This window comes from Megascapheus bottae, chromosome 1 (assembly GCF_031878675.1).
Source record: "Megascapheus bottae isolate mThoBot1 chromosome 1, mThoBot2.hap1, whole genome shotgun sequence".
NCBI lineage: Eukaryota > Metazoa > Chordata > Mammalia > Rodentia > Geomyidae > Megascapheus > Megascapheus bottae.
Window position 1 is genome coordinate 57,597,580 of NC_143509.1, and position 288,358 is coordinate 57,885,937.

At 40.7% G+C, this 288,358-nt stretch overlaps 8 protein-coding genes and 1 pseudogene across 14 annotated transcripts; 5 read left to right on the forward strand and 4 right to left on the reverse strand.

The window, feature by feature from the left end:
- Nucleotides 1–31,253: 31,253 nt before the first annotated feature.
- LOC150069250 (E3 ubiquitin-protein ligase DTX3L-like) lies at nucleotides 31,254–40,518 on the reverse strand. 2 transcript variants are annotated; one of them, XM_090345433.1, is made up of 5 exons: nucleotides 40,267–40,518; nucleotides 38,563–38,771; nucleotides 35,316–36,824; nucleotides 34,154–34,371; nucleotides 31,254–32,648 (listed from the first exon to the last, which is right to left on the reverse strand). In XM_090345433.1, exons 1-5 carry the CDS (start codon nucleotides 40,457–40,459, stop codon nucleotides 32,528–32,530), a joined length of 2,250 nt encoding a protein of 749 aa, XP_090201559.1. In that variant the 5' UTR covers nucleotides 40,460–40,518; the 3' UTR covers nucleotides 31,254–32,527. The 2 variants fall into 2 exon arrangements, with proteins under 2 accessions (XP_090201559.1, XP_090201565.1); XM_090345439.1 differs by lacking the exon at nucleotides 31,254–32,648 and having other exon boundaries at nucleotides 34,218–34,371; nucleotides 35,318–36,824.
- A 92-nt stretch (nucleotides 40,519–40,610) lies between these two features.
- Nucleotides 40,611–70,826, forward strand: LOC150069251 (protein mono-ADP-ribosyltransferase PARP9-like). The gene is made up of 9 exons (XM_090345444.1): nucleotides 40,611–40,671; nucleotides 43,731–43,799; nucleotides 45,815–45,848; nucleotides 48,675–49,510; nucleotides 52,342–52,396; nucleotides 57,173–57,541; nucleotides 58,035–58,165; nucleotides 59,181–59,355; nucleotides 70,022–70,826. The coding sequence occupies exons 2-9, from the start codon at nucleotides 43,785–43,787 to the stop codon at nucleotides 70,312–70,314; spliced, it is 1,908 nt and encodes a 635-aa protein (XP_090201570.1). The 5' UTR covers nucleotides 40,611–40,671; nucleotides 43,731–43,784; the 3' UTR covers nucleotides 70,315–70,826.
- A 3,899-nt stretch (nucleotides 70,827–74,725) lies between these two features.
- Kpna1 (karyopherin subunit alpha 1) lies at nucleotides 74,726–129,553 on the forward strand. 2 transcript variants are annotated; one of them, XM_090345451.1, is made up of 14 exons: nucleotides 74,726–74,899; nucleotides 85,573–85,706; nucleotides 100,101–100,208; nucleotides 103,847–103,946; nucleotides 106,816–106,910; nucleotides 114,562–114,693; nucleotides 116,210–116,298; nucleotides 116,933–117,032; nucleotides 117,776–117,939; nucleotides 119,808–119,886; nucleotides 122,363–122,488; nucleotides 124,977–125,104; nucleotides 126,027–126,205; nucleotides 127,093–129,553. In XM_090345451.1, the coding sequence occupies exons 2-14, from the start codon at nucleotides 85,578–85,580 to the stop codon at nucleotides 127,278–127,280; spliced, it is 1,617 nt and encodes a 538-aa protein (XP_090201577.1). In that variant the 5' UTR covers nucleotides 74,726–74,899; nucleotides 85,573–85,577; the 3' UTR covers nucleotides 127,281–129,553. The 2 variants fall into 2 exon arrangements, with proteins under 2 accessions (XP_090201577.1, XP_090201581.1); XM_090345455.1 differs by lacking the exons at nucleotides 74,726–74,899; nucleotides 85,573–85,706; nucleotides 100,101–100,208; nucleotides 103,847–103,946; nucleotides 106,816–106,910 and adding exons at nucleotides 108,297–108,347; nucleotides 109,802–109,925.
- On the forward strand, nucleotides 95,704–96,546 carry LOC150069253 (zinc finger protein with KRAB and SCAN domains 4-like; annotated as a pseudogene).
- A 7,453-nt stretch (nucleotides 129,554–137,006) lies between the features above and the next one.
- Nucleotides 137,007–140,491, forward strand: Wdr5b (WD repeat domain 5B). Of its 3 annotated transcripts, none has more exons than XM_090345466.1 (2): nucleotides 137,007–137,625; nucleotides 138,326–140,491. In XM_090345466.1, exon 2 carries the CDS (start codon nucleotides 138,369–138,371, stop codon nucleotides 139,344–139,346), a length of 978 nt encoding a protein of 325 aa, XP_090201592.1. In that variant the 5' UTR covers nucleotides 137,007–137,625; nucleotides 138,326–138,368; the 3' UTR covers nucleotides 139,347–140,491. The 3 variants fall into 3 exon arrangements, with proteins under 3 accessions (XP_090201592.1, XP_090201595.1, XP_090201586.1); XM_090345469.1 differs by having other exon boundaries at nucleotides 137,007–137,259; nucleotides 138,321–140,491; XM_090345460.1 differs by having other exon boundaries at nucleotides 137,007–137,259.
- A 1,749-nt stretch (nucleotides 140,492–142,240) lies between these two features.
- On the reverse strand, nucleotides 142,241–159,323 carry Fam162a (family with sequence similarity 162 member A). The gene is made up of 5 exons (XM_090345472.1): nucleotides 159,201–159,323; nucleotides 147,780–147,902; nucleotides 146,111–146,219; nucleotides 144,690–144,798; nucleotides 142,241–142,509 (listed from the first exon to the last, which is right to left on the reverse strand). The coding sequence occupies exons 1-5, from the start codon at nucleotides 159,232–159,234 to the stop codon at nucleotides 142,414–142,416; spliced, it is 471 nt and encodes a 156-aa protein (XP_090201598.1). The 5' UTR covers nucleotides 159,235–159,323; the 3' UTR covers nucleotides 142,241–142,413.
- A 121-nt stretch (nucleotides 159,324–159,444) lies between these two features.
- Mix23 (mitochondrial matrix import factor 23) lies at nucleotides 159,445–180,455 on the forward strand. Of its 3 annotated transcripts, XM_090345481.1 has the most exons (6): nucleotides 159,451–159,762; nucleotides 160,112–160,228; nucleotides 169,535–169,660; nucleotides 172,972–173,118; nucleotides 179,323–179,382; nucleotides 180,159–180,455. In XM_090345481.1, the coding sequence occupies exons 2-6, from the start codon at nucleotides 160,178–160,180 to the stop codon at nucleotides 180,207–180,209; spliced, it is 435 nt and encodes a 144-aa protein (XP_090201607.1). In that variant the 5' UTR covers nucleotides 159,451–159,762; nucleotides 160,112–160,177; the 3' UTR covers nucleotides 180,210–180,455. The 3 variants fall into 3 exon arrangements, with proteins under 3 accessions (XP_090201623.1, XP_090201607.1, XP_090201615.1); XM_090345497.1 differs by lacking the exon at nucleotides 169,535–169,660 and having other exon boundaries at nucleotides 159,445–159,762; XM_090345489.1 differs by lacking the exon at nucleotides 160,112–160,228 and having other exon boundaries at nucleotides 159,452–159,762.
- A 7,916-nt stretch (nucleotides 180,456–188,371) lies between these two features.
- Csta (cystatin A) lies at nucleotides 188,372–200,406 on the reverse strand. The gene is made up of 3 exons (XM_090332208.1): nucleotides 200,331–200,406; nucleotides 191,611–191,712; nucleotides 188,372–188,540 (listed from the first exon to the last, which is right to left on the reverse strand). The coding sequence occupies exons 1-3, from the start codon at nucleotides 200,394–200,396 to the stop codon at nucleotides 188,409–188,411; spliced, it is 300 nt and encodes a 99-aa protein (XP_090188334.1). The 5' UTR covers nucleotides 200,397–200,406; the 3' UTR covers nucleotides 188,372–188,408.
- A 24,753-nt stretch (nucleotides 200,407–225,159) lies between these two features.
- Casr (calcium sensing receptor) lies at nucleotides 225,160–242,271 on the reverse strand. The gene is made up of 6 exons (XM_090332209.1): nucleotides 242,087–242,271; nucleotides 239,107–239,413; nucleotides 235,283–236,140; nucleotides 232,103–232,333; nucleotides 230,291–230,414; nucleotides 225,160–227,987 (listed from the first exon to the last, which is right to left on the reverse strand). Exons 1-6 carry the CDS (start codon nucleotides 242,269–242,271, stop codon nucleotides 226,474–226,476), a joined length of 3,219 nt encoding a protein of 1,072 aa, XP_090188335.1. The 3' UTR covers nucleotides 225,160–226,473.
- Nucleotides 242,272–288,358: the final 46,087 nt, after the last annotated feature.

The following is a 288,358-nucleotide window of genomic DNA, read 5'->3' on the forward strand; positions in this document are numbered from 1 at the left end:
CGTAATTTCTGGTAGAAAGAAGGAACTGGTAGTGGGAAAAGTGGGAGGCTTCCTGCTGACAGTAGCTTTAGGAGGAAGACACTCCCTGGTCACCAGCAGCAAGGAATGGACAGATCACAGCACCATGCCATTGCACTTGAATGCTGGTGGAAGATCTGGAGTTCTCACTCCCAGGATTCTGGGTAAGGTCCCTTACAGCCTGCCAAATCCAGAGTTGCTATCTTTCTCCATGCTGGACCTTCCATATTATCGCTTAATGTCAGTGAGGTTGAATTTCAAGATTAAAGAAACAGAGATCAACCAAAACGCATTGGGTAGGATTTTTACTCCTTATTAAAAATCAAGCTAGCATATCCAGATATGTTTCTCCTATCTTCAGCTTTCTACCTACAAAGGATGCTTATGTGCTCGCGGCCACTCTAGATCCCGGGAGAGCAAATGTAGAGGCCACAGCATGGTGGGTCACAGGTGTCCCCCTATAGTGGTGACTGCCTCCCCAAACCATGGTAAAAATCAGCAATCCACCATCCCACTCCTCCCAATATTTGAAGCTTCTGAACTGAGCACAGTGGTTTCTCTTTTTCCTCACATCATCAGCTTGTCAGAAATAAATCAGAACAAAACCTTTGTTTGGAGTAGGCTGACCTGGTCACTTCAAAATATATTTAAAGGATTTATTTATTTACTTCTTTTAGCAATGTGGTTTGTAGCTCAAGATCTACTGATCATTTCTGGGCATATTTAGGAAGGAGCCACTAGAAGATATGGATGTTAGGTTTCAAAAGTTCTACAAAGAGAGTTGTAGGAGTAAAGCGCTGAGCATCAATAGGCCCTGAGGTATTTTATCCTCTAAGTCATTTTGACCATATTTATATCAGCCTCCCCTTCCAGTCATGTGCGCCTCCTCTCTCAATTCTGTGTCCTACAGGGTTTGACTCCTGGAAATTCTTCCCTTCCTAGAAGTGTCCTTTTAGGGCCTGGCTAGTGAATAGGGATTGGTGGGGACAGTGAGGAAGGGACCAAGTAACCTCCCAATATAGATGCATCCATTCTTGTTCCTTCCTTGGGTTTCTCTACCGCACAGCCATCAGTAACATTAGTATAACAACCCATGCCTACATTTTAGGGTTGAAATTCCTTTGGCCTATTTCACCTGCATTACATCTTTCAGCTCCTCTGCTGTTCAAAAGCTTGGCATTGGGATCCTTTCAAGGCATCTGCCAACTAGCATTAGGTTTTCCATTTGTCCTCTGGAGCATCAATTGAAGAAATGCTTGTTTTTCCATCTGCCCTAAATCAGTGAGTTGGGAACATCTCATGCCCACTTTTCTGCTTCACATTACTCTTGAAACTCTTGGCCCAGTCTCTTCATAAAAAATGGATGTGGCCACAAGCCAGGGAAGAAGTCCTCTAGAAAGCTCCACCCTCTGAGAGAGTCACCTGATGACCAGTCCCTATGTGCAAGACTTTGTCAAGAGCTTCCATTTCTTCAATCTCCAGTTAGCCAGTCCCAAGCCATAGGTATGGCTTTCAACAAAATTTTAGAGGAAACATAGAAAGTCAGGCAGACGTTTTATCAATAGATATTTTCCCTTTACATGGTTGCTAATAAGGTGAGGTCTAGTAAAGCCACGGGAGCGTAAACACAGTGAGAGACTCAAAATGCAGAGCCATATTGGTGTACCCTGCTTTTGAAGATACTAAACATAGTGCAACTTCTTGGCCTGTGATGAACCCGGAAAGCTTGTGAGAGTCAGCTCCCAAAGCTTCAGGGAATTATCCTGCACTAACCCTATAACTATAGAGAAAGAAGTATGTAATTTATACTTATAACCTCCTCCAGCATGTTTGCTGGCCTTACACAATAACTTCTAAGGCAACAGGGTCAGGTTTAAGGCTTTAAAAACTTCCTACTTTTATACATCAGGGCTTTCCTCTGAGATCTCTACCTTGGAGTGCATCCTGGCACGTCAGCTCCTTCCTTGCTTAATAAACTTCTAATATCCCGATTGTGTTCTCATAGTTCATCCATCTCTAGACCCGAGCATAAAGCCATAGCACCACTTTCAGCTGTTTCTGAGTTATTGGAAATAAGAGTCTCTTAGACTTTCCTGCCCAAGCTCGCCTCAAACCATGGTCTTCAGCCTCCTGAATAGCTAACAGACATAAGCCATCAGTTCCCAGCAGATCTGGCAGCTTTTGGATAAGCCTTTGAATATATTTATTTTTCTTTGTGGTACTAGGTATTGAACCCAGGGTCTAGCACTTGCTAGGCAAGCTCTCTACCCCTTAAGCCATGCCTTTAGCCCAAATATTAAACAGCATATAAAAGATGGCATTTGTGAAGAGTTTAATATTTTTTCTCTTTTAATTTTATTTCTTTTATATGTCACTGGGGATTCAAACTCAGGGTTCATGCATGGTATCTAGGCAAGAACTCTACCACTAAGCCACATTCCCAATCTCCCATGTGTATTATTTATAATCAACTGTTACTTTAGGTGATTCTAATATACTCAAACCCTACGTGCCTGCGATGATAGCAGTGGGGAGACATTCAATAAAACTGTAACATTTCTTCTTTCTGTAAGCAGTAGCATATAGATAAAATGAATAAATAAAACAGTGCCATTTAGACAATCCTGCAATTTGAAACTTGGCCCGCATCTATTGGTGCTGATTGAAGAGTGGATTTGTACATATGAGATGCACTTTTTTAAGGAAATAAATCTATTTAATGTCATTAATACTAAGAAAGAAGAAACAGCTAAGAAATCCAAATCTTTTATTTTTGTTAATGACATATACTTAGTGTCTTAAATGTTCTTCATTTTACCTCAAAGGTAGAAGCTAAATCAATGGAGAATAGATTCCTGTGTGATACTAGTTTTTGCTGGCTCCTTTGTGTGTTTAATGTATTTATGTTCCCCAATTCTATTAGCCTTCCAATGCAGAGCTCAGAAGAGCAGTTTACCAAGGTGATATCTTCCTGACAAACAATGCTAGTTGCTATCATTTTCAGGCTGTGTTCATGAGCTCCTGACGACATCTTGAATACCAACCTTTAAGCAAAGATGGACCTACCCAGATACTGTCTGTGCACGCCAATAGTACCACTCTAACAATCTAAAGTATTGCTCCTGACCATCTAGAAAATACCTCTATAAACAAGTAAATGTACATTATTTGGCTCTTCTCCTTAATTCTTTTAGTAAAACAAAATTAAGTGGAAATTAATATCCGTTATTCACTCTGCCGTGGCTAGGCCTCTACATTTCTCTAGTGGCAATCCACACAAAGTCAAATCTCTTTATTAAACTGAATAATTTTGCTTTCTCTATGCATTTGCTTATATAGTTCCTCCCTCAGCAGTGTTAACACCTTGTAAGCATTTCAGTCATAAGCTCTGTGTCAGTGACCACTCCTCTGGGAGTTGTCCCGGGCAAAGTTACATTCAGTTCTTTTCCTTTTACCTTTCTACAAGCTTACTCCTTCCTTTACCTTTTTATTCATGTTAAAAAAATCACTTCCCTTCTACTCTGCATTCTAAATTATAAAGTATAGCCACACGAAAGTGGTTGTGTTAACTGCTAAGTAATTGTTCTTCAGATTCAGAATCCAGAACATATGATAACTTTTATAATGTTCTACCTTAGTTCTTAGTTATGGGCACCAGTGAACACAAAGCACGTAAATCACTATGAAATGTAACCTGCAGAAAAGTGAAGTGTCTAAAAACCACTGTAGGAAGCAACATTGCAGTATTGAGGAGAAGCAGGGGAAAAAAAGGTAAGATTTAGGTGGTACTCTGTCATATTCAAGATCCTTCATCTTTTGTGCATGAGAAAAAAAAATTTGATTGTTGATTTGTATTCCTCCTTTTATGGATATAGAATATACATAGATATAGAGCATATAAACTAGGCCTATAAAACACACATTAAAAGTTTTTCCTGCTTTTACCTTCTCCATGCCTGCAGGTGGCGATCGTGATCTGCTCTAAAGCATCCTAGACTCAGAGGAAAAGTGAACATTCTGAGTTGAGTTCATCAGTCAACCCAGTGGTTCTCTGCCCAGAGCAAGCTAATCCCAAAAACACACCAAGGATTTTTAAAAAGCAAAAGAAAGAAGAAAGAATGAGAGAAATAGACAAGAAGAAAGAGAAACATGCTCTGGATTGTAACTTTTTCGTATATAACCTTTGTGTCTCACTTCCTCTTTTTTTTATTGTCGGCTAGTGTATAGAGGGGTTATAGTTCCTCAGGTAGTAGGTGCACTACTTCTCACACATTTCACTTCCTCTTTTATAAACCAAATCTCATCTTTACCAACTCTCATCTCTCAGCTCTTGGTTTTCCAGTAATGATCAATCTGAAGTCAGAGATCAACTGAGTCATTTCAAGGTCAATAATCAACTGAGTCACTCTGCCATACACACACACACACACACACACACACACACACACACACACACACACACACGAGCAGTTTTGAAAAGTATAACTAATGTCTAACTCTGCCAGAAAAATATTACCCCAAAGTACAAGAAAAGAAAAATCGTTTCTATAAAAACAAAATGATGTTTGTCATAGGCAATCCCTTAAAGAGAATGCAAAGTCAGGCGAAGTCTCACCTCCATTTCAGGTGAGAAGACTTGCATCGCCATTTGGCACCACACAGTGTAACAGTCTAAATTCACTGTGCAATCAAAGTGGCCATGTACCTTAACAACTGCCTTGATTAAAAGGCAAAAGTCTCTTATTTCTCCATCAGGGAGATATGGTTTAGACCCAGATAATAAAAGATCTATAGGGCCGGGAGTTTGGCCTAGTGGTAGAGTGCTTGCCTAGCATGCATGAAGACCTGGGTTTGATTCCTTGGTACCACATACTTAGAAAAAGCCAGAAGTGGTGCTGAGGCTCAAGTGGTAGAGCTCTAGCCTTGAGAAAGTCCAAGGACAGTGCTCAGGCCCTGAGCTCAAGCCCAGGACTGGCAAAAAAAAAAAAAAAAAAAAAGATGTCAGATGTTAACTTCTTGCCCTATCAAGGAAATTGGGCGTTGGGGTGCCATCTTCAAACTTATGGGGCCAATGTCTATCAGCAAACATTCTGGCAGGCATTTATTAAAATATTTGTAAGTGTTTTTATTCATCTGCAAGAACAGAGAATCAGTGAACAAATTATAATACTTGAAAATTGAAAGCAGAGAATGCTTTCTCAGGTGCTTCAGTCTCTCTTTGAAACTTGAGAGAAATAATTTTAATTTTTGGTTTCTATTCACTGTTACATAGGTATAGAATATACTTTTAAAGCTAGAAAACATATGTAAACAGTTGTGTATGTAAAATATATATTTAAAAATTCTTGGAGCGGGGAGTGTGGCCTAGTGGTAGAGTGCGCACCTAACCAGCGCCCTGGATTTGATTCCTCGACACCACATACACCAAAAAATGCAGAAGTGGTGCTGTGGCTCAAGTGGTAGATCTCTGGCCTTGAAAAGGTCCAACTGTGCCCAGGCCCTGAGTTCAAGCCTAGCTGGAAAAAGAAATCCTCTCACTTTGATTTGCACTTGTAGGTGATGCTTGTGATCTCATATAAGCCATCCTGGATTCCAGGAGATTCTCCTAACTGCAAAAGGGTGGGTCAGATCCCTCAGCCAAATGGGTAACATCTTCAGGACATGGTCTCTGTTTCACATAAACCAGAGCAAAAATCAGAAATCCATCTCCAACCATCTCCATAGTATTGATAGATCCAGAAGTAGGCAAAGAGGTTCCTTTTTTTTTGCCAGTTCTGGGGCTTGAACTCAGGGCCTGGGCACTGCCCTTGAACATTTTTGCTCAAGGCTAGTGTTCTGCTCCTTGAGCCACAACACCACTTCCAGTTTTTTCTGTGCATGTGGTACTCAGGAATCAAAGTAAAGCTTTGTGCATGCTAGGCAAGCACTCTACCTCTAGACTACACTCCTGGCCTGGTTCTTTTTTCTTTACGTCATCAGTTGATAAGGGAAAGAAAAAACTTTATGTATACCAAAAGTTTAATTAGCCCTTTCTGGATATCACTATATATGTATTATATATTCATATACATAATATACAATATATACACATATGTAAATATATGCATATATACACATATGTATATATGTGCATACACATATAGTATACATGCACGTGCATATATATTGTACTATATATATATTGTACTTTAGTGTAAAGTCTCAGCTCATTTCCACATGTGTTGGAGTGAACTGGTGTCAGGATCCCTTCTCCAAGGCACACATCACTACATTCTCCAGAGGAGCCATTCTACTCATTGGCAACAATCATCAACTCATCTAAACAAGTCTTGGGTGTGTGATCCACACGCTAAGAAATATCTCCTCCTAGCACTCACATTTCTGCATTCCTTATCACTTCTCTACAGCCAACTCACAGAAGGTCAAAATCCATTGTCTTATTAAAATAAATATTTGAGCTTTCTTTAGGTTGCTTGCTTGGATAACTCTTCCACTGGCTCAGGATGAGCCACCTTTGAGCTCTGATAAACTTGTGATCTTGTAATGGTGACCACTCCTTTGGGAGTTATCCTGAGCATAGTTAGTCTTCATTTCCCTTTGTCATTCCACAACCTTTCATTCCCTACATAATTATTTCACAAGGTTAAAATAATCTCATTTACTCCAATTCTAAATTTGAAAGCAGAACCACACTTAGGACACTTAAGATGTTAACTGTTGCAAATCTTTAGATTTGCAGAATTCACCCCAGCCAGTGACCTTTGTAAATGGTCCTTTTTATACCAACTAACCCAACACATGTGAATTTCTGTAAGGTTTATCTGGCAGAAAAGTAATATGTCTATGTCTCTCTTCCCATTCTTCTTCTTCTTCTTCTTCTTCTTCTTCTTCTTCTTCTTCTTCTTCTTCTTCTTCTTCTTCTTCTTCTTCTTCGTCTTCTTCGTCTTCCTCTTCTTCTTCTCCTTCTTCTTTCTTCTTCTCCTTCTTCTTTCTTCTTCCTCTTCTTCTTCTTCGTGTGTGTGTGTGTGTGTGTGTGTGTGTGTGTGTGCAGATCCTAGATCTTGAACTCAGGGCCTGGGTGCTGTCCCTGAACTTTTTATGCTCAAGGCTAGAACTTTACCAACTGAGCTCAGAATCAGCCACCTTTGAGCTTTGATAAACTTGTGATCTTGTAATGATGACCACTCCTTTGGGAGTTGTCCTGAGCATAGTTAATTAGTCTTCATTTCCCTCTGTCGTTCCACAACCTTTCATTCCCTACATAATTATTTCACAAGGATAAAATAATCTCTCATTTGCTCCAATTCTAAATTTGAAAGCAGAACCATACTTAGGAAGCTTAAGATGTTAACTGCTGCAAATCTTTAGATTTGCAGAATTCACCCCAAATAGTGACCTTTGTAAATGGTCCCTGAGCTTTCTATGCTCAAGGCTAGAACTTTACCATTTGAGTTCAGAATCAGCCACCTTTGAGCTTTGATAAACTTGTGATCTTGTAATGATGACCACTCCTTTGGGAGTTGTCCTGAGTATAGTTAGTCTTCATTTCCCTTTGTCATTCCACAACCTTTCATTCCCTACATAATTATTTCACAAGGATAAAATAATCTCTCATTTGCTCCAATTCTAAATTTGAAAGCAGAACCATACTTAGGAAGCTTAAGATGTTAACTGCTGCAAATCTTTAGATTTGCAGAATTCACCCCAAATAGTGACCTTTGTAAGTGGTCCTTTTTGTACCAACCAACCCAACACATATGAATTTCTATAAGGTTTATCTGGCAGAAAACTAATATGTCTATGTCTCTTTCTTCTTTTCCTTTTCCTTCTTCTTTTTCTTTTCCTTCTTCTCTTCTTCTTCTTCTTCTTCTTCTTCTTCTTCTTCTTCTTCTTCTTCTTCTTCTTTTTGTGTGTGTGTGTGTGTGTGTGTGCGTGTGTGTGTGTGTGTGTGTGTGTGTGTGTGTGTGTGTGTGTGTGTGCAGGTCCTGGGGCTTGAACCCAGGGCCTGGGTGCTGTCCCTGAGCTTTTTATGCTCAAGGCTAGAACTTTACCATTTGAGCTCCACTTGATGAAAAGCACATAAGCACTATACATTTTGCTTTGAACTATACCACAGAAGCTCCACTCCTGGATTCTTGGTAGTTTATTGGAGTTAAAACTCTCGAAGACTTTCCTTCCGGGATTCACTTTGAACTGTGATTCTCAAATCTCAGCCTTCTGAGGAACTAGGATTATAGGCATGAGCCACTGTTGCCTGGGTATGTCTATCTTAATGAAAAAAGCTACAGGAAATAGTACTCTTGCAATGTTTGAGAGAAGAAAAAAAGGAGTGTTTGGGTTGGAAATCAGTGGCAGAGTATTTCACTAGCATCCACAGACCTTGGGTTTAACCCCAAAGACAATGAAGAGAAGAGAAAAGGAAGGAAGGAAGGAAGGAAGGAAGGAAGGAAGGAAGGAAGGAAGGAAGGAAGAAAGGAAGGAAGGAAGGAAGGAAGGAAGGGAAAGGAGGGAAAGCATGAAGGAAAGAAAGGGGATAAAGAAGGAAGCAGGAAGGGAGGGGGAGTGGGTTGCCAGGTCTGTAGTGATTATCCAAGAAAGAAGTCTTCAAAAGGGGGAAAGCCTTTGCCTAGGCCCTTGGGTACCAAGTTGGTGATGTTATCACACACACAAAAAAGAACTGAGAACACATCAAAGTAAAGACCAAGAAGCTGTATAAATATAGCTAGCAAAGCAATGATAGCAGTACATGATCAAGACACAAGTACAGATGCATCTGATAACAGGTGCTTCATTGTGCTGAAAAAATAGGTTAATATTTGGCCCAGATTTGTCTTAAGTGTTCCTTTTTGGTCTGACACAGTACAATCAGGCATTCTTGTTGCATTGTGTAACTAATTAGGCCCAGAGAATTCAAGTTTGGCCTGTTCATTAGGGGGCATTGATGTGTGGGTGTCCCTTCAATTTAAGGAAGGAGAAGGGAAAGTGGAGAAAACATGGGAGGGCTAACAATGTCCAATAAGAAATGTACTCATTACCTTATATAAATAACTGTAACCCTGACAATAAAATTAAATAAAAATAAGAAAAAGTATGCATTCTGCCACATGCCCCTTCAAGACCAGTGGTCATTTTTGAAGTTATTTTTGCATATGTTTTGTGTCAAGATAAGTCATTTTCCTGTGTTTGCTTTTTCAAGATAACTCTCTTTAAGAATTTTTGCTCAGTGTCTAGAGCATATGAATTAATGTGAGCAAGCACCGAAGGCCAGAGAAAGAGAGCTATTATATTTTCCTTAAAATTTTTTTTACTACTATTGTAGCTTGTGAGGGAGTGTAAAGATCAATGCAAAAAGTATAGTGTTTGTGTGCTTTTATTCAAGCTAGTCATTATTCTGAAATCTTGCTGCTGTTTCCCTTGCTTCATTTTCCCTGGTCTATCCTGCTGAAGAAGGAATTTTGTTAGTTGTACAAAGGAGTTGCCACTGACAAAGTGGTTTATGAATACCATATGTCTTAATCGATTTGATCTATGTCACACCTTTCAACCTCCTCACCCACCCCTCCCACCTGATCCCTTTCCTCACTTTTCCTGATTTTATAGGTTATACATGGAATTTTTTATTGCACTCCTCCATGTACTTCATTCCTCTAACCTCTCTCCTAACTCATCTCTGCCAAGTACCAGTTTCCTGGTGTTTGTTTTGTTGAACTTTGACTTAGTTTTTCTAAGGAATTACAGTTTCAGTTCTCAGAATCTGCTGGGTATTTTTTTTGGTCAGTTGAGGGGCTTGAACTCAGGGCCTGGGTGCTGTCCCTGAGCTTTGTCCTGTCACTCTGAGCCACAGCACCTATTCCAGTTTTCTGGTGGTTAATTGGAGATAAAAATCTCCCAGACTTTTCTGACTGAGCTGGCTTCAAACCACAATCCTCAGACCTCAGCCTGAGTAGCTAGGATTACAGGTGTGAGCTACCAATGTCCAGCTGAATCTGCTGCATTTTATGCAAAGTAAGTATGCAGCATACCACCCAAAGTACTAATACATTTATAAGCCAATTCTAGCTTCCACATATGAAAGAACACATGCAAACTTTGTGTCTCTGTAACTCACTTATTAGCATTTTTTCCCAGATCTCAGAAGGAAATTCTGGATGACAAAGAGCCTGTTCAGCACATAACCTCTCTGCTGGGCATCTTTTTCACCCTTTATAAAAATCCCTTTAACATACAGCAAACAAAGGTCTTATATCTATAATATAAGACTTTCCAAAAACAAACCCTCAAAGAAACAACCATTCCATTAAAAGGTGGGCTAAAGACTTAAAGAGAGACTTCTGGGAAGAAGAAATAAAAATGGATAATAAACGCATGAAGAAATGCTTGACATCTGTGGCTATAAAGGATATACAAATTAAAACAACTTTGAGGGCCGGGAATTTATCCTAGTGGTAAGAGTGCTAGCCTACCATGCACAAAGACCCAAGTTCAATTCCTCAGTACCACAAACATAGAAAAAAGCTGGAAATGGTGCCGTGGCTCCAGTGATAAGAGCATTAGCTTTGAGAAAGCCCAGGGACAGTGCTCAAGCCCTGCGTTCAAGGCCCATGACTGGCAAAAAAAAAAAAAAAAAAAAAACCTTTAAGATTTCACCTCACTCTAGTTAGAATGGCCATTATCAAGAAATCTAATAACCACAGATGATGGTGGGATTGCTACTGCACTGTTGGTGGGAGTGTAAACTTGTGCAACCAACTCTGGAAAGCAGTATGGAGGTTCCACAAAAGACTAAACATAGAACTCCCCTATAACCCAGTAATCCCACTTCTGGGCATCTAATCAAATGTCCAGAAACAAAGCCATACTAAACATACCAGCACAATGATGTTCATCACGTTATTCACTATAGCTAAGATATAGAACCAACCCAGATGCCCCTCAGTAGATGAATGGATCATGAAGATGTGGTATTTATACACAATGGAATTCTATGCTACCATCAGAAAGAATGGCATTGCCTAATTTGTAAGGAAATGGAAAGACTTGAAAAAAATCGTATTGAGTGAAGCAAGCCAGACCAAAGAAACATAGGCTCCATGGTTTCCCTCATTTGTAACAATTAGTATACGTTTAAGATTCTCCTAACAGAGGATCACGATAGCTTATAAAGCTATGTACATGTGTCCATATAGGATGAGGCCAAGAGAAATGAACTCCAGAAATGAACTCTAGGATATAAAACAAGAGGTTCATCTTTGTGATTGTTATTCTTAATGTACTATGTGAAACTGTTTCTTTTTTCTTCTTTTCCCCTTAAGGTTTATCTCATGTTGTTATTACATGTAACTTTGGTAATAGGTATATTGTATATGCGGTTTGTGTATTTGAAGATGGGAAGGTAAGGGAAAAACAAGATGAGTGGGGGAGGGAAAGTGGGAGAAAAACATAAGGGTTAACAATGTACCCACTACCTGATGAATGTTACTGCAACCTGTCCCGTCCAGCTGGACGTCAACTAGGGCCAAGAATCTAGAGGGAGGAATGAAAGGGACAGGAGACACGAAGAAGGCAGCAAGACAAGCGTTCTGATCAAGCTGCGAATTTTATTCTTCACACAGGGATTTATATACCTCTTCAGGAGAGGCAAGAGGGGGTTGGGGAACTGCTCGGGGTAGGAGGTCCGGTGGGAGGATGTTTGCATATCAACACAAGCAAGCAGGTGTTGCTTAGTGACCTAATTACAAAATGTTGCCCTTAGGACAAGGAACTATGCAGGCACATTCTTATGCTAAGAATTCAAGGAGGGGGAGAATGTTCTCGACATCTCCTCCCTAAACCTTAAAATAAGTGAGGGGCGAGGATTTAGGCAGTATCTTCAACTGCAGGTGCTTATCCCTCGGGTGGGGATTACGGTTCCTCTGGGGGCCCCATAGTCCTCATACCCATTTAGCATCTCCCATGTCTTGGCTGTTCAGTACTGGATGGAAAATTCCCTTCACCCATCCAGAGTCACCATAATGGCTGCAACCACCTAGGGGACTTGGAGTTTAACACAGAATGTCCCATCACCAAGAGTTTTTCCAGTCCTCTCAGGAAATGGCTGTGGAGTGGTGGTGGATTCAGGCAGGACAGAATATGTGGCAGCAGCCTCATCTCTCAGGAACTCCAGTGGAATGTCACACCTCCTGCTGGGTTGCCTGCAAATTTCTGCGCAAACTGGTTAAAGAAGCTTAACCTAAGGCCTGACTTCGGTGAATAGTAACCAGATTTCCTTTAAATGAGGCTAGGATTCTCTAGACAGGTATAGAAGACTTGAACCTGTAGCCATTACCACTCCCCTCAAGTGCAGTCTCCACTCTTGCACATCTGTTACTACTCTTTCCCATACCTCTAATTTATCCTGTCACACTTTCCAAAAATGACTCTGGTCCCTTCATCTTAAGGGGAGTTGATGGGCAAAGATCCATCTTCTATAACTTCTTCAACTAACTCAGGAGCGTTGTCTCTATACTTGATCAGGGACCTTAAAAAGCTTAGCCTATTTTACCAAGGGGTTGCCAGGATTAGCTATCAGGAACAATGATTTGCTCCAAGCTAGAGATCATATTCAACATTTAACAACTTCACAAACCTTCTTTAGTTACAATAGTTTAGCTTACTTAGCACCCATTTGCAAAGGCATTTTCCTGATTGTCTGGGGAACTTAATCCCTGTGACTCTAACTATGCTTCAGTTGCCAGATCTAAACAGATCAATAGGGACACAGACTCAGATCCACAAACTTTCCTGAATTTGTGGCTGGTGTCAAATCAAAATTCGCTCAGTTAGAACTTTAAACTACCCACTGTCACAGATGATTGACAAGTTCCTGCCCAGTTATGAAAGGCATGGGCATTAGTAAGGCAAGCTTACAAACTGTTCTATGACCTCCTGGCTCTGATTAATTTTGAGTGGCTAAGCACGAGTGACTCTAGGATCTGACACCATCTCTGCCATCCAAGCAGAGGCTTTCTGCATCTCGATGCTTTATTTCTTTTGTCCCAGTAGTGTCTCTCCACACAGGGATAAACATCCCATTGGCATTTCACTTTGTTGGTTGCTGGACTTGAACTCGGGGCCTGGCCGCTGTCCCTCAGATCTTCAGCTCAAGGCTAGCACTCTGCCACTTTGAGCTCCAAAGCAACTCTGCCCCAGCATTCTGCTGGCAGATTAGACACCACAGTCTCACAAGGACTTTGCTTTGCCCGGGGTTGGCTCAAAACTGCAGCTTTCAGATCAATGAGTCCTACAAAAGGCCACATTACTCCAATTAAAGCAACTAGGTGGTCAACACAGAAATAGTCTCTAAGCATGATCTTACCTGGAACCTGGTAAGAGCCAAAGTTACATCTGAATAAGGATTGCTGTCCTTCTCCATGGGCCAGCTGGAAGTTGCTATAAGGAGACTTACAAGAGCAGGCTAAATAGCAATTAAGCAATCATTTTGGTAGTCCTAATTTTCCTTTTTTTTTTCTTTCTCTCTCTTGAAACAAACATTTAAGACAACTTCACTTTCAAATTTTGTTCAGAAACCCATTTCCAATATTCTTTAAAACTTTTACTGATATTTGCTTAAACAATTAACACTTTAGCCTTTATTTGCATTTGAAGAACCTTTAAGGGCTCAAGGCACTCCCTTTGCCTTCAGGTCTCCTAGGGCTCAAGCACTCCCTTTTTCTCCAGGTCTCCTTGGGCTCAAGGAATGCCCTTGCCTTCAGGCCTCCTTTTAGAAGAGGCAGGTTTGTTTTTTTGGTTTTTGTTTTTTTTTTCCTCTGCAGTTTAGGTTACTGCCTAGAACTCCAATAACAGTTTAAACTCCAATAAGTTTTTCCTTAATGCAAGAACTACAAACATCAGTGCACCAAAAGTCTAAGTGTGGACTTAGTTTTCTTCTTTTCTAAAATATATCCAATTGCGAAGTAGTATGAAACCAAATCATAAGGAGATAAACTTTTAAACATTCCTTTAAAAACCCTTCTTCCGAATTTAATACATTTTAAGTGGCAGTTTAAGAAATACTAGTCACATCACCCATATTTTATGAGATTTCCAGTGTCAGTTTGCAAGGAAAAAGATAGGATGAAGATGGTCCACTCTGCAGATCTGACCAGGTTTAAATGAACAGCCTTGATGCCAGCTTACTTTTTTTTTTTCCACCATGCGTGGACCCTCCCTAGGGCCTGTCCCACCATGGAAACCCAGAGCTGCACCTTTGCCCATTCACCTCTCACCCTCAAAGATGGCCATCCAAGACTATCCTTAGTTTTCCCTGTCCTTTCTCTTGACATTTGATTACCTAAACAGTTTTAAAAGACAGGCAAAGTTTCTGACATTGATAAACAAATACACATTTAAATCTCTAATATATGTCTCCAAACTTTAAGGAAATAAATTCCAAATTCCCTAATGCCTCTGGGCTAAACAGGATACAATGTTTATAATGTAAACAGCTCTATGCATTACACCTCTTTAAAACAATGCAGTAATACTTTGAGACATTGGAAACATTCAAACCTAATAATTTTCTTGAAGTTTAGACTTAGATTTACCCAATTGCCTTTGTGTTTCAAATATGAGCTCATCCATTGTTTTATACAGCATGCTGACAATTTAACCTTGAACATGTTCACTCATACCCATTCACACACACATTCATACTCAAAAGATCTTTTTTTTTAAATAAATTTTTTTTTATTTTATTGTAATTAGTAAAAGGGTTACATGATATTTGCCAGATAGAAGGTGCATTAATTCACAAACATTGATACCCTTTCACATGTCTTGGTACACATTTCCCTCCCCACCCACACCCCCCACCCATCTTGCTTTTCCCCCCTTCCCTATCAAATTTCAAATATCCAAATACAAATAAATTCAATATATCAGATAACAAAGGGAGATACTATAACAATATGAGATAACCAAGGGACAGCAAGGGAGATAAGAGACAACATAGTACATTAAGGACAACAATCATTCATTATATGGCTTTTGTTTCACTGTCCTGGAGGTCCTTTCAATTAGCTTCACATTATATGTCCTTATGTATCAAGATTTTGCTCTATTGCAAATCTCTGCTAGTAGAGCCCAAGGTTTCTACTGATTATGATGAATGAGGGAAACCATTGAGCCTAAGTTCCCTTGAGTCTGGCTTACTTCACTTAATATGATTTTTTCTAAGTCTTTCCATTTCCTAACAAATGGGGCGATGTCATTCTTTCTGACAGCAGCATAGAATTCCATTGTGTACAAATACCACAACTTGTTGATCCACTCATCAACTGAGGGACATCTAGGTTGGTTCCATATCTTTGCTATGGTGAATAGTGCTGCAATGAACATTGTTGTGCTAGTGGATTTAGTATGTCCTTGTTTCTGGATGGTTGGGTAAATGCCAAGTAGTGGAATTGCTGGGTGATAGGGGAGTTCTATGTTTAGCCTTTTGAGGCACTGCCACACTGCTTTCCATAGTGGTTGAACGAGTTTGCACTCCCACCAACAGTGTAGTAGGCCACATCCCCTCCAGCATCTGTTATTATTCGTTTTCCTGATCCTGGCCATTCTAACTGGAGTGAGGTGGAATCTTAGAGTTGTTTTGATTTGCATTTCTTTTATGACCAGAGATGTTGAGCATTTCTTCATGTGTCTATAGGCCATTTTTGTTTCTTCTTCAGAGAAGACTCTCTGTAAGTCTTTGACCCATTTTTAATCGGATGGTTGTTACTTTGGAGGTTAGTTTTGGAGTGATTCTATTTTTTGAGTTGTTGATATATTTTAGATATGAGGCCTTTGTCCGTTTGGTTGGTGAAGATTTTCTCCCACTCTGTAGGCTTCCTAATTAATTTACTAGCTATGTCTTTTGCCATACAAAAGCTCTGCAGTTTAATGCAGTCCCACTTATCCAGCCTTTCTCTCATTTGTTGTGACTCTTGGTCCTTATTAAGAAAGTTTCGACCTGTGCCAAGGAGGCCTAGTGTATCTCCTATTCCTTCCTGTAAAGTTTTCAGTGTGTCAGCTTTTACCTCCAGGTCTTTGATACATTTGGAGTTAATTCTAGTGCAAGGTGACAAAGTAGGATCCAACTTTAGTTTTCTGCAGGTGCTTAACCAGTTCTGCCAGCACAACTTGTTGAAGAGGCTGTCTTTCTTCCATTCTATTTTTTTGGCTCCCTTGTCAAAGATTAGGTGGCCATAGGTCTGTGGTTTAATATCTGGGTCCTCAGTTCTATTCCATTGGTCTTCAGGCCTGTTCCTGTGCCAGTACCAAGCTGTTTTGAGAATTATAGCTCTGTAATAGAGTCTAAAGTTTGGAATTGAAATTCCTCCAGCGCTGTTCTTTCTGATGAGAAGTGTTTTTGCTATACGGGGTCTTTTATTATTCCATATGAAATTTTGGATTGCCTCTTCTATTTTTTAAAGAATGACATTGGGATATTGATGGGTATTGCGTTGAATTTGTAGATAGCTCTTGGCAAGATTGTCATTTTCACAATGTTGATTCTTCCAATCCAGGAGCATGGGAGGTTTTTCCATTTCCTTAGTTCTGCTTTAATTTCCTTTTTTAGGGTTTTAAAGTTTTCGTCAAAAAGGTCCTTTACATTCTTAGTTAAGCTAATTCCTAGGTACTTTATTTTCTTTGAGGCTATTGTGAAAGGAGTTTCTTTCCTGATTATTGTCTCGTTCCTCTCACTGTTGGCGTAAAGGAAGGCAGTTGATTTTTGAGGGTTGATTTTATAGCCTGCTACTCTTCCAAAGTTTTGAATCAGCTCAGGAGCTTGGGAGTAGAGTCTATAGGATTCTTTAAATACAGAATCATGTCATCTGCAAAGAGGGATAGTTTTATTTCCTCTTTCCCTACTTGGATCCCTTTATGCTTGCTTCTTGCCTTATTGCACTGGCTAGGAATTCTAGTACTATGTTAAAGAGGAGTGGAGAGAGTGGGCATCCTTGTCTCGTTCCTGATTTTAGAGGGAATGGCTTTAGATTTTCACCATTAAGTGTAATACTAGCAGTGGGTTTGTCATACACAGCCTTTATTACATTGAGGAATGTTCCATGGATTCCTAGTTTCTCCAGAGCTTTTAACATAAAGGGGTGTTGGATCTTGTCAAATGCCTTTTCCGCGTCTATTGAGACAATCATGTGATTTTTGTCCTTGCTCCTGTTGATGTGTTGAATTATATTAATTGATTTGCGTATGTTGAACCAGCTTTGCCTCCCTGTGATGAATCCAGTTTGATCATAGTGTATAATTTTTTTGATGAGTTGTTGTAGACGATTGGCCAGTATTTTGTTGAGAACTTTTGCATCGATGTTCATCAAAGATATAGGTTTATAGTTCTCTTTCTTTGATGAATCTCTGTCTGGCTTGGGGATGAGGGTTATACTGGCTTCATAGAATGAGTTTGGTAAGGAACCTTCATTTTCAATTTTGTTGAAGAGCTTAAGGAGTATTGGTGTGAGATCTGCTTTGAAGACCTTATAGAATTCAGCTGTGAATCCATCTGGCCCTGGGCTTTTCTTGGGTGGAAGTTCTCTAATTGCCATTTCTATTTCAGAGCTTGAAATAGGCCTGTTGAGTTGGCTTAGTTCTTCTTGGTTCAGTGTGGGTATGTTAATATTGGCTAGGAATTCATCCATTTCATCTAGATTCTCAAATTTGTTGGCGTAAAGGTTTGAGAAGTATTCCCTCATGATATTCTGGATCTTGGTAATTTCTGTTGTGATATTACCATTTTCATCTGTTCCCAGGGGCGGGGCCCAGCTGGGGACGTGGGCTCCAAGGGCGGGCCGAGCCTTTTTGGTTCTCAGAAGGGGAACTTGGCTGCTGGTCGGCCCTTCAGATCCCTGCTGTGTTTCCACTGCTTTGTCAGAGTCTGTGACTGTGGGGGGCCCCTGGGTGCTGTCTTGCTCAGGATTCCCAGCTGGAGGATGCCCCGCTCAGGAATTGAGGGGGGGCAGATCCTGGCTCCTATTTTCCCGCACCCCTTACCCACTGTTGTAAGGCAGGGTCCCAGCGCCCTCCACTCTCTAGATCCAGTGGCCTGGGAGAGGAGCCTGGTGGGCGGGTGGGAGCTGGGACAGCTCTGCCTCCCCTGGTGGGGTGCTGAGTCTTAGGGTCCGCCCGCTTGTCAGTCTCCAGTCAGAGGGCTGGGGATTGAGCCCGTTGGGCGGGTGAGAGTTGGGACAGCCCCAGCTCCCTTGGTGGGGTGCTGGGTCTTAGGTAGCCCGCCTGTCAATCTCCAGTCAATGGCCTGAGGGAGGGGGCTGTTGAGGGGAGGGACAGGATTCTAAATTCCTTGCCCCCCTGCTCCCGCCAGTCTTTCTCGGGCGGGGTGTTGGGGTCTGAGTTAAGTTCTATTGCTTGGCACAGCTCCGCTTTCCCGATGTGTTTGGGGATGCGCTGTATTACTCACGCCTCTGCGTCCGTCTGCGGGTGCTCCACGGTGGTGGGGAGTCTTTCACTCCCCTCGGGTCTCCGCCGCCACCTGTGTTCTGTGTCTGGGCTCCGCTGCTTGCTGTTCTGGTTCCGCGTCTGGGTTCCGCTGCTTCCGCCGTTCGCTGGCCCAGTTCTGTGGTGGTTTCTGCAGCCGTTGGGCTCCCAGCCTGGCACCCTCCACTGCCGCTGCTTTTCGTGGTGTGGAGCCGGCACCCGCAGCCGCTTTTCGCGGCTTTCCTTGGCTTTCACGGCTTGGAGCCGGTGGCGAGAGGTGGGGGAGGGGTCCTCGCGTTCCGAATTCTTTGAGAAAGTTGGATGTGAGCTTTATCTGGATTTCTTTTCTGGTTTAAGTCCTTCTCCGTTGCTTTTTGAGTTTGTTGTTGTGGATTTCTTAAGATAATTGGCTCGTGGGACTCCCTGGTTCTCTCTTTTTGTCAGAGAGAGCTAGGCAGCGTCCCTATTGTCTAGGCGCCATCTTCCTTCTCCTCAAAAGATCTTAAAGTACACAAAATTAATATCGGCAGTTCATTTTCCGGAAATTTTAGTATCATGAGGGCTTTTTTTGACAATCTTATTCTTGTAGGTGACAACCAGGTTTTTAAAACAAAGCTTTCTAACAAGGCAACTTAGCTGAAATTTATTCTTCCAGAGCTTGTTTCTGATATCAGACATATTACTTTTTGCAGATGAAAGTTGGGTGGGAATCTTAAATCTAGGAGAACTAAGACTGAAGTCTGTGTCCTGCCACCAACTGTCTCCAGACTGTCACTTTAGCAGGTTTTTAGGAAAAAGGAAACTAGACTAAGCCTTCAGCTGCTTTGTCTGGCCTCGGCTCACCTCAACTGCAGCTGAATGGGAGGGGCCATACCAGGCCCTAGACCTACCCCAGGTGGGGACGAAACTTTTATTTTCCAGAAATAATTGAATAGATACTCAAGGAAAAACAGAACAAGATAGAGAAGCAGAGACTTTTAAGAGAGTCCTAAACTTCTGATGTCATGCCTGGCCTTAAACTACCAGAGTGACGGAAAGACTGTGGGGCCCTGAAATCGGGAATTCAGGGGGCTTGCCTCCCCTATGGAAATTTCCATTCCTTGGTAGCTGGCCAGTGGAGGCCATCCTAACCTACTCTCAAACAGAACCAGACATCGACTTACAACAGAAAATGGGACTCAATTGGATACATTTAACACAACAACACAAACTCAGAATGAATGCCCTCACCAAACAACTTATTTAGGCATGTCTTGCTGGTGAGACTCTCAGGCATGCCCTGTTACTGACAAGAAATCCAGAAGGGAAGGTGGTCAAGGTGTCCCTTGACCACCCAGGCCTTAGAGAGCTTGCTAAGTCCAGCTTTTTTGGCCCACAGGGCACTTTTTAGACAGACATACAGGGTGGTCAGCCGACTCCTACTTACCTCGGAGGCCTTTGCTTTAAATCTGGGCGTCTTTTCCAAAAAAGGTTGTTAAAGGAAAACTACTGTTTCTAGAAAAAAGCAATCTTTTATCTCAATAACATAAATATACAAATTATTAGGAATTGATGAAAGACTTGGGAGCCCTGGTAGGGTGGCTCCCACGGGCATATTTACTGCAGGGAGATCATGAAGAAACCTGTATTTGAAACTTGTATTTGCCTGATAATTTTAGTAGCTCTAATTGTTTTTCCCCGCCAATAGGTCGTTGCTCCACTCACAGGGGGCCATGCGATTAGACTGTGGCCCCTAGAATTGGGGGAGCAGTTCTATGCCAATTTTTTCATAACTAATGCAGTCATCATAGAATGCCACAACATCTGTATCTTGTCTCTCCCTAGACAGGGAAGGCAGGTCCTCTTTAAGAGCAGCGGCTGAATGGCTCTAGCCAGGACAAGGGGCATGCCAATTGCTAAGATGCCACTAGGCCAGCTAACACAGGGGCTGGGGCCTGTAGCAGTTTTTAGGAGCTGGGAACTTAAGTCCTAAGAGGCAGGCAATTGTAGCTCCCTGGGGACAGGGTATTTTAGGTGGAGTTAGGCCTTTTGTCTGGCCTGAAAGACTTCCCTGTGGGGGATCAGGTCTTATCCATCCCCCAGGACTATCTCTTTTGACTTGGCCTTTCTGGCCACACCCATAACAAACTCTCCCAGCACCACTGGAAGAGGTAAGGGCATAGAAAGCACCTAGGCCTTTTGGGCTTGTTGGGCTGCAACCAGCGTCTGTGACTGGTGGGCCTGAGTGCCCACATCCTTAGTGACAACTACCTACCTCCCCATAGATCTTGCCTTCATTCCTGCACAGGCCAGTTTGTGGTCTGCGGTCATCCCCTCCCAGACCAGCATGAACAGTTCTCGGAGGGGCCCCGAGGGGAACTTTCTTTGAGGCTCCATTCTACTCTTTCTATAAAGGTGGCAAGGTCCTCGGTAGCCTTCTGAGTAATTATTGGAGGCTCTGAGGGGCCTTCTTCCAGTTTTTTCCATGCAGCCAGTCCCAAAGCCCGTACCTGCTCTTGGTAGGGGGGCAGGGATAGCAGCCTGCTGGGGGCCTGTGGGAAAGTGATCACTGGATCCTGATAGCATGCCATAAGTCACGGGGACCGGGGGATTAGCAGCCTGGTTCCTCTCAGCCTGGGCATGGCACTCCTCATAAAAAAAAAAGGCACACCATTTGAGATACAGGGGGCCAGGAAGCACAGCCTTAGTTACATTTTTGCAGTCTTCAGTGGTGCACTGCTGATGAGCCAGGCCCTTGGAGGATGGTCTCAGCCCAGGGCGAATTAGGCTCATCCTCAGAGACTGCATTTTTAAGCTCTTTTAAATCTTGGGCTTCCCAGGGATACCACTGGGCCGGTCTATTGCCCCCAGGGTTAGCATTTACAGGGAAAGCCATGCATGGTTGGGAGCAAAATGGCGGCTGAACCCGCCCTTCCGGTTCAGGGGAGGAGCTGCCGTTTTATGGCGAGTACTCCTCCTCTTCTGGTGCAGGGGAGGAGCAAGATGGCGGCTTGACCTCCTCTTCCAGTTTAACACGTGCTGAAGCGTGGGAGGAAGGATAGTAAAATGGCGGAGGTCCCTCTGCACCCCAATTGTCTGCTGCAAATTCCGGGGCAGGAGCACTTGGTGTAGGGCTCAAGGGCCTGACCTCAGGATCAAAGGGGACCAGCAATCCCTCCTCAGGGCCAGGCTCTAAACCCTTTTCTTCCTGAGCAGCAGGAGAGCTAACTCGCCACAACTCTGAGCGCTCCTTATTTACAGTTTCCTTGGCCCTAGATGTAACTGAGCCAGGATAGAAGCAGGCCTTAAGGGCAGGCAAGGTTGGAGAGACCCTGAGGGGGAGGGTCCTCTCCCAAGTTAATCTTCCTCCTTCTCACCAGGAGATATACGTGGTCCCATGCGGCCCAATTGAAAAGAATGGGCGCCATTAACGTGGTGCATGTTAAGGCCTCCCAGACCTTCTCAGCCCGGGGATCTGAAATCTCCAAACCTCTGCTTTTAAATATAGATGCTGTGAGCACCGGATAATTTTGTACATCTGACCTGTCGAGCCGCCAACAAAATATCATCATGGTGTGGGGGAATTGTAAAAAAGCAATCTTTAAGATTAATGATCATGGGGGAAAACCAAGACAGGGGGACGGGGGGAGGGGGGGAGAGGAGGGTAATGGGTACCAAGACATGTGAAAGGGTATCAATGTATGTGAATTAATGCACCTTCTATCTGGCAAATATCATGTAACCCTTTTATTAATTACAATAAAAACATATAAAAAAAAAGAAAAGAAAAAAAAGAAGGGTAGCTTTATTCTTTGTATGTACTCTGTATGGAGCTAAAGAATACACATTTACAAGGGCTTGGGCTCAGGGCCTGAGCACTGTCCTTAGACTTTCTCAATTCTAGAGCTCTACCACTTGAGCCTCAGCATCACTCCCGGCTTTTTTCTATGTATGTGGTACCGAGGAATCGAACCCGGGTCTTAATGCGTGCTAGGCAAGCACTCTACCACTAGGCCAAACTCCCGGCCCTGGTATTATTCTTTTTTTAAAAAAAAATTTAAGGCACCCTCTAATTTTGCAAGCATACAACAACAACAACAACAAATGTGGGCTGGATTTGGCAACTCGACTTAGTCTGTAACTAAGCCTAAACACTTCCCTAGAACTGGATTTCTAAAAACAATGAACAATGGAACTTATTTCTGCCTTGGTAGCCAGTGTTTAGCTACAGTTAGTTTTTTATGTCATGAATCTTTATATCAGATAAAACATATTTTATTTCCTGTACTTTTAGGATTTCTAAGAGTATGGTAATGAAGAACAAATTTCATGGTTCAAAACCACAGAAATCTATTTTTTTCACTGTTCTGGAGGTTACAAATCTGAAATCAAAATGGTGTCAGTCTGGTCCATGTTGGAGTCTCTGAGAGAGAAAGCTCCATGCTTCTTCTTGCAGCTTCTGGCAGTTGCGCTCAATTTGTGGTATTCATTGTCCTACTGCCACCTTCACCATGAGGCAGTTCCTGTGTCTGCCTGCATAGCAACAAATCTTTTGGGAAAATGTGATTCTTCTTAGGATAGCTGCAATGTTCAGCTTAATTTCCGGATCCTCTCTGCTTACTAACCATAATATATATGTATATGGGTATATGGATACACATATACATATATATTCCCCCCACTCCCAGACCTTGGGGCCTGCACACTGTCTGTGAGCTGCTTTTGCTCAAGGCTAGCACTCTATCACTTGAGCCACTGTTCTGTTTATGTAGTGCTAAGGAATCAAACCAAGGGCTTCATGCATGCTAGACAAGCACTCTACCACTAAGCCACATTCCTGCCGACGAATACTATATTTCGATGATACTTGCAGTTTGAACATTTCCCTGGGCTTGACTAAACCGCTCTGACCATGCCATATCCTTGAAAACATAAATCTTTGGCCAGGAATAGTGGTTCATTCCAGCTGCACAGTAGCTGAAGAACAAGAGAATCACAATCCAGACTAGCTACTTAAACAATAATGAAAGCAAGGAGATTGGGGGTTTGACTAAGAATATCCCTGCCTAGGACCATGTGCAAAACTCAGTTCAAAATGGACCAGACTATAAGGCTATAATGGGATAATGAGACTTTGAAACTATGAAGAGGAAAACTTAGGAGGGAACATTTCAATATATAGACATCATAAGCAAGGTCTTTTTTTCTAATACCACAGGCAATAAGAGTGATAAATGAAATCGCATCAAATTAAGATGCTTATACACAGCAAATGAAACAATCAACAGAATGAAGAGACCAGCCTACAGAAAAGGAGAAAATATTTTCCAGATACTTATCTGATAGGAAATTAATATCCAGAATATATAAACAGCTCAACAATGAAACATCAAAAGAAGTTATTCCAATCAATAGTTAGAAAATGCACTGAACAGACAGACATTCAAATGAAAAAATACAAGTGGCAAGTAAATGTGAAAAAATTTCAACCACTTTTAGTCATTGTCAGTAAGCATGTAAATCAGTCCAGCCATGAGAATCACTATGGGAATTCCTTAAAAATTAACTCTAGAACTCCCATATGATCCAGATATAGGACTTCTAGGTATAAATTCAAAGCATTCTAAGTTACCTAACTACAGAAGTACCTCTGTAGCCACTGTAGCCATCTTTATTGTGTAATAGTCATGACATACAAATTATGAAATCAATTCAAGTGCCCATTGATGGATGAATGGATAGAGAAAATATGGTAGATACCCATTTTACTTAGTCATTAAGAATATGGAAATTATTTTGCTTGATAGAAAAAATAGATGTAACTGAAGGTTATTTTATTAAGCCAAAAAAAAAAGCTTATCTTGTTTTTTCTCATTTTTGTAGTAGGAGTTACAAAATACAGCAAACCAGGGCTGGGAGTTTGGCTTAATGGTAGAGTGCTTGCCTAGCATGCACAAAGGCCCGGGTTTGATTCCTTGGTATCACATACATAGAAAAAAAAAAAGCTGGAAGTGGTATTGTGGCTCAAGTGGTAGAGAGCTAGCCTTGGGGAAAGCCTAAGAACACTGTCAGGCCCTGAGTTCAAGCTCTAGGATTGGCAAAAAGAAAAAGGAAAAACTTCTAAGATTAAAAAAAAATTCATAATAACCTGTAGTTGAATATTATGGCTCAATGCCAACCTCCCCAAATAAGTAGCCCTTCATTTCAAGCCACAGGTCCCAAGAGTGAGCAGAAAGCATGGACTCAGAAAGCATCAGCTCCTTATCTAACCAAAGCAAAACCTCAGTGTTTTGGACACAACAGAGACAATTAGGGAAGTATTTCTAGAAGTTGTGTGCAGGATAAGCTATGATCAATTACCAATGGCTACCCCTTGTTCCTGATTTTACCCCCAGAGCTTCTTCAGTGTGTGGGTGCAATACTTCAGCTACACAACTGAGACCAAGCTGGTAGACATTATAATAAACCAGCTACGGAAAGTACCAAAGGCTTGGAAAGTGGAAAGGAGACACATTTAGCAACAAACACCCTAGAAGAAGACTTAATAAGAGTTGGTGACTCCAGGACAGGGACTGCAGAAAGGTGAAGCAGGTACCACATCACTCCCACAGAAGAAAACCACCGGGTACTGTAATGGTGGGTCTATTCAGAAGGGAACATGGTGGGTTTGACTGATAGATTGCTGATGTTGAGAAGATTCTAGTATTAGAGAACTCTCCCAGATGATCTTGGAGAGGGTGAAAAGAGTTGGTGCTAAAACAATTGATCCAATGACAGAAAATGAATTCTCCCTAGAAAAATAATGAAGATCAAGAAACTCATAGTTAAGAACTTTCCATTATTTGTCTTTTTCTGTTTATGTGGTACTGAGAAATGGAACCTAGGGCTTCTTTCAGGCTAGACAAGCACTCTACAACTAGGCCACGCTCCTGGACCCCCATTATTTGTTATAGTAACAAAACTGACTTACACAAGCATCAAACCCATAGAGCATAAGTGGAAGATGAAAGGAGGGAGAAAGGCTTGGGTGTTCTCCTTAGAGGGCCCCATCTCTGCCTTTCAATGCACTCAGCACTGACTGCATTCACAGTGAGGCTGAATCAAAGGGCATCAACATTGCTCAGAATGTTAGCACAACATGAGGCTACAACCTTGTTCCAGTGGTTGTCAGGGAAACAGAAGCTTACTCTATCTGTTCACAGTCTTCTAGAACACTGGAGACTGGTTTCCTGGCATGACTGTCCTCTTCCCCCACCCTCCTCCAAGAACAAGAATTATTCCTTTGCACTTCAGTGTCCACATTATATACTTAGAAAAATCTCCTGGAGGAGACTGTCCAGCTAAAGAAAAGAGAAACTGATACCACACTGAGACTGTGAAGAAATGAAATCACTGACACTGGAGAAAGCCAGGAGAAGCCCAAACCCCTCCACCCCCCACCCTTGCTGGTTTCTCTCACTAAGACTATGGCAGTATAATCAGAGTTCTCTGACTCAATACTATGTTGAATAAGCATGGTGCTTTAAAATTTGACAACAAAAAACCCCTGCAGAAACAGCTATGGAAAAAGGGCCCCTGTGCTCTGCTCTGGAGGTGGAATGCGTCCCCTAGAAGACAGAGTCCCAAGGAGTGAGCCTCTGTACCTCTCAAGGATGCAGTGTCAAGAAGGGACAACCAGCCAGACACTGTCCCTGTGAGGCCCAACCCAAGAGCCCTGAGCTGCTTTCACTTTACTTTCTGTGAAAATGTAACTGAGACTGGGGAAAGTTCGGTTTGTTGCCAGTGCAGCCAAACCCTCCACAGATAGAGATGGGGAATGCAAAGTTTTGTGGCAACAAGCTGACAAGTTGGAAAATGGGCACTTAGATTCTTAAAAATCCTTCTCCATTGGGGACTGTAGGCTTTTAATAGTGTTTTCAGGGTATATCTGGTGAGAGAACACCAGGGAAATTACCATTTATGGATGATCTGCTTTTCTGACACTTGGGCTGCTTAAACCTACAGGTAATCATGAGGAGTTTTTCAGAATAACAAAGGAAGGTAGCAAAGGTTAACCGTCTTTTAGAGATCAGGGAAAGATGACAGGGGGAGACTGGACAAGATATTGACATGCAGTTTTCATAGAACACATTGGCAGTGGTGGTGTTTGGCTTTGTTTGGTTGTTTGGTTTCTTGTTTGTGCCAAGGTGTCACCATGTAGCTCTGGGCCACCTCAGACTTGCCATATATCCCAGGTGGTCCTCCTGCCTCAGCTCTGGTATACAGATGTGCACTGCCATACCCCCTCCCCATGGAGTTATAACCACTAAGGTGGTTTCAGTCACAGATGCAAAGCTAATGGGTGACTAAGAACACAGCCTGTCAGATCATTATACAGCCTAGCCAGCAGAGGTTGGGTATGTTCAGGTCTTCCCTTGGTGACAAAAGGAGTTTCTGTGTTCAAAGCTGCAAACAGCTTACTTAGGATTGTGTTGGTCTTTGAGGGCATGCATGGCTGTCATATTTGGGGGGGGGGAGGGAGAGAAAGAAAAAAACCTGGTCATTGCAAATCCATTAATTGTGTTACTTTAATCAAATGCATGCAAACTATACAGTCAAAACTATTTCATGTTATTAGCAGGAGGACTGAGAAGTCTGTAAACACCCTAGCACATTAAAAAACAAAAACAAGTATTAAATTCTCTTTCCTGTTGAGTATCTCATTCCTAAACCACCTCACTTTCATTCCCTATGCATCTTCAGAAAATACACTCAGATGCACACCTGTAATCCTAGCACGCATGAGGCTGAGGAAGGAAAATTACTGTGTTTGGTTTTGGTCTTTACTATACAATAAGACAAAAAGGAGAAGGGGGAGGGAGGGGGGAAGATGAGAAAGGAGGAAAAAGAGAAAGAGGAGGAGGAAGAGGGGGAAGAAGGTAAGACAGAGGACAGGGGAAGGGAAAGTGGGGGAAAAAGAGGCAGGGGGTAACAATGTTTAACAAGCAATTTATTCATTACCTTACTTATGTAACTATAACTCCTCTGTTCATCACCCTTACAATAGAATTTTTAAGAGATAGAACAGTAAGGAAGGATGAAGGAAAGAAAAAAAGAGATTGGAGGGAGGGTGGAAAAAGGAAAGCAGGAAGGGAAAAAAATACATTGAGTCTTTTTCTGAGTGACTAAGGCCACTCTAATTTCCCTCTGAGCATTAATTTTACTGTAGGCCCTCAATATATATGGCAATATGTTAGTAGTGTGAGATGAATTAAACACAGATCCTTTCCCTCTGGTGCCGGAGCCAGCCGGTAGCAAACCAGGGTTCGCAGATTGGGATGCCTGAAATAGGGGGCAGGGACTAGGAAAAAGTAGAAGAGAGACAAACAGATGGGGTTCGGGAGGACTATAGCCCAAGCCAGGAGCCCAAGAAGGCTGTGAGCTCCAGACTGCCGCCTAAGACTGTAGCCCAGTTTATATCAAGTTCCCACCTTAAATACTCTTCTTAAAACTAGGGAACTGCCAGAGGCTACATTCATACAAAATACTAATCAAGTCACAAATAGGATAAATGAGAAGCGATTAACATTGCCCAAAGTCATCTTCATAAGAAGTGATTGACATTGCTTAAAGTCATCTTGATAAGAACTGATTGACATTGCTTGAAGTTATCATGATAAGAACTGATTGACATTGCTTGAAGTTATCATGATAAGAACTGATTGACATTGCTTAAAGTTATCATGATAAGAACTACTTCCTTGTGTAAACAATTGTGTGGGTCCAAGGTCACTGACCCCACAGTCACAGTCACTAACACACAGTCGGGTCACTGACCCCACAGTCGGTCCCCAACACTCTGGCATAAAAATGGGAGGGCAAAAAGAAACAAAAACAGCTTCACACATAACTTCATGGAGTGTCCAGAAAGAACCTACAGGAGATAGATAGTATACTCAAATGGATAATTGAGAATTTAGAAGCCCCTTTACTTAGGTATGGCCAAAGTGTTAAAGAATTCAGTGACAGTGAAGAACCAGCCTCCTTCATCCCCATATGCCAGAGCATTTAGGGTACTGGGATGAGAAAAGAAACAGCTGCTGGTATCTGGTACCTGTTAAGAGCTATTCCTATGCAAAGTGCCAGCATCCGACAAGAGCTATGACTGCTTTCCAGAACCAGCCAGAAGAGGGTCCCAGCCAGTATTCCCCTGACCCCTGACAACTTTCAAATTCAACCAGTAGTCAGAGAATGGAGCTGATTTAGTACTTAGGGGTCGGCCTTCAACACCACTCCCAAAGCAGCAGGGTGAGGGGATTTGATTTCACATTTGCATTAGTAGAGACTAATATAAATTATGAGACTATCAGAAGAATAAGTGACTCAATGTAATTTAGGCACAAGATTTGGAGAAAAGTTCCAATGTTAGAGGTATTTGAATATAGAATTTCTAAAAGGAAAATGGGGTGGAGAGATAAGCCAAAGACCATCCATACAGGATAGAAATCAGAAGTATGAAAGCATAGCTTGTGCTTTTGTAAACCTGGTGGTCTGATATAACTGGATTCTACCAGGGACTTCAATTTTTTTATTCTACTTCAATAGACTTGAAATAATCAAAAAGACCAATAAATATCTGATGGGCAAGCCACAGAGTTAAGACTTTTTGTTTTCTCCATTATAGTAATTCTCCAAACACTGTCTCCAGACCAGCAGTATCAGCACCATCTGGGAATGTTTTAAAAAAATGTATATTCTTGGCTGGGAGTTTGGCCTAGTGGTAGTGTGCTTGCCCAGCATGCATGAAGACCCGGGTTCAATTCCTCGGTACCACATAGATAGAAAAAAAGCCGAAAATGGTGTCCTTGGACAGTGCTCAGGCCCTGAGCTTAAGCCCAGGACTGGCAAAAAAAAAATTGTATATTCTTGTCCCAAATGTCAAACGGATTGGAGGGTTATTTGCAGCAATCTGAGTCCAGGTGATTCCGATACAAGATCAAGTTTGACAAGTACTAAAGTGGCTCAGGAAGACACTTGGGGAAAATCCTCAGAACTTCTTCCTCAAAAGGTGAATCTGTTGTTACGCCAGCCTCTGTTCTCTCAGCGGTGTGCATGAAATTTCTGGTTCCATTGTAAAGTATTTACAGCAACCTCCAAATAAGCAGTGTTTTCATGAGCTAGATTTGTTAGATGCCTTTATATTAGTACCTGTTATGAGCTTATGATTGCAACAAACATATATCTTAAAGAAATGTTTGCTTGTTGTTTGATGATAAAAAATAAAGTATTTGGTTAGAAAATGGAAAATGTTTTCAATCATAACTGATCAATAGCTACTCCATGGAAAATAATTTGATTTTATTCTTACTCATTAGAGCAAGAAAAACATAATGCTTACAATCTTAATTATGTGCATTCCTAAAGAAAGATATAAAGCACATAATCTCAATTTTGACACTATGAATCGCTGGATTAACTATCAAATTTTGTTCAGAATATTTTTTTCTCAGAATTTTAGGATATCAATCATTTGTATGTCCCAACATTCTATTCTTTTTAAATATACAACAAAATTGGCATTCATTTTGTTGGACTGTGTGTTATTTTTTTAATGGGTCATGGGGCTTGAACACTGGGCCTGGGTGCTGTCCTTGAGCTCTTCAGCTCAAGGCTATGGCCCTATTCCTGGAGCCACAGCCCCACTTCCTGTTTTCTAGTGATTAATTGGAGATAAGAGCCTCACATTCTTTAGTGCCTGGTCTGGCTGTGAACCGTGATCCTCAGATCTCAGCCTCCTGAGTAGCTAGGATGACAGGTGTGAGCCACCGCACCCGGCTTCTGAGTTACGTTTTTAACGAAATTACACCATTTGGAACACCTGCAAATACCAGTTTGATGAATACATTTGTGTGTGCTTGCATGCAACCCCATGACTGCTTACTTGTATATTCATATTAGCATACGAGAGCATATATTCGTAAATTAGTTTAACATAGGATAGAGAAGAACATAAATCCTTTGTGTCTCTGAGCCAAACTTACTTCACTCATCATATTTTTTACTCCAGTCCATCCAATTCTTTGCCAATATTATACTTTTTAATGGATGAGTAAAATTCAATTGTGCACACTTTCTTGGTCCATTCATCTAATCAGGGACATCTAAACTGTTTTTATTCCTTGGCTATATGACTAGTTCAGAAATGAACATGGTTGTACAAGTGGAGAATGGCAGAAGAATGAAGAGAGGAAAAGAAGTAGAGAATGCAGCCATGATATCCAATGCATATCCCATGAAACGAAGAAAATTGAGATGAAGAGTTGGTTCGAGATGGGAGATAATGTTGAAAAAGGTTAACACTGATCAAGATACACCGTACTTATAAGCTACTTTGTTAACTGGTAATATAAAATATGTACTTTAATAAAAAGGTAGTGAAGTGTGATAAGGAAGACCAAGACAGAGAAAGCCCATGAAAGTATTTCAGTAATTCTGGTGAGACAACCTGGAAGATGTTAAAGGAAGCGTGAAATCTGAAAATCTCAAAGGAGAATGCTGGTGGATCACACCTGTAATCCTACTTACTCAAGAAATCTGAGATCTGAGGATCATGGTTTGAAGCTGGCCAGGCAGGAAAGTCTATGAGACCTTTATCGCCAATTAACAAGCAAAAAGCCGGAACTAGAGCTATAGATCAAACAGCTACACATAAAATCAACTCAAGACATCCATATGGTATGAAATTATAAATTATATACTGTATAGAAAACACTCAAAATCTCAATCTAACGGAAAAGAAAAAAAGTGTTCCACATGGTGATTTAATTTTATTTAAGACAGATAATAACATTTTTCAAAGAGGAAAAGTAGTTATCCAACTACTAGCCAGCCTTTCACATCATGAAACGTACATATACAAGATGCAATACAAGATCTGGATTTCAGCAGAAATAAAACTTCTGTATTTTGGTAGAAAACTTAACTAAAAGATCAAAAGATAAAATCAATCATAAAAATAAAAAATTTAACAAATCATTAGATGAATGCATCTTTAATCTCAGCTACAATGGAAGCTAAAGTGAGAAAATCTCAAGATTAAGGCCACCATGGACAATATAGCAAGACTGTATCTCTTTAAAAAATTAAATGCATAATATGATTAAAAGAAAATGTGTGATTTAGTTTAGCATTCTAGACCAAAGAAAGGAAAGGACTCGGAGGGTTTTTTTTGTTTGTTTTTCTTTTTGTCTTGTTTTGGTTTTTGCCAGACCTGGGCTTGGGCTCAGGGCCTGAGCAGTGTCCTTGGACTTTCTCAAGGCTAGAGCTCTACCACTTGAGCCTCAGCACCACTTCTGGCTTTTTTCTACATATGTGGTACCCAAGAATTGAACCTGTGTCTTCGTGCATGCTAGGCAAGCCCTCTACCACTAGGCCAAACTCCCGGCCCAGGACTCTGATTTGTTAAGGTTTGTTTGTTTGAGCTGGCACTGGTACTTCATACATTTTTGTTGCCTGACTCAGGATATATGTACCAACAATAAGCCAGGTTCTGTGTAACTGAAAGTGACTTTCTGACTCCAGTTATTATCCAAAGTTGCCTAATCTTGGTTCCTAGCCACTGCTATGAGGGGATGAACAGAGAATTCAAGTCTGTAGTTTTTCATTTATATGGCAATTTCGCTTTCATGGCTAGATATTAAATGGCAAACAAAGTCTATCCTACAGGTGGCAATGAGAGAAGAACCAAAAAGCCGGAGGTAGAGCTCCATTGCCCTACCAAGAGGAAAAGAAAAGAGAGAAGGGGGAGAAGAGAAAAGCAGAAGGGAGTGGAGAGAATAAAGGGGAAGGGGGAGTAATTGTAAAATAGTAGAAATTTTAAATCATTCCATACTCTAAAACGTAAGAATGAAACCAAATTTCTGTAGTAAAAATCACACTGTTCTTTATCTTTGCCCTCCATTAATAAAAGCAACATCCAGAAATGAGAGGCTAGCAGAGCTCTATTCTTATACAAACCATTTCCCAAGATGAAAAGATTTTGAAAATATTTCTGTAGAAGGATTTCGACTGGCATTAATTCAGCCTCCTAAAGCACACTGGCTGAAGGTTTGCTTTGAGATTTCCCTTCAGGAGTTTTCTTTTCAATTCCTTTAGCTTTCAGCTCCTTCTTGACACGGGAGAGGTACATGGGATCAGGGTAACCATATCTGCAAAATGAAAAAAGTCACTTTAGTTTCATCATCACCGGATCTTAAGAATCTGCACAATGGATCTGCCTTATTTGAAGACTTCACATTCAGAGTTGCCAACATTCACAGGTTAAGTCGTGATGGTAGATGATGTATAGTCATTCTTTTCTTCATTTTTTTTCTTTTGTAAGTCTGAGAGCAGGGCTTGAACTCAGCATCTGCCGCTTTTGATCATTGGATAGCACTCTATCAACTGAGCCATGCTTCTAACCTCTGCGTAACCGTTCTTCAGTGTGCAGATGTGACTCATCGAGCTATAAAGCACATCTAGTCGTCAGGCCAGCATCTGTCCTCTAACCAGGCTTCAAATTTTTCAGTTCATTGTAAGTAGTACTGGTTTTAAGATTATGATACTGTATATTTACCAATAATTTGTAAACATACGCCAGAAGGAATTTTAAATTTGAGGGATTAGAAAGGGTCTCAAGATATATTTTGGGCTGGGCACCACTGGCTCATGGCTGTAATTGTAGCTACTCAGGAGGCTGAGATCTGAAGAGCAAAGCTTTAACCCAGCCAAGACAAGAGTCCATGAGGAAGTGGCGCTGTGGCTCAAGTGGTTGGGCAGTAGCCTTGAGCTGAAGGGCTCGGGGACACACCCAGGCCCAGCGTTCAAGCCCCATAACCAATAAAAAACAGTCTATGAGATTCTCATCTCCAATGAGCCAGCAAACAATTGGAATTGGAGCTGTGATAGAATGACAGCCTGTAATGAAAAAGGTAAGGAATCGCATCTAGGCCCTGAGTTTAAGCACCCACTACCACCAAAAGTCAAAATATATTTCTTTTCTTTTGTTTGAGGTATTCTGATTCTCATAAAGAAACAACTTGATCCCCTGATATTTGTATGTGGTAACTTAAGTATATAGTCCTAGCTACTTGAAAAGGACAGATGGCGTTGGGCCATTGCCATTGAAGTCTGCCAAGGCATTAAAAATATAAATAGACTAAGAATTCTTGGGACATCATCTCAACCAAAGATCTGACAGTGACACCCGGGCTCGATTCTTCGGTACCACATACATAAGGAAAACCAGAGGGGTGCTGTTGCTCAAGTGGCAGAGTACTAGACTTGAGGAAAGCCCAAAGACAGTGCTTAGGCCTTGAGTTCAGTCTGCACACTGGTAAAAAAGAAAATATATTAAGAGAAAGGGAAAGAAGTGATCTAAAAAAATGACCTGAAACAAAAGCAAAAAGCATCCCTATGATCTACCCTTCAAACAGACATAAATCCATGGATACCACTGTCTTGAGTGCATAAAACTGTGGTTGGCAAGGGAAATGGAGATACGGACCGATCTCTCTGACTCTGAAATTATTATATCAAATTAGCATCTCAAAATATTATGCAAACACTACTGTTAATCAAGCCTACTTATAAATACACCCTGAAATTGTCAGATTCCATAATCACTAACTTTGACACTTTATATATCAACTATTGTATTCCAAGAAATTCTCACTTTTCTGGTCCTCCACGTTTGGATGTTTTATGATGGATATCATTCCATGTGACAACATCAGAGGCTCCTGATACTCGAGATTCCCCCACTGTGAAAATCAGCTTGTGATAAAAGGCGATTCTGAGCAGATCCAAAACCTCCCTTCCTTCCTTATTATCAGGCAAATATGCAGTTCTCTGTGTTCCAGAATAAGGGTATCCTGGCCTTGGATGTTCTTTCTGAAAGAAAGTAAGAAAATACCATGTGGAAACAAGTTTTACTATATGTATATAGTTGTATTTCTTTAAAGATAGAATGAATTCAATGGAAGAAAATATAGTTGTCATCAGATTCTCAATAATTCATGTATCTTCTCTTCAAATTCATTCTGGAAATATTACCATTCAACTCATTACATCCTAACATACAATCTCCACCTACCCTTCCTCTACTTTAAGAAATAGACATGAGTAGAAAACTTGAAGAGACGGGTGGAGAGGGAACTACAGAAGGGAAAACTCTGATCAAGATGAATTTTATAGGGCCAGTGCTACACAGAAGGCTGAGATCTTAGGCAGTACCAAAACAGCCCAGGCAGGAAAGTCTGTGAGACTCTTATCTCCAATGAATCACCAAAACAAGCTGAAAGTGGAAGCATGGCTCAAGTGGTAGAGCACCAGACTTAAGGGGAAAAGTTACAGGACAGTGCGCAGGCCCTGAGATCAACCCCAGTACTGCACACACACACACACACACACACACACACACACACACACACACACACACACACACACATCATTTTACACATAAGTGAACATGTTAAATCAAAACACCTCTTAGAAGATAATAAAAATGAACAAACATTTTAAAAAGGAAAAAATAGACACGAAATGCTGTGGGATTAGCTTGGTAGTACAGTGTCTGCTTTGCCTTGGGTTCAATCCTGAATAAGGGAAAGGAAGAAAAGAAAAGGTAAAGGGAGAGGAGAAGACAGGAATGATATCTATTAAAAGCAGTTCAATCTCTTACAGTTCAATCTCTTACACAATGTCCTTGAAATAATTCTTTGGAAAATCTATTATCTAAGAGGCAACAGAGAAATCACTTTTGCTCTGGTTATCCTAACATAGAGTTTGTGGAGGGTGGGGAGGGGGGAAGAAAAACAGAGAACTCAGAAACTTACACCTTGTGTGCCACTTTCTATCTTGTATTGAATCTCAATGGTGCCATAGCCTTCATAACCTGGAAGTGGCTCTTTCAAAGTGGTGTAAGTCATGGATCCCTTTGGTTGATTCCCTTTATGGATACCATAGGAAGTCAGGCATAAAGGACACGCTGGCTTATATGTCATGGCCTTTTGGATACAAGCATTACAGAATTGGTGCTTGCACTTTGGCAGCACGGGCTTGTCTCTAATGGTATCCAGGCAGATGACACATGTGTCCTTCTCGCTCACTTCTGAGACCTCAGAATGTGCAGAGCCACTGAATGAGAGCGAAGTTGTCTTTGACTCTGACTCATTCTTATCAATATCCATAGGGGTTTCTTGGTACATATTCTCTTCAGTGAATGTTAGCCCTGTTTCTAAGAAGATATGGTGCTTAGCTTCAGTAAGATACTTTGGCAACCCAACCAAAGTCATTGAGTCTTTGTTCAATGTCAAATGTATATACGGATGCCTTTTCCTGAAGTCATCAGAAAACTCGGTCCAATGTAAGTGCTTGTTACCTTGGCCCAGAGGTTTCAGTGAAAGATCTTCTGTCACCAGCTGACATGTGACATTCTGAAAGGCATCAATGAAACTTGCAGAAGCATGGGCAGACAGATCCATCTGCTTATCCATAGGTTTAAACTGAATGAATGTTCTCTGATGTTTCACACTAACTGTACTACTACAGTTGTATTTTTGCTCTATCTCTTGTATCTCCTGGCGTAATTCAACCTCTAGAAGCTTATAGAGAAGAGTATTAACCTCGATTTCATCCACCCAACTGCGGAATGGCATTTTCACAGATATCTTCACAAAATTTTCAGAGATTTTTTGTTTGGCAGCTGAAATGTCATGTTGGGTCCCAAGGAGAGTTAGCATCTCTCCTTGTTCTTTTATCAGAAGCTTTGTAAAACAGTCACTCAGTTCCTCTTTTGTCCACTTACTGCCTGCTAAAGAGATACAGTCTTGATGCAGAGATTCCGTGTTCTTCTGAAACTCCTTGGCAAAGTACTCCTGAGCTGCATCCTGGTCACCTGCTGGACCAGGGATGAAATCTATGTAGACCTCACTAGGAGGTATCTCTTGAGTTTTGAGGTTTACACCAAATTGTTTCCGTATTGAGTCTATTATATCAGGACAGGTATGCATGAAATGTTCAAAGTAAGGCAAGGGAACTTTAAAACCTTTATCTTCAGATATAGTGTTTGGTTCTGAAGTATACAGGTTGCTGTCAGAGTCCTGCATGTCTGGTGGCGTACTCTCCAGAATGGACAGGGAAGACACCTGTTTCTGCTCATGTTTTATCAGCTGCATACTCAAGAAGTGATGGATTTTTTCAATGTCTCTGAAGTCACCACACACCTTTTCAATTCCATCTTCACCCTCCATCTTCTTGATACCAGGGCAGATAGTGGTCACTTGTGCCCTCTGCTCTTTGGAAAACAGGTCACAGTTCAGGTTAGCTTCCACAGTAAGAAAGACCTGAAATTTAAAAAGAAAAAGCAGAAATAAGATTTCTCCCACACCTATGGTCTTCTCTTTAGGAAAATGTGCAGAGGCTGAGGCAACTTTCCTTAGCAGGGGATTATTCTTTTTAAATCCTTCGAGAAGAAGCAAATATGATACAACCCAGAAGTCCTTAGGCGTATCTGCATATTAGAATCATATAAGGGGTTTAATAAAGAAAAAAGCCAGGTCCCAAACTCATCTTAGAAACTCATGTAACCAGTTTATAGTGAGGCATAGTAAATAACTGTTCTGGGGCTTTTTCACTGAAGATTAGTGCTCCATCATTTCAATGGCAGCTCCACTTTCAGCTCTTAGGTGTTTAAATGAAGATAAGAGTCTTATGGACTTTCCTACCCAGGCTGACTTTGAACTGCCATCCTCAGATCTCACTCTCCCAAGTAGCTTGGATTACGGTGTAAGCCACCAGCACTGGATAGGAATAAGCATTTTAAAGCTCTGTGGCTAAGAGAGCACACTAACTACTAGATCTTGGGGACTGAGGAATAAGGGTAGACAGAAAGTATTTCTGCTCTCTAAATAAGTTGCTGTGGTCTCACAAGAGTTAAGACCCTATGTCCAAGGGGGATTTGTTTACTTTTCAATCTCTTTTTTTTTCGTATTTATTTATCTTGAATAAAACCACACAAAACCACAACAAAACAAAATAATAAGCTTCTGACTTTTTTTTTATTATTGTTTTTGCTAGTCCTGGGCTTTGAACTGAGACTTCCCGGCCCTCTTTTTTCTTTTTTTGTCAGTCCTGGGGCTTAAACTCAGGTCTGACTGCTGTCCTTGGGCTTTCTCAAGGCTAGAGCTCTACCACTTGAGCCGCAGCACCATTTCCAGCTTTTTCTATGTATGTGGTTCTGAGGAATCGAACCCAGGTCTTTGTGCGTGATGGGCAAGTACTCTACTAGGCCAAATTCCCAACCCTGGCAGGCATTTTTATTGTGCCTACTTATTTATTCCTTACTATCTGTTCTTCCTATTAGAAAGTAAGGGCCCTGAGTACAGAGACTTGTTTACCTAGATATACCACCCAATACCTTATGATAATGCCTGGCACATAGTATACAATTAGTATCTATTAGTTGAAAAAAATGCTTGCATGTGGGCTGGGAGTTTGGCCTAGTGGTAGAGTGCTTGCCTAGCATGCACTAAGACCCGGGTTCAATTACTCAGTACCATATACATAGAAAAAAGCCAGAAGTGGTGCTGAGGCTCAAGTGGTAGAGTGCTAACCTTGAGAAAGTCCAAGGACAGTGCTCAGGCCCTGAGCTCAAGCCCAGGACTGGCAAAAAAAAAAAAAAAAATGCTTGCATGTTTGGCTCCTCATCATTTAAGTTTGAGGCCAAATATCACCTTGTGCAGAAAAGTAGGTTCTGGCCTTTAGTCGGAGTTAAAACCATCTCCATCTTCCCCTTCCTCAGCCTGGCCATGTTCCTTTCTGAAGCAAAACTGCATTCTAGTCTCTTCTTACCATGTAAGAAGATATGGGTTTGTCCCATGCATTCACCTGTTGGTTGTTTGTTATTTCTGTGCACCTCTTCATCTCCAATATGAGCTACATGACAGCAGGGCCCTTGTTGTGTTCACCTGTGCCTAGCTACAGTCAGTCACAGTAATTGGTTGTTAAATCAAAAGAACAGAAGATATGGAGACCAAAGGGGTAGTCACAGGAACAGAACAGGCTCCTTCTAGCGACACTCACCTTTTGGACACAGGAATTCCCAGCTTTAGGAACAAATTTTGTGTTGGGATGCTGCTCATTAGGAAGTGCTATCGCTGGCGACAGAGTCGATGAAGGAATTCTGGGTCTCATAGTCTCTTTTGACTTTTTAGTGGTTTCCAGGAAAATGGTCACATATTTAGCACCAACCAAAATCTGGTGCTTCTCTTTTTCCAACACTCTCTCCTTGGCTTTGAGGGAGACATGAAACACATATCCATGCAGAAACAAAAGAGAGTTCAAATGTTTGGCCCTTGGTGTTTCCTGTGGGTTGGTTCTGGGAACCCCCGAGGATATACACACTTATGAAGGCTCAAGTTCTTGGAATAAAAATAACAAAGTATGGGCCTATCACCTACTCGTGTGTGCCATGTACTTCAAACCAGTTCTCGATTACCTGCAATATGTTTATGTGTTACACTGTATTGTTAGGGAATATTGGCAAGTATTCTACCTGTTCACTACAAATGCAAATTTTTTCCCTCAAGTATTTTCCATCCCTGGGTGGTTGACTCCATCAATGCCTAACCCGAGCCCATGCATCCAGGAGATCTGATATAATTCCGTTTTTCTTGCATCTGTATGCCATCCCAGCTAAGTGGCTGTCAAGCTAGCCCCGGTATCCTGGACTAATGGTGAGCTGGTGATGAGGGAAATATATGGAGCTGTTCAGAACTCTGAAGTAGGTAGTTTAGCTTTTACTGTAGAAATGAAAGCTTAAGCCAGTTGCTGGTGGCTCATGCCTGCAACCCTGGCTACTCAGAAGGCTGAGATCTGAGGTTTGCGGTTCAAAGCCAGCGTTAGCAGGCCAGTCTGTGACCCTCTTACCTCCACTGACCAGCAAAAAGTAGAGAGTAGAACTGGGGCTCCAGTGAGCACCAGATTTGAGCACAAAAGTCAAGAGACAGTGCTCAGGCCTGAGTAAAATCCCCAGTATAAGTGCCCCATGTGTGTGTACACACACACACACATGAGCTTGATGATAATGAAACATCATCTCCTTATTAAATTAATGGAACATCATCTCTTCATTAACATTATGTTTCTGAAAATTGTCTAATTCCCCATTTCAGTGATATGGGGAAGAAAAAAACCCTCACTCATATAGTTAAGGAGGACAAAAGGAGAGAATCCAAAGTTCAAACTTACAGAGTTGTAAAGGCATGTATATTTGTTGACATTTATAGAAAATGGCTATAAGGAAATATACCAAAATGTTCCCACTGTAAATTTCTTTCTTTTGTTCTCTCTTTTCAATGGTAACCATATATTACTTTTGCAATTCTCGAAAACAAGTTAACGGATAATGGTTTTGAAACCTAAAAAATGGTCAAGGATGTAGGCCATTCGTACAACACACAATAAAAATTAGAAAAAGATAAAGCTCAAACGCATGTAAGAGTGAAGGGCTGGCAGGAGCACTCCAGCAGTGACAAGCAGGGAATCGCTGCCAGGGAGCAAATGGGAAAGGGCTTGTGATTTTTAGGGTGCAACCAAACCAGATCAGAGTCTGGGTACAATGAGGGGGGCAGAATCTATCCTCTATTGTGGGGCTGGGAAGTCTGCAGCTGTTCCTGTCCCCCCCAGCCACACCCAGCTACAGCTATGAGCTGATCACCTGGAAACCAGGCCTATGTCCCCCCATCCCCGCCAAGGACGGCCCCCACTCCCGCTGCCCAGGCTCACCTGCCCTATCTGTGAACTGCACCAGGAAGGAATCCGGGGCGCTGTGGTCACCAGGTCGCACAATGCATTCCTTGCCTCCCGAGGCCTGGAAGCATTGCTCCAGCGTCCTGCAGATCGTCCCAGGACGTTCCTGGACGGCCTGGGACAACCTCACCACGAGCGGGGACGGCGGCGGGTCGAGCCTGGAGGCCATGACTCCAGGGGCGGCGGCGTCAGGACTGGCCTGGAGTGGAGACCGGGACCTGGGTAGCCGCCTGGGCCCGCACGGGGCAAAGGCTCTACCCGCCCCGCCCCAGACCTGGAGATGGGGCGCAAAGTTTCGGTTTCGCTTCCCCGGACGCCCCTCCCAGTTCCCCGCAGGGCTGCTCCCCTCCTCTCCTGCCGTTTTCCAGAGCCTGCCTCGGGGTGAGTAGGTTCTGTGCCCCCCCGGGGGGGGGGGAGGAGTGCGGGGGGAGGGCTGGAGAGGAGGCCCCGGGAAACTTGGGGTCCCAGCTTGCAGGCTTAGAGGTGGGAGTGCGCGGGAGGGGGGTATGGGGTGGGGGCGGGGAGGGGGAGCCAGCAAAGACAAGGGGTCCCCAGTGCCAGGAGGATGTCAAAAAGGAGGCAGGTAGAGTTTCCTCTGCTTTTCTGTGCTTTGAATCCGGTATTACTATTAATTGTCACCAGGATGTAATTCATTTTAAATCCTTCCCTACTTAGCGAAACGCGTGCGTTTAATGGGGTTGGCTTGTCTGCATGGTGACTTCTTACCCGCTGCCCCCCTGCAGCAGTGCCCATTAGACTGGCACTGGAGCCGCCTGGCCTTCACTCCTGGAGTTGGCCACCAACACTGCTTGTTGTTCACAGCCTTTGGAGCTAGAGATGAGAGGACCTTTGGCCTCACGGGCTGGTAAAGGGCGCCAGTCTCTTGCAGACCCTGTAGAGGAAGTTTCTAGCAGAATCTCCAGTGCTGGGGCTGGATTGTGAAGGGAGCATCTGATACTAGGGGGGCAGAGAGGCCTGGGAGGAGATGAGAAGGGCCTGGGACCAGTGAGAGCCACACAGGTAACTTTTAACGTTCTTAGCTATATTTTCATTTGTATTAACAAAACCAGAAACCAAAACAGGCACAAGTTGGGCCCTGGTGGGTCTTGTCTGCAATTCTGAGTACCGAGGTGGCTGAGATTTGAGGGTCACAGTTTGAAGCTCAAGCAGAAAAAAAATATCATGAGACTCTTATCTCCAATTAATTTTGGAAAAGATGAACGGGGAGCTGTGGCTCAAGTGGTAGAGCTCCAGCCTTGAGCAAAAAAAGAAAGGACAGGGATAAGGGCCCAGGGCTTTGAGTTCAAGACTCAGCACTGACACAGACAAAAACAAACAAAAAGCAAAGAAAGATGAAAGTAAAAGGTGAATTGGTGAATTAATTTTATTGATATTATATAACGCAATATACCTAAATTGTAATCACTTCAGCAAGCAATGGGATAGTTTATTCTTTTCTTTCTTTTTCCTTTTCTTTTTTTTTTTTTTTTTGGTTAAGTTTTTGTCCCTTGGTGTTTTGTACACTGGACTTTACATCTCATTTCCCAGTGATCTCATGCCCAGGGCTTAGTCACTTCATGTGGCCAATGGCCACCTTGTATAACACAACTCCTGCATGGGTCTTGAAGATCCAGAGAGGAGAAAGCTTGCATTTTAAAATCATCATCTTCTTCTTCTTCTTCTTCTTCTTCTGCTTCTGCTTCTTCTTCTTCTCTTTTTTCTTTTGTGACAGTATTAGGACTTGAATTTAGGGCCTAGGCACTATCCCCTAGCTTTATTTTTGTTCCTCAAGCCTGGTGCTCTACCACTTGAACCATACTTACACTTCCAGCCTTTTGGTAATTCCAGATAAGCATCTCAAGGGTTTTTCTGCTTTGGTTGGCTTCAAACTTCAACCCTCAGATCTCAGCCTTCTGAGTAACTAAGGTTAGAGGCACGAGCCACCAGCTTATTGTTATATTTTAAATGGAAGAGATTGACTATTTTAGGAAATGTAATTCCTTGTTTCCAATTTCTTTGGGCTTAGATAGAGACCACTACATTCTCCCCACCCTGAAGTGGTCTACTCCTGCGCCTTTAAGCCTGGTTGAAACAACCTAAAGCCTACCAGCACCCCTCAGCAAACCCTCAGCAGCAACCCTCTTCTTTTTCAAAACAGCAGTGCCCCCTGGAGGCACGAATGTACCTTGTTCACACATTTTAGGATTGGACTGGCTTTATTCTCTGAGACATAATAATGGTGTTCTGGTGTACAAAAACGTTTCTATTGTAAAGAAATCACACATCATTTCAGAGACTTAAGCATAGCTACAAATATGAACCACTGTATCTTTAAGCATTTTAATTATCATTTGAAAACAATTCACAACCTTTAATTTTTCGGTAGAAAGTGATAGGAGTGTATTTTCCCGAGTTTCTGAATTTTACCCTGATATCACCTATTTAATTATGTAAAGGACGTGTATTGATCATAAGTGCAGATATACACACCCAATACAGGTATAATTAGCCTCTCCATTTTCTTCAGACACTGTTCTGGGGTCTTCATTCCCTCAAGACTGTTCTGTGAATGTTGGGCTCAATTTGATCACTTTATTGTCAAGTTCATCCATCTTGTGTATGTGTGTAAGCACACGTGTGTGCATGCACCTGTGCATATGTGTGTTCATCTGTGCTGGGCCTTTCACAAGCGGCTGAGCACTGTCCTTTGCTTCTTCACTTAAGACTTGTGCTTTACTACTTGAGCTACAGCTCACTTCTGGCTTTGTGCTGATTTGTTGGAGTTAAGAGTTTTATGGACTTTCCTGCCAAGGTTGGCTTTGCACCACAATTCTCCGATCTCAGCTTCCTGTACAGTTGGAATTATAGGCATGAGCCACCAGTTATCATGAATATGTTCCATGTTCATTTCTTGGTTATGCAAAATTCTGCTCCATCCTTCAAGGCCTGGCTCCAGTTTCACTTCCACAAAACTTTCCCTGCTCCAGCCCTTAAAGCATTTTCCCTTCTCTGATCTACCATTGGAGCTTCAGTTGGAAGTTTTCTTAGAAAGGACAGAAGGTAAAAACAACAACAGTGAGAAAACCATCTCTTCATCCTCAACAATGAAATGCAAACTAATCAACTTGCTTAGACATAATTGTCACTCTTGGGCGGGGAGTTCGGTCTAGTGGTAGAGTGCTTGCCTGCATGCATGAAAATCTGGGTTCGATTGCTTGGTACCGCATACATAGAAAAAGTTGGAAGTGGTGCTGTGGCTTAAGTGGTAGAGCACTAGCCTTGAGAAAAGCCCAAGGACAGTGCTCAGGCCCTGAGTTCAAGCCCCAGAACCGGCAAAAAAAAAAAAGAAGAAGAACAAAGAAAGAATTTTCACTCTTTATATATCTTTACTAAACTCCTTTAGCTTCTGGTCAATGCTTACTGTATTCTTTTATTCCTAGTACCAGTCTACCCTTGGAAACACCAACAAACAAAGATCCACAAGGATTGGGACAATGGACTTTTCAATGGTAAAAAGCTTAATGTCTATGAACCTTAAGAGTTTTCTTTATAACAGAAGAAATCAAGAAATCTTGGAGCAAATCTCTTGAATTGGTCTGCCCAGGCTGGCTTTAAACCAGCCTTCACATCTCAGCCTACTGAGTAGTTCAGATTACAGAAATGAGCCATTAGCATGTGGCTCATACTGTTTTGACAGCACCATACAAGTTTTTTCATTAGCAGGTTGGCTCTGAGTATTAAGTTGTTGTAAAAGCTAAAAAATGTTTTCTCTTAATATCATGTGGGAAATGGGGAATCAACAATCTACTGATCTAAAAATATATGTCTATACCCATGCAAAACTCCATGTGCCTAATAAAACTCCATGCTATAATTAATACACATGAATGGTCACATGTAAAAATAAACCAATGAGGGCCACGAGTGGTGGCTCACGCCTATAATCTCATCTACTCAGGAGGCTGAGATTTGAGGATCAAGCTTCAAAGCCAGCCCTGGGCACAAAAGGACTTGAGACTCTTATCTCCAATTAACCTCTAGAAAGTGGGAAGTGGGCTTGGCTCAAGGGTGGGGCGGTAGCCTTGAGCTGAGGAGCTCAGGGGCAGCACCCAGGCAGAGTTCAAGCCCCATGACCCACAATGGTGGAACCCGCATTGGTGGTTCATACCTGTGATCCTGCCTACTCAAGAGGCTGAGAGCTGAGAATCACAGTTCAAAACCAGCCTTGGCACTTAAGTCCATGAGACTCTTTCCTACAATTAATCACTAGAAAACTAAAAATGGTACTGTGGCTCAAAGTAATAGAGTTCTAGCCTTGAAGAGCTCAGGGACATCGCCTAGGCGCAGGGTTTAAGCCCCCATGGCGGACAAATAAATAAACCAATGAACCTGTTGACATTATTTAAGAAATAAGAGGTGTAGGGAACAAAGACAAATGCTGCATTTGCTGTAATACACTCTGTGCATATATGGAAACAGTATGAAATTCCTTTTATATAACTCATGTATGTTAATGAGGAAACAACAAAAATGCAATATGCTAATCAGTGCTTTTGTAACATATATGAGGCTCTAGGTTAAATCCTAATGCTGGAGAGAAAGTTACTCTAATCATTAGAGTCAAATCAAGGATGTATAATCTTTTAAAAAATGTCTTCTCCCAAGTGCCTTGTATGACCTATGAATAAAGTCATCTGTAGCAGAAACTTAAAAGCCTTCTCCTCATCTAGATATTCTTTATTCTTTCAGTAATTTTGTTTCCAGATAGGATAAGGAGGTTGATGGTGGAGGAGTGAAAACAAGGGACTAGAGAAAGATCCCTTATTTACTAAGACTGAAAATTCCTGTTTAGGGCTTGTGTCATGAGAGGCAGTTGGAGATGGCTTTGGGTGGTAGGAGATAGAGCTGATGGTGCTCACGCCCTCAGATTCTCTATTCTGTCTTCAGAAAGCCCAGGAGACTTCAGGTGTTGGACACTGAGAGCTTTGGGTCATTTTACTAGGACCTCTTCAGAGTTTAATCTCCAACCCTTCACCTGGCACCTGTGGCTCATGCTTATAGTCTAACTACTCAGGAAGCTGAGCTCTGAGAATTGCAGTTCAAGGCAGCCCAAGCAGGAAGGTCTGTGAGAATCTTGTCCCCAACTAACAAATAGCCAGAAGTAGAGCTGAAGCTCTACTGCGGCAGAGTGCTAGCCCTAATGAAAATGGTCAGGGATAGAGCCCAGGCCTTGAGTTCAAGGTCTAGAACCAACACATGTATGCATTCATGTGTGTGCATGCACACATACACACACACACACACACACACACACAGTCCAACTCCTCATCTCTGTCTGAATTAGAAGCGCATTGAATTCTAAGGAAGTAATATACAGTTGGTGTTTGATGGAACATTTCAGCGCTTCAAATATAAAAATCTCAAGCTTAGTGCTTGGAGCAGATTTTACATTTTGTTGTATAAGTTATGAGTAATCTGTACTTATTCTACTTCACTTTAAGAAATCCATTCCCATTTTTCACAGGGTATTGGAGCAGCAGCTTTCGATGAAAGATCAGGTAAGAGCACTTTACTGTCACTTGTACTACAGAAAGTCTTTGCTCCGATCTTTCCTCAGTGGAGAAAAGGGTATGCAAAGGAAGTCTCTCTCCCTACAAGGCTCTTGTCGAGGCTCCAGTTCATACTTCAGAAGGGGGACTGCTTCAGTATGATACCCACATACATATTCTTTCTTTCCTTTACTCCTTTCCCTTGTCCAAAGTTTTTAGGCCTCTTCTGATCAACCTTTTAGCCAAAGGTTGCAAAACTGGTGACCAACCTATTGTCCCTTGATTAGCAAGGCTGAAAGAGTCAGATACTACCTAGGCTTAATCCAAGGAGTGGCCCATTTGAGATTTCTGACCAAAGCTCAGTTCATTCAGGACCAACACAGCTTGTTTTGAATAACTGAGGCCACCAGAGGTCTTTGTAGGTGGCTCAAATTATAAACAGAATTAAAGTTGCAAGTATTTACCATATTTTTATCTATTTTATGACGAGTATTTCTTCATATAATACCTCTGAAAGAGCTATTAGTACCATTTCCCCCTCTCTCAGAAGCATATAATAACAATTCCTTAGAATCCATGAACCACAACATAGAGATTGAGTTTTCCAGGAACGAGAATTGGAAATGGAGTTAGGAGGGCAAAAGGTTCACAGTGAAGGTATTTACCCAGGAGGGTAAATATATAGGAATATGGTCAAAGTACATTGTTCACATATATGAAAATAGCACAATGAAACCTGCTGAAATTGTTGTAGGAGAGGGAAAGGGAGAGGGACATGAGGTGATATTGACTGAAATGCATTCTGTACTGAGTAGAAATTTCACAACGAAAGCCTTCTCCTTATGTAACTAATGCATGCTCATTAAAAGGGGAGGGCTGGGAGTTGCCTAGTGGTAGAGTGCTTTCCTAGCATGCACAAGACCTGGGTTCAATTCCTTAGTACCATATACATAGGAAAAAAACCAGAAATGGTACCGTGGCTCAAGTAGTAGAGCTCTAGCCTTGAGAAAACCCAAGGACAGTGCTCAGGGCCTGAGTTCAAGGCCCAGAACCTGCAAAAGAAACACACACACAAAAATGGGGAAGAGAACAAAATGCAGAGGAAGAGGAGAAGGAGGTAGAAGAGGTAAAAGAGAAAGAGGAGGAAAAGAAGGGGGGAGAAAAAAAGAAGCAGAAGAGAAAAAGGAAGAGGAGGAAGAAGGAAGGAAGGAAGGAAGGAAGGAAGGAAGGAAGGAAGGAAGGAAGGAAGGAGGGAGGGAGGGAGGGAGGGAGGGAGGGAGGGAGGGAGAGAGGGAGGGAGGGAGGGAGGGAGGGAAGGGAGGGAGGGAGGGAGGGAAGAAAGGAAAAAAAAAGAAAGAAAAGGAAAGAAGGAAAGAGGGAGAAAGAGGAAGAAAGCAGGGGAGGAGGAAGAGGAGGCATCTGCCATAACCAGCAGGTGGAGCCACCCAACTGTAATGAAAAGCTGACAAGCTCAGGCAGCTTGACCTTGCCTATCCAAGGCTCCTGCTGCGTGTGCATGGCCTTTGCTCCATCCCTCTAGGCACTGCCCTTGGAGCAGCATGACCTTGGCTGGGGAGAAGAGCCCTTGAGAGGCTAACAGCTGCAGGTGGTGTGCTACTCACACTTTCCCCTTCATTACCAAACCAAGTTGGCAGAGGGAGCTGAGCAGCACAAGGTTTTGCCTGTCATCCACTGTAAATAATTTTTAGTCAGTTAGTTTGAATTCTCCATTGGTTTTAATCACATCATAGAATTCAGTGTTCCATCTACTGCTGGTCCAGTTGCTTCCTCATGCTTCGCTCACCAAGCAGCAGCTTACATCAGGAATCCATGGAAGCCAGCTGCTTAGCTCAGCTCTTGTAATGACTCTCTAGGGGTCTCACTGAGGCCCAGACCAACACATTGTCTCCACCTCGAGTTCAGTTTCATTTGCTAACACATTTTTACATATTTATGTTTTCATTGTCTCTGCCTGGAGTTAAGCTTCAGTTGCTAACACACATTTTATTTATTTTTCTTCACTTCTTCTCTTCTGTACCCTTTTACCAGAGTTTTTGTGTCTAATAAAGTCACATCCCAAATAAACTACTACCACTCAAGGTGTGCTTCTACAAGAATTCAAACTAATATGCTGAAAAGAGAAGTTCTTCTGAATATCACCTCCTTACGTTTGTGAATAATAATGAAATATTTTCTAGTACACCTGTATCTTGCATGAGCATCTCCAGTCTCAGTGATTGAAAACATGAGTAGCCATGCACATATTTTACTCACCATCTCTGTACCCAGAACTATCACTTATGGAATGCTAACCAAGTGCCAGGCACAAAGCCAAGCAACTTACAAGTGACTGGCCTTGGAAAACATTTGGATATTTTTTGTCTAATATATGTCTAGATGAGTAAAAGGAATCAGTGAGGAGGCTAGAGGAAATCCATCTCTCTTTTATAAATGAACTCCGATGTGAAAGAAATGACATCTGACATTGTATGTGTGTGTGTGTGTGTATGCACCTGTCTGTCTGCATGTTTGTCATAGGGCTTGAACTCAGGTCTTTGGCCACTGTCCCTGAGCTTTTTACTCAAGCCTAGCACTCTACCACTTTGAGCCACAACACCATTTCCAGTTTTCTAGTGATTAATTGGAGAAAATGATCTCACAGACTTTCCTGTCCAGGCTGGCTTTGAACCATGATCCTCAGACCTCAGCATCCTGAGTAGCTAGGATTATAGGGGTGAGCCACTAATGCCTGGCTGTCATCTTTTTCACCTTTTTTTTCATGGATTTCAAAAGAATTTTTGCTCATTCCTTTATTATTTCTGTCTTCTTTTCCAGATACCAGATCTCTTGGAAAAAACGATACTTGGCTAGTTCCTGTTAGTCGTGATGTCATTCCACTTTTAAAAAATAATGATAGTCTGCTAGGTGAAGTCCTTCAAAAGAAGTTCGGCTGTGTCTATACCCTTTCTTCTCCAGCTCTGGAAGGAAACAGCAAATGTCTTGTTGAGCCAGTCTTCAGAAAAAGACTGGACTCTGGACTGGAGTTATCTGTCTGGAAGGATGACCTCACCAAACACGCGGTTGATGCTGTGGTGAATGCAGCCAATGAAGACCTTTGTCATGCCGGAGGCTTGGCAGGGGCCCTGCAAAGAGCTGGCGGCCCTGACATCCAAGAGGAGAGCAGAAGATTTGTGGCTGTCCATGGTAAAGTACCAGTTGGTGAGATAGCTCTCACCGGACCAGGGAAGCTTCCCTGCAAAATGATTATCCATGCTGTTGGCCCTCAGTGGTACGTGCTGGGTCGAGAGCTATCTATCCAGAAGCTAGAAACTGCTATCAGAAATATTCTGGACCAAGCTATCAATGGAAGGGTGCCCATTGAAACAATAGCTATACCAGCTCTGGGCTCTGGAATTTATCAAGTCCCTGTTGATTTGTGCACAAAGGTTATTTTAAAGACAATCTACGATTATTTACAAAGACATCCATTCCTTGGTCATTTGAAGGAAATTCACCTGGTGAGCAACGAGTCACACACTGTTGCTGCTTTCAAAACTGCTTCAGAATTCTTCCTAGGGAGGAGTGAGGTGGACCTCCAGAAGAGTCAAGAACCTAGCCCTCGCTTCAGTACAAGGGTCCAGCTTGACCAGGCCTGCACTGAACAGCAGAAGGTAATTATTTTCCTCTGTTTTCCAGCACTGCTCAAGTGGATCCTGTACTGAGAGATTTTAGAGCATTTACAATCTGAGACTATGTAGGAAGCACCTTGTTGGAGGTAAGTGTGTGGGCTTCAGAGCTTGGCCATCTGAATTTGAATATCAGTATTCAAATCAGTACTTCATGGCTTTTCAGACACTTACATCTTAGATCTAGACCTATAAGTGCTTACCATGGAGCTTGGCACATTATTAGTACAGGTTTATAATAATAAATATAAATTATAATCGTTTTGGTGTCATAAAGAATTAAAACAACATTATTTAATTGTATTCTTTTTTTCTTTTCTTTTCTTTTTGGCTGTGCAGGGGTTTAGCTCAGGACCTCTCACTGCTGGACAGGTGCTCTGTCAATTGAGTCATGCCTCCAACCCTGTTTTGGATTTCAGTTATTTCTTAGATATAAAATTGTGCTTTTTGTCCAGGACAGGCCTGGGCCTTATTCTTAGTACCATGCCGTAACCAACTGAGCTAGCCCATTATGGTGGATGGCCTAGGCCTCGTTCTTCTTACATACACCTCTCAGGTAGCTGAGATTACAGATATACGTGTCAAAATAAGAAGCAATGTATTCTGAAAGATCTTTTATCATCTCCTTGTCGCCATCTCTCAGATCAGATGTTGTTCACTAGCAGACAGAGGTAGAACACCACTGCCAAATTCATAGCATTTCACTCGACTTTTCTGAGCTCCTTGCAGATGATCATTTGCTTGCTCCAAACATTTTCGTTCTTTCTCTTTCTTTCTTTATTTTCTCCTTCCCTCTCTCCCTGTCCCCCAACCCACCCCCCCCTCTTTTTTCTCAGTGGTGTGGCTTGAACTCTGGACTGAGTACTGTCCCTGAGCTCTTTCAGCTCAAGGCTAGCATTCTGACACTTTGAGCCACAGCACCACTTCTGGTTTTCTGGTGGTTAATTGGAGTTCGGAGTCTCATGGACTTTAATGCCTGGGCTGGCTTTGAACTGTGGTCCTCAGATCTCAGCTTCCTGGGTAGCTAAGATTACAGGTGTGAGTCACCGGCGCCAGACACATAATTTTTCTTCAAGGTGATTGCTTCATGTTTTCCTTCATGTTCGGTCTAAAAATCTCACAGAATTTTTTCTAATCACACAACACATTCTGCTTTTGAATTACCTTCCCGAGAGATTTGTCATCCATGTGTATGTCAGCTCTTTATTACTAGATGCTGTTACCTTGTTTTATTTTCAAGTTTTTGACTGGCTAGGACAAGGAAATGCCATATAACTAAATACAGAAAGGACAGGGCCTTTTGGAAATAGTAGCTAAAATATAAGTTTTGAAGAAAATTCATCATAGATTTAGAAATTTAAGGAGCTGGGTGCAGTGCTTCATGCCCGTAACACTAGCTACTCGGGAGGCTGAGATCTGATGATCATGGTTCAAAGCCAGCCAGGCAGAAAGTTCCAGGAGACTGTGTTTTGGAGGTTTTTTTGTTTTGTTTTGTTTTTTGTTTTTGCCAGTCCTGGGCTTGAGCTCAGGGCCTGAGCACTGTCCTTGGACTTTCTCAAGGCTAGAGCTCTACCCTTGAGCCTCAGCACCACTTCTGGCTTTTTTCTGTGTATGCCGTACCAAGGAATTGAACCTGGCTCTTCGTGCATGCTAGGCAAGCACTCTACCACTAGACCAAACTCCTGGCCCCTCCCGGAGACTCTTATCTCCAGTGAACAACCAGAAAACCAGAAGTGGCATTTTGGCTCAAGAAGTAAGGTGGTTACCTTGAGCTGAAGAGCTCAGGGACAAAGCCCAGGCCCAGAATTCAAGTCCCACAACCAACAAAAAGAAAGAAAGAAAAAGAAAGAGAGAGAGAGAGAGAAAGAAACTTCATTGTTCAAGTTCACATGTGAAGTACATTTACTACCTCATTAATAACCATCTGTCTACTAAATTAATTACTGCCAGCTCTGTCTTGATCAAGGAAGATGTAGGAGAAAGGACCTACACACTAATCTTTCTTCTATATACTGTCATATAAAAATAACAGATACTGGGTCCTTACTATGTGTCAAGTATAATTTTAAGTGCTTTACAGGAACTAACGCATATAAAACAAACCATTTATTCTATTTATACAGTTTGATGAATGTATAACATTTTAAAGATGGTTGTATTTGAAATTCATTTCTAATTCAGGACTAACATAACAGTGCCTGTAGTAAACAGGACATTAATATATGTTATTATATGTTTGCCTTGTTATATAAATGCTTTCTTATACTAGATTTTGGTGTCCCCCACCCCGCCATCTTTCCTGTACATGTTTCCCTTAGAGGTTGAAATAGATTGTGCAATTGTTGTTTGCTAGAACTTTTCTTTCTTTTTTTTCTTTAATGGGTCATGGGGCTTGAACTCAGCCTGAGTGCTGTCCCTAAGCTCTTCAGCTCAAGGCTACTGTCCTACCTCTGGATCTGGGTGTTGTCCCTGAGCTCTTCAGCTCAAGGGTACTGCTCTACCCTTGAGCCAAGCCTCATTTCTCATTTTCTAGGGGTTAATTGGAGATAAGAGTCTCAAATTCTTTTGTACCCGGGCTGGCTTTGAACCTTGATCCTCAGATCTCAGTCCCCTGAATAGCTAGGATTACAGGTGTGAGCCACCATGCCTGGCTTGCTAGAACTTTTCTAAAGCCTATTTTGGATGTGTGGCAGGAAAACGGGGATTGGCAACATCAGCAAGATCAAGTGTGGCGTGTACAGGGAAAAGAAACAGATTTTGGTGACCGTGGTTATAAGCTCTGCCTATGACTCTTTTTGTATTTTTTTTTACTCTAGGCTTTCAATGCTGAAATGACAAAGTTCAACTCACACAGGCTCAATAATAACAATGGTAAGAAACTCACCGGTCTAAAAGTACAGTCTCCTACCACAGACTCATTCTGTTCTTGATCATCTCAACTAATGAAAAAGAGATGAATAATTAAGCCAAAAGAAATTCACTGTGCTCCTGCTAGGATATTATCAGCCTGCTTTCTACCCTCACCGTGATTCTAATCTTGCTCAGTCTAATTTCATGATACCAACAGGGAACAGCTAGGTTGCAGTAGATGATCCACAATGTGAGTAGTTCATTCACAAATGGCTGTCTAGAGAGTTTTTCCATTCATAAATTCTGCACCAGGCATGATTTTCACCCTTCTGATCCTAGCAGAACAGCAGGATTGTGAGTTCGAGGCCAGTATGTATACATACTGTGATCTTGTAGATAGATAGGTAGATAGATAGATAAATGGATAGATAGAGATGAAAACCAGAACGTTTGTCCTTCAAAAGCGATCTAAAGTAGGGCTAGGAGTTTGGCCTAGTGATAGAGTGCTTGCCTAGCATGCATGAAGATCTGGGTTCGATTCCGAGGTACCACAATAGTAGAAGAAGCCGGAAATGGTGCTATGGCTCAAGGAGGAGAGCTTTACAATGAAGTTATTTATTAATAATTATACAAGAGGGGCCGGGAGTTTGGCCTAGTGGTTAAAGTGCTTGCCTAGCATGCATGAAGACCCAGGTTCAATTCCTTGGTACCACATACATAGAAAAAAGCCAAAAGTGGTGCTGAGGCTCAAGTGGTAGAGCTCTAGCCTTGAGAAAGTCCAAGGACAGTGCTCAGGCCCTGAGCTCAAGCCCAGGACTGGCAAAAAAAAAAACTATAATAATTATACAAGAGTCTGGGAGTTTGGCCTAGTGGTAGAGTGCTTGCCTAGCATGCACACAGACCCAGGTTCGATTCTTTGGTACCACATACATAGAAAAAAGCTGGGAGTGGTGCTGTGGCTCAAGTGGTAGAGCTCTAGCCTTGAGAAAGCCCAAGGACAGTGCTCAGGCCCTGAGCTCAAGCCAGGACTGACAAAAAAAAGTTATACCAAAGCTGGGCGGTGGCTCATGCCTGTAATCTTAGTTACTCAGGATGCTGAGATCTGAGGATCACGGTTCAAAGCCAGCCCAGGCTCCAAAGGACCTGTGACTCTTATCTCCAATTAACCTCTAGAAAACAGGAAGTGGGGCTTGGCTCAAGGGTAGGGCAGTAGCCTGGACCTGAAGAGCTCAGGGACACTGCCCAGGCCAAGTTCAAGCCCCATGACCCACCAAAAAAAAATTATACAAAACACATCTCAGTAATACCAGATAAACAAGTTAACCCAATGCTACTGTTATCTGAGTAATCACTAGAATCACCTAAACAAGCAGGGAGAGATGGATAGAGAGAAAGGAGAAATCATATATGCCCCAGATCTAAGGATTTTGATTCAGAAACTGGCTGTAGGCCAAGCACACCTTTTTATGAAAGCTCCATAGTCTGTTTTACAGCTGGGCTAGGTTTGAGATCACTGGATAAACCTCATCCTGGTGAGTGCTGGTGAAAGATTAGTTCTTATAACTATATTCTTTTAATTGAAATTGAATGGGTAGAGATATAATGTTCAATGGCTCAGTGGCAGTGGAAATGAAGAAGAGGGAACTCTAGGCGGGCTCAATGGCTCATGCCTATAATCCTAATCCTAGCTACACAGCAGGCTGAGATCTGAGAATCAGAGTTCAAAACCAGCCCAGGCACTACAAAGCCATGAGACTCATCTCCAAGTAATCACTAGAAAACAAGAAGTGGGGCTGTGGCTCAAGGGTAGGACGGTAGCCTTGAGCTGAAAATTTCAGGGACAGCTTCTAGGCCCAGAGTTCAAACCCTGTAACACCCTCCCCTGCCCCCACCAAAAAAAAGAGAAGGGAACTCTAAGAGATCTGATTTGGAACTGAGCCTCTTAAGAGACTACCTCTTTGTAAAATGATTATAGCTAATTGCTGCTAGCTCACACCTGTAATCCTAGCTACTAAGGAGGCTAAGATCTGAGGATAAAAGATCCAAGTCAACCTGGGTAGAAAAATTTGTGGGAGTGATATCTCTACTTAATAATAATAATAAAAAAAGCCAGAGAAAGCGGTGTGACTCGAGGTAAAGCACTAGCCTTGAGCAAAATGTTAAGCTCAAATCCCAATACCGGTTCAAAAAGGAGAGAAAATGAAAACTATAAGAGATAGATGTAAAAATTATCTGTAAATTACAAAGTGTTGAATGCTAGGAGACAAATAATGAGTTAGAAGATGGACAAGCCTTCCTCTAGATAGCCTAGAAGGAGAGAGTCTCTCTGAAATAGAAGGATCAAGAATAGCTTTATGAACTGGAAGTGGAGCTATGTCTGAAACAGAAGAATGCTAGCCTTACACAAAAGCTCATAAAAGCTCAGGGACATCACCCACGCCTTACTTCAGGCTCCAAGACTACCCTCTATGTGTGTGTGAGTGTGAGTGTGTGTGTGTGTGTGTGTGTGTGTGTGGCCTTACTTCAGGCTCCAAGAGGAGGGTGTGTGTGTGTGTGTGTATGTGTGTGTGTGTCTGTGTGTGTGTGTGTGTGTGTGGCCTCACTTCAGGTTTCAAAAGTGGCAAAACACTATCCTGAAGCCTGAAAGCTCAAGGTCCTGACTTAAAGCGCAAAGGCATGTGTCCACGCGCATGTATACTCACACACACACACACACACACACACACACACACACACACACACACACACACACACGTTACATAAAGTACATTAAGTCCTAAGGAAGGGAATATTTTCTCCTAAAAAGTAATGTAAGCTTCCAAACAAGTGTTTAAAATTTATGTCTCTCAAATATCTTTGTCCTTTCTTACTGTTGTTGAGAACATCCACTTTTCTTTTTGCTTTAGGCCAGTCTTTTCTCTCCCACTTACTTCTTAGTTCTGTCCTAATGATTTTTTTTTTTGCCAGTCCTGGGACCTGAACTCAGGGCCTGAGCACTGCCCTTGGGCTTTTCTCAAGGCTAGACCTCTATCACTTGAGTCACAGCACCACTTCTGGCTTTTTCTATGTATGTGGTACTGAGGAATCAAACCCGAGTCTTTGTACATGCTAGGCAAGCACTCAACCACTAGACCAAACTCCAGGCCAGTCCTAATGATTCTTCACAGTTCCTAATACTATTCAGTTACAACATTGGGGGAAAGATGCTAGCTACCCAGTTGTCCCACACCATGTCTGCTAGTTTTATAGCTAGCACTAACTAGTTTTATAGCAGTGGTTAAGTTACTTAAGAAGTCTTTTTTTGGTTTTTTTGGTCATGCGACTTGAACTCGACCTGGGCACTGTCCCTGAGCTCTTCAGGGCTACTGCCCTACCTCTGGGCCTGGGCCTTGGCCCTGAGCTCTTCAGATCAAGGCTACTGCCCTATCCTTGATCTAAGCCCCACTTCCCATTTTCTAAAGATTAATTGGAGATAAGAGTCTCTTGTCCTTTTGTGCCGGGGCTGGCTTTGAACCTTGAGCCTCAGATCTCAGACTCTCGAAGAGCTGTGATTACAGGCATGAGCCACTGCCCTGGCTCAAGAAGGATTTTTTTTTTTGAGTTTTTACTGAGTTTCTTCATTTGAATGATAGGATTATGAGGATTGAATAAAATAATACACGTATTAGTGAAACAATGCCTAGAGTTTTAGCGATCAACTTACTTTTTCCCCTCTTCAAAATATAATTCCTGGATTCCTCCATGCAAAGCTCATTTCTCATTATTCCTATAATAATATTTCATTGTTGAAGGATATATTATTCATTTAGGGATTTTTTTTCAGAGATTCTGTTTTCACAGATTTTTCTTGTACACTTTTCTTGCTAAATGAGTGGTTAGTGGTATTACAGGTATTTTTCCTTTTGATATACCTCGATAATTTTCTAGTTTTCTAGTAATAAGCATGTTAGATTTAGAGTTTTTTTTTTAATCTGAGACTGGGATATGAACTCCTGATGTTACACTTCTGCTCATTGGCTAATACTCTACCACCTGAGCTTGGCCTGCAACGCCTATAATTAAATTCTTGTTTGGTTGCTTTTATAAAAAGAAAAAAAAAAGATCTTTCCAAGATATTTGATTTGAACCTAATAGGAGAAAAAGGTTGAAGAAAATCTCACTTAGCAGGAAATAATGCAAATTTCCTAGTTGAGAACAGAAAATGAACTCATTTGTGAGTTGACAGATGCTAGCAGGAGCTAGATAAAATGGAGCCAACCTTTTCTTTGCTAAATGTTGTATTCCTAAGAAGACTAGAAAATATTGTTATGCAAGAGCCATATAATGTGTATTGTTGTTCTTAATGTTCTATGTTATTTCTCATCTCTTGTTGTCCCTTGGTTATTCTCATATTGTTACAGTATCATACCTTGTTATCTGGTATATATTATATATATATATATATATATGTTTATTTGTTTATTTGAAATAGTATGGGGAAAGGGGGAAAACAAGATGAGAGGCAGGGGTGGGGGGAGGAAAATGGGGATGAAAACATGAAAAGGGGTATCAATGTATGTGAAGTAATGCACCCTCTATCTGGTGAATATAATGTAACCCTTCTATTAATTATAATAAAAAAGAAAAATAAAATATTGTTATGGATTGCCTCTATATCTAGTACATCATTTAGAGAAAAGTACTTAAAAATGAAGTTGTTACCCTTGACAATGATGGCAGTATTCTTGGGCAAATACTGGCCAGAATGTTTTGTTCTGCAGTTTTAAAAACCTCATTACCTTTCCATGTTACTTTCAGACTCCCAGGGGGCCAGAGAGGAGCAAAGAACAAATGGACTTGAATGTATCGAACTGAAAGGATCCAGCAGGGAAAATATGCAAGAGGCTGAAGTGTGGATAAAAAGGTTACTGACTACCCAGGACCACTACATTATTGAAAATAATCATATTCTCTGCTTTGGGAAAAAGGAACATGATAACCTGTTTCTGCTCCAGAAGACCCTAAGTATCTCCATCGTGGAGAATATCTTTATGGAAAAGACATCTTTAGAGATTAAAGGAGATCGATTTGACATCATGAAAGTGGTTATGAAAATTGAATGCATGTTGTGTGATGTTCAGGAGGAAATGGCAAGAAAAAATGAGAAAATGCTTTATATCTTTTTAGGTAAGTAACTTACTAAGTTAAAAAGTTAGCTCTCCAGTTTGTTCCACCTTTGTGACTTGTGGCCATGACTATAATTGTAGCTTCCTGAGTAGCCTCTCAGGAAGCTGAGACCTGAGCATCCAGATTCAAAGCTAGCCTGTCCAGGAAAGTCTGTGAGACTCTTATCTCCAATTGAATATTTTTAAAAAGCTGGAATTGGAACTGTGGTTCAGGAGGAATCGAACCCAAGGTTTTTTGCATGCTAGGCAAGCACTCTACCACTAGGCCACACTCCTGGCCCTTGGCTCTTATTAATGGTGGTGCTATGAACTTGAGTATGCAGATGTTTCTATTGTATATTGACCTATCTATTGCATGTTGATTGTATTGAACATTGCCTTATATTCCTTTGAATGTACGCTCAAGAATGGTTTAGCAAACCCTCATTAAACCTCTCTTCAAGTTTTTCTTGACACAGTGCATTGAAACATGGTTTTACCATGCTCTCTTTTAGGAAAATGGAATGGTCAGCAATCCAAAGTGCAAAATGGAAAGATCTTATATTATCGAAAGCTAGCAGCTCCATGTCCAGAACTTCAACATAAAAAGAAGATGTTTGAAAAATATGGCTTGCAAGTTACAAAGGTATAACCTAATTAAGGAGAGAATTTGGCTCATGTTGCTATTAATTAACTTGGTCTGTAGGCAACAGCAAAACTTACCTGTCAGTGACTCAGCTAACTGCTCCCGTGACTTGGAATTCCAGGAGTAAGACTGGCAGGAGGGCAAGCGTGAGGGTGTGGTGGAATTAGGAGGTAGAAATGATGTCAGAGCATACAAAACAGATTCAAGATCCATTCAAGGTGAGTGATTTTCCCGTTTTTTTAATAAAATAAAAGTAGGAAACATGATAGTAGAGCATTTATCACCCTGTGTTATGATTGTACTTGAGTTTGAATTCAGTGCCTTGAACCTAGACTTTGTTTACTTACTTTTATGACTCAGTAAACTCTGAGCTTCAACAAGGCAGGCACGATAGCTGTAGTATTGATCATTCCGTTACCAGTGCCTAGGACATGAGATTACCAGTGAATTTTATGAAATAAATTTACTGACGAAGCAGCAGAGGGTTTTAAGAAGACAAAAATAGTCAGATTAGAAGATTACGGGTAGTAGAGAATATCATGCAATATTATATGAAAAGCAAAATGCATGCAAAATAATTTGCACAAAAGTGCCTTTATTTTTCAGACAGAACAAGAGGTGATTTAAATTGCTTTTAACATTCCTTTTATTATCTTTAAGTAGTTGTACAAGTAGGTGCCATTAACATTAAGTAAATGCCATTTAGCAAAGCACTTTAATCAGTGTTATCCCCTTCAACATTCTCACCCTCCTATCCTTACTTTCTTAATTTTTGTGGTAAATACAATGAATTCTTGATAGCATTTCTCCCTTTTTCCCCTTCATTCACCCAGCCCTCTCCACTTAGCTTCATCCCCTCCCCCCTCTTGCATATACTCATTTCTTGGTGCTGATTTTGTTGAGCTTTGACCTAATCTTTCTTTTAAAAATTATATTATTCGAGCTCTCTCTATATAGTCTTTTATACTTCAGTTAATTCATCCAGTGTCTTGCTTCCCTCTTCCCTTGGTCATAGGTGGAAGAGATAGAAAATTCAGAGCTCATGGCTGCCTACCAAAAGAAGAAGAAAATGATAGAAGTGAGAACCCATGGATCTCCTGTGAGCCTCAGGGCATTCCAGCAAGTTCCATACGAGTTCCTTGAAGCTGTGTGCAGAACTGGCTTTCACAGATTCTACACAGCATCCTATAGTAGGTGCCACTCCATTATCTTCAAGGCTGCAAAAATAGGAGTATTGGCAAGTACTCAACCAGGCAGCAGGTGGCTTTCTATTAAAAGCATTTCTTGTAGGGAGGGGATCATGACAAGTAGGCTACAGAAGAGAAGTGTTTTGGAAAAGGTTGTGCTTTGATCCTTCATGTCTCTTGTTGACAGGTTTTACACTGATGAACGTATAAACAGTGGGATCCACGGTTCACTTTTTTTCTCATTTCTGTTTCTGTGTCCTTTTGCAGCTATTGTTATTGTTGTTGCTGCTGTTACTGGCTTATTTATCTCAACAAAATTATTATCAACACCACTGAACCATCCTTACCTCTTTCATCCTCTTTCTCTCCTAGTGGTCTACTAGCGAATGAATTTGATATCATGTGGCAGGGGAAGTAAATATCTCCAGATCCTTCCCAGCCTTGGGAGTTCTATATGAAGCTTTGTCTTCTCAGTGGCACAAAAATGTTAGACGCATAATTGCTATATTGTGCCTTTTCCTCTCTCCAAAGAAGAGTAAGAACTTGAGTGATAATAATGGAGAGGTACCTAGCTATGCAGGTTCATTTTGCTCAGCTTATTAAATATGCAGCTCTTGATTTTTACCTTTCAAACATATAGTATGATCCTTCCTATAGAGTAAGTCTCCAGAGTCTTAGTTTCTACAAAGCAAAGGTTCAGGAAATCATCTTTATACTAGAGAGAACATAGGTAGTATTAAGTAAAAATTGAGCACAGATAATTTCTGAGTGTGTAATAGGTAAATGAATCCTCATAAGCAGATCTTTTGAGTGAAACCAAGAAAGGGATGATAAGTGAACTCTTTTCCTTGCTTGTCTTTTTTTCTCTCACGTCTATAGTTTGGTGGGTTTTTTCCCCCTCTTTTGTGCTAATAATGTTGGAGCTTGTTCTCAGGGCCTAGATGCTGTCCTTTAACTTTATAACTCAAGGCTGGCACTCTACTTCTTGAACCATACATCTTCTTCCAGCTTTTGAGTAGTTCATTGGAAATAAAAAGTCTCTCAGACTTTTCCTGCCTGGGCTGGCCTTACCTTGATCCTTCTATCTCAGCCTCCTGAATATCTAGGATTGTAGTAGTGAGCTACAGACATCTGGCTTATTGCCACATTCTTAAATTGACACCTTCCTTTGTTCCATAACTGACTTCTCTGCAGCCCTATTTTATTAAACTTCTCTTTCCAAACGTGTGATTATTTTTCTTTTTTTTGCATTTTTTATTATAATTAATAGAAGGGTTACATTATATTTGCCAGATAGAAGGTGCATTAATTCATGTACATTGATACCCTTTCACATGTCTTGGTACCCATTTCCCCCCCCCACGTGTGATTATTTTTCTAATCTGGTAAATGCCCTCTTTTCATGCCCATGCCCCTAATTTTCTTCCCAGTATCTATACACATTTATTTTCTCCATACATCTAAGGCATATATTATCCTCTCAAGAGAATATTCCCATATACTTATCCAATTTCTTTATCAGCCTTAAGTTCAGGCAGTCCTCTGTTAAAACATAAAAGCAAAGGATCACCCTTACATGCTCATCATGTAGTGACACTTGAAGGGCAGAAACACTGCCAAGCGAATGCCTATCTTGAAGGAGGAAAAGAAAAATGCAGCAGCCCTTACCATGTGCTGCTGAAGGGACTAAGGAGGATTAAGTGGATATTTACTTGCACTCCAAAAAGAAAATATTCTTTATGCATGTGATATTTGGCCATTTCAAGGCCCTCTGCCTTAACTGCATAGATGGGAGAGTACAGAGCCAGGAAATGATTCCTTTTTCCCTGGGAATCCTTCTGGATTTTCTGAAATTTCTGTTTTTCTGCTTATCTTGATTCTCAGGGCACTCTTGAATAGTGACTCCCTTCTCAAAATTTTTAAGAGCTCTAGTCATATCTCCTCGGATTCTTTTCTTTCTAACAGCTCAAAGAACTTTTGCGTTGAAGTGAGAAAACTGCGCTTGGGTTAGTTTTGCTTTACTCCCTCCTTCGTTGTTTATAGTAAGAACTCAGTCCTGGGGTTTGAACTCAGGACCTGGGCTGAGCATTATTGAGCATTATTGTTCATGACGAATGCTCTACTACTTGAGTCACAACTCCATGTCTGGCTTTTTGCAGTTAGAGGCATGAATCTCTTGGACTTTCTTCTTACTCTGGCTTTGAATTGTGATTCTTAGATCTCAGCCTTCTAAGTAGCTAGGATTACAGGTATAAGCCACTGGAGTCTGGCTCAATAACTCCATTTTTATGTGAAAACAAAACAAGATATATCAACATCAGGTTTTGGCTTTTACTTCAAAAGGCTGTTTTCTTCTCAAAAACTCTGAAAGCCGTAAATGTAAGACCACACACCCACACACCCACAAACACACTAAACTTTATTTACCTTTTTGCCCTTGGGGTAGTATGTAGCAAGAAGGCAATAGAAGATCAAGAAGAAACTTAAAAAAAAATTTGTTTTGCCAGTCTTGGGCCTTGACTCAGGACCTAAGCACTGTCCTTGGGTTTCTCAAGACTAGAGAGCTCTACCACTTGACCCACAGCACCACTTCTGTTTTTTTCTTTGTTTGTTTGTTTGTTTATTGTATGTGGTAGTGAGGAATCAAACCCTGGTCTTTGTGCATGTTAGGCAAGCACTCAACCACTAGGTCAAATTCCCAGCCCCAAGAAGAAACTTTTGGGATGGAAACTTACTTTATTTTTTTAAAGTGGTCCTAATCTTGGATGCCTCCAGCTTGCTAAGCAAGTGCTTGGTTATTGAGCCACATCTACAGCGTTGTTTTTGGTGGTAGTTTTGAAGTAGAGCCTTCCTTCTTCCCAGATATCCATTTGGACTGTGGGTCTGCGTATTTTTTTAAAATTTATTTATTTTTTTTTATTGTAATTAGTGAAAGGGTTACATGATATTTGCCAGATAGAAGGTGCATTAATTCACATACATTGATACCCTTTCACATGTCTTGGTACCCGTTTCCCTCCCGCCCACACCCCCCACCCGTCTTGGTTTTCCCCCCTTCCCTATCAAATTTCAAATATCCAAATACAAATAAATTCAATATATCAGATAACAAAGTGAGATACTATAACAATATGAGATAACCAAGGGACAGCAAAGGAGATGAGAGACAACATAGTACATTAAGGACAACAATCATTCATTATATGGCTTTTGTTTCACTATCCTGGAGGTCCTTTCAATTAGCTTCACATTATATGTCCTTATGTATCAAGATTTTGCTCTATTGCAGATCTCTGCTAGTAGAGCCCAAGGTTTCTACTGATGATGACGAATGAGGGAAACCATTGAGCCTAAGTTCCTTTGAGTCTGGCTTACTTCACTTAATATGATTTTTTCTAAGTCTTTCCATTTCCTAACAAATGGGGCGATGTCATTCTTTCTGACAGCAGCATAGAATTCCATTGTGTACAAATACCACAACTTGTTGATCCACTCATCAACTGAGGGACATCTAGGTTGGTTCCATATCTTTGCTATGGTGAATCGTGCTGCAATGAACATTGTTGTGCTAGTGGGTTTAGTATGTCCTTGTTTCTGGATGGTTGGGTAAATGCCAAGTAGTGGAATTGCTGGGTCATAGGGGAGTTCTATGTTTAGTCTTTTGAGGAACTGCCACACTGCTTTCCATAGTGGTTGAACGAGTTTGCACTCCCAGCAACAGTGTAGTAGTGATCCCTCCTGGCCACATCCCCTCCAGCATCTGTTGTTATTACATTTCTTGATCCTGGCCATTCTAGCTGGAGTGAGGTGGAATCTTAGAGTTGTTTTGATTTGCATTTCTTTTATGACCAGAGATGTTGAGCATTTCTTCATGTGTCTATAGGCCATTTTTGTTTCTTCTTCAGAGAAGACTCTCTTTAAGTCTTTGACCCATTTTTAATCGGATGGTTGTTACTTTGGAGGTTAGTTTTGGAGTGATTCTATTTTTTGAGTTGTTGATATATTTTAGATATGAGGCCTTTGTCCGTTGTTTGGTTGGTGAAGATTTTCTCCCACTCTGTAGGCTTCCTAATTAATTTACTAGCTATGTCTTTTGCCATACAAAAGCTCTGCAGTTTAATGCAGTCCCACTTATCCAGCCTTTCTCTGATTTGTTGTGACTCTTGGTCCTTATTAAGAAAGTTTTGACCTGTGCCAAGGAGGCCTAGTGTATCTCCTATTCCTTCCTGTAAAGTTTTCAGTGTGTCAGCTTTTACCTCCAGGTCTTTGATACATTTGGAGTTAATTCTAGTGCAAGGTGACAAAGTAGGATCCAACTTTAGTTTTCTGCAGGTGCTTAACCAGTTCTGCCAGCACAACTTGTTGAAGAGGCTGTCTTTCTTCCATTCTATTTTTTTGGCTCCCTTGTCAAAGATTAGGTGGCCATAGGTCTGTGGTTTAATATCTGGGTCCTCAGTTCTATTCCATTGGTCTTCAGGCCTGTTCCTGTGCCAGTACCAAGCTGTTTTGAGAATTATAGCTCTGTAATAGAGTCTAAAGTTTGGAATTGAAATTCCTCCAGCGCTGTTCTTTCTGCTAAGAAGTGTTTTTGCTATACGGGGTCTTTTATTATTCCATATGAAATTTTGGATTGCCTCTTCTATTTCTTTAAAGAATGACATTGGGATGTTGATGGGTATTGCGTTGAATTTGTAGATAGCTCTTGGCAAGATTGTCATTTTCACAATGTTGATTCTTCCAATCCAGGAGCATGGGAGGTTTTTCCATTTCCTTAGTTCTGTTTTAATTTCCTTTTTTAGGGTTTTAAAGTTTTCGTCAAAAAGGTCCTTTACATTCTTAGTTAAGCTAATTCCTAGGTACTTTATTTTCTTTGAGGCTATTGTGAAAGGAGTTTCTTTCCTGATTATTGCCTCGTTCCTCTCACTGTTGGCGTAAAGGAAGGCAGTTGATTTTTGAGGGTTGATTTTATAGCCTGCTACTCTTCCAAAGCTTTGGATCAGCTCAAGGAGCTTGAGAGTAGAGTCTATAGGATTCTTTAAATACAAAATCATGTCATCTGCAAAGAGGGATAGTTTTATTTCCTCTTTCCCTACTTGGATCCCCTTTATGCTTGCTTCTTGCCTTATTGCACTGGCTAGGAATTCTAGTACTATGTTAAAGAGGAGTGGAGAGAGTGGGAATCCTTGTCTCGTTCCCGATTTTAGAGGGAATGGCTTTAGATTTTCACCATTAAGTGTAATACTAGCAGTAGGTTTGTCATACACAGCCTTTATTACATTGAGGAATGTTCCATGGATTCCTAGTTTCTCCAGAGCTTTTAACATAAAGGGGTGTTGGATCTTGTCAAATGCCTTTTCCGCGTCTATTGAGACAATCATGTGATTTTTGTCTTTGCTCCTGTTGATGTGTTGAATTATATTAATTGATTTGCGTATGTTGAACCAGCTTTGCCTCCCTGTGATGAATCCAGTTTGATCATAGTGTATAATTTTTTTGATGAGTTGTTGTAGACGGTTGGCCAGTATTTTGTTGAGAAGTTTTGCATCGATGTTCATCAAAGATATAGGTCTATAGTTCTCTTTCTTTGATGAATCTCTGTCTGGTTTGGGGATCAGGGTTATACTGGCTTCATAGAATGAGTTTGGTAAGGAACCTTCATTTTCAATTTCGTTGAAGAGCTTGAGGAGTATTGGTGTGAGCTCTGCTTTGAAGATCTTATAGAATTCAGCTGTGAATCCATCTGGCCCTGGGCTTTTCTTAGGTGGACGTTCTCTAATTGCCATTTCTATTTCAGAGCTTGAAATAGGCCTGTTGAGTTGGCTTAGTTCTTCTTGGTTCAGTGTGGGTATGTTAATATTGGCTAGGAATTCATCCATTTCATCTAGATTCTCAAATTTGTTGGCATAAAGGTTTGAGAAGTATTCCCTCATGATATTCTGGATCTTGGTAATTTCTGTCGTGATATTACCATTTTCATCTGCGATTTTGTTTATTTCGATATGCTCTCTTCTTTTTTTGGTAAGATTTGCTAAGGGCTTGTCAATTTTGTTAATTCTTTCAAAGAACCAACTCCTTGTTTTGTTGATTCTTTCTATAGTTTTTTTGGATTCCAAATCATTTAATTCTGCTTTGATTTTAATTATTTGCTTTCTTCTACTGGGATTAGGGTTGGTTTGTTGCTCTTTTTCCAGGAGCTTAAGGTGAGACATTAACTTGTTGGTTTGCAATTTTTACAACTTGTTGTTGTAGGCACTCGGCACTATAAATTTTCCTCTGAGTACTGCCTTTGCTGTGTCCCAAAGGAGTTGGTATTTTGTGTGCTCCTTACTATTAAATTTCATAAACTGTTGGATTTCTGTTCTGATCTCTTCGATGACCCATTGGTGATTCAACAATGTGTTGTTCAGTCTCCATGAGTTACAGGGTTTTCGTTGGTGGAGATGTGTGTTCAGTTCCAGTTTGATGCCTTTGTGGTCTGAGAGTGTGCATGGAATAATTTCTGTGTTTCTGAATCTGTCCAGGTTTGTTTTATGGCCTAAGATGTGATCTATTTTGGAAAATGTTCCATGTGCTGCTGAGAAAAACGTATATTGTGTTGTTGCTGGGTGGAATATTCTGCAGATGTCTGTTAGATCTAGTTGGTCTATATAGTTGTTCAGTTCTAAGGTTTCTCTGTTGAGTTTTTGCCTTGTTGATCTGTCCGTAGGTGAGAGTGGTGTGTTAAAGTCACCGACAATCATTGTATTTCGATCTATGTATGGTTTCAGTGTAAGTAAAGTTTGCTTGATGAAGTTTGGAGCTCCGGGATTGGGTGTGTAAATATTTAGGATCGTTATGTCTTCCTGGAGGAAAGATCCCTTTAGTAGTATGTAGTAACCTTCTTTGTCTTTTCTTACTAATTTTGGTTTGAAGTCTATTTTATCTGATGTGAGGATGGCAACTCCAGCCTGTTTATGGGGGCCGTTAGCTTGATAGAGTTTATTCCAACCTCTCACTTTCAAAAGATGCTTGTTTTTTTGGGTAAGATGTGTCTCTTGAAGACAGCAGAACGATGGCTCTTGCTTTTTGATCCAACTAGACAGCCTATGCCGTTTAATTGGAGAGTTGAGTCCATTGATATTGAGAGTTAGGATTGAGAGATATTTATTAGGTCCTACAATTTTTAAAAGCTTTTATTTGGGCCTGTGTCTTGACAGTTCTTGTGGTCCTTAGGTGGTATGCTGTTTAGGTGCCATTTCTTTCCCTGTATTGCCTTTATTTTGGTTTTCTATGTATAGAACATCTTTCAGAATTCTCTGTAGTGTTGTTTTTGTTGCGACATATTGTTGCAGCTTTTCCCTGGAATGGAATGTTTTTATTGTTCCCTCAGTTATGAATGAGAGCTTAGCTGGGTACAGTATTCTTGGTTGGTAGTTATTTGACTTAAGGGCATGACATATATGCTTCCAGTCACTTCTTGCTTGCATGGTCTCTGCTGAGTAATCTGGGGTGATTCTGATTGGTTTTCCTTTATAGGTTACTGAACCCTTTTCCCTGGCTGCCTTTAGGATCCTTTTTTTGGTTTCTACAGGACGTTTTCCTGTGCTGCTTCCAGGGGCGGCCCCAAGCCAAGGGTCTGGGGATTGAGAGTTTCAGGGGCTCTCAGCAGGACCAGCAGGAGGCCCCTCTGTTCCCAGGGGCGGGGCCCAGCTGGGGACTTGGGCTCCAAGGGCGGAGCCGCGCCTTTTTGGTTCTCAGAGGGGGAGCTTGGCTGCTGGTTGGCCCTTCAGGTCTCTGCTGTGTTTCCACTGCTTTGTCAGAGTCTGTGACTGTGGGGGGGGCCCTCGGTGGTGTCTTGCTCAGGATTCCCATCTGGAGGATGCCCCGCTCGAGAATTGAGGGGGGGGCAGATGCTGGCTCCTATTTACCCGCACCCCCTACCCACTGTTGTAAGGCAGGGTCTCAAAGTCCTCCACTCTCCAGATCCAGTGGCCTGGGTGAGGAGCCTGGTGGGAGGGTGGGAGCTGGGACAGCTCCGCCTCCCCTGGTGGGGTACTGAGTCTTAGGGTCCGCCCGCTTGTCAGTCTCCAGTCAGAGGGCTGGGGGTTGAGCCCGTTGGGCGGGTGGGAGTTGGGACAGCCCCGCCTCCCTTGGTGGGGTGCTGGGTCTTATGGGTAGCCCGCCTGTCAATCTCCAGTCAATGGCCTGAGGGAGGGGGCTGTTGAGGGGAGGGACAGGATTCTAAATTCCTTGCCCCCCTGCTCCCACCAGTCTTTCTCGGGCGGGGTGTTGGGGTCTGAGTTAAGTTCTATTGCTTGGCACCCGCTCCGCTTTCCGGATGTGTTTGGGGACGCGTTGTATTACTCACGCCTCTGCGTCCGTCTGCGGGTGCTCCACGGTGGTGGGGAGTCTTTCACTCCCCTCGGGTCTCCGCCGCCGCCTGTGTTCTGCGTCTGGGTTCCGCTGCTTCTGCCGTTCGCTGGCCTGGTTCTGTGCTGGTTTCTGCAGCCGTTGGGCTCCCAGCCTGGTGTCCTCCACTGCCGCCGCTTTTCGTGGATTAGAGCCCGTGCCCGCCCCCGCTTTCCCCGCGTGGAGCCGGTGCCCGCTCAAGCCGCTGTTTGCGGCTTGGTCTGGCGCGGCTTTCCATGGCTTTGGGCGAGAGGTGGGGGAGGGGTCCTCGCGTTCAGAATTCTTTGAGAAAGTTGGATGTGAGCTTTATCTGGATTTCTTTTCCGGTTTGAGTCCTTCTCCGTTGCTTTTTGAGTTTGTTGTTGTGGATTTCTTTAGATAGTTGGCTCGTGGGACTCCCTGGTTCTCTCTTTTTGTCAGAGAACGCTAGGCAGTGTCCCTATTGTCTAGGCGCCATCTTCCTTCTTCTGCAGGGTCTGCGTATTTTAGGCTTTCTGCCATAGCTGGGATGACAGGTGTGTGGTACCACCCCTAGCTTCTTCTGTGGAGACATTCTGAAGGACTTTTCTGCCCAAGGTAGCCTGGAACTATGATCCTTCTGATCTCAATCTCCCATATAGTTAGGTGGCAGGCACGTGTCACCATGCCCAGCTATAGGTCCAGAAACCTGGAATCTTTTTTCTAGGCTGTCATCAACTGTGATCCTCTAGTGCTCAGACTCCCCAGTTGGGTTATATGTGAGCCCACAGTGCCTGTCAAAATGTGATTTCCCCTCAAAACATTACCTTGTCACATAGAACTGTATTATATGTTATTATCTATGGGTAGGGAGTTCATTTGTGAAGTTTAAAGAATAGGGGTTATATCACAGTTACTTTTGAGTTTGTATGGCTGCACTGTTCAATATAATAACTAGTAGCCACATGTCTACCAAGCATGTGAAATATGACTAATATGAATTGAGATATATTGTAAATCTGAAATATATACTGGATTCCAAAGACATTTTACAGAATATGGATTATGCCATGAATTTAAAAATGGTTGAAGCCCAGCAATAATCACCAAAAAAGTTAGAAGTGGATCTATGGTTCAAGTGATAGTGCACTAACCTTGAGAAAAACAAATGCTCAAGAACAGAGCCTTGGCCCTGAGTTCAAGCCCATGGCCCCATCTGAGTTTTTTTTGTCAGTGCTGGGGATTAAACTAGGACTTTGTACATGGGCTCTGTTCCCCAAATTAGTTTGGAATCCGCCTGGAACAGGATTGCCTTGAGATCACAATTTAGTTCTTAGTTATCTTTTGAGTTTTGTTTTGTTTCTGTTTTTATGAGAGGGTCTTGCTGTATAGCCCAAGTTGGCTTTGATCTTTTAATCCTCCCACCTCAGCCTCCAGAGTGTTGGATTATAGACATGCCACTGCCATGTAGTATAGTACAAAGCTTATCCTTGAATATCTTAGTACTCAAGAAAATAGTGCAGATTACAGACAGTATGCCAGAATGAAGAATATTCATTTCTTCTAGCTGGAATTGGACATCTCCTCTTTAGTATCATAGTCTCCCAAATGCCTGCCTTATGGGTAGAACGCCTGGTAAACATGAACCTAAATGAGAAACTTGTGGAGAATTCCTGGTGCTGTGTTAGGCCATGTCAGAGTGAAAGCAGATGTCCTATACCTGACCCACAGTACAGAACACCACTGTATTTCAAACATTATAGATAGACTATTTGTTGTTTATAGAACCCAGGCAATATTCTAAGAAAAAACAGATATTCTGTTCTATTATGCTGTTTGCCAACTGCTTGATTAATGCTATTGCTTTTCTCACTCTCTTGCTCCAACCCCCCCCTCTCTCTGCCCCTGCTACCAGAGCTTGAACTCAGGGCCTCTCACCTGTTGGGCATGCTTGCTCATAGCTGGCACTCTACCACTTGAGTCACTCTAGCCCCATTTATGTTAAACCAAATCATAATTTCCTTGAATTTCAGATTTTTTATCTTTTAAATGGAAATACAGATTAATTGACTCTGATCAGTGTAAAAATGCTTTGAAAGCCAGAGACTTGTCTGTAAGCTTGAATGATGCATTCAAATGTAAACTATTATTATATTGATATCAGCACTAATTCATCTTAAGAGAACAACTGTGGGTGTCTTGGCTACAGAATCAACAGGCTTGGGATCAGGAGATGTGATTACTTGAAAGACGAGTGAGAAGATACACAAGACACCGGAATTGAAAATATCTTTTGCCTGATCAGATGTTCTTCTCTTTTCAGACCCACAATATGGACCTGGCATATACTTCACCACTAATTTAAAAAACCTAGCAGATAACGTCAAGACTTCTAACACCAACAAGTTCATCTATGTGTTTGAGGCTGACGTCCTCAAGGGCTCCTCCTACCAAGGTCATTGTTCACATATTGTCCCCCCGCCAAAGTCTCCTGGAGCCATAGAGTTTCAGGACAGTGTTGTTGACAGTGAGTCCATGCCTGAAACCATTGTTATTTTTAATAGTATGCAAGCTAGACCCCAATATTTGTGGACTTTCATTCAGAATCACGAATAGCGTTACCCATCAGGACCAGTGTTTTGCCTATCGCAGGTATGGAAGAAAAAAATTTCAAATGGTAGCTCTGTTGATTAATCTTCACATCATTTTAACAACTGGTACAGTCTTGGTTTGGGGGAACCAGCAAGTGTCCATAATTAATGACTCCAAGAGTAGCTTATGTTTGTCAAATGGGTTATCTGTTTGGATGGGCTGGACTGTTGCAAAGACTGGCCTAGCATGAGTTTCTGCTTTCATCTTGGGATTGGGATGGATAGATACCAACTGATATTCTCTTAGGACTGTTCCTTCTCCTTGCAAATTGTTCCTTCATTTTGGGTGGGGGCGAGGCTACAGGTAACACAAAGTATGTATTACATATAATGAAGAGATTGTTCCTATGTAAAATCTAAATCTTTATTTTCTATAAATGATACTATGACATATTTGGACATGAAAATAGCTCTAGATTTTTCAGAGAATTGTATGACATGCTTTGATACCAAAATAAATCAACTTTGTTGGAGTAACCTTTGTCTAAATAATTACTTGTAAAATGAAATAATCTGGAACTGAAGGACACCAAAAGACTGCTATTCAGTTTAGATTCCCTCATCAAGCAACGCTACCCAAACATCATGTAGCCTAAGTAATAATTAACCAAGTATTTATTGATCACAGAAGTGTTTTAGTCACTTTCTGGGTTCTAGGGATATGATACTAGACAAGACAAACAGCATCACAAATCTTTTAGCCTAAATAATCAGAAAGGCAGATACAGACAACTTAAATTACAAGTATTGCTTGAAAAAAATTTAAGAGGGAGAACGATAAATTAATGAAGGATGGAAGAAAGCCTTCGAAAGAAAATGAATTTAATCTGAGACTCTTAGGAATGCAGCAAATGAGGAAGAGAGTTGGTGGCATATTCTAGGTAAAGAAAATAGTGTTTATAAAGGGTGAATTCACTGAGAGAGGCCTCAAATTGACTGCAAGCTCTGTTTGCAATTTAAAGTCTAGCTAATCTTACTTCCAAATCCATACTTGGCTGTACTTCTAAAGTCTTCTGATCTCACATCCTCACTCTCTCATACAGTTTATCTTCCTCTTCCTCCGTGTCATTTCTTAACTTGTTTTTTCCCCCAGCAATGAGGATTAAATGCAGGGCCTTAGGCTTGCTAGTCAAGTATTCTACTAGTTAGGTATGTTCCCATTCCTCTCATTTTTATTTGTTTTTTAAGATAGGGTTTCTATCTTGGCCTTTTGGTTAAGAGCAAGTATAAGGTAGGGTTCTACCTACCTTTGCCTGGACTGGTCTTAAACTCACCATCTTTTTGTCTCTGATTCCAGAGTAGCTGAGATTACTATCATTCATTCATCTTCCTGAAAGAAGCATCTTGATAGTCTAATATGTCACTTTCCTTGGATGTGGATCTGAAGGGTTCTTAGATACATGGTTTGAAAAGTCTCTTGCCTTGGTCCCATTCAGACCCTCTTCTAGCTTAGTATATAATCATAAGATGACCAGTCTACAGGGTGTACAGAACGAATCCATCTAGAGCCATTACTACTCAGCCCTAAGCTACACATTCAGTACCCAGAACTCCACATTTCCTATTGAAACAGCTATGAGTTCATTTCTAGGGTCTAATTGTATCTATTTCTTGGGTCTCACCTCTCAAGCTGGGCCATGCCACAATCTGCATCAAGAATAGCAACGGGAGCTAGGCCAGGTGGCTCATGCCTGTAATCCTAGCTACTCAGGAGGATGAGATCTGAGGATCACAGTTCAAAGCCAGCCTGGGCACTAAAGTCGGTGAGACTCTTGTCTCCATTTAACCACTAGAAAACAGGAAGTGGCGCTGCGGCTCAAGGAGTAGGACAGTAGCCTGGAGCTGAAGAGCAGGGACAGCACCTAGACCCAGAGTTCAAGTCCCATGGCCCACAAAAAAAAAAATGGCAAAGGGGACCAAATGTGGTACATTGACTACAATCTCAGACACTTGAGAGGTAGAAATCATCGGATGGCTATTGTGACTAATTTGGGCAAAAACTCAATCTCCTAAGAAGCTAGGATTATAGCAGTTACAGCAGCACCCAGCTACTCTATTATTCTCATCATTACATAAAAGGGAAAAATAGTTCCCAAGAAAGCAGAGCAGAAAATAAAGAGGAGCTATAATATCATTGGACAGAAACATCATTATTTTATTTAATATAGGAAATACCTAGTTAATTAGTTGTATTAGCATTCTTTTAAAATATTCCTACATTTAAATACCCGAAGAATACAGAAAAACAGCTTCTAAAATTTAAACATGTAATAAATAATTAAAATAAGGATAGAAACATTTTAAAATATTTTTTTCATGTTTTTATTTTATTTTTGCCAGTTCTGGGGCTTGAACTCAGCCGGAGAACTGTCCTTTGGTTTTCTTCAAGGTTAGAGCTCTACCACTTGAGCCACAGCACCACTTCTGGCTTCTTCTATGTATGTAGTTCCAAGGAATTGACCTGGGTCTTTGTACATGCTAGGCAAGCACTCTACCACTAGGCCAGACTTCTGCCCCTCATACTTTTATTATTATTTTTTAACTAGTGCTTCCACTCATTATTATTTACTGGTATTATTACTAGTACTATTGCTATTTGTGTAAATAATAGCAAATATGTAACAGAAAAACACAACAGAATGTATGATTTCAAGTCAATGCCTATTTTTATTTATGCTCAAGTAATACATGCATATATGCTTTATCTTTTATTTGCATACCTATTGTTGATTTTTAAATCAGACATTTCCAAATATTAGAAAGAATGTGTAGAAATGGGAATCATACATACTGTGGAGTATACATTGGTATATTTTTAAATCTAATACAGTAATATGTACTTCATTCATTTTTTATTGCCATGTAACAAATTACCATGAAACTGGTGGCTTAACAACCACTTAATATCTCACAGTTCCTCTGATCCAGGAGTACAGGCATAGTTTAACTTGTTTCTCTGCTCAGGTTCTACAAAGTTTCAGGACTGTATAAGGCCAGTGTGTTGCGTCTGGAGGCTTGGCTGAGGATGAATCTTTTTCCAACCTCTCTCAGGCTATTGACAGAATTCACTGGCATGTGGTTCTGTGTTTGAGGACCCTGGACTCTTACTGAAAGCAAAAGGCTATACTCATGTCCTATAGGCTATCAGTAGCCATCTCCACAGGCAGAGACAACATGATGACTCCTTTCTTCAAGAGTAGCAGCCAAGCGATCAGCTCCACGCTGAGAAGACAAAGTATTATGTAATGAAATATCATTATGGGAGATCTCTGCCTTTTGGCCATATTCTGTTGGCTTGAAGTAAGTGAGGACCCATTTACATTTAGGAAGTGGGATATATATAGAAACACCAAGAAGCAGAGATCATGAGGGGCTGTTATCTTAGAATTCTGCCTGCCTCATCTGATGATGGTAAAGATGTAAGTTGGGTGTGGTAGTGCGTATCTGTAATCCCAGCTAATTAGAAAGAGGAGGCAGGAGGATAGTGAGTTCAAAGCCAGCTTGAACATAGTTACTGAAGTCCTATCTTAAAAACGTGAGGGACATGGCTCAATTGGTAGAGTGCTTGCCTATCGTGTTTGAAGCCTTGTATTCAATCTCCTGCACTACAAAAATGAAATCAGTGTATTGCCATATAGCCATTTTCCTGTATACAGTATGGATATATAAGAATGTTTGTAATAGTACTATTTGTGGAGACAAAATATGTTATACTGTAGCTTTAAAATTTTTCAAAATAACAAAAATGCACAATTAGTTTTAAAGTAATACTCTTCAAGGCTGGCCTTAAGCTCTTGATCCGCCTGCCTCAGCGTCCCTAGTTGCTGGGATTTATAGATGTGTACCACCACACCCGGCTCAAAACTTCAATTCTTGATTTTTGATACTACATATAAATGATCGGCAAAGGGAACCGAGTGAACTAAAAGGAAACTAGCAAGAAGCTTCCAGCAAGTGAGCTGCATGTGATCTCTTTGGCCAGGAGACACTGACATAACACTTCTGTAATACTCTTCATTCTCCAACCATGCCATCATTCCTTAAAAAAAAAAACAAAACAAAACATGTAAAGTGCCTACTAACATGAGAGACTAGGTCTGGAGAAGCATGGAGAGATCGGTCAATTCTAGAACTGTTTAGTAAAGACAGGTTTGTAGACACAACTCCTGTCCCTCCTCCTCTCAACCCCCGCCTCAGCTATGGACCACAATCCTCCTGGTCAATGGGATGCTTTCCCTGGACCCAAGATTCCGGGGCTGTGGGACACCTACAGCCAAATGACTACAACTCCCGGCATGCTCTGCGGTGGGCGTCGCAGGGGCGCACGCAGGCGCGTAGGCCGGCCCCTTGCACGCAGGCGCATTGCGCACGCCGGCTGAGCTGGGTCTAGCTGCTCGGTGCGCGGCGGCGGAAGGCGAGGCCTGGTGCGGTGCGCACCGCCGAGGCGGGGGTCGGCTTGTCTAGGTGGTGGCTGAGAGAGGCGCGGCGGACGGGCGATCGAGCGATCGCTTCACTGTAGCAGTGGCACCAGGGTCGGTTGCCTCGAGCCGGTGAGTGCGGCCGCGGCCCTTCCCCCTCCCGCCGGTGGATCCGGGCTGTCCACAGCGGGATCCGGGAGAGGCCCCGGGGCGAGGGCGGGCGCCGGCGGGAGCTCGAGCTCGGTTCCCTGGGCCCGTACGCTCGCGGTGCGTCCGTGCGTCACCGGCCCGGGCTGCCCTCAACGGCCGCGCGGCCGGCGGAGAAGAGGGTGGGGGTGGGGAGCGCCGGAGTGATCGCCGCCATCGGGATCGCCTGTCGAGGCGGGGCGGCGCGGCGCGGTGCGGCGCGGCGGGTGGAAGGAAGGAAACGGGTGCCGGGGACTGCGGGGCGCCGGGGCCCGCGCGGTGGCGAAGATGAGGCCGCGCGGAGCCCGCGCCGGGCCGGGGTGCGCGAGCGCTGCGAGGGAGGCGGGGAAGAACCGGGGAGGCGAGCGGTGAATGCCCATGCCCGCACCCCGGTTCTCCCCCGGAAGGGACTGTGGTGGCGGGGGGTGGACGGATCCCAGCCCCGGCCGGGGCCGGGGCGGGGTGTGGTGGGGTCGGTCGGCCGCAGTTCACAGATGTCATCACAACACGGGCCCGCCGCGGCCGGCGGGGGTGTGGTAATGATAGGAATGACAGAACTCGGCCTGCACTCGAGCGCGTGTGAGCGGGGACGGGAGGGAAACGGGAGGGAAACGGCTGAGAACGAACCCGGGGTTCAACATGAAGGATGACTTTTCAGAGTCAGGGAGGTCGTCCTGTAAGCCTGTGGCAGGCATGAGTGGAAATTCTCTTTTTGATCTCACTTTTTCACAAGTTTCAAAATAATTGTTTACAACTCTCGGAATAAACTCTTGCAATAATTTTTCTGGGACCTACTGTTGCTATTATCAACATTATTATTTTTTTTTCTTAAACAATTCCTTTAAAAAGAAAAAGGAAAGGAAAACAAAACCACTGGTAGCAGATGAGTAGGTAATTTTTTTACTTGTGAGGTTTTTATAATTATTATTATGGAATTTGTTCCATTATCGGGGCTTGAACTCAACGGCCTTTCTTAACTCTTGAGAGAGTCTCCCTGTATCCAGATGAATCTTCCTGCATCAGCCTTCTCAATTGCTGAGATTTAAACTTCAATATTCAGTTCTTGCATTTGTATTTTTTCTGAAAATGATTCACAAATTATTCCTCATTTCACTTAAAAGATTGATGTTTAAGCTTTTCAAAGAAAAGTGAGAATGAGCTCTGCTGTATTTTGCTATTTTTGCTGATATTGCTGGGAGGCTATATGTGTTGATTTGATTTTGTATATGGGTGAGTGAGGATTTCCTTCTTCCCAGCTTTGACACAAAACCACAGGTCCTTGAGATCCATTGATGGAAAGAATGTCAAGGTGTCTCATAAAAGGGAAGTATCAGCAGGTGAAGTTTCAGCCAAGATTTGTTTTATTATATCAGTTAAAATTAGGAGATATGGAAAAGATAGAAACATTTCCTGTTCTCAAAAATGGAAGTCCCTATGTTTGGCTTTCACAGGAGGTCTATTGACTGTATTTCGTGAATGTCTGGAGTAGGTAAGAAGAGTGGGCTCCACCTTACACACGGGACATTTAGGACTTATTCTGCTGGATCTGTGTTTCATTATTTCTGCCTTTACCCATCCATTTATAGCTACCACATGTTTGCCATTTTAGAGGATAATGTAAGAATCTCCTATATTTTAAAGGAAGAGTTAGAGGACTCCTGTGTTTCCTGATGTTACAACTTTAAAAGTGAGGTGTAGTAAAAGCCTATCTGTTTTTTGGTTCAGTTTTTTGTTTTAACTTATGACTCTGGCCTTATTGATACTTAGTTGAAAATGATATAATTTTCCTGTCTCCTCACTTGTCATGCTTCGGTTTTAAGGTGGAAGGCATGAGAAAAAAACATACATGGAGCTTCTTTCCAGTTAAGGTGGTAAAAGCCTGTGTGTTAAACACTCAGTTCTTACCAATTTGAAGTACATAGTCATTTTCCTATTTGTGAATGAAAGTATGGAATGTCCCATTTTTTGTTAGTATAACGATTAGAATTATTTCTCCATCCTTCATACTGAATCAGCAAAAGAATGTGTTCCACCATGGTGACTCAGCCTCATGCTAAGGAGGCTGAGATCTGAGGATCCGAATTTTAAGCCAGCCCAGGGAGAAAGTCTGTGAGACTCTCATCTCCAACTAACCGCCAGAAAGCTGGAAGTGGAGCTGTGGTAGAATGCTAGCCATGAGCAAAAAGCTCAAGAACAGAACCCAAGCTCTGAGTTCAAGCCCCTGAACTGATACAGAACAAAAACAAGAAGGAAAAAAAGAACTAGTCCTCCAGCCACTAGTGTCTCATGCCTGTAATCCTAGATACTCAGGGGGCTGAAATCTGAGGATTTCTGTTAAAAGCCAGCCCCAGCTGGAAAGTCTGTGAGTCGTCTATCTCCATTTATCCCACAGAAAAGCTGGGTGTGGAGTTGTGGCTCAAGGGGCAGAGCACTAGCCTTTTTTTAAACTCAAGATCAGTGAGCACCGTGGACCTAAGTTCAAGCCCCACGAGTGGCACTAAAAAAAAATAAGACAACTAAAAATCATCAACAACAACTACAAAATAAATTGATTGTTGGGTTTGTCTTTGGTTTTATTGAGACAAATTCTGACTATGCAGTCTGGGGTGGCCTTGAACTTGAAATCTCTCACTGGCTTGTGTTATCTCTACCTGGTCTTGATTGTGGTTATTTACTTAATCCATTCATCAAATACTTTTAGAGTGATTGTAACTGGCGTATCCTTATGCTCATGTCCTGATGGAATTTATAGCATAAGGGGGAATACTAACAGTTAATACAAATATTAACCAAATGAATTTTAACAGTTATTGTAACTTAGCATAAATGCAGAAAAAGGCAAGTTAAAATGAAAGCAGTGTGAGCTTTGAGAGTCATTGGGAAATAAAAGCTCATGCTTATAATCCTGGCTCTTCAAAAGCTGAGGTAAGAAGATTCAGAGTGCCAGGCCACTTTGCCATACAAATTAATGGCCCATCTTAGAAAAGCAAACAAAAACAATTAAAAATAAAATCCTGTCCTGCCCTACAACAAAGAAGCCCTAGAGTAAGGGCTGGAGATGTTGCTCAGTGGTAGGATGCTTGAGTAGAGTGCCTAAAGCCCTAGGTTCCATTTGTGGACCCATTTCAAAACAAAACAAAGCCAGGTGCCATGACTGATACCTGTAATCCAGCTACTCAGGAGGCTGAGATCTGAGGATCACAGTTCAAAGCCAGCCTGGGCACTAAAGACTGAAAGACTCTTATCCTCAATTAACCACTAGAAAACTGGAAGTGGCGCTGTGGCTTAAGGGGTAGGGTGGTAGGTAGCCTTGAGCTGAAGAGCTCAGGGACAGTGCCCAGACCCAGAGTTAAAGCTCCACGACTGACAAAACTAGAATAAACTAAGTGACAAATAAATGCATTACCTGAAGTCAGTGTACTTGCATTAAGTTTTTTTTTCTTTGGCTTTGCTTTCTTTCTTTTTTCTTTTCTTTTTCTTTTGGTTGATTGTGGGACTTGAACTCTGGGTCTGGGCGTTTTCCCTGAGCTTTTCAGCTCAAGGCTACCACCCTACCCCTTGAGCCACAAGGCTACTTCCGGTTTTCTGGTAATTAATGGAGATAAGTGTCTCACAGACTTTTTAGTGCTGGGGCTGGCTTTGATCCGAGATCCTCAGATCTAAGCCTCCTTAGTAGCTAGGGTTACAAATGTGAGCCACTGTGCCCGGCTTGGCTTTTTTTTTTTTTTGCCAGTCCTGGTCTTGGACTCAGGGCCTGAGCACTGTCCTTGGTCTTTTTCTCAAGGTTAGAGCTCTACCACTTGAACCTCAGCACCATTTCTGGCTTTTTTCTATGTATGTGGTACCAAGGAATTGAACTCTGTCCTCATGCATGCTAGGCAAGCACTCTACCACTAGGCCAAACACCGGCCCCCCCCTTTTTAAAAAAAAATAAATTGCAAAACCTGACAAATATTGAGTAATGATATCAATAAGATGATTTCAGATTGAACAGACATGGATTCATGAGCTTAGTAAATGAAACATCAGATTTTCAGATACAAGATGCCAATTCTTCATTTCATCTTTCCTCTGGAAGCATGAAAGTGATAGTGTCTTTAGCAGGAGGTACTGTGCTTACCCATGGAATGAGACACAAAATGGACTTGTATATTAAGAGGTTCAAGAATCTTCCTTCATACCATTTTATTTTCATTCTATTTTATTTAAGTAGCTATGCGAAGTATGTCAGTTTATGACATACTGTTCTATGTCACACCTTTCATCATTATCTCTCCCAGTTCCACCCATCTCACATATATATGCACAAAATATTTAATATACATATGTGATTCTGTTTTCACTTAAGGACATTAAATATTATGACTGTATTTGCCCACCCCTTCTCCCTTCATTAATTTTTCTCCAGCACATGTTCTACCTTCTGGTTTTGCTTTTGTTAACCTATTAGTTGTCCAAAGGAGTCAATAATGATCTACTGTTGGTATTTTCCCATGCATATAGCTAACTTGAGTAAATATGTTTGTGTATATATGCCTATAGCCCTGTATATGTTCACACACATGTTTGTAATTTAGCTCTGACTTCTGTGGATGAAAAGAAACATAAATTTCTTGATCCATCCATTGGAGGGCATCTGGGCTGTTCCTATAACTTGGCATTAGTAAATAGTGCAAATGTCTTTATCCTGATTTGTAATGTGTTTTCTAAGGTGTTCTTTATGAATCTTCCTAGAATAATTTATTTATATACCTTAATTTTTATCCAGAATTACTACATGTCAAAGGGACCATGAAAAAATGCATTATATTTGCCAGGTAAATTTTTCTAATTGGTCCCTGTGAAATACAGACTCAAAGCCAAGCACTGGTATCTTATGCCTGTAAATCTAGATACCTAGGCTGAGATCTGGAGATCAAGATTTGAAACCAGCCCAGTTAGAAGAGTCCATGAGACTCCATCTCCAAAATAACCATCAAAAGGTTGAACTGGTAGCTGGCTCATGTAATGGCACACCCATGGAGCAAGCCAAACAAAATCCTAAATCAAAACCCTATACTGTTCTTCCCTCCCTCCCAAAGACAGACTAGAGACAATTTGTTTTTTGTTTTTTTTTTTGCTAAATCTGGGACTTGAACTTGGAGCCTGAGCACTGATCCTTAGCTTCTTTTACTCAAGGCTATCACTCTTACCACTTGAGCTGTAGCACCACTTCCAGCTTTTTGTTTATGTGTTACTGAGGAATCAAACCCAGGGTTTCAAGCATGCTAGGCAAACACTACATTCCCAGCCCTGAGGTGTCAGCCCTAGCCTTCCCCCCCCCCCCCTTAAATACCTTGCAGGGGCCAGGAGTTTGGCTTTGTGGTAGAGTGCTTGCCTAGCATTCATGAAGGCCTGTGTTTAATTCCTCAGTACCATATACATAGAAAGGGCTGGAATGGTGCTATGGCTCAAGTGGTAGAGCTGTAGCCTTGAGAAATTCCAAGGACAGTGCTCAGGCCCTGAGTTCAAGCCCCAGGACTAGCAAAAAAAAAATAATAACTTACAAATGACTTCATTAAATTACCTTTTTAAACTTTAAGAGACTAATAATGAGTATATGTTTAATTTTTGTAATTTTTCCTAATCTCCACTGTATTGTGAATTGTTTTGTACTAGATAATGGAATTACTATAAGTTTCTGAATTTATTTTTGCTGTTGTTTTCTGTGGGTCTTGATTATTTTGACCTTTTATTTTTTCTTGTACATCTGAGAATAAAATTATATCTTTCTTACTCTTGATCTCCATGGTTTTTGCACAGTGTTCATTGAATTATTAAAAATCTTAATGATTTATGATGTCTCTGCTCTTATATCTGTCAAATTGTATTTATAAATATGTATGTATGAATACTGTACACAGAATGAATTAGGACTTTTAATTGGCTGTGCAAGTAAAGGTGAGTGACCCAGTGATAAAGAACCCTAGGGCTTTTGTTTGTTTGTTTTCTGTGAAAAATCTTTGTACCTTCTTAGGATTATGAATTTAGATATAATAATGGGGGACGAGATTGGGAATGATAAACAAGTCAATTAGCTGACAATTAGGGACTAGATAGGACTTGCATTAGAAAACTTTGAGGTTGTGCACTGAAAGAGTAGGGATGAGAACTAATGTGATGTACAGTTTGTTTTTCTTTTTAAAGATGTTAACAACCCTATAAAATAGACCTTAGTGAAATAAATGGTTTTGATCTAATGTTGTAGACAAATTGGGATCATTCTTGAGAGCAGGCATTAATCCAGAATGTGGATAAAAGGAATAATCTCCTTCACATAACAAGAATAATGCTGTCCTTCATATGCAAAGATAAGTCTGCTTACTCATCATGATTGATTTTCCAGCACTAATGGAGATATGTGCTGAGTTGTCCATGTATCTCTATGCTCTGGCCAGCATAGAGATCAGAATGGGAGTTTGTAGCTAGGGAACAAACTCAGAAAGTAATAGACTCTACAGATGTGTCAAGACTAACTCCATTGCTTTCCCTTAATTATCCTTGCAAAAACACTCTGTGGAGGAGAGTGTATGTGTACAGCATGATGAGGTAATTTGCCCTACATTTCACTGAGTGGTAGAACTGATATTCAAGCACAAGGCTATCTGTAGTATATTGAACTGCATTCATTAAAGCTTGATTTTACTGTGTCAGAAAAATTAGATATAGGTAGGTTTTCTTCTGTAGTTTTTGGTGGTACTAGACCTGAACTTAGAGCCTCATGTTTGCTTGAAGGCACTCGGCTGTTGAGCCATGCCTCCAGCTCCATTTGCACAGTTATTTTTGAGCTAGAATATTGCTTCTTATCTGGGAATGCATTTGGATGGCAGTCCAAACAAAGTTTATTAAAAAAGAAAGATGATAGAGAAAGAGAGGATGTGGCATAGACTTGTCATGGGGCAGACAGCACTTAAGCACATCTCAGCCGTCTTTGGGGTTACAGAGCTTGGCTTTGGATTACATTTGGAGAATTGGAGTTCTTGAAAAAGATAGCTTTCTGATTGGTTCATCTCTTTTTTGTTTCGCGGAGCCCAGAAGATTCAGTATCTGATACCTTTTCATTTTTTTGTAGCTCCTTTCCCTTATTTTCCTCTAATTGGTTGGCAGGTTTTGGCTTATCAGCTCATGCCACCTACAAGTTGCATAGGCCTCAATTCCCTGGTTACCTACTTTTCTATTACTACCAGAATTCCATAATGTACATCTGACTCATTTTCCTTTTCCTTTTCTAATAATTGATACTGAAGATGACTCTTTAATCACAAATACCTGTTAGTTATGCATCTGTTCCAGAAATCATAAAATTGGAAGCATAGCAAAAAGTTTTTAACATGATATAGTATCCTCTCTCCCCCAAAGAGAAGAAACTATATCCTATGGATGTTGGTGTAGAGGTGTTTAAGAAAAAAATGTCTAGCAGAATTTAAAAAGGAGGAAAGGGGGCCAGGAATTTGGCCTATTGATCAAAGTGTTTGCCTAATATGCACGAAGACCCGGGTTCCATTCCTTGGTACCACATACATAGAAAAAAGCTGGGAGCGGTGCTGTGGCTCAAGTGGTAGAGCTCTAGCCTTGAGAAAGCCCAAGGACAGTGCTCAGGCCCTGAGTTCAGTCCCCATGACTGGCAAAAACAACAACAACAAAAAAAAGGGGGGGGGGAAGGGAGGGAGAAGCTGGGAAAAAGTACAGGAAGGAGTGACGTCTTCTCCCCTTACTTCCCCAAAAGAAATATACTTATCAACTGGCTTAAGAAATTGTAGCCTCTCTGTAGAACACTTTAATAATAACAATAAATTATTTAAATAAAAGAATGTAAAAAGTGTATAACACTATGTTTTCCCCCAAATGAGGATTATTTTTGAGGAATCCATCAGTGTAACTCACTGTATTTGGTAATTCAAAGAAGGAAAACAGAGGGCTGGGAGTTGGCCTAGTGATAGAGTGCTTGCCTAACATGCACGAAGACCCGGGTTCAATTCCTCAGTACCACATACATACAAAAAAGCCAGAATGGTGCTGAGGCTCAAGTGGTAGAGCTGTAACCTTGAGAAAGTCCAAGGACAGTGCTCAGGCCCTGAGCTCAAGCCCAGGACTGGCAAAAAAAAAATTAAAAATAAAAATAAAAATACACTTTTTTTAAAAAAAAGAAGGAAAACAGTTATTTCAATAATGACCAGATATAATTTGACATGCATTTCAGGTTTTTATCTTACTGTGTGTGAGGGATCTAATCTAGAGCTTCATTTACCCTAGACAAGTGTTGTACTACTGAGCTGCATCCCCAACTCTTTCACATTTTAGAAACAGCCACGTAAATCTCAGTGGGTGGTACTTAGAGGTAGCTGCATTCCACATACTTATCTACAGTAAGTGCAGATCTGTGCCAGCGTTGACATGATAGAAGTCAATAAATGCAGGCTGGTGAAACTCAAGCTGGCCTTGAATGTTGAGTCCTCCTGCCTCCGTTTCAGTGTAGACATTATAGGTGTGAGACACCACATCTGACTGGTGCTCTTTTTAAAAATTTTTTAAAATAAAGGCATTAATTCTACTCATGAGAGTTCTGCCACCGTGACTTTCATCATACTGGACCCACTTTCAACATCATCATACCAGGATTCCACATACAAATTTGGGGTAGATGGGAGCATTTAATTTATAGTAAATACTGAGACCACTGAAAAGAGAAATAATGGGTTGTGCGGTTTATTTCTTAATCAGATAATGTTAGTAAGCTGCCTAGCCACATGCAAAAAAATGAAGCTTGGCTCCTAACTTACACTATGTACAAAAAGTTAACTCAAAATAGATCTCAGACTTAAATGTAAGAGGTAAACCAAAATAAAACTGTAAGGAAAGAAGGTTATAGATTCATAGATATGACACCAAAAGTATGAGTAAGAAAGAAGAGACTGGACTCAGGTGACTTATGTGTGTGGTCCTTGCTACTAATGATGCTAAGATTCAAAGGAACTGGTAGTTTAAAGCCAGGTTGGGCAGAAAGATCTGAGAAACTATCTCCAAAATATCCAACAAGAAACGGCTAGAAGTATAACTCAGGTGGTAGAGGACTAGTGAAACAAGCCAGTTAAACACAAGGCCCTCAGTTCAAGCTCTGGTATATTGCTCCCAAAAGAAAAAAGTAGATTCATTTAGACTGAATACCATCAAGGAAGAGTCAATAGGAGGTAGTTTGGTTCAGTTGGTAGAGTACGTTATTTAGCTAGTCTGAAGACCTTCAGGTCAAACCTCAGTACTGGGGGTAGAAAAAAAAAGAAAAGAAAGAAAAAAAGTGGAAAGGTAAAGATTTCAGGACATTTTTGCTAGACATATTTTTGGACTGTTTTATCTAAAATGTTGAACTATTATAACTCAATAAAAAAAGAACACCTGGTAACTTGACTTAAAAATAGTGGATTTACATAGTTTTTTAATGGGCAATGTATAACAAACAATTATGGGAAAAGATGGTTTACTTCTTCATTCATCAGGGGGGTGTGAAAATGTGTCTACACCAAAACTTGTCTATAGGTGTTTGTAAAAGCATTGTTCATAATAGCCAAAAGGAAAAATACTCTAAATGCCCATTAGTTGAAGGGATAAATGTAATTGGGTATATGCATACAATGGAATGTTATACAGCCTAAAAAGAGGAAATACTATGCTACAGTGTAATGAACCTTCTATGTATCAGACTACATGAAGAAGCTAGTCACAAAAGATTGTGTATTACATGATTTTGTTCATGTAAAATGAAATATCTAGGGTAAGAATAATAGGATTTCTGGTTCTTGCTTGTTTAGTTTTGGTAGTACTCAGATTAAATTTCTGGGGCTTTATGGTTACTAGTCAGGGACTCTACCACTTGAAATATACCTTCAACTCCAAGATTTCTTTTAAGATGATAAAAATACTGTAAAATTCATTGTGATAGGGTTGCGCATATGTATGAGTGCTAAAATTATTGAATTGTACATTTATTAAAAGTTTTTTTTAATATAAAAAGGAATTTTTTGATGTCCCTGTGGAAGGAGTTTGGGCCTGTATGGTGTGCTTAAGGCTGAGCAGCTGCAAAAATAGATCTCTTGGGGCTGGGAGTTTGGCCTAGTGATAGAGTGCTTGCCTAGCATGCATGAAGACCTGGGTTCAATTCCTTGGTACCACATACATAGGAAAAAAAGCCGGAAATGGTGCTGTGGCTCAAGTTGTGGAGCTCTAGCTCTGAGAATGTCCAAGGACAGTGCTCAGGTCCTGAGTTCAAGCCCCAGGACTGGCTAAATAAATAAATAAATACATCTAAATTTTTGAGATAAAAAATAGATCTCTTTTAAGTTCATGGCCAGGAGTGTAGCTTAGTAGTAGAGTGCTTGCCTAGAATGCACAAAGCCCTGGGGTTCAGTTTCCCTGTACCACATACACAGAAAAAGCCACAAGTGGCACTGTGGCTCTAGTAGCAGAGTGCTAGCCTTGAGCAAAAAGTGTCCAAGGACTATGTCCGGGCCCTGAGTTCAAGCCTCAGGACTGGCACCAAAAAGAGAAAAAAGAAAAAAAGTAAGTACCTGTGTTCTCTGTTCTTATAGAAATCATGACCACCCCAGGAAAAGAGAACTTTCGCCTAAAAAGCTACAAGAATAAATCTCTGAATCCTGATGAGATGCGCAGGAGGCGGGAGGAAGAAGGACTGCAGTTACGCAAGCAGAAAAGAGAAGAACAAGTAAGTCCTTAATTGTGTTTATTCCAGTTTAAGATGGAAACCATCCTCTTTTTATTTTAGCAATTAGTATATGTCTCCCTTCCCTTTAATCAGATCAACACTTTGGGGGGGGGGCGGGTAGTATTGAAAAACAGAAGAATAGAGAAATCTCTGGGAACCAGCAGGAGGAGGTGAAAGGGGTGGTACATATTATTGAAGTACTTTATATCTATTTGAAAATAGAATAATGAAACCAGTTAAGAAATAGTTTAAAAAAGAGGAGCATAAGAAACAGCAATAGAGGGGATAAGGTTGATCAACGTACAGTCTATCAGTATATGAAATATAGCACAATGAAATCTCTTTGAAAAAATACTGTAAAATTCATTGTGATGAGGATTGCACATATGTGTGAATACCGTAAAAGTTCTTCAATTGTACAATAATAAGAAAAAAAAGGAAATCTCTGGTTCTTTTCCTTTTTGAGGTTTCTGGGGATTGCGTTCAGCTTTGCACTTGCCAGGTAGAAGCTCTACTATGAGTCATGGCTCCAGCCCACATTATTATTTCTTAATATAACCATTGCTTAATATTTTGACCTGTTTTTAGTGTTTTATTTTTCTAATATTTCAACTTCTTTAAGATTTTTGTGTTTGTTAATGAATTCTCAAGCAACCTAATAGTGCATTCATTAAATTTCCTTATAAAGTTTAATTTGAAAAAACCGCAAACAAAAAACAAAAGGATAGGGCTGGGAGTTTGGTCTAGTGGTGGAGTGCTTGCCTGGCATGCATGAAGACCCCGGTTTGATTCCTCGGTACCACATACATAGAAAAAAGCCAGAAGTGGTGCTGTGGCTCAAGTGGTAGAGCTCTAGCCTTGGGAAAAGTCCAAGGACAGTGCTCAGGCCCTGAGTTCAAGCCTCACCACTGGCAAAAGTAAACCAAAAACAACACCAAAAAAGAAATAAAAGGATAGTGGACCTCATAAACTTTGAGTCTAGTAACTTTCCAGTTTGCTATACTTTATTTTTACCTATATTTAGTAAGGAAGTATAAACAAAGTTTTCAGGGAATATCTGTTCATTCCTCAGTGATACTGCTTGTTCATAGGACATTTAGTCATTGATTTATTTTAAAATTATTTTTAACCTGAGAATATTGAGAGCTAATGAAATTTTGCCTCATTAAGACAACTGGGTGCTGGTGGCTCATGCCTGTAATTCTAGCTAGTTGGGGTAGAGATCTGAGAATCACAGTTCAGAACCAGCCTAGGCAGGAAAAGTCTGTGAGACTTTTACCTCTAACTACAAAAGGCCAGAAATGAATCTGTGGCTCCAAGTGATAAGCCTTGAGCACAAAAGTAAAGGATAGCATCCAGACCCTGAGTTCAAGCTTTAGTTCTGCCTGCGGGAGCGTGGGGGGAGAGGTGGGAGAAGGCTAGGACAAAGAAATTGAAATACAAAAGCCTGTGGTAGGGCCTAGAGGTAGAGTGCTTGTCTAGCATGCATGAAGACCTGGGTTCGATTCCTTGGTACCACATGCATAGAAAAAAAGCCAGAACTGGTGTTGTGGCTTAAGTGGTAGAGCTGTAGCCTTGAGAAAGCGAAAGCCCAAGGACATTGCCCAGGCCCTGAGTTCAAGGTCCAGAATTGGCAAGCAAAAAAAAAAAAAACCTTCATAAAGTTAAAGGCAAATGAGGGAGCTATATAACTTTATACCTGAGGTAATCTTTTATAAACATTTTATATTTATAATGAAATAGTTTCCACAAATACTCTTGAGAAGCCCTGTACTAGGCAATTCAGTTAATCAAGCACCTAATAAGTATTGTTGCTGGGTACTGGGAAAGATAGTTTGTAAATAGTGTAGACTTTGAGTTTCTTTTGGTTTCTTGTTGCCTCTATGCATCTTGTGTCTTATTTGAAGTGGATCCTTTTCTTTAGATGAACTTACATATTATTGACTTTTTTTTTTTTTTTTTTTTTGGTGCTAGTCCTGGGCTTTAGCTCAGGGCCTGAGCACTGTCCTTGGGCTTTCTCAAGGCTAGTGCTCTACCACTTGAGCCACAGCACCATTTTTGGCTTTTTCTATGTATGTGGTGGTACCAAGGAATCAAACCTTGGTCTTTGAGGATGCTTGGCAAGCACTCTATGACTAGACCCATGCTCTGTACCCCATATGACTGACTTTTATTATTGAACCACAGCAACATTTTTCTATACTTATATTCACTTATATAATTCTAGATGTATGTACGTATGCAGGTGAATGCATGTGTAGATGTAAATGAATGTTAACTACCAGCTTGGGGGGCATAGCAGGCACCAAGACACTTAAAGATATAATCATGGTTCTCTGCAGTTAACACTTTGCTCCTTTTGTTCTACTTCTTTTTAGAGGCGATTGCTAATAAGTTTGTTCCTCTATTTTTAAACTTTTTCTCATTTAAAAATGTCATCTTTTTTTTTTTTTTTTTGGCCAGTCCTTAACTTCATGTCTAAGTTTTTGCTTTTTACTTTCTTTTTTTTTTTTTTTTTTTTTTTGCCAGTCCTGGAGCTTGAACTCAGGGACTGAGCACTGTCCTTGGGTTTTCTCAAGGCTAGTGGTCTGCCATTTGAGCTGCAGTACCATGTCTGGCTTTTTTTCCATGTATGTGGTACCAAGGAATCAAACCTGCATGCATGCTACACAAGCACTCTACTACTAGGCCAAAGTCCTGGCCCAGTCTAAGTTTTAAAGTAGTAAATATTAGGAAAATGCAAATTCATTTAGTTACTGTTTATCTTTCAACAGTTGCTTTGTCATTTATCTAGAGAAGTCAACGGGTTTATGCCAGCCAACTAATAAGATGATGAATTTGTAGGAAGTATAGCAGTTGATGCTGCCAAGTACACAGATAATTAGTGTCATCCTTTTAGCAGAATAGTTTGTCATCTAAGCAGCATTCTATAAATGACCTTTGTCCTGTTTGATAGTGACAGTAAGATTAAAAACTTGTTCATGTACAGTAAGAACATGTTAGATGTAATTAAAATACAGTTTGAATTTGATTCTCGCTGACTTAGTGTAAGTGATACAATATGTTTAAAAAGTTCATGGAAATCTTAAGTGATGAAGAATAGAGGCTTGTTTGAGATGATAAGAAATACCGTCTGGAATACCAAGTTGATAAACTTTTCAACAGTCAGCATTTCTCAACTTGGCTGGTTAAGTCCAGGCCAGTATTATCTGTAAATAATGTAGTTGACTAATCAAGATTGCTTGTTAGGTCTATTTTATTTTCTAAAACCTGGGTTTATCAGAAATTAATATATATATATATGTATAATATACATAGTTGAGAAAGTAAAAATAAGGCTAAAATAACCAAAAATAAATGGTTTCCTGGCTTGATTTCCAGGTCATCTACTTCCAGCTCTCTAACTGTTCAATGTGGATTTTACTGCTATGTTTCTATATTCATTGTATATAAATTTAAAATATCTGATGATGTTCTGTTGTAATGAAGATGTAAGTACTCTTCATATCCGTCCTTCCGTCTGTCCTCATAGTACGTTTATATTTCAGTATATTTGCATTTTCCATTGCTAAGCTGAGCTGAAATAGTGTGGCTATCTTTCTTCTTATATGTATCTTGTTTTTCCTGGAATTCACTTTTTTTTTTTACTAGCTCTTTCTTCTTGCTCGTTTTCTGCTTGTTAAACTGTTTGATAATGTATCAACTCTCAGTTTATTTTCGTTTCTTTGTTTTATTTTATTATTAGGGTGATTTAGAGAAGGGTTACAGTTACATTCACAAGGTAATGAGTACAAAGAGTGAAGAAATAACTTCACATAGTACATTACAAACAACAACTACCAGGATAAATCTCTTGTTTCCCTTTCCTGGAGTTGTTTTGCTTAGCCTCATCCTTTATGGCCATATGCACATAGCTTTTGAGCTATTAACTCCTCTACTAGGAAAATCTTAGATGCATACTAATTATTACAAATGAGGAAAGCCATGGAGCCTATGTTTCTTTGGGTCTGGCTTACTTCATTTAATATGATTTTTTCCATATCTTTTCATTTCTTTATAAATGGGGTGATATTAGGGCCCGAAGCATAGCCCAGTGGCAGAATGTTCGCCTTGCATGCATGAAGCCCTCATTCGATTCCTTGGTACCATATACCCAGGAAAAAAAAACAAAACAGAAGTGGCACTGTGGCTCAAGTGGCAGAGCGCCTGCCTTGAGCAAAATGTGTCCAAGAACAGTGCCCAGGCCCTGAGTTCAAGCCCTATGACTGGCAAAAAAACCCAACAACAACAACAAAAAATGGAATGAGGGCCAGGAGTTTGGCCTAATGGTAGCGTGCTTGCCTAGCATGCATGAAGACCCGGGTTCGATTCCTCGGTACCACATACATAGAAAAAAGCCGAAAATGGTGCTGAGGCTCAAGTGGTAGAGCTCTAGCCTTGAGAAAGTCCAAGGACAGTGCTCAGGCCCTGAGCTCAAGCCCAGCACTGGCAAAAAAAAAAAGGAATGATATTGTTCTTCCTGATGGCAGCATAGAATTCCATTGCATATATATACCATATCTTCTTGGTCTGTTCATCTACTGAGGGGCATCTGGGTTGGTTGCATATCTTAGCTATGGTAAATAATGCTGCAGTGAACATGATTGTGCTGCTAGGTTTGGTATGGCCTTGTTTCTGTACATTTGGATAAATGCCCAGGAGTGGGTTTGTTGGGTCATAGAGTTCTATGTTTAGTCTTTTGAGGAACCATGACACTGCTTTCCTGGGTGGTTGAACGAGTTTACACTCCCCCCAACAGTGTAGTGGTGATCCCTTCTGGCCATACCCCTGCCAGCATCTGTTGTTAAATTTATTGCATTTTATTGTCTGTGTGATATATAAAGGGGAGGGGTTACAGTTACATTCATCAGGTAGTGGGTACATTTCTTCTTCCCATGTATTTCTCCTACTTTCCCTCCCCACACCCCGTTCCAGTCATCTTGTTTTTCCCCTTCCCTTCCCTTTTTCAAGTAAACAAACATATATAAAGGTACCAAAGTCAGATACAGTAACAACATGAGATATACCATAAGGGGAAAAGAGAAAAGAAATAAGTTCACCTAGTGTATTAAGAACAATAATTACAAAGATAAACCTCTTGTTTCCATATCCTGGATTTCCTAATAACGGCATTTAACTGGACTCAAAGTTGTTTTGATTTGCATCTCTTTTATGGTCTTGTGTCTATAGGCCATTCTTATTTCCTCTTCAGAGAAGTCTCTCTTTAAGTCCTTAGCTTACCATGTAATGGGATAGTTGTTTCCTTGAGAATTTGTTTTTGAGATTTAATTTTTGAGCTGTAGGTATATTTTGATATGAGGCCCTTGTCTGTCAGGGGTAGTGCAGTAGTCTTGAGCTGAAGAGCTCAGGGCAGTGATCCACAAGCCCCCCCCCCAAAAAAAAAAATAATGTTAGAATATTGATGGGTATTGCATTAAGTTTGTAGATAAGCTTTGGCAATATTATCATTTTCACGATGTTAATCCTCCCAATCCAGGAGCATGGGATGTTTTTCCACTTCCTTAGTTCTGCTTTCATTTCCTTTTTCAGGTTTTTAAAGTTTTCATCACAGAGGACCTTCACTTCCTTGGTTAAGTTAATTCCTGAGTATTTTATTTTTTTGAAGCTATTGTAAACAGATTTGCTTTCCTGATTTCAGCCTCGTTCTCCTCATTATTAGCATACAAGAAAGCCGTTCTTTTTTTTTTTTTTTTGTTGCCAGTCCTGGGGTATGAGCTCAGGGCCTGAGCACTGTCCTTGGGCCTTCTCAAGGCTAGAGCTCTACCACTTGAGCCGCAGCACCACTTCTGACTTTTTCTACATATGTGGTACTGAAGAATCGAATCCAGGTCTACGTACTTGCTAGTCAGGCACTCTACCACTAGGCAAAACTCCTAGCCCCAGGAAAGCCAGTCATTTTTGAAGGTTAATTTTATACTCTGCTACTTTGCCGAAGTTTTGTGTCAGTTCGAGTGAGTAACTTGGAAGTGGGGTTCTTTACAGAATCATGTCATCTGCAAATTAGGAATGGTTTCACTTCATCTTTCCCTATTTGGATCCCCTTTGTGTTTGCTTCTTGCCTTTTGCTCTAGCTAGGAATTCTAGTATACTCTTCTGGAGATCTCACCTCTGTATTTTCTGTCATCTTGTTCCAATTAGCACTGCTTATCTGGTAGGCTTAACTATGGAGCTACTGTGCTAAGTCTACTTTGATGGGAGGTTTTTTCTTTCTTGTAGTAACACTTCACTTTCTTTTTTCTTTTTTCTTTTTTTTTTGCTAGGCCTGGGGCATGAACTTAGGACCTGAGCACTGTCCTTGGGCTTTCCTAAGGCTAGAGCTCTACCACTTGAGCCACAGCATCACTTCTGGCTTGTTCTATGTATGTGGTGCTAAGAAATGGATCCCCAGTCTTCGTGCATGCTAGGCAAGCACTCTACCACTAGGCTAAACTCTTGGCCCATGATGCTTCACTTGTGGTTCTGTTTTCCCTCTTTTAAAATTACTTTCTCCTTCCTCCTCCTCCCCTCTCCCCCAGTTCTAGAAGAGTGTAGTGTTGTGGGGTCAGGAGGAGGGGATTCCACATCCCTCCAGGTGGGGATTCCACGTCCCACCAGAGTCCACCACACAGAGACAGTCTCATATAAAAAGGGGAATTTATTGGGGAAGTAGATGGAGAACTGACTGGCCAGGGACACAGTGCAGACTCTGGAGCTGACGCTGTGATCCCGAGCAGCTCTCACGCTGGGTTTTTAAGGGCAAAACCCATGCGGTCGAACCTGGCCACACACAGGTGGCCAGTGAGAATGTTACATACACAGAGGGACCATAGCCAGCTCTAGCACACGCAGGTAGCTAATAAGGTTACAGCCTAGTGTTTGAATTTACCTATCACCTTAGTTGGAGTTGGCACAGAAATTGGGCAGGTCTCCACACAAAGCAGCCCCCCCCCCAAGCAGATATCCCATCCCGCCTCATGGAAGGTGGGGATAAGGTTGCCCCTCCCTAAAAGGGCAAAGGTGGCTGGGCTGCTTTATCACTGTTATTGACCTTCCACAGTGCAGCGGGGAACTCTTAGGCATTCAGGATGGTGCCAGTCCCTGCTCCCCTTAACAGTTAATAATTATGAATTATAGATAATGGTAGTTAACTATTGAGTGTTTGATATATCAGGCACTGTGTGGATAGACATTTTATGAATAACACTCATTCTCTCAGCCAAACTCTGACATTGCTTATTATTATAATTCTGAGCTAAAAATGAAATAGAAAAAGTTCATTGAAAAAAAATTAATTTAGGTGAATGTCTTTAGATAGCTATATGATTCTTTGCAAATTAAAGTATGTGTATGAAACCATTGTAAAGAAAAGAACATAATTTGTTCATTGCTGGAGTTGGTGGCCAGTCTCAGGCAGTAGAGCATCAGTATTGGGTGAAAGCCTGTGATACAGAGTTAGAGTTCTAGTCTCTAATAAGTTAATTAAACAAATATATTCATTGCATTTCTTCTGCTTTGTCTGAAGTTAAACAACTTCAGTGGTTGCATCAGATCATTGAAAATAACGTTGGGCAAGAACCTTTGGGTGTCAGCTAGACCAATAATGTTCAAATTGTATTCTGAAGGTTTGGAGAAGTTCTAGGTATGTCTTCTTCTGTGTCTCTGAAAAAAAACTTAAACATGTTGAGTTTATATCCAATATGGTAGCCACGTAGATAATTACAGTTTAAATTGAAATGTGTTCTGATAAAAATTTACATTGAATTATTATAAAGAAAAGCATGTGAAGTAATCTTTTTTCCCCCTATTTACCGAACACTAAAGTAGTACTCTGTGCTTGCTGGAGTTAAATAAGATATATTTCTGAATATTTTCCTTTTTTTTCTGATAAGGTTTCACTTTTTTCCTGACCTGGATTGTTCTCCCATTTAGACTTCCCCTCCATTTATATAGCCTGTTAATGTCAGAATTACAGGCACCTGACACATCCATTTTTTTCTATTGAGAACACACAATTTTACAAACTCTCTTTCCTGGCGCTCAAACTACAGTCCTCCCAAATGTAGCCTCCGAGTAGCTAGGATTATAAGTGTAAACCATCATACCATCTTGGTTTTCCTTTTTAAAATGTGACTACTAGAATTTTTGAAAATGTAGTCTGTGACATATTTCTTTTGGAGAATGCATATATAAATCATGTACTAGATAAACAATTGAGTTTGAATGATTTTTTTTCCAAAGACTAGGCTAGTAAGCCCAAAATCCTCTCATATGTGGAGGTATATGTTCCATAGTGTCATGTACATTTTTAGGACCATCTGATAAAAGTTACTTGTTGACCTTCATTGTGACACACATCGATGTGTTAGTTTTTTAGAGCAGAGAAGGAATGAATGGTTTAAAATTGATGGTTAAAACTATTTGACTCCTTATAACTACTGATTAAATATTATTGATAATACCTATTGAGAAATGATAGTACATGTCTAATTCTGTGTGATTGCAGTTATACTTATAGACATTTCATTAACGATGGGATTTTCCAATTAGGCATGTTAGAAATTTTTCCCTTGAACAGTTATGTTAACTTTGATTTTTACCCCTTCTGGTATACTTACTACTTTATAAATTGTCTTTGACAGATTGAATATACTGTTTGCACTCATAACTTTAATGGGGACCTCATGCTCATAAACTAGATGGGGCTCTCTCTGAGAATTATTCCCTCCTGAGTAAGGACTGGACCCTCATGGAATGAAGAGAGTCAAATTGTGGCTACAGAGTATTCATTTTTCTTTTCCTTTTAATGTTTACAGTTTCTGTATTATACACCCACCTCTTTGATTTATGACAATAATTTGCATCCTCTGACTTTTTTCCCTTATTTACTTGGCCTAAAGTTTGTGGATTTTATTGACTTTCCCAAGAGCCAGCTTTTTTGGTTTTGTAGATTTTTTCTCTGTTGAGTTCCTGTTTTCAATTCCCTGATTTTCTCATTTGTATGCTTTCCTGGATTTATTTTGGATTTAATTTTTCCTTTGGTTTTCTAAGATGATTTGAGATCTTTTATATTTTCTAATGCATGCATCAGTGCTGCAAATTTGTATTTAAACATTTAATTTACTATAAAATACTTAAAATTTTTCTTCATATTTGTTTTGATCTATGTGTTATTTCCATCTTTTTTTTTCTTTTTCTTTTCTTTTTTTTTTTTTTGCCGGTTGTGGGACTTGAACTCTGGGCCTGGGCATTGTCCCTGAGCTCTACAGCTCAAGGCTACTGCCCTACCCCTTGAGCCACAGCTCCACTTCCGGTATTCTGGTGGTTAATTGGAAATAAGAGTCTTATGGACTTTAGTGCCTGGGCTAGCTTTGAACAGTGATCCTTAGGTATCAGCCTCCTGAGTAGCTAGGATTACAGGCATTAACCACCATGCCTGGCTATTTTCAGCTATTTTTCTAGTTTTTTCTTTTTTTCTGACTGCTTGTTCAATTTCATTGTAATTTCCAAGTACAACTGAATTAATGTATTTCTCCTTGTACCTCTATCAGATTTTACCTATCCGTTTTGACATTTTATTGTCCCTCTCATTCATGTTAGTGATTATTATGTCTCTTGGAAAATTGATGTCCTTATTATGCAAAGGTTTCTGAAGTTACCTTTCTCTAAAATCTGTTCTGTCTGGAGCTATTTTGTCTACTCTTTGTTTTGATTAGTGTTAACATATATATGTTTGTTAATGTATGCTCTTTATATAACATGGGTGTTTTTGATCGACAAAATATTTCTTGATCTACTGTGACAATCTCATTTTATTGGTGCATTTATAAAATTGGCATATAGTTAGATGAAGCCCTTTTACCTCCCTATTGCCTCTTACCACTGTTGTGCTTCCTGCAGAGTTCCTTTGTTCCCTTTTTACCTTTATCCCCAAAGGATTGCTAAAAAACTGGAAGCTGTCATGACCCTCTCCCCTGGGTGGGTACAACAGGATTCATCTCAGATAAATCTCTACAGAGATGAGAGGCAGAACTGTGGCAGCCAGGTCTCCCTGGGTCAGGAGATGCAGGCAAAGACCAATGACGTGCCCATAGTTGAAAAACGTTCAGAGGAAAAGCCTGGACACCTGGGAGAAGACATGGCCCATATTTCTGTGTATGAGCAGGAAAGCAGGTTACAAAGAAAGCCATGAATGTGGAGAGAGTTTTGCTCAGAATTCTGAAAGCACAAGAGAATCCACACTGGAGAAAAACCCTATGAGTGTGTGAAGTGCAGAAAGCCTTCATCACTCATCAGCGAGTTCACACTGGTTCGAAGCCATACGAGTGTAAAGAATGCGGCAAGACCTTCAGTCACAGCTCAGACCTTATCAAACACCAGAGAGCTCACACTGGGGAGAAGCCCTGTGAGTGTGACAACTGTGGGAAAACCTTCATCTAGAGCTGCAGCCTCCTTTGAGCATCACAAGATTCACACTGGAGAGAAACCATACCCATGCATCATGTGTGGTGTAATTCCCATCTCCGGAGACATCAGAGGATCCATACTGGAGCATTCAGGAGCCTGACTGGAAGGTCAGGGTAGTATGGGAAACCACTGGGAAAGTACTGAAACTCCTGTGTCTTATAAATGAAATGAATGTGAGAGAACTTTCTCTCTGAATACAGGCCTTATTGGACATGTAAAAACCCACACTGGTGAGAAACCCTACCAGTGTGACACATGTGGAAAAGGCTTTGCTCGAACATCATACCTGGTTCAACATCAGAGAAGCCACATAGGGAAAAGTGTTCTGTCACCATGACCTGTGCTGTACATGACAAAGTTGGTGCTGTGTGTCACTGAAATGAAATCACCATGGAATCTCTTCCTGGCCACAGATGCTGTGAGCTTAGGCCTTACCGATACACATCATCACAGGTTAAAAGCTAGAGTGTGAGATAAATGACCTACATTCTACAATGTAACTAGAGGAAAAACTTATTTCATAGAAAGGCTGTAAGAGAGTTGTCTAGAAGAGACAGAACTGGAAGTTTTATTCTCCCCCCATTGGCATTAAATGGGCTTCCAGATTGGTTACTTGTCATCAAATTCTAGATTCTGAGTCAATCTAGTGCAATTCTTACAAGTAAATAGGTTTGCCCCAGAGCATGGGTGGCGGTGAGGTTACTGTGATAGAAACAATCCATATTTCTTTACTTGACCAAGATTTCCAGTGAGAAATGGCCTTAAACAGCTTTACTAAATCATCCGGGATGTGTGCTACCCATGGAATTCCATTCTTCCTATTCTTTTTCTAATAATTTTGCTATTCTTGAGAAAGCTTTCCTATTTTGGGAGTGTGAAAATTATCAGATCAGAATAAATGTTAAATTTTCCAAAAAATTTAAAAAATAAAATAGGTGTACAGAGTAATTATTAACATGGATAGATGTTTACCATACTTTGTCACTTATATATTTGTTGTTCATGTTCTTTATTTCTTGTTTTGTCTACCATTTTTTCCCTGCCTTTTGTGTTATTTATTTGTGTGTTTACTGGGGCTTAAACTCTGGGCCTGGCTGGGTGTTGTCCCTGAGCTTTTTCTCAAGGCTGACACTTTACTACTTGAGTCACAGCTTCACTTCTCCTCTTTGATGGTTAATTGGAGATAAGAAACTTAGGGATGGGGCTGGTAGTTTGGCCTAGTGGTTACAGTGCTTGCCTAGCATGCATGAAGACCCAGGTTCAATTCCTCGGTACCACATACATAGAAAAAGCTGGAAGTGGTGCTGAGGCTCAAGTGGTAGAGCCTTGAGAAAACCCAAGGACAGTGCTCAGGCCCAGAGCTCAAGCCCAAGACTGGCAAAAAAAAAAAAAAGAAACTTAGGGATTTTTTTTTCTTTCATACACTGGCTTTGAACTGTGATCCTCAGATCTTACCCTCCTGAGTAGTTAGGATTATGGATTACAGGCATGAGCCCCCACTAGTGGCCTCCTTTTGAGATTTAATTAAGGGTATTATATGGTTGTCATTCTCTTCCCTTCCTTATGGTATTGGAATTTCAACTCGGGAACTTGGGCTTTTCTAAGTAGGTACTATTATTAATTGACCTATGCTCTCAGCCTTATTCTGCTTTTTAAGTTTTTTTTGGTCGGTCATGGGTCTAGAACTCTGGGCCTGGGCATTGTCCCTGAGCTCTTCAGCTCAAGGCTACCACACCCTATCCCAGGAGCCACAGTGCCACTTCCCATTTTCTAGTGGTTAATTGGAGATAAGAGTCTCAGGATTGCTGTGCCTGGGCTGGCTTTGAATCGTGATCCTCAGATCTCAGCCTTCTGAGTAGCTAGGTTTATAGGCATGAGCCACTACTCCCGGCTTTAAGTTATTTTTAAAGTAGGACCTTAGGTTTTTGCCTTAGATTAGCCTGATGAAATCCATCTACCTCTGGTTTTCCCTATACCTCACCATGAGTATACATCACAATACCTGGCTTGGTGGAAATGGCATTTTATTTGCTCTTCAGTTTGGCCATCTGGTCTCCTTTTCCTTGTAGTACTTGGGAACTGCACCCAGTGCCTCCTGCTTAGGAGGCCAGTACTAGTTTACCACTTAAAACTGTGCCCTCAAGGCTGGGGGCATGGCCTCGTGGTAGAGTGTTTGCCTAGCATGCAAGAAGCCCTGGGTTCAATTCCTTGGTACCACATACACAGAAAAAGCTGGAAGTGATGCCGTGGCTTAAGTGGTAGAGCTCTAGCCTTGCAAAAGCTCAAGGACTGTGCTCAGACCTTGAGTTCAAGCCTCAAGACTGGTAAAAACAAAACACACAAAAAAACCAGTCTTCATTTAAATGATTTTGTTTCTTATATAGAATTTTTTTATTTCTCTTCTTTTGTTTCCTGTCTTTTCTTATATTCTTTAACCCTTAGCATGTTGGTCATTGTTTACGAATTTTAGCCTGATAATTCCAACATCCCTGACACAGTCTAGTTCTGATACTTTTTTCCTTGATAACTTGCACATAGTATATATACCAAGAAAAGGAACCAAGGTCGTTTTGTGTTAGAGTAATTCTGTCCCTATAGAATGAGTTGGAAAGTATCTCCTTTGCTTTTATCTTCTGGAAGGACATGATTATACACTGGTAAGTAGTAAGCTGTCAAAGAGAACTTCCTATAGATAGATGTTCAGAATTCTTACTGCTGTTTACACTGATTTGTGACTTCTCGGTTTGGGTCTTAACAGGTCTGTCCTCTTACTTGTTCATTTTGATTAAGTGGTTTGGGTTTACCCTTCCTAAACTACAGTCTAAAAGCTGTCTAGGCAGTTACTAAGGGAGTCCTGGGCTTAATCTTGGGTATTTTGAAAAAGCACTTTCTGTTGATGCCTTTTCTAAAGGCAAGGAAAAAGTATTTTATTATTTTATGTATTATCTGCTTCTTGGCTGTTTAGATTGGAGGGCAGGACTCTTGAAGATATAATAGAAATACTGTACTTGGCTGAGTTTGGAGAGATACACACAAATTAATAGATGCTTTATAGTATTCAAGTCGTCATCCTTCCTTGTCACTGATTAGTGGAGAGATAGGGCAGAATAGAAGCTTCAGTCCAATATCCTGAGAGACTAAGATTGATCTGTCTTTCTTCTTTCTTGCTTGCTTTCTCATGTACTGGGACTTGCTCAGGGCCTGTGGATGCTCTCACTTGGCTTTTTTACTCATTTGACACTTTACCAATTACTACTTCTAATATTTTTGTCCTCATTTTCTCTGAAAATGTTAAGACTCTGCTGTTTGTTGCCTATTTCACATAAAAAGATCAGGCAAGTTGGGTACAGTGGCTCATATCTGTAATCCTAGCTACTCAGGAGGCTGAGATCTGAGGATTGTTGTTCAAAGCCAGCCCAGTCACTAAAAAGTCTGTGAGACTCTTAACTCTAAGTAACCACCAAGAAAACTGGAAGTGGTGCTGTGGCTCCAGGGGTAGGGTAGTAGCCTTGAGCCGAAATGCTCAGGGACAACACCCAGGTCCGGAGTTCAAGTCCCACAACCCCCCCAAAAAAAGCGATGAGGCAAAGGATTGCCAGGTCATTTTTCCAACCTTTTTTTTTATTTCTACCAATATTATTATTATTATTATTTTGTTATTTACTACCAGACCTCTCAAATTTTGTGCCATCAAGTGTTGATTGTGTACATGATTATAGCTAATTGTTTTATACAAAGACTATAGTGAAACCTGAAATTGTATTTCATCAGGAACAATCTTTAGAATTTTTTAAATGACTTAAACAGTTCCTTTTTTAATGGAGTCTGTAGTAATATTTGTATGTTGAATTCCCTTGGGTTAAAATTACATTATTATCTTTTACTTTTCAGTTATTCAAGCGAAGAAATGTTGCTACAGCAGAAGAGGAGACGGAAGAAGAAGTTATGTCAGATGGTGGCTTTCATGAGGCCCAAATTAATAACATGGAGATGGCACCAGTAAGTAAGATATTAAAAGAAACTTGTTTTAGGGGATACAGATTTCTTTCTTTTAAAAATTAATTTGGAAAAAAATTGTGTGTGTGTGTGTGTGTGTGTGTGTGTGTGTGTGTGTGTGTGTTTAGTATTGGGGCTTGAACTCATGGCTTGTTCTTTCTCTTGGAGTTTTTTTGGTTTTTTTTGCCAGTCCTGGGCTTGAGCTCAAGGCCTGAGCACTGTCCTTGGACTTTCTCAAGGCTAGAGCTCTACCACTTGAGCCACAGCACCACTTCTGAATTTTTCTACGTATGTGGTACCAAGGAAGTGAACCCAGGTCTTATTGCATGCTAGGCAAGCACTCTACCACTAGGCCAAACTCCTGGCCCCACCCTTGGAGTTTTTGTTCATAACTGGTACCCTATCACTGAAGTTTGGTGATTTTTTTTTTTTTTGCGAGACTCTTGAGTTTAATAAAACATTAAGTTAGATGGCTATGAAAGATACTTAGTATTTTTTTAAAAAGATGTTACATATTTAATCTGCTTATGGTATTTTGGGGTGGTATGCAGTGGGAAAAAAAATCAACTAAATTAAAAAGGTAACTCAGCAGTAAAATTAATATAGAACCAGGTATGGATGGTGTACATTTGTATTCCCATGCTAGAGTGGCTGAGGCAAGATTGGGAGGTCATCGTGAAATACTGTTTCAACTTAAAAGCATAGGTGGATCAAAACATCTCATTGTAGCGGCTCCAGCTCTATGGCTCATGCCTATAACCGTAGCTACTCAGGAGGCTGAGATTTAAGGATCAGGGTTCAAAGCCAGCCCAGGCACAAAAGGACCTGAGATTCTTACCTCCACTTAACCTCTAGAAAACAGGAAGTGGGGCTTGACTCAAGAGTAGGGCAGTAGCATGGAGCTGAAGAGCTCAGGGACAGTGCTCAGGCTGAGTTAAATCCCATGACCCACCAAAAAAAATCTTTTAGCTCTTTATTTAAATTTTTAAAAATATTCCCTTCAAAATGAAAATTATATAAAAAAATTGATAGAACTATTCCTCAAAATTTATAATTATAAAATTAGCATAAAAATTGAATCTATATCAGAACTACTGGGATATTGTAAATTTTTAGCAGCCAATAAAGATACAAAGTATAACTTATACTTTATTTATATGCATCATTTCTGCATAAATTTTCTGTGTAATTATATAATTTAAAAGTAGATAATAGGGCTGGGTGCTGGTGTCTTATGCCTGTAATCCTAGCTGTTCAAGAGGTTGAGATCTTAGGATTATGGTTCAAAGCCATTGTGGGTAAAGTCCATGAGATTCTTACATCCAATTAATGACAAGAAAACTGGAAGTGGAGCAATAGCTCAGAGTGGTAGAGTGCTATCCTTAAGCAAAAGTGCTTAAGGACAGTGACCAGACTCTTGAGTCTTAGTCCCATGACTGACCAAAAAGAAAAAAGTAGATCACACAGAATACATTAGACAAATCCATGAAAATGTCACCCCCCCCCCATACATACATCATACACACACACCTTTTGAGATAAAGTCTCTATTCAGCTCTGACTGACTTTGGAACTCAGAATCTACTTACCTCAGCCTTCTGGGTGTTGAGATTATAGGTGTGATTTATCATTCCAAGCTTTTTTTTTTTTTTTTTTAATTTTTTTTATTCTGGAATCTGAACTTCAGCCCCATACATTTTTTTTTAAAGAAAATACCTTCTACTCTATTTATCCCAACATTTTCCCCCAGTGGCAACCACTGTGCCACCATTGCTCAGTGTTTTTGCTTATTCTCACCCCCCATTCCCACCCCCCAGTCTTGAGGCTTAAACTTAGGGACTGGGCACTATCCCTAAGGTTTGTTTTGCTCAGGCTAGTGCTCTGCTATTTGAGCCACAGTTCTGCTTGTGGCTTTTTCTTAGTGCTTTATTGGAGATAAAGAGTCTCATGAACTTTCCTGCCCTAGCTGGCTTTGAACCATGATCCACAGTTCTCAGCCTGTGGGGCAGCAAGGATTATAGGGATAAGCCACAAATGCCCAACTTCATTTATTCCTTTTGAGAGCTTTTATGTGTGAAAGAAAATAAATGTTCCTCCCCACCTTTTGTTTTTCCTGTGCAAAGATATACCACTAGGCCAAACTCCCGTCCCAGTCAATAAGTTTTCTTTATGAGTTGAGAAAGGATTATAATTACTTTTGGAATTGCCATAGACATTGTAGATAACACATTATTTGTTGGTAAATTTTTTTATAGTTTTTAAGAAGTTTTGAAAGAGTTTACATGAATTAATGTTTTATGGTCTGTTTTAGTCACAATCTTTTAGAGAAACAGAACTGAGAGAGAGATTATGGCTCACATTCATTAGAAGTTGATATGAATGTAGTCTTAGAATCAAGCTGGCAGGTGGAAATTCCTGTATAGTCTGAAGGCTGAAATTATTTTTCTTCTAGAAATTTCTATATTTTCTCTTAAGGCTTTCAGCTGACTACATGAGGGCCACCCACATTATGAGGAACAATTAAGTAAACAGTGGGAAACTAAACATTTTTAAATTAAAAAATTGGGAAGAGTCGGAAGTTTGGCCCTAGTAGTAGAGCGCTTGTCTAGCATTCAGTAAGACCTGGGTTCACTTCCTTAGTACCACATAAGTAGAAAAATTAAGAAGTGGTGCTGTGGCTCAAGTGGTAGAGCTCTAGCCTTGAGAAAGTCCAAGGACAGTACTCAGACCCTGTGTTCAAGCCCTGGGACTAGCAAAAAAAAAAAAAAAAAAAGGAATTTTAAATAATTGGTAGTATTACTACTACTAAAAGGTATCTAGTAGTAGGTACTTCCGTTAATTCTAGTTGAGTACGATATAATAGCCATCAGTGAGAGTGGTAAGATTAACATTAAAAAATAACTTGCTGTGCCCCATTGTTATATGTGTTTAATATTTTTGTTTGACAGTTATGAAAATTCAAAAACATGAAAAAGGCTAAGGTCTTGGGTTTTCAAGGAGATTACAGTAAACTGGGGGGAACACAGGCATAAAAAAGAAATATCTAGTAATGGCAAGAGTTGGATGTGGAATTAAAAGAGGACATGAGGCAGCAATAGAGTAGGTTTTGAAGTCAGGAAAATCCCTCTTTACCACTCAGCATTTAATTTTGATACTAGTCATATAATAAATGAGTAGAAGTGATATTAAGCTGCTTAGTTTTAACTCAGGGAGAACTTTTCCACTGTCCTTTAGCTTTTTTGTTCAAGGTTGGCACTCTGCCAATTCAGTTACACCCCCTACTTCTGCATCTTTGCTGGTTAATTGAAGGTAAAAGTTTGAAACTTTTTCGGCCCAGACTGACTTTATACCATGAGCCTCAGATCTCAGCCTCTTAAGTAGTAGCGTATTGTAGGTATGAGCCACTGGCACCCAGCTTTGTCTGGTTATTTACTGCTTAGGTTACTGTCTTACTATTGTGTGCTTTTTAATATTACATTAAAAAATTGGTTTATTACATTCATTATTACATGTAAATGTTGTTATATCTTGATAACTTTTGGAGAAATGTGATTAAGTTGATTATCAGAATTTATGTTATCTTTTATTTTATCTGAATTAAGGTTAACATTCTGTTGTATTTGCTTTTGTTTGTGATCTAGGGTGGTGTCATTACTTCTGACATGATTGAAATGATATTTTCTAATAGCCCAGAGCAACAGCTTTCTGCAACACAGAAATTCAGAAAGCTGCTTTCAAAAGGTAAGCTATGAATACATTTCTTTCTATATGAAAGAATACTTTTCTTTCTGTAAAATATTCCTTTTGGCACTGGTGGCTCATACATGTATTCCTAGCAACTCAGGGCAGCTCAGGCAGGAAATCCCTGGAGGCTCTATCTCCAGTTAACCACCAAAAACGAGCTAGTAGAGCTGTGGCTGAAGTGGCAGACTGCTAGCCTTGATCAGCAATGCTCAGGGACAACTCTGAGGCCCTGAATTCAACCCCCATATCTGGTACCCCCCCCCAAAGTCCTTTCCCATTATCTCTTTTCAGACTACAGATAATTTCTTTTTACAGTGAAATGGTCAATATTTTATATCAATTTTTTTTTTGTGGCATCCCCGGGGCTTGAACCCAGAGCCTGAGCAAGGTCTTTGGGTTTTTTTCAAGGCTAGAGCTCTACCACTTGAGCCACAGCATCACTTCTGGCTTTTTAATGTATGTGGTACAGAGGAATCAAACCTGGGTCTTTGTGCATCTAGGCAAGCTCTCTACCACTAGGCCAAACTCCTGGTCCTTATATATTAATTCTTTTTAGGAAAAATTTTAAAATGTTGCTTGAGAGAGCAATACTTGATGATTTTAATGCTAGTTTACTACTGAAAGTTAAGTATGGATTTGTTGGTGGTTAAGTTAAATCATCTGTTTGGTGTAATAAGCTATAGACTAGGACTGGAGTATGGTACTTGTCACCCTAGGCAAGTAAAAAGAATTCTGAATCATATTAAAACGTTGACGATGATAAATACTTGAACTTTCCAGTGTTATGGCTGTTATTAGTGATTAAAAATACTAATATACTAAGTGCCAGAGTCTCATGCTTATTATCCTAGCTACACAGGAGACTGAGATCTGAGGACTGTGGTTTGAGGCCAGTCCAGGCAGAAATATCCAATAGACTATTTTCAATTAACCAGCAGTAAAAGCTGGAATAGAGGTGTGGCTGGGCTGTGTGAGCAAAAAAGCCAAGAATATAATATAAGGCCTTGGGTTCAAGACTTGGTACTAGAATAAAAAAAGACAAAACAAAATACATCATTTGAAGTTAAATAGTAGGAAAACCTACCATCATAATGCACATACCTAAAAACTCGTGTTTTATATTACAAGTTACCAATATTCAAAGAGAATGTATACTTCCCACACCTCTGTAATTGTTGTGCCTTTTGCAAGCTAAACCTAATGATTTCTCACAAATTGGGACTTTTTAAAGGCTTTTACCTTCCTACTACTTTGCATATATTCTGATTTTCCAACGTTCTTTTTCGAAAAAAAGTAGGCTAGGCGTGGTGTCACACCCAACACTCAGGATTACAAGTTCAAGGTCAGTTTGGGTTACATACTGAGCCCCTGTAACCAAAAAAACATATATACTATAGAATTGTTAGAATACAGTACACCATAAATGCTCTTATGAATGTAGAGCATTGTGAAAGATTACCTTGTAAAGTTATTCATTCCAATAACGTGAGACTAAAGGTTTTGTTGGTCATTGCATAGTAGTACTTTGAATGTTCATTAAACTAAATTTACTAGTGGTTTTCTTCATGAATTGTATTTTTACTTTATTTTGTAAGATATCCTCTTGTAAAATGTAATTGCTAAATGGCAGGTATGCCTGTAGTTCTAACTTCTAAGGAGGCTGAAGAGGATCATTGAGCCTGAGAGTTTGAAGCCTGCCTTACACAGGGAAGAGAATTCATGTCAGACGAAACAAGCTAAATCAGATGGTAGCTTGGCACTTGGCTCATGGCTATAATCCTAGCTACTCAGTAGTCTGAGATTTGAGGATCATAGTTCAAAGACACCAAGGCAGGGAAGTCCATAAGACTCTTACCTCAATCAACTGTCAGAAAAAAGCAGAAGTGAAGCTGTAGCTTAAGTGGTAAGAGCATTAGCCTTGAGCAAAAAAGCCCAAGAACAGCATCCAGGTTCTGAATTCAAGCCTAAGGACTGGCAAACAAACAAACAAATGCTAGAGCTCAAAATGTAAGCAGTAGAGTGCTTACCTTGTGTGCATAGGCACTACAAAACAACAAAAAGTTGTCTTGCTGAATTTTGTTTTATTAGTTGTGGTGTGTTAACCAGTTTATTGTTACAAATTTATTTGTGTGATTAATAAAAATGTGGAAGCAGACAAGATGTATGTCAGAGCCCTTGTCAAATTGAACCTCTTTCACTATTAATGGCCAAGGTTCTGTATAGATAGTACAGTGATCTCACTGCATATTTTCTGGCATGGCTCCATGTACATTTCAAAATTTGCTGGGTGTCTGTTGTGACTACTCACTATCTGGCATTTCAGTCTGTTACCCCATACATTTATTGAAAGACTTCGTTTATAAGGTACTTACTGTTCTAACTAAAAATGAGGTTAATTTGGTTAGTAAATCTTAATGAATTCCTGCTGGCATTCATTACTATAGATATTGAATTATACCCTGTTAACAGACTGTTCGATCCTGTAAGTTTCTCAAGACAGTCTATGATAAAAATAGCATGAAAAACAAAACTGACAACTGAAAACTCCTGGTCAGAAAAGCCATCACAAAGCATATAAGAGTTGGAGTAATTTTAATTTTTAAGAATTGTTAGAGTCTTGGTGTGTAGCTCAGCAAAACCCAGTACCACAAAAAGAAAGAAAGCTTCCTATCACTTGAGACACAAAACTGCCCATTCTTCATTTTCCCTTTAAAACTTGTTGGTTTATATGAAACCTTTCACACTGCCCTAGTCTCAAAGTGGTTAGGCCCAGCAAATGAAGGAATATTGTGAAATAATTTTAAGCTATAAAGTCCTTACACTGAAATCAAGGGATTATTTTTCTCTTTATTTTATGTGGAAACAGAGCCGAATCCTCCTATTGATGAAGTTATCAGCACCCCAGGAGTAGTTGCCAGGTTTGTGGAGTTCCTCAAACGAAAAGAGAATTGTACACTGCAGGTGCGAACATTTTCATTTCTTAGCTCTTAGAAATTTTTATTTTGCATATGAATTTTTTACTTTTATTTCTGTAAAGGTTAAATTTGTTTATAATATTCCTGATGATTATATTATAAGCTATTTTTATACCTTTTTTTGACATGTAATATGTAATTCCTGGCTGTGCTCTTTAGAATTTTTGTCTTTATTCATTTAAACTGTTTTGTGATTACCATTGTAGGTAATATGTAAGAAATATGTGAAGCAGAGGAGCCATTGTAAATAGGAGCCTTAGACATAGGCTGCATAAAAATTGGTTTTGAGGATCTTGTAGAGTATACTTGTCGGTCTCAAGATGGTGCCACATAGGCTGGAACAAAAACTGAACTTTCAAATCTTCTATCTTGAAAGAATGGGGGAATCAGGAGAGACTGCTTTGTCAGAGTCTGTGTGCGTGCTTACTGCTACTATCATTTTGTTATTTCAGTACTGTTTTGTGTAGAGATTGCAAGAAGAAATTCTGCATCCTCTGAATTAGATCATTTTCACAGTCACAGTACAAGAAACCAACTGCCAACTGATCTTCATCCTTGGAATAATGTGGATTTTTTTTTTAAGGTGTATGTTTTTCTGAATAAGAGTTGGATTTTTTTTTTTCTTGTGGTTTTTCAGTATCTAGACTTCCTTAGAGTAGCCAGTGGAATCAGTATCACTATGTATTAACAGGTGTCTGGGGTCTCAGAATTCTCAGCCTTGTATCTAATCTGAATGCCTCAGACCCTCTTTAGAAACTGCAACTATAAAATTGGGTTAAGTATCAAGAAAATCACAAAGTGAGATTATTTTTCCACATTAATAATTGACAATAAGCTAATCATAAAGATAGCTCCCATTGTGCTTTGTGTGCTTTTACCTTATTTTAATAGTGATTTTTTTTTGTAGGGACTGGGATATTTTTTGTACATGGCAACCTGTATCTCTAGGCTTCTAACCGGCCTGATCATTCTTAATCTCAGTGCTTTTTTCTTGGTATTTTCTCTCTTTTTATCCTTCTTGTCTTTCTTTTTACATCTTTATTGCGGTGGTGATTTCTTTACAGGGAAAACAAGCAATACAGAGAAGGTAGAGTACTTTGATGTCCCATCAGTTTTTCTTCTCCAGTTTGACATTTGCCACCCCTGTATTTATTTGAATTAAGATTCTGTTTTGCTAGCTGCTTCCTGGATTGTAATTCTGGTCTTCATCTAAGGCCAAAATCACCAGACACCTGAAAAATCCTGTTCACCCTGAGCACAAGGGAAGAGAGAGACTTTTCTCAGAAAAAAAAGGAAATCCAGACAACCAACACTGCAGAGAACAGAGCCTGAGCCCCTAAGCAACCTGCCAAGAAAACCAGAGGGACCAAATGAGGAGCCTTACTGCAGTTTATCATTTGAAATGCTTTGTAGGAAAAGGGAGGTAGGGAAAATTATCATTTTGTTCATGCTAACAAAAATGTTTCTGTCCTGTCTCTGGGAATGAGTAGAGTTGAGAGATAAACTGATTTTTGCTGTTCTAGTAGCATTTCTTCCTTTGTGGTTGCAAAGATCCAATTTCTTGTGCATTAAAGAAAGAAGCTTTACCCCAAATGAAAAGTCAGAGAAATGAGTCTCATCTTTACATTCTTAACATAAGGAACGAGTCTTACCTCTACTCCATAGAATACAATATGTTCTCTGAATGCCCTCTCTTGGCTAGCACAAGTAAATGAGTCATCAGTTTTTGATTCGGTGCTCTCTAATACTAGAATGTACATTTAACATTTCTGAAAATGAAAACCTTCAGAAATATCTACTTTGCTTCTATCTAAATTTCTAGATGATACTCTTGTACAGACTAATATTCTAAAGATTGAAAATGATCCCTGTGCAAGTGACCATCTCATAATCTCACAATTGTCATCATAGCTATTCTAAGGCCAATAAATAACTTGTTTATTATTTGAAGAACTGTCCTCTCCACCTTTCTTTCTGTGCAAATTTAAGCACAGGATGCCATTCTCTGTCCAGCATGAATAATGGTTAACCACTGAAGCAGAGAGAGCAAGAATATTCAAGGAGGCTTAGTCAGGAAACTTGATGTTCTGCTATCTATTCAAATAATTAGACTTGTTTCTGTAAGCTGTGAGGATACTCCTCTGTTTTCTCAGCACTAAGATATATAAGCTAATTCATACTCCAGCCTAGGTAACCAGAGCTGCAGAGAAAGTATATTTGGACTAGGGATTTTGCCATTTCTCTTCCAGAAAGAGAGTCAGTACTTTATAGTAAGTGGAAACTTGTTGATACAACTCACTAATAAGTAGGACAAACTTGGTTTCTTCAATCTGACTTTCCCAGTCAATAGCTGTTTTTGTATTTAGCATTACTACCCAGGGACAAACTTACCCTCAAAATAGAATTGAGCTTGGGTCTAATCTAGAATTTGAAAGCAAGCAATAACATCTAAGAGCAGACATACTTAATTGAGCCTTTGTCATGAGACTGATCTTTATGGTATGTTCTATGGACCCATTTTCCTACAGTGCTATGATTTTTCATTCTCAAGTCCCTTTTTATAGGGGCTGATAAAAATATCTACTACAATTAAGCAAATTGCTTTCTGCTTCTAAACAGTAGATAGGTGCTTTTCTAAAAGTTGTAAGTTTGAATTGAGTTGGCTTAGTTTCCCCTTCTCTGCTTTTCTTGTCCCCTCTCAAAAGCTTAATGTGATAAACTGCAGTAAGCCTTCATCCTCCTATGCTTTTTCCCATCTTCATTGACCTCTCTGCTTTTCTGAAAGGTTGCTCAGATGACTCAGGCACTATGCTCTGCAGAGTTTGATATCTGGGTTTATTTTTCTGATGCGAGCCTTTCTTTTCACTTGCTCTCCAGGTGAGCCTGGCATTTGCTAGGAACCAGAGTGGAACCGGCAAAGTGGCCAGCAACAGAGTCCTGATCCAAATGGAGAAAGGGAACCCAGGCGTACCTCAACCTGGAGTGGGAAACTTGATAGGAGGTCAGAAGTACTTCAGCTTTGGATTCTCATTTCCCTTATTTAAGGAACTGAGCACCAGAAGGTAGAGAATGAGAAAGGGGAGAGAGAAAACATCAAATATTCAGTATGCAGATTTCAGTGGCAGCCTTTAGCAGGTTTTGTTGGACAGTGACAAATACTAGTAAAATGCTAATTATAAGTGGTTTAGCTGCAAATAGGTTCCTCTGTGGTTCCATTCTCTGTTTATTGATAGTTTAAAACAACAAAGGAAGAGTGAAAGTTATAACTGTTTTGGCTACTATGTGGATACTAAAGGTGATACCATTTCTTAGACTTCGCCGACCCCACCCCCAGGTTTTTATTTTTTATTGTCATAATACGTTAATTTTTTAAAAGCTGCTTCTGTTGTTATTTTACTATCAGTTCTGGGCTTTCCCCTTTTATAACTCTCTCAGGTTAAATTCTAATCTAGTGCCCAAAGTTCTAAAATATTACAAAAGTATAAAAAGACAAAAATCTCAGTGAAATTAAAGTACAGACTAGACTGTGATGAAGGAAAGTTAAGTAGTTCAAATGCAAGTCTTCAAAAAGTCTACTTAACATTAAACATTGCTTTTTCCAACATTAACAAACTTATACTCTAAGGTAATTCTCCTTCTCAATGTCTCAGTCAGACATATAGAAACACAGAGATATATGTAGGAACCAAATTTGTTTCATTCAGTAAGGTAAAAATACCAAAATACTTGTATCTTTATGCTTTGTTAATGCATGGATACTATTTCTCATCTACAGTTATTCTTCTATCTCTCTCTTTGAAAATAAGTTACTTTTCAGTTTCCATTCTTAACTATTCTTGCCTTCAATGGTTTGAAACAACATACACTTCTCAGTAATAAACACAACTGTCTGATAGTTCTTTTGCTATGATATATTGGCATAGGATGTCTCTAGGTAGTTCCGGTTGGCATGAAATTCAAGATCATCCTGTCTTAGATTCCCGTGTGCTGAGATTAGAGGTTTGCATACTGCATCTGGCTTAGTTTCTGGTCTTGTGTCATCCATCTTCAGGGTGTTATTGACTTCTTTTTCTTTGCCATAATCATTGTCATTTCATTTTGTTTTTGCTTAATTCACTTATAAGTAGCTTCTGTATTTGCCTCATTTCCTCTGGGGTCTTTAGTGCTATACTCAGCAGTTTGAGTTTTGGTACCATTACTATTTAGCATATCTTTTACTTATTTGGGTTATTATTTCTTTTTTTTTTTTTTTTTTTTGCCAGTCCTGGGCTTGAGCTCAGGGCTTGAGCACTGTCCTTGGATTCTCTCAAGGCTAGAGCTCTACCACTTGAGCCTCAGCACCACTTCCGGCTTTTTTCTATGTATGTGGTACCGTGGAATCGAACCTGGGTCTTCGTGCGTGCTAGGCAAGCACTTTAACCACCAGGCCAAACTCCAGGCCCCTGGGTTATTATTTCTTTTGCGTCAGAACCTGACTGCAGCTGGGCATGATAGATTATGCTGTAATCCCACCTAAGAGGTATAGATCAGGAAGGTTGTGGTTTGTGGCTAGCCTAGGCAAAATGATGATAAGACCCAGTCTTAACAAATATTCCAGGCATGATGGTTCATGTCTATAAGCTCAGGTACACAGGAAGCATGGGTAGGTGAATTGAGCAGGAGTCACAGATTAAGGGAATTGAAGTCAAGCTGACACTACAAAATCACTAGACCAGCTGGGTGCTAGTGGCTCATGCCTGTAATCCTAGCTACTCAGGAGACTGAGAACTAAGGTGCAAGGTTTGAAACCAGCCTGGGCAGGAAAGTCTTGTGAGGCTCTTATCTCATTACTACTTTAAAAAACAACAACAACAATGCAGAAGTGCTGTTGTAGCTCACCTGGTAAAGCAATATCCTTGGTCCTTGAGCACAAAGAGGCTTGCAGACAGAGCCCAGGCCCTGAGTTCAAGCCCCAGGACCAGTAAAAACAAAACAAAAACAAAACCTACTACATATCTGAAAAATAACTAAAACTAAAATAATCTAGGGGTATGGTTCAGTTGGTAAAATACCTATGTAATAAGTACAGGCCCTTGATTTTGAAGCTAGTGCCACCAAATCAAAAAACCTCACTGCACATCTTTTTGTCTGAGATATATATATATATCTCATAATGTGTAATATAGAGAGATATTATTTACAGATTGCTTTTACTCAGTTTTCATTTGGTTTAACATGATCTCTGCAGGGTCTGGTGATTGTTGAGCTTTGGGATGATCTTCTGGCAAGATACTTGCTTTTATACTTAGATTATACTTCTCTCTTAACTAATTTTCCTAGTAAGCAAAAGAAATTATCTTAGGTGAAGTCTTGTTTTCTCCGCACAGTCTGGCTTATCACTATTAGAGATTTCTTGCTCTGAGAAAAATAAAAGCAGTTAAATGTTCCTGTGGTAGTATTACAGGTATGTTTTAGAGAGGTTTAAAAGGCTTTGAGTATTGCTTTATCTTTTCAGATAAAATTTATGGTTCTTTTTAACCCTGATGCTCCTAGTATTGGCATCCTGCTGCTAGAACACCTGTGTTTAGGCTACCAGCTACTTTACCATTCTTGCTAGTCACTGCCAGTTTTCTTTTGAACTCAATTCTGCTCTACTCTCTTCTCTCTACTCTCTTCTTTTCTCTTCTCTTCTTTTCTCTTCTCTTCTCGCCCTCCCCTCCCCTCCCTCTCCCCTTCTCCCCCTTTCCTCTTCCCTTCTCCCCCTCTCCTCTTCCCTTCTCCCCCTCTCCTCTTCCCTTCTCATTCAGTATGAATTGATTGCTTTTGCTAGGCAGGTAGCCACCACATTAGCCATGCTTTCAGCCTTTTAAGTGCGTTCTGCGATTGATTCTACGATGCATTTGTTACCATTTACATGGCTTTGAACTATGTTGATTCGGTTGTCTGTTCTGTTTTCCCTGTGGCACCTGATTTTTTTAGTTGATCTAAAAGCTTATAACAAGGTAGACGTTATTGATGTGTTAGGTGAAGGCATGTCACTGAAAGAATATAATTTTTTTCCCTTGGTGTATGTTTTGTTAAGAAAGTATGGGAACCATGAACTATATAGAAATATAAGCTATATATAGTTAGATGCTGGTGGCGCATGCCTGTAATCCTAGCTGCTCATGAGGCTGAGGTCTGAAGATTATGGTTCAAAGCCATCCCAGGCAGTAAAGTCCATGAGATTCTTCTCTGACCAGTAGTAAATCAGAAATTGAGCTGTGGCTTGAAGTGGTAGAGTTCTAGTTCTGGCTTTGAACAAAAGAGCTCAGGACAGTGCCCAGGCCCCTGCTTTTAAGTCCCAACACTGACTAAAACCAAGAAATACAAGATTGTATTTTCTAGCACTAAGCTAGAAGTCAAGTTATTGCTAGGGGTTTGTAGAATTAGTAGTATGCTATAATATGCTGGCTATAATTTTGTTCATATCTTCTGCTTACTAGTGCTATACTACTCAAACTTTACTCAGTCTGCCTTTTTCCCACCTCATTATTAGGAATGCTCTTTGAAAGAAAAAAAAATATCTGTACTTTGGTTTGGAGTCTTATTTATTGGATGCTCTTATGCATTGAAGCTGTCATTTCTTTGAATTCTATCCCCGTTAACTCCTTTTGATCTATTTAACATTTAAAATACCTTTTGCCTGCTATAATCATATTTTGTATGCATTGCGCTGACATCCTTCTATTTTGCTTTGTGAATCCTGCAAAAATTATTTATATCATATGAATAGATTAAGACCCAAGGGAACATAAGAGTTTTCAGTGGCATTTTTTTAAATCTTACCCCTAATTTTATTGTCATCCAGGATTCTCTATAAGTGACACCTTTTTTTGTAATTTCTTATAATTCCATTCAGATAAAATCTGTATAATAAGTACATTAAGGGCTGGGCTTAGTGGCTTATAGCTGTAATTTCAGGTGCTTGGGAGGCAGGGATCCAGTAAAGTCAATATTCAAGGTTAGCCTGAGCACAAAAGTTAGTAAGATGCTATCTAAATAAATAAGCCAGACTTGCAGTCCCAGCTATGTGGGAGATATAGGAAAGGGCATTCTCATCTGAGACCTGGTCTAGGGGAAAATTCAAAACCTTAGAAAAAGTAGCTAGATCTAAGAAGGGCTGGTAGTGTGGCTCAAATGGTGGAAGAACTTGCATATTAGCAAGTATTCAATGAGTCCCATCATTCAAAAATCCAACTACTTTAAAAAAAAAAGTATATTAACTTTTAGTCTTTTTAACTCTATTTGGTAATATGATTTGGTGCTACATTTATGTACATTATTTTTCATTTAGTTTTTGTTTTCATTTGAATCTTAGGAAACCATTTGATATCTTATGCAACATTTCTTTTTTATGGTCTTACGTTAATTATACCTTGACTTGAGATTTATGATCACTGGTAGAAGTGAGGTTCAAGTAATAGAGCACCAGCCTTGAACAGAAAAACCAAGCTAGAGCACAAAGCCCCGAGTTCAAGTCCCAGTAAAATTAGTAATGGTATTCAGCTAATAAGTGATATGCAAATAACAATCTCACACTCTTCTTTATATACAGAAATCATGATGAGCAAGATTTGAAGTTGCTAGGATGATGAATATTATTTTTGTTTTTCCAGTTTGAATCAGCTTGGGTACTGACAAACATTGCTTCAGGAAATTCCCTTCAGACCCGAATTGTGATTCAGGCAGGAGCAGTGCCCATCTTCATAGAGTTGCTCAGCTCAGAGTTTGAAGATGTCCAAGAACAGGTAATAAAACAAAGGAGTAAATAAAACTAAATAAAAATACAGTAAGTAAGGAGTAGCAGATGCATTTAAGACTGAAATTTCCCCTTTGTCGCATTCAGGGCTTGAGTTTGACTATTTGGCTGTGATAATCCAGTTGGTTTCTGGCTGTGTTCTAGAAATTTAAATTCACAGGGCGCAGTAGCTCATGCCTGTAATCCTAGCTGCTCAAGAGGATTTCGGGTCAAAGCCAGCCCAGGCATGAAAGGCCAAGAGATTCTTATCTCCAGTTAACAACTGGAAGTAGTGCTGTGGCTCAAGGGGTACAGCAGTAGCCTTGAGCTGAAGAAATCAGGGACAGAGCTGAGGCCCAGAGTTCAAACCCCATGATAAACAAAAAAAAAAAAAAGAAATTTAAACTTAGTCAATATATGTTAGTAAATATAAGCACACTTCTAGTCACATAAAGCTATTTAGGTTTTATAAACTTTTGTGTCTTTATACCTTTAGTCTCCAGGGTTTTTTTTAACAATATAACCTTTTTTTGTGGGGGGGCACAGCGCCTGGCTCAAGAGTTCTTTAGCCCTCCTTCCCCTGTAACAAATTATATAATTTATATATAATATGTGAATTATAAATTGCATGATTATATAATAAATAGTATATAAGTAATATAATTGTATATTATACAATTTTAAAATATTATCATATAAATTAAGCTGGGCACCGGTGGCTTACACCTACAATCCTAGCTCCTCAAGAGGCTAAGATCTCAGGATAGCAGTTCAAAGCCAGCCTGGGCACAAAAGTCCACAAAAATCTCTGAGACTTTTATCTCCAATTAACCACTAGAAAACTGGAAGTAGTGCTTTGACGCAAATGTTAAGAGTGTGAGCCTTGAGCTAAAGAGCTCAGGGACAGAACTCAGGCCCAGAGTTCAACCCCTCAATCGACCGAAAAACAAAAGGTCCTTTACTTTACACTTGTGAGTCCAGGAAGAGGTAAACAAGGTGGAGCTTAGAAGAGGAGGGGGAGCTTTGAGCACCAGCATTTAAATGAACACTTCTTTCTTTCTTACCATCTCTCCCAGTTACTGTTTTTCACACAATGAGCAGCAGCTTCTTGAAGAAATCTACTTGAAGTCTTACCTTTTTATTAAAAAAAAAACTGCATTAATTTTTTTTATTATTGCTAGCCTTAACCACATTTTAAAAGATACCACTACTAAATGAATATGGCTTTTATCACATCCAAAAGTTTAATAAAATTATCTGTGTTTTGATAGTTCTTGAATTCCCTTTAAGGACACATCAACTCAGCTGATAGGGTACTTGAATCGAGAGCTATATGAAGTGTTACTTAGGGATGAGAGGATGAGAATGGGTTGTGAAGAAAGAACAAATATTGGGTTATCTCCTCATAAACATTGCTTAACTCATTTTCTTTTTTTAAAGTATTACTGTGATATTTTGGTCCCTTTGAAAGATTTATGAGGGAATTTAATTACACATTTATCAATAATGAATTAATTCTTTCACAGGCAGTCTGGGCCCTTGGCAACATTGCTGGCGATAGTACCATGTGCAGGGACTATGTTTTAGACTGCAATATCCTTCCACCTCTTTTGCAGTAAGTTTCATTTCCTTTTTTCTTGCTTGCTTCCCCCCCCCCCCATGAGCAATACAAACAAGAAATTCCTCAGAAAGCATTGTCTTTGGAAATTATTTTGCATCTTTAGTGTTATTTTCCTTCCAGATGCTTTTTCCTCCAACTTTTTGTTACTAAAAAGGTGATATACAAAGGAGTTACAGTCACATAAGTCAGATTAAGAATACATTTCTTTTTGGACAATGTCACCCTTTCCCCAAATGCTGTTAACTTGTTACATATCATTTCCTTAGGCACTTATTCTAGTGCTAAAATTCTGAATTACTTGTAATATAATTAATGATTATTTATTTATTCATGTATTTATTTTGCTAGTCTTGGGGTTTGAACTCAGGGCCTGAGCAAGTCCTTGGGCTTTCTCAAGGCTAGAACTCTGCCACTTGAGCCACAGCACCACTTCTGGCTTTTCTTATGTATGTGGAATTAAACCCAGATCTTTGCATGCTAGGCAGGCACTCTCCTGGCCTTAATGAATTTTTTTGTTCTGGAGGAAATCTGTTTGAAGTCTGCTTTATCCATAGCATTATTATTATTTTAGGTCATCAGTGAATTGATATCTTTCACATAACTTACCATCACACTCTCATGCTTGTAGGTTATTTTCAAAGCAAAATCGTTTGACCATGACCCGGAATGCCGTGTGGGCATTGTCTAATCTCTGTAGAGGGAAAAGTCCACCTCCAGAATTTGCAAAGGTAAGCACTATACTTGTGGGAAATTGGCCAGGAAAAGTGCTGTTAAAAGAACTCAGCAACCGATGTTAATATTTACAGAGATAATTCTGAACAGTAAAATTTAGAATGTTAGAATTTTATCAGTTTGTTCAGAAATAAGGGTGCTTGTCATTTCTGGGTTTTGTTTAAATTTGAGATCATTTCTCACTGCCCCAAAACTCCGGATTCGTCTTTAAAACCTTAGTAAATTTTGTTAATAACAAAGTATCTAGAACATAGCATTTCCTCACAATGGCATATATGAAAGTTCCTTTACCTGGTCAACTGTATTTGTCAATTTTTTTTTTTTTTTTTTTTTGCCAGTCTTGGGCTTGGGCTCAGTCAGGGCCTGAGCACTGTCCTTGGACTTTCTCAAGGCTTAACACTCTACGACTTGAGCCTCAGCACCACTTCCAGCTTTTTTTCTATGTCTGTGCTACCAATGAATCGAACCCGGGTCTTAGTGCATGCTAGGCAAGCACTCTACCACTAGGCCAAACTCCTGGCCCTCAAAAAAATTTTAACCCCTAAAATAGGTATATATAAAATATTGTTTCTGAAGTTATTTTCTTTGGATTATAATTACCCCAACAAAGTAAACAAAAGAATACAGACAGCAATCCCAAGTCAGTAAGTCATCAAGTGACTGCCTGATAGCCTTCTTGAATATCTCATCTCATTCTTTTGATTCTGCTGATTTTCTTCATATCATCTTTCTTTTACAGGTCTCTCCCTGTCTGAATGTCCTTTCCTGGTTGCTCTTTGTCAGCGACACTGATGTACTGGCTGATGCCTGCTGGGCTCTTTCTTATCTATCAGATGGACCCAATGATAAAATTCAGGCAGTCATTGATGCTGGAGTATGTAGGAGACTTGTGGAGCTGCTGATGTAAGATATCCTTTTTTTTTTTTAAAGCATATTTTAGTTATAAGGGGGGCAAGGGTGTTCATTGTTAAATTTCCACACATTTAAAATGCATTGTAACGAATCTCACCCCTTCTTATCTCTCTCCCTGCCTTTTCCCCTTCCAAAAGAATTTCAACAGGTTTCATTGTTGTGTTTTTACTGTTTTACTATCCAAATAAAGTATTTGGATAGTATTAAACCTTTTTTTTTTTAAGTATATCTACTTTTTTCCCTCCATAGTAGTTTGTGTTCATACTTACATATTAGTTGATTGCATTTATTGATATATTGTGCTTTGGACTTTTTTGTTGTTGTTTCTTGTTTATGTCTTTGTTAAGAAGCTCTTTTACTAGTAGCAGTCCTTTAGCAGAAACATTTGGAAAACTTTATTTAACAGCCATTAGAAATCAGAATGCTTATTGCCACTAAAAATAGTCATCCCTTATCTGTCTCTCTAAGAGCTACTAGTATCAGACATTGAATCTTACTTTAGTCTTTATATTACCTTTGGTGGTGGAATGACTTACTCATGGCATAAATACTTGAAAAGTATAGTAATTACATTTTTAGATAGTACTTTGAAAAAAATGCACTGAAAAGATAATGGGGAAGTGAGAAAAGTACAAGCAATACCTGACATTTAATTGAAGTACAAAGTAGATAGAAATTAATTTTTCTGAATGTGGCATATGGAATTGAGTAGTTGAATATAATGTACAGACACAAAATTCAGGGATTGTACAAAGCTGGCCAGTACACTTAATTTCAAGAAAGTGATATAGTGCTGTAGTGAATTAAAGTCGATGTGCTGTTCCAGAGTCTGGGAAGTAATCTCTTGTGTTTCTGTACATTTTAGTTATTAGATCTTAAATAACTGTGAAGGAACTGACAGTTTTAAGAATGACCAATCTCTGGCTGGGAGTTTGGCCTAGCAGTAGAGTGCTTGCCTAGCATGCATGAAGACCATGGTTCAATTCCTTGGTACCACATACATAGAAAAAAGCTGGAAGTGGTGCTGAGGCTTAATTGGTAGAGCTCTATCCTTGAGAAAGTCCAAGGACAATGCTCAGGCCCTGAGCTCAAGCCTAGGACTGGCAAAAAAAAAAAAAAAAAAATGACTAATCTCTTTAAAAGAAAGGAATGGAAGAGTAAGATGTTTTTAAAAAGTTAAATAATACTGACTTACACTGAAATTAGGGTTTAGTATCTGTTCTGTGTAGGCCTTTGTAGAAGGCCTTTGACCATTATAAGACAGCTTTGTAAATTTAGTAGGAAGACTTCAGTAACAAAATTTGTGTTATAAGTTGGGCACTGGTCACTCACGCCTGTAATCCTAGCTATTTAGGAGGCTGAGATCTGAGGATCATTGTTCAAAGCCAGCCTAGGCATGAAAGTCCATGGAGACTCTTATCACCCGTTGAAGAGCTAGGAAACTGGAAGTGGTGCTGTGGTTCAAGTGTTAGAGCACTAGTCTTGAGCTGAAGAGCCCAGGTCCACACAGTTCAAGTCCCATGACGGACCAAAAAAAAAATTGTGTTATATAAATGTTACTTACTGTTCTTTATTATCTCAGCAACTGTAGAAAACTAACTAAAGAGGAAATTGTGGAATCTAGGTGTTGAAATGCCTGGGAAAGATTACTAGAAATTACTTATTGTTTTTCCAAAAGTATTCAATAAAGTGAAAAGACAGCTCCTCTAGAGGATACCAAACATTTTTTCATTGTACGGTTCGTTCCCTTAAAATAGATACGTTTCTTCTCTGAAATCTTAACCATATATATATTATTTTCAGAGTTTAGCCCTTTAGAAAATAACTGTAAGCCCTAACATTTCTTTCTATGGTTGCAGGCATGATGACTATAAAGTAGTTTCTCCTGCCTTGCGAGCTGTAGGCAACATTGTCACAGGAGATGATATCCAGACACAGGTATGAATAAGTAACTTTATTTTCTTCTTCTAAAACAGTATATTGAGCTAGACAATCAGTGGCTCATACCTATAATCTTTGCTACTTAGGAGGCTGAGATCTGAAGATCCAGGTTTAAAGCCATTCCTGGCAGACAAGTACAAGAAACTCTTAACTCCAATTTAATCCCAAAAAATTAGAATTGGAGGTGTGGCTCAAGTGGTAGAGCACCAGGCATGAGCAAAAATGCCAAGTAATAAACTGATGTGCTCTGAGTTAGTGCCCTAGTACTGGCACACAAAATCACACAAACCGAAACTTTTTTTCTTTAGGGATCTTTAATCCCAATAATTACAATATCTCTGTATTGGCCTGTTACTTGCCTCCCCTCCCTCCCTTTTTTGAAGGCAAATTTGTTTCTTCCTTCTATTGTTATTTGAAGTGACTTTTGAAAACATCATTGATCAGCTTTTTTGTTGTTGTTTTTTTGTTTTTGCCAGTCCTGGGGCTTGAACTCAGGGCCTGAACACTGTCCTTGTGCTTTCTCAAAGCTAGAGCTCTACCACTTGAGTCATAGCACCACTTCTGGTTTTCTATGTAAGAAAAATTCTAGTGCCCACTCAACTTTGGTATTGTTCACAGCATATTGTTCTGGGCATTTTTCTTCCAGATGTCTTTAGAGTTATCATCCTAGGTATTCATGATGTTGACAAGTTTTGGTTCTTCGTTTCACTAACAATATAATTTATTCTTAGCAAGTTTACTTTTTCCTGTTATCTTTGTTGATAAGCATTTTCCACAGGGAAGTCCTTCAGCTCATTTGTAAATCTTACAACTTCAATGATAGCCCTCTTGTGCATGGATTGTAAAAATTAGGAAAAAATTGAACTTAGCTTTGTCTTAACCAGTTCCAGCTTTATTTTTATTTTTTATTTCCTTGTCTCTAAAATTAAAGAGACTGGATTTGTTTTGTTTAGTTTTTTGGTTTTGCCAGTTGTGGGGCTTGAACTCAGGGCCTGAGCACTGTCCTTGGACACTTTTTGCTGAAGGCTGGTGCTCTGCCACTTGAGCCACAGCACCACTTCCACCTTTTTCTATGTATGTTTTACCGACGAACTGAACCCAGAGTTTTGTGCATGCTAGGCCAATGCTAGGCCAGACTCTTGGCCCCTGGATTTGTTTTCTTAAGTTTTTCCAGTGATAATGTATTTATTTGCAAAGTACTTCCAAATTATTCTGTTCCCCGCATATCTGAACTCCTGATTCTGTACTCTGTCTCAGTGAATGGCATTAGCAGTTGTACATACTAGAAACCTGGACATCAACTTGATTCTCCTCTCTCTGCTCATTACCTACAGTGCTTAGTTTAGACATTTTAAAAAAGAAAAGAATACACCCATTACTGTATTTGGGTGAAATATCTGAAAGAATACAGAGGAAACTAATGGTATTCTTTCTCTCCTTCCTTTCTGGTCCTGGTCTTGGTCCTGGGGGTTGAACTCAAGGTTTGGGCACTGTCCTTGAACTTTCTCAAGGCTAGTGCTCTACCACTTGAGTTACAGCACCACTTCCAGCTGTTTTTTTTGTTGTTGTTGTTTTGTTTTCTGTGTATGTAGTACCGAAGAATCGAACCAAGGGCTTTGTGCATGCTAAGCAGGCAAGAACTCTACCAATAGGCCACTAATGACATTATTTCTGAGGGAACCGAGGTAGCCTGGGGTATGGAATTAAAAGGAGTGTTGCAAGTAGTTCTTGTGCTTCCTGAAAATTTGAGCCCTGTGCTTAATTCACTGGCAGTGAATTTGAGAGGAAAAAATAAAAAGCAAAAGTAAGTTTTTGTATTTCTCCACTGCCACATAGGTGCTTGCTATATGTTTTTTGAATTAATATGACAACTCACCACTGTGAGTTTATACCTGCTTTCTTTCCTCAACTTTTGATACCTGATCTATTCATGATCTTACCCATAACCTGTACTCTGCCAGTAACGTTTCCTTTGGTGGGAAAAGGACCCCCCCCAAGTGTTTGTGAACTCATATATCCTATATTTGATGTGTTTCATTGAGTATGCATTTCACTGCAAGATATTTATTTAAAGGACTTGTAAATGTTATAATACTTATTATCTGATCTTTAGATATATTCTTGTTCAGTAAAGTGACAGCAAAATAATGAGTAAAAGTAATGAGTAATTGTATTCTAATTATTAATACATCTATGTAACTAAGGCTGGCCTCAAACTTGTGAATCTCTTATCTCATCCTCCTGGCTACTAGGATAATGGGCTACTACACTTGCCTCAGTATTATATTCTGTAAACTGAAATTTTAGTGGTTGTGAAAGTGCATGATAAATCTAGATTGATGATCTAGAAACTAATTCTAACTAGAACTTTCTTAATATATATGAAGGTGTATAAAATCCAAGGGAAGATTTTTCTATTTTCCTAAAATAAGTTTGGAACAATTCAGTAAAGATTTTAAACTTTTCCTTTTAGGTAATTTTGAATTGCTCAGCTCTTCAGAGTTTATTCCATTTGCTGAGTAGCCCAAAAGAATCTATCAAAAAGGAAGCATGTTGGACTATATCTAACATCACAGCTGGAAACAGGGCACAGATCCAGGTAATGTCAAGATTACAAAGTTACTCCTTTAATTTATGGGGTTTTTTTTTATTATTATTTTTTCTTTCTTTTTTTGGTGGGTCATGGGGCTTGAGCTCTGCCTGGGTACTGTCCCTGAACTCTTCAGCTCAAGTCTACCGCTCTACCCTTGAGCCAAGCCCCACTGCCTGTTTTCTGGAGGTTAATTGGAGATAAGAGTCTCAGGTTCTTTTGTGCTTGGGCTGGCTTTGAACCTTGATCCTCAGATCTCAGCCTCCTGAGTAGCTAGGATTAGAGTCATGAGTCACCACGCCTGGCTTTAATTTCTGTTTTTGGTGTTTTTCTTTTTTCTTTTTTTTGGCTGGGTCATGGGACTTGAACTAGGCCTGGGCACTGTCACCTGAGCTCCTCAGCTCAAGGCTCCCACCCTATAATTTCTGTTTTTTATTGGCTGGTCTTTTTTTTTAAAAAAAAAAAAAAACTAAACCTTTAAACACACACACACACATTAAGGCTCCAATTTTTCTCCTTGCCTTTAATAATCAATGATTTATTGCATTTTTTAAAACAATCTGAAGGACTTTATTCTAAATAGATTTAATTGACTCATGCTTACTAAAGTGTTTGTTTTACAGTGAACACATGTGTTATGTTGACCTGATTTTTCAGAAACTTTTAGGCGACTGGCTTTGTTTTTTTCTTTAAATGATTATCTGTTCTTTAAGTTTGCCTTTTTGTCACTAGGAAAGTAACTCAAGTGAAAGAAAAGCACAGTGCCAAAGTGTTCAGCATGAGTCATGATTAAGGCTGGAAAAATGGGTCAGAAAAAGTATAATAAGACATTCAGAGAACTTTGAATTGAGTGGAATTATAGGGTTCATCTCACCAAGATATTAACCACAATAAATTCACATCTCTCAACCTCATGTTATATCCACCACCTATATGCAATTATTAATAATGAATGTAAGTTTAGAACATGATAAAAATAGGCTCAATAGAAATCAGTTTTCTCCAGGACACCGCCAGTAAATGACATGATCAATATTAGTTAAATATTGCTGTTGCCCATCACTGATAAAAAGGAATCTTGGCTGTGAATGGTATTAGTCTTCCCGTAAAGCTGAATTAGGATCTGAGATTGATAGCTATAGCCATTTATGGTATGCATATGAGATTATGTTATTGGGAATATTGAAAATAATAAGGACATTCTTCTAATCTCATTGGGAGGTAGCAGTTTGGATTAAGATGGAAGTGAAGATCCTAAAGGATCAGAAAAGCTAGACCTGGGATATTTCTAGTTGATAGTGATAACTGACTGAATACAGAATGAAGATGAAGTGCCTTTATAAACTGGAGGGTTTAAAGGAGATGATAGAGAGGACAGATGATATGTTTGAGATGTGCAGTAAGCTGCTGGATACCCTGGGTGGACTTCAAAGACAAAAGGTAAACTTTAGAGTCTCAGCATATATGCAGAAATACATGCAAGGGAACCAATAAGATTAGCAGAGGAGAATAGAATTGTGTAACTATGTAATTATATGAATCATAATATACAATTTATACAATTATTTATTTACTTGTTTATTTTTGTCAATTGTGGGGCTTGAACTCTGGGCCTGGGCACGGTCCTTGAGCTCTTCAGCTCAAGGCTACCACTCTAACACTTTAGCCACAGTGCTACTTCCAGTTTTCTGGTGGTTAATTGGAGATAAAGGTTTCATAGATTGGCTTTGAACCCTGATCCTCAGATAGGATTACAGGCGTGAGCCACTGGTGCCCAGCTTAATTTATACCGTAATATTTTCTAATTGTATAATGTATTATTGTAATATTTATACAATTAATTTATTGTATAATCGTGCAATTTATAATTCACATCTTATATATAAATCATATAATTTGTTAGAGGGGTAGGAGAGACAAAAGAAAGGAACTCTGAGCTGGAAGCTGGTAACTTAAACCTATAATCCTAGCTACTCAGGACGCAGACATCTGAGGATTGCGGTTTAAAGCCAGCCTAGGCACAGCCAGAAGTCTGTGAGTCTCTTTATCTCCAATTAACCAGTGAAAAGTGGCTCTGTGGCTCATGTGGTAGAGCGTTAGCCTTGAGTAGAAGACTCAGGGACAGAGCCCAGGCCCAAAGTTTAAACCCCAGGACTGAGCAAAAAAAGAAAAGAACTCTGGAAAAATACTGGGAGATTTTAACATCACAAACTACTGTATTGTCTGTGATACTACGAATAGCCTAAAGACTAATGATAAGGACTTCTTCCCATGTACTTAGTCTCTAGGATTTGTTGTCCCAGGCTGGCGTCCAACGACTTTGTCTCACGCTCATGGTAGCTAGGATTACAGGTGTGATCCTGGCATAAAGCCCCATTAGGTTTGACAGATGGTCTGGAGGGGTATCTTTAGTTATCTAGTTAAAAAGTTGTAATTAGTATTTGGGATACTTTGATAAATATTGTAATTTCCTGTTTAAATTTTCCTTTAATTTCAGACGGTGATAGATGCCAACATTTTTCCAGCCCTTATTAGTATATTACAAACTGCTGAGTTTCGGACAAGGAAAGAAGCTGCTTGGGCCATCACAAATGCAACTTCTGGCGGATCAGCTGAACAGATCAAGTAAGTACTGGCCATTTAGTGTTTTGCAAATTGAAGGAAGCACTGTGTTTCTAACTCTCCCTAATATATTACTTAGAATGAAAGATAACCATATTTGAGGAATGAGGTGAGATATTATTATCTAAGTATGCATAATTCCACCTCCTTGTAATATTTACTTGTGGTATCATAGACTCAAATGCACATTTAATGTTGTAATACCTGTCTCATTGGCTTTTTATTTTGTAATTTAGTGAGCAGGGCTTTGTTCTTCTCATTGTCTTCTCAGCAATTTTCGTTCAATTTTAATTATATTGGGAAGATTAGCCTCTTGGGCTTGTGCTGCCTCTTCTTTTTTCTTTTTTGTTGTTGTTGGTGGTGGTGGTGGGGTTGTGGGGCTTAAACTCTAGGCCTGGACGTTGTCCCTGAGCTCTTCAGCTCAAGGCTACTGCCCTACCCCTTGAGCCACAGAACCACTTCCTGTTTTCTGGTAGTTAATGGGGGATAAGAGTCTCATGGACTTTAGTGCCTGGCTTTGAACCTGGATCCTCAGATCTCAACCTCCTGAGTAATGGATTATAGGCATGAGCCACTGTACCCAGCTTTGTGCTGCCTTTTCAAATCAAGTATGTTATCATGTTTGAGCATTGTCGCTGATATATAGGTACAAATATGACAGCTCACAAAACTACACTATTTTAAAAATTGCTCTTATTTATAGTTAGAAATTCTTATTTTTTGCAATCCAAAAATTATGAAGGGGATTAATAGATGTCCAAATAATTGATTTTGGTTAATTGTTGAAGCCTTTTTCGTGATTAGATTATAGCTTATCTGGTTGTTTGGTACTTTTATTCAATAAGTTTGCAGTTGGCTCTCATCATTTTGATTCATTTTACAAAATTTCATACATTTGACCAAATTGTCCTTTGTATTAATTTAGGTACCTAGTAGAACTGGGTTGTATCAAGCCACTCTGTGATCTCCTCACTGTCATGGACTCTAAGATTGTACAGGTTGCCCTAAATGGTTTGGAAAATATCCTGAGGCTTGGAGAACAAGAGGCCAAAAGAAATGGCAATGGCATTAATCCTTACTGTGCTTTGATTGAAGAAGCTTATGGTAAGATGCTTTGAAGAAGCCTGTTGCTAAGATTTAGGCCATCGATGATTCCAATAAAAATACTAAAATTGTTGAGTACTAGGTGCTGTAAGAACTGTTAAAGAAATTTTTGTTTCTATGATTGGAGGATTGTTTGCTTATGTTTTTAAGAGGTCAGATTTTCTTTCTCTTCCTTCCTCCCTCCTCCTTTCCTCCTTCCTTCTCCTCACACCCTCTCGCCTCCCTCCTTTCTTTTCTTTCCTTTCTTCTTTTCTTTTTTTCTTTTTTTTTTTTTTTTTGCCAGTCCTGGGCTTGGGCTCAGGGCCTGAGCACTGTCCTTGGACTTTCTCAAGGCTAGAGCTCTACCACTTGAGCCTCAGCACCACTTCTGGCTTTTTTCTATGTATGTGGTACCAAGGAATCGAACCCGGGTCTTCATGCATGCTAGGCAAGCACTTTAACCACTAGGCCAAACTCCCGGCCCCTCTTCTTTTCTTTTTGTATGCTGGTCCTGGGACTTGAACTTTTGGGCTGGGTGCTGTCCCTGAGCTCCTTTTGCTCAAGGCTAGTGCTTTACCACTTGAGCTACACCTCCACTTCTGGCTTTTTCTGAGTAGTTCATTAGAGATACGAGTTACATGTGGGCTTTGCTGCCCGGGCTGGCTTTAACCACAACCCTCAGATCTTAGCCTCCTGAGTAGCTAGGATTATAGGCATGAGCCACCAGTGCCGGGCTGGAGGTCAGATTTTAATAGTTTTCATATGTAATCAAACCAGCCATTTCAATAATAGTATAGAATAATAAGAGATATATGTAAGTAGAGATTTTTCCTTATCAAGAAAGGAAGCATATGACAAATCATTTATTGGAATTGCCAGTAAAGTTTTTCCTTTATTCTTCATTCTAGGTCTGGACAAAATTGAATTCTTACAGAGTCATGAAAACCAGGAGATTTACCAGAAAGCCTTTGATCTTATTGAGCATTACTTTGGGACCGAAGATGAAGATAGTAGCATTGCACCCCAGGTTGACCTTAGCCAGCAGCAGTACATCTTCCAGCAGTGTGAGGCTCCTATGGAAGGTTTCCAGCTGTGAAGGAATATTCTACTTTCATGTTCCTGTGTAAGACCAGGCTACCCAGTTGAGTCCTCTTGTGGAGCCCACAGTCCTCATGGAGCTATCTTCTCAAATGTTTTCCATAATACTGTTTGCGCTCATTTGCTTGCCTTGCGCACCTGCTCTCTTACACACATTGGAAAACCTCTGGCTCTCTGTGGTGGAATACCCTTATAATAAAAGGGTAACCAGAATGGCCCACTCTCTTATGGAAAAGTCCCTAGGCTTTGGAGATCCGTATTTACATTAGAGTCATGGGAATGTATACATGTTAATGTGGCTCCCTTTTTTGTGGGGAAAAAAGAGGACTCCTCCTCATTCCCTTTATAGAGTGGGGAAAAATACTGACATTAAAAGATAAAACTAAACATTTTATCTTGAATTTCACACAACTACTCGTAACAAGAGAGGTGTTTAGATCTGTTGTGAATACTTCAGAATACTTTTCATGAGTTCTTCCACAGTGAACCTTTGGATTACCTGGTGGCTTTTTCTAGCCAAATTTGCATTAATCTTTACTGAGATTGGATGGTTTTCTTTCCTCTATTGGCGCCATTCTTCAGATATTAAAGTTAAACCATCTACTCCCTCACCTTCAGCCTTCATTGAATGTGCTTTCTAGTTGTCAGGAATGCTGAAGAATTAACTCTGACTTTTAAATGTGATACTGGTATGCAGATTCCCTTTAAAGCAGAAAGGAGAGGAGCACATACTAGTTTGAATGACTTTTGCTTCTCTTTGGTCTTATGTGTCTTAGGATTTGGAAGTGGTTTCAATTCTAATGCTGATATGAAGATTTAGAGTTCTTAGTAAAAAACCATATCCTATAATTTAATAAAGGAATAAGAAGAAAACCAAACCTTTCGCTTTTCCCAAACTCAACCAATGTGACTAGAGGCTGTTGTCTGCATTACAGCAAATGATTCAGGTCCTCAGTAAGTTGGAGGTCACCCTAGGTGCTTTTCCCTCCATGCCTGGAAAATAATACATACTTTGACATATTACTTAGGGATTTATTTTTCTTAGCCAGTGCGCTGCATATAGGATCCCTCTAGTACAACATCTATCTCCAAAAATATAACCATCTTTTCAACATGATCTGCTTAACTCAAATAAGGGCAAAGATCTTTTTCTAATAACCTCAGTGTTCTCTAACCATTTTGTTTCAACTCCTACTAGTACCCTACAAGCCTGCACCTACAAATGGCTCTTCTAGTACTGTGTTCACTGATTCACATTTGTGCTTGGACGGGAATGGAAAAAAAAAAGTTTTAATTGCCAAGAGAACTGCAAATGAGTTCAATAGACTTCCTGGTGCTAGTTGGCCATCTTGACTCAATGTTGGGATACGTGATCAGAGAAGATTTTTGGTGATATCGGTTCAAAATGAATTCCAAAGGAAAAGTTGCTCACTTCCATTCTGAGCATATACCCTTTTTATCCTCTTTAGACTTACTCTACCCTTCTAGAAATCATCATAATCCCAAAGTGTAAAAAAACTATCGGACAGTTGCCCCTGAAAAGCTGTTATACATCTCTGGTAAATCCTGCTGAATGTAAGGGATACAGAGTTTTCATACCTCATCATGGTGTTATTTAAACAGCCAACTTATGTGACCTGATTTACTTTTTTAAAAGTCCACTTCATTCAAACTAGAAAGATTCTGAGACAAAGGACATTTATCAGCCAAGAGTGTGATGCATTCTTCGCCTCTAGTCTGTAGTTGTGTCTGTGCTCTGGGATGGATACCGTCTGATGTCTGTTATTGATGGAGCAGCCATTACAAAACTAGTCAAGTCCCATCTGTACTGTTACTTTTTATAGTGCTGCTTTGTGCTGAGAGAACATTTTAGTTTGCTGCACTCGACCTGTAAAAGACTGATTCTTTGTGATTTTAGGGATTAATTAGGTGGTTAATTTAAAGAACTTTCAATGTTGCCTTTACATCACATTAAAATTAACTCGTTTCAGAAGGATTATAGAAGCACTGAATCATAGTAAAAATCTTGTTTTTAGCTTTGACTCTTTTTGTGGCTGAGTTTTGTTTTTTATTGTAAATTACTTGTAACATGTCATATCTATAGATGGTTTTAAATGATGTACCTTCTGTTGAATGGCTTAAAAAATTTCCATTTTATTAACCAATTTGAAAGTTGTATTCCCATGTTAGCCAGGGTAGCCTACAATGAGGATTTTTTGCTAGCAATTGCAGGTTTCTCAGTGATTGAATTAAAACTCCATTTAACTGCTATCATCTTATTTTGTCAAGTAGGAAAGTTTATCTTGTCTCTAGTCCTGGGAGTTCATGAACCTTAATACCTGCAGTAAACTTTAAAATTTTAAGTACAAAACTAGAATTAAGTTAAATGCCAGTATATTCTATTCAGAAATGTTGGAATTTGGTATTGATAAAAAAAAAAAAACAGCCTTTTAGGTAATAGAAATGGCATTTAAAGTTCCTTTTGTCTGCAGAGATTTTTATCTAGTTTTGGTTTATTGAATACTTCCATCATAAAGGTGTTACTCACTATAAAAGCATGTTAATTTTAACACAAGAAAATTCTTGTGATCGTATTAATGCTGTTCTAAAAGAATACGGCTGTTGGCTTTTCCTTCTCTTCCTCCCTTCTGTCTCCAAACTTTCAAAATATGTTTTTTGGGGTTTTTTTTTTGCCAGTCCTGGGCTTGAGGTCAGGGTCTGAGCACTGTCCTTGGACTTTCTCAAGGCTAGAGCTCTACCACTTGAGCCTCAGCACCAGTTCTGGCTTTTTTTAATGTATGTGGTACCAAGGAATCAAACCTGGGCCTTCATGCATGCTAGGCCAGCACTCTACCACTAGGCCAAACTCCCGGCCCAAAATATGTTTTTTATGGACTTGGGAGCAATGAGGGGGGTGAGCTGGGTAGCAGTATGGAACACATTCAGAGATTTTGAGAAGTAGAGGTACCTCGTATAGGAAGAACAATATGTAGCTATAGTAGGATGAAGAGATACCAGGAAGGACATTAATGATATGAACACATGATGTATGTTTAGTAGACAGTTCTCTGTGGAATATTTTATGCCCTTGTCACCAATCAAGACCCTTTATAATTGTTACCTTTGTTAATCTTACAGCTTCTACCCTAGGATTATTTCTTCCATTTACCAGATAAATCTGATTGGATTTAGCTGTACTGTCAAAGTGGAAAAAAAAAATAGTGTCCCAAAATACATCTGAAATATTACAGGTTTCTGCTAATTTTGTTGAAAAAAATATGTCAGTATAATTTACCAGTCACATTGGTCAAAAAAAATCCTCAGTGGTATGTGGTTACCTACAGCTTTGGATTTGTTTCTCCAGTAATAAATAATCACCTGTTGGACTCCCAAACTTGAGAACTGTATTATAAAAAGATTTTCCTTAGGTCAAGTAATTTATTTTCTAGATGATAAACTGTGTGGAAAGTGACCAATAAGCAAATCATTATAGCTGTTTCAGGGATTGAAGCTGTGTTTTTGTAATTGAATATTGTGGTATCTAACAGTGATGTTAAGTAAAGCAAAGGGATTCATTTTTTGAAAGGAGTTTTGTTTTAACACAGATTGTTGCTAACTCCTACATTCCAAAACATATTTTGCATAGATAAATGTGCCCGTATATGGAGGTTTTGAAATCCTAAATTATTAGGGTCATACCTTCTGTTGCAAGGCAAATAGATTAAATACATATCTACCCATTTAGGAAGTATTTTAGGCTACCTTTTCTCTGTGATCTAAAGTAATTTTTGAAATTAAAATAGCTAGGGATATGTATATTCTATATCATCTTGACTCAATGTAAAGGATATTAAATATGTTTAACATACTTTCTTAAGAAAAGATAGGCTATGAGAATGGGCATCAGATTAATGCTGATAAAGCAAGTAGTTACATACTTATTAGAAGTACCAAATTGCTATTCACTTATGATGTATCTAGAAGCTTAGGTAGGAAATAATTAAGAACTGTTAATAGAATAAAAGTTACAATTCCTTGGCTGGGTGCTGATGGCTCATGCCTATAATCCTACTTACTCAGGAGGCTGAGATACAAGAATCACAGCCACCCTAGCCTAGGCAAACTAAGAACGTCCATGAGACTCTTATTCCCATTTAGCTACCAAAAAAAAACAAAACCCAGAAATGGGACTGTGGCTTCACGAGCCATCAGCACAAAAGCTCAGAGACAGCTTAGGCCTGAGTTCAACTTCAGGATCTGTACCAAGAAAAGTTCCATTTTATTTTCAGTAACTATATCGTTTGTATTGTGTGTGTGTACATACGTGTGTGTGTACATACATACTGGGAATTGAACATGGCCTCTGATTGGCTTGGCATTTTCACTTGGCATTGTTCCCACTTCAGCCTGGCTTTTTGGTGGTTAATTAGAAATAAATGTCAGTAAGATTTTTTTTTTTTTTTGCCAGGCCTGGGCCTTGAACTCAGGGCCTGAGCACCGTGCTTGGACTTTCTCAAAGCTAGCACTCTACCACTGGAGCCACCGCACCATTTCCAGCTTTTTTCTATATAAGTGGTACCAAGGAATCGAACCCGGGTCTTCATGCATACTAGGCAAGCACTCTTACACTAGGCCAAGCTCCACACCCTCGTTAGGATTTTTTTCACCTCTGCTGGATTCAAGCCAAGGTCCTCAGATCTCAGCCTTTTGGGTAGCTAGGATTGCAGGAATGAGCCCCTGGCTTCTAGCAAGGACAACTTGTCTTTACTCTCAACAGAGCATCCATCTACTGTGTTCCATTTGCTTGGCTATAAAATTTCCCTTGTTTTGAATTAATATGTTTTTAATTAATCCTCCAGCTTGCTCTTAGAGATGAATTATTATCATTTGACAGAGTCAAGCTTTGGGAAAAAATTACTTTGCCCCAAGGTAACACTTCTTCGATAAGGGATGGCCAAGGGAAGAAATTTACTCTGCAAGTACCCCTCCCCCTCTTTTGGTCAGTTATGGGGCTTGAACTCAGTCTGGGCACTGTCCTTAAGGGCTTCAGCTCAAGGCTACTGCCCTACCCCCCTGGGCCTGTGCGTTTTCCTTTTCTAAATATTCTGATTCTGATTTGGAATGGTTGTAATAGCCATGGTGCCTTGCATATGATAAGACATCCTTATATACTAGACATCCAGTGAATGACAAATGGTGAGATGTACATCTGTGTTATAAAGGATAATTGATTGCAAAAGAAAACTCCAACTCTTGCTATTGGTTGAAACCTACAACATTTTAAGTGTATCAGGTGACAAACTGTTTACACAAGCAAACATTGTCACAGAAGACCTTTTTCTTTCAAAACTTGTCTAGCTGGGTACTGGTAGATCATGAGTGTAAAGCTATCAAGGAGGCTTACCATGTGAAGCCAGACCAGACAGACATATCCAAGAGACCAATTAACCAGCAAAAGCCAGGAATAGAGATTTGGCTCAAGAGCCAGCCTTGAATGGAAAAGTTAGAGGAGAACCCATACTAAGACCAAGTACCATCCAGTACACACAAAAAATATACGTCCTATAGATATAACAATTAACTTTGTATACCCTAAATATCTCCTGTCTTTCCTGGTATGTTTTTGTTTTTTGGCCAGTCCTGGGACTTGAACTCAGGACCTGAACACTGTCCTTGGGCTTTCTCAAGCCTAGAACTCTACCACTAGAGCCATTGCTCCACTTACTGGCATATTTTAAAATCAAACTCTTACAAGCTATATCCAACTGAAGTGGAAGCATATGATTAGGGTGTGAAACACAGCTTTTTTTTTTTTCTAGTCCTGCCTGTGGCTTGAACTCAGGGCCTGAGCACTGTCACTGGGCTTTTCCCTCAAAGCTAGCACTCTGCCACTTGAGTCACAGCACCACTTCTGGCTTTTCTATTTATGTGGTACTGAGGAATTGAACCTGGGTCTTCGTGCGTGCTAGGCAAGCACTCTACCACTGGGCCAAACTCCCAGCCACATTTGTTTATATCTCCAGTTTAAGTTACAAAAATAAGATTTATTTCTTCATTCTGTGACTGTTTCATGGTTTGGAGATTGCTTTGAACATATTTTTTTCATAAATAATTTTTTTTTTTTTTTTGCCAGTCGTGGGCTTGAGCTCAGGGCCTGAGCACTGTCTTTGGACTTTCTCAAGGTTACAACTCTACCACTTGAGCCTCAGCACCATTTCTGGCTTTTTTCTATGCATATGGTACCGAGGAATTGAACCCGGGTCTTCGTGCATGCTAGGCAAGCACTCAACCACTAGGCCAAACTCCCAGTCCCTCCATAAAGAAATTTTTAAAACAGCCCCAGTTCCTGCAAGCTCCTGGGTTTACAAATTTACTATATAGCTTGGATGCATTGCTTCTATTCCACTTACTTTTAGAAAGTCATTCGTTGCTTTTTTAAAGTCAGTGGTAGGCCAGGAGTTTGGCCTAGTGGTAGATTGTTTGCTTAGCATGTATGAAGACCTGGGTTTGATTTCTTGTACCATATACACAGAAAAGGCCAGAAATGGTGTGGTACCTCAAGTGGTAGATCTCTACCTTGAGAAAGCCCAAGGACAGTGCTTAGGTCCTGAGTTCAAGCCCCAGGACTGTGCAAAGTCAGTGGTAATTTCTGATTGTGGATGGTTTGCAAGAAATAAAAATTTTTTTATATCCTCAGCCTGAGGAAGTAAGCAAACCCATAATAAAGATCACTGCCTTGCCTGCCATATGGGCTGAGCATTATTGAAATAGTGATGGATAATAATAAAATGAAAAATCAAAAGAACAATGAAGAGGGAATAGTGCAAGGTGTGAGACGTCTGAAGAATTCCAGTTTGGATGATGTGTATGGCCACTCGATTTTTAGTCCATCTAGATTTCATAATTTGCTAGACCTCTGAAGAAGCTTGAATGTGTGTGTGTGTGTGTGTGTGTGTGTGTGTGTGTGTATAGTTGTGTTATGTTTGATTTTTACAACTGATTTGGTAGTAGGTGTTATGAAGGAAGTGGAAGTCCTTAATGTAAATACACAAATCACTCCTAGGGCATGGCTAGCTGTGGCACACTATTAATGCATTTATTTAGGCTGGGGCTTGTGGCTCATACCTGTAGTCCCAGCTTCTGTGAAGCAAATTTTGGGAGAATTGTGGTTTGAGGCCGGACTATGCAAAATGTTAGACCCCCCGCTCCCCTAGCCATCTCAATAAGATAAGCATGGTGGTAGGTGCTTCTACTAGAAGGCCAGTACAAGACAGAAATAGGACCATGGTATAGGCCAGACCAAACAACAAAATCTCTGCTAGTCCCTGTAGGGAAAGTTAAAATGAACTGGAAGTTGGCTCCGGCTGTGGAGCACTTGCTTAAGGAAATGCAGAGTTGTGCTTTGACCTCATACCAGTACTACTCCCACAAGAAATTTTGTGTATTGGAAAATTTTGTGTTAACATTTTCACTTAAACAGTACTGAGAGGCAGGCAAAGGGCAGAACCTTCAACTACAAAAATCCTAAAAAGCTAGTATGAAAAATTCAAATTAGTTTTACAATGAGAAACAGATTGCCTATCTGGTGAAACTTATGGCAATCAATAATATTGTTACAAAGTGGGCAGCCATGTAAGAAATTTTGCTTGGGAATTTCTGCCACTTTGGGTTTATTTGTATCAATATTCCCTGCTCCTTAAACACTTGTTAAGGCCTCAATCCAAAGAAGTACAACTGAAATTCTTTTAAGTCTAATTCATAAGGTTTGCAATGTAGCACTACTTGTCAATAGCAGAAAACATCGAATGAACCAACCCTGATTTTCTTTACGTGAGTTCCTGTGGGGGAGAGGAGAGGATAGGTGATGATGGCTCACACTTGTAATCCTAGCTACCCAGAAGACTGAGATCTGAAGCCAAGCCAGCCCAGACTTCTTACCTGTGGGACAGATCTCCAGTTAACCACCAAAACTCCCTAAGTAGAGCTGTAGTCCAAGTTGTAGAGTGCTATCCTTGAGCAAAAGTCCCCAGAGACAGCAACCAGCCCCTGAGTTCAAGCCCCAGCACTGGTACCAAAACAAAACAAAAATACCTAGAGACAGAGAGATGGATTTTAGTTATTTTCAAATTTTTGGGAGAAAACAAGTTTGCAGTGTTCCTGTGAACATGTACTTAATTCTCCCCTTGTGTGTGAAATTTTATATACATAGCCCACCACTGACTCCCTATTCCTAGACCTGCCTGTTTTCTTTTTAGTTTCCTAATTTCCTTTCCAAAAATTACACTAATTCAAACAAATGGATGAAGGAAAGGGAGGAAATGGGGGTTTTAAAATCCCAGTAACATGGTGAAAGAATAAAAGTTTTTCTCCTGCGTTACTAAGGACTCCTAAGGCTGACATTGTTAGGTGAGCCAGTTGTATCTTATAAGGCAAATCTTTTATATCCGTAAGTACTGAATAGGAACACAACGAGACCCATATGTCTTTTGGGGGGGGGGTGTTGAATCCAGGGCTTGCTACACAAGTGCTCTACCACTTGAGCCATGCTCCCAAACCAACACGTTTTACTTCTTGACTGGAAGACAACTGCCTTCTGACTTGAACTTGTCTGCAGGCAAAACGGACCCTTTAAACAGTACTTTTTGTGCCTTCTGGTATTCTAGCAATTTATTACAGACAGAAAAATTATTTCGGTTTCTAGTTTTTCTTGGGTAAACCTTACTCAAAATGTTATTTCATAATTTGGGAGAGTGCAAAACCTCAGTTAAGAATGACATCCATAGCCAGGTGCGATGGCTCATGCCTGTAATCCTAGCTACTCAGGAGGCTGAGGTCTGAGGATCACGGTTCAAAGCCAGCCCAGGCACCAAAAAGTCCATGAGCCCCCCCCCCAAAAAAAGTGCCATCCATTTATTACCTCTCCCTTTCTACCTCAGACACCTAAATATCTCTCCTCTCCTCCCTCCCTCATTTTTTTTTCTAGGAAGAAAAAGGTATGAAGGCTAATAGGTTTGTTTCATTTCTTCTGGTATTTTGCTAGAGGTGAGGGTCACCCCTTGCTGACTATGGAGGAATTACAGGTCTGAGTTACCTGCACCATCAGCACTTACACTTTCCAAGTCCCAACTCTACCCATTTCTAGACTTTTGCAGAGAAAGCTTTTAAATCAGAGGTGTTTAAAGTTGTACATAAAATCTACCCCATTCCCCATTCGCCACCAAGCTTAACAAAACGAAGGCTACTTTGTGTAATATCCCAGTCATTTGGGGTCCCCGAATCCCCCAGCAATGGGGTCACCAGCACTCAGTGAACGGGGCTAGGAGTCCTTTTAATAGCAGCACAGTGGCTACTCTCCACCTCGGGGCTGATAGCAGCCCTGACCTTCCGTGGGGCATCGCACACAATGGTCCTGTGCAAACCCGGAACTGGGCAGCTCATCCTGACAGGTGACTACACCTGGGCGCGGGAGCCTGGGCCGCAGCACGGGATGCTTGGTGAGCAGGCGGGCTTCACTTCGGAAAGCCTGCAGCTGGGACCCGGTGCCTTTAAAGGGTGGGCCTCATGCTCGGGCTGCGCTGGAGGCGGCCGAGACAGATCCAAAAGGAATAGGTGGTGTGTGACGTAAAGACCCACCCGTCTCACGCAGCCCGACCTAAGAATAAAAGCTGGCCCAGCTACCCACTCTACCGGACGACCCAGCACCCGGGCCAGCCGACGGAACCGGAAGTGAACACGGCCTCTCCTGTGGCGCAGGCGCGGGAACGAGGCTCCTATTGGTGGTGTGGGAGCTACTGTGCGCACGCGCGCTGCAGCTCCTCCTGGTGGGTTGGAATGACGTCGTGGAGCCGTCCCTCCAGTGTTTTGAAAGGTGCCTGCGCTCCCGGACTCCATTTCTGGTAGCCACACCAAGTTTTCCTTCCACTTCTGGCACGGACTTGCAGCGGTGCTTCGAGCATCCTCAGGACTTAGTGTCTTTGGTAGGGTCGATCACGATTCTCCTTTTGGATCTTGGGGAGGGGTGTGGAAGATACTCTCTGTGGAGACACTCCATATTCCCCTCCCCAGCCTACTCACAGATCAACCAGCATCCCAACTCCGTTATCTAAACTACAGGTCGCTTACAGGATCCTTTTGGTTATATTCTTACCAAAAAAAAAAAAAAAGTGGGGGGAGCAGGTGAATCCGCCGCCCCTGCTGATTCAGAAATCACACTAAAGCTGTGATTTTTTATGGCTGGGTCGTGGGCCTTGAAGTCCGGGCCTGGGCGCTGTCCCTGAGCTCTTCAGCTCAAGGCTCCCGTTCTACCCCGTGAGCCACAGCGCCATTTCCAGTTTTCTGGTGAGGTAAGAGTCTCGCGGGACTTTAGTGCCCGGGCTGGCTTTGAACCCCGAACATGAATTTCAGCCTCCTGGCCAGGAGTTTGGCCTAGTGGTTAAAGTGCTTGCCTAGCATGCACGAATACCCGGGTTCGATTCACATACATAGAAAAAAGCCAGAAATGGTGCTGAGACTCAAGTGGTAGGGCTCTAGCCTTGAGAAAAGTCCAAGGACAGGGCTCAGGCCCTGAGCTCAAGCCCAGGACTGGTAAAAAAAAATGAATTTCAGCCTCCTGAGTAGCTAGGATCAAGGGCGTGAGCCACCGCGCCAGGCAGATTTCTTTTTTTATTTTTATTTTATTTATTTATTTGTTTGTTTGTTTATTGCCAGTCCTGGGCTTGAGCTCAGGGCCTGAGCACTGCGCCAGGCAGATTTATTTTATTTTTATTTTTTTTTTATTTATTTATTTATTTATTTATTTATTTATTTATTTATTTATTGCCAGTCCTGGGCTTGAGCTCAGGGCCTGAGCACTGTCCTTGGACTTTCTCAAGGCTAGAGCTCTACTATTTGAGCCTCAGCACCACTTCCGGCTCTTTTCTATGCGGTACTGAGGAATTGAATCCCAGTCGTCATGCATGCTAGGCAAGCACTCTACCACTAGGCCAAACTCCCAGTCCCAGATTTATTTTTTTAATGTGATGTTTTTTTCCTCTGCGAGATCAGGGCTGGACGCCTGAGGAACCTACTATCTTGGAGCTTCAGGGTGATGGCAAAGGAGCCAGGAAATGAAGCACAGTTGGCCTTCTTATCAGCCAGTCAGCGCCAGCAATTGCCTGAAAAACCAAACTATACTCTCAAACGTACTCTAGTGGGGCACGAGGCAGCAGTGTCTTCGGTTAAGTTTAGTCCTAATGGAGAATGGCTAGCAAGTTCTTCTGCTGATACACTCATTATAATTTGGGAAGCATGTAATGGGAAATATGAAAAGACACTATGTGGTCACAATCTGGAGGTATCAGATGTGGCCTGGTCATCAGACTCCAGTCGTCTTGTTTCTGCTTCAGATGATAAAACTCTAAAGATATGGGATGTGAGAACTGGAAGATGTCTGAAGACACTAAAGGGACACAGTAATTATGTCTTCTGCTGTAATTTCAATCCACCATCCAGTCTGGTTGTTTCAGGATCTTTTGATGAGAGTGTGAAAATCTGGGAAGTTAAAACAGGAAAGTGCCTCAAGACTTTGTCTGCTCATTCTGACCCAGTTTCTGCTGTCCATTTTAACTGTAATGGGTCATTGATAGTGTCAGGTAGCTATGATGGTCTCTGTAGAATCTGGGATGCTACATCTGGTCAGTGTTTAAGGACACTTGTTGATAATGACAACCCCCCTGTCTCTTTTGTAAAATTTTCTCCAAATGGTAAATACATTCTTACTGCAACTTTGAACAACACTCTTAAATTGTGGGATTATAGTAGAGGAAGATGCCTGAAGACATACACTGGTCATAAGAATGAGAAATACTGCATATTTGCTAATTTTTCTATTACTAGTGGAAAGTGGATTGTATCTGGTTCTGAGGATAACCTGATTTATATTTGGAACCTTCAGAGTAAAGAAATTGTACAGAAATTACAAGGTCATACAGATGTCGTGATCTCCGTAGCTTGTCATCCTACAGAAAACATCATTGCATCAGCAGCCTTAGAAAATGACAAAACAATTAAACTGTGGATAAGTTAATACTAAGGTGTTTGGAAATCAAGTACTAAAGCCAAGTAGGAAAAATACTTAGATTTTGAAAACATGATTCCTCTGAATTTTGAAGTGGTTTTGTATTTCTTTTAAAATTAGCTTCTCATTTTAAGATTTGGGGCCTCATAATAAAAAATTTACATAATGAGATGGCTTCTGACACCTAATCTTGAGGCCCATTCAGTTGTTTGTCCCTGGACAGTTTGCTGTTTTGTTCTTCTGAGTTGTAATCTTAGTAGGTCATAGTGTTGGGAATATTTGGAACTAAGATTGACAAGGTGGGATGACTGAGGAGATGATGTGAGTTTTCAGATTGTGGTTTGGGAAGTCAGATGAATAAGCACATAAGCCTTGGGTGGTGATGACAGGACTGAATGTACATATCACATGATAGCAGCATACTTAATGCTACCTCCATGAAGGGATTCAAAAATCCATGGAATCAAGACTGCCAATTTGGGGGAAATGTCATAGTTACGTCCATTCAAAGACTAAGAATGACCTCTAACTATCTTACTAGGCTGGGTTGTGCTATCGTGATTTTCAGAGAAACTACATATCTTGAATTATGAAGAATGCTCTTTCAGAACATTTTGACTCTCGGACTCAACTCAGATATCACCTTTTGTAACACCATCACTGCCTGCTTCCCACATCAATGGGTAGCTAAACTGAATTTTCCTATTTCTTATAACCCCTATTGTAAGGTTGAAAAGTGCATGTTTGCCAATCAGTGTTGTGGTGATTTCATGGGCTGTGCTTCCTATTAGTAAATCCTGTAATTAGAAAATGTCACTTTTTAAAAAAAATTTGATATGTAAGATTGGACCGATGGCTTTGCACATGGCAAGAACTTCCTTTTTTTCTTAACACAATGTTACCAACTATCTGGGCTGGCCTCAAAATCCAAGATCTTCTGCTTCCATAGTAGCTGTGTGATTAAGGCTTACAAAACCAGGCCAGGCAGAAAGTATGTCTTTGTATTCTTAGTTTTTGTATAAAGAAGAGACTTACATTTGATAAATGGTACAACTTTATTCCTTGCCTGCTTTCAATGAGCTTTAGTAATGAAGGCCCCAAACTATTATATTGGTGGTTAAAAACCTTATCCTCACACATTAACTTCATTCAGCGCTGTCCGATTCACCCAGGGACACCCAATAAACATATACAGTAAGTGAAGAAAACAAAGCCAAAGCTGTGATCATTAAGCTTTATCTGCCAGTCAGCCAGGCTGGAGCCAAGGCCATTCAATGGAGAAATGAGATACAGTTAACCAACTACTAAAGCCACAGCAAAATAATGAAGCTTGACTCTTAAAATTCTTATGAAAATTAACTGAAAATGGATCACAGACCTAATGTAAGAGGTAAGGCAAAATAAAGCTCTTGAAAGGAACATAAGGTTATGGTTTCTTAGATATTATACCAAAATACACAGAAAAAGCCACAAAGTGGTTTTGTGGTTCAAGTGGTAGAGCTCAGGCCCTGCCTGAGTTCAAACCCCAGGACATGGAAAAAAAACAAAACAAAACAAAACACAACAGTGAAGCTCACAGCCCAGTTCCCAAAATTAGAAAAGGAAAGGAAAAAAGGAAGTACAGCCAGGAATAATCAAATAATTTGAACAATAGCATAAAGCACCAACTTCAAGCACCTCAGAACTAAGAAAGCAAAACCTACTGAATAACTTGTGAGAATTAGATATGAATTACTAGTCAAATATTTTGCCAAAAGGCAAATAACCGAGTTACGCTGAAAGAAGCAGCGTATAAACTTCTAGCCAAGAAGTTTATATTTAACCTATGAACAGGTAACCACTGTATGTTACTGAAAACAGAATGACAGAATGGGAAGCAACTGTGCCAATTAGTGGTGCTTGACAACAATCATGAGATTTGGTTTAATGAAACGTTTTTATTCCAGAAAAATCTACAAGATACAACAAGAGAATGCTCTTTTAATAGTTAAAAACGGTTATTAGTTTATGAAGCAACATTACTTATGAGAAAATAACACATTAAAGTAACACATTAACATTTACCTAATTTCAAAACACTGGCTGAGGGATCCCAAAATAGCAAGGATAATTAATCTAAAACAAATGCTCTTTTGTGAATAAATTTGCAAGTGATAAAACTAGCTGCAGAATATTCCATTTAAATCACTTGTAGCTCAAAACTAGCATGTTGGGACCTCTAGGATTTGTTATCCATGAATACTAACAAGGCACATAAGGATAAATCAAATGTTGATAACAGAAATAGTTACACCTGAATATGAGACAACTTGATAGCACAAAGCCAAAACTATGAGTTACATACTAATTCTAAATACTTAGCTTTCAATACCAAGACAAAATGAGTTTTGTTCATAATCGAGAAATTTAGTTTCTCATGTACCAGGAAAAGGGCCAGCTGAGATCTAAGCCATGGAACTATGTCACTGCTGGCCCTAAGCAACTCTGTGATTGATGTTAAGATTTCCAGGTCCTCACAAACTCCAGCACAGGGACATTACCAAGAACTGTTCTCAAAGTTTCCATCTGCTAGCAAGCTTTAAGCTACAGTGTGGTCTAGCCACTTTCCAGGGATCTTTTGGGAGCCAGTCTTCCCTACAAGCACCTTGGCATTTGAAAGGCTACCTTTCTAAGATCTCCCCAGGCAGTGTGCTCAAGTGGCCTCCTTATCCTTATAGAAATAAACAGAAAACAAATGAACCAGAAATGACTTTGGCCTCACATTGGCAATGTGAATGTAAGTAAAATGGTACCTTTCTCTTTAGAATCATTATAAAGTTGAAGTTGCCTCATTTTAAATTAACTTTTGCAAAAATCTGGGAGATTATATTTTACTTGAATCAAAGTCAGAAAATACAGACAAGTCATTCTTTAAGAAAATTTATTTGTTCCTCTAGCAGAAATAGGAAAATGGTGAACATTTGTGCAAAATGTACATTTATGAAGTGAATCTTGTACACATTCTCCTTTCTAATACAGGCTTGTTGCTGTAACATTATCCTTGGGTTTTCAAATCCAGCTAGTACGGACACATCTTTTACTCTGTTTTGCCATTTATAGCTGCTGCTTCCTCTCTCAGACGAGCTTTCTTTTCCAAGTTCAGCTTTGTTAAAGACTCATTTCTTTTGGCAGCCTAACATTGAAACAGATTTGAATCGGTGAGCAGCCAATCGAAGCACAAGAAAGATGCATACTTATCTCCCTTCTCATCCTTTATGGCCCTTAGCCTCTCCTTTTCCTTTATACTTCATTTCCTCTCTTCCCTATCATTCTGTTTTATATTAGATGCCTTCTCATTTCCATCTCCATACCTCTTCGCTCTTTTCACTTTTGCCTCTCCTAGTTCATAGGCATGCTTTCATGCCCTCCTAGTTCTCAAAAATTCAACTTTTGGAATCCCAGCTTTCCAAAATATTAACACTGATAACTTCCAGCAGTGTCTATCCCACCCATTCTCTTCCCTCCCTCTGCTTAACTTAAATGTCTATGAAGCCCACATATACAGACCAATAAGATAAATTTTATATGTCGAGTAAATGACATTTTCTTTTTTTTTTTTTTTTTGCCAGTCCTGGGCTTGAGCTCAGGGCCTGAGCACTGTCCTTGGACTTTCTCAAGGCTAGAGCTCTACCACTTGAGCCTCAGCACCACTTCCAGCTTTTTCTATATATGTGGTACCAAGGAATCAAACTGGGTCTTCGTGCATGCTAGGCAGGCACTTTAACCACTAGGCCAAACTCCTGGCCCCAGCCTGGCATTTTCTTATGTCTTTTGTTATGTCACATGGAACATGAAGAAGAGAATGGAAATAGGAAGTTGATGGTAAGGGAAAACAATGGCTTCCAAGTGCATTAAGTTCAAGCTCAGTGCCACACTTGCAATCCTTACTCAGGAGGCTGAGATCTAAGGATCAAGGTTCAAAGCTGCCATCTAGGACAGAGACTTTATCTCCAGTTAGCCACCAAAAAGCTGAAAGGAGCTCAAGGGATAGAGTGCTAGCCCTGAGTGAAAAAGCTAAGGTATAATACCCAAGCCCTGAGTTCAAGCCCCAGGACTGCCACCAAGAAAAAAAGAAAGTATTAACTTCAAAAGTTCATTCCAATAACATTTACCAACTTCTTGAAAATGTAATTCCACAGAAAAACAGAATGTTACAACTGCATGTTACAGAACAGGAAAGGAATTTCTCCAAGGTACACAATATATACCTTCAGATGACATTATGCCTAGAGGAATAACTCACTCTTGGAGTTTTCAACTCAGCAAGAAAAACTGAGTACATAGGCCAGGTGCATGGCCTAGAGTTAGAGTGCTTGCCTAGCATACATGAAGCCCTGGGTTCAGTTCCTCCATACCACATATACAGAAAAAGACAGAAGTGGTACTGTGGCTCAAGTAGTAGGGTTCTAGCCTTGAGAAAGCCCAAGGACAGTGCTCAACCCTGAAAGAAGGAGAGGAGGGGGAGGAGGAGGAAGAAGAGCAACTCTTGTGTCATGTCCACATGCTTCTGTAGGTTTCAGTCTGAGAGCCATGGATAAGAGGTCAATGAGAGAAACAGGAACAGCACACTTGCCTCTTTGTACTCCTATGAGAACTGCAAGGCTCAAAAGACAGCCAAAAGTTCATTCCCGTTGACTCAAACCATTGGGAATAAGGAGATCAGGTAACAACCTGTGCGAAGCAGGTTTTTAATAACTGATTACAGTCAAAGACATTACATGGAGAAGTGTGAGCTACCTCCTAGCCCCATGTGTTCTTATATAGCTTAGCTTCAAAACTGTGGAAAATGAGCTGGGCACGGTGGCTTACACCTGTAATCCTAGCTAGTCAGGAGGCTGAGATCTGAGGATCGAGGTTCAAAACCAGCTCCAGCACTAAGGTCTATGAGACTCTTTATCTCCAATTAACCACCAGAAAACTGGAAGTGGCATTGTGGCTCAAGGGGTAGGGCAGTAGCCTTGATCTTCGCTGAAGAGCTCAGGGACAGAGCGCAGGACCAGAGTTCAAGCCCCACAATCAACAACAAAAAAAAAACTGTGGAAAATGTACGCATAGTTTAAAATATGCCAATCTTGTATTATTTTTTCATTTTACTTATGATATTTGTGATAACGCCTTTTACTTCATAATAAACAACCAGTACTTCCTAACCTTTTGCTTTGTTATTTATCCCCAGGCATATCTCAGGTTTGCCCTACTCTGTCTCATTTGTGTCCGATCAGTTTTCATGCAGGAAGTGGCTTCCTCTTCTTAGTACAAGGGTCACCCTTGCTTTGTTCCACCCATTCCGTGGAAAACCCGGGGGCCTCTCACCTTCTTGCCCTCAATAACCATCATGATGCATCCTGCCACTGTGAGAGCGATCATTACATAGCTGATCTTCACCCGGACTTTGTTCTTTGCAGCGTCAAGCATCTCAAACCTAATAATACAATGGGGTCGTGAGAGAAGGTTATTAAAAGCTAAGCCTCCTAAGCCAGGAGTGGAGTGGTGTCTATAATAATAATAATAATAAAGAAAAAGAAGTGAAGACTTTATACAACACGGGGAAGATGAGGCATGTACAAGACAGCACAGATTTAAAGAAATTAACTCCTTGCAGGAGTAGGATGATGTGGGGCGGGAGTGGGGAGTACTTTCTACTTTTTAGACCCCTTCCATTCAAGATGCTAGTCAATCAGTTCTTTGGCCTGAGCCTGGAACACTGCTTTGGTGAGAGTGATCACTGCCTGCTGGGGTGGGGGTGGGGGCAGGGGCAGACACTTAGTATTACCTGGAGACTTTCTGATTAACACTGAGGAAGTGCTGCTGGCATCTTAGCAGGGAGAGGCCAAGAATGCTGCTAACTTTCCTCCAATACACAGGCTAGTCCCCCATAACAAAGAATATCCAATACCATCATTTCCAAATAGTGAAAAAGTCAAGATCCCAACCCAAACTTGTTTTAAGGAAGTTAGCGAAAGTAGATATTTTTTTCTGAATTCTGAATAAGAATAGGTTGCAGTGTTTCTCAACTTTCTATCACTATAACCAATACCTGAAACAATCAGCTTAGAAAAGGGTAACTGGGGCTAGTGGCACATGCCTGTAATCCTAGCACTCAGGAAGTTGAGGCAGGAAGATTTGGAGTTTGAGACCAGTGTGGGTTATTTTTCAGAAAGAACAGACAGACAGACAGATGACTCTGGCTCAACTTTGAAGCTTTCAGGCTATGGTGGGTTGGCCCATTGCTTTTGTCCAGTGGTGAGGCAGAACATCATGGCAGCAGTATATGGGGGACAAAACTACTCACTTCACAGGAAGCACAGAGAAAGAGAAGCACCCAAAGCCCTACCCTATACCTTTCTATAGTCTCCCATTAGCACCATTGTGGGAACCAGGCTTTTTAACACATAGGCCTTTGCAGGGGTCTAACCACAGCAAATGCAATGAAATACTCATGTCCAAGGTTGAGTCTTGAGTATAGCTATTGACTGACATGCCCCTAAAAAAGCAAACATCCTTGTTGAGTCACGTTTCTGAAGGTAGGAGATGAAATTAAAGCTTGGGAGTGCCTGATAGCTCTTGACTAGTCATTATGTAACGTAACTACTGGAAGAGGCTTTTCAACAGCTTTTGTTCTGGGCGCTTGCCAAAGACAATGCATTTAGACAGAACTAAAGAGTACACTGTTTTTCCATTAAAGCAGATGGGTGAGAAAGGAAAGCAGCTTACAACCTAACCTCAGTACTCACGAGATAGTCTCTGGGATTTCATCTGTCTTTTTGAAGCGACCTGACCATATCAGCATCTTCTTCTCCCAGTCTGTGGGTTTGTGTAATGGCACTCTGTGGCTATACATGTCTGTGAGAGAAACCAGACAAGATATCTTACTTGAGATTGTAACTTATAAACTCCATAACCACAACCAGAACACACTACTTATACCTTTCAGTCTTTTATTAAACAAGCACTGAGAACATCTGAGCTAACTGGAGATTTATTTGAACAGAATTTCATAAAAGTGCCTTGTTTTTCAAATGAGCACTAGAGAAAAGTAAAAGCTCTATTTCCCAATATAAAAGTGATGTGAAAGAGCGCCATGCACAGACAGACAGGAAGACATGGAGAAACAGAAGGGACAACGACGAGCTTGCCTGATGTGACCAGAAGAAGAAAAGGTGGTAAGGTTAGACTAAAGAGACCTTGAACACCAACCTAATCAGTTTGGATCTGTTTTGGGAGCTACATTTAGAATCAAGAAAGAAGATACTGTTTTCATTTGTACAATGGGTCAAAGAAAGAAGGAAAGGTCCTACAATAAAAGGGTAAGGCAATATGTTCTGAAACAAAGATGTAGCAATGGGAAAAGAGAAATGTTCAGTCTAAGAATAACTAGAAGAATTTACAGATTAGATTAAGGTTAAAAAAGAAAAAAAGAAATAAAGAACTTCAAACTTGGAAGACTAAAATAACAGAAGTACACTTATGTCAGATATTATGAAGAGAACCAGTTAGGAAAGGAAAGGAATGAACACAAATACTATTTCATTCCAAATGGAATTCACATCATCTGAGTAGATCCCCTTAGCTAAGGAGTGAGGAGAGATAAACATCTATGCAAAGGAAGGGTGGAAAAGAAAGCAGAGGCCCAAGGTTGAGCTGTGGGACATAGTTCAGATAATCAAAAAGCAGAGAGAAGCAGTAGAAGGAAACGGAGCAAGCCAAAGAACAGGAAAAGTACCAAACCGAAGTCCGTAAAGGACAAAGAATCTTCTGAAAAAAGGACAAGCTATCGAAAGAGTTAAAAAGAAAAAAGAGGGAATTACAGAACACTGGGCTTGGAGGAGATGTTAGATATTCTCAACTTAGTTTTATCCAGTGCCATCTCTCTCTTCCAGAACAACCATCTCCTTCCCTGCTGCCTACTACATGTCCCATTCTCATCCACCACTCATTTGCTTCCATTTAGTTAGAGAACAGCCAAGAGGAACAGAAAAGTCACCAGGAAGAACAATACAGAAAGAACCAAAGGCAAGAGAAGAGATTTACAAGTACAGAAATAGTATTACTACTAATTAAAACAATTCAAAAATGTCCATGTGGGGAAAAGCCATCTACAATTCTAGCATAAGTATTAAATTTTAATTTTGGTTTGTGTCTTGTTTTATCCCCATGAACAAGTTTGTGTGTGTGTGTGTGTGTGTGTGTGTGTGTGTGTGATGCTTGTGCTTAAACACACTATAAAATTTTGTATCCTGCTTTGTTCAGTAATGAAGTAAGCACATATTTATTATAAGCCTCATTATTTCTAGCTATAATATCAGACCTAACATTAATTATCATTCCTGGACTATTACACAGTATAGATACATTCCTGATTTTCCACTTTTTACATAATTGGAAAAACCAATAAAAACTTACTAGTTGTAGCTTTGGGACCTTCCTGTGGTTTGGTGCAAAATCCATTTATTCCCTTTAGTTCAGAGTTTCTGGTAAACCTTACAGCAGAGGAAGCATTTCGTTCATATAACCGAAAACCATTTCCTAGAAAAGAGAAAAAAAATGTTTCAGAATATTTGGCATTTTTTCAAAGATGAGAAATATCTGCCATGTTTTACACTTATAAAAATCAGTTCATCAGTTGAACAAAATTAATTCAACTAAAATTACTATATGTAAGATAGATGAACTGGATACCAATGGCTCATGCCTGTAATCATAGCTTCTCAGGGGACAGAAAAGTCTATGATGGTTCTTACCTCCATTTAACTACTAAAATAGTTGAAAGTGTAGCTGTGGCTCAACTGATATTGGGCTAGCCCTGAGCAAAAAAACCTCAAGGATAGCACCCAGGTCCAACGTTCAAGCCCTAGGACAAGCATACACACAAGATATATGTACTATGTACACGTAGGATATATATAACTATTAACCATTTCAACTACTATGTGTAATACCATTATGTAAATACTTTGCTGGTTAGGAAGTTAGAAATTAGCAGCATTAACATTTTTTTTGGAGGGTCATGGGACTTGAACTCTGGGCCTGGACGCTGTCCCTGAGCTGATCCTCAGCTCAAGGCTACTGCCCTACCACTGGAGCCATAGAGCCAGTCCCACAGACTTTAGTGCCGGGGCTGGCTTTTAACCTCGATCCTCAGATTGATCTCAGCCTCCTGAATAGCTAGGATTATAGGAATGAGTCACCATGCCTGGCCTTATTCAGGGCCTGAGCACTGGTCTTGGGCTTTCTCAAGGCTATGGTATAACACTTGAGCCACAGCATCACTTCCAGCTTTTTTCCATGTATGTGGTATATTGGACCTGGATCTTTGTACATGCTAGGCAAGCACTCTACCACTAGACAAAACTCCCGGCCCTGTGAAATGTATCTTTTATTTGCCTGTTTTCAAATTTAATGAAATACTTTTCTCTAAAAGTAAACAGGTAACTTTCCATTTGAAAGCAGTATAAGGAATGTTTGCTTTTTTTCTCAGTCATGGGGCCTGAATTCAGCCCAAGGGCTGTTCCTGAACTTTTTCACTCAAAGCTAGAGCTCTATCTTTTTTTTTGGCCAGTCCTGGGGCTTGATCAAACTCAGGGCCTGAGCACTGTCCTTGGGCTTTTTCATCAAGGCTAGCACTCTGCCACTTGAGCCATAACACCAATTCTGGCCTTTTCTATATATGTGTTACCAAGGAATTGAACCCCGGTCTTTGTGCATGCTAGCTAAGCTCTCTACCGCTAGGCTAAACTCCCAGTTGAGTGTTCTACCATTTTAAACCAGGGTACTACTACTTAACCAGGGTGGTTAATTGAAGGCGTCTCACAGACTTTCCTTCCCAGGCTGGCTTTGCACCGTGATCTTCAGGCCTCCGCCTCCTAGGCAGCCAGGATTATAGGCTTGAGCCATCAGTGCCCAGCTAACCCTTGCGTTTTAACTTGTGAGGTATTCCTCTCTAAAGAGCTGTTTAGTTTTGGAATGTTCCTGCCTCTAGGAACCCTTTGAGGTTGCCTTTTGGTCCTATGGCTTATCACCATAACTTGGCATTTTCAGTGAACACAGGTAAGAAGTTGTGTTGAAGAGGAACTTTCTCAAATGTGGCAGCACACCAGAACCAATATGGAAATCATATGAACCAGAGGGGAGTTTAGAAAAGTTCTCTGGTCTTTCCTGAAGCAACGTGAGCAATCTTGCACATACCCCTATCAAAGATGCATCGGAGCTTTTCACATGTCACTGTGGGCATCACATCTCCCAAGTCTTCCCTGTTCCATCTGCTTTTTGTTTGACTCCACTATTTATTATCACCTTCTCCAAGTTACAGTAAACATTACTGCTGGTAGTTTTGAACAAATGCCCCAGTAACAAGTTGTACAGAATCAGGTGAAGGTGTATCTGTGTGTATGGAGGGGGGGGTCTGAGAATGGCTAGGCAAATAAGAAATAGTAACAAGTGTCTGGGATTTGGGGGAGTGGGAACCCAAACTTACTATTCTTTCTCCAGACCCTGCTAAGTTGTTACTAAGCTAAATAAGGTCATTGGTCTTAGTAAATTCTGTGATTTTGAAGCTGTCATTCAAGGCTATTAGGAAGCTGAGGGAAGATAAGAATAAGGCAAGTTAAAACTAAGAGGTACTTAAAAACTCCAGTTGTGAGAGCATGAGAAAAGTCTATGAAGTTCTTCCATATTTTATATAGTTCTCAAGATTAGGATAAAATCATTTACAGTTCGGATTCTCATATATACATATAGATGACACATGTGATATGATCTATAACACAAATCATTAGACCACCTACTCTTAATTGTTTGGAGTAGACGTAGGGAATCTGTGAATTTCTCTTTTTTCCCAGTTGTCAAGATTTGAATTCTAGGCCTTAAGATGACTCAGCTTGTTTGCTGAAATTGGTTTCAGAGTTTGGAATTACTATTGGTTTGAGACTACATTTGAAAGCCATAAGTTTTTTCTGCCTTAAATTGTAGTAAAATATACATAACACAAAAATATACCAACTTAGGGTAGATATCAGCAGCAGAGGTGAAAGGTTTACAAAGAAGAATATGGTCAGTAGTTTGTTTACATGTATGAAAACAGAATACTGAAAGTCAATTTGTTTTGTTTTTTAAGAAGAGAGAATGGTTCTGTACATCACCTTTATAATAATAAAAAATAAGAAAATAAGGAAAAAAAAGAGAGAGTGGGGTGGTAGAGAGTCATGGAAGGAGTAAGCCTGTGCACATATGTGGAAGGCCCCTGCTACTACTCTACACAGGTAAGAACACCTACAAATTTTACTTGTTTTTTTTTTTTTTTTTTGCCAGTCCTGGGGCTTGAACTCAGGGTCTTGGGCTTCTTTTTCTTAAAGCTAGCACTCTACCCCTTGAGCCATGGTACCACTTCTGGCTTTTTCTATATATGTGGTACTGAGGAATTGAACTCAATATTTTGTGCACATTAGGCAAACACTGTACCACTAAGCCACAGTCCCAGCCTCATTTTACTACTTTTAAGTGTGAAGTTAGTTCAGGGCATCCAGTGTATTTATACTGTGGTCAAATCACCGTAAAACATCATCTCTGGGAATTTTCCTCTTCCTTGGAGAACCCTAAGTTAATACGAGCCAGGAGCATGCCTTGTCCCATATTTCTCCTCTCTGTCAGGCCCTTAGAAGGAAGCAAGGTTAACTGTTTGCCAGCTGCTCTTTAAACAGAAAACAGAGACAGAATCCATAATTGTTTCCTTTTCCATCTAGCAAAATTAGAACAAAGGCAGTTCAAGGGACAAAACAGGACAGAGGCTACTTAAGAGAACAGAGAAAAACAGACTCTGTTCAGTTTAGGTAATAATAAAGCTGAACATGTACATTCACTCTCAGTCACATAATACATGTTAGAGATACTTAAATGACCCAACAAATAATAATTAAATGTCTACTATGTGCCACACATTGTTTTAGGCAATGAACAGACTAGATAAAAATCTAGGCCAATAGGATTTACATACTGCTGGGGGAGGGGAGGGAGGGAGAGAGAGGGAGAGAGGGAGAGAGGGAGAGAGGGAGAGAGGGAGAGGGAGAGAGAGAGAGAGAGAAAGAGAGAGAGAGAGAGAGAGACAGACAGACAGACAGAGACAGAGAGCACGCAGAGGGAGAGAGAAAGAAAAAGAGAGATACTAAGTGCATGCAAGGATAAGAAAAAATAAAGGGAGATATGAAATGTGTATATGTCTATGCACACACACACATGAAATCTTAAGGTTGGTAGGGGAAGTCTCTTTAAGAATATAGCTTGGGGGGGGAGGGAAACGGGTACCAAGACATGTGAAAGGGTATCAATGTATGTGAATTAATGCACCTTCTATCTGGCAAATATCATGTAACCCTTTTACTAATTACAATAAAAAAAAAAAAAGAATATAGCTTTTGAGGGCCAGGAATCTGGTCTAGTGGTAGAGCGCATGCACACAGACTGGGGTTTGATTCCTCAGTACCACATACATAGAAAAGGTCGGAAGTGGTACTGTGGCTCAAGTGGCAGAGCTCTAGCCTTGAGAAAAGCCCAAGGGCAATGCTTAGGCCGTAGGTTCAAGCCCCAAGACTGGCAAAACCAAAATAGAACAAAAAAGAATGTCTCTTTAGAAAGAAGCAAGGGAGCTATCTGATGGGAGAATATTCCAAACAGCAAAATGTCCTGAAGTGGTTCTAGGGAACCAGAGCAGCACATAACAGGTAGATAAGTAGAATCTGAAGTTATAGAGGTACAGAGAAAGGGGTGTGTGGAGAAATAGGGGCCTAACGACACAAGAAGCTAACTTACTCCAACTCCACACTATATGCTGATTACTTTTACTTCCCTAATGTATAACCACTGATTAAAACATATACAAATATGATACAATTATACAGAGACCAATGTAAAAACAAATTTTAATATATTTTATCACTAAAAACAAGCAAGCATGAAGTACTTGATGTGCTCTTGAGTTTTATAATTATAGCAAAATGAAAGGATAAATAAACATTAGTATCATTAAGATCTTCTATTTCTATTTCAAGGAGATAGAACAAATTGCCCCAGACATCTAAGCCAGAAATTTTTCCATCATCTGATGAGTCACAATTAAAAACATACAAACCAAAAGAAAAGAGCCCTTTAGCCCTGTGGTTGCACTTGCAGGCTGTCCCGGCTGACCAGTTCTGTGACCCTAGAGTCCTAGCAAGAAGTTGAGATGAAGACTCCAAACTGCATCTGAGGTTCTAACAAATGGCTGGTTACTTTTAAGAGCAGAGGTTCTCAAACAAGTTGTATCAGAATCATCTAGAAGACTTGTGATAGATTCTCTTACCCCTCTGCTACTGCTTTCCATTAAGTATGTATCATCAGGGCCTTTTGATATGCATTTCTAGTAATATCTCAGTCGATGTTCACACTGCTTGTCCAGTGTGGTCTATCAGTGGTCTATCAGTGGGTCAGTGAGAATGCAGTGAGACTACCTTTCCTGGTAGTCTCTTTCCATAAAAATCATTTCTAACCCCAGGCTGGGGAATGAGATGCTTTTTATCTCACACTTTCTATATCCTCAAGGAGATAACCAGAGCCACAATGCAATATGGGACATGACAAATCTCTGGGAATTAGTGAAGGTAAATGAAATACTGGAAGAGAATGGAATCTTTAGGAGATTTTCTGATTTAGTGTTTCTTAATCTGATGTCATGATCCATTGTCAGCTCTGTGGAAAGTCATATTTTACTAGCTATTAAGTTGTAGTTCCTTAAAGAAATCGGATAAAACTGTAAAACAATGTATATTAAAAAGGACTTTAACATACATAAGCTTTAAGACATCAACTAAGATGGAGAATTATACATACATAGTACTTATTTTAGCCACTGAGAAAGCTGTGAATCAGTGATACCTCAGAATCAATAAGTACACTTAGAATGGGGTCTTGGTTTCTAAATACCATTTTCCAGAAGAAGGAAACAGGGTTACTTGGCCTCCCCCAGCTCAGACAGAAAAACAATAGAAGCCTAGAGCTTCTTTTAGTGCCACAAAGTAAAGTGTTCCTCACCAAGAGGTTGGAGCATGTAGAGATAGGAAGCAAAAAAGGGGCCGGGAGTTTGGCCTAGTGGTAGAGTGCTTGCCTAGCATGTACGAAGACCTGGGTTCAATTCCTCGGTACCACATACATAGAAAAAAAAGCCAGAAATGGTGCTGAGGCTCAAGTGGTAGAGCTCTAGCCTTAAGAAAGTCCAAGGATAGTGCTTGGGCCCAGGACTGGCCAAAAAAAAAAAAAAAAGGAAGCAAAAAAATGTAGAAGAGTATAATCCAACATATAAAGTGAGCCCATACTAATAGCAACAGAATAACAAATAAATGGGAGAAAGGATAAATTTTCTCTGTTTAAATAAAAAGAAACAATAACAACAACAAAACCTTGTTAATTCTCCTCCCTTCTGGACTCAGTTTAGTGATCTGTTCCCAAAAACTAGAATGAGAAAAGGAATAAAAATGCTACCAATTTGGGAAGACTAAGTTAAAAGATTGAAATCACTAGTCATTAAGTCACATGGATCTCATGCACACTTAATGAGGTATGTCCAGAAAGACACTTCACTTCTGTTCAGGTTACTCTCCAAATCCTATAAACTTATTCATGAGAAAATATCAAATAAACCCAAACAGGCATTTTATAATTCTCCAAAACTGTCAAGGTCATTAAAGTAAAAAGTTCTGAACTGTTATAGAGCAGAAGAAACTAAGGAGACATAACAACTTAATGCAATGTAGCATCTTGGATTGGATTCTGGAAGAGAAAATGGAATAAAGGGAAATGAAATAAAATGGAATAAAAATAAGTCTCACTTGGGCCAGGAGTTTGGCCTAGTAGTAGAGTGCTTGCCTAGCATGCATGAAGACCTGGGTTCAATTCCTTGGTTCTATATATATATATAAAACAAAAAGCTGGAAGTAGTGTTGTAGCTCAAGTGGTACAGTCTAGCCTTGAGAAAAGTCCAAGGACTCTTATCTCCAATTAATCACTAGAAAATGGGAAGTGGAGGTGTAGCTCAGGCCCAGGGTGCTAGCCCCATGACATACCAAAAAAAAAGTATGTCTTGAGCATTATAAAAAAAATTATATGCTAAGAAAGGTACAACAACTGGGTGCTGGTGGCTCACACCTATAATCCTACTTAAGAGGCTAAGATATGAGGATCACAGTTCGAGGCCAGCCCAGGCAGTAAAGTCCAAAAAACTCTTCTCTCCAACAAAACCATTCATAAAATGCCAGAAGTAGTGGTAGAGCTAAAGTGGTAGAGTACTAGCTTAGAGCAAAATGAAGCTCAGGGATGGTGTCCAGTGCCTGAATTCAAGCCCCATGACTGGCACACACACGGTAGCACAGTGTAGAAAAATAAAAGCACAGCAGATTCCAAGCTACCAATGCTATATCACCAATTGTTAAGTTAGGAAGATGTGCACAACGTCAGGAAAGAACAGGCCAATCATAGCAAGGCAGTACTTATAATCTGCTCTGTAATGTAGAATTTAATACAGAAGAGCAGCTCATGTATTTCTGAGGGTACACAGCGTATGCTCAATGAAAACATGTTGGCAAGATCTGGAGAAGTATGATAAGCAAAGTCAAAGGTGGGAGTGGTTAAATGGGCATGTTCCCAGGATTAGTTAGTGAGAACAAACAAAAAGAATGAAGGATTAGAGTGGGGTGGGAATAAGAGAATGATAAAAATGAGAGCTAGGATATATCTGTATGACCCAGTTTTGTACCTGTGTGATTCTTCATAAGTCAATTCCCTTCTTAAGTCTTAAATTCCCTGTGCAAAAATTAAAGGATTAGACTATGGCCTTTTCTGTATGTGTCATTCCTAGGGCTTGAACTTGGGCCTGAGTACTGCTCCTGAGCTGTTTTTTTGCTCAAGGCTAGTGCTTTACCACTTGAGTCATAGCCTGACTTCTAGCTTTTTTCATTTCTTTTCTTTCTTTTTTTTTGTGGGTCACAGGGCTTTTCAGCTCAAGGCCACTGCCCTACCCTTGAGCCAAGCCCCACTTCCTGTTTTCTAGAGGTTAACTGGAGATAAGAGTCTCAGGTCCTTTGTACCCAGGCTGGCTTTGAACCTTGATTCTCCTAAGTAGCTAGGATTACAGGTATGAGCCATTGCCCGGCTCATTTCTTTTTTCTTTTCTTTCCTTCTTTCTATCTTTTTTTTTTTTTTTTTTTGTAGTTTATTCTGCCTGGGTAGATTTTGAACTGAGATCCTCAGATCCCTCAGCCTCCTGGGTAACTAGGATTACAGAAGTGAGCCTGGCTGGCCCATGACTTAAAACAAAACAAAACAATCAGTTTACATAGGTTTATGATAGGAGGATTTAATTGTTAGTTTTTGCACATGTTTGCTTCTAAGATGTCTCTCCACTATTCCGGGATATGGGTTAAAATGATGAGAAGCTGACCAATGACCCACTACACTGGAAATAACGAAAACAATAGTCATTTTGTAAAACTTATCTATGGTATGAAGAAACATTTTAGTAAAACCATTCTATACTTTTGACCTAATAATCATTTTCTATAGAAAAATACAATGTCCTCAAAGCTTTATTTATTCTACTTTTAAAAGAAAGGAAGTGTTAATGCTCAACTTAGCTTAACTGCTAAATCTCTCCATTATTATGCTAAATCTCTCTATTTATTATGAACTAGAGTGCTCAAGATTTAGTAAAAAACAAAACAAAAACAAAAAAAACAATTGCAGGGACTGGGAGTTTGGCCTAGTGGTAGAATGCTTGCCTGGCATGCACCAAGACCTGGGTTCAATTCCTCGGTACTACATACAAAGAAAAAGCCAGAAATGGTGCTGTGGCTCAAGTGGCAGAGTGGTAGCCTTGAGGAAAAAGCCAAGGACAGGACTCAGGCCCTTACTTCAAACCCCAGGGCTGCCCCCTCCCCCTCCAAAAAAGTGCAGTTTTTACCCTCATGCAACCCACAGGTGTCAGTATTGTTTCTAATCATCTATATGAGTGCCTTTTTTTTTTTTTAACTAAGAACACATACTTCTCTTGAGTAATAGATGTAAACTATAGATTCTCTCTTAAAAATCAGTATAAAATCATTAAAATCTGAACATACTTTCACAGTTTCACAAGACCTCTCATCTGTGAAGTCTAAGCATTGCAAGTTAATAAACTTAGACCTACATCTACATCAACAAAACAATAAAAAAGATTAAAACTCATAAAGCCCTACACATTGTTTGCTAAGGGAGTAGAGTAATATTCACAGTGGAAGTCCCACCACTCAAAAGATTAAATTTTGGCATCTAAAGTCATATTGTAAATATTTTGCATAAGTAAAGTATGCCCATATGATGTTTCTATTTGATGTACTATTCCTTTGGTTGAGTTTACTTATCAAATCAGTCTTCTTTTCTGAAAATGATTTATATATAAATATATACTTCCATTTCTCAAGTAAATCTGCATTTCTTGCCCTTCTAATTCACAGTAAAGACATACAATTGGGGGCCTGGAGTTTGGCCTAGTGGTACAGTACTTGCCTAGCATGCACAAAGACCTGGGTCTGATTTCTTGGTACCACATACATAGAAAAAAAAAAAAAGCCAGAAGTGGCGTTGTAGCTCAATTGGTAGAACCCTAACTTTGAGAAAACCCAAGGACAGTGCTCAGGTCCTGAGTTCAAGCCCCAGGACTGGCAAAAAAAAAAAAAAAAAAAAGACAAGACATACAATTGGACAAATAGCCCAATGAGCAGCTTCAGCAATAGCAAAGAGCACAAATTTCAGACACAGAAGGCAAGGCACAATCTCCACTCAAAGCCCTCACACTTTCTGGCAAAGTGATCCTGAACAAGTCATTTAACCATTTAACTTCTACTTCCTTATTCATAAGAAAGAGAGGGGATGATAAGACTTACTTGAGAAAGCTGCTGAGTAATAAATCATATAAAGTATGTGAAAGTGTTTAGCTGTGAAACAGGAAAAAGACAAATCATTTGAAGTTGCTCATGAATCAGATGTTCACAAATCATTTGGAAACAAGACCTAATATAGCGAGGCACAGTAACTCACACCTGTATTGCTAGCTACTCGAGAGGCTAAGATCAGAAAGATTACAGTTCCATTTGAGCCAAGACACACATACATACACACACACACACAGACACACACACACACAAAGTTGAGACCCCCTATCACTTTTTCTGTTTTGTTTTCTGGCCAGTCCTGGGCTTGGGCTCAGGGCCTGAGCACTGTCCTTGGGTTTTCTCAAGGCTAGAGCTCTACCAGTTGAGTCACAGCAAGCATTCTACCACTGGGCCAAACTCCTGGCCGGAGACCCCTATCTTAACAAACAAAAAAGGCTGGACGTGGTAGATATGCCTATAAGTCTTCCTATAGCAAGAAGTATAAATAGGAGTATCACAGTTCAGGCCAATCTGCACAAAAACAAAGACCCTGTCTCTAAAACAAGAGCAAAAAGGGCTGGAATCATAGCTCAAGTAGTGGAGTACTTGCCTAGAATAAAGCCCTAAGTTCAAACAAAAACCCAAAACATGAACCATTGTTCTTTTTATTACATCCTTAATGTGCTATTTAATGTGAAATGTAAAATACATTGTTCTTAAATTATGTTTATGTGCCCGATGGTGAAGTTGTAAAACACCCCCAGAAATCTAAAGGGAGGCTTTGGAATTTCTGTGATGCCTGAGACAAGAATAAGTAGGAAAGACAGAGTAGCTCTTAGAAGTTCATCTTGTTGTTCCTTCACTTACTCTATAGAAAAGATTTAAACTTAATAAGATGTACAGAAATGATTTTAGGTGAATTACTTAGAAACTAATCAAACAAATCAACAATTGTAGCAGGGCTTTACTGTTCTTTTTAATGCAGAGGGTTTACATATAAACTGATTAGTTCTCTCCAGTTGAGACATGTCTGAAAATCGATTTTCCCCATAACTTTTTTTTTTGGCTATACATCAAAATTCCACATTCACTAATTTTTGCATTGCTTCATTCACATTTACAACATATATTAGCATTATTTCAATAACTGAGGTTTTCTTATTTCAAGAATGACTTTTTTTTTTTAACAATTTGATGCCAGGGAACAAACAAAAGCTCATTATAGCTCAATAAAACTCATAATAGTGTCCCCAACAGCAAACTGTCCTGGCATCCACAAAAGTCCAGATGCAAATACTTTTTAATTGTGAATCCCCACCGTGCCAAGACTCTGCTAGTTTCTCACAAAAGACAATTAAGCCAACCCTAAAATATCTGTCCCACAAACAGTCCCTACTTCGAAAACCAACTATAAAGATCCTGCATTTCCATAACGCTTTCTTCCAAGAAACTTAAATTGTCCCACATTTTAGGAAAACGATTCCGAGTATTCCGTGAGACGAGTCAATCCCAGATACTTTACAAGGGAATGAGTTCTTGGGAAGCGGGGGAAGAGTAGAATAACGGGTGAGGAAGGTTAGGTGAAGCTCTAGAGTAAAAGGTGCTCTGAAGCCTGGGCACAGAGGGGTCTGCAGACCTGGGGTCTGTAGACGTGAGACTTCAGGGGCCCCTGAAGGTGGTGCCAGGAGGGTGGACGCAGAGCCAGGTGCGAGGGTACCAGGCCATGCCAGCAGCTGCTCTGATCGGCCTTTACTTTCCCATCACTTCTATGAAGTGGGTGAGCTTCCGAGTCACCTGGAGGGAAAGCAACTCCTGCGTCTGGAGGACCGCGGGTTTCTCCCTCTCCCCAGCGGCCGCGCTGGTGGCCTTCCCTCCCGCAGCCCGCCCTGTATCTCACCCGCCGCCAGTCGCAGGCCACGCCAGCTCCCCATGGCCGCCTGCTCCGACGTCTGCACCGTACCTCTCGCAGTGCGGGGGAGTCAGTGCGCTCAATGTCACCGGGCCGGGGCGTCAACAAGGGCTGGGGAGGCGGAGGGCGGTGCTGGAGGGCGGGGCAAAGGGCGGAGCCAATCGGGTGCGAGTGACGCGCGAGGCGCGCGGGACGTGTGGGACGTGAGCGACGCTCGGAGCTGGCGGGCGGCGCTCCCAGCCCCGGCCCCTGCGCGCTCGCGGGCCTGGCTGTGCGGCACGTTCGGCGTGCTCCCGTTGAGTTGGGCACTGGGAGCCTTCGCCTTAAGGCAGAAGAAAAAAGAAAACTAAAGAAAAAAAAAATCGTGAAAGTTTTGTGAACTGTAAACTCCCTAAACACGTTACCCAGACACGCTGGCATCCCCCCGAACCGCTCTCCCGAGGTTCCCAACGCGTGCGTGCATGCGCACCCGAAACACACACTTAGACTCGGCGGTGCCCGGTGGCCACACGTCTTGTGGCCTTTTGGAACTTCTCTGAGAAACTGACAGGTTTTCTATTTACTTCTTTTTTTAGTAGAAAGTTTGCCCACCCACGCTACCAGAAATGCCCTTCGTTATGTTAAGTTTCTTCTCAGATCCCTAAGGAGCACGGGCCTCTGTGGACAGAAGATGGGCACTGGAGGAGAAGGATTCCTAAGATTCCCTTTCTAATGATCTGGTGGGAGTAGACCGGGTCCCCCTCTAAGAAGTTGGGGGCTGGGGTTAACGATCTCCATCTTGGCTAGTTCAGTCTTGTTCTCGCGGTTGGAGTGAACGGTCAGCACGATGACTGGGCAAGAAAAGTCTAGGTAGGAGGCGGCAAAAGCAATGGTGACTGTAGGTTCATTGTTCTAATCAGGCGGCGGCGCGGACACCTCTGCCCCTCGGTGATTGGCCTGCCGCGGGGTCCTCACGCTTGTCCAATATGGCGGCGCCCAGTGGCGGTGTGAACTGTGAGGAGTTCGCCGAGTTTCAGGTGACGGGATTTTCCTCCTGTGGCGAACTTTCCCTACCTTTCGTACCCCAGATCCTCTTCCGTGTGGTAGCTTGGGAGGGAGTATAAGCCAGTTTTGGGGAAAGCGGGCGTTTCGAGGCTGTGTGGGCTTCACGCCCCTGGAGGTCACGGGGGGCGCGCGGTTGGCCTTGGGGAGCGAGGCCGCGGCGGGGTGGGGCGGTGGGGCGGTGGGTGGCTCTCCCCGTGTCCCCGGCCTTCGCTGGGACACTGTTCAGTCCTGCCGCGGTGGGGAAGCCGAGCTCGGCCTCTGAGTAGGGATGGTAAATGCTCTGGATTTTGAACTCAAGTTTTCAGCCTCTGCCATTAACCTTCTTTTAAGCCTACAGGTTTGGTGGGTGAGAAGAAAACGGAAAAAAAAAAAAAAACCAACTTAACGACACAAGAGAATAAAATGTTTGCCCAATTTACTGTTTGCAAGCTTGGGAAGATTAATGCTATAATAATTCTGGTGCTATTTATTTCCTGCCTAGATTCTCCAAGGGAAGAAAAATGTAGTAGTTAAGAAAAAATCTATATTTACTTTTCTTTTACTGTGCTAACACCTGCGGGCTAGTTCTTACTCAACTTGTGAATTCAAGAACAGAGATCTAGATTTGATTGAAGTTGCGGTGAAACTTATTTGTGAAACTTATTTGTTCCAACACAGATGTGTGTCCTGTTGCCTAGAGTTCAATTTATTTATTTTTTATTTTTTGCTAGGCCTGGTGCTCGAACTGAGGGCCTGGACACTGTTCTTGAGCTTTCTCAAGGCCATTGCTCTACCACTTGGGCCACATCACCATTTCCGTTTTTTTCTGTGTATGTGGTACTGAGGACTCGAACCCAGGGCTTGGTGCATGCTAGGCAAGCTCTGTACTACTAGGCCACACTCCTGACCCTAGAGTTCCATTTAAAAACCATTAATGTATGTATTTAAACTAAAGCTACGGAAAAATATGTTTATATGTCTTGACCTATCTATAGTGTCAAAAAAGAAAAATGGTAAGCTTAGAGTAAAAATTTTCTTTGGTGCTCCCATACATTTGAATAATTTGTATTGTTATTCTTGAAGATAACTTCAGCAAATTAACTTACTTCAGAAATGGACACTGGGCCAAAGAAATTTATGTGTTAGTTGTTCCCTCTTCAGCTGCTTCTTAGACAAGAATCAGCCTAACAGCCAAGTTTAATATGATAAAAGTGTTGTGTAAATGCATATACTCTTGGAAATGTTTTGTTGGGGATTGAGCTCAATGACAGAGCACTTGTCTTATTGGTAAACCTTCAACCTAATCGCAAAAATCTTGGGGCCAGAAATGTTAAATAGGATAAAATGAATTTTTTTGAGTTCCAAGTATATTGAATATTTTTATTTTTTGTCAGTCCTGGGGCTTGAACTCGGCCTAGGCACTGTCCTTAGACCTTCTCAAGGCTAGTGCTCTACCATTTTAGCCGAGCACCACTTCTGGCTTTTTCTGTGTATGTGGTACCTAGGAATCAAACCCAGGGCTTTATGTGTACTAGGCAAGCACTCTACCCTACCATTAGGCCATGCTCCCGGCCCCTAATTATTTGAATGTAACCAGCCCATTGGTAGCTTTCACCTTATTGGATAACCTTACTTGAGTTAATTAGTTCATAGAAGTGAGTAGCAGTAGCCTTAAGGTCAGTAAGAAAGTGTACCGAGGGTTGGAGATTTACCTCAGCGTAAGTGTCATTGCCTGGCAAGTGTAAGGCTCTGACTTCAATCCTCATTTCTGGGGGTGGGGGGTGGGGGGGTGTATGTTGCTTTGGGGTGGGGAGTTTGGCCTAGTGGTAGAGTGCTTGCCTAGCATGCAGAAAGACCCAGGTTTGATTCCTCAGTACCACATATATGGAAAAAAAGCTGGAAGTGGTGCTGAGAATCAAGTGGTAGAGCTCTAGCCTTGAGAAAGTCCAGGACAGTGCTCAGGTGCTAAGCTCAAGCCCAAGACTGAGGAAAAAAGAAAAGGGTACCAAGAAGTGTACCAAGTAAGGATTTAGATACTCTGGGTTGTAGTACTGCTTTTGCCGCTAATGATCTTTTGATCTGGATCTAATCACTTGACTACATTGAGAATTAACTTGAATCTTTAAGATGAAGTGACATTTAAAATTATATAATGATTTGATTTTCTAAAACTAGATTTCATTGAGCTGATAAAATACCTTAACAGTGTAACACCTTTTCTGGGTGTGTATGTGTGTTGTTGGGCATTGAACCTAGGTTCATAGTATTCTGCCACATTAGTATTCAAAAAGGCTCCACCCTTGCATTTTATTTATTTATTTTTAGAACTTTACTACCTGCCCAGGCTGGCCTCAAATTCTTGATTATCCTGCCTGGACCTCTCACATAGCTAGCTAGCTAGCCTGGATCACCGTGCCTGATTTTTTTAGTTCAGTTTATTCTTATTTTTAGAAAAGGGATAGTATGCTAATACCAGCACTTAAACTCAAAGCCTCAGGCTTTGTGTTTTCTTGCTCATGGTTGGCACTCTACCACTAGCCATATCTACAGTATGGTATTTGTGCTAAATAATTAGCACATAATTTTCAAAGGTTCTCTATCCTAGCTAGCCTCAAATTTTTTTTTTTTGGCCAGTCCTGAGGCTTGAACTATGGGTGTGAGCACTGTCCTTGGGCTTTTTCAAAGCTAGTGATCTGCCACTTGACCCACAGCACCACTTCTGCCTTTTTCTATGTATATAGTACTGAGGAATGGAACCCATGGCTTTGTACATAAATTATATTGCATACATACTGTTACCTCTGTCTATGATACCCCTGATATCTTCTACTATCTAACACTCAACTCAATTATCATCTTAATTTCTGTCTGAATACTGAAGGGATTTTATTTGTGTCTTCAGTTTTCCCACGTTTTATGTCCCCATTTATATTAAGTTTCTTGTTTTCTATCTTGTACAAGGGTACTCCAAGGATATGCAGCTGGTGGGCACCCGTTATGGACTGTCTTGATGTCCACATTGAAACTCCTATCTCCTGGAGATAGGGCCTTTAGGGAAATAACAAATGGAAGAGTGTCGAAGCCAGACATGACATATACCTGTAGTTCCAGCTACAGGGGAGGTTGAGAAAGGTAAATAGCTTTGAGCCCATTAGTTTTGAGTCAGCCCAGCTAGGCCTTAGGAAGGCCTAAGGCCTAGTATGAGATTGAGGAGTCATTTTTGAGTAGTGGACAAGATGATCAAGAAGTATTTTATTAAGGCTCATTATTATTGTCACTGACTTTGTTCAGGACTCCTTGACATTTTTGCAACTAGCTTTTCAGCAGGCCTTCCTATCTTCAGTCACTTTAATATAACCTTCCTTCATCCTGATACCCATAATGTGATAGCATCCTACGGTTACCTTCTGAATTTTAGAATCCAACCATGTATTGAACTTTAGGGCTCAGATAGTACTAAACGTGGCATACAGGCTTTTTGAAGTCCAATTGTAAATACTTCTTCCTAGACATACTTCTTATCACTGTTCTTATTCTTTGTGTGCACATGTGCCCGTCGTGTGTGTGTGTATACTGGAGCTTGAACTCATTGCCTGTGTACCATCCCTTAGCCTTTTCACTCAAGACCGCAAAGCTGGCGCTCTGCCACTTGAGCCATAGCTCTGCCTTGGCATTTTTTGTTGGTGAATTGTAGGTAAAAGTCTCAATTTCCTGTCTGGACTGGCTTTGAACTGTGATCCTTAGACCTCAGCTTCTTGAATAGCTAGTACAGATGTGAGCCACCGGCATCTGCTAACATGACCAGTATTGACACGTTTTTCTCCCATCCCTTCATATCCAGTGTATATTTGAACCGAACTCATTATGCTGTTTGCCATTTGTAAGCCTTTTTTCAACCTGTTACTGTGCTGAAATATTTTCCTTTTGACCCTAATCTGAGATCCACTTCATAAGTCATCTCCACAAAGTCAATGAATACTCCTTCCCAGAATGTCTTGGTGCTTCTAGTAGGACTGTTTATTCACGTATTCACAATTGATTTTGAGTCATATGGTAATTAAGTGTGAACTGAATGGATTATTTTCAGCCTTCACCTCGGTTCCTATTACAGCGTAGCATACCCAGCAGTGTCCTGTTCCTATCCCTGTGGCTGCTGGTAGTGAAAGGATTCAGGCAATTGCAACCAACTGTGTATTTCTGGATTAGGGAAAGCAATAATGTGAACAGTGGTGCCAAAATAGGGTTTGAGGAGTAAGTTCTGTTTGAAAAGAACATCCTTTGAATGGGGTGTGCCTCCAGATAGCTTCAGACAGAGGAAAAGGAGTAGAAATGTAAAGGGGGTTCCCAGGTCATTCATGGGTTATATTGTCCTTTAGTTATATAAATGTCCTTTTTCTTTTCTTTTTTCTTTTTTCTTTTTTTGCCAGTCCTGGGCTTGAGCTCAGGGCCTGAGCACTATCCTTGGACTTTCTCAAGGCTAGAAGCTCTACCACTTGAGCCTCAGCACCATTTCCGGCTTTTTTCTATGTATGTGGTACCAAGGAATTGCAAGGCAAGCACTCTACCATTAGACCAAACTCCCGGCCCCATAAATGTCCTTTTTCTAAAACCTCTTATTTACAGTAAAAGAAAACAAAACAAAAAAGCCCAAACTGGTGGCCGGGTGTGGTGGCTCACACCTGTAATTCTAGCTACTCAGGAGGCTGAGATCTGATGGTCAAGGTTCAGAGCCAGCCCGGGCACAAAAAGACCTGAGACTCTTTATTTCCAGTTAACCTCTACAAAGTGGGGCTTGGCTCAAGGGTAGAGCAGTAGCCTTGAGGTGAAGAGTTTGGCGACAATGGCCAGGTCCAAGGGTAGGGTGCTAGCCTTGAGCTGAAGAGCTCAGGGATGTCCAGGCCCAGAGTTCAAGCCTTATGACCCACAAAAAACAAACAAACAAACAAAAAAACTGGCTCAATTACTAAGAGGTTCTAAGAGGTTTTTCTGATAATCATAAGATTAAACTATAAAAACTATAGAAATAGAAAAGTTGCTGTACTCCCATTATTAAATGATAAGTAAATTCCCTTCCAATAGGATGTGACTTTTGTTCCACAATTTAAAATGCAATTCGTAATAACATAGCTCAATAAATATAAAGTATCAGCCTAAAATTAAAACATTTATCAAATATCTTCACATTTTTAAGGATGAATGATAGTAGAAGCTAGAAGCACTGTTAAACTTATCTTTTTCTATGATGTAGAAGTTGGTAAGTGTTCCAAGACCTACCTTGTACCACTTACCGTCACAAAACCACTGATCTGAATTTCTACATTGCCTCTGAGGACAGGTATTGCAATTATTGTATATAAGGTCTATTCTGTCATGTCTTGTGATGTCTTCCATATGTCTTTTTGTTAATTTTTTATTGTTATTATAAAGGTGATATACAGTGAGTTTCCGTTTATGTAAGTCAGGTAAAGAATTCATTTCTTTTTGTGGTCATGGACCTTGAATTCAGAGCCTGGGCCCTTTCCACTTATAGTTTTTGAGTAGTTGATTGGAGATAAGAGTCTCATGGGGACTCTTCTGCCAGGGCTGGCTTTGAACTGTCATCTTCAGATCTCAGCCTCCTGAGTAGCTAGGATTACAGGCGTGAGCCACCACGCCCGACAAGCGTGCATTTCATTTTAGACAAAGTCCCCTCTTCTCTTTCTCTCACTGTTTTTCCTTCTCATCCTCATCCACAGGTTGTGTAGTTCATTTTCAACAATGTCTAGTGACTACCACTGCTGCATTTGTTTGCTCTTTGTCCCTTCATTTCTGTGTCTCTCCTTACACTCCCAAAGACATATAAATGAACAAACAAAACAAAAAGAAAAGAAAACAATAAAGAAAGAAAGAAAGAAACCTCGTTTCCATTTCCTGGCTCGTTTCCATTTCCTGGAGTTCATTTTGATAAGTATTTTCTATATGTCTTCTTGGTGAATTTGTATGTGTGCCAGAGAATGCTATTGGGACCAGGCATTGATAGGATAATAATACCTTATAAATGATTGATGTGATTTATGAACAGTACTATTGTGTGTATATTCCTTTGCTCTTGGTCTGAGAGCTACCCTTCTGTTTTCTTTAGACTCTTAGAGTTGCTGTACATACTCTGGCACTTTTTCCCTGCAAGGAAACATGAACCTGAAGAAGTGATTTATTTAGTTAAATTTACCTTTTCCAATTTTGATAGAAATTATTTCTTTCATATTATTCCTTACCCCCTTTTTTTTTTCATTTTTCTTTGCCTTGTATTTTTTTGTCACATTTAAGGATATCTTACATTATGAATATAGCATAACAAGGCCTGATAGATCTTTCTGTGGTGGTAGAAATATTCCACATTTGTGCTATCTATGTGCGGTAACCCTAGTAATGTGGCTCTCTCCACCTCTTTAAATATGCTAGAACAACTGAAAAACCAAACTTTTGCAATTAAATTGAATTTTAATTTAAATAACCTTACATACTAATGTCTACCATATTGAACGCTCAACTTTAGTTCATGTGTTGGTAATCCATCAGTACACAGAGTATTTCTCAGTTCATATTTGTAAGTTCCATTGATGAGACTTCATAGTCAATTGATTCATTGCCTGGTTAATGTAAATAAATTCCCATTATGTAAGGCCCTTAATAGTACATCCAAATTGTTTTATTGAAGAGTGATATAGCTATGGTGATTAAAATACAGCCAATGTTCAATTTCAAAAGCTGGTTAAAGTTCAGTCAGTAAAACCTTAGGAAAGGTTAGACTGTGTCATCTTTCACTTACTTTGCTACATCGTCTCCTGATCCCTTCAGTTCTATTGTTCTCTAGTCCATAGTCCATGTTTTAATTTAAGCAGATATTTTAAAGACACAAATCTGATCATGTAGCCTCACAATAGTTAAAACTTTTGGTTTTTTTTTTTTAGTAAATACTGAAATCCTATTTCATAATACAGAAGTGGGCCTTATACATTTGTTCCTTACTCTTTTTTTTTTTTAACTGAATCCATTAACTTTTCAGTTCATTTAACATTGTATTTAAATAGCTCCTATCGTGGTCAAGCTATATAATTTTTTCTATGTAATTCAACTTTCCCTCTATTAAACCTCTCCTGGTTTTTGTGATATTGCAGTTCTTTTCCTCTATATTTAAAGGCTAGAGTTCTTTCTTCACCATTGGTTCTCTGCTAATGTCATGGCTTGAGGGAAAACCGATTTGTACATAGAACTCTACCCTATAATGTCTACTTTGCTTATATAATCTTAATAGGTAACTCAAATTTAACAGAATTTCAAACATACAAAAAGAGCGCCAATACCCTAACCCTTGAGATTCTCGGCCCTTTGCTTCAACAATTAATTCATGTTTGTTCCTGTTTCAGCAGTACATTCTATTGCCACTTGACCCACCTTAGCAAGACTATTTCAAAGTATATTCGGGAATCATATTTTTTTTTCTTTGTGAATATTTCAGACTCTGAAAGATTACTATTTTTTTAACAATTCCATTGTTACAGTTAACAGTAAATTCAAAATATTGTTTAATGTCCTGTGATTAGCTCGGAGAGAATTAGATCTTCCTGATCCTTCCAGATCTTTTCCTTCCCCTGTCTTTCCTGATCCTAATCAATTAGTTAGATTTCAAACCTAATTATTGTGTTTCTTTTCTCACGCCCCTCCCCATTTATGGACACTGTATAATCATTACTATAAACAGTGAACTATATAAAAAGAATTGCCAAGTTAATATGTTCAAATTATCACCGGAATAATTACAGCCTATACAACGAATGCCATCAACAAAAGATGCAGAAAAAAAAGACAAGATAATAAACAGGGTTAGATCTACCATTTACTTGAGGTTAAAAAAAAAAAAATCCTTCAGAACATAGGGCTTGACCTCTGTCCCTGAGTGCTTTTTGCAGTGGTTATAGTTGGAAACAGTTTGTAATAGCTTCACAGGATAGAATATTTTCAATGTGCAGAAAAAAAAAACCAAGTATATCATTTAATATATTGATAATGGTTAACTTTGGATAATTTTTATGTAAAACTTTTCTAATTTTTCTGAAATGAAAGTAATACTTTAATAAGTGAGAAATGAAGGAGTTTCACTTACGGATTTAAGTTTGATTGATAGAATGTTCTATTGACAGTGACAAACAACTTTGCTTTCATGCATATTAATAACAAATTTTAACTTGGATGTTTTCAATAGTAATTATGTTTCTAGCATAATGTATTTCTGTTTTCTTGATGATTTTTTTCAGTGAACTTGAATTGTTTTTATTTTGTTTGTTGGTGTTTGTTGATGGTGCAGGGGTTTGAACTCAAGGGATTGCATTTCTAGGCTGGTGCTCTACCCCTTGAGCTATGTCCTCAGCTCTTATTGTTTATAAATTTAAGGAACCATTAAAAAGGAGGGGCTAAATGTTAAAATTCGGTCCCAGAGTATATGTTAACTGAAGAATGTAGCTAGTGCCCAAGTTTCTAACTTTCTGGTCTCAATTTGGGGAAGAAGATGTGCTGTTCAAATATTTGTTCCTTCCCTTCCTTCTTTTCTACCTTCTTTTTTCCTTCTGTCCCAGAGGCAGAACACAAAGCCCAAATACATGTTGTACTACTGAGAGGCACTTAGCAGTCTTAAGTTTACTGCCCTTTCAGCATTATTTTTCCCTCTCTCTCCCTCCCTCTCTCCCTTTCTCCCTTCCCCTCTCTCCCCCTTTCCCCCCTCAGTTAGTAGAGTCTTGATGAGGAGGAAAGGAAAAAAAGGAGATATATAAAGTGAAGACCTAGGTTTCATCACAATTTCTGAATTTCCTACTAACTACTAGTTAAGTTTTACATATGTTTTTCCAGTGTATTTTGCAGTGATGCAAACAGTAGGCCAGTGGTTATGGAGAACGTGTGGTAGTGAAGTTCACGAGAAGCCATTTTGAGCTATATAGTGGAGTAGGAAAAACATACTTTTTGCTAAGCACCATGCCAGCAAATGGAATTTAAATACGAGCAAAGCAGTTTCAAACATAAAGATGGTCACAGCTGAACCACACAGATGGTGCCCACTATTAGAATTATTATTACATAATTTGCCTATAATCTTGTAATAAAAATTTTCTTATGAATGTACTATATTTGGCTTTGTTTCCTCACTTCTAAATAGAAAGGATTGTGAAATATCCAAGACTTTATTTTTTGCTTCAATACTTACTTTTTAAAAAAAAATCATTGACCATACCATTTAGGTAATATTCTTTTATTTTAAATGTATATAGGAATTACTCAAGGTGATGAGGACAATTGATGACAGAATAGTACATGAATTAAACACTACGGTCCCAACAGCTTCCTTTGCAGGGAAAATTGATGCCAGCCAAACCTGTAAACAACTTTATGAGTCTGTAAGTGTATCTTTTGAGTCTCTCTTTTGTGCTTTTAATTATGCCTTTCTTTGCAGGCAAAATAATTCCTTTGACATATATGTAAATTGTGATTAAACACTTCATGGTTCCCTGCCCACACTTGGGGAGATATATGTATTGTATGTATGTATGTATGTATGTGTGTGTATATACATCTATGTATGTATATATACATACATATATATATATATAAAGTTAGACTAAGTTCTACAAACAAACCAAGTTGTATCTCATACATGAATCTGTGACGTGATAGTTCTGAAAATGAGAGGAATAGTTTTTTAGCCTCTTTGTTCACAGCCTTTAACTTAAGGAGACTTTGTACACAAGGTGAAATGTAAAGCAAGACAGAACAAGAGCAACAAGGGTTTGACTCAATCCTAAAAGGCCAGAGTTGCTAGAAGAAGGAAGAAATAAAGCCCTTCACACCTTCTAGATCCTTATTTCTTTTTTTTCTTTATTTAAAGAATGTATTAACATTGATTTTTATATCATAGATCCTTATTTCTTGAAAAAGCTGCATGTGGCAGTTGCCAGAGAGGCAAAGCTACAGATAAATGAACCTTTCCTGAAGCTTTGGTTTTTCAAGAATATATTTTTTCATTTCATTGTTGTACCTCTGTTTAATTTCCAGAAGCAGAAGGAAAGCTCTAGTACCCAAATATCATAGTCCTATAAAGAAAGTATTACATAAAGCCTAAAATGCATTTTTCAATCATCAAAAATGTTATTTACATATTGCAGCTTATTTATATCAAATAATTTGGAGCTTTCGTTGCTTATATTTTCTGCTTTTATAATGAAATATGTCATCTTATTCAGTGATCAGCTAAATATTGTAGTTTTTAAAAGTTGCAAAGTGTGGACTTTATTGAGTAGTTTCCAGGAGTAAAAGGATAAATTTAAGTCCTAATTTACTGTGAGGTTGACAGCTCACTTCATTTTTGTAATCTTCCTAATAAGGTGGAGGTTTATATAGTGTCATGATTTACAACATGGATTCCAAATTATATTATATCTTAGCTTTGCTGTGCCCTGGGTAGGTGACCTTAAACATGTTATGCAATCTCTGCCTCTAGTTTATAGGATAATTAGGGTAATAAGTGAGATAATATAAAAAGCTTATTTATTTTTATATTTATGTACAATAATAATAATAGCTGCTATTATTGTTGATTATTTCAGATTGGGCTTGCATAGTGCCCAACCAGTAAGTACCATTCAGTTCCATTAAGTATTGTCCTTGTTGAGAAATCTGTGAAATAAACAGGTTATTCATAGTCTCCCTGATCCAGCTTCCATCATAGCAATTGATATGTAAAGTTATTATGAAGTATGAGTTCTAGAAATTCCAAAGATCAAAAGTATACTCACAATAAATTTTAAAAAATTACAGTGAAACAAATTCTCCCGACTAATCACATTACATACTCTAAAATGTAAATCTTAGCATTACAGTCAGTTCTCAACATAAACATAAAATGTCATTGCCAAACAAATCTACAAACTTAGAACTGTCCTTTACAAATACAAATGTTTGAGGTTATCATCAAATCATCAAATCTGGCTACATACTAAAACAGAGGAAGAAATTTGTCTATGATCATGGGAATATGCTTGAAAAAAGACCATTATGCCTTGGTTAAAAAAAAAAAAGATGTGAGAAATATTTTGTTAGATTATTTGAACAGGTGAAGGTTATTAAAAAATTCTGTCAGATAACCATACTTGAAATCCTCACACACAGTTGTCACAGCAGTCTGTATTTCATGTATAGTCCCTTCTTTTGGAGTGGACAGTACTGGGACTTGACCTCAGAGCCTCATGCTTGCCCAGCAGGCACTGTCATTGCTGAGTTGTTTGTCTAACCTTTCTCCCTCCTTGTTTGTTGGTACCAGTTTGCACTTAGGGTATTATGCTTGCTTAGTTGGCACTTGAGTTGTGCCTCCAGTTAGTAAGGCCCTGGGCTTGCACTCAGGGCCTGAACACTGTCCCTGAGCCTCTTTTGCTCAAAGCTAGCACTGTACCACCTCTGGCTTTTTCTGTTCATATGGTACTAAGGAATTGAATTCAGGGTTTCACACATGCTATGCAAGCACTGCACCACTAAACCACATTCCCAGCCCTGCAGCGAACTTTTTGCTGGTTGTTTTGGAGATGGAGTCTCCTGAACTTTTCTGCTCAGGTTGATTTTTTTTGGCCAAAATTCCTTCTGGTCTCAGCTTCTTGAGTAACTGGGATTATATGTGTGAGCAACTGGCATCCAGCTTATGCTAGTTATTTTTGATAGGATATTGCTTCCTGTCTAGGCATGTGCTTATACCTTAATTCCTCTATTTTAAGCTTTCTGTCCTGAGGATACAGGTAACCATGACCAGTTTCTTTCCATTAAGATGGATTCTAAACAGACTTTGCTGCTTAGGCTAGCCTGAAACCTCAGCCTTCCCAAACTAAGCTTCTCAAGAGCAGAACCACTGTGACCAACTATTGAAATCTCGGAAACTTTTCAGCCTGAACTGTCCTCGAGCCACAATCCCCCTTCTATTTTCAGCATCCCCAAGTACCTACGATGTTCCTCTAGGGCCCAGCCTTTGGTTTTTTGTTTTTGTTTTTGTTTTTTTTTTTTGCCAGTCCTGGGCTTAAGCTCAGAGCCTGAGCCCTGTCCTTGGAATTTCTCAAGGTGAGAGCTCTGCCACTTGAGCCTCAGCACCACTTTGGCTTTTTTTTTCTATGTATGTGGTACCGAGGAATTGCACCAGGTCTTGGTGCATTCTAGGCAAGCACTCTACTGCTAGGCCAAAACCTCCCGGCCTTTTGGTTTGTTTGTTTGTTTTTTAAGCAGCACTTGCGTGCTTCAGCATCTTGACCAAGTACATATAGCATTTCTTATTTTTATTGTAACTAAGACCTCCAGGCCACTTAGCTAATAATCTCTTTTCCTGTTGACAGTGTAAGACTGAAAAAATTTGAAGGGATTAAAGAGGAGAACTAGCAATAAGGGGACAGAGGCCAAAAGAGTCTGAAGGGAAAAGTCTAGCAAGGGCACTATAGCTAAGAGGCATGGTGAGGAAAGACATTCAGACCTCTGCCTTCTACCTTCGGCACTACCATCTTTCATCTGTTTTAAGATTGTTGAGTTGATTCAGCATAATTTCAACCATGCATTCAGTAAATAAAAATTGTTTTTAAAAAGCATTTTCAGAAGTTTCATTCAGCAAGAATTTTAAAATACTAAAATGTGATAAATTGGTGTGATTTCTTTACCCCATTTTATTCCTTTCTTCTTTTAGTTGATGTCAGCTCATGCCAGTAGGGACAGAGTTATAAAAAATTGCATAGCCCAAACCTCAGCAGTAGTAAAACGCCTTCGAGAAGAGAGAGAAAAGAATTTGGATGACTTAACGTTATTAAAGCAACTTAGAAAAGAACAGACAAAGGTAAGTTGAGCAAAACTTACATTCTCAAGCAAAGGTTTTATAGCCTTCAAAATAAAGGCAGTTTTTAATTTTAAGTAAGTATGATTATATTTTTTTTAAAAAAAAGATGACAAAATTAATGACTCCTGTTTAGTGAGTTATCTTATTCCATTTAGGTATATGTTAATAAGTAAATGTATTTTATAAGCAGATATAATATAATAGGTTTTTTGTTTTTTGTTTTTTTTTTTTTTGCCAGTCCTGGGCTTGGGCTCAGGGCCTGAGCACTGTCCTTGGGCTTTCTCAAGGCTAGCACTCTACCACTTGAGCCTCAGCACCACTTCCGGCTTTTTGCTATGTATGTGGTACCAAGGAATCGAACCCAGGTCTTCATGCATGCTAGGCAAGCACTCTACTACTAGGCCAAACTCCCGGCCCCTAGTATAATAGTTTTAAGCAAAATAAGCATGAAAGGCTGGGCACTGGTGGTTCACACCTATAATCCTAGCTACTCAGGAGGCTGAAATCTGAGGATCATGGTTCAAAGCCAGCCTGGGCTCAAAAGCCTGGAGACTTTTTTTTTTTTGCCAGTCCTGGGGCTTGAACTCCTGAGCACTGTCCTTGGGCTTTCTCAAGGCTAGAGCTCTACCACTTGAGCCATAGCACCACTTCAGCAGTCGAACCCAGTTCTTTGTGCATGCTAGACAAACACTCTACCACTAGGCCACACTCCCGGTCCCTGGAGACTATCTCCAATTCACAACCAGGAAACTGGAAGTGGTGCTGTGGCTCAAGTGGTAGAGTGCTAGCCTTGAGCTGAAGAGCTCAGGGACAATACCCAGGCCCAGAATTCAAGCTCCACAACTGACCAAAAAAAATAAAAGCATGAGTTTTTCATATTTATTTCTTTATTTGTTTCCTGCTGTATAGGACAAAGGATCAATACAGATCAATATCATGTCATATCCATATCTATTTTTTGATGATTACTTTGAAAGGAAATAATAAATACATTTGAAAAATCTGACTTTTGATTTAATTCTGTAGAAATTACTTAACTTTAGAATATCATCTTGAGCCATACAAATATAATATTATTTGAATATTTAGATGTACTAGTAGTACCTCAAAATTAATTTTTCTATTGTGTAGAAATTGTTATGCATCTTTGGCTCTTTGAATCATCTTTGTCCCCCTTATCCAACATCCCTGCAGTTTTTCACTTTTAAGAAAGTAGAAAGGAAATCCTCACCCAGGATTATCTGAGAGAAGCCTTATTTTCCCTTGACAAACAATGTAGCTAGAGTATAAGCCTCAGAATATAATTAACGTAGCATATTTTGTTTCCTTATAGTCCTTAAGTGTTGTAATACACAGCACATAGTCATCCCTCTGTACCCTAGAGATTACTTTCAGGACCCTATTCTCCACTCACCATTAGTACTAAAATCCACAGATCAAGATACAAAAGATTTGTACGAAGAGGCATAGTATTTGCATATCTCATACACATTTTCTCTTGTATTTTAAATCACCTGTAGGTTACTTATAGTACCTAATATAATGCAAGTGCTACATAATTGTTAGCTGGATTGTTTAGATAATAATAGTCAGGACAGGACTGTGGGCCTGAATTAAATGGTAGAGCTACTGTTGAGCACATGATCAAACTATAGCACCACAAAGAGAAAAATTACAATAGAAAGTAATTACAAGGAAAACAAATACATATGTTACTAAGTACATGCAGTATTTCTCAAAGATTTTTCATACACAATTGTTTCAATCAACAGGTACAGAACTTGCAGCAGGTTGGTTATATTTTATGTGGAATACATTTGGTTTGGGTTTTGATTTGTATAATGTCAAAATTGAAAATTACAAAGAACTGTAAGGAACTGCCATGTACTTTTGCCTCTATTCTCCTCTTGTTTACATTTTGTTCCACCTACTTTACAATCCATTTCCTGCCCTCTTTTTCCTTCTTGTAATTCTTCCTGCACTCTTCCCTTCCCTCTCACAACATACTACACACATTTGCCTGGTTATGTTTGAAGGTGTGTTTAGACTATTGTACCTCTTCACCCTTAAAAACGTTTGCTTTTTAGGTGATCACTATCTAATTATCAAAATCTTGTTTGTATTTTTTGTGCCCGTGAAGCAGAATCTTGTGCTTCATACTAAATAGTTGTGAAATTTGCCCATTATTTAGTAGATGTAGCCAGATTTTGATAGAGGATCTTCCATCTCCGTAGCCATGTGGTGGGGGGTGGGGGGATCTTGTGGCACACAGGTGAGCAGACTAGATTTTCATTCTATCATTTGAGTGCCTCACTACACTCATACCTCAACCATTATCTGCTTCTTTCTTTGCTCATGACCACTATTATAGGTCTAAACTCCATACCTGCGTATGCATCAGGAAGTAGGATCTTTACCTGATGAACTTTGGCTCAGTTGGCTTACCCTACCCTCAGTATGATGACTTACACATTTATATACATTATTTATAGATTTATATATACTTATGTATGTTATATATGTACATGTTTTAATATAGATTTATTTATGTATTTATTTATTTATTTTGTGGGTCATTGAACTGGACACTGTTCCTGAGCTAAGCTCTTTAGTTCAAGGCTACTGCCCTACCCCTTGAGCCACAGCTTCCAGTTTTCAGCGGTCAATTGGAGATAAAAATCTCAGCTGGCTTTGAACTGCAATCCTCAGATCTCAGCCTGTGAGTAGCTAGGGTTACAGGCGTGAACCACCGCACCCAGCCTATGTTTTATAAGTATATATTTATACACATTATTTGTATAAAGCAGAGGTGAATCTAGGTAGCTTTGGATTGGGTTTCTTGAAGATGATTTATAAAGAAAAATGCACAACAGAGCTTTGAATTCAGAAACTGAAAGCTCATTATAAGTTCGTCAGAATAGAGTAACTTGTAGAGAGCAAAGTTTAGAGTTAAACTAAGTGTATAGGAGTAATTATGCCACATTTAATTATTCCTTAGCTCTGATCTATCCTTTTACCATTATGCCTGGAAATAATTAATAGGACTCACCAGCTGCAGGGAAGGCGTTTGAAAACAATCAGTGAATTTGCTTTCCAGCCTATAATGTTGCAGGGGTAGAGGGAAAAAATTAATTGCATCCAGAAATGGGGAAAAGTGACTACTTTTTTCTTCAAGTTTTCTGCAAAGATTATGGGACCAGAAAGAGAGCTCTTAAAATGGTTCCAGCTCTTTCTTTTTGTTTCTATATAAAGGAAACCACGATTCAGAACTGACATCACAAAGTGGTAGACCAGGGACTTTAATCCTCTCTTCTAACTTTGGGTTCTGTCAATCTCTTCACCTAAAGTTGTGACTAATAACTAAATTTAGGTTGTTTTGTGAGCATATTTTATATGCAGAGAAAAAGTTCCTTATTTTCTTTCTACCAAGTCCTTAACTCAGAAAATGTACCATCCTGGTTAGAACCCTGTGTTCCAACTATTAGTGGCCACTGATAATTTGTTTACTTATTTAAGAAACCCCCAAAAGAAACATCTCAGAGCTGTGTGTTTGTAATATTGCCACAATAATTAGAACTTGGCTGTAATATCAACAATGTTCTAAATAGAGTAGGAAGAAGAGACAAGTTATAAACATAAAGGTATAATTTCTTAAGTTCTGGTTTTCTGTCTGTTTCCATTTAGGTGAGAATTAGATTCTATAGCGAATTAAAGACTGGCATACCATGCAATAGCAGTTCCTTTCCTTTTCTCTTGATTCTCTGGGACTTGTTGGATGAGACTTTACATCAGCCAGGGGTTTCTGCCCTATACTCAGCCCATAGTTAAGGGTGAGGTGTTGGGACAGGAAGACAGAGGACGCTGTCTTTTCTCTGTCATTGTTTTCTCTTCATTAATTGCATAAACCTCTCCCCCTGTGAAATAAGAAAATCATGTAAACCTCTTTTTTCCCCCACTTCCCTTGAAATAATTGAAAGCAGTTATGAAGACTCAGTGATATATTATTATATTCTATTCTTCAACTGAAGGGTTTTTTTTAGTTTGTTTTTTAAGCTGTTATTTCTTTGGCAATCAGTTTAGAGCTTGACAGACTGATTCGGGGGCTGCCTGGGGAATTGCTCGGGTTTGTTTTTACCATATGACAGGTTCCTTTGGTAGAAATCTTTCCCTTAACTCCACATTTCTGCCATTCATCTGCCTATACTTTGGTACTAACTGTGAAAGGAGCAGTCCTTAGAACAGATTTCAAGTCTGAGCTGTCTCTTGATTTGGTCTGAATTGTTGGCCAGAGTTTCATACTTGTGGTTGCCTGTTCTTTCTGAATCAGGCCTGGTATCAGAGTCATGACATATTTAACCTGTAGTTCATGCTTTTTTTTCCCCCTTAATTTTCCTGAATATTTTTAAGCTCTTTCCTAAAACTAACTAGCTTCTCTCCTTTCTAGACCTTCTAATCATTTGTGACCAGAAATATTATATATCTTTCTGTATATTCTTCTTCCTATGTCTGGTTTTCTTCCGGAGTTCTATTTTCTTAATTCTTTTATGTATATCAATTTGCCACTTTCTTGTTATTATTTATTTGTCTGGACTTTCTTTGCAAGTGTATTTTCAATTTCTAGAACTATAATTGTCCTACTCAGGGACATGTGAAGTGTGTGTGTGTGTGTGTGTGTGTGTGTGTGTGTGTGTGTATACTAGTTTGGGGGCTTGAATTCAGGGCTTTTGTACTCTTGCTTGGTGTTCGACCCCTTGAGCTACCAGTCCAGCATTTTACTGGTTATTTGGCAATGGAGTCAGAAGGACTTTTCTGTCTGTTCTGACTTGAACCAAGAATCTCAGCTCCAGCCTCAGAGTAGCTCGTGTCAGGCATGAGCACTGACACTCAGCCTGAGTATGCATTTTAATTTTTTGCCAGTCCTGGGGCTTGAACTCAGGGCCTGAGCATTGTCCTTGGACTTTTTCAAGGCTCTACCAGTTGAGCCACAGCACCATTTCTGGCCTTTTCTATATATTTGATACAAAGGAATCAAACCCAGGTCTTCATGCATGCTAGGCAAGCACTTTACTAGTAGGCCAAACTCTCAGTCCTTGAGTATACATTTTTGATAAATACTGTCATGGAAGTTACACAGCATTTCATAGTCCCACTAGAAATGTACTAAATTTCTGTGCATTAAAATTTCTTGTACTCTAATCTGATTAAGATTGATCAGATTGTCATATATGGCTTTTTTTTTTTTTTTTTTTTTTTTTGGCCAGTTCTAGGTCCTAAGCTCAAGGACTGGGCACTGTCCTTGGATACTTTTTTGCTCAAGACTATTACTCAGGGCCGGGAGTTTGGCCTAGTGGTTAAAGTGCTTGCCTAGCATGCATGAAGACCCGGGTTCGATTCCTCGGTACCACATACATAGAAAAAAGCCAGAAGTGGTGCTGAGGCTCAAGTGGTAGAGCTCTAGCCTTGAGAAAAAACCCAAGGACAGTACTCAGGCCCTGAGCTCAAGCCCAGGACTGGCAAAAAAAAAAAAAAAAAAAAAAAAAAAAGACTATTACTCAGCCACTTGAGCCACAGTAGCACTTCTGTTTTTTTTTGTTGTTGTTGCTGTTTGTTTGTTTGTTTTTGTGGGTCATGGGGCTTGAATTCAGCCTGGGCACTGTCCCTGAGCTCTTTGGCTCAAGGCTACTGCCCTAACCTTGAGCTTAATTGGAGATGAGTCTCAGGTCCTTTTGTGCCTGGGCTGGCTTTGAACCTTGATCCTCAGCCTCATAAGTAGCTAGGATTACAAGTGTGAGCCACCGTGCCTGGCTGTGTTCTGTTTTTTTGTTTTGTTTTGTTTTTTTCTGTGTGTGTGGTATGAGGAATCAAACCCAGGGCTTCGTGCATACTAGCAGACACTCTATCTACCGCTAGGCCATGCTCCTAGCCCTCATTTTGTGTATTTTTATGATTGAATAAGATTGAACTTCTTAAAAATGTGTTTGTTGTTCACTTGTGTGTCTTCTGGCAACTGCTTGGGCAAAGTTTTGAGAGCCATTGTTCCAAAGGATTTAATAATTGATATGGAATGAGAATATTATGTCAAAGAAGGCCCCCAGGTCTATACCATTAACAGTCAGTATATTAGAACAATAGCTACTTGTGAAAATATAATGGCTTGGTTTTGCTCTTTCCACTCATAACTTAATTTTTTCTCCTTTCTTACAGTTGAAATGGATGCAGTCAGAACTCAATGTTGAAGAAGTGGTCAATGACAGGAGCTGGAAGGTATAAAATAATGTTGATTCTTGGAGTAAGTAGGAGGGAAATAACACAACCAAAGAGGAAAAAAGAAGAGTGCTTGGTGGCTTTCCAAGGAAAGCAGAGATCCTTCACTGACAAGCCAACTGGGGCTTTTACTTTTCCTTATGGTGGTTGGGCTCCTGCAGTTAACTTCAGTGAAGATATAGCTTGTTACAGCATATGAGAGAATTTTTGACCTGCCATGGTAACAGAATTGGAAACATTCCTTGTGTCTCCTAATATTAACAGTAGACATATTTGATATCTAGAGTTTTTACTGTAGGGAACTGAGACCTTTGAGGATGTTACTAAAATTAATCTCTTGGGCTTAGTTACTTCACATCAATCTTAATCTCATCAGCTGCTCTGTGAGGTGTTTCTCTAGCATGTGATCATGAAGCTTTATGTTGGATATACAAATTATGATTTTAGTTTTCTGGAAAAGTATATACATTTACCCTTTTCCAAAAGGTGAAAAAAACAATGTTCTTGGCTGGACTGCTGTTTTCTTAGCTGGCCATCTGAGTTTCATATTCTGCTTCTGAGTACTGGCTTAGCTTTTTAAATTCCTAAATTCTTCCATTTAGTAACTATCTTATTTCCTTAGTGCCTTACTTTTAGAAATAAACATTTTTTCAATATATACATTTATTTAATCATTAAAAAGAAGTAATACTATTATTATTTTGGTATGTAGTTTTCCTCCAGTTTTTCATGCATGTACATTCTTTTAAATTTCTGTTTCTGTTTAACTATCCTAGGTGTTTAATGAACGCTGCCGAATTCATTTCAAGCCTCCAAAAACTGAATAAAGAAGATTTTTTTTTCTAAGGGACCGGGCCATCTCATCAGAGCTAAGCATGACAGACATCAACAGGGTGGGCTTCCTAGAGTGATTTCTGAGCCAACTGTCCAAGTCCTTTTGTTGATTTCAGCCCCACTTAGCCAAGAACCCAGGTCTAAGTAATTCTGATAATTATGAGTAATCAACTGCTGTTTTATACTGATTCTGTAAAAAAAAAAAAAAATGTTTTGTAAGTATTAAAATAATTTTCTCACTTGGTGTATGTGTTTATTTGATGGCTTTCCAAGCAGAGATAATACGTTCTTATAAGAAAATTGGCACATTTTCAATATCCGATTGTGCTATACCTTTTGACCTTTATAAATTTATTGGTATGGTATGAATGTTTACCTTTTTTTCATCATTGTCATGGATAAATTTGAGGTTTTTGAGGGTTTTTATTTTGTTGCTTAATTGTTTTAGTGGGGTTTTGTTGGTTGGTTGGTTTTTGAGACAGGTTCTTAACTATGTAGTCTAGGCTGGTCTGGAACTTACTACTTATGATGTGGCCTAGGCTGGCCTTGAGCCCTATGAGCTGCCTCCACTTCCCAAGTACTTCCCACCAAGCTTAGCAACTTTGTCTTTTTATTGTTGTGGGTTTATTATTATAAAGGACAATACTGTAAGGTAGACACTGTCCAAAAAGCGTTTATTATTATAAAGGACAATACTGTAAGGTAGACACTGTCCAAAAAGCATTCTCCTACTATCATTTATCTTGCTGTCAGATGTAGTACTTTGATTTATCTTCTTTCAGATATATAAAAACTTAATTTTTTTTCCGGATTTTTTTTTTTTTTCCCAGTCCTGGTCTTGGGCTCAGGGCCTGAGCACTGTCCTTGGACTTTCTCAAGGCCAGAGCTCTACCACTTGAGCCTCAGCACCACTTCCAGCTTTTTTTCTATGTGTGATAACGAGGAATCGAAACCAGGTCTTTGTGCATGTTAGGCAAGCACTCTACCACTAGGCCAAACTCCTGGCCCCTGGAGTTTTGTTGTCGTTGTTTGTCAGTCATGGGGCTTGAACTCTGGGCCTGGGCATTGCCTCTGAGCTCTACAGCTCAAGGCTACTTATCCTACTACCCCTTAAGCCACAGAGCCATTTCCAGTTTTCTAGTGGCTAATTGGAGATAAGAGTCTCATCAGCTTTAGTGCCTAGGCTGGCTTTGAACCTTGATCCTCAGATCTCAGCCTCCTGAGTAGCTAGGATTACAGGCATGAGACACCATGCCCAGTTGGACAGTTTTGTTTTTGTTTTTTCTTTTTTTGCCAGTCCTGGGCTTGAGCTCAGGGCCTAAGCACTGTCCTTGGACTTTCTCAAGGCTAGAGCTCTACCACTTGAACCTCAGCACCACTTCTGGCATTTTTCTATGTATGTGGTACCAAGGAATTGAACCTGGGTCTTCGTGCATGCTAGGCAAGCACTCTACCACTAGGCCAAACTCCTGGCCCTGGTTTGTTTTTTAATAGCTACTGAAAAGGGAATCCACAAAATTCAAAAAAGGAAGAGAGAGAAGGGTGTAGTGATAGTGAATAAGTTGGTTTAAAAAACAATTGCTGGGGCTGGGAGTTTGGTTTAGTGGTAGAGTGCTTGCCTAGCATGCATGAAGACCCAGGTTCAATTCGGTACCACATACCAGAAGTATGGCCAGAAGCCAGAAGTGGTGGCTCAAGTGGTAGAGTTCAGGCCTTGAGAAAGTCCAAGGACAGTGCTAAGGCCCTGAGTTCTGTCCCCATGACTGGCAAAAAAAAAAAAAAATGATTGCTATAAGCTGGGTGTGGTGGCTCACGCCTATAATCTTAGCTACTCAGGAGGCTGAGATCTGAGGAGGTTCAAAGCCATCCTGGCACTACAAAGCCATGAGACCTATCTCTAATTAATCTCTAGAGTTTGGGAAGTGAGTCTGTGGCTCAAGGGTAGTGTGGTAGCCTTGAGCTGAAGAATTCAGGAACAGCGCCCAGGCCCAAAATTCAAGCCCCATGAGCCCCCCTCCCCCAAACAAATAAACAAAAAAACAGTTGCTATAGCTAGACATGATAGCTCACTCCTGTAATCCTAGCTACTCAGGAGGCTGAAATCTGAGGATCACAGATCAAAGCCAACCCAGAGCACTAAAGTCTGAGAGACTCTTAGAAGTGATACCTTGGCTCAAAGGGTAGGCAGTAGCCTTGGGCTGAAGAGCTCAGTGTCAACACCCAGGCCCAGAGTTCAAGCCCCAGGACTGACAAAAAAAAAAAAAATTGCTGTATTGTAGGATTTGGTCATTGGAAAAAACACAAAGTAGGATGCTTATATTAGCTTTTTCTTCCTGTTCATAAATTTTCACAAGCTTAACCAGTTAATATTATACCCATTTGGTTATTTCACAGTTCTGTAGGTCCTAAGTCCAGATAGATTTGACTGGATTATTTGTTTAGGGTTACAAGCCTGAAATCAAGCCAAGAGCCAGGCCGGGGGGAAATGTGCTTTTTAAGCACAATGAATTTGCTGGCAGAATTTAAATCATTGAGTTATAGAAGTGAACTTATTTTGTTGGCTGTTAGGTACCAGTCAGCTCCTAGAAGCCACCCATATTTCTCAACACATGCTTCCATTTTCAGATTAACAGTGACCTCAAATCTTCATCTTTGAAATCTCTAACATCCTTTTGTTTTTGGATAGATGAAGTCTATCCCAATGATACTTTTGATTGACTCCACTAATCTTAGTTACATCTGCAAATTACTTTTTAAATTACAGTGTGATGTGTCATTCACAGTTTGAGCAATCTTGATGAGCAACATGAGGATTCTGTCTACTATAATGATCTAAACATGAGTCACCTGACTTTAGCCCAGTAGATTGACCAGTTGAGTTTCTGGTAGACTGTGTCTTCATTACCTTGACCTTTGCCAAAGTATGCACTTAGAAATGAGCTGGACAGTCATAATGTCCCTGATTAATAAAACTGGAATATTTACTGTGCATGATTATTAGGATAGTGATAGGCAAAACAATGTATGAGCTGTGAATATATCTCAGTGCTCCATCAGTTGAGCCACAGCACTACTTGCGGCTTTTTTCTATGTATGTGGTACCGAGGAATTGAACTTGGGTCTTCATGCATGCTAGGCAAGCATTCTACCAGTAAGCCAAACTCCTGGCCCCTCATGAGCAAATTTTCTTAAGTATAAGTACTGAAAAAAAAAAAATGTTCTGCCCTGCACCGGTGGCTCACACTTACATAATCCTAGCTACTCTGTCTGAGATCTGAGGATCGTGGTTCAAAACCAGCCTGGGCACTAAAGTCATGAGACTTAATCTCTAATTAACCATCAGAAAACGAAGCATTGTGGCTCAAGTGGTAGAGTGCTAGGTATATGAAGCAACACCTGTGATGTAATAAAAGTTCTTTCTGCAAATGTTTGAATGTCTTGCATATTCTATGCAATGTTTGCTACTACTAAGACAACAAAACAAAAATGACTTCTCAAAGAGCTTACATTTAGTGAGAAGAATGACAACAGCAAATAATTAAGTTATGTATTAGGGTAAAATGTGATGAAAGTCTTTGAAAAAATGTAGAGAAGTAAGGAATGTCGGTGGAAAGTTTCAAAACCTCAACTCACAAGAGGACATAACAATGCTATTGGTTTTGGGGGGATATGTAGCAAGTACAGTAATAAAATGTAGTTTTTGTGATGTCATTCTTATTTGTAAGTTTTGCTCCTGAGATATTAGTGGACAAATGGAGTAGTAATGTACTATTGTTATCTCAATAGTCTGGTTACATCCGAATGATCACGATTTGCTTGTAAGTGAACATTGTCAAATATGGTGGTCCTACTTTAATCATAAAAACGAATACCTGGCCCAGAGGTGATCTGATCAAACATGTTCAAAGATTAGATAGGTTACTTGTGGCTTTTCTGTGTGCTTAGCCTTATAAAGTGCCCTTGATTAACATGGCCTTTTAAAATACCATTGCTGAGAATATATATTTTAAAATAATGAAAATTTAAAATTACTTATCCATTTCCCACACAGGTGTAATTTAATCTCCCAGAATTATGTGAAGACTTAAGATAGCAAAAGCTTTGAGCAAAAACATGTATCAGCTTCTAAATGTTGTGACCAGGTGAGGGCACTAGTCTATAAGGGGAAAGATGGCCTAGATGAATTAAGGCCCTTCCTAATGCACTGAGATAAGAGGAGATCCATTGATCTGAGTAGTAAGAATTGTTACGGATCAAATTGTTTTTCTATGCTAGCAAACTAAAGTGATTTACGAAGTCCTTCTCTGGCTTCTGCCAATTTCCCACCTCACCACTCTTCTTCAGTGTATTCTACCACCAGTACTGAGCTCTGTGCTCCTAGAGAAGACCCAGTTCTGCCTTGAACTGCTCAGTTTTCTCTCTTCACTGACATCTCCACACCCAGGGTTTTATTGATTGAGATAGTCTTGTAAATTTACTCCACTCTAACCATTTTCCAGTCTCACAGCCTGCGAAGCTACAACATGGGCTTCCTCTCTTGCTTGGTTTCATTTATCAAAGAAAAGATGTTGATTCTTTTAGTGCTCTTTTTATCTTCTCTCTAAAATATGCCCTACTCTTCATTATTTCTTTCCATCTTTTAGGTTTGGCTTTTATTTTTCTAAGATCCTGAGTTTATCATTAGGTTATTAGTTGAGAACTCTCAGATTTTTTTTTTAATGTAGGAACTCACAACTAGAAATTTGCCTCTTTTATTTTGGTTGGTCTTAATTTCTCCACTGATTTTAAAGTATAACTTTGGTTGGTAGCCATTTTCTTTTAGAGCTTAAAACATTGTTCCGCTTTCCTGACTTTTGAGTTTCTCTTAAAAGTCTGCCTTTGAGGGCCAAGGGTTTCACCTAGTGCTTGCCTAGCATGCATGAAGACCTGTGTTCTATTTTTCGGTACCATATACATAGAAAAGTCGTGCTGTGGCTCAAGTGGTAGAGCTCTAGCCTTGAGAAAAAGTCCAAGGACAGCACTTAGACCCTGAGTTCAAGCCCTAGGACTGGTTAAAAGAAAGTCTGCCTTTGTATGTAAGCTGATATTCTTTTGCAGCTTTCAATATTCTTTATTCTGTAGTCTTGGCATTTTAGTATGATGTGATGTGGAATTTTGCTTTTTTTCTGGTCATGTCTATTTGGGGTCTAAGTGCCTTTGTACTGGGTCTTTTGATTATGTATCAGCTTTCTTGAAAGTTGTGGAGATGTTTATTTTTTTATTGCTACTTGAATATAGTATTTCCTTAAGTTCAATCCCTGTTCTTTCCCCTTCTTGACGTGATCTGTGGTAATGCTTTCCATTGTATTTTTATTTGATTTACAACATTTCTATTTGTTTTGTCATTTTGTTTCTGAATCTCCTTAAAAAATGTTTTCTGGACCAAATTACTGGCTTCATGTAATGGACTTCATGTTTGAATCATTTTGGAAGCCATTGCCCATTTCTTTAAAGGAGACTTCTTGCATTTCAGCAAGAAATTATTATCTACTATCTTTGGATTCCTTATTGAGGACTTTTAAAGGCTTTTTGGAGGAGTCATCTTACCTTTATCGTCTTTCTTGTGTTTATGTGTTATGGCTCTGTGTCTGTCAGCAGGGGTGTTTCTCGGTACTACTCAGAGATGAGAAAACAAACTTCAGTAATGGCAACACTTTTGGCTGGTGCTCTATGTAGGGTGCGGGTCCAGCTGGTTGTGTCATTTCTCAGCTTCATTCACTTTAGAAGCTTCCTTTCTTTGCATACCCCGAACTACTGCTGTCTCCAGGACTTCCGAGTTTCTGTACCCTAGGTTGGCAACCATCCAAACCTGGGGGTGTCCCTTGAGAGGGAAGGATCAATACTGGAGAAGAACCAAGGAACCAAAGACTGGGTAGCCAGAGCTGTCCACTGGACCTCTGCACAAAGCTCTGAGTCCCACCCAGCAGCAAACTACACTCAGTTGCGAGGCAGCTCAGATGCCAGACAATCTACTAGTCATAGGCCTGACCCTGGCTCAGAGAGTTTGGTCTTTGTGGTGACCCAGTCTTGAAGAGACTCTCTTATTACCACAGGGCTCAGATCAGCAGATGGCTCTGCTTTTCATAGACGGTGCTGTTCCAGGAAGTTAAGCTACTCAGCACTCCACAATTGCCCTTTTCCATGCTTGCCTCTTCTGGAAATTCCCCACACAAACACTATTGTAAAGTATCTTCAGGATTGCAATTGTTTCTTGGTTTTTAGGTCCCTAAAGTAGATTAGCTTCACTATATAGCCCTCTCTCAAAATGGCACCTGGCAACAGGTCTAGGATATACAGACTATCAAAATATATTTTTCTTTTGAATTTATTTATTTATTTTTTGGCCAGTCCTGCAGCTTGAACTCAGGGCCTGGGCACTGTCCCTGAGCTTCATTTTGTTCGAGGCTAGCACTTTATCACTTGAGCCACAGCATCATTTCCAGCTTTTTCTGTTATGTGGGACTGAGGAATCAAACCCAGGACTTCATGCATGCTAAGCAAGCACTCTACCACTAAACTACATTCCCAGCTCAAAATATATTTTTCTTCCAATGCTATCTTGCCTCGTAGGAAGAGTCACTCACACCAAATCCCAAACTGGACTTAAGACTTGAGAGAACGGATATTATCCTGCATCTAGGATTGCCTGTGTTCAGGATGCCTGAGTCCTGTCATGGTTTCCCAGGACTAGAGTAGGGACTGCAGTGTTCTCTACATTTCTCTGAATAGCCCTTTTGTTTCCCTATGCTCTTCACATCTTGTGTGTTCTTGATGTTCTTTCTCTCTTAGGAATAATATAGCCTGTCCTTTTTTATCCTGACTCCTCTTATCCAGGGCACCACACACAGGAAACTTCTAACTCAGGGAATTTGAATGATATCTGCAAACTAGGTAGTAGCAGAGCATCTGTGTTAATTTTCTATTTTTGATGATTATATTTCGTCTATATGAGACTATATGGGGCTGGGAGTTTGGCCTAGTGGTAGAGTGCTTGCCTAGCATGCACGAAGACCCAGGTTTGATTCCTTGGTACCACAAATATAGAGAAAAAAAAAACCAGAAGTGGGGCTGTGGCTCAAGTGGTAGATTTCTAGCCTTAAGAAAATCTAAGGACAGTGCTCAGGCCCTGAGTTCAAGCCCAGTACTGGCCAAAAAAAAAAGAGAGAGACTATATTTGATTTTTCAGTGATTAGTAATAAATACTGGTTAGTAATGGTGAATCACAGTAGGTAGTTGACTTTCAAGTGTCTGGGAAAAAGGGCTTTTTTTTAACTATTAAGTTAAATTTTTTTCATAGTGTGTCTGTGTAAAACACCATAATATATATATATATATATATAATACCAGATTTAATTTAAAAATCTGAGTGTACAGATAGAATATTCATCTCTGAGTAACTACAGAAAGAAAGGAGATGACTCATTGATAACTCATGATCTGGCCCGCCTGTGCTGAGGCTGCAGCATTCCCATTATCTAGCCATTTGCCTTATACTTTGTTTTTTTGCCAGGCCTGTGGCTTGAACTCAGGGCCTGAACACTGTCCTTGGGCTTTTCTCAAGGGTAAAGCTCTGCCACTTGAGCCACAGCACCACTTCTTGGCTTTTTCTATGTATGTAGTACCAAGTTATCAAACCCAGGTCTTTGTGCATGCTAGGCAAGCACTCTACCACTAGGCCAAACTCCTGGCTAATTTTTTTTAAATTTACCTTACTGTTATTATAAAGATGATGTATAGGGAGATTATAATTGCATGAGTCAGGTAATACATTTCCTTTTCTACAATGTCTTTTATTCTCTCACTCTCCCCATCCTTCCCTCCCTTTCCACCCACACAAGTTATATAATGCACTTTAATTAGTGTCCAGTGAACGCCACTGCTGCACTTTCTCCCCTTCCCCCCTTGAGTTCCATCCCATTTGCTTGAATGACTAGTTTTTAGGAGGTTTTTCAATTGACATTAATTTGCCTGGAATTTTTGCCCTAAACCAACAACACTTTTGATAAAAAGAAATGATCATTTCCATTCAATATAATCAATGAGAAATCACTGGAGAAATCATTTCAAGAGAAATGCTTCTTTATTGATGGCTATATATATTAACAAGTATCATTAGTCAGAAGCCAGTGAAGGAAGTCAGACCACTTTTATGTTCAGTCAAAGGCAGTCAGCTCATCATTCTCACTTTTGTCAGTCTGATAAGCAAGAAGTTGCAAACCCTCATCTCGTCCAGGGAGACTTCTGAATACTTTTATGTGAGTATAGCGTCCATCACCTACTCGTATCTGAAACATATTAAGAAAAGGGCAATTTATTCATTTGGACTTCCATTAAGTGAAATATTCTATGGTAAAGATTCTACTAGGTCATCGCTTCCAAACTTAGAGAAGTATTCTTAGGCTGGTCTTTTATAAACTACTACTTTGTTTTACATAAGAAAGGACAAGCTAACGGCATGGCAGATTTGATTGGTCTCGACTATTTTGTTCATTGTAACCTGGGCACAAATAACAAACGGCAGAGTTGCATACTATTTGTATGGAAGCATGGAGTGCAAACACTACTATTGCAGCCTAGGTATGTGGTGATCTCTGTGTTCTGACTGACAGATTGGGACTATTTATTTGCATTACAAGGAAATAGAAGAAAATCACCATTGATTTTCTTCAGAGAATCTTTTATAAGATTTGGGATGTATGGTTCCTAGACCTATATTATATGCAAACCTTTATAACTTTATAAATGCCCTCTGAACATTTGAAGACTGACTAGAGCAGAAGCATTCTGTAAAGTAAAGGAGTCTTAAAGTCATTGCCATTGAAAAGGTCTGATCTTTCTGTGTATACATAGAATCTGATTAGTGGTGAAGACAATGACGGGTTCTTATATATGATGTTTATTGTGCTCTGTTGTCCCTTCCTCCATTAATTCTAATAAGTGCCATTTGTCAGTGTTTACTATGATACTGTGGCCTAATGGTAAGCACTTTATACACTCTACTATCCTGCTTTCTTATTATAGGCCTGAAGAAAGGTGAAACTATCCATTTTTAAGATACGGAAGCAGCCTAATAAAGGTAGAAAAATCTCTGTTGTACAAATCTCTCAACCAGTAAATTGTAGAGCCAAAATTAGAATCTGGGTTGGCTATTTTCCAACATCTGTGTCATTTATTTATTCATTTATTCACTTATGGCCTTGCCATGTAGCTCAGACAGATTAGCCTCAAATTGGATAGCCTCCTGAGTGTTAGAATTACATGTTACCTGCATCAACATCTGTGTTCTTTTTACCCTATAGCTTGTAAACATACTTGTTTTTTATTTGAGATGACATCAACCTTTACAGACATTATTACCAACAGCATGACTTAGGCTGTGGATCTGAATTCTGGCTCTGTACGAACATGTGACCTTTGTTGATTATTTCATCCTCCCAGGCCTTGATTTTGCTCATCAGTAACACAAGAGAGGTGGCTTTGTTTCTTGGAATTTGGGGGGATCAGCATTAAATGAGGAAGGGCATGTCTAGCTTTTCCAGCAGTCCCTGGCATGATATAACTACTCAATAGAGTACTATCTCCAGTGGACAGGTTACAGGACTAATGCACAGAGAAGATCTTTTACCACACAGATTTTGGCAATAGAACAAGTTGAACAGAGTCAGAAAGAAAGGCGCATGGTTCTTCCATTCTACCACCCTACCTCTTGATAGGTACTCAAGACAGTTAGAGAACGTCACATTACTAGCAAGGCTTTAAATCTGTAGAGTGGCTCCATAGGAGAGGAACTGATAGCCCAGACTTCATGAAGTAAGGAAAGGGGCAACTGGGGTTAGTGGTTGGAACGCAGCAGAGAATGACTGGGGGCAGAAAAGGGGGAAAGGGGGCGCTAGACAGAGCCTCAGAGTCGTCAAGGGAAGAAACTTTCAAGGCTCTTTCCTGCTGAGCTTTCAAAGGACTGTATGCAGAAGTGAATATATGGAATGTATGTTTTTGGATAAATTAAAGATTAAAATAGTCTCAATTTTGATGGAACATTTCCTAATCTTGAATGAATAAAGTCATTTTTACCTGAGAAGACCTTGCCATTTGTGAAAAGGGATTATGAAAGAAGGAAATGGTGCCATAACCTTCTGAAGGCACTTCAGGCTCTCACACGCATCTTCCCAGGACTAGGAACTCAAATTTGCTAAGAGTTGACTGTTCCACTGCCTAACCCAGTACTGCAACTTTCGCATGCATAGCTGGCTAGCTCAACTTATTTTATTTTTCCTGAACATATTACAAAATTTACATCTTAAGTGGTTAATTACTTATTAAGGAGAAACAAAGTATGTTGTATCCTGGTCAAACTGTTAAAGAAAGCATAGGTAAATACATGTGAATGTTATTATTTTTTAATTGGAATTTTCATCTATTCAACACATAAGGATGATAATGACCCCCTCATATTATTTTTGATTTGTTGAATTGACTCACCCTCAAAACATCTATAGAACATCAAAGATACCTTCTTCCATTAGAACTACGTTAATGCATCAGAAATTTTTATATAGATATAAAATAGACTGTAAAATATTTTAGGTACTCCACTGCTTTGAACTATACTTCAAGTGTCATGAGTTGGATCTACTTGAGTTGCAAAACTAATTATTTAAATTATACTAATCATAAGACTTATTTAAAGGGCAAAAGGTTGTTTCAGTTATTCTCTCAGTTAATGATATATCATTCTTTAAATCCAAGACATCATCTGGTTCAGCCCCACACACCTTTGGCTGAAATTATTGTCTTTGCACCTGACATTCAAAGCAGCCTATGCAGCAGGCTACGGTGGTGGTACATGCATACCCCTTGTAATTTCAGTATTCTGGAGGCTGAGGCCCAGAGATCATGGGGTTGAAACCAGTCAGTGCTACACAGAGAGATTCTGTGCCCTGCAAGGGGTGGGGTGGGGAGAAAGGAAGTGTAATGCAGGGGGAAGAAAGAAAGGAAGAAAGGAAGGAAGGAAGGAAGGAAGGAAGGAAGGAAGGAAGGAAGGAAGGAAGGAAGGAAGGAAGGAAGGAAGGAAGGAAAGGAAGGAAGGAAGGAAGGGATTTGAGGGAATACAGTTCAAGTGGTAGAATGCACAAGATATTGGGTTCTGCCCTCCTCCAAAAGAAAAGAGCTTTCTAAACACACACAAATAGTACAAAATAACATGATCTGACAAATTTGATTTTACTTCTTGAAAGGTGGTAAGCTCTTGATTTAAGCCAACTAGAAGGAACATAGTATACAGTTTCTTAAAAAAGAATAACCATTACACCAAATAACAAATATATTTTAGCACAAAACTTAATATGAAACTCTAACCTTAATGTAGAACATAGTTCCAGCAACAACTTGACTTTTATACTCTATAGCTTCAAATTCCTCGTAAGTCTCATTTGTTTTTTCTTCAAGTTGTTGTTTAACCTGGAAAGAAGAAAACAAGTTATTTAAAATGTAGTGGTGGGCTGGGAATGTGCTTGGCTGTAGAGTGCTTGCCTAGCAGATTATGAAGCCCTGGACTGATTCCTCAGTACCACATTAACATAATGTCGTGGCTCAAGTGGTGTGAGCATTAGTTTTGAACACAGAGAGGCCCAGAGACAGAGCCCAGGCCTTGAGTTCAAGCCCCAGATCTGGCAAAAAATAAAATGCAATGATGACTATACAAAAATACACAATGAAACTCTTTTGTACAATTTACATATGCTTATAAAATAATAATTTAAAAGGCTGCATTGAACTCAGTGACTTACACATCTGTAAATATAATAGTCCTGAAAGTCCTCAAAGATAGTAATGATATCATGAGCTGTTTTTCAGTAGAAAAACAGTATTTCAGTAGGAAACATCCATCTTTAAGAGACCAAATTAACCTTAAATCTGAGTGATACTGCCACACTTAGGTAAATATAAAATAAATTATATAATTTTTTGATTAGTAAAAGCAATAATTAGAGCAAGGACTCAATATTTGCACACCCAATGCTATGGACATGGTATTGGAAATATAAACACAACTACATAGACATAAAAACCTATGACTATAGATATGTTTTATTTCATAAATTAATATGTATCTATGATATACAAACCCTTAGCCTAATTTTGATTATGTTCTAAAAACTAAGTGCCAGTGATTGTATATAGAGACTCCCTTCTTGAACACTTGTTTGTTAAACATGTCATTTGAAATATGATGTAAAAATTAATGTTAATAAATTCTTTAAAAAAACAATAATTAGTATTTAATTGTTTTCATTGTTGAGTCTTGAACTCAGGGCTTTGTCTTCTTGATTGGCTTTTTTACTCATGGCTGGCACTTTGCCAATGAGCCATAGTTCCATTTCTGGCTCTCTAGTGGTTATTTGAAGGTTAAGAGTCTCATGAATTTCTCGGCCCAGGCTTCTCTAAGCCTCCACACTCCGATTTCTTTATAACACTCCAATGGAAATTAATATGGGCTAGTACTGTTAAGTGGTCTATAAATCTCATTAGGGTTTTTGTCAATCATTCTCCATATTTCCCTTTTCTTTTCTTTCGTGTGTGTGTGTGTGTGTGTGTGTGTGTGTGTGTGTGTGTGTGTGTGTGTGTGATGGGCTTGAACTCTGGGCCTGGGTACTGTCCCTGAGCTCTTCAGGTCAGGACTACCACCCTACCTCTTGAGACACAGGGCCACTTCTGGTTTTCTGGTGGTTAATTGGAGATAAGAGTCTCGTGGACTTTATTGTCTGGGCTGCTTTGAACCTTGATCCTCAGATCTCAGCCTCCTGAGTAGCTAAGATTACAGGTGTGAACCACTGCGCCTGGCTCATATTTCCCTTTTCTTCCTCAGGATCCCGCTTTACATTTATTATCGTGTCTCTTTAATCTCCTACACTGTGTGTTATGACCTTTGATTTTTCTTTGTCCTTCATGGTCTTGACACTTTGGAAGAATACTGGACTGTTAACTTGTAGAATGTGCTTCCGTTTGGAATCACCTGACTCCACAGCTATTGGTATTTTATAGTGTTAGTAAGGACCACACAGATTGACGTCCTCTTAGTGCATATTCCTCTAATTAAAATCAAACACCACAAAATACATTTAGCTTTGCCTTTTAACTTATTTTTAACTTCTTTTTCAGACATTGAGAATGAACCCTGGCTCTCAATATTCACAATGAATTTACTTATTTGTCCAGTTCTAATATAATCTTAAAACAATTTCAGAGTTGCTGATCTGAACCTCTGTGAGAAGTACACTTACAAACCAGAATGCAGGGGATTTGTGTTCAGCTCTTACAAAGATCTTGTAATTCCACTGGGGACACACAGGTAATCCAGGACAATCTTCCTATCTCAACCCAAACACATCTAGGACATTCCTTTGCCTTGTAAGGCAACATGTACAAACGTTCAAGGATTAGAATGTGGACCTTGGCTGGACACTGGTGACTGTATCCTAGCTACTCAGGAGATTGAGATCTGAGAAATTTGGTGCAAAGACAGCTAGGGAAAGAACAGTCTATGGTCAATTAATTACTCTTATGGTCAATTAACTGTCAAAAGGCTGGAAGTGGAGGTATAGCGCAAGTGGTAGAATTCTAACTTGGAGCAAAAAGGCCAAGTGCGAGTGCAAATCCTGGAGTATAAAACAATTGTGGACATTGTCAGAGGGTCAGTGCTCTGTCTACAAATGATATCTAGTAGTCTAGTAGTTTAGATGCCAGCCCTGCTAAATCAGCTTGGAGAAGGGAGCTAGAGAATCTCAAATTCAATATGTAAACTGGTCCTGACTCATAAATGTTCAGCACCCTCCCTTCATTTGCACACTCGGCTGCGCGTGCTATGCTAGAGGCTGCCATGTAAGGTGGGTGGTAGAGATGCTGGAGGAAGCAGTGTGGGTTTGTTATTTGGTCTTTAGTCAAAGGAACAATTCTATCATGGAGGAACAACTGGTAAATTAGTCACTCCAGGGTTGTTTTGTTTTGTTTTTGCCAGTCATGGGGCTTGAACTCAGAGTCTGGGCACTGTCCTTGAGTGCTTTTTGCTCAAGGCTAGAGCTCTGCCACTTAAGCCCCAGTATGTGGTACTGAGGAAACAAACCTAGGGCTTCGTACAGGCTAGGCAAGCATTCTACCAGTAGGCCATACTCCCGGCCCTCCAAATTTGTTTGAGCTGTTCTTATTGCTGTAGAATATGGATCTTATAAGTTGGTAGCTTTCTAGGATCTAAAGAACTGATCCACATGACACCTACCTTCCAGGTTTTTCCCCTAAGCTATCATCGCTCTTTCAGAAGTCATGGGCCACTACACATAATTTAAGGGAGAAAGGTTAAAAGATGGTGGCAATGTCGATAGGCTATATTTTGGAAACTTTTACAATAAGAACTAAGGATCTGGGTTATAGTGTGAAAAGACAGTAGGGCTAATGTCTGTGAACATTAGTCATCTGGTCTGTGTTAAAGAAAGAAGGATCTGGGATTGAAAGAATGAAATCACTCGGCAAGAAAGGAGAGATGAGTAAAGAAGGGCAGAGCCTAGGACTAAAGACAGCAGTGAGTAGATGGCGGATTTTTATTACCAAACACCTGCAATTGTCTCAGCAGACTAGGAAGTGAGGGATCATGGGGAAGGAAGGGTTGAGAAACGCAGGAGAGAGGAGGTGCAGGGTGCTAGCGTGTGTGTGGGGGCGCTGGGGGACAATCTTTTCCATCAAATAAAAATAGCTCCATTTTGTAACCAGTCACTATTCTGTACTATTTCCTGCAATCATTTGCTTCTTGAATTAATTGTAGCCATCATCTGTGTTGTCTGTAATCAGCCAGCTGTGGCAAGCATATGAGTCCATTCTAATGGTGTTCAAGAGTAGACCCTCCTTAAGTGGAAACCTAAGTAAGAACTACCCATGGGCTTTACCAACCTCCTCCAACTGTAGCCATTCCCAGCCCTGTGCCCAGTCCCATTCTCTGTCCCATTCCCAGCCAGACAGGACAAGAAGAATGTGTGCCTTTGTCCCCAATAGGACAGCCACCACAGCCCTCCCTACCCACAATTGGAATCTTACATTGATGGCCAGAGTGCTTTATTTAACTTCCTTGTATTATCTCATCACCCTAGTAACCAATTGTAAAATAATAACAGCAACAACAACAATGTGAGCCTGAGTCCTTAGCAACCAGGAGAAGGGGCAACATCACCCCCTTGGGTTAGAATTAAAAACCGAGCAGACCACCCTGTCTAGTGTGCCTGCCTAGCTCCGGGGAGAGTGATGGCAGTTCGTCCTTCTGTAGAGAGGTAGAATGGTAAAATGGTAACATATTTCCATGACATCTTCTCTTGTGCGCCTATTTATTTCTGATGGCAGAGGGTCTTTCTATTCCCAACACTATATAAAGCAGGTTGGAACAGACGTGGGGTCCAGCTGTGGCTGTATGGCATGCATTCAGAGCGCTGTCATGGTAAGATTTTTCCATGGCTTGGAATCTTCCTGAAACAGAGTTCTCCCATCCTGGAGCACAGGAGCTGAGGGGGAAGTGGGTTTGTGGGAATGACCTCTCACTAACTGAGGGCTGGATCTCCATGCTCACAGGGTCATGGGATCAGTGGAGAGGAGGGGATGACAAGAGACTGGGACAGTCCAGGCATGTTTGTGAAGGCAGTGGGTTGAGTGCCTAGAAGATTCTGGTGTGGCTCAACAGCAGGCTTGGGGGTGGGGCAGTGGAACAGATGACTGTCTAGGAGGCTCAGCTCAGAGAGGGAAACAAACATTTGTAGACAGGGTGAGAACCATGAGGCGGTAGCCACCAGGGTGTACCCAGGAGGGCATGCAGTTGAGGTGTTGGTGAGGTGTTCTGAACAGCAGAAATCATGTTTTGGGTATTTGTCAGGAATGATACTCAGCCAACACATTTCATAACTTAAGGGTGAGTATTTGTGTATGTGGTGTATATGCACACTTGCAAGAGTAATAATAACCTTTCTTTCTAAGTCATTATTACAATAACACTTCTCAACACATAAACAGAATTCTCAACTAATGACACTAACATATACAATAACAATGATCTGGAGACTTTTGCTGTTGGGATTGTCCATTTATTCGGTCCTTCATTGTACTTATTATGCTTTTTTGTGGGTGGAACCATGTATGGCTCTTTATTTCATGCTATGTGTCTCTTGCCTCCAATGTGTATTGTAAATTTCTCTGAGGTGAGGGGCTTTTTATGCCCCCTTCTCTCATTGCGACTCACCCTGTGCTGTCTATAATCATCTTCTTCTGGATGAGAAGGCCATGTCTATTCCTTTGTGACAATGTCTCAAAGTAGGAAAGACCAACATAGCAATGATCTCAATGAGGATACACAGATTCTTGGAAGAGGGAAAGGAATTCTTCCTGGTAAACTCTATACCCAAGTGATCTGAACGTCCTTCTCATACCATAGTGACATATCTGGTCTGTTTTTCTTCCTTTCTGTCTTCAGAAATGTTCATGTCATCCTTTTAATTGCCTTTCTTTTTGTTTTGATCTTATTCAACATCCCTCCTTCGTTCTGATGTCAAATTCCTGGAACACATAGTTATCTCTTTTCTGTGATGCCTTCTCCTCTAGGTGTGATGGCTTTCCCCCCTTTTGTTATTCTGTGGAAGTATGTATATTTGTGTATATGTGTATGCACGTGTGTGTGTGTGTGTGTGTGTGTGTGTGTGTGTGTGTGTGTGTGTGTGAGTCCCATCCAAAGGCTTGAATTCAGAGCCTGGGCTTTTATTGCTGAAGGCCAGTTAGCCCTCTACCACTTGAACCACAGCTCTACTTTTAGCTCTTCTGTGCCTAATCGGAGATAAGAGTCTTAGACTTTTCTGCCATGGGTGGCTTTGAACTATGATCCTCAGATTTTGGCCTCCTGAGTAGCTAGGATTACAGGTGTGAGCTAATGGTTCTTGGCTCCCTTTTTCTTCTTTACTTCCCTCCCTAGTGGGATTCTTCCATTTACTAAAAAGTTCTTTGTCTTCAGCTATTCTACAAATATCTGAATTTCAAGGTTTTTAAAAATACAAATATATTCCTAGATTTTAGAAGCACTATGGAAGGAGTGACATTGTTCCTATAAACTGAGTCATTGAATTGAAACACTGTGGCACAATTACTTAAAGATAATAAAAGAAAAAAATTCAAGGAGCATAGCTATAAAGTGACAGGCGGGCAAGGGTATCCTTGGGAATCCTACTTCAAATTAGAAGAGGCATGTAATTACCAATACCTACCCTTCTACCTGACTCCAAAACTATAATCTTGTAGGAGGTGCTTCCATTTCCTAATTTATCAAGGTCTTTCAATAATATCTGCCTCTTGGGGTTATTTGCAGGGAAATAATTGACATAATTGGTGGGAAAGTGCTCACTGAACTAGTCAATAAACAGACTACTCTAGCTTCAAGTTCTCAACTGGGAATTGTCTCCGAAGGCTATCTCCTGTGAGAGAGGGCAGAGTAGTGATTAGAGAATTTTAGTACCTGAACTTTACACTGCAATTAGTCACTATCTAAAGTCCTTTCTGGACACAAACTAACGGCTATGACAAAATACTTAACTTGCTTTGTATTATATTCTAGACATCTTGACTTCCCAACTTTTTACATTAACTCCTTGAGGACAGGGCCAAATCTCACAGCCCTTATATAGCTTCTATAATATTTAGCACAATGCTAGACACCTAGCAGATCCTACCATGAAAGGACTTGTTGAAATGCGTTTCTCATAGTGATTTAAATATGAGGACAGGGCTTATGTAGGGAAGGAGCTGTTCGCCGTTTTGTCTCCCCGCTGTAATTTCCCCACCCTACAAAGCTTTTCTATGTGATGAAACTATGTAGGCTGATTTTTTAACCAAGTGACACTTTGATCCTTTTTCATTTGATAATTGGACAAATTCCTTCCCTGACTGCTCTAGAATTTGAATGTCAAATGGAGGGTAAGGCTTATAAAACTTCAAAGCTAGCCGGGCATTGATGGTTCACACCTGTAATCTTAGCTACTCAGGAAGCTGAAATCTGAGGATCAAGGTTCAAAGCCAGTCTGGGCATGAAAATCCGAGAGATTCTTATCTCCAATTAACCACCAGAAAACTGGAATTGGTGCTGTGGTTCAAGTAGAGCACTAGCCTTGAGCTGAAGAGCTCAGGGACACTGCCCAAACCTACAGTTCAAGTCCCATGATCAGCCCCCCCAACCCCCAAACTGAAACACCCAAAGACCAAAGCTCCTTTCTGGGGTAAGATTAGCATTTTTACTGCTCATCTCTCAGTCTATGTGTCTGACAAAAAATGTTGGAGCCAAAGATAAGCAGAAAGAACACATTTTCAAATTAACTTTATAGTGTAAGGCGAAACTTCCAGATGGTATTGTTAACTATGGGAGCTCTTGTAGCCAGTGGTGGGGCACACATCTGTAGTCTCAGGCACTGAGGAGGCTAAGGTGAGCGCACCAGAGTTCAAGACTTCAAGATCAACCTGAGCCACATAGTGAGACATCACTTCAAAAAATAAAAACATAGTGTAGCTAAATAGGAAACAAGTTTTTGGAAATTATTAAGATCTTCAGTACCTTCCATACATTGAGCCTCTATTTTGTTCTCTTTACCACTCTGGTCCTAGAGAGTCTCTGGGGGACATTTTTAAGGGTCAGGAATGATTTCAGGCAACAAATAAATGATGATGATACCTGGTGTAGGTATGTTTTCTTTTTCAGATCATTTTCATGTACCTGATTCCAATTAGTTGTTCCAGATGAGACTGATGGGGCAAGAAGTATGATAATTTTGCTTTAAATAAAATTTTTTGGAACATTTATTTCATAGCCTATTTTTTAAACTCCATCAGGAGATGGGCACAGGACTCAAATGAAAGTGCTCTTGCCTAGCAAGCAGTAGGTCCTGGATTCAATTCTCAGGTTCAATGAATAACTGAACGGATGAACAGACAAATAAATAAATGCTCTACCTCCAAAAGTCCTTCCAGGATACCATATATCTCTGGTCTTGTAGGCAAGAGAGGTCATGAATAGAGTAGCAGCAGCAGCAGCAGCTTAGAGCTGGTAGAAATGTGGAATTTCAGGCCCATCCAGCCTTCCTGAGTCACAACCAGCCTTTATCAAGAATGATAGGTGACTCACAAGCTTGACAACAGCAATTCCATACAGAGTTTCAGAGCAGTATCATCTTAATATTACCTATTCCCTTCTAGACTTTTCAGTGCTCTACACATAAACATAAAGGATACCTTTTATGCCCACAGAATAACATTTGAGAGACAGACAGACAGAACTAGAAGGAATGATGTGAGAACAAGGAACAACCATGTATTTTCTTCCTTTTTAGAAAATGTACAAAACCATACCTCTATTGTAGAGGTGATAACTAATCAAGCAGCACTTAGAAAAATGTCTCCACTTGCAAGGAGCATCAAGAATTCTGTTTACTGTAATTAGCTTAGCAACCTGTAACATCCTAAAATTACCATATGTTGGATTACTTGCTTTCCTCTACTAATTTAATTATTCCCTGCTAAAAGATGAAAATACTCTATATTTAGGCAAATATAGAGGAAGTTTGAAATTGGTCAGCTTTAGAATACTGTACTTCATTCAACCCATTAAAAAAAAATCCCCTATGTAGTGCAGTCAAAGTCTAACCACCTGAGGCCTATATTACATGTCCACTTCATTTAATGAGATTGGGAAAAACATCATAAGTAATTAAATTAGTATTCCTACAGTCACGCATTTAAATAAAAGCTTTAGGAAAGATTTGGTACAAATTCTTCTTTGGCAAATAGGAAAACGGAGGCTCCAACAACTATGCCTGGGAGCCCAAAGGTCAGTCTTGTAGTGCTGTGATTATTGGAGGATTACTGAAAGTTCCATATTCTTCTTAGCTGTTCAAGACTTTGAACAAAACCACAGATTTACCCTCCAATAGTCTGTTTTTCATAGTCACCCACATTCTTCTCACGGGGTCAGACTGAGATGTCTGAATCCCCCCTTTTCTTGGGAGGCATCAACTCACCTGATCAGCGATCTCCTGGATCTCTGGAGTGGCACGTCTGGCCTCCGACAAGCCCCCAGGGATCATTCTGGCTACTTGCTTCCTTGCAAGAACCCAAGTGTTGCAGCCAAGTGTGGAGCCTCGGCACTTTTAAAGGTGTTCCAGAGCCCCACCTGTTGACCGTTCTAACTTCAGAAAACAGGAAAGAGGCACTGGGAAAATAAGTACCCCGGGGCAAATCTTCCTCCCTCTTCTCCACTCCCCCCAACTCCAGAGAGGATCCACTGAGTAAACTGGGGAGGAAGAAGTGCCTGAGAAATGGAGCAATGGGCGCGGCTGGAATTCCTCCCTGCATTCGCCCTGCCAGTTGTTTCGTCCTCTTGTGTCAGCTGAAATATGACATGAGAAACGACTTTCCAAGGGGTTTAACCCTACCCTGTAATGCACAAAGAAATTTCAAAGGGATATTTAGTAATAATACCAAGGCTTAGAATTCATTTGACTTTTTTTTTTAAACACTGGCTTATCAGATTGATTTGTACTTATCCATGTACATTCAGCTTTTTAGAGACAATAAAAAAAATCTATCTGAAGGGTTTTGGTTGGATATGTGTACTTCATTTTATTTTTATTTTCAGAAATACTTGAAATATGATAAAATGCAAATAAAATTAAAACATCTATTTCTATCCTTCAGAACTAAAAATCTTGTCTTCTTTGCTTTTTATTTTTTGGTGGTTGTTTTGAAGAAACTAAGGATTTGGTTGTTGCTAATGTTCCACCCTTTATGAACGAGGTTGTATTTTGCACTGTATGAGAACTTCTTCAGGCAGCTTACACAAAAGTTAAATTGCCATAGGACATGAGTATTTATTTATACTCTTTTATTCAATTATGGGAATGTGTAATAGACTCAAATGATGAAAATGTTGAAAAGGAGCTGACAAGTTTATAATATAGGAATTTTTCTACCCACTAACGTTCTCGGCTCCCTTTCCACTTTCCAGAAACAACTGCTGGTTTGGTCACAGCTCTTTCTAAAAAAATTGTTTATGATTGTTTTTCTTTAAGTATTTGTACAAAGGGGTTTCGATTCAACATGGCAGTTTATGAGTACAGTGCCACCCCTTTCGTTTTCCTCCCTCAGCTCTCCCAAGTCCACTTCACTTCTTCTTGTGCATCCTCTGGAGACATTCTTCATATGTACAAATAGGGAGCTACACAAATAGAACATGCTCAGCTATTGTTAATCTAAATAGTACTCGGCTACCTAAACTGTTCAGTGGACCAGCTGAAGAGCCCTCGTGTCCAGCACATGGAATTCACAAAGCCCTTGCACTTGCCTGTCCAGTGCCAAGCCCACCCACCACTGTGTGATTGCATGGAACTGTGCTGTCACTTTGTTTCCTGAACACTGTGTGGGCAACAGATCTTCTCCATCCTGTGACGCAGTCACATCGTACTGTGAGGCCACAGCAATGGTGTCAAGTGGTGGAAGCCTAAAACCTTTGAAAACATGTTCCAGAACCATCTCTGCCTTTTTTTTCTTTCTTCCTTTCTTTCTTTCTTTCTTTCTTTCTTTCTTTCTTTCTTTCTTTCTTTCTTTCTTTCTTCCTTTCTTTCTTTCTTTCTTTCCTTCTTTCTTTCCTTCTTCCTTTCTTTCTTGTCTGTTGTCGGGCTTGAACTCTGGGCCTGGTCACTGTCCCTGAGCTCTTCAGCTCAAGGCTACTGCCCTACCACTACAGCCACAGTGCCACTTCCGGTTTTCTGGTAGTTAATTGGAGATAAGAATCTCAAGGACTTTAGTGCCAGGGCTGGCTTTGAACCTGTGATCCTCAGCCTTCTGAGTAGCTAGGATTACAGACATGAGCCACCATGCCCCACTTTCTGCCTTTCGATTTGATTATCTCAAATATTCACACAAATGCCAGTGTGTATGTATGTGTAGTCTTTTCTTTCATGCTGCAGCTTGCCTTTTTAAAAATTTCACAATGAGTACTTTTTAATGAGTTGACATTTCTAATTTTGATGAGTTAATTTTTTCTTGTGTGATTGATACATCTGTCATGTTTTAAAATATATTTGCATTCTCTAAGTTTCCTCTGTATTCCTTGAGTTGGTCTCAGGTTTTAGATTTCACATTTAATGTATGATTTAATGGATGTATAGGGTATGAGCCACAGCACCACTTCCAGCTTTTTCTATGTATGTGGTACCAAGGAATCGAACTGGGGGTCTTTGTGCAAGCTAGGCAAGCACTCTAGCACTAGGCCAAACTCTCAGCCAGGAATCAGGGATTTGTCTGTGTGTGTGTGTGTGTGTGTGTGTGTGTGTGTTTACAGAGAAAGATTTTGGAAATGTAGGAGCTAGTTGTTCTAACATTACTTACTGAATCAAGAAAAATGATATAAAACATTATTTTCAAATTAACATATTTGTTGAAAATACTTTAACTATATAGCTGTAGTGCACTTGGTATTTGTGAGTGTTTTTCCCATCCCTGCCAGGACCTGAAAAAGGAGAACAGGGAAGTAAATAGCTGTCTTGTCATGGAACTCTAGAGTCAGAGTAAGCGCGTGGAAGAAACAGTCGTGGCATTTGTCCTTCTTTTGTTGCCAGGATTCATTTTCCTGCTGAGTGTGTACTTCTTCTGGCATGAGATGCCAGGCTTGTATTTGTGTTGTGTGGATTTAGGGATTGCTGAAGACAAAGCTGTGAGCCTTTGTATTTTTCCACTCCTCTTAGGTGTTCCCCGTCCCCCCACGTCTCCATTTCATCTCTCCCAATTGACGAGAGAGAAGAATCAACCCATCTTTTGCAACATGATACCAATTTGAAAATCTCATGGGTTCTTTTTTTGTTTCGTTTTGTTTTTTTGAGATGAAGAAATATAATGGGATTTTTATATCTGAGGTAAGCAAATGTTGTTTGGGAATAAGTTTGTCAGTAATATCTATGAGTCTCTTCTGTGAGGCAATCACCTCACCCTTAAACAGGTACAGTGGCGTTTCTTTGATTTAAAAACTTGTTCTGACTTTTGTTAGACCACAAGCATTAATTCCACCCCCATATCCTCCAGGGGCCCACATTATCCACTTACATCGTCTGAGCCTGGTGGGGTTGACAATTCAGAAGTTGCTGCAGTCATGTCAACCTTAATAACAATTGAAGGTATTATTAAGGTAGTTTTCTAATATGCAGAACACAGCATGGGATTAAATAGTTCTAAAGAAACATGAAATGAGCAGTGAAAACAAAAATTTTTGGCATTTACTTGAAATTTCCTGTAGATCACTATTTAAATATGCATTTTAGAGATGGACGTCTACCTCAACCTTTTTATTTTTTTTTAATGTGAGTTCTGGGGCTTGAATTCAGGGCATGATCACTGTCTTTGGGCTTTCTCAAGGCTGGTGTTCTACCACTTGAGCCACACCACCACTTTTGGCTTCTTCTATGTATGTGGTACCAAGGAATTTACCTTAGGCTTCGTTCATGTTAGGCAAGCACTCTACCAGTAGGCCATGCTCCCAGCCCATCTCAAATCTTTAATGATTCTTCATTGGGTCATTGGGCAGTTAGCTATTTTTTTAAAGTATGATACACATACTTGCTATGACGTGCGTATGAGTTTCCATCTCTTACTCAACCACGTCCAAGCAATCAGGTACATGGCAGTCTACTCCATTCCATGGAATTTCCTGGCCATCCCTGATTTCTTTGGTCATGAAAAATTCACAGAACTGCATGAAACAATTTTCTTTTCCAAAAAGCAACACAGGTCCTCGTTAAGAAGAGCAAAGAAAATAGAAATCTGGCTACAGAGAGTTCTGGCTTTTCATTGGGGTTGGCTTCCAGTAATGAGTAGGGATTGAAGCACCAAAAAGCTTCCCAAAACGTGAAGTATAAGTGTCCAGAGTTTAGTGATTAGAGCCTTGCAGTAGGTTGGGCATGCAATGCATTGTGAAAAAGGCTGGGATTGAGACAGAAAAGAGCTGGGCAGCCACATCTGCTTCTGTGGTTTTCAGACTTGGCTGGTTTCAGTGGGGCACAAGCAGGTCTGTTAAGGCTAGGAAGCTGAGTCTTGGGGATATGCCTGCCCAAAGCGCCCCCCCACCTGCCAGGATACTATAGGTAAAAGGTAAGCATAGTGCAGAAATTTATAGATGCCATAAGGTATTAAACATCTTTCAAAAGTTGAATTTTCGGTCACCCATAGATTTTTTTCTTACTTCAAAGTATAAAAATTGTAAAAATCTAAATAAAGTCATTTTTGTCAAATAATAACGAACCTACCTGCCAACCAACCAATCCACAAACAAATAAAGTTGGGATACTCTCAAGGAATCTCATACTTAGGCCAAAAAACAGTGATTATTCACAGAAGAATGCTAGATCACAATTTTGGGTAAAGGCCTCTTAACTGTACATGGAGTTGTTTCTCTTGAGTTATTTTAAAACAACATAAAGAAGCATGTGAGCCCAGGGGCTACTTAAATCTTGATTTAAGAGCCTGGCCTGTGAGTTGAGTTGGTTTTTGCCATTTGAGGAGGGGCCTACCCACTCCAGCATTCATCAAACAACCTGGCATCTTAGTGTTGGTTCAGTTCCTTTATGACATGCCAGGGTGGAATAAGGTTATGCAACCAATATTGCAACTATTACTAGAAGAAAATTTTGCCTATGTCAGACATATCCAGGCACCTCCCACAGTGACTTTGTCTCAGCTTTCTCCCAAGGAAAATCAGGCTCAAAGATTTTTGCATATCTGGGCACTGTGACTCATACCTACGATCCTAGCTACTCAAGAGGCTCAGATATGAGGACTTAGGTTTGAAGCCAACAAGAGCAGGAAAGTCTACGAGATTCATCTCCACCAACAAAAAGCCAGACATGGACCACGAAAGGTTTTCACATGAACATAGGGGAAAATGCTCTCAAAGGCATCTTGATAAATGTTAATTTATGAGTTTGTTTAACATCAGTGATGTTGTGGGGTTCAACCTAGCAGTGAGGTAGTCTAGGGATCCCTATGCCAGAATCCTTTGGGATTCTGGTTCAATTCAGATTCCTGAATCGCATCCAAAAGTATTACAGTCCAATACAGTCCTTAGGAATCTGCATTTCATAAAACTCTTTTAGGATGGTCATGTGTGCTCAACTCAGATGTCTGGCAACTTAGGCTTAAGAGGTAGTGTGAGATGGAAGATAGAAACTGGGAGAAGAGTCTTTTGTTAGGTGGAATCATTTTTACAAGGAGGAACTTCATGACAGAAACCTAAAGAAAGAAAACAGTTGCTGGCACTATGTGCTACTTGTCTTGGGGTAGATATGGGTCAGCTCTGGGATTATGTTGTAAGACTCCAGCATATGGTATAATGAGAAACATGTACCAGTTCTTAAAACGTTTGTTCCAGACCATCGCTCATGTCCCAATCCCAGCTGAGGATTACATGCCCACCCTGGTGGAGCGCTGAACTTGGCAGCATACAGAGAGGGGAAACAGGCCCACTACAGTCAATCAAAAGACAGCTGGTGAGGCCGGGAATTTGGCTTAGTGGTAGAGTGCTTGCTTAGCCTTTATGAAGACTCGGGTTCTATTCTTTGGTACCACATACATAGAAAAAGCAGGAAGTGGTGCTATGGCTCAAGTGGCAGAGCTCTAGCCTTGAGAAAGCCCAAGGACAGTGCTCAGGCCCTGAGTTCAAGCCGTAGGACTGGCAAAAAAAGGCCAAACTGGTCAATATCTTGTCCCTTTATCCCTACATTGATCTAGTCTCCAGGGGGAGAAAGGAAGGCAAAGTTAAATTTGAGAATGTCTCTTGTTTGATTTGCATGGACACGTAGAGATACTGCATTCATAGAGAGGACTGTTTAAGATTGAAATAGAACATTAGCAACCCAAAGTTTACATTGCCCAGAAAATTTAAGGTCTTGGTGTAGTGTTTGTGAGATGCTTGAAACTTCCAACTTCAAAGCTATCGGGCAGTTTAAACCCAAGAGGCAATTGTCCAAATGCCAGGGCTTGCTCAAATATACTGGCAGTTAAGATTTCACAAGACCTTTCAAATTCACCTTTCCTGCTTTTTCTCAGATTTCAGTCCATCAAAACATTCATCAATTCCTTACTTGCTATTGCTCATACATGCTGGCTGGATCCTGCTCTTCTAGTTCCTCCTGAAAACCAAACTTTCCCTCCAACATTTAAATAGAGTTATTGCTCCATACCTGGGTAACTTTCTGTCATCTATCAAATCCATTCTGTTTTTTTCTCTTATATTGGGTTTTAGCTCATGACTATGCTTGCTAGGCAAGCATTCTACTCAAGCCAAAGATTCAGCCCTTTTCAACTTTAGCTTTTGTTATTTCTCAGATTACAGACATGAACCATCATGCCCGGCCCCTATTCCAAATGTTAAGAACAGCACTGAAGGTCTCTAGGATTCTTTTGAACCAATCTCAAAAATAGCCTCTAGCTTGCTCTTCTTAGTGTCTCTTATCTCTTACTCACATTCACTTTAACGTCCACACTCTTGCTTACAGTGACCCTTGACCTGGATATTATTCCTTCTCTCACAGTCACAATCCATGTCTAGTCTTGCTTTCAAAATCTATAGCACCCAGAGCTCTCTTTAGTTTCCCTTAGCTCTTATTTCTATCTTTTTTTTTCTAAAAAAAGATTTTATTAACATTGATTTTTACATCATATTTCAAATGATGTGTTTAACAAACAAGTATTCAAGAAGGGATTCTTTATATACAATCCCTGGCACTTAGATTTTAGAACATAATTAAAATTAAGCTAAGGGTTTGTATGGCATAGATACATATCAATCTATATAATATAACATTATATCTATAGAGTATATATCCCATCATATATTTGATGTCTATTTTCTGCTATCTTATGTATGTGTATAAGCGCTGTTTCTATCTGTGATCTGATTATAATCTCTTGTATGGCAGTCTGTTGTTTTGGCTGTAATCGCTCCTATCTTCTAGATTGTGAAGCCCAACAGTGGCCCAGTAAATACATAAGCAAAACCCTAGCTCGAACTACTTCCTTATGAAAGAAGGTGGTTACTAGCCCACATCGACTTCTGGTATCCCCGAATGCCATTGGGTGAGTCTGTTTCTTATTTTCAGTTGAGGGAATCTCAGATCACGTTGAGTTCATGGTACTTGTCAATCAGAGAGCCCAAACTAGACTTAGCTATCTATTCAAATGGTCTTTTCTTAAGAATCCAAACAAAAAACACAATTGGGCAGTCAGGAGTTTGAAGCTAACAACTATCTGGGCTCCAGGTTCTCTGCCTGCTGATGAAAAGCTGGTGTAGATCTTTCTTTTCCTCCTCTTCCTGCTCTCCCCTCCCCTTCCTCCTTTCCCTTCTCTTCTCACCTCTCCCCATTTCCTCTCTCCCCTTCCTCCTGCTCCCTTTTCTTCCCCTTCCTCCTCCTCTTCTTCTTCTTTTATTTTTTTTTTCCTTTCCTGTGGCTGGAACTCAGTGTTTGTCCCTGAACTCTTTTGCTCAAGACTAGTGTTCTACCGCTTGATTCATAGAGCCACTTCCGTATTCTGTTGGTTTATTGGAGCTAAGAGTCAGTCTCATGAACAGCAGTCCTCAGAGCTCACTCTCCTGAGTGACCAGAATTACAAGTATGAGCCAGGTATGAGAGTCCAGATAACATTAAGATTCTTAGAGAAAAAAAACAACACTGTCCACCCTTTCAAAGAGTTCTTCATTTATTTTTGTATTAGCACTTAAAATACCTATTTCTGGTCCAGAGATGTAGCTCAGTGGTAGAGCATTCACTTAGCATATTCAAAGCTTCAGGCTTGCTAACAGTACTACAAACAAAAGAAAACAAAACCATTTCCTAAATGAATTCTAATACAACAGCAGGAATATCATTTTGGAAATGTAAGAGAGGCAAATCATTCTCGTGTTTACAAGTGAAATTCTGAAACATTGCTTTTATGCAGGTCTGTTGTAAGGTTCAGTTTAAAGCCACATTCAGTTGTGGGAAGATTTATGTTTCATGTACTGCTTTTTTTCCCCCCTGTGCGAGGGGTTGAACTCAAAGCTTTAAGCATACAAGATAATCCTTCTAATTTCCCAGCCTGAATTCATGTACTTTTTGAAAGCATTCAATAATAGCCAACCAACCTTAAATACTGAAGCTCTCCACAGGCAGGCAGAAAAAAAAAAGAGGAAGTGATATGAGGAAAAAAAAAAAGATTCCTTTGCAACATCCTGTGGCATTCCAGTGCTAACTTCAGGTTAAGCCTGCTGTCTCCCTTAGAAAGAATTGCTTCCTAAGAGCAGACATTTTACCACGATCAAGTATGTGTTGGTGGTATGTTTCCTTTGGGTTAACCTGATTCTCCTAAATGGTCTAGTTAGTGAACAAGTCACTAATAATATGATCATCAGGAAAATCAAGGCTGCAAGAAAAGATGCTATTACCAAAATACTATGTTACCATCAAAATCTGTCTGTCTGCCTGTCTGTCTGTCCTAGGGCTTGAACTCAGTGTCTGGGTGCCGTCCATAAGCTTCTTTGCTCAAGGTTAGTGCTCTACCACTTGGGCCACAGCACTACACCTTGACTCTTCTGAATGGTTTATTGGAGATAAGGGTTACACTGACATTTCTGCTTGGGCTGGCTTCAAACAGTAATCAGCTGCTATCAACCTCCTGGATTAGCTAGGATTACAGGCTTGGGCCATTAGCTCCAGGCTCTCATCTATTTATTTTTGACATAAATATGTCACCTCAGTATGAGATATCTAAAGCAGGCAATAAGGTGTATCTTCTTCTGTGGTTTAGATTGTGCCAAGAATTTCCCACACATACCCATTCACAGAGTCACTGCTCCCTCAATAAAGCCTTGGGCTCCAACATGCATGTGGATATGGCAAATGAACATTTTTGTCCATACTCTACCTTGGATTTGAATTACCCATGTACAAATTGACAAGCCAACAGAAACCATTTGTGCTGGGGATGAAGACTCACAATCTTCATCATATGAAGAAAGGGATGGTATTGATTTACAACACAGGTCCGTCCTTCCTTCCTTCCTTCCTTCCTTCCTTCCTTCCTTCCTTCCTTCCTTCCTTCCTTCCTTCCTTCCTCTTTCTTTCTCTCTCTCTCTCTCTCTTTCTTTCTTTCTTTCTTTCTTTCTTTCTTTCTTTCTTTCTTTCTTTCTTTCTTTCTTTCTTTCTTTCCTTTTCCTTCCTTCCTTCCTTCCTTTTTTCCTTCTTATCGGTTGTGGGGCTTGAACTCTGAGCCTGGGCACTGTCCCTGAGCTCCAGTCCAAGGCTAGCACTTTACACTTTGCCACTTGAGCCACAGTGCCACTTCCAGCACAAGTATTTCTTGGAAGACTTGCTTGAAGAATCTTTGAGAAATTGATACTGCCACATGATACAATTGACGTCTTAACTACCGATCACTTCTTCTAAAAAAGCAAATCTGATCACACTGCATTCAAATCCAATAACTTATCATTACTCTTATGCTAAAAAAAGTATGCTTGGGGCCGGGAGTTTGGCCTAGTGGTTAAAGTGCTTGCCTAGCATGCATGAAGACCCGGGTTCGATTTCTCAGTACCACATACATAGAAAAAAGCCAGAAGTTTGGGCCGGGAGTTTGGCCTAGTGGTTAAAGTGCTTGCCTAGCATGCATGAAGACCTGGGTTCGATTTCTTGGTACCACATACATAGAAAAAAAAGCCTGAAGTGGTGCAGAGGCTCAAGTGGTAGAGCTCTAACCTTGAGAAAGTCCAAGGACAGTGCTCAGGCCCTGAGCTCAAGCCCAGGACTGGCAAAAAAAAAAAAAAAAGAAAAAAGCCAGAAGTGGTGCTGAGGCTCAAGTGGTAGAGCTCTAGCCTTGAGAAAGTCCAAGGGCAGTGCTCAGGCCCTGAGCTCAGGCCCAGGACTGGCAAAAAAAAAGTATGCTACTGGAATTTGAACTCAGGGATAGGGAGGCCTTCTGTCACTCAAGCTGCACCTTCTGCCCATTTTGCCTTTTTAAAAGTAGGATCATGTGGTTATACCTTGGCCTCCTGTTTATGCTTGTTGCAAAGGTGGGGCCATAGGCACACCTCATTACCCTCAGCTTTTATTGATTTAGATGGAATCTCACTAATTTTTTGTCTGGGCTGGCCTTGAACCACCATCTTCCCATTCTCCATCTTCTGAGTAGCTAGCCATATGATGGGTATAAACCATGATGCCCAGCAAGTTCTCCCTCTTTAACATGGCAGACAAGGTCTTTCTGACTGGTTCTTGTAGTTTCTTCTTGTGACCCTTCTTTGTCTTCTTGTTCCTTCCCTGAACTTTCATTCATCTGACTGATGCCAAGATATTTTCTGTCCTGCAGGATAAAGACATCCTTTATGCCTGATAGGAGATCAAGTGGCCCCCTCCTTGCCCCTTGTTTGTCTAACCTCCAGTAACTGAGGATGTAATTGTATTTGGAGATGGTCTTTAAAGAGTCAATTCAGTTGAAATGAGACCACTGGGAAGTGGAGGGAGCGCTAATGCAACTTGATGCCAATACCTTAGAAGGAAGAGGATCATGGCAATACAGACACAAGATGGGATGACCAGCCAAGGACAGAGGCCTCAGAAGAAATCAATCCTATAGTATTTTGATCTCAGATATCTGGCCTCCAGAATTGTCAGATCATAAATTTGACATTTAAGCTACCCATATCTAGGGTACTTTGTTATTGCCCTGGCTGAGCTGTCATTTCACCTAGGTTATATCTCTTCTTCCTCAATGACTATGTTCCTCTGTTGTATGCTCCTGCATCACTCAATATTCATAGTGACTTCATTGCAGCTCTTAGCACAGTAATGGAATTGCTAGTTTTTGAGCATTTGCTTGTGCATGTGCGTGTGTGTATGTGTGTGTTTAATTTTTTTTACCTCTCTCTAAACTACAGACAGATCGCAGGTAGGAACTATACTTCTTAAACAAAAGATGATTGAAACTCTATATTTTCTGTTGCCTTTCTTTTTTCTTTTAAATTGGTCATGGGACTTATTAGGATTCAGGAGCTGTCCCTGAGATCTTTTGCTCAAGGCTAATGCTCTACCACTTTGCGCCACAACTTGATTTCTGATTTTCTGGTGGTTAAGAGTCTCACAGCCTGGCACTGGTGGCTCACATCTATAATCCTATATATTCAGGAGGCTGAGATCTGAGGATTGCCGTTCAAAGCCAGCCTGGGCATGAAAGTCCATGAGACTCTCATCTCCAACTAACCACCAGAAAACCAGAAGTGATGCTGTGGCTCAAAGTGGTAGAGCACTAGCTTTGAGCTGAAGAGCTCAGGGACAGCTCCCAGGTCCAGAATTCAAGCCCCATGACCAACAACAACAAAAATGAGTCTCCCAGACTTCCCTACCCAAGCTGGCTTTGAACCACGATCTTTAGATTTCAGCCTCCTGAGTTGCTAGGATTACAGGCATGAACCACGAGAGCCTGGTCTTGAATATTTTGTTTTCATTATCTTCAAGTAGTTGTACAAAGGGGTTTAAATTCATCTACAATAGATCTTGATCAATGTCACATCTTCCTCCATTCTCTCCCCAGTACATAGCATGGTATCTCTCACAGGCTCCCAACACTGAATAGTTCAATGATGAATGAACGAATAAATCAATGAATTGTGTGTGAGTAGTTAAAATCTTGGAGGTAAAACTATGATTAACTAAAAGTCACTTGAATTAGACCTGAAAATTCAGGGTGTCACTTTGAGGTTTTCTTGGAGGTTACAAGTATTAGAGATCAGTTTTAAGAAAACGATGGTGTTTACATACACAAAAGTGTGCCTGTACTGAACTGTACTGAGACTTGTTCCTTGTTTTTGTGCCACAGTCCTCAACATGAAGCATAAAAGTATATCCTCTATTTATATAGCAATCCCAAAACCACAGAGAAGAGGGCACCACAGACTAAAGCAAGCCATTTTGTAATTTCAAATGGAGTTCAAGAGACCTCACATATTTTGACATATGAGGACAACTAACATGGTTGTACATGAAATCACATTCAGCAATGAGAGGAGCATTTTTAAACTTTACACTCATAATTATAATTCTAAACTGGTTCTGCCTGGGACTTGTGCAGCTCTTTCTTCTGAACACCACGAGTCTACTTTATTGATCTGTGAGCTTGCACAAGAAGGTGGAGTTGTTGATTTTCCATGGAAAAAAAATGAGATCAAGCAGAGCCTGGAGACAGAGGGTGGAGTCAGTCACTACACAGCCTGAGTGAGCAGCCAAACGAGATTTTTACCCAACTGATTGTTGATGACTCACTTAACCAATGAACCAGGACATTTAACAACTGGTATGTCATATTCAGGTTACTTGCTGGTATCTGTCACTGTGGCGAAACAGTATACTTGTAGCACAGTGTCCCCTCTGGGTCAGAGATGAGTGGACCTGTGATCAAAATACTTTCATTAAGCACATTTCTTCTGCGAGAGCAAAGAAAAATTTAATTAGTACAAAAGAATTATTTAGTGAGCAAGTAAACTCAACCAGATCTGAGATGGCTTCCAGTCTGTCCTTCCTTCCTTCCTTCCTTCCTTCCTTCTTTCCTTCCTTCCTTCCTTCCTTCCTTCCTTCCTTCCTTCCTTCCTTCCTTCCTTCCTTCCTTCCTTCCTTCTTTCCTTCCTTCCTTCCTTCCTTCCTTCCTTCCTTCCTTCCTTCCCTCCCTCCCTCCCTCCCTTCCTCTCTCCCTCCCTTCCTCCTTGCCTTTCCCCCATCTTCCTTCTTTGCTCCTCTTCCTTACTCTCTGCCCCTTCTCTTCCTTCTCCTCCTTGCCATCTTCCTCTTCCTTTCCCTCTTCTTTGTTCTTTCTCCCACCTCTCCCTCTTCCTCCATTCCCTCTCTCCCTCTCTCTTTTCCTCAGACTTCTCAGTACTGAGATTCAGATGTGTGTCACCATGCCTAGCTTCATAGGTCTCCTTTCTTAACTTTTTCCTTTTGTGACAACTCACACTGTTGTTCTTTAAAAACTTCTTTTTGTGGGTATGGATTCTGGAACTTGAACTCTGCCCTGAGCTTTGGCTTTTTTACTCATAGCCAATGTTCTATCCTAAAAAACATTTTTTGAGTTATACATGTATGTTTCAGAAATATTGAAAAGTAGGATAAGACAACAATAAGTATTCATAATCTCAGTCATCATCTCTTCATGCAGAAATCCCACTTAACATTCTGGCGAAGTCCAGGTGCCAGGAGCTTAGGCCTGTGATTGTAGCAGCTCAGGAGTGTCAGATCCAGAGCACCAAGGATCTAGTACAGGCAAAAAAAAAAAAAAGTCCACAAATTCACCACATGAGAAGGAAGCCAAGCAATTGTGAAGCACTGAGTTCAAACCTGAGTACTTCACCCCCAACAATTTGTAAAACATACCTTCCTTTATTGCTCGCCTGCTTGCTTCATTCATCCCTTCCTTCCTTTTCTAATTTTTCTGACAGCCTCTTTTTGAACACAGGACCTTGTTCATGATAGGCAAACACACGTCTTGACTTAAACCCTAGTCCTTTAAACATTTATTTACTTATTTCTTTATTTGCCAGTTCTGGGGCTTGAACTCAGAGCCTGAGCACTGTCTGTGGGCCTTCTCAAGGTTAGAACTCTACCAGTTGAGCCACAGCACCACTTCTGGCTTTTTCTATGTATGTGGTACCCAGGAATGCAATCCGGGTCTCGTGCATGCTAGGCAAGCACTCTACCACTAGGCCAAACTCCGGGCCCAGTCCTTTTGTTTTTGAGATAGGGTCTTGCTGTACCTTTGCCTGGGCTGGCCTTCAACTTGAGATTCTTCTTACTCCACCCACTAGCTTCCATTAAAGGCATGTGCCATCATGCCTGATTTTCCTGCTTTTTTTTTCTTTCTTTCTTTTTTATGGACAGTGTTCAAGTATTGTTAGATTTCCCAGTCTGTGGTTTCCATTCACATCTATGGAGTTAACAAAGCTTAGCTTCAAAACATTTTGGAAAAAATTGGATCTGTATTGAATGTGTAGAGATTTTTTATTTTCTTATCCATAAGCAACACAAACCAACAATAATTTACCTAGTGCTTATAGGTATAATAAGTAATTTAGAGATGTTTAAAGTATATGGGAACATTGAGTAAGGTTATATGCAAAATGATACACCTTGTTATATATGAGGATGTCATAGGAAGATGTCAAGAATCTTCGAGTCTATCCCCCCATGCATTCTAAGTCACAACTGTCTGAATATCATAAATTCACAATTGTACTTATACTACCTTTATCATTTTTATTGTCAGTATCATCACATATTGTCTTACAAGTTGACATTTAGCAGGTGCACAGAGTTTTATCATGCAATCTTATGCTAATATGGAAACAGAGAGGTCACAACAGAGAGAGCTACTCAACTAAGGAAACTAGGATTAATAATAGGAAGTTAGTTAGCTGATGTGTTTTATTAGATAGGGTGGACCCAAGATTGCACAAGTCATATATCTATTTAAAAATTAATGCCTGTCCGGATGATGTGTCTGTGGATTTATTTACCTGCAGATTTTTCTTTTATTTCTCTCTGGCCTTTTTTCTGCTTCAAGCACATGGTCTACTTTTTCTTATTGTCTGAAGTGGGGAAGATGATGTAACATGTTAGAAAGCAGAATACTGCAGGACTTTCTGACTTATCTTTTAAGAGATTAAATTCTAGAATGCCTGAAATCAAAATGAGATTTGAAAATTATTGTTCCAGCTCAGGTCAAAGGAAATAGTGCATGTACAGAAATCTCTGAGGCCTGGTTTGAAGGAGGGAGAAAGCAAAATCCAAAAAGGAAGTATACTGCTATTCCTCATGTGTTCAGGTTGTGAGTTCCCTTGCTGGGCAGGCTCATGAGTGAGATAATGTGATGCCTGCTACAGGACCACTGACTCACCAGGGGCCCTCCAGGTCGAGTCTTCTCTAGGCTCTTTCTTCATTCCTAATGAGGCTTCTTATCTGTGAAAGACTTCAATATAGAGGTGGGGTGTGTTACATTCCCTTTCTTGTAGGGACATTATTAAGGCTTTGGTCACTGTTGTTTTCTTTCTTTTTTACAATTGTAAAGTTGTTTTTTTTTTTTTTTTGCACAGGCAGACAGTAAGTGTACATATCTTATTCTTACATAGGCATGGTATTCTGGTTGCTGTACCAATGAGGTGGTGTGTGGTCATGTTGCTGATGGGATCTTGGTTGGAAGATGAGAGTTTCCTGGAAGCAGGTGAATAAGGGAGGAAGTCAAATGCCCTTTCTTGTTCCTTCTTACACTTTCAATTCTTCTGGCCATCAGGAAGAGAAAAAAGACTGAAGGGAAGTCAGGATGAGGTCTTACCTGAAACTCATAGTCCTGGGAAATCAGTATAGGTTAGCCATTCTCATTTATAGAAGTTTGTGGAAAGCATATTCTTTCATAGCAGAAACAATGAGAATCGATGTGGGAAGTGAGGCAGGGCTTTCCCACTGGAAATTCTCACATCTAATCAACTGATTCTAAGAATCAATTTGTAGTGAAGGGGAAAAGGTTATGTTGTCAACTAAAGTTGGAAACTCAAGATATATGTTTAGGAGAACAAAGATAACTCCTTTTAAAGTAGTATTAGTTGTATGAAAGCCATGGGTATGCAAGTAAAGAAAGCTTGAGAAAATGCTTTGGTCTTCTACAGAAGGTACAGGATGGAATACAAACAAACAAAAAACTTTCACAACTGTTGGGAGCCAGAGTGGGATCAAACTGTACCTTGATTTGCATCAGACAATGGCTTTATTGTCTTATTGTTTTCTGGCCTTATTCTGTTTAAATGACCTGAGATTTACCATATGAATGTAACACCTGGAAGTTCCTTGGGTCTTGAGAAGGGAAGAAAGGGAGTGGAAAATAAACACGGCAGTCTTTACCTGGACTGCGGACATCCTGGACCCGGTGTGTCTGTCTCTCTTCTATTTCTTCCTAGTCCTTGCCCTCTATTTCAGGAACCCCAATCTGCGAACCCTGGTTTGCTGCCGGTTGGCCCCGGCACACAACCCTTGGATTAGTCAAATAAGGAACCCATAGCAGTTTGCACAGAGCTGAAATGGAGCTTCTATTTAATGGACTATATTATGCCTTTTGAGCTAAGAATTGTTTTTATTCCATGTGTATGTACGTGTGTGTGTGTGTGTGTGCATGCTGGTGGTCCTGGGGCTTGAACTCAGGGCCTGGGTACCGTCTCAAGGCGTTGTGCTCAAGAGTAGTGAGTGATTCATTACTTGAGCCATAGCTCCAGTTCCAGCTTTCTGGTAGTTAATTGGAGATGAGTCTCACAGATTTTCTTGCTATTGCTGGCTTTGGACTGCGATCCTTAGATCTCAGCCTCTTTAATCACAGATGTGAGCTACCAGCACCTGGCTATTTTTACATTATGTTTTTCATGGTTGAGAGAAAAATAGACTAAAAATACTATCTTAGGCCATATGTCAGAACTAAGTAGTTGTGACAGACAATGTATGGTCTACAAACCTTCAACTATTTAGTAACAGCACTTTACAAGAAACCATTTTATTATTTCTGCTCTTGCTCAAGGTTCAGGTAAAGAAATTGAATTCCTGAAAGTGTAACTAGTTATTTTTTAAAATATATTTTTATTGTAATTAATACAGGGTTACATTATATTCACCAGATAGAAGGTGCATTACTTAACAATCATGCTACCCCTTCTCACGTTTTTGTCCCCAGTTCTCCCCCCCACAAGTGTAACTAATTCTTTATAGTTCATACAGCTAAATGATAATAAATTCTACTAGGTAGATAACTACTAGGTAAATAACTTTCAAACTATGTAATTTTGGTTATGATTACTATTTCAGCAATTCTCTTTTCCCTCAGAACCTTTTCTAAGTGTAAAGACTATTCACATCTGTTTTGCTTTGCTTCCTTTAAAGGATGTACCTTTAAAAAATATTTATCCTTTTATTGAGCTGTTCAACTAAAAAATCTTGGGCTCTGTCTGAAATGTTTTTATAAGTTAATTTATGGTGGGGATGTAGCCAAAAGGGATCACTACGGCACTGTTGGTGGGAGTGTAAACTTGTTCAACCAACTCTGGAAAACAATATGGAAGTTCCTCAAAAGACTAAACATAGAACTCCCCTATGATCCAGCAAATCCCACTTCTGGGCACTTACCCAAATATCCAGAAACAAAGTCATACTAAACCTACCAGCACAACTATGTTCATCGCAGCATTATTCACCGTAGCTAAGATGTGGAACCAACCCAGATGCCCCTCAGTAGATGAATGGATCATGAAGATATGGTATATTTATAACATGGAATTCTATGCTGCTGTCAGAAAGAATGACATTGTCCCATTTGTAACGAAATGGAAAGACTTGAAAAAAATCATATTAAATGAAGTAAGCCAGACCCAAAGAAGCATAGGCTCCATGATTTCCCTCATTTGTAACAATTAGTATCTGTTTAAGATTCCCCCAACATAGGATCATAATAGCTCAAAAGCTATATACATATGTCCTTATAGGTTGAGGCTAAGCAAAATGAACTCCAGAATATGGAAACAGGAGGTTTATCTTTGTGATTGTTGTTCTTAATGTATTATTTTTCTTCTTTTCCCCTTAAGGTTTATCTCATGTTGTTACTGCATCTGACTTTGGTACTTGCTATATTTGTTTGTTTGAAAATGGGAAGGTAAGGGAAAAACAAGTCAAGTGGGAGGGGCTAGGGGAGGGAAAGAGGAAGAAAAACATGGCAAGGGGTAACAATGTTCAAGAAGTAATGTACCCACTACCTGAGGAATGTAACTGTAACCCCTCTGTACATCACCCCAACAACAAAATAAAATTTAAGAAAAAGAAAACAAAACAAAATTAGTTTCCCCATCTTTGAGCAGGTTGCTCACTGCACACAGATAGGATACTCAGTGTGGCCACCTAGTGGCCAATGGCACACTGCTGATGCTTGTCCAAGTGAGCTCTCAGAATTACCGGAGCATCGCTGGATCCAGGGTTGGAGGGCCTTAAATTTCAACCATTTTCATCATTGGGTAAAGAGATACCAGCACTTTCAGTCACATATTAGAAATAAAACATTGCTAACTTCATTTATAAAGCCAAGTAATGAATATTAGTTATGTATATATATATATATTATTTTTCAGTGTTGGAGATAACAATGGGCCTCAGGCTAAAAGCTGATAAAAGAAAATACAACTCACTATTTGAATTATCCTCAAGATTATAAGTGTTATTATCAATCATTGATAAACCTAGCCCTGCTGTTAGACATATCATAGATTTCGAATTCATTCTATTGTTTTCAACCCACACTAGCCTTTCCCTTTCCCCCATCTCTTCCCTCCTTCCTTTCCTCTCTCCCTCCCTCCCTCCCTCCCTTCCTCCCTCTCTTCTCTCTTTTCTTTCTTCCTTCTTTCCTTCCTCCCTCCCTTCCTTCCTTCCTTCTTCTTTCCTCCCTTCTTACTTTCTTTCCTTTTTTTTTTGACTTTGTAGTCCAGACTGGCCTTGATTCTCGTATCTTTGCTGCCATTTCTTGTGTCATCTTGATCATGTTTAGGATCAGTATTTATTATTATTTTTTAACATTTCAGATCAGTGTTTATTATTATGATTATTATCTTTCAATAGTATTCAAAGGAGTTGCCATTTAACAAAGCAGTTTATGAAAGCAATGTACCTTGATCAGTGCCAGTCAGGATCAGTGTTGCGAATTTAGGTATTTTCTCTTCTCTAGCACGATTTCAGTGTTACTAGGCTTTTGCTTGGCTTTTGCTCCAGGTTGGCACTCTATTGCTTGATTCATACTTCTAGTAGTAGCTTTTTGCTAGTTAGTTGGAGATAAGAGTGTCTCTGAGCCTGTCCAACTGACTCAAAACTGCTGTCCTCTCATTTCAGCCTCCTTAGTAGCTAGGATTAAAGATGTGTGTGTGTGTGTGTGTGCATGTGTGTGTGTGTGTGTGTGTGTGTGTGTTCCAGATCCCTGGCTTGAACTCAGGGCCTAGGCACTGTTGCTTAGCTCTATTGTTCAAGATTGACATTCTCACATTGAGCTACACCTTCACTTCCAGTTTTTGGTGGTTTATTGGAGATAAGAAGTCTCATGGACTTTCCTAGATGAATTTACTTAGAACCTCAATCCTCATATATCAGTCTCTTGAGGACCTAGGATCATAGAAGTGGTCATTTTGTTGTTGTTTACTTGTGCCAAACCTAGGGCTTGAACTCAGGGCCTGAGCTATATCCTTGAGGTTTTTTGCTCATGGCTAGTGTTGTACCACTTGAGCCACACTTCTGTGTATGGCTCCACTTCTGGCTGTGTGAGTGTGTGTTAGTGTGTGTGTGTGTGTGTGTGTGTGTGTGTGTGTGTGTGTGTGTGTTTACCTGGAGGCAAGAGTCTTTCTGACTTTTCTGCCAAGGCTGACTTTAAACTGTGATCTTCAGATCTCAGCCTCCTGAGAAGCTAGGATGGTAATAAGTAGAAGTGATTAGAAAGTCACAATCAGGTTAAAATATTTTTAAGGTATGGAAAAGAGAAATCAACCAAACTTAGTTAAAGGTGACAATGGGACAAAAGCAAAAACTATTTGTGTTTGTAGCCTATAACATTCAGAATGTTCTATAGACTGGCTCTACTTAATAATTATAAGTGGAGAAGTTAAAATTTTTTTTCTTGTGTCATGGGACTTGAACTCTGGGCCTGGGCATTGTCCCTGAGCTCTTCAGCTCAAGGCTACCACCCCACCTTTTGAGCCACAGCGCCACTCCAGTTGTCTAGTGGTTAATTAGAGATAAGAGTCTCATGGACTTTAGTGCTTGGGCTGGCTTTGAACCACAATCCTCAGATCTCAGCCTCCTGAGTAGCTAGGATTACAGGCTTGAGCCACTGTGTCCACCTTGGAGAAGTTAATTTGTTGCTGGTGGTGGTTGTGGGACTTGAACTATAGGCCTAGGTGCTGTCCCTGAGCTCTTCAGCTCAAGGCTACCACCCTACCCCTGGAGCCACAGCACCACTTTTGAGAAGTTAAATTTTATGTGTTAAAAAATAAACAGAATTTAGGAAGGAAAATTTAGAATTTCTCTACTTTTAGCTAGAGGTATCAATAATCTCACCTTAGCTTTTCCTGCAATTCAGTTATTCTCTGCTAGCTGGCAGTAGATACGGGACTGAATTACACTTTTTGGTATAAATTTCAGTTCATTGTTCCTGCTTTGTTTAACCTTTCAGCCTTTGGTCAGTCCATCAAACCAACTTCTGCTTAGCCCCTAGGGTCACCTAGTCAATTTTATTGAATGAAGTCTTGTCTGATTCTAGAATGGCAAAATAAGTCCAATTAAGACCTTTTATTTATTTATTTATTTATTTATTTATTTATTTATTTATTTATTTATTTATTTTGCCAGTCCTCGGCTTGGGCTCAGGGCTTGAGCACTGTCCTTGGACTTTCTCAAGGCAAGCTCTTTAGCACTTGAGCCTCAGCACCACTTTTGGCTTTTTGCTATGTATGTGGGGTACTGAGGAATTGAACCTGGGTCTTCATGCATGCTAGGCAAGCACTCTACCACTAGGCCAAACTCCCAGCCCCCTTTAAATTGTTTTTAACTCTATCTTTTGACAGGAGTAAATGAGAAGAGCACTTCATATCCCATAACCAAACACGATAGGTTTGTCTTTTAGTGAGTACAAAGCTGATAGACACAGGCATGAGTTTGAAATTCTACTGGTATCAGATTTCCCTATTCAACATGCAGCTTCTCCATCACTACCTTCTTTAGTGCACGTTTGACTCAGTTCTAGATAACTCACTTCAGAATTCCTCAAGAAGCGCACTCATATGTGAATTCTGAACTTAGTTATCCTGGAGCAGGCCTGGATAGACTTGTGAATCCACTTTGCCTTGAAGCAGGCACCTTCCCAACTTGTTCTACTAGTCATTGAAGTCACTGGCTCAGTTTGCAGGTTCTGCTGAAAGGAATTTAATTAGTAGATGCCAGGGAATCTGGAGAGTATCATTGAGAGGTCTCTCAATCCAACCTCTCAGAAGAGGTTGGCTTCATGGACTTTTGTTTGCTTATAGGATCAGATACACAAACTCGTTGAATCTGTCCTTTTCTGCCATCTCCTTGGCAGTACTTACTGCCAACAGTGAGATCAGCACAGGAACCTGTGCCCTGTGTGTGTTTATGAACTGTTTGGCAAAGGCCACCTTTTTCAATCCATCAGGCCTTCATCTACTCCTCTTCTCTGTTCTGCCCTCCCCTTTCACATTGCTTCTAAAACTAGATGATGTATTTTGGCATAGTCTGAACAGAGTGACTGTCCATGAGCTCTCTCTCCCACACAATAGATGATAATTTCTGCAGCCCCTACGTGGGTTTTGTCACCTAGGTTGGCTCTAGCTTTCCTACAGGCTTCTCTACAGCAGTGCTCTTTCAATCTGAGTATGTTGGTAATTGCTTTCTTTAGGTTATTTCTTGGGGACTATCTTCAGTATGGAGAAATGATTGGCACAAAAGCCAGGAAGGCTCTGTAAGGGCCTTTTAACTCTTTTCCAGGGGACAATCCAGAAGACATAAACAAGTCAACAATAGTTGATTCATCCTACAATATCAAAATTGGATCAGACATTGTGACTGGCTCAGGAATGCCTTTCTACTATGCTCCAAAAAATCACTTTTTGAACTTGGGAGCAAAAGTTTTAATTTAATTTTATTACATGCAATTAATTTTTTTGATCTGGTAATTGAGCCCAGGGCTGCTGTACATATCAAACACGTACTCTGTTAATGAGCTATATGTGCAGCTCATTTGCAAATTTTTTGCTTCTCAACTGAAATTTTAGTGCATGTAAGACTTTCAGGTTCTTTTTCTTGTGATGAGCAGAGCAATTGACTTTCCAAATGACTAATAGGACAGCTTCAAGCAAGAGAATTGCTTCTTTTGGATTGGCAAATTCCTTTACTCCTTTGGCTGTGTTTAAGAATAATACTTTTTATTATGGAAAAAATGAAACCCACAAAAGTAACCATCTCCAGCTTCAACAACTTTCTGCTGTTCTTTCTTACACCCATACACATCCTCCCTACCCACACATATTAGCTCTCCCCCTATTCTATCTTAAAGTGAATCCAAAGGCATCAGATGTCCTCATCCATAAAGACTTACAGCAAGCACACTGTTCTGTTAAATAACCTCAGCACAAACGACAAAGCAATGGGGGAGGGGGTGGGGGAAGGGGGAACATTCTTGTTACTGTCCTTAACCTTTCCCAATGTTCCGTAAATTTGAAATTCATTCCAAATAAAAACTAGAAACCATACAAAATGATCACAGCATCATTATATCTAATAATCCTAGTAAAAGACTTCATTTTATTTACTGTCTCCCCTCCTTTTATTTTTTTTTCAATGTTGGGGATCAGACCCAACATTGCATGTGACAAGTAAATGCTCTACCACTGAGCTATATTCCTCAGCTTCATTTTTTATTAATTTGTATTTTTTTTCTCTGAGAAAAGAAATGAATGAAAACCAAAACCCAGGAAAATATTAAAAACCATGCATAATTCTAAGGTGCACACACAATCACTACTAAATATTCTGGGGCTTTTTTTTGTCAGTCATGTGACTTGAACTCTGAGCTAAAAGCTACCACCCCACCCCATTGAGCCACAGAGCCACTTCCAGTTTTCTAGTGGTTAATTGGAGAAAAGAGTCTCATGGACTTTAGTGCCTGGGCTGGCTTTGAACAGCGATCCTCAGATCTCAGCCTCCTGAGTGGTTAGGATTACAGGCAGGAGCCACCATGCCCAACTGGATGTTTCTTTAGATTATTAAATAGATACTAACATACATACGAAGACATCACACATACATACGTATATCACTTAAAGGGGACCAAAGGGCTTACAACAGAACGTGCCAGTCCTCTCACTCCTCTCCTCTCCTGTCTGCAGGTCTCTCCTGCCTGTTCTGTCTCATCTGCCATTAGCTTCTTTCTTGTGGCAAAAGGCAGAACACCAATTGCATGTCTGTGTTCCTCCAGAATCTTTCTGATCGACCACAGCTGTTAAGATGAAAGAGAATCATATTATGGGGTTTTTTTTCCAGGAAGGTGTGTTTTTCATTTTATGTTTGATCTTTAAAATTCTGGTTTAGGGTGGTGGATGTCTGGTTAAGCCATTTACCGCAGGCGGTAACCTATTGACTCATCTTTGAGAGAGGCAGGAAAGCAAATGCTGCATTTCCACACTTGCCGGGTGACTATAGAGTTCTGCATGTGTCGGACAGGATTTTTCTCTGAGGTTGCTCAGTAGAAGGCAGGTGAGGGGGTAATAAGTTTTGGCCTGAACCACCCTGTAGAGGATTAGGTATGGATTGTTCCTGATTCTATGAATCACCCCAAACTTTATAAGCATCCTAATATCCCTAAATTTCTTTCTGCGTAAGCTAGAGTGGATTTTGTCTCTGCTAAAGAAACTGATAGAGGAAATCATTCAATTCCATAGTACTTCCTGAACCTAACCTTTACTTCCCTCTAACCTTTGGTTGCCTATACTTTTTGTGCTTTTTCCATGTTCCCAAAGGTGTGTCATAGATCTTACTTTATTTTGTCATTAACAGAGCCATAATTAATAATTTCAGTAAAGAATGTTCTATCTACTTCATCTAAGTCTGTATAGTTTCCCAGTTATGCTTCTTGGAATCCCACTCCTGTTTCTATATGTTCTAGCTGTTCATGAATAAATAAAACAAATTTAAAAGTTTTGTAAAATCACTGGCCTAATTAGAGTCCTAATTGTTATCTGGTGTATTGTATATATGTTTATTTGTTTATTTGAAATAGAAAAGGGAAGGGGGGAAATAAGATGATTGGGAGGGGGTAGGGACAAAAGCATGAGAAAGGGGGTGGAGGGCAATCTAGAAAGATTTAGCTTAATAAAGTGATTGATTTGCATGTAGGTTGTAGACCTGCAGTTCTTATACTCAGAAATTAGATTTGATGTAATCTGCTTAGAGCTTTGAAGGCTCTTGATCTGTTTAACCTAAATTCCTAGAAAATTGAATAGATGATTGGGGATAGAGGTAGGGCTTATATAGGTCTTAACAATGAAACAGAAAATAATAATGGGTTATGGTTTCTTGGGGGGCCCAGGGCAGTGTTCTAGGCCAGGCCCATCTTGAAACCTGCCTGTGGAGAGGCATGTGGTCAAGCCTGTTCCTGTGATCCTGGTATCTCGCTTGACCCGGAGGAATAAGGCAGAAATCAATCCATCATATTCCATCTTTAGATGCATAAAAAGATTGGGCTGAAAGGGGAGAGGCAAGTCCTTCATATAGAGCCTTTGGATACATAAAAATGTTGTGCTGGGAGGGGGGAAGGGGGCCAATGGTTGTCTTTCTGGCTATGAGGGGCTGGATTTGGGGGTGGGCTTATATAGTGTTTATCATGAAAATAGAAAATAAGTTATGGTGAATGCTCCATCTGGGGTAAGGGGCTGGCTGTTGTGCTCTGGGACCAAAGGTGGCGTTATTTGGTCAGGCGTGTAGTCAAGCCTGTTCCTGTGCACCTGGTGTCTTGCATGACCTGGAGAGATAAAGGCAGGAATCAATCCTTCAATGACTGGCCTCTGAAAGAGTCCCTGACTACACATTAGTGCTTCCGTAGGGGCCCAAACTTTGACACACGGGATTTTGAGGGAGAGTTAGAATTCAAACTCCAGCATAATTTAAGAAAAAAATCATAATTACTATATCAGCCATGGTATTAACTAATATTTATTGAGTGCTTCTTAGATGTTAGGCACTGGGCTAAAGTACTTTACATACATTATCTCATTTAATCCACAGAAGGGCTCTGAAAGAAAAGGATAACAATTACCCCCATGTTAGAGACAAAGATGCTGAGGCTCACAGAGGTACTAGCTGCCCTATAATTAGTCATCTAGCTTGCAAGTGACCAAGTCAGGACTTGAACCCTGGTCCCTCTGATCCAGCATCAAAGTTCTCATCAATAAGATGACCACTTAACACATTGAGCTCCATGGCTGAAGTGAACTCTGTTATAGTGTTTATGGGGTAGAGCCCATTGAAACCACATTTTCTTCCCCCAGAAATCATTAGGGGAAAAGTGGGAGCTTCTTCTCCATTGTCAGGTATAGATGTGGCTTTAGAAAGCCACTGGGGCAGAGATGGCAGGAACTTCCTTAACTGATACCCAGAGAGGGTGACATACAGCTCTGCTCATGGGGCTGAGGGGGGTGTGTTGGGTAATAAAATGGAGCTCAATAATACTGCCTTGTAGAAACCAGATGGTGACCATTTTGGTTAGTTTAAATCATCCATGGACTATTACAACAGAAGCATTTTGCAGAAAGATAAAAGTACATATAGCAATATTAATTACAGATACAGTTCATTCGATTGGTAATGCAGTCCCTTCTCAACAATTTGAGGTGATTCTTGTGAACCTGACATCTACACTTGGCATGACTATCACAGAAAACCAGATATATTGCTAGAGAAAGGATGCACACTTGCTAGATGTACATGATAGCAGCAAACAAGTTGGAGAACGAGACTAAATACCTTACAGTTTTCATAAATACAAAGGACACATTCCCCTGATATTTTTGAACAACAAAGTTCTCGCTGTGGTCAAGCTGCTAGGCAGCTCTGGTGACATAGTGTCTTGCAGACTCAACTCTAGGGGTGGTAAATCTGATGTCCCATCCATATGTTTTGGTGTGGGAGGCCATGATTCTGATTATGGCTAACCATGATTTCCAGTATACATCTCTGTTTATATACACACACACATATGTTGAAAGGAGGAGCAGGTAGGAAGCTTAAAGCCTTGGTTTCATCTCTGAGGTTTGGTTGATGGGACTTGAAGGTGGATGACAGCAAATCTGATGCAGCATTCCAACAAATAGCCCACGACTTTTATTCTTGAAGAGTCTGTCATTTCTCTGTCATAGAAAGCAATGCAACTGAATTTGTGTGCTTCTTCTCCCTTCCTTCTCAGAGGCACAGTGTATCTGAAGCAATCTCTCCTCTCTGCCATCCCAAGAAACCCAGGCAGCCCTCGTTCTTGTTAGGAATGCAGTATGTTTTCGGTGACAGCGCTGCCTCCGCCACTGATGACAAAGCTCCTGGATTTGGACATGACTAGTGCTGGGGACATCTCTTCTGGGTCCTCCATCTCCGGCGGGTGGTCCCCTGCTACAGGCCCTCCGCCCTTGCCGGTTTCCTGCACGGTCAGTTCTGAGTCTGTGTCCTCACGCTGCAGTGGGAGCAGAGCTTGGTGTCTGGCCAGGGCCTCATTACTTTTCTGAGCTTCCAGAGAGTTGTGATGTGTGGAATTTCTGTGAGCCGTGGCATTCTTCTGAGGCTCGTCGAAGCTCAGGGAGAAGGTGACGGTGCCACTGCCAAAGATGACCTTCTGTTTGCATCTGGGCTGCTGTTGTAATGGCTGCTGCTGCTGCTGCTGCTGCTGCTGCTGCTGTTTGTGTGAAGTGAGGGCCAGCGGTGGGGGCTGCTGTTGCTGCTTCTGCCTCTCGGGCTGCGGGAAGGGGTCTTCGCTGTTGCTCTTGCTGCTCATGGAGGAGGAGGGGATGGAGCCCGTGGAGCCACCCAGGCTGCTGGAGCGCTTGCGGGAGACGTTGCTGCGGCGCAGCGTGGCCCTGGCGGCCACCTTGAAGGCGTGCGCGGCCGTGCTGCAGCGCACCTCCTCGATGGTGTTGCGGGAGGGCTTGAAGAGGATGATGTAGACCTTGTTGAAGAAGATGCAGGCCAGCAGGCCAAAGCTGGCCGCCAGGATGGCGATCACCTCCACGGCCGAGACGAACTTGCCATAGGTGCTGGCATAGGCGGGGATGAAGGAGATCCAGACGATGAAGAAGATGAGCATGCTGAAGGTGATGAACTTGGCTTCGTTGAAGTTCTCCGGCAGCTTCCGGGACTTGAAGGCGAAGAAGAAGCAGATGGCAGCCAGCAGGCACGTGTAGCCGATCAGGGAGCCCAGCGCCATGAGCGAGCCCTCGTGGCAGGTGATGAAGATGATCTCGTCTTCCAGCTCGTGGTTGCGGTAGCTGGAGGGGGGCGCGGTGTACAGCCAGATCACGCAGATGACGATCTGCATGAAGGTGCAGAGGAAAACCAGCAGGAACTGCAGGTTGAGCCCCCACCACTTGCGGTGGAAGCTGGTGGGGATCTTGGCCTCGAACACCAGCAGCACGCGGTTGGTTTTCACCAGGATACAAGAGATGCACAGCACAAAGCTGATGCCGAAGGCTGGCTGGCGCAGGCGGCACGTCCAGTCCTGGGGCTCCCCGATGAAGAACAGCGAGCTGGAGAAGCAGCAGAGCAGGGAGAAGAGCAGGAGGTAGGAGAGTTCTCGGTTGGTGGCTTTCACGATGGGTGTGTTTCGGAATTTGATGAAGACACCCAGCACAAAAGCAGTCAGGAAAATGCCTAGCACGGCAAAGAGGGTGAGCGCGATGCCGAAGGGCTCTGTCCAGGAGAGAAACTCGATCTCCTTGGCGATGCAGGAAGTGTGGTTCTCATTGGACCAGAAGTCATCGGGGCACTTGTCACAGGCGCTGGCATCTGCACAAAGTCCCAGTGGAGAGTCAGTTAGTGTGCGGAAGTGTGCACCCGGGTTGTTGGATGTGGTCAGTATTGACTTTATTGAGGAAATCACTGTGATATTCACACTGTGAGAATGTATGCCTTCGCTAAAAATAGAAGTGACTAACAGGACAGTAAGAGAGGCTGTGCTTTGGGGGAGAAGGAAGCCAGCTGGAGAAGGGAGGGAGAAGGAAGAGTATGCGTGAGGATGAATATGGATGATGCAGTTTATTTGCAAACGTGGAAGTAGAACAATGAAATCCGTAGAAACTGTTTTCAGAAGGGGGAGTAGGATAAGGGAGAATAATAGAAGTGGAGAGATTGATTTGACTACATTGTATGCATGTGTAGAACATATAACAAACCCTCTCCCCTGTACAACTAACATGTGCCAATAAAATATGAGCTTTTGGCTAGTATGGTGGTGCATGCCTGCAAACCTAGCATTCAGGAGACGAGGCAGGAAGATGAATTTGCCACGAGCATGGACTACACAGTGAGATCCACAAAAAAAAATTAAAAAACTAACATAAAATAATACATTCAAAAACACCTTTCATAGTTCGACTGATTTTGGTTTTTTTTTTTTTCACAATTGAGGGACACTTTCCTTTAGTGTTACTTGCTGATGGTGTGTAGTAGAGACCGCACTGCACTCCACCCGCCCTTCCCAGGGCCATTGAAGCTCTGCCTGACTTATATTTGTTATTTTCACAAGTCCAGTTTGTGGTAGATCTCTGAGTTTTGTAACAGGATACATGCAGGTAGTAGAATGCCTAGTATAGTAATATCTCATCACCTCACACAGCCTGATTTTGAAAACTTTGTTTTAATTGTTATTATGAAGATGATGTATAAAGGGGTTACATTTACGTACGTCGGGTGAAGAGTATATTTCTTTTTGGACAATTTCACTCTTTCCCTTGCACCCATCTGATTTTATTTGATATATGAGTGGGCTTTGTCGACTTGTGAAAGCTGACCTTTTTATTGTTTCCTTCACTTGCTCCATATGTGTATCCATGGCTTTCCAATGAGGAATGCTGCAGATTCACCAAATCTCTGCCACCTTGGGACCAGGAAGAAGGCATGGGTTTTGCATTGGGAGATTTGGGTGGGATTCTGGCCATTAACTCACTGTGTGGCTTTGATTAGGACCTTAACTTTGTGCGTGTCGGGGGTGGTGTCACAGGGCTTGAACTTGGCCTTGGTGCTGTTCCTGAGCTCTTTGGCTCAAGGCTACCCTCAAGGCTGCCCTACCCTTGAGCCAAGCCCCACTTCTTGTTTTCTAGAATTTCATTGGAGAAAAGAGTCTCAGGTCCTTTTGTGCCCAGGCTGACTTTGAACCTTGATCCTCAGATCTCAGCCTCCTGAGTAGCTAGGATTACAGGTGTGAGCCACCATGCCCAGCATGACCCTTAACTTTTCTAAGCCTCGGTATCCTCATTCGTAAGATGGCAGTGACAATGAACTCATTATTGTGGCAAGGATAAAAGAATAATTACAGTTTATAATGTGTTTCCAATGTTAGTCAAAGTTTTATTGAACAAATACTTATCTAGTTTACCATATGCTTTATCAATACTGAGTGTTGCTTAAGTCTCAAAATGGTTTAAGACAAGTACAAATGTTATCCTCACTTGAAAAGCCAGGTGTAGTGGCTTATGACTATAGACTCTGCTAGTCCACAATCAGAGACTGGAAGAATTACAATTCAGGTCTTGAAGTTTCCAAGACTCCTCTCTCAGCCAATAAAAGGTGGTAATGGAGATGCATACCCGACATCTCAGTAATGTGGGGTGTATAAATGGGAGGACTGTGATCCACATTGACAAAGGCAGAAGAGTGAGACCCTCCCTATTCAAAAATAACCAAAGCAAAAAGGACTGAGAACATGGCTCAGGTGGTAGACTAACTGCCAGGAAAGCATGAAGTCCTGAGCTTAACCCTCAGTACCAACAGAAAAAAGAAAGAACTTGAGACACAGAAAGAATATAAGATTAAAAACACTTCCACGAAATGCAGGTGACCTGTCATGTGGCCTGTCAACTCAGAGCTGGAACAGATGTCTATTTAGTGCCACTGAACTCTGAGAAAAGGGAACCAGTATTGGAGAGAAAGATATTACCAGGGAAGCTCCTGACAATGAACATTTCAAAAGGACCTCTGATATTCTCTTCCGTTCTTTCTCATGGGCCTGAACACTGTCTTAGCCCAGGTGTTCCATGGGCTTTGTTGATCCCAAACTCCAGACAGGATCTGAGCCCTACTTAGGGTTTTACCTGTCTCATCACTGTACTCCCCATCAGGACACTCCACACACTCAAAACAGCAGGTGGGTTCCCCCTCAATGATTCCTTTCCTGGTCCCTGCCAGGCAGTCTCGGCTGCAGTTGGAGAAGGGCACCTGAAGGGTAAAGAAGAAAAAAAGAAGTGGTCAGGGTCAAGGGTCAGATGTCAGTCCCATAGCTACTTTGACATATGCAAGGGGAAGAACTTGAAAACAAGAAGCAGTGTAGCTGACGTAGGAGCATTTGAAGTACAAGGAGTAAGGGTGACACAGATGGTGAATGAGGATGGATGTGGTCAAATACTGTATCTGCATGCATGAAAATAGAACAAAGAAACTTGTTGAAATTGCTTTTAGAATAGAGATGAGTAAAGGAGACTGATAGAGGTGGTGAGCTCGATTGGGATACATTGTATTCATGTATGAAAATGGCACAATGAGCAACACATTTGTGCTAAGATAGATGTAATAGTAGAGGATTCATTGACAATGTTGGCTTAACATGTATGACCCTGAGTTTGAATGCTACTACTACCAAAAAAGAAAAACACATGCAATGCTATATAAATCCCACTTTGCTTTTATAAACAGGGTGTGTGTGTGTGTGTGTGAGAGAGAGAGAGACAGAGAGAGAGAGAGACAGAGAGAGAGAGAGAGACAGAGAGAGAGAGAGAGAGAGACAGAGAGAGAGAGAGAGAGAGAGAGAGAGAGAGAGAGAGAGAGAGGGAGAGGGAGAGGGAGAGGGAGAGGGAGAGGGAGAGGGAGAGGGAGAGGGAGAGGGAGAGGGAGAGGGAGAGGGAGAGGGAGAGAGAGAGGCAGATATCACTGTGTCAGCAGCAACTTTTAAGGTTATGTAGGTAAATCATTAATACATAATTCATAGTTAAATGTAGATGGTATATTTATGGTCATTTCTAAAAAGAAAAAGGTGAGAGTGGATTAGACTCTGAGATTTGTTGAGGGCATACCTCCAAGTGCTTGCGTTAGGATGAGATGCATCATCTTGCTGCATCCTAAGACAAAGCATGGTCATCATTTCAGTGTGTCTTCCCCGAGTGCTGGACTTCTGGTTATTAGCCAGATTTCTATGAAGCCCCTGACTGGTGTTAACAAGCTTTCTCCTTTGTTTCAGGTGCCCCATTATAGGTAAATAAATGGCTTGTTTGATATATAGGTCAGTTTTGAACTATTTGGGTGACAGAAAACCACCTCTGGGTGAATTGTCAATGGTGATAACACCAGAGCTTGCAGCTCTGTTTTGGATTTAGATGTTTCCATGGCTATTATTTGTGACTGGGTCAAGTAGCAAGTCTCTGTTACACATGATTATCTCATGCATCCTGGTCATTTTACATCCCTGGAGCCCAGGTGCAGAAGGCCACTAGCATTTCCTGGTCATTGTGTAGCCTTAAAAGCAGTCACTTCCGTTCTCAAACTTACCTCCCCTGATCAAAGGAGGTAGGTAGGATCTACCTCTCTGTTCAGAGCCACTAGCTGGTTATATGTGCTTGAATATTTTGTTCTAGTTGGATTTTAGTTAGAGAAACTTCATGACTGTCCAGGAAGCCATGCTTATAAAAAGTAAAACCAGTTCAATATAAGACAGCCTGGGACTCAGGTTCAGAGGCCCCCCTCTATTCACTAAGCACTCACGGGTTCACAAGAGCCCTGGACAAGCAGAGTTAGTGAGCTAAAGAAAGGACTCGTTATGCTGGAAGTTCACGAAGAGGAGGAGGAAGTCTAAATCCCTTCTCCTTGTTCCACGTGCATGGACTGCATCTGGTGATGTGATAGATAGCACCTACCTCCCTGGAGAATCCACTCCACAGGATCTTCTCCTCATTGATGAAGAGTCGTTCTCCCTTCTTGGCATAGACGTTGTAATATCCAACTTCCTTAAACACAATGGAGCCATCCTCTGGGGAGCGGTGCCAATTGATGATAGAATAGTTCCCCACCAGGTCACCACACTCATCAAAAGTCACCTGCTCCCCCATGTTATTGGTAAAGTTTAGGTGACGTAGATGCTTCAAGACCTAAAGAGGAAGAGAGATGAATGGATGTAAGCCACAGGATTGTCACAGATGGTTCTGTAGATTGTGTACTGTACAAGGGCAGTAAGCTATCCTGTTCTTACACATGAAGGACCATCACTTGAGGAAGAAGCTCCTATTTCTTCTTTTGTTGGGTCATGAGGCTTGAATGCAATTCCTGGGCACTGTCCCTGAGCTTTTTCACTCAAAGCTGGAGCTCGACCACTTTGAGTCACAGCTCCACTTCTGTTTTTCTGATCGTTAATTGAAGGTAAGAGTCTCACAGTCTTTGCTGCCCAGGATGGCTTTGGACCATGATCCTCAGATCTCAGTGTTAGGTCAGCCTGGAAGAAATGACTTCTTCCCTTGGCTCTCTCCCCCAGCACCCTGGAAATCCCTGCCCAGCACCTGTAACCCTGGCAATTGGCATGCCTGGGGGCAGTGGGAGGTCCCCCAGTCTGAGGAATTTCCGCGTCCTCTGAGATCACATCCACTTCTGCTGTGGCCCCCTATATTATCTCTCACTTCTCGCCATAAGCTCTCTTGCTCCGCCTGACTCCATCTTGGGTGGCAGGAGGTCTGCTTTTTCCTCACACAATAAACCCTCTTCTCCTGAACTGTGTGGAGTTTCCTTTCGGCAGACCTTACATTTAGCCTCCTGAAGAGCTAGGATTACAGGCTTTACCCACAGGTGCCTGGCTTAGAAGTTCCTATTTCTAATTTTCACTATAGTACTTGTGAGGGGCTGTAGCAGCCTTGGTAAGGCCACAAGCTTTACACACAACTCAAAAAGTTGGGGTTGAAGATGGGAAAGAGAAAGGGGTATGCTTCCCTGGCTACCAGCGAATCGAAAGGCTCTGCAGGTGCACCATGACCTTGGCATTCTTGCCTGGCATCTTCTCAGATGGGCATGGATGGAGAAGAGGTAGCATGCCTAAATGTTCTTTACTATCTGTCCCTTCTATTCCTTCATCTTGCATTTATATCTTGCTGTTAAAATCAGTGTGGGACAGAATGAACAAAGAACGAAGATGGCGCCCTGGTCATGGCTGTTGACAGAGTCATAGCACATCCTTAAATTTATATAAAGCTTTGTGGGTCACAGAACTTTTTTTTTTAAACCAAAAAACAACTGCAGTGTTACTAATTACTATTATTAATACTAATTACTAATACATACTAGGCACTTAAAAAGACTAAGTAATAGACATTCTGCTACCTTTGGGGAGTAATTATAAATTCTTTATATCCATTATTTCATCTGATCTTTAGTTGTCTTGGCTGGATGCCAGGTAAAGGGCGACACACCCAGCTTTCTCCATTGAGATGGAATCTGGGGGACTTTTCTGCCTGAGCTGGCCTAGAGCTGTGATCCTTCCAATCTCAGCCTCTCATGAAGCCAGAATGAGCAATGTGTGCCATAATGTTCAGCTCTAGGCTGCATGATCTGTCCTTGGACAGAAATCCTCCTGTTCACAGTCTTCTAAGTAGCTAGGATTATAGGCTTAAGTCCCCGGTGATTAGCTGAGGCTGGGATTTACACACGGCATATTCTGTTGTACTACACTGCCTCTGTCAAAAATTGGTGGGAGTATCCATGGTGAAGATGACTTAGAGGTCAGTAGTAGCTTCTGATTAAATGCATTTCTCTAAAGAAATCCACTCATCACTCTCAGTTGTCCAGTTCATTTTAATGCTGTCGAATGCTGTTAAAACCAGACACATAGTATAAAATAAAACTGTAGATCAATATTGCTGAACATAAAAGTAAAATTTCTAAATCAAATTTTGGCAAATCAAGTTCAGTCATATTAAAAAATACAAAAGGAGACTACACTGAAATCAAGTAGAGTTTATTCCAAAAATGCAAGGCTGGCTTACTTTTTGTCTTTTTAAAAATTATACTACAGCTAGCAGGACACGGTGGCTCACACCTATAATCCTAGCTACTCAGAAGGCTGAGATCTGAGGATCACAGTTCAAAGCCAGCCCAAGCAATACAAAGCCTCAAGACTCTTATCTCCAATTAATCTCTAGAAAATGGGAAGTGGGGCTGTGGCTCAAGGGTAGGGTAGTGGCCTTGTGATGAAGAGCTCAGGAACAGCATCCAGGCCCAGGGGTAGGGCAGTAGTCTTGAGTTGAAGGACACAGGGACAGCACCCAGGCCAGAGTTCAAGCCCCATGATCCCCCCCCCCAAAATATACTACAAAAATTTATACTACAAAGGTAAAACCATGATTATCTCAATAAATGCAGTACAGGCATTGATGACATCCATTCTCTATTCCTGATTAAAACTTTTCAGCAAAAAGAGACTTCTTCAATGGTACAGGGGCATCTATTAATTACACATCATACCTTTAATTTAGGAAAAACCACTCTATTCAGCACCAAATTTGCTCCAAGAAGATATTTGAAAATTTTTAGAGATCATACTTTCAGTATTCTGAACCAGAAGATTAACAAACATCTGAATCATGGCTTTAAATGAAGTTAATCCTGTGAATATTTTGCACAAGTCAATTGTTCAGATATTTGAAAAGACACATTATTTTAAAATTTATTTTTTTATTATCTTTAAGTAGTTGTACAAAGGAGTTGCCATTTGACATAGTGACATCCCCTTAGAAGCTGCCTTTGGGGGGGGGGGAACATGCTTCTTCCTTCCTAAACTGTAATACTTTGAGTCACATCCCTGGGCCCTTTTAGCTTTCGGTTTGCTTTTCAGATGGGGTCTCATCCTTTTGCCCCAGCTGGCCCGGCATGACTTTTCTACATCTGTCTCCTGTAATTTTATTTTATTTTAATTTACTATTATTATTATTATTATTATTATTATTATTATTTTTTAAGACTGCCTTTCAAAAGCAGTTACTACCCCTTCCTGCCCGAATACGCCTAACTCCGCTTTATTAAGGTGCTGAACGGGTGTGCCAGCCCGAGGGGCCTACCTGCCAGGCCTCGACCTTCTTGATGTCGGCGCAGGAGCCATTGGTGAAGAGGCCTCTTCCGGGCAGGCAGGTGTAGATGTCCTGCAGCGCATGCGCGATGGAGTAGACGGCCAAGTACACGTTGTAGGATATCCGCAGGTGCGTGTAATCCATGTACGGGGTCTCCACGCTGCTGATGTTCTCGTCCCCCGTGCAGAGGGGCCGGAAGGCGGCGGAGCCGTTGCCCCTCGGGAGGCTGTCCCGGGGCGAAGGCCCTTTCCCCGCTTCCTGCAGGTGGCAGTTGAATGTTTCTTCCCAGAACTCCTTGGCAAAGCCATTGTGGGCCGATCTCCCGGGGTGGACCTTCTGCAGGAACTCCCGGAAGCCGGGGATCTGCCCGGCCTTCAGGCCGAACCCGATGGTGCCTCCGACCACGTGGAAGAAGCCAGGCCGGGCGATGAGGGAGGAGCTGGCCCAGGCCTCGCTCGCCAGCCAGATCCGCCCGGTGATGTTGCGCCGGACGATCTCCCGGATGAGGGGCTCCAGGTCGGGCCCGCTGGAGAACACCACGATGACCTTGGCCGTGGAGTTCTGGATCACCTCCACCACGTGCCGGATCTCGTCGGCGTCCGCGTACTGGGAGATGAGCTCGCTGAAGTCGATGCAGATGTCCCGCTCCTCCGCCTCCTCCCGGAACTTCTCGATCCCCGGCCGGCCGTAGTCGTCGTCGGCCGCCAGGGTGCCCACCCAGTTCCAGCGGAAGTACTCCACGATGTCCGCCATCGCCGTGGCCTGGTGCTCGTCGTTGGGGATGGTGCGGAGGAAGGATTTGAACTGGTTCTTGTTGCTCAGGAGTCGGCTCGAGGAGGCGTAGCTGACCTGGGAGGAAGACCCCGAGAACTCGGGATGAGGGAGGGCGCGGGGGAGGGGGGAGGGCGCGGGGAGGGAGGGGGCTATAGATTCTATTTTTTTTTGTCGGTCCTGGGACTTGAACTCAGGGCCCGAGCACTGTCCTTGAGCTTTTTTTTTTTTTCTTTTTTGCTGAAGTCTAACACTCTACCACTTGAGTCACGGCTCCACTTTTGGCCTATTTGGTGGTTAACTGGAGATGAGAGTCTTTGCTGCCAGGGCCAGGGTCCTCAGGTCACAGCCCCCCGAGTATCTAGGATTATAAGTGTGATCCACTTGTGCCTGGCCTTTTTACTTGGGTTTTTGACACAAGATACCCTTTATGTAGCCCAAACTGGATTTGAACTCTTGCCTGAGCCTCTTCAAATCCTCCTGCCTCAGCCCCCCTAATGCTGGGATTGCAGCTAGGCACCATTGTACCAAGTCAATAATTAATAAAAAATTTTCTATTCTTAAATGTTTTTAAGTAATGTTACTGTGCTTCGTTTGGTTTGTTTTTTTAAATCAGTGAGTAGTTTCAACATTAAAACTTATTGGTCTGTGAAAGAATTGTATCCACTTTGTATTTTTTGACAGCAGTTTGATCTCAGAATCTGTACTATAAAATGGATCACTTTTAAATTTGCACCATGATAAACCTTAGAAGGTGGTCAGATTAAGAGATCTGTTTAGATTTTATGGATTGTTGAGAATTATGTTTGAAAACCAAAGTAACCAATTTCTGAGCCTGGATTTTGAAAATATAAAACCTACCATTTTTTCTACTTATTATTGCTTGCTTCTTTATTTTTCTTCTGAAAAATGGACCAAAAATTCCCTTAAAGGGATACAAATCCTTCAAGGATTTTTTTTTAGAGAAGATTTTCATAATATACAATTAGATTTCAAATGGCAGTTTATAAAGTGGGGGTAGGAAAACAGCAATTCGTGTTCTTTCTCCACCAAAAAAATTAAAACCCAGACACCTTTACTTAAAGGAGGGGAGAATTTCTAACCCCAATTTGTCCTAGTTGGCATGCTTGTTCTATCCACTAGGTGGTGTGGCTGGCACAAGAAATACTGCGGCACTGGTTTTTATGCCCAACCCTGCTATCCTGGAGAGTCAGCTACTAAGCTATGAAAGCTGCTGTTTCCAGGCTGCATCACCCCAGCTCCATCTCTGATCTCCTGGGGAGAAGGACTGGGACCCAGGCAGCTGGCATTTAGAGCTCCTTGAGAGCCTCCAACTTTCAGCTCTGGCAGAACAGTTGTAATTTGTCAGAGACAAATTACACTGGGTTCACAAATCAAATTTAATTTCACCTTATCATCCATTCACACCATACAAAATTAAGCCTGTCTCCTTTATGTTCTTCCTTTTCTGAATGGTATTCCATCTTAATGTTGATTGGCCACAGGGTAACAATGCCAACTGTGTATTTAAAATAACACTGCACAATACACCAATTTTAAATGGGCCCAACCTGTTTAGTAATGTGGAGTTTGGCACACAAAGTTACCGAAGCAGGGGTTCTCCATGGATTTGCGACATGATGACAGGACTCCCTCTGTGTGATGTGTGTGAATGGGTTATGAAGACCACCAGACACAGAGCCCTTCCAGTAGGGAAATGTGAATTTATCAAAGGTATATTTAATATGCAACATTGAAACATTTCTAAGTACATTTGATCTGCTTTATTTAAGATTTGGTATGAAGGGTGCACTATGATTGAGCTGATTGTTTTCTCCAGAGATGCTTAGGTTATTTCCAATTTTTCCTAATTATGAAATGATGTCACAGTTCTGTGGATATTTAGCTGAAGAGAGGTTTGCTCCAAAGCATCAAGATAATAAAATGACATTCAGAGTTTGCTGTCATTTTATGAGTTTATCATTGACATTTACCTTAATAAATAGTTGGATAATCACTAAGCCACTTGTTTCTGTGAATTGTTAGTATTTGAATATGAAACTATCTTTTCACCAACACAGAGCTCCAACTGTGGAGACGGTGTATTCATACATACTCTCTAGATATTTGTCAAGTGAAATAAAATATTCTCTATTTCTGGAATGTGCAAAGCAATGATTTAGTTCCTGTTTTGAGAGAGACAATGTTTTGCTTCCCTCTGAGCTAAATTTCAGTTCCTCAGTAGAGAAGGAGAAACTTGGAGAACTAAGACTAGAGATATTTTAGTTTGAAAGATAGGATTTATATTGTGTGGTCTCATTCCTTTAAAAAAAATGAATGGATGTAGAAATACCTAAACAATGAAGAAGAATCTAACTTGTAAGTACATCTAAAAGAATTGTGAGTGCCTGGAGTGTGGCCTAGTGGTAGAGTGCTTGCCTAGCATGCATGAAGCCCTTGGTTTGATTCCTCGGTACAACAATACACAGAAAAAGCCAAAGGTGGTACTGTGGCTCAAGTGGTAGAGCGCTAACCTTGAGAAAGCCCAAGGGCAGTGCGCAGGCCCTGATTTTAAGCTCTAGGACTGGCAAAATAAATATAAGAGTTGTGACAGTCTAGTTGACATATTTAGGGTCTCAAAAATTCCAATAATCATGTAATAATCATTATTCAATGCCCCAACTATGAAAGTATTTTTTTCTCATTAAATATTACTATTTAAGTTTTACTTGTACTGGGGCTTTAACTCAGGGCTTCAAATTTTTTCCAGTTACCCATGTGTTCTACCAGCATTTTATTTTATTTTATTTTTTACTAGTTTTATAGAGCTAGAGTCTTACAAAGACATTTCAGATCAGATCTCAGCCTGCTGAGTAGCTAAGATTATAGGCATGAGCCATTGGCACTTGGGTACAATTTTTGTGTGCATGTGTGTAAAGTCAGAGCTAGGAAATAATAAGCTGCATGGCCACTGTAGGCATGGCTCTCTTTCAAGCCTGCTTCCCTTCTTCCTTCCCCGAGGGCCCAGTGACAAAAGCAAGTACCTGGGGAATGTAGAAGAGTCCCAGCAGGTTGGCCACTGCTGTGGAGACGCCCGAACCTGTTGCTCCCACCACAGCAATGGTTGAAGGGATGTGCTCTGAGCAGTTGCAGAACTCATCCAGATTCAAAGAATCAATCTTGTTCTGGGCAACGAAACTCAGAGTAGCCTCCAAGGCCTTAGAAACGGTATTGCAAGTGTCAAATATCCTGTATCCCAGTGTCATGTTGGGAAGAAGGGCTGGGCTGCTGTTTATCTCCTCTATGGCAAATATCATAGCTTGTAACCAGCGAAATCCACGGAAATTATACCTGCGAGAAAGAAGTATAAGAAAATGGGTTTACAGTCACCAATGTGGACAATGGCATCCCTAGAGGTCCAAGGGGGGGAAAGAAAGTGAATGATCTCACTTTTATAATCCAACAAATATTTGAAGATATATATATATATATATATATATATGAAAAGAGAGACATAGATATATAGATATATAGAGATCATTTCTCAGTGATAAGATTTATTTGATTTATTGAAATCTTTTTCTTTTTCAAAATGAACATGCATGCCCGGTGTCAGTGATTCAAGCCTATAATCCTAGCTACTGAGGAGGCTGAGATCTGAGGATCAAAGTTTGAAACCAGCTCAGGCAGGCAAGTCTATGAGACTCTTATATCCAATCAACCAGCAAAAAGTCAGGAGTGGAGCTATGGCTCAAGTGATAGACTACTGGCCTTGAGGGAGAAAAAGGAATCTCAGGGTAGCTAGTGCCTAGGCTCTGAGTTCAAGCCCAAGGACACACACACACACACACACACACACACACACACACACTGCATTACTCTTCTAAGAAGAGCACTACTTTGAAGAAAAGTCAGGCAAATTACTAATAAAGAGTGTCGGTGACAGGTTTTACTCTTCCAGCACTTGGCTCAGCATGAGGGCTGAAGAAATATGCTGACTCAATAGATCAAGGTCCAAATTGGGGCAGAGTGGGCGGGGGCAGGTTCTCCCTTTATATTGTGGGTAGAGCATGACTTGACTTCAGTGACAGGAGGTGAGAAATTTGATCTGTTGTATTTTATTGCATCCTTCAGGTTTAACTTTTGTGGTATTGGGAATTGAACTCAGGGCCTCACGCTTGCTAGCAGGTACTCTACCATCTGAGACTCACACTACCACCCTCTCTTGTATTGGTTATTGTTGAAGTAAGGGCTTTCTTGCTGTCAGGGCTGGCCTGGGTGGTGATCTTTCTACTCGAATTTCCCTTGTCACAGGATGATTAGTATCATTGAGCCCTGCTATTAGTTCATATGGTATGTATGTATGTATGTATGTGTGTGTGTATGTATGTGTGTGTATGTATGTATGTATGTGTGTATGTATGTATGTATGTGTGTATGTATGTATGTATGTATGTATGTATGCATGTATTTTGGCTGTCAGTGGTAGGGCCTGAACTCAGGGCTTAGGTGCAGTTCCTGAGTTTCTCTTGCTTGAGGCTGGTGGTTTACCACTTCAGCCACAGTTCTGTTTTAGGCTTTTTTTTTTTTGTAATTTAGTTAAACTAAACTCTCTAGATAAGAGTCTCACAAACTTTCCTGCTCAGGCTGGCTTTGAACCCTGATCCTCCTGAGTAGTAGGATTACAGACAGGTGTTAACCACCTGTGCTCATCTTTGGTTTAATTTTAATGTGCCACTTTCATTGTTTCCTTCATGTATTGAACTACTTTGTTCAAAACCTACAAAAACTTTAAGAGACTATAAACTGTTTTTCTTTATGTGTACCCCTGCTAAACTTCAAGCTTATGGGTTGGTCTTAGGTCTGTGTATGTGTGGCACATGAGGAACTCTGCTTCTTAGGGGACAACACAGAGTCACACGAAGGACACAATTCCTGTCTGTGAAATTTGGCACTTACATTTCTTTACATTCATCATGATGTGTAAATGTTCTCTAGTGGACCAGCTCTCATTACAGCATGAACGAAAGAAATCCAGGTTAGTTGCAATGGTTTGGGTTTTCCTTTTTATTTTCTAGCTATTATGGAGTCTTGGGAAAAGTGACTTCTAGAAGTGAAAAGGCTCAGAGAAAGTGTTACTCTGAGACATTGGGCTAAGATGTGGAGTGCAGTCTCAAGCTCTGCTGTCTTGATCAGGGGAAATAATAGCCTCATTTATTCCATACAAGTCAGATCCTACTACAACACAATGCCTACTGTTGGGTTCCATATCTGAGTACTTTTTTTTTTCACTTCCATTTAGCATACCATATTTTAAAGGTCTCATGATAAATTAGGGAACATTGGCTGGAAACCAGCTGACATGATGAGGGAGCTGGAAATCATGTTACAGAGAAATTAATAAGCAAATGGAGAATGTTGAGTTTCTGGAGAAGGAAAAGTTTAGTAGAACATCCCTTCATTGTTGAAAGAGAGGGTCCACAAGAGAGTAGTTGTAGTCTGTGCTGCCCTATCTGTATTAGCAGGAAAGCCTGAGGGTCAAGTCCTTTCAATGGGAACAATACGAAAGCGCTATTAACTATAGAGCATGCAGAAGTGCCTGGGCCTTGTTGACTCCAGAGAGATTTCCTGTACTTCTAAAGTCCTTTATAAAGAAAAATAAGAATGAGGCAGCTGGGATTCTTGGCCATTGAGGCATTTCAGATCAAGGGGCATTATTACCACCAGAGTCTGCAAGAATGGCAGGATTTAGTCTTCCATTAAGTTATACTGCCCCCATGTGCTGGGAAGAGGTAATAATCTAAATACCAAATGTCTGGCCTTTGAGAGGCCATGAACTCTCTACTCAATATCCTTGACATTTTATATTGTTGGAGAAAAGAATTCTTCAAGGGAGGGGCCAAGAAGCTCCAGCATGATACCTAGCCATCATTTTAATAAAGAGAGAAACTTGAATTCTTAATTAATCGGGTTTGATGCAGTTCTCCACAAAGGAGAACTCACAGATTTGGCCCTTTCTCTTACCTGATACATTCTACAGATTCTGGTCTTGATTTTAGATCTTGGTCTTTAGCTGCTACACCAAAGTGAATAGGAAAGAGGCCTCCGAGGATAATGTCTCCTTTCTTCTGGGCTCGCTGGTCAGGCCCATAGGCAGAGGAGTGCCAGGCCAGTGCCCAGAGGATCAAACAGATGCTGTATAACACCATGGCTCTGCCGTCTCTCCAAGGAGAGAGACAAGGGTGTTGGTGATTTGGGGCCCTAAAAACTTTACCCCTGCAGTGCAGGTCACACTCTGCGATGGGGAAACATGACTACAGAGTGATTAACGACAGACTGGAAGCTGTGGTATTTGTGTCTCCATTCCTGCCTTCTCCACTGTGCACATGTAAGGTAGGTGGTCCTTGAGTCTTCAGAAGCCACATTATGTAAAGATTATTGATGATGCTTTCTAAAGGAGAGAGAAAATGATGCATTCAGTTAAATGTTCATCTCATTTTATGAAGGAGGTGGCTCATTCAGACAAGATTAAGGGTACCCAATTGAGAAGGCATGGCTTATGTCCTCCCTCCTTCTCTCCTTCCTCCCTTCCTCCCTTCCTCCCATCCCCCATCTCTCTCTCTCTCTTTCTTTCTTCTTGTGGGTCGGGGGCTTGAACGCAGGACCTGAGTGCTGTCCCTGAGCTCTTCCACTCAAGGCTACTGCTCTACCACCTGGAGCCACACTGCCACTTCCAGTTTTCTGGTGGTTAACTGGAGCTAAGAGCTTCATGAATTTTCCTCCCCGGACCAGCTTTGAACCATGATCCTCAGATCTCAGCCTCCTGCGTAGCTAGGATTACAGGTGTGAGCCCCCAGTGCCTGGTGATGTTCCCATTTTTATAACAGTGAGCTGTTGAGATCCCTTCAACACTATGTTGTAGGACTGTGTTCAGGTATGAGAAGCCTCGATGTAAAGGGGCTGTTGATAAGTGCAGCCTACTCACATTCCTACATAAAATTCTGCCCCTTCTTTAGCAGGTACTCACACATCCAGAAGTACAACTGGATTGTAGAGTACAGACTGAGTTCAGCCACATTACCTAATCTCATTTGTGCAGGGCACAACTTCCAGGCATCTTTTTTTTTTTTTTTTTTTTTGCCAGTCATGGGCTTGAGCTCAGGGCCTGAGCACTGTCCTTGGACTTTCTCAAGGTTAGAACTCTACCACTTGAGCCTCAGCACCATTTCTGGCTTTTTTCTATGTATGTGGTACCGAGGAATTGAACCCAGGTCTTCGTGCATGCTAGGCAAGCACTCTACCACCAGGCCAAACTCCCAGCCCCAGTTCCAGGCATCTTTAGGAAGGCCTTTACTGCACACACAACCAAGCTGGGAAAGCTCACCTATCAGAATATGCTTCTTATATCTTGGGTCCTGAAGCACCTCTTTGGGAAGATTCATCAGGCTTTATTATAGTTAACATGTGTGTCTGATTCCAGGACCCAAGTTCATTACCATTGTTATAAGCTAACTCTGGCTTTTTAGCATTGGCCAACAGCTAGCCCTAGCCCAGGTTACTGGATCTCACATGCAAGGAGCAATCACAGACATATAACTCCACGGGAATGTGAAAATATCCATGACCACCCAAGATTTGGATTCTAATTCTGATTTTTGGTTGTTGCTTCTTTACATAGATCTTCAGCATGTGATTAGTCGTGCATGGAATAAGAACATGGGCCGAGGCCTGGGAAGAGAGAGACAATTAATATATAGACATGTTTCTTTCCTTAGGAGTTCTGAGGCCCACGGGAAGGAATGCTTGTGTAAAAGTTTAGAAGCTACCTTAATACTCAGAAGGGAAAGAAAAAAAACCCAGCTAACTTTGTTTCCTCTGACTAAAGATACTATACTTTGTATGGTGATTGAAACAGCAAATGCTGAATAACTGTTGAATAGATGCATTAAAAAGAAAGTACTTTGGAAAGAGAAACTAAGACTCACCGACCAGGCATGGTATCAACTACTTTAAATCCAATGTATTTCAAACTTTACAACAAATTGGCAAAGAAAGCAAACTCTGCTTTTCTAGAGAGAGGAACATGTTCTCTGCATTTTCAGCTTACTCAAGAGAGAAATTCTGGTACTTGAATTCCAAATGCCCTAAGAACTCAGAATTTTAAGCAGTTCTGTGTAATGAGTTAGGTAGGAAAAGGAACATGGGTGAGGGTAAGTCACCAAGAACTTTTACATTTTTTTCCTGTGAAAGATTAACTCCTTGGGGAAGTTTATTAACCTCATTAGTCCATTCAAGAGAAAATGCATGGCAAGAAGTAACAGCTGGAGGAGAGATTTCAGGTCCATTTACAGCACTTAACTCCACCATTCTAATGTAGTCTCCACATTCCCCCTTTTACTTAAATTATTAAAGTCTAATTTTCTTTCAAAGCTGACAATCATTCCAGATTCTTTTGCTGACCTTCGGACCTGTATCCTGTGATTCTGCCATTACTCTCAGATCGAATTTCTTTTCCCTGTTCCTGTTGTTAGTGCCATATTCAGGCTCCTATCGCCTCCCATTTTCACTATTGCAACAAATTGCTTTCCTCTCTGACTTACTCTCCATATCCCCTACGCAAGCTAATGAGGCCTGGATCAAGAAGGATCCTAGTACACTGGCTTAATAATTAGAGTTCTTAACTTGCAGTAGTTAGACTGTACTACCTGACTCCGAATATTTGGTGTCACCTCTTCTAATCGTATTTCTCTTCTCTTTACTTCTTTTAAGCTATATTCAAAAGATTTTTAAAGGGTAAGTGGTGCCCAAAAAAAGACTACACATTCCAACTTCCTTTTATGAGCTTATGTGATCATGTGACTAATTCTTGGCCAATAGGATTTAACAGAAGTGTCTGGTGACAGTTTCTGAGAGCCTTGCTTAGAGAGCTGAGGGTTGCTCTCCACCCTTTTACCTCTACTTCCTTTACTGTTTCCTGGAGATGGAGGTGACAGCAGGGGGTCCATCTGGAACCGGGAGCTAATTCTAGGGAATGATGATGCTAAGGGTTGAGTGGAACAATTAGCTGAAGGTATTTTGCCTTCAATGTGCTTGTGATCTCAAGAGGATACAGAAAAATGCACTGTAATTTCAGCAAGGCAAGTGCCTAGGAGGGCGAATTCTGTGCTGAGGGAACACAGAAGCATTCATGAGGCTCTCTGGTGACTGACAGCTTTATGAGGACACCTTTCTCCTCTTGGTAGCCTAACCGATGAACCCAGTAGAGGCTCCACAAATACTTGAATGAAGTATGACCAGTACAGCAGAGTTGGCTGAACAAAGAAGAGAGAAGAGATCACCCTTTACGATTTAGGGTCTCTCTAGGCTGACTTTTATCATGGGCACAGTTGCATCCTTAGCGTTGAATAAGGAATCTGACCCTGGATGAATACTGTAAAAAAATATCTGTTGAACTTGCTTTTGTACAAAAAAAAATGTAGGTCCATGGTTCATCCAAGTTTCATAGTCAAGCTGAGTACTGGTGGCTCATGCCTATAATCCTAGCTACTCAGGAGGCTGGGATCTGATGATCTAGATTCAAAGTCAGTCCTGATAAATCCAAGAGACTCTTATTTCCAATTAACCAGCAGAAAGCTGGAAGTGGAGATGTGGCTCAGGTGGTAGAGCACCAGCCTTGAGCAAAAAAGCAAGAGCAGGAGGCCCTGAATTCAAGCCCCTGTACACACACAAAATAAATTAGTTTCAGATTCAAGGGAAAGTTAGTAAGGGACAGTACAGAAAGTTGTACTGTCGTATTGTAATCTTTCAGTTTTTACTGAAGTTAACCTCTCTTCATCTCATTGTCCACTGACCTCAATATTTCTGGATATTTTATAACTCTTGAGCAAAATGATTTTGTCTCCATTTCAGAGAATGCTGAGGTACAAACATGAACATAAAACCTCTCTGTAAACTAAAGGCAAAATAACTATATTAAAAGGTACAGTTTTTATGATTCCTGGGTTATCGAAGTAAAAATTCTAAACTGCCTAGGAAAAAAATAGTTATGAAAACCAAGTCTGATTTCCAAGGGAGATCATTTATCTTCAGAGACTGAATATGCTGATTTGTCTCTGCTTGATGGAGCTTGGTCTCTGCTCCCACCCTTTTCTTTTTGTCACACTGATTGTAAAGAATAAAAACTTGGAGGCCACTTATTGCAGAAAGGTGAAATGTTTTAATGAGAGTGAACAGGAAAAAATACCTGCAGAAGTTCAAGTAACAGTCATAAAAGCCACATCATCTGGCTCCAATTGCAGCTTTCTTGACCTCTTGTGGCGGCCATGTCCGGGATATGGGTTTCAGTAGGCACCTGGGACACATTAGAGCATGACAACTTATCTGTCATTGTCAATGTGATTGTCCTGGGGTCTAGGTTAGACTTGACTTCCTCCGTATTAAAGCAGGGAAGCAGGACACACCTCATTTGATAATGAGAGTTCTCTTTCAGCACTGGGGAGAAACATGGTGAGGTTGGTCACACTTGACTGCCTGCTTCCAGCCCAGCATGTCTGCTGGGCTGCTGTACCTTCCATCTCCCTGACAACACGTGTGACTTTTGGAGAGTCCACGCCTCATTTAGTCCTGGAAATAGCTTAATTGAGCTGGAAAAATGCAAGGACAGGAGTGTGATTTAAACACACACACACACACACACACACACACACACACACACACACACCAGCTGAGCTGGCTTCCTGTTAGTCATTAGAAAAAGCTATCTTGGAAGGGAAGAGAGAAGATGAACAGAAGGCTCTGAGCAGCTCAATGCCCTGAACAATGTGGGGAGAAAGAAGCCAAGAGAGGAAGTGGACACTTATTAGCACTGCCTTATAAGCTCCAGGGCTACAGAAGTCCTGTCGGTGGCCCTGGATGCAGAGGAGCTGGCCAGACATGTGGCTGCTGAGTGCATGTATCCGTGGGAGGCAGGCTTGTGACAGAACAGGCTTGAGATGTGGAGCTCACGAGGATCCCTCAAGAAGACAAAAAAAAAAAAAAAAAAAAAAGGCAAAGAAGACAGGAGTTGAAGTGTAAAGACTCCAGGTGAGAACATGACCAGAAATGCTTCTTTTCTGCTCCAGAATCTCAAAATCAAAATCAGAAACGACTGGCATGGAGCTTGGCTATTGTCCATGCCCATTTCTCCATAATAGGACTGAATGATTTACTGGGGACACAGGCCAGGAACTAAGAAATGTCTTATTCCAAGGTTTCCCTTCATGCCTCCAGTGAGCTGATTTAGCTGATCCATTGTGCTGATGGATGTGTGGAAACCCACAGGGTGAACGAAATGGTTCACTTGGAAAGCAAAGACATGCAAGTCAGGATTTTCTAAAGAAAACTACCACAGCCTCCCATTCTGCATGAAAGAAATGCATCTGAGGAACACTATCTTTATAGTCATTACTTTCCCAAATCACAGGGAGTCCTGATTCCCAGGATGGCGTTGTTTAAGCCTGGTATCTCAAGATAGATCACCACAAAGTGTCCTGGGGTTAAACAAATTTAGCATTCAGTGCCATGGGGCACGCTTACCTCCTAAAGGCTTTGAGAAGTCCTGAAGTTAAGATAATTTCTCTTTGCAGTTTGGAAGGTTCGACCCCTCCATTCATGTGGGACACCCATTACAATGCTTGAACCATGGGTGTGGAAGTACTAATATCATGGAAAGCATCAGATCTTCAGCTTAGCTTCTTTCTGGATGCCTTTCCCTTGTCCCTCCCCCCACCCTCCTCTCTTTTATACTACTGGTTGAACTCATAGACTTACTGCTAGGCAAATGTTCTATCACTTAAGACACACCTCCAGCTCTACTCTTGCTTTGGTTATTTTTCATATAGAGTCTCAGTTTTTTTTTTTGCCACAGTTCTCCTACTTATGTTCCTGTGTAGCTAGGATAATAGCTGAATATCACCATATCCAGGATTAAAAAAAAAAAAAAACAAAACCAAAACTGGTTGAGATGGGATCACACAAACGTTTTTGCTTGAGCTGCCATTAAACCTTGACTCTGTCTCCCAGCATGCCTGACCTCTGCTTGCATTTTTAAATGGAGAGAAGTCTGCTCCTTCATTGTGAATCACATTTACTTTTTGTAATTCTACCTGTGAAAGAAGGAAGGATGGAGATAGGTGCCTGAATGCTGCTGCATTCTTCCAAGTTATTGTCTGGCTGCAATGGCAGATTCCTGCTTTCTTCTGCTCCTCAAGATGTTTCTGCTATGAAGTATATATAGGCTTGTACTAAACCCTATCTGCCTAGCATAGTGTCCCTGTCCTAGGACCACTGGAGACTATACTGGAATGCGTGTAAACTAGAGGTTAGAAGGAGAGAGGTTGCTTGCAGTATTTGCTAAATATTCTCCACAGTGATCAATTTCCAGATAAGATGTGGCATGCAGGGCACAGTGGTCAATTTCAACCAGTTTGTCAAACTTCTGGGTTTTTAACCATTGGCTGTCAGAAGCCAACAGGAGCATGTCATTGGCGAACATTTCGAAGCACGGAGAAAGACATTTTATTTGGAGAAAAAAGTGAACCAGGGACCGGGAGTATGGCCTAGTGGTTAAAGTGCTTGCCTAGCATGCATGAAGACCCGGGTTCGATTCCTCGGTACCACATACATAGAAAAAAGTCGGAAGTGGTGCTGAGGCTCAAGTGGTAGAGCTCTAGCCTTGAGAAAGTCCAAGGACAGTGCTCAGGCCCCGAGCTCAAGCCCAGGACTGGCAAAAAAAAAAACAACAAGAAAAAATTGAACCAAGATATTTTATGGACATTATCAACTAGCATCTTCCATTTCTCCCTTTGCTTTGACTACTAAGAAGCTGCAAATCAAATCTGTGACCCAGATCTAGCTAAAATGGAAACAAAAAGCTTTATTTTAGTGCTCTAATATTATTCATGGCATTATTTTTTGTTTATGCTCTTATTTTAAACCAATTTCCTCACCCCTTTAAGTATCCCCTATTTAGGATCAGTGAAGTTTTGCTGTGGGTAATGTGAAGCGTGTCCAGGTGAAATTCCTTGTGTCCTTAGCAGGAAGCTGTTTAGGAAAATCATTCTTGCCTTCCAGGACTTATTGTCTTGGTACATAAGGTTATTAATTTAAAGTATAATATTTCATAAAGGACCTGGACTATTTATCTGGTTTATAGTGAAACCTCACATTTGAATGTTTGAATTATGGTAGCCATTTTTTTTTATCAAGGATAGGAGGTAGAAGTCACAATTTATTGAAAAAGCTTCATAAGGTGTAGCGATCAAAGAGAAGACATTTTATTTTTAGGAAAAGGGGGCTCATTCCTCAGTTCCAATCTACAGCCTGTCTTTAAAAACAACAACAAACCCCAGCACTTTAGGACTCTAGATGACTAAATAGTCTGTCATTAACACCATAAAATCCACTTACCATGGGAATTGCTTTTGGTTTTAATTGGGCCACAGGTGCACAAAATTGGATTACTGATAATCTTTGGTTGATGATATATCCGCCTTCCTAATTGAAGATTAGCTCATTTTATTTTTGTCCTCACCCCAAACTGGCAGTTTTTCCTTTTGTAGCCTATTCACCTTCCTCTCTTGAGCAAAGAAGCCATCCTCCTCAGCTACACAGTCATCAACCCTTGTCCCTATTCCATGGGCTGAAATGTGTTTTTTTTTTATGACTCAGAATAAAGGCTAAAGATATATGCACAATCATATCTCCATGATAGAATTCTAGTTGCCTTCCTTGTTTTGTTATTTCTGTTTGAAAATTTTTAAAAAGAAGAGTAACTATGTATTACTATTTTTTTTTCCTCTTGGCACTGGAGATTGCACCCTGGGTCTTGTGTATGGAAAACATATGCTCCATCCTTCAGCTACAGCCTAGTCTGATTCACTTGTTAAATCCGAAATGGTGTTTTTTAAAATCCAGTATTAGTAGAATGATTGTACAAAAGAACATCCATATTAAAGTGTGCAAAGAATTTACAGACTAGATTTGCCTATGTAGAGATAGGTTATGACATATATTTTGGGAGCTCATTTGAAAAGTTCTAGCAGGGAAGCACCTCGTCATACACCCCAGACCAAGGAAGGTCTTCGTTCATAGAGGAGGGCCTCATCCACTGACCACACAGCTTGGGAGTGAGACACATAGAGTGCTGAGGAAGGAATGGACATGCATTCATCCAGCCAGATCAGCCAAAACATTCCTGATGACCAATGGAGAGACAGGTATCACAGCCTGATTGAGCTCACTGCCAGAAATATACATTGGAAAGAAAATATGCTTTTAGAGGCTTCATGTCTTCATTCTGTGTTTTGTTTTCTTGTCATTGCATTCTCTTCCTCTCCCAATTAAACTTTAAATTGAAGTTTAACAGACATCAGACATGTCATAATCCTGTGTAAATTTCCATGATACCAGAGAGTCAGTCTACCCAGGCCTCCTCTGGTCATTTTTTTCCCCAAGGGAACAAGCAGCTGACCTCCACCAACACCTTTAACACTCTCTCTCTCTCTCTCTCTCTCTCTCTCTCTCTCTCTCTCTCTCTCTCTCTCTCTCTCTCTCTCTCTCTCTCTCTCTCTCCCTCTCTCTCTCCCTCTCTCTCTGTCTCTCTCTCTGTCTCTCTATCTTCTTTGCTAGACACTCTATCATTGAGCCTGTATTATATCCAGGCCTATATTGTACATTCTTTTTGTATCTGGCTTCTTTGTTCTATGTACTATTTGCTCAAGAATCAGCTATATTGCTGTGTGTAAGCAGTTCAATATTTCCTTACCATTGTCCAATATGGTCATGTGTCTCCTAGCATTGGGTTCCTGACAACCATATAGAATAGTTATAAAGTAAGGAGGTCAGGTCTGACTGGCACGATCTTGGCCACACGGTGCATGGGAGGGTCTGCCATCTTGTCTTCACTTTGGGGGAAGGAGAAGCCACTGTCTCCCAGGTGATATGTGTAAGCCTGAATCCCTGGAGACAAGGGCGCCCACTTGACTGAAAAGTTACTAAGTCTGTTAGTCCAGTGCTTAGGACTGGGAGTTTCCTGTGACCCCGCCTCCCAAGCTGACCCTATTTAGGCCCTGACCAGCTCAGGTGCCATTGGGCTCTATCACGTGTCTTCATGTTTTTGCCCTGTCCTCTGTCTCCTGGCTGTTCTCTGGTCACCATGGTGTCCATTGGAGCTGAATTGGTTTGTTGGTATTGTTTTTCTTCTTGCATTCCTCTCTGACCTGTTTCCTAACTGTTAAGTGTATTTCTGGGGTTCAGGCCTTTGTAACAATTGGCTACCGGCAGACCTCCAGTGCTCTAATAAAAGACTCCAAGATTCCATCTCTCAATTATGTGGCTTGTCCATTTTCTCACCTTACAACAGGTACACACACTTAGATGGTATAGATGTGTCACCTGATGTGGCCTCTATGCGTCCATGAACAAAAGATGAATGAGCCTACTGCTAGCCTAATGTGGACACATTGCTTACAGTAAACTATTTTATAAGCAGAAGGACACTCTAAAATAACAATAAAATTTACTATAGTAAAGATATACAGCATAAAGCACAATGACATAGTCATTATTATTATTTTAATCAAGTATTACTTGTTTTTTTGGGTGGTACTAGAATTTGAACTTAGAGCCTAGTACTTACTGAGCTGGTGTTCGACCATTGAGTCTCACCATCGGCCTGCCTCAAGCTGGTTATTATTATTATTATTATTATTATTATTATTATTATTTTGGCAGTCGTGGGACTTAGACTCTGGGCCTGGGTGTTGTCTCTGAGCTCATCAGCTCAGGGCTACTGCCCTACCTCTTGGGCCACAGCACTACTTCCAGTTTTCTCGGGATTAATTAGAGGTAAGAGTCTCAAGGTGCCCGGGCTGGCTTTGAACCATGATCCTCAGATCTCAGCCTCCTGAGTAACTAGGATTACAGGTGTGAGCCACCATGCCCAGCCTTTTTTTTTTTTTTGCCAGTCCTGGGCTTGAGCTCAGGGCCTGAGCACTGTCCTTGGACTTTCTCAAGGGCAGAGCTCTACCACTTGAGCCTTTGCACCACTTCTGGCATTTTTTTTTTGTATGTATGTGGTACCGAGGAATTGAACCCAGGTCTTCGTGCATGCTAGGCAAGCACTCTACCACTAGGCCAAACTCCCGGCCCCGTTTTTTTTTTTTTTTTTTTTTTTTTTTTAAGCTGATCATTTTGGAGATAGAGTCTAGAATACTTTTCTGCCTAGGCTGGCCTTGAACCTCAAACCCAATTTCAGCCTTCTGCATACTCAGGATATTAGGTATAATCCAATACCCAGCTTACATACTGTTCATAACTGTATAGCTATATTTCTGCATCACTGGAAGTGGGTGGATTGATTGTATACCAGTGTCAACACACACACATGAGCAATGCATTAGCCTACCACATTATGATAACTATGGCATGAAAATGATAATTTTTTTTTGTTTTTTTTTTGCCAGTCCTGGGCTTGAGCTCAGGGCCTGAGCGCTGTCCTTGGACTTTTCTCAAGGATAGAGCTCTACCACTTGAGCCTCAGCACCATTTCTGGCTTTTTTCTATGTATGTGGTACCAAGGAATCGAACCCGGGTCTTCGTGCATGCTAGGCAAGCACTCTACCACTAGGCCAAACTCCCAGCCGAAAATGATAATTTTTTTTAGCTCCGTGAGAATCTTATGGGAATCTATTACACATGCAGCCCATCACTTACTGAGACGTGGTTTTGTGGTACATGAGTATATCATTATTGTATAATACATTGTCCACTCTTCTGTTAATATTTATTATTTTCCTTAGTGGATCATGGGACTTGAACTGGGTCTGGGCACTGTCCTTATGCTCTTCAGTTCAAGGCTACCACCCTACTCCCTGGGCCTGGGTGTTGTCCCTGACCTCTTCAGCTTAAGGCTATCACCTTACCCTTGAGCCACAGCCCCACTTACCATTTTCTGGAGGTTAATTGGAGATAAGAGTCTCAGGTCCTTTTGTGCCTAGGTTGGCTTTGAACCTTGATCCTCAGATCTCAGCCTCCTGTGTAGCTAGGATTACAGGCGTGAGCCACTGCCTGGCTTATATTTTTAAAAATTTGAACAACAATATCTATGGTATGAACATTCTTGCACGTATCTTTTAGTGAATGCGTGTAATTTGGGCAGCTTCATTAGACAGGTCACCAAAGGGTCTGTCCTAATCTATCTTCCTAACATACCTATGAGAGTTTTATTACTCCATATCCTTTCCCACCAGTCTTTTTCAAAGTAGCCATCATTTGCTTTCCTTAATATGGTTATATTGTATTTACTTGTATTACGGAAAGCATTTAAACATTATTAGTTGCTTTATATTTTAAAAGTATATTATACTATATGTACTCTCCTGAAACATTTTCCATTTATTATTATACTAAGAAGATTATAGTACATTGTCATATTATCATAATGCATGATTGTCTGCCTTTTGAATGTATTGCAACTTATTCATTCATGTTCCCAGTAAAGAGTATTTGGGATTATTCAACAGTGTGACAATTCCATGGACAAGCTATATGAACATGTTAAAGCATTTCACCTAGATAACTGCTAATGATTCCTTGCAAGCTGACAAATTTCCAAATGACATATTACCACTGCTTTGTTGTCTCATTTTAAAGATTTTTTTCCTTCACAGTTAACTAAACAAAAATCAAATCTATTTTTAAAATTCAGGCTATTTCTTTTTGCTTCAATTACCCCTACAAGACAAAAACTCGTATTTCATGTACAGGCAGGGTGAGTCATTTTACTTTTTCCAAGATTAATAATCCAAGTTCCCTTACACCTTGTACTCAAGGTTACTTCATATTTTTCCAAAGATATCTGCTAATGTTCCACAGATTTTTTTCTAGCTTCCTCATGTAGTTGTTCTTAGCATGTAGTAGTCTAATAAATATAAATACATTTCTTTGAGGCTGACCTAAAATTGAAAGGCATCGTATCCCAGATTTTATAGAACAGATCTGGGTATTTTCTGATTTCTCAAAGATCTCACATTATAACTGTTCAAAATAACTAAATCTACTTATCTAGGCAAAGTGCTGTTATATAGTCCAGGCTGGCCTCAAATTCTTGATACTCCTACTTCAGCTTCTTAAGGAGCGGGATTACAGATGTGGATTAACATGCCTTGGAGGAATGTTATACTGATGCAGTTTGATTGGTAAACAAAAATGCCACCACCTTCTAAGAAGTCTATGCATGATCTTGGTAGGATGCAGACACGCAAAAGAAAAAGCTAGCTTCACAAAGAGGAAGAGATGGTTACTGTTCCCTCATTGGATGGGAGAAAACTTCCCCATGAAGTTGTCCTCCTCTGTTACTCCTCTTCATTTTCTTTTCCTCCTCCACTGCCCAACACTCTGAACCCAAGCAGGGTCCTCTTGGAGAGATCAGAAGACAGTATTCAGAACAAGGAGGGGCTGATGTTGATACCTCCTAGCTAAAGCCAACCAGAACACCATGGCAAGCAGACTGAGGATAGGGTTAGGAGTAGTTCCAGGGTTAAGATTAGGGTTAGCATTCAGATTACAGTTATGGTTGTATTGAGAATTAGGAGTTAAAGTTAGGGTTAGGGTTGACAGCAGTCTTTGAGTTAAGCTACAGACTAGGATAGGGTTATGTTTAGCAGTAAAGTAAAAGTTTAATTTAGAATTTGGCATAGGTTTGGAATTGGGGTTTGGTTTGGGTTAGAATAAGGGTTAAAGTTAGGGCTAAGATTAAGAGCAGAGTTGGGCAAGTAGTAGGGTATAGAGTAGGTTTACAGCTAGGATTAGTTCAGGATTAGAGCTAACAGTAGAGTTAGAGTAAGGTTTAGGAGTAAGTTTAGCATTAATATAGGAGTAGAGTTAATGTTTTGAGTATGGTAGGTTTAGGATAGGGCTTAGCTGTAAGGTGAAGACTAGGTCCAGGGTTAGGGTTAGGGTTGGCAGTGGAGTTAGGATTAGGATGAGGTTTAATGTTATAGGATGTTGGGATTAGAATTAATGTTAGGGTTAGGGATAACAATAGCCTGTGAGTTATACTTAAAGAGTAGGGGAGAGTTCAGGTTAGCAGTTGGGTTAGGGTTAGGATTTTAGCTACAATCAATTAATTAGGTAGAGTTACAGTTATGGTTAGGATTAGTATTAGTTAAACTTAGGGTTAGAAATCAGTGTAAGTTTATTGTAGGGTATGGAGTAGTGTTAGGGCTAAGGTGAGGGTTAGGATTGACTGTAGGGTTAGACTGAGTGTATGGTAGGCTTGGCTTTGCGGATTTAAAAAAAAAATCACAGATGGCTGCTTTACCCTAAACTTGGTGGATTCCTCTCCTAGTACAATTGAAAAGGAAAATGGTAGGTGCTGGTGGCATGATTTGTCATCACAGCTACCTAATAGGTAGAGATTGAGAAGACATCGTTCAGGGGTAGCTAGACAAAACGTTCATGAGATCCCCATCTCAACCAATAAAAAGTTGGGCACATTGGTGTACATTTGTCACCCCAGCTATGCACAAAACATAAATAGAATCAAGATCTAAGTCAGTCCCGGAGGGAAAACAGTTAGACTCTACTTAAAAAAATAATGAAAATATAAAAGACTATGGATGCGGCTGAGGTGGTCAAACACCCCATAGGCCCCAAGTTCAAACTCTAGTATCACCAAAAGAGCAAAGAAAAGATTCTGAGATCTTTCCTTGGGGCCTCCATTTGAACTTAAGAGTCTTAACAAGCACAGAACACAACAGTCTGAAGTAAAACTGCTGAGGCATTGCAAGCAGGTGGAGGAGGAATTTGATGACCCCCTTCTGATGTCATCCTTTCTGTGATCGCTATCTGGGCATGCGGGTGCTCTGGAAAGACCAGTGGACAGCCAGAACTCTGCTCAGCTCTTTGGGGTTGTATACACAGAGGTATTCGCTTCAGGGCTAGCAGTATCCAGAAGCTGCTATGCTCAACTCCATCAGTATTTACCATGCTAGAAGAGAATATATTCATCTACAGAAGAAAGAATCCAGAGAGTTCAAATGCAAGCATACTCTGATGTTAATGAACACCAAAGTGGATTCTCTCAGAAAATGCACGTATACATATACGTTTATGTTTCTGATGTTTCAGCCACCTGAAAAGCCAGGTTAAGTGACTGGTCCGGGATCAAGGTGGGTTTTTTTGTTGTTTTTATTTATTTTTGGGGGAGGGGATTAGTTTTGTTTTATGCTGGTATGGGGCTTGAACTCAGGGCCTCAAGCAAAAACTAGGGCAGGTCTACCTCCACATAACTCACTTCTGGCATGGCTGTATTCACACAGCAAATGTGAGATTAGGACAGAGGCAGAACATTGTGTAAATCACCTAACTGGACCAAAGCAAGCAGCTACTGCAGCAGGAATCCTGCCATGAGAATGGAGGCTTTAGTGGGTGACATGCCCTTTCTATGGGATTGTGACCTGCTGAGGTCTGCAGTATCTGCAGGTCCCACAATGCCACCGGAAGCTTCTAATAATCAGAATTGATTAAGCAGAACCAGGAGGGAGGTTTGCAGCAGAACCAGGCAGGCAGGCAGGGGAGGCAGACTTCCTGTTTCAAATATGCAAATCTCCCATTCTTTAAGTATCAATCCAGCAGGTAGGGCAACACAACAACTGGGAAGCATGTTATAAAGAAACAAAAAAGAGGGAGCTGTTTGGCTGGTGTAGCCTGGAGGCAGGGGAGGAGGGGGCAGAATATTGGGAGGGATCTCTTCCTGTCTGGGATCTGTGCTCCTGCCTCTTGCTGCCCTTCCCTGAGCTTTGGCAAGATCTGACAGGTTAGGTTTGGCATTCCTTCTGTATAGGTCCAATCTCAGCAAGAAGGCTGTGTTCAAAAGTGGTGATTGTCGCCATTTGCCAGTTGCTCACACCTGTAATCTACCTAGACAGAAAGGTGATATCTGAGAATCAGTGTTCGAAGCCATCCTGAGCAGGAAAGTCTTTTTTTCCAATTAGCCAGCAAAAATAGCAGGAAGTAGAGTTGTAGCTCAAGTGATAGAGCACCTTAAGCAACCAAGGTAAAGGGCCAGTGGCCCAGCATACACACACACACACACACACACACACACACACACACACACACACACACACACACACACACACACACACACAGTGGCCCTGTCCCTGTTCTGGTGCATATCCTTGGGGGCTGCGGTCTGTCTGGCTGGGGGCTCGTCCCTTTCTGGGCGTCAGCAGCCCCCATCCTCTGGGGCAGGTGGTACTGGAGCATAAAGATCCAGCTCGATTTGCAGTCCCAGCCTGGCGGTGGCATCAGCGGGAGGGAAGGGTGTGTGGATTTGTGAAGCATCCAGTTAAAGGAGAGCCACTGCGGTCCTGGTCTCAGCCTTAGGGCCCAGAGGACCTCTCTTTGCAAATGGGTAAACTGAGTCTCTGAGAACCAAAGGGACTTTCCAAGGAGACAAGGGACAGGAAAAGGAGGTGAATGTGAGCTCTTGGATTTTGCCACGGAATTTAAAAGTTTTAGCTCATAAACATTTCATAAAAGAAACTAAGCCTTGAGGGAAATCCCCAATTCTCCAGTCTCAGGAACATTAACCTGTGTTTAAATGATAAGGGAATCTTAGGTTTGGGAAAGAATATTAGAAGACTTCTAACTGGTCTGTTTACTTACCTGTTCAGGGGCAGGCAAGAGTATAGACAGACTCCCGTAGTCTCTGCCTGCTGTTTATCAAGTAAACAGAGAAACTCAATTATAGACATGCAAATTTCCCACTCACACTTGGGTAAGAAGGCAGAAAAGTTTGCTATTAGTGTGGACAGGCTTTGGTGTGGGTGAAGGTGGCTAGGAAGGAAACAGAGGCCCACAAAATGTGCTTAGTGGACTGTAAAGCTGTGGTTTTAAATGAAGGCTGTTTACAACAAAATGCTACCCTTAGTAAAGAGTCTTCATGTTGTAAGATATTAAATTTTAGCTCTAACAGGTAGTGTTTCATTCTAGAAGGGACTTCACATAACCATGTTGTATAAATCAACTTTTGGGTTCCTAAGAATCTGGACATTGGAGAAACCAGCCAAGGATGCATGGAGGCTGTCAGTGGGATGTATTTGAGAGAACTGGGTGGTTGGGGACAGAGGATGTCCAAGGCCACGAGGAAGGGGCTCAAATGTCATGCTATTGTGGTTCTGGGCTCCTCTGTGAGCATGAGTCAGCTTAGCCTTTCTAGCAGACATAGCTGGAGAAGGCTTGCCTGATGGGGTGGTTGTACTAGCATACGTAGCAGTGTCTGCCTAGTTACTGTAACCCTTCTATATATCACTTTTACAATAAAAATAAAAATTAATAAATTAATTTTTTAAAAGGTGTCTGCCCAACAGTTACTTCCATGTTGGTCTCAGTCTTTCCTGTTTTTCTAAGATTGCAATCCTTCAGTGCCTCTTCATTTTAGGGACCCAGTTCTATCCAGAGACAGATGGGCTTAAGTGGAAAGTATTTGTGTATTTAGCACAGAGCCAAACATATAGTTAATGCTTAGTATTAGTTCTTAATGCTCTAAGAGATATGATCTCACATGCAGAGTTCAGGTATTCTCCTGGTCATACTCCTCTTCCAGTCCCTATTCACCCCTCCACCCCCAGATCTGGGGTTTGAACCCAGGGATTCACACTAGCTAGCAAGTGTTCTACTACCCACCGACAGCCCTGACTACACTAAATACCAATGAGGAAGCTTCATATGCACCAAGGGAGGATGGACATGCAAACACTCCTCAAGAGCAAGCTATAGGATGGCATGAAGATAGAGGACAGCTGGAACCAGCTTTCTGATTTGCAGCTCTGTGTTTTCCCAGGTAACCATTCTAATCCACGCCTGCCTCAGATTGCTATTCCCCATATAAGCAGAAATAGCTTAAGAAGTAGGATTGTTTTGAAGTAGCCATGTTGTCATGATCTTAGAGTCATTTAGATGCCTTTGGAGTTTTGGTTTGTTTCTCTTTCAGAATTTTCCATTTGAAAAATAGAATGGGCAAGATGTTAGATACTTCCTGAACTCACCTTGTGTACCCAGGCTATTAGCACTGGTGGGTACAATTATTTAGCAGATGAAAAAAACATCAAAGGTCAGAGACCTCTCTTCCCAGCTGAACGTTCCCATCGCCGTGTTCTCATTTACTAGAATCTACTCCAAAATAATGTTTTGTCTTTTAATGTCTTTTAAACATGTTCCAACCCTGGAAAAAAGGCAGCCAAACAGTTCCTTTTTTCTCAGTAAAACTGTTAGTGAATTTGCTGGAGCAAGAAGGAAGGAGGGGTTAGAATAAATGTAGATCCAGGAGTGTGTGTGTGTGTGTGTGTGTGTGTGTGTGTGTGTGTAGACTGTGCTAGCTTAATGGATATGAATGGAAGTAGATGATGAGAGCTAAATGGATAAATAAAAGGTAAGTGAATAAGTAGGTAAAAGGTATTATGTATTTGCTATAGTTGTTTGTCAAATTCTGCCCACAATGTCACAAATAGAGGGGCCCCACTTATAGGAGGAAGTCTGTGAGACTCAGAGAGGCTAAGAGAGAGACTTTGGCAAGCCCCACTAATAAATGATGGAGAAAGAGCTTAAATCTAGATAGTTCCTGGAGACTTCACTAGTATAGTAGAGATTTATGTGGTTAATTTCTATTCTGTCTGGTAAAGATTCCATGTCTTTAACAATCAAAGATGTGTTGTGTTTGGATTTCACTTCTCAAGAATTAAGAATTTCTTTTGAACCTTTGTAGAATATTCTTTATTTTGCCAGTCCTGGGCTTGAGCTCAGGGCCTGAGCACTGTCCTTGGACTTTCTCAAGGCTAGAGCTCTATTACTTGAGCCTCAGCACCACTTCTGGCTTTTCTTTCTGTGTAGGTGGTACCAAGGAATCGAACCCGAGTCTTTGTGCATGCTAGGCATTCTACCACTAGGCCAAACTCCTGGCCCCTGTAAAATAATCTTTCACTGGCTAGTCTGTCTGTCTGTCTGTCTGTCTGTCTTCCTGCTTCCTTGCCTGCCTGCCTTCAGGCCTGCCTATCTCTTTCTCCCTCTGTTTTGTGGAAAAAGGGTCTCTGTACATAGTCTAGGCTGGTCTTGAACTCATAATTCTTTTGCCTCAGCTTCCCAAGTGCTGGAATTGCACGTGTATACCACCATACCAATGCTTTTATTTTTTTTCCTCTATAGCACTCTTCCATAATCATACTTCAACAATATGTAATTTTGTAACTAAGACATTTCTTTCTTTCTTTGTTTATTATCAACCCTTCAGTTCCAAATTCAAGTTGTGGTCACTTGAGGATAGGGCTGTCAAATCTTGTTCAACCTTGTTGAAACCTCGACATTTAGCAGAGCATCTGGCATTTAGTGGGGGCTCAATAAACATTTGGTGAAAGAGTAAATGGATTCTTTACACTTCTGTCTTTCACCTCACCATACAACCCTATAGACTTTTTTTTAAAAAAAATAACTCTGATTCCTTCTACATTTTTCCAACCTGACTGGTACCATTCAAAATTAAACTACTATCGTCTCTGGCATTACAGGCTTAGGCTATCATCTCCAGATTTCCTCTGTGGAGACAAGAGTTTGGCAGATTTTTCTGTCTTGGCTGGCCTGGTGCACATCCTCCCCATCTTGGCCTCCTTTTAATTTAGGATGACAAGCACATGCCCCTCCTTTCAGCTATGGGTTGAGAAGAGGGTCTCACATCTAGCCTTGAATCTTGATCTTCCCTTCCGAGTAGAAGATCTGATCAGGAACAAAGGCAGGCTGGAGTGGGGATAAACCTGAAGCAAAAAGGCAGAGAACAGCCCCACCCACCTCAGGAGGCTTTGATGACATGGCCGTCATGGACTGACAGTGCCTGTAGAAGGAGTGCCCATCAAGAAACAAGATTAATTTGATAAATATACTTAAATAATAGCTCCTAACATTGGTATAGGGCCTGGTGGTTTGCAAAAGAGCTTTCATGTGCCTGGCTTAATTTGATTCTCATAAGAGCTCATGAAAAGTGGACATTATGAACATCCCATTAAAGATGAGCAAACAGGCTCCGTGAAGGACGTACCCGACAGGTCCACAGGCCTGGCTCAGTTCCAGGGCTGATGTTCTGGATGTTTCTGAAACACCATCCACATTGTCCTCTGTCCTTTACAATGATCACAAGGCTTACAGGTCATTTCTGACATAAGTCAGTCCCCTCATGACAATTTCTGAGCTCTCTAAGAAAATTAATTATACCTTACTCAGCACCATAATTCTTGTTATTTAATCATTACCTATTTGTCCGACTGAAATGGCTTCTGGCAACTCTAATCTATTTTGAAAAAAGAAATCACATCCCCTCTCAAAGGTAGAAACTTTGCCGAAACATAGAGACTCCCTAAAGAAAAATGCTGGATTCAAATATGCCAGAATATTAAGAGCATCTAATTGCACATTGTAGCTGTAAAGGTCAGTGTGTGTGTGTGAGTGTGTGTGTGTGTGTGTGTGTGTGTGCGTGTTTGTGTGTGTGAGTTTGTGTTTTCCTTTACTGTACTCTTGAACCATCTTTTAAAACTTAAAAAAATTTTTAAGTAGTTATTAAAAGGGGTTTCAGTTCAACATGTCAGTTTCTGGCTACAGCATATCGTGATCAATGCCATCTTTTGCATCATCTTCCCTCATCCCCTCCAACCCCCCCATTCCTCTCAGTTTTCCTAGTTCCATTTTTACATATGTCCATGGAATATTGTAACTGCATTCACCAATCCATCATCCCTTCATTCATCTCCTGCCTTCCCCTTGACCTCACCCCTTACACACACACACCACAAGTTCTAGCTTCTTGGTATTCATTTTGTTAAGCTCTAAGTTAGCTATTTAAAGGAGTTACAACACTGTAATCATCCCCTGCACATACCAAACTTCGTTACTACGTTTGTGTATATATGCATTTAAGCTTTTGTATTAGTATATAAGCAACATGAGCACGTCATGCACTAACTGCAAAGCTTTCCAAGGGCCTTCTCTTAAAAGGAGCCCACACTGTTGGCTATATATCCACTGGTGTGTCAGTTTAATATAAAGTAGCAGGTTTTTTCATACCTCATATATATCTCAGTGGTCCAGGGATGTCCTCAGTTCATTCCTGGAGACAGAAGACTATATTCAGAGTAGCGAATCAGCCTTCTCAAATGTGTAACCTGTCTTCTATCTCTCTGCTATTGTTTAGATTTTGAGTGTTCACCAAAGGCTCATGTGTCCCCAGCTTTGGTCTCAGCACTACTGAGAGATGAAGAGACCTTTCAGAAGTGGGATGGAGAGGATATGTGTGTGACTTTGGACAGGCATGCTGTTGGAAGGCTGGTGGTCGAGTTGTGAGGCTATGGTTCAAGTGCCAGAGTATTTACCTAGCAAACACAAGGCCCAGAGCCCATACCCTTGACCTACTACAGAGAAAAATCAGGGGGGATTGTGGCAATTCTGATTTTTTCCTCTCATTTGCTTCCCAACACCGAGGTGAGTGTCGTTGTCTTTCCACATGTTCCTGTTATCTCCTAATGGGCCTACAGTCAATCTATCATGGACTAGAACCCCCAAAACTGTGACTCCAAATAACCCTTACTTCTTTGTAATATCACGGGTGCTTTGTTAAAGTGATATAAAAATAACACACTATCTGTGAGTCCAGGTATGGGAAGCACCCACGATTGGGACAGTAACAAGTGTAAAGGTGTACCTTGTTCTTCTCTTCTTCAGCTCTCCCCTTTGCCAGACTACAAAGTTCTGGTTTCTGTCTTCTGAGTGTGTGGTGAGGATAGTTTCTCTGTGGTGCATTCCATACTCCTAAGGTTAATGAATGACTAAAGAAAGCAAGTCATTTATCATGGGCTTTTGTGTGACCCATAGTCTTGTCAATTAAGACAAAATTCTTAGCTATGATTGCTTTCAGAAAGGAATTTGCCTTATCAGCTCACTGTCATATGTCCACATCACATGTCATGTCACACGTCCAGGTCACATGTCCTTTCTTGGACACTTTAACTCTAAGCATCCATGAGAGATTGTATTTGGCATTCTTATTCAGTGCTAGGACAAAGTGAATGATAAGTGAGTTCATCTGAATGCCAGGAACATCTCCCCATGTGGCCCAGCGTTGGAACTCCGGTGTTTTACATGAGGTGATCTCAGTTCATCTGCCCACCTCTATCTTCCCTACAAGCTCCTTGAGGTTTATGAGCATCTTGAACTAAGAAGCAGCTATGACATTGTATATCCTCTCATCTGCACTAGGCAGGAAATATAATGGTTCTGGTCTCAGGGAAAGAAGAACTGGATTGCTTTCCCACTCTGCAAATTGTATAGCCCATCCTTAAGACACCATAAAGTCATTATAAAACAAGTCCTAAAGATAACTTCATTATTGTTAGAAATTAGCATACATCAAAAGGTTTTGGATATTATATGACAGAACTTCCAAATGGACACTGTTGGTAGTAGAAAACAAGGCTACAGGTGGAATCAACACATCTCAAAGAACAATGACAGCATTTCCTAACAACAGTTAGGAATTCAATAGTAGAATACATGCAAAGTTGTAATGAGGAGGCCAGGAAGGCCTCTGGTTCTGGATAACTCTGGATACAAGGTCGCTCATCACTAAATGAAGCTCAGTCCTAAGGATTTTCTTGAATTTATATTATACCTTTACTTTTTGCATTTTAAAATGTTTTCACCTCTAGTCTCACAAGAATCAATGTATCCAAGAACCATGAAGTTTAAACTAGTAAGAAACAACCACAACCCCCCAGGTACTTTCTTAAAGTCACCTCAGCGTTTTCAAGAAGAAAACATGAGTCAAGGTCAAGTATTGAGCGGTTCAGTGTAGGCAAACTATACACAGATGTGGATCCAAAAGAGACAGCAGACCCTGGTGAGGAAAAAAAACCTCAGGGAGGAAGTAAGAAAAGTCATTTAAAGTGGAGGGCTTATCAGAAAGAATGACATTGCCCCATTTGTAAGGAAATGGAAAGATTTGGAAAAAAAATCATATTAAATGAAGTAAGCCAGACCCAAAGGAACATAGGCTTAATGGTTTCCCTTATTTGTAATTATTAGTATACATCTATTACTCTCCTAGCTCAAAACCTAGGTACATAATAAAGTCATATAGGATGAGACTAAATGAAAGGATATCTAGGATATGGAAACAAGATCTTTAACTTGTGTGGTTGTTGTTCTTAATGTACTATGTTATTTCTCTTCTTCGTGCCCTTATGGTTAATCTCATATTGTTACAGTATCTGATTACCTGGTATTTTGTACATATGTTTATTTGTTTAAATAGGAAAGAGAAGGGGGGAAAACAAGATGATTGAGAGGGAGTGAGGAGAGGGAAATGGGGACAAAAATATAAGTAGGGGTATCAATGTGTGAGAAGTAATGTACCTACTACCTGGCGAATGTAACTGTAACCCCTCTTATATTACCTTGATAATAAAAAATAAAATGAAAAAAAAAGTGGGAGCTTATTCCTCTCAGAAGCCACGGCTGGAATAGTCAGAAGCCAGCTTGAACAAGTCATCCCTCATTATCCTTGACTTCTGCTGGGATCACAGGCATGGCTGCTAAAAGTGAGTGCTAATGTCAGCAAATCAGATAGGGCTTTCTGACACTGGCTAAACAACTGTAAGAAGAAAGGTAGCAGCATATGGATTTTCTGTAAGCAATATATGATATGCAGGATTAGGGAGCTGATTACTGAAGATGTAAGTTGTTCACAATGAGCAGGAAAAATCAAGGCCTATTTCATACTGAGCTCAGGTCCAGACTTCTTATGGGATATGGTGACAAATGCGTGAAACAATCTCATAGAGGGGACCTGGAGGAGCTGGCTACATCTGGAGAAGGTGAACAAGGACGATGGAAGTTTGGAATGATATCATAAGCAGAAAATCAGTCTGGGAATACTCTAAGAATTTGCCCTGAGGAAAGAATTCTAGTATGAGCCACAGGATGCCAAAAGAGGACTGAATAGGCAGGCAGAAATTCCAGAGACATAAATTTTGGTTTGGAAAGAAGAACTGAAAACTATATAGTTTATGTCAAAACTGTAAACACACACACACACACACACACACACACACACACCTGTATTATAACACAGCATGAGAAAAAACTTTCCTATTATAACCGTTAGGAACTCAATAGTAGAATACATGCAAAGGTGTACTAAGGAGTCCAGGAAGGCCTCTGGTTCTGGATAACCCTGGACACGAGATCTGCTCACCACTAAATGAAGCTCAATCCTAAGGATTATCTTAAATTGATATCCTACCTTTACTTCTTGGATTTTAAAATGTTTGCGCCTCTAGTCTCACAAGAATCAATGCATCCCAGAACCATGAAGCTTAAAATTGTAGTAAATATGGAATCAAATTGTCTGCAAGAGACAACATTTTCCTTGGTTCCTAAAGACTCACACATGTGAAGACTTACACATATTTGAGTTTATTGAGAAGCAAGAACTTGCTTCTTGCCAAAATCCAAGGCAAGCTTTTCTGAGTTTATAGGGTAAAGGTAGAGATGCAACTTTATGTTTTTAATGTCAATCAGTAGGTTGAATCAGGTGGACCTAATGACACATATATAAAATAAAGCCAACGAATGTCATCATTCTGGTTGACCGTCGACAAGTCAGTCTTGTATAGGCTCAGCTGGACCTGTGTGGATCAACTCAATGGTTCCTGCCAGCTCTTTCTCATACGTTGCATGCTAACCATCAGAGGCAGCTTCCAGACATGAAGTCCAAAGTGCAAGCTAAATCTTGTCTAGCTTGTAGCAGATATGGAAGGAGAAGGGAGAATTTACTGTCTTTTTGTTTTTATTTGCTGCTTAGTCACTTTCCTAGTGCCTCTGTGACACCAGTGCCACTGCAGAGTTAGGCTTTGGTTCTCCCTGGCACATATAGGATTGTTTGCCATCTGCAAACTCCCCATTTCTCTTTGTGTTATGGCCTCTTAACTGCATATCTGCTGCTCACTGGCCCTGAGCTCACATCAAAAGCGTCTCTGGCAGGTACAGTAAGTGAATGACTTTAAATCTTGCCTATTTACTGTACTTTCTTTTTCTTTTCTTTTCTACCTTAGGAATAAAACCAGTTTATCTTCTTCATAGGAAACTTGGATTGAGTCTCTTGCTTCTGGGAGCTCAGGTTTCTGAGGACTTACTGTCGTTCTTGGCAGAGGCCCAGGACAGGATAACTGTTATTATTCTACTCCACAAAACTGCTCAGGTCTCCTTGTCATCCATTCTTCTTCTCTGTATTCTTTGTGGGATGCAAACTCGGTAGTGTGCCCAGCTGACACCTTGCCTTATACTGGGTCCTCTTATATTTTATCATGCCTTCCTTCCATTGTTTCCCTCAAATCTCTTGTTATTTTCGTGTGTCTCCTCCCCTTCATTTTCCCATGTTAGGAGACAGCTACCTGTCACCATCCAGTACTCATGGTCACTCTTTGCAGTGTTCTTCCACCCCGCTCAGACACTTCAAATGTTTTGTTTCCTTGACTCTAAACTTTCTAGCATAGGAATGTTTTAAGACTAGAGCATCAAGCCAAGTACCAGTGGCTCATTTCTTTGATCCTAGTTACTCAGGAGACTGAGCTATGAAGAATGAGGTTCAGAGCTAGCCCTGGGGAAAAAAATCCCTAGGACTCTTATTTCCAATTAACCACCAAAATGCTAGAAGTGGAGGTGTGGCTCAGGAGGTAGAGCACTAGCCTTGAACGAACAAGCAAAGGGACAGCAGCCAGGTTCTGAGTTCAAGCTCTAGTACTGGGATAAATAAGAATGAGAGGAGAAGGAGGAGAAGACAAGGCCGACGAAGATGTCAATGTATAACATTAGGGCAGCATTCTTTTTTCCCATATTTTTTATCGTAATTATTAGAAGGGTTACATGATATTCACCAGATAGAAGGTGCATTACTTAACAAATATTGATACCCTTTCTCATGTCTTGGTCCCCATTTCCCTCCCCCCACCCCTGCCCCTCATCTTGTTTTCCCCCCTTCCCTATCCTATTTCAAATAACCAAATAAGCATATATACAATATATCAGATAACAAGGTAAAATACTGTAGCAATATGAGATAACCAAGGGACAGCAAAAGAGATGAGAGATAACATAGTACTTTAACGACAACAATCGCTCATTATATGGCTTTTGTTTCTATATCCTGGAGGTCATTTCATTTAGCATCTACTATATGGCCTTATGTCTCTAGGTTTTGCTCTATTGTAAATCTCTGCTAGGAGAGCCCAAGGTTTCTACTGATTATGAGAAATGAGGGAAACCATTGAGCCTATGTTCCTTTGAGTCTGGTGTACTTCACTTAATATGATTTTTTTCTAAGTCTTTCCATTTCCTTACAAATGGGGTGATGTTGTTCTTTCTGACAGCAGCATAGAATTCTATTGTGTATAAATACACATCTTGTTGATCCACTCATCAACAAGGGGCATCTGGGTTGGTTCCATATCTTTGCTATGGTAAATAGTGCTAGGGCAGCATTCTTTAAAGTGTGATTCTCAGACCACCAGCACCACTAGCATGGGTAAACTTGTCAGAAATGTAAACCTTCAGGCCCTCTCACTCACAAACCATGAGGCAGGGATTAACAACATAATTCTGATACCTACTTGAGTGTGAGAAGCATTATGTGGGGAGATGATTTTCCACTAGACCTAGCTAATATCTACCTAACCTGTGGCTTTAATGCTTCTGAGGAAAATGCATGTACAGAGAACATTATCTGACCTTCAAATCAAAAAGTCAAACCCGAGTGATGGAGGCGACCGTATGGATGGTCCTTTTCCTGAATGAGGATAGTCTAAGGAACACAGACCTCACACGTGCAATCCTTTCTTTTCTCCAAGGCTAAACCAAAGGTTCCCTCTTTTCATTCAAATGCATGAAAAGTGTATCTCAAAATACACACCAGTTAGTGTTGGAAGGAGAGAAGCAAGAATTTTCTAGGCATCTCAGCAGTTGTGGGTATCAGTAGTCACCAGGGAGAAAAGTAATTGACAAAATTTTCCATCTATAATAGGACCTAAGCAAGCCAAGAGTTGAAGGGAATGGCATCATATAATAAAGGACACTGCTGGGCTCTGGTAGCTCACTCCTGGAACTCAAACTACTCAGTTTGAAGCCAGCTGGGGCAGGAAAAATCTGTAAGACTCTTATCTCCAACTAATCACAGAAAAAACCAAAAGTGGTACAGTGACTCAAGTGGTAGAGTGCTAGCAAAAAGAGCTCAGGGACACTGCCTAGGCCTGTAGTTCAAGCCTGAGGATAGGCAAAAGATAGAAAGAAAAAGATGTTTATTAAAATCCTGTGCCAAACAAACACTACACTTAATGTTGAAATATTAAAAGCACATATTACCATTCTATTTCTTTAGTAATACAAAAAAGTGTTTAGTAATATAGAAAAAAATAAATATGTAAAAAACTAAAAATGAGAAAAAAATAAGATGGCTGTTGATATGGATAACATCTAGCCTTAGAGTCTACATAAAAGTAATTAAAATTAATAAAAGTATTTTAAAGTGGTCAAATATCTCATTTGTTAATGTCATTGATATTTCTATTAGTAATCAATGACAAAAATGTATTTTAATTAATTATTTATCCTCCTACTTATTTTGTTAGTCCGGGGGCTTGAACTCAGGGCCTGAGCACTGTCCTCTGGCTTTCTCAATGCTAATGCTCTACCACTTGAGCCACAGTACCACTTCTGGCTTTTTCTGTCTATGTGGTACTGACGAACTGAACCCATGGCTTTGTGAATGCTAGGCAAGCACTCTACCACTAGGCCACATTCCTGGCCCATAAACTGTATTCTTTATAGGTAGATAGATATTACTTATAATAGTAAACAAAAAGTAAGTTTTACAACAGTGAAATAAACTAAAGATGTGCAAGAATGTTTGGGGAAAGACATGTATTGTTGAAAGATGTAAAAACTTTAAATAAATGGGAACATTTCTGCATTCATGCACAGACAGTCTCAACATACTTAGAATGTCAGATCTCCCCACATGCATTTATGATTCTAATAGAAAGCAGTAAGAATTGTGGTTCTAATAGAAAGTAGTGTGTGTGTGTGTGTGTGTGTGTGTGTGTGTGTGTGTGTGTGTATGAGAGACCATCTCATGATTTAACTACTTGACTCTTAAAGGTTACATAGATAAGCAAAGGGCTGAAAACACTCTATGTTCCTGGACTCACCCTCTTGGTTGCCCACACTTAATCCTTTTCTGGGATAATGGAGAAAGCTGATAAAGTCAGGGAAGACAAACAGCACAGAGACAGACTCCTGGCACCTGGCACCTTGTCCACTGGCAGATGACACTGTGTGGGCTGCCGGTCAATAGCAGCACTGGGGCAATTGATTGGCCATATAGAAAAATGAATTCAGACCTCTACTTAGATCAGACACCCAAACTGATTGTAAATACCTTGAGGAATTAAATGTGATAGATTAAATATTTTAGAACATGTAGGAGAAAAAGGAGAATGCCTTTGTAAATTCAGATAGAGAAAGGCTTCTCCAGTAAAAAGACAGTGACTATAGAAGGAAAAAATGATCAATTCAATTGCACTCAATTAAGAACGACAGCTTGTAAACAACCCTATAAAGTGAAAAGACAAGACACACAATGGAAAGAGATAATGCTGCAATGTAATCAAAAAAATATTTCCAGACTAGAATTTCTATCTGAAGACAAATAGAAACCGTCCACTGGAAAAAACAGGGCAACGAAGCCGGGTGAGGTGGCTCACGTCTGTCATCCTAGCTACTCTGGAGGCTGAGATTTGAGGATCAAGGTTCAAAGCCAGCCCCGGGCACAAAAGGACCTGAGACTCTTAACCTCTAGAAAATAGGAAGTGGGGTTGTGGCTCAAGGATAGGGTGGTAGCCTTGAGCTGAAGAGCTCAGGGATAGCACCAAGGCCAGAGTTCAAGCCCCATGACACCAGCAATCAAATCCATGAGAAAAGAAAGCACAAGTGAAGAAGGAATGAAGGAGGCACTTTCCAAAGTCATCATCAAGTCTGACACAAAGTGATAATGCAGGATGTTGACATGGCTCAACAGTCCAAGACAGATGGGAGGTGCCCTGGCCAGATCACACTGGGATATAGAAGAAAAGATGAATGCAAGAGCATCCTGCATCCCCAGTAGATGTGATTACAGGTGTGTACAACTATGCCTGGCTACTTTTTGGGTTTTAAGACTGTATCTTTATATGTAACCAGTGGCTACCCTAGAATTACAGAGCCCAGGTTGGTCTTGAACTTGAAATCCTCCCTCCTCAACTTCCTGAGATTCACGTGTGTAGGACTATGTCTGACTTAAGATCGCTATCAAAAGACTAGAATTTTCTTCACAGTGGGAAAATAAAGAAAGATAGCTTTACTCTGGAGGAAAAGAATAATGGCACCTGAGATTCACCAAGTCAGCTAATGGAGCGAAGTGGAGAGGGCATTTCATTAGTTTAGATCAGGAAAAGGTTGTTTTGATCAGACAAGTGCTGAATTTCCTAACTGAGCCACATCTTTCCGGACAAGAGCTTGGTGTTGTGCAAACATTTTCAGCACAAATGATTTGCTGCCAAACTTAACCAGCAGGTAGGTGGGCAAAAAGAAGAAGCTACTGGGCTGGGAACTTAACCTAGTGGTCGAGTGCTTGCCTAGCATGCACAAAGACATGGGTTCGATTCCTCGGTACCACATACATAGAAAAAAGCTGGAAGTGGTGCTGTGGCTCAAGAGGTAGATCCCTAGCCTTGAGAAAACCCAAAGACAGTGCCCAGTCCCTGAGTTCAAGGCCTAGGATTGGCAAAAAAAAAGAAGAAACTACTGGCATAAAACATTAACAGAGGAAATGATTCAGATGGAGGTGCAAAGACTACATGTAGATAAGGCACAGTCAGAGGTTATAGGCTTTCTGTTATATGGTGCCTAAGTTTTGGGAATCCAGTCAAGGCTATAATTAATAACTGTCTGTGTATTTGAAATTTACCTTCAGAGAGACATTAAATGTTCTCACCGCAAATGGTAGGTGATGTACTAGATCAGTTCACTCTCTAGTTTGTGGTCAGCTGATTACAATATATGTGTTTATCAAATCATCATATTGTAAAATTTCCACCTACACAGTTTTCTGTTATACCTCAATAAAGCTAGAGGCATGTGGAACATAGAGATGTTTTCCAACTAAAAAGAACTTTAAAAGGGGAACCTTATTATATTGTTGGTGGGAATGTAAACTTACTCAAACACTCTGGAAAGCAGTATGGAGGTTCCTTAAAAACTACATATAGAGCTCTCTTATGGCCCAGCAATTCCATTCATTGGCATTTATCCAAAACAGCACAAACCAGGTTAAGTAAAGTTACCAGAACTACCATGTTCTTTGCAGCACTATTTACCAGAGCCAAGGTATGAAATTAGCCCAGATGTTCTTCATTGATGAGTGAATCAAGAAAATGTGATATATATATATATATATAACCAATGGAATTTTACTTATCCATTACAAAGAATAATATTGTAGCATTTATGAAGAAATGGAAAACCCTGGACAAATTATGTTAAAATTATGTCACAGTTGGGAGAAACAAAGGTTGCATGTTCTTCCTCATAAGCCTAGAATTAGCCTGCAAACCTATCAATGAACATGTTGAGTAATGCAAGTGTTTACAAATGTATGAATTAAAATATGGTAGATTCAAAGGGAATTCAAATAGTGGATGTAATTCCTTAAAAAGGCAAAATCAAAGCCTAACAAAATAAGCACCAAAATAAGTGGTGCCAGGAGTTGGGCCATGGGGAGAAAGGTAGATGGATGAAGAGAAAGGTGGGAGAATGTAGTCAAGAATGAAATGTAAAGGAAGGGGTGGGGTGGAAGGGATACGTGACAATGTTGAAAGGGACAATGTTGATCAAGACGTACTGTATTTATAATCTGTTTGCCTAAATGGCGTCCCCTTTGTACAACACTAAAGATAATTTAAAAGATATTAACAAGTCTCAAGGCCAATTTAATAAATTAAATCATAAAAAGATACAGAAAAAATTGATCTTATCCCAATACTTTAATCTCACAACATTTCACATTTTAATATGTGTCTCTAGCTCTACATTCTTTGCCTTCGAACTTATTTTATACTATCTGTTTTGATAGATAATGGATTTAATCTGGAATGCAGTGTTATTGGATGTTAAACACATTCTCTATGTTCCATGTGACTTAAAATGACTGTCAGGTGTCTCACTGGCTCCATCTATCATACCTGAGCCAATTGCCTGCTATTGAACATGAACTTGTCTCAAACTTTTCTTAATATAAATACCATTGTCTTAACTTCATTATGAAAAAAATGTTGTGTATATTAATGGTAGTTTTCTTAGCATAACTTCAAGCACGAGGCCCGTTGAAGGAAGGATTTAAATATTGTTCATAAGTATTGCCTTTTTTCCTTTCAGAAAGGGTCTCACAGGTGAGTATGAGGGGCCTTTGGAGAAACTAATTACATTGTTTGTATTTAGTTCTAGGCACCAAACCTAAGACCTTGAGCTCTATCACCGGCCATATCCACAGCCCTCGAACGTTTGAGACAAAATCTCACTATGTGCTTCAGACTGGCCTCAAACTGGCTGGATAGCCTAGGCCAGCCTCTGTCTGGACAATCCTCTGCTTTAATATCGTGACTGCTGTTATTATAGGCATGTAACACCATACTTTATATTTTTTTGAAGGAGGAAAAAAATCTCAGAAATTAAATTTTGGCCATCGGTTTGAGAATTACACGAACCAAATTTGAATCTAAGTTGCTCCACTTAATGGCCATGAAGCCATATAATCATTTAATCATTAATCTCTGTAAATCTCAGTTTTCTCAAGTGTATTGGGATAATACCTGCCTAAAATTGGTGACAGGATTAAACAACAATATAAAAAGAATAAGTGTTTAGTATGTCTGATGCATTCAAAACACCAAGTAAACAAAAAATGACCAGAATAACATCTTTTTCCTCTAGTTTACTATACAAGCCATCAAGAAAAGTCACATGGAGCCAGGCGTTGTGGCTCCTGCCTGTAACCCTAGCTACTCAGGAAGCTGAGATTTGAGGATCAAGGTTCAAAGCCAGCCAGGGCACAAAAGGACCTGAGACTCTTATCTCCAATTAACCTCTAGAAACCCAGAAGAGGGGCTTGGCTCAAAGGTAGGGTGGTAGCCTTGAGCTGAAGAACTCAGGGACAGTGGCCAGGCCAAGTTCAAGCCCCATGACCCACACAAAAAGAAAAGAAAAGTCCCATGGAATGAGGCACAAAAGAGAAGGAATTCATACCCTAGGGCACACTGAAGGAAAGTACCAAGGCGATCACACAGCTGGTTCATAAACACAGATCAAAAAGCGTTTCAGACTGTAAGATGAATCGGAAATTATGTCATGGTGATGGTGGCTTTGTCAGTGTGTTCCATGAAGCTGCCACACAGACACCCCAACACTAAATGGATGGGGATCACATGAAAGCATGCAGGAAATCTATAGTTGCTAGTCAGGAGACTGTAACAAGGCAATAACAATAAGGTTGGGGAACATTACAAAAGAAATATTGCAATATGCAAGATGGGTGCTGTTATTGTTGAAAACACCATCCAAGCAACAATAGAAATAATGGCTCAAAAATAAAGAGGAAGGGGGGAAGACAGAGAGAGAGAGAGAGAGAGAGAGAGAGAGAGAGGAGGAGAGATGGAGAGAGGGAGAGAGGGAGGAGGAGGTAGAGGAGGATGAAGAGAGAAGGAAGAGGAGGAAGAAAAAGGAAAGGAAGGAAGGAATGAAAGAGGGAGAGGCAGACAGACATATATGAAGTACAGACGAGATGAATGAGGCCATTGCCCTGACTCTGATAGACCACAGGAGGGGAAGTCTCTCCACAAATGTAAGGCTAGAAATGGGCAAGTCAGATGCCTGGCATTATGAGTGGGTAATGATGGTGAATAAATGTGCATTTGTATTCACATAGGAGGAAAGTGCATTGTGGGGACAATGCAGAGGAACCAAGGTTGAAAGATATTTCTGGTATTTCTCTGCTAAATGGAGACACAAATTTCTCCTCATGTGGCTGGATAAAGGGAAGAATATTGAGAAGGGCCATGCAAGGCCTAGTTTTACCCATAATTTTAGAGCTTTGAAGATTTGGGGAGTTCAGATATATTTTGATTCCTTTAACTCACCTAAGAACTCAAAGAATATGTAAAATATGAGGAATTCAGACATTAGAGAGATTTTCCTAATGGGAGGCTAAAACACGCCGGAGGCAGAATCTGAACTCAGATAATTAGGCTCCAAAATGAACAGCTGTAGCTTTTAGTCTAATGTTGCTTCACACCAATCATACTATATTTAATGATCTCTTTATCATGGAGCATATAAGCTGTTTCTACTGTCTCTCCTTCCTTCCTTTCCTTTCCCTTCCTTCCTTCCTTCTTTCCTTCCTTCCTTCAACCCCACCCCTCTCCCTCACTTGCTTGCTTGCTTGCTTTGCCAGTCCTGGAGCTTGAACTCAGGGCCTGGGCATTGTCCATGAGCTTCTTTTGCTCAAGGCTAGCATTCTATCACTTGAGCCACAGTGCTCTTCTGGCATTTTCTATTTATGTGTTACTGAGGAATTGAACCCAGGGATTCATGCATGCTAGGCAAGCACTCTACCACTAAGCCACATTCCCAGCCCTATTCAGTCTTTTACTTTCAAAGAACATCATTGAGCCTAGGTTTTCAACCAAATTTCTGTATGGTTAAAGCTCAGAAGCAGAATTCTTTGGTTAAACAAACAAAAAAACAAGGAGGCTGCAAACAGGTTTTTTGTTTGTTTGTTTATTTTTTGTTTGTTTGCCAGTCCTGACTTTGAGCTCAGAGCCTGAGCACTGTCCTTGGGCTTTCCTCAAGGCCAGTACTCTACCACTTGAGCCACAGCACCACTTCCAGCTTTTCTATGTATGTGGTACTGAGGAATCAAATCCATGTCTTCATGCATGTTAGGCAAGCACTCTACCACTAGGTCAAATTCCCAGCCCCTGCAAATAGTTTTAAGGCAATTATTTTCTAGATAATTTGTTATGAGGACAATCATTTTGTCCCATTTCAAAAGCAAAATATTTAAATCTTAGTAATCTTAATAAGAAAAAGAGCTCAATTCTTTTAAAGATAGAAAATGAAAATACTTTATTTTTTGTTGTTTTTGGCCAGTCCTGGGGATTGAACTCAGGGCCTGAGCACTGTCCTTGGACTTTTCTCAAAGTTAGAGCTCTACCACTTGAGTCATTCCACCATGCCTGGCTTTTTCTATGTGTGTGGTACCAAGGAATTGAACCCAGGTCTTTGTGTATGCTAGGCCAAACTCCTGGTCCCGAAAACACTTTATTCTTTCATTCAAAGTCAGTATATTTTTTCCTCACCTGTTGATTTCTTCTTCATTTGAAAGCCATTATATCCTTTGTTTACTATTTCAGAATCATGGACTTAATGTTCCTGTTAAATTCTATGGTACTGAATTAATTACATACTAAAAATTTTTAACATTTTGTTATGTTTGTTGTAAGGTATTTTTTTTGCCAGTTCTGGACTTGCGCTCTGAGCACTATTCTTAGGTTTTTCTCAAGGTTAGAACCCTACCACTTAAGCCATAGCACCACTTCTGACTTTTTCTAGGTATGTGGTACTGAGGAATCGAACCCCGGTCTTCATGCATGCTAAGTAAACACTCTATCACTAGGCCAAACTCCCAGCCCCCTTGTAAGTTTAATTTTGTTGTTAGGATGATACACAGAGGGGTTATAGTTACATACGTAGGGTAGTGAGTACATTTCTTGTTAGACATTGTTATCCTTCCCATGTTTTTCTCTCACTTTTCCTCCCTCCCATGGCTATAATTTTGAGTATATCTTCCTTCTAATTGTGACTTGTTACATATTTTGATATTTATATGTTATCATTTTCCTTTATGATTCTCTGCTATTTTCATACTTCCTCATTATCATAAAATATGTACCTCTAACCCCTCGAAAATACAGAAACTTTCCAAACTTGAAGTTTTAACATGGGGTTCTGACTTGATGGAATATGTTTCCAGTAAGTGATTTCTTTTTTTCTTTGGAGGTGGGGACAGGCAACCCTTAAATTTGAACTGAAAATCTTGAACTTTGTTAGGCAGGCACTGTATCACTTAAACCTCAACCTCAGGCTTTTTTGCTTTAGCTATTTTTCAAGTAGAGTGTCATGATTTTGCATGGGCAAGGCTAGACTATGATATTTGTGTTTTCTGCATAGCTGAGGTGAGAGACTCATGCCAATACACACAGCTTATTGCTTGAGATGGAGTCTTGCTAACATTTTTTGCTCTGATTGGACTTATACCTTTCCCAATTCCTACCTCCGGAACAGCTGGGATTACAGGTGTGAATTACCAGGCCTGGCCAAAGGTTCATTTCTTTAGAGAGTTGAATAAAGATGAATATATTAGGCTGGACACCGGTGGCATATACCTGTTATCCAAGGCTGAGACCTGAGGATAGAGGTTCAAAGCTAGACTCAGCAGGAAAGTCCATGAGACTTTTATCTCCAACTAATTGCCACTAAAAGCTAGAAGAGGAGCTGTGGCTCATGAGGTAGAGTGCTAACCTTGAGGCAAAAAAGCTCAAGGACAGGGCCAGGCCCTGAGTTCAAGCTCCAGGACCAGCAAAAAATAAAATAAAAATGAAAAATATGATGGATATTTTTAACTTCCATGAAGATGTATATAAAACGGAGGGAGACTGGTGCGAGAGCAGAAGGTTGAGATATCATCCATGTCATTACTGCCCTGTTATCTCTGGCAAGCTATTCTAACTCCTAGACACCTCACATGTAAAATGAAGAGAACAATACCTTTCTAACTCTCTCCCTTTCTCCCTCATTTATCTCCTGTGATGTTCTGAAAAGCATAGAGCTAATGATAGGAGAATGTTCTGTCAATCACAGATGGCTCCAGCAGTCTATGTATTAAAGTTTATCTATTAATTCATTTATTCACTGTCCACTAGTTTTAATTGCTTTGTTCAGCTTCTCTATGATACCAGACACCACAGAGAAGTCAGGGCTTCCACACTGACTAATACATGTGGTCTGTGCTGAACAATATTTCTCAGTTCATCTAAGTCTTTTAATAATGACAAAAGTAACAAGGTGGGGAGCATAGCCTAGAGGTAAGAATGCTTGCCTAGCATGCATGAAGGCCTGGAGTTGATTCATTGGTACCACATACACAGAAAAAGCTGGAAGTGGTGCTGTGGCTCAACTGGTAGAGCACTAGCCTTGGGGAAAGCCCAAAGACAGTGCCCAGGCCTTGAGTTCAAGCCCCAGGACTAGAAAAAAAAAAGTAACAATAACCCTATTTGTAGATAAGGAAAAGGAAGACAGAGGTCAAACCACTTGTTCAAGGTCAAACAGATTCTGAGCAGTTGAGCTGGGATACAAGTGCAGCCAATCAAATCCCAGAGCCCAGGCCTTTTTCTTTTCTTTTTTCTTTTTTCCAGTCCTAAGGCTTGAACTCAGGGTCTGGGCACTGTTCTTGGACACATTTTGCTCAAGGTTAGTGCCCTGCCACTTGAGCCACAGCACCACTTCTAGCTTTTTCTATGTGGTATTGAAGAATCGAACCTAGGGTTTCCTGCATGCTAGGGAAGCAAGCAAGCACTTGACCACTAGGCTATGCTCCCAGTCAAGCCGAGGCTTTTTAACCACTGTATTGTTTATCCAAAGAGGCAAGAGCAAGTTGACTGGTAATTGCATGAGGCATTACCTTTGTTTTTGAAATATTTTCATTTTGCAGAGTGCCCAAAACTGTCACTTAGTCTCCTTACCTCCTTTTTGTTCCTCCCTCCTAAACACTGCACAGAAAGGTCTCCTCGATGCCAGGGCTTTGGGCATGGGCATGGCACAGCCAGATTCTCATGTGGACACCAGCATGGGAGCTCAACTCACCACCCTCGCTGGCCCCAACCTCTTCCTCTTTCTAGACACACAGCCCCACAAAGCATCTCTGATGCACAGTGTCAGGTCCGTGTTTGATATGTAGCAGAAACTTAACGGTTGAACTACTCTAAAGGCATATGTCAAGTTACAGAACACTGAGAAAGGCTCAGACAATTCTAAATGGAGCAACTTATACACAATGGGGGAAACAAATCTGTGTGTGTGTGTGTGTGTGTGTGTGTGTGTGTGTGTGCGCATGTGTTGGTTTGGGGGCTGGGTCTGGGTGCTGTCTCTGAGCTATTCAGCTCAAGGCTAGCACTCTACCACTTGAGCTACAGCGTCACTTCCGGTTTTCTGGTGGTTAGTTGGAGATAAGAATCGAGTGGACTTTTGTGCTCGGGTATTCTTTGAACTGCAATCCTCAGATCTCAGCCTGCTGAGTAGCTAGGATTACAGTTGTGAGCCACAGGTGCCTGGTTAAGGGAAAAGGAATCCTAACGCTTTCTTTCCAAATGAAAACAAAACAAAAACAAAACAAAAAAACCAGGAGACATGCCCCATACGAAATAAGGGAGAAAGGAGTCAAATGCCTCTATTTTCCTCTTTGATAGTGATTCTACTTGTGCATGTGAAAGACCTGTTGACAGAAGAGTGGCTAAAAATAGTTTCTTCTCTGTAAGCATTACATCACCTTTGCTCCCATCATCTCTGATAAGCTGTCATGGAGAATGGAGGAAGACAGGCTTCCACCTGGTTCCCCAGGGGAAAATCAATTACAGATGAGATACAAATAAAAGCAAATTAATTCAGATTACTTAAGCTAAGAAATCTTCCTCTTCCTGCTTTTTCAATGAAAGGGAGGATTTTAGCTCAAAGGGTACAGGCTAGTGAAGCACTTAACCACACAGCAAACCTGCATAAAGCACTTTCCCATATATCTCAATGGAGAGATAGAACCCTAATTTTACGGAAGTCCCAGAGATATAATGTCTAGTTGGTGTGTGTGTGTGTGTGTGTGTGTGTGTGTGTGTGTGTGTGTGTGTATGTGTGTGTGTACAGGGTCTGAGGGCTATTCCTCAGCTTTTTTCACTCAAGAATGCCACTACTACTTGAACCACAGATCTACTTCTGGCTTTTTGCTAGTATAATTGGAGTCTCATTGTCTTTCCTGCCTTGGCTGGCTTCCAACCCCAGCCCTCAGATTTCAGCGTCTTGAGTATGTAGGGCTATATGCAGGAGTCAGGAGACCTGGTTGTGAAGTCCACTTTGAAGGAATCTAGGTTATAAATGGTAGAAAACTGACCTTAGTTTTACTGATTTTGCATTTGGCCACCATGCATTTGGCCCTGACTGACTACAATGTCTGTTCATTTCTGTGGCTTCAAATAATAACACAGTTATTGCAGCAACTAATTCTAATAGCATGCATTTGGTCAGCCTTTGCAGCACCCACCTTCAGTGAAAACAGACAGAAAGCTGCCACCAGCTTTTCAACAAGCACTCTCATACATCCCATATCTGGATTGGCTGTGGCCTTATGCATAGATGAATGTTTTCCAAGACAGTACTGCATTCTGCAGCAGGGAATCACCTCTTTCCCACTGACTTCAATAAGTTCACGTGATCATGTCAGTCATGCTTGTTAGATTATGGGAGGGCACATGAAAAAGGAAAATAAGAAAAAAGTTAATGAGATTGATCTCAGGTGAGTAGCAACAGTGAGAGGCATATGTGCTAAAATGGCAAAGATAGATGAGAAACATAATGTTGATTCATCCTGAACTAAAAGCTAACACAGAGAGAGAGACAGAGACAGAGACAGAGAGACAGAGACACACAGAGAGACAGAGAGATTATAGAAATTATCAAAGGGTCTTTGAAAGAAGAATAGTTTTTCTTGTGCTAGAATTGGAATTTGAACTCAATTCCTCATGCTCTCATTTGGCTTCTCTGCTTACCACTTATGCTCTACCTCTTACGCCATACCTGCAGTCTAGTATTTTTCTGATTAATTGGAAGTAGAATCTCATAAACTTTTCTGCTCAGGCTGGTCTTGAACCATAATCTTCCAGGTCTCAGCTTTCTGAGAAACTGAGATAAAAGACCTGAGCTTCTTTGCACATACACATTTCTGTGTCTCCTTATTTCCAGTCCTAATGGCTCCCTATCTTCTGTTTGTTCATCCTAAGAGCATTTGATTGACAGGGTGATGAGATGACAGACCTGAATCGCAGGCCTCCTCTGCCACTTCCTCTCCCTTGCTAGCACATCTAGTGATTAGCTGAGATCTATAGCGCGATCTATGTCAAAGAAGCAGTTAGCTCTTTTTCCTCATGGCCACTGCCACAGCCACCACCAGTCAGACCATCATCACCATACCTATCTGGTGACTTAATACTTCTAAGTGGCCATTCTGTTCTAAATATTCCCCTTCAACTCAGGATCCACATGTGCCAGGATGATTACACTCGAAACAAAAGTATTCACTAAGTCACACATCTATAGAAAACCATTTTGTGAGAAAATGTGCACAGTCTGTATCTAGCCCTCATATCTTTATCTTTGCAGCAATTCAGTAAGGAAGAGTCTATAGTTCCACCATTACTTGCTGATGCTACCTTACTTTACTGACTTACTGACTTGACTTATTCAACCAGAAAGTGGCAGGACTATCATACAAACCTGGGTGTGCATGACCTGGAAGTGAATCCTTCCGACACCTTGAAAACCTGCCCGACTTTTCCTGTCTCATCTTTCAGTGAGACTGTCTTTACTCCCGTGTTTCAGCTCTTTGACCTACTAGAAAGACCTAGACGTACACATATTTCATACCTCTGGGAGTTTTGGCGTTGTTTGTTGATTTGCACCCAAGTGTTTCTCCTCTAGTGCCTCCTCCTCTTTATCTAGTAGAATATCTCATCCACCAAGAGGGAACTCAAGTGTTACCTCCTTTGTGAACTTTTCCTGACCTCCTCCTTTGCTTGATAGAATTGCCACCCTCCTCCCTTGAACACCCCAAAGAAGCTACATTACAGCTAACACAATACTTTCTATACATGCATGGATTAGTATTGAACCCACACACATACTTTTTTAGCCTATGATGAGCCCCTTAAATACTGGGTCTGTGTCTTCCTAACCATTTTATTGATATTGTATAGCATAGCTTCAGACCTATAGAAAACTTACTACAAATATTGTTGAAGTAATGAAAATGGGTTTTTTTACACTGCTTACCATAGACAAATGCCTTGTTTGCTTCTGTAATTGGGATAGTAACAGGAGATTAGAAATTTGAGGTCTTAAAATACTTTTTACCTGCAGCAGGAATTAATGACAACAGTCTAGCACTGCCTTTTGCAATGAATGAGATGGAATTAACCATTGGAACCCTTCTAGCTCCCAACTGCTAGAGAGGCTCTAACATCTACAAAACATTAAAATAATTGCAAAGATGATATTAAATAGTGGATAGTTATGCTTTGGTTGTCACAAAGCACCAAACCAATGTTATTCCTGAGCCAAAGTCTCTTTTCCTACCATTCAGTCTTTTCTGAAAAGCAGTTCTGGGAGACTGTACAATCCATGACCTTATCATGAGACCCGCTATTTGGTTAGAGCTTTGCATTCAATGCTCTGAGAGGTCTCTAATTACTTTCATACAGTCTCAATGCAATTTGGTAATCTATATCTTTATTAAAGAACAGATGTGCAAAGCTTTAAAGATTCACATGCAGATTTAGAAAATCTAAGTGTTTTGTTTTATATCTTCCACCCTCAAAAAAGAAACCCTACAGATATAGCTCAGAGATAGACTGTGTGCTTTGCATGTGTACACGTGAAGTTCTGGGCTTGATTCCCAATGCAGCAAACAAAAACAAAGCTCACTTTTTCACATCCTTTCAATTAAAGCAGTAGATAAGGATGGAAGAAAAATATTACAGTACACCTGTTGCTTGTCTTCACCTGGGAAGCTACTCAGTGATAATATTGAACTGTCACTGAAAAAGTCAAATTTCCTATCAGGGTTATCTACCTATTTATCTTATCAGTAAAATAGGAATGACTCACATTGACATTTCAATATATATATTTTATTGAATCATAAACCAATAACAATGAAGTTAATGTAAATATTTCATTTAAAAACAAAAAATAGAGCAATGATCAGCTCAATTTGACAACTATTTAAAAAAAGCAACAGAAACAAAACAGGCTTCTCTAACTGGACCTGAGGACCTTCAGGACTCTAGACATTCACACACAGATCAAAAGACGATATTCTCAGAGGAGGAACCAAAGGTGTAACTCCTCTGAATATTTAAAATACCATTTATCTATTATCTATTCCAGGAAGTAGAAACATGGGTTTTTGTTGCTGTTGTTGTTGTTGGTGGTGATGGTGATGGTGTTTGTTTTTGCTTTTTTTTTTTCATTTTAAAGAGGGACAAAGAAGCGGGCACAGAAAAGAAAGGAAAAGGGATGAACCGATGCAGTCATGCCATTGGGCACACACTGTGTTGAAAACCAACTATGTAACTTGTGAGCAGGGGCTGAAGTTGGGAAGTGGGGGAAAGCGAAGGAAGGAAGAAGAAGGAACGTTATCCAAAAAACAAATGTCATTACCTGACTTAGGAGATGCTAACCCTTCTGTACAACACCTTGATAAGAATAGTAAAATTATACTTAAAAAACAAACAGGCTTCTCATCTCTGCTATTCCCTTCTCTGGGTATTCCCTTCCTATGTCTGCCACTAAGTCATGTCCCTAGATCCCTAGAGCCCTGTCAAAAGGCATCCAGAGACTAGTTTAAAATACTCACCCTCCTTTGGTACTCCAGAGGAGAAATCTTGGGTATGCCACTCTGAGTGGAGAAGGAAAGGCAATGGAAAGAGTGCTGAACAAGGAATAGGCCCAGAGACATTAGTCAGAACTTAAGGAAATGTCCTTCATCAACTTCCCGCTGTCCCAGGCTACATACACCAGACAGCACTTGGCAAGTCCAGGTTAAGAGGAAGGTGACTACAGAATCTGTTAGGCTCTTTTCTAACCTGCTTTTCTGCACACATGGATGGGAAAGTGAAGGCAAGCAAATGAGCTAGCTTCTCCTGAATGGACCTCTTAACCCTTCCCCCCATCTCCCTGGATGTAAGACTTCAGGAGACAGCAGTTGTTCTGAGGAGAGCTCTGGAAATGAAGAGATATGGGTAGTAAACGCAACACATCACTTTCTTCTGATACTTCCATCAGGTGGGAAGTGGATACGAACAATTGAGCAAATGGGTTAGAAAAAATACACATACATGCCACCCACAGGCATTGTCTCTGCACCATCAGCACTTGTTATTTGATATTCGAAAGCCTTGGATACATATTATCCGTTGAAAATAGTGCTAAAATAAGGCTCTGTCCATCTAGAGTCTCTCCGTCTCTCCGTCTCTGTCTCTTTCGCTCTGTCTGTCGGTCTGACTGTCTCTTTTCCTCCTCCCTTAACTTCCCCAGGTTGGGGAACTTGACACCCTAATTTAGTGCCATTGAGGCAAGCAGCTGGCGGCTTGGTCCAGGACTCCTGGAAGAGGCCAGGGTGGATGACTGTGGAGGTGGCCCTGCGCGCACACATACACACTCACACACATACATACACACTCACGCGCACATCCATAGCCAGCGACCTATCCTCTGGTTCACACGCCGATTCTCGGATTAGAAGAACGAGGCACAAGAGACAACTCACAGCGACGTCCAGTGTGTGGTCTGAGCCGAAGCCCCTCATCCTGGCATCCGGCTGGCGTGTCCCCCAGCCCCATCTTGGCCGGCGCAGGCGGCCTGGGGCGTGCGCCCCTCGGTTGTGCCCGCCCTCCTCTGGCTCTGGTTCCTACCTGGCGCCGCTGCGGCCGCGTGCAAGGGCGGCTGGGGTCTCCTCGGCCGTGGGTTCCCCGCTGAGGGTGGGCAGGCGCACGGACTGCGCTCTCCACGCCAAGGTCACGGTCCAGGAGAGGCGCCCGGCTTCCCCCCTCAGTCGGCCGGCATCCCCGCAGACCCTCGGGCCCCGCCCTCGCCTGCTCCCGCGCGCTGGCCTCCTGGGGTCCCCGGTTCGGCCCCCGGGATCCCACTTGCAGGCTGGGCTGCCCGGGTTCCCCCACGCTGTCCCTGCAGACGGACGGAGCGGGCACCTTCGGAGCCGCCGTCGGGCCAGGTCCCTCCCTCCACCCCCGCCCCCACGGGGGGCCGCGGCGGTGCAGCTCCGCGGGCCTCCACCCCCACCCAGACCCAAAGCCCTCTCCCCTCCTCCGCCACCAATGTCCCCCGTGCCGAGGGCGGGATACTTCTTCCCACCCCACGAATAAAGGGCAGACAGGTACAGTGTAATAAGTATGAATCTCCTGTGCACACTCTCACCCATTCTGCGGGACTCGGGTCGGGCTCTGTTTGAGCAGGATGCAAACAAATAGCTCCCTCCTTCCTTCCACTCCCCAAGGGCCAAAGGCCGAGCGAGCGAGCGAGCCAGCGAGCGCTCTTCACCGCTCCACTTGGCTCCGTTCCACCGTGCGTGCGCCCCTGGCTTGCTCCGCGTCCACAAGCCCGGCACCCAGCCTCGAGATCCCTACCCTCGTCCCCGCGCAACGCCCACCACGCAGCGTGACACGCCAGTGTGTTCTGAATAAGTGGAAAATGAATGTCTTTGGTAGAAAAACCAATGTGTGCCTGTTCCTTCTCAAAGCCTATTTAGACCTTTGTAGCCAATCTACTAGTCTCCATAAAGTTTAACACACACACACACACACACACACACACACACACACACACTCCATTTCATACTGGAATTCTACACTTGTAGAAATTTCAGGGACAAACTAAGACTCAGATACTCATTGAGGGATCATTTATGGCAGAAAACAATAATGCCAAAAGCTACAAAAAGCCAACAACACTAAACTTTCACCAGCAGGAACTAATTAAATCGTACATACATACGTATATACATATACATATATATAAATACATACATACATACACATGTGCGTGACTTAGTGGAATTTGACATCTCCATTGTAGAACCTGGATACATAAATGCCTAAACTGATGTTAGCACAAGCAGATAGCATTTAGTTATACAGAAAACAGAGGAAAGCATGAAATACTATGATAAAGCATTTACAAAATATTAAGCAAAAAAAGGTAGAAAATTGTCTTGCCACCCTACTTAATGATTTCATATTGAAATGCAGCTTTCCCCCCTCTGTTAATGTGCAGATAAACACTTATCTTAAGGGGTGCTTGGCTTATTGAATATTCAAGAAAAAGCTTGAGATATTCAGCGAAAAGCTTCCAACCCTTCCCCTGAGATGGGCAGCCACACGTTCTCTTGTGGAGTGAATATGCATCCTCTTCCTGGCAGGGTTCTGGAGTTCATTAGGCTTTCTTTCCCTCAAATAAAGGATAAGAAGGAGTTGAAAGAGTGCTCAAGCCACAGGATCAAGTGAAATCTCCATTTCCTAGCTATTAAGAAAAATGCAAGCCCTTTCTAGCATCCAAACAGCCAGCAATACAAGTTTATAATGCAAGAGTTGGCCCGTAAAACAGCAATGATCAAAACACCTTCGAAATTTTATTTGACTACAAGTACCATCTTGTTGGTGCCCAAGGGCTACATCAATTTAACTCCCAGCTGAATATTTCCTCAATTTGAAGCTGAACTAATACTCGTTAACATTCTGTGCACACTCAGGTGTGATGTCCACTGTTGGGTGCTACCATCTGGGAAGTGTCACTTTGAGCCAGGTGCCAGTAATCCTAGCTACTCAGGGGTTTGAAATCTTAGGATTGAGATTTGAAGCTAATTTGCTTAGGAAAGTCCATGAGACTCCTATCTACAAGTAAACAACAGAAAGACAGATGTTGAGCTGTGCCTCAAAGTGGTATAGAGAGAGCACTAACCATGAGCATGAAAGTTCAGGGACAGCATCCTTATTTATATTATCTATAAGTACTTGTCCAAACAGTTTTTCAATTCAACGTGTCAGTTTATGCATGCGAAACATCTTGATCAGTGACACCTTTTATGATTCTCTCCCATCTCTTCACATCCCACCCATCCTCTCATTAGTCTCAGTTCCACCTTCCACATATGTACATTAAACATTATGACTGCATTTAAAGATGAAGAAACTGAAGCCTACAGAGCTCATGCTATAAGGATGGGGCAGCCAGGAAGCTACAAACCCACAACTTCAACACAGAGCGGGGGCTTTGGCCTCTGAGTCATTGTGCTCCACTGTGCACATTTTCTACAAGGCATGGTTTGAGTAGCACACAGACAATAACAGTACAGAATAACACTGGATTACAAGGTGAACAAAGGTAGGCCTTTTTTTGATTCTCTTGCTCCTGTGTATCACGTCAAGGAAGAAGTATCTTTTTGTATGGGATTTGTCTTCACACCTTTCTAACCCCTGCTAATCTCTTGCCTGGCAACAGCTCCCTAAGTAGAATTTAATATCATCTCTTTCTCTTTTGTTTCTGATTGTTCCTTATGCTGTCCATTTTTAATTGATGTAGGTTTTCCACTTACAAAGTGATAGAACTTACATGTGAGGTAAAGTAGGAAAAAGAAGGTAATTTAAAGGAGCCAGTTATATATGAAATTTGGAAAACACTGACTCACATTTTATTAAGAACAGGTATGAGCCAGGTGCAGTGGCTCACACCTGTAATCCTAATTACTCAGGAGGCTGAGTTTTGAGGATCGCTGTTCAAAGCCAGTCCAGGCACTAAAATCTGAGAGACTCTTATCTCAAATTAACCACTAGAAAACTGAAAGTGACTCTGTGGCTCAAGGGGTGGCCTTGAGCTGAAGAGCTCAGGGACAATGCTCAGGCCCAGAGTGCAAGCCCTATGACCAATCCCCACAGACAAAAACAACAACAACAAAAAAGAATAGTGTCTATAGATCGTTCTTATATAGTTATTCAAGAGGCTGGGATCTGAGAATTATTGTTCTAAGCCAGCCCAGGCAGAAAAATTGGTGAGATTCTTATCTCCAAATAATCACAGAAAAAGCTGGAAGTGGTCATGTGGCTCAAGTAGTAAAGTATTATCCTTGAGCAAAAGGAGTCCTGAGACAACGCCCAGGCACAGAGTTCAAGCTTTAATACTTGCAGGTACATGTGCCTTCCAACCCCTCCCCGGCCCCACACAACAGAAGTATAGAGAACATACAACGATGTCTTCTATTTAGCAGAACTGGCAAAAGTCTTAGGACAGACAAATACCTCTCTTAAAAGGGGTAGAGCTTGGCTTGCAAATTGAGAGAGTTCTATGGTCTGAAGCTCCCAAATTCATCATAATGCTCCTTCACAGAGCTCCTCCCAGCTCTGTTCTAACAGTAGATGTGTACACACACACACACACACACACACACACACACACACACACACACACTGGGGCCATTGCTGGGTATGCTACAGAGGGCACACTCCCTCTCCTAATCTTTGTGCTCTCCTTTCTTCGCTTCCCTCTTTACCTTTGTGTATTCTCTCATTCTTCTTTTTCAGTTTGGAGAAGAAGCAAGAGTAAGTGAAGCTTCTCCAGAGGGGAGAAGCAACGATCTGCAGGCTTTCAACTGATTGTATGGTCACAACAAAGAAACGTAAGAGATAATTCAAATGCTTCTCAAGGAAAATAAAAGTGGACAAAGGAAACTTGATCAACCAACAGAAAACAGGAAATAGAAAAGCCAAATGCCCAAGAAGGAAAGACAATAACATGAAACAAGAAAAACAGTTGAAGCTACTATTTCTTGGGGGAAGGGTGGAGGGGGTGAGATTGATTGGAATACAGTACAAATACATATGGAAATGTAACAATGAAATCTCAAATCCCTTCCTGTATAACTGATATAAAGCAATATGATATGCTCACACATGTATGCACATGTGTGCACTTTGCATGTGTGTGTGCAAGCACACACACACACATACACACACAGAGTAAACGGACAGCACTTAAGAATATGGCCAGAAGCAATCCAATGTACTACTAATCATAATTATTAAAAGGCAGAAAATCTCAAGACACACTAATGAATTAAATGACATTAAAATATAACACAGCAAACATAGAATGAATCAAGGAGATTTAAAATGCAAGTACTTAGTAAGTACT

Excerpts from the sequence above, each read along its gene's own strand:
- LOC150069250 (XM_090345433.1), bottom strand. The coding sequence starts at position 40,459 with ATGGCCTCCAGGCTCGACCCGCCGCCGTCCCCGCTCGTGGTGAGGTTG. Across the intron at positions 38,772-40,266 it reads GCAGTTCACAGATAGGGCAG|CCAAGGAGAGAGTGTTGGAA; the intron begins GTGAGCCTGGGC and ends TCTCCCTCAAAG. Across the intron at positions 34,372-35,315 it reads TAGAAAGTGGCACACAAGGT|AAAGAACATCCAAGGCCAGG; the intron begins GTAAGTTTCTGA and ends ACTTTCTTTCAG.
- LOC150069251 (XM_090345444.1), top strand. Across the intron at positions 49,511-52,341 it reads CCTGCACTGAACAGCAGAAG|GCTTTCAATGCTGAAATGAC; the intron begins GTAATTATTTTC and ends TTTTTACTCTAG. Across the intron at positions 59,356-70,021 it reads ATTCTACACAGCATCCTATA|ACCCACAATATGGACCTGGC; the intron begins GTAGGTGCCACT and ends TTCTCTTTTCAG.
- Kpna1 (XM_090345451.1), top strand. The coding sequence starts at position 85,578 with ATGACCACCCCAGGAAAAGAGAACTTTCGCCTAAAAAGCTACAAGAAT. Across the intron at positions 100,209-103,846 it reads ATAACATGGAGATGGCACCA|GGTGGTGTCATTACTTCTGA; the intron begins GTAAGTAAGATA and ends TTTGTGATCTAG. Across the intron at positions 117,940-119,807 it reads AGACTTGTGGAGCTGCTGAT|GCATGATGACTATAAAGTAG; the intron begins GTAAGATATCCT and ends CTATGGTTGCAG.
- Wdr5b (XM_090345466.1), top strand. The coding sequence starts at position 138,369 with ATGGCAAAGGAGCCAGGAAATGAAGCACAGTTGGCCTTCTTATCAGCC.
- Fam162a (XM_090345472.1), bottom strand. The coding sequence starts at position 159,234 with ATGGGGAGCTGGCGTGGCCTGCGACTGGCGGCGG. Across the intron at positions 147,903-159,200 it reads TGGCCTGCGACTGGCGGCGG|GAAATGGTTTTCGGTTATAT; the intron begins GTGAGATACAGG and ends TCTCTTTTCTAG. Across the intron at positions 144,799-146,110 it reads GAAATCCCAGAGACTATCTC|GTTTGAGATGCTTGACGCTG; the intron begins GTGAGTACTGAG and ends TTGTATTATTAG.
- Mix23 (XM_090345481.1), top strand. The coding sequence starts at position 160,178 with ATGGCGGCGCCCAGTGGCGGTGTGAACTGTGAGGAGTTCGCCGAGTTT. Across the intron at positions 160,229-169,534 it reads AGGAGTTCGCCGAGTTTCAG|GAATTACTCAAGGTGATGAG; the intron begins GTGACGGGATTT and ends AAATGTATATAG. Across the intron at positions 169,661-172,971 it reads GTAAACAACTTTATGAGTCT|TTGATGTCAGCTCATGCCAG; the intron begins GTAAGTGTATCT and ends TTCTTCTTTTAG.
- Csta (XM_090332208.1), bottom strand. The coding sequence starts at position 200,396 with ATGATCCCTGGGGGCTTGTCGGAGGCCAGACGTGCCACTCCAGAGATC. Across the intron at positions 191,713-200,330 it reads TCCAGGAGATCGCTGATCAG|GTTAAACAACAACTTGAAGA; the intron begins GTGAGTTGATGC and ends TCTTCTTTCCAG. Across the intron at positions 188,541-191,610 it reads GAACTATGTTCTACATTAAG|ATACGAGTAGGTGATGGACG; the intron begins GTTAGAGTTTCA and ends AATATGTTTCAG.
- Casr (XM_090332209.1), bottom strand. The coding sequence starts at position 242,271 with ATGGTGTTATACAGCATCTGTTTGATCCTCTGGGCACTGGCCTGGCAC. Across the intron at positions 239,414-242,086 it reads GAATCTGTAGAATGTATCAG|GTATAATTTCCGTGGATTTC; the intron begins GTAAGAGAAAGG and ends TCTTTCTCGCAG. Across the intron at positions 227,988-230,290 it reads GGAGTACAGTGATGAGACAG|ATGCCAGCGCCTGTGACAAG; the intron begins GTAAAACCCTAA and ends GACTTTGTGCAG.